The sequence below is a fragment of the Echeneis naucrates genome, chromosome 3, assembly GCF_900963305.1.
Source record: "Echeneis naucrates chromosome 3, fEcheNa1.1, whole genome shotgun sequence".
NCBI lineage: Eukaryota > Metazoa > Chordata > Actinopteri > Carangiformes > Echeneidae > Echeneis > Echeneis naucrates.
This window is the reverse complement of record NC_042513.1, coordinates 19,870,675-20,123,658: the sequence shown is the minus strand read 5'-3', so window position 1 is coordinate 20,123,658 and position 252,984 is coordinate 19,870,675. Positions and strand designations below refer to the sequence as shown.

General features: G+C 40.8%; 7 protein-coding genes and 1 long non-coding RNA gene across 12 annotated transcripts; 5 read left to right on the top strand and 3 right to left on the bottom strand.

Moving 5' to 3' along the window:
- Nucleotides 1-12,972: 12,972 nt before the first annotated feature.
- Nucleotides 12,973-17,555, top strand: mex3b (mex-3 RNA binding family member B). Its single transcript, XM_029498415.1, has 2 exons — nucleotides 12,973-13,225; nucleotides 14,877-17,555. The coding sequence occupies exons 1-2, from the start codon at nucleotides 13,003-13,005 to the stop codon at nucleotides 16,259-16,261; spliced, it is 1,608 nt and encodes a 535-aa protein (XP_029354275.1). The 5' UTR covers nucleotides 12,973-13,002; the 3' UTR covers nucleotides 16,262-17,555.
- Nucleotides 17,556-40,135: 22,580 nt separating this feature from the next.
- tmc3 (transmembrane channel like 3) lies at nucleotides 40,136-64,064 on the top strand. Its single transcript, XM_029498565.1, has 22 exons — nucleotides 40,136-40,230; nucleotides 41,902-42,081; nucleotides 45,207-45,282; nucleotides 47,391-47,472; nucleotides 47,716-47,822; nucleotides 49,572-49,670; nucleotides 50,012-50,154; nucleotides 51,413-51,560; nucleotides 51,780-51,823; nucleotides 52,149-52,296; nucleotides 52,667-52,776; nucleotides 52,879-52,957; nucleotides 53,628-53,870; nucleotides 54,357-54,485; nucleotides 56,243-56,310; nucleotides 56,859-56,987; nucleotides 58,859-58,969; nucleotides 59,810-59,935; nucleotides 60,037-60,115; nucleotides 61,126-61,168; nucleotides 62,284-62,557; nucleotides 63,052-64,064. Exons 1-22 carry the CDS (start codon nucleotides 40,136-40,138, stop codon nucleotides 64,031-64,033), a joined length of 3,495 nt encoding a protein of 1,164 aa, XP_029354425.1. The 3' UTR covers nucleotides 64,034-64,064.
- A 616-nt stretch (nucleotides 64,065-64,680) lies between these two features.
- stard5 (StAR related lipid transfer domain containing 5) lies at nucleotides 64,681-70,992 on the top strand. The gene is made up of 6 exons (XM_029498860.1): nucleotides 64,681-65,148; nucleotides 66,829-66,878; nucleotides 67,946-68,078; nucleotides 68,560-68,677; nucleotides 70,472-70,565; nucleotides 70,691-70,992. Exons 1-6 carry the CDS (start codon nucleotides 65,059-65,061, stop codon nucleotides 70,839-70,841), a joined length of 636 nt encoding a protein of 211 aa, XP_029354720.1. The 5' UTR covers nucleotides 64,681-65,058; the 3' UTR covers nucleotides 70,842-70,992.
- A 3,764-nt stretch (nucleotides 70,993-74,756) lies between these two features.
- Nucleotides 74,757-100,972, bottom strand: il16 (interleukin 16). 2 transcript variants are annotated; one of them, XM_029498369.1, is made up of 26 exons: nucleotides 100,873-100,972; nucleotides 97,089-97,332; nucleotides 96,536-96,815; nucleotides 94,363-94,502; nucleotides 93,239-93,356; nucleotides 91,550-91,687; nucleotides 91,322-91,427; nucleotides 90,448-90,596; nucleotides 89,671-89,781; nucleotides 89,008-89,143; nucleotides 87,178-87,251; nucleotides 86,782-87,019; nucleotides 86,328-86,445; nucleotides 85,736-85,868; nucleotides 84,951-85,038; nucleotides 84,521-84,741; nucleotides 84,125-84,262; nucleotides 83,251-83,400; nucleotides 81,968-82,052; nucleotides 79,768-80,858; nucleotides 79,077-79,213; nucleotides 78,422-78,587; nucleotides 77,994-78,095; nucleotides 77,602-77,833; nucleotides 77,001-77,123; nucleotides 74,757-76,830 (listed from the first exon to the last, which is right to left on the bottom strand). In XM_029498369.1, exons 1-26 carry the CDS (start codon nucleotides 100,955-100,957, stop codon nucleotides 76,667-76,669), a joined length of 4,767 nt encoding a protein of 1,588 aa, XP_029354229.1. In that variant the 5' UTR covers nucleotides 100,958-100,972; the 3' UTR covers nucleotides 74,757-76,666. The 2 variants fall into 2 exon arrangements, with proteins under 2 accessions (XP_029354229.1, XP_029354230.1); XM_029498370.1 differs by having other exon boundaries at nucleotides 89,008-89,122.
- A 6,794-nt stretch (nucleotides 100,973-107,766) lies between these two features.
- Nucleotides 107,767-111,968, bottom strand: tlnrd1 (talin rod domain containing 1). The gene has a single exon (XM_029498220.1). The coding sequence runs from the start codon at nucleotides 110,242-110,244 to the stop codon at nucleotides 109,180-109,182; it is 1,065 nt and encodes a 354-aa protein (XP_029354080.1). The 5' UTR covers nucleotides 110,245-111,968; the 3' UTR covers nucleotides 107,767-109,179.
- A 160-nt stretch (nucleotides 111,969-112,128) lies between these two features.
- On the top strand, nucleotides 112,129-114,725 carry LOC115041473 (uncharacterized). The gene is made up of 3 exons (XR_003840607.1): nucleotides 112,129-112,232; nucleotides 113,913-114,015; nucleotides 114,218-114,725. It is a non-coding gene; the product is annotated as an uncharacterized LOC115041473 (long non-coding RNA).
- A 1,608-nt stretch (nucleotides 114,726-116,333) lies between these two features.
- mesd (mesoderm development LRP chaperone) lies at nucleotides 116,334-124,173 on the top strand. 3 transcript variants are annotated; one of them, XM_029497467.1, is made up of 4 exons: nucleotides 116,334-116,499; nucleotides 117,579-117,811; nucleotides 118,776-119,054; nucleotides 123,436-124,173. In XM_029497467.1, exons 1-3 carry the CDS (start codon nucleotides 116,344-116,346, stop codon nucleotides 119,038-119,040), a joined length of 654 nt encoding a protein of 217 aa, XP_029353327.1. In that variant the 5' UTR covers nucleotides 116,334-116,343; the 3' UTR covers nucleotides 119,041-119,054; nucleotides 123,436-124,173. The 3 variants fall into 3 exon arrangements, with proteins under 3 accessions (XP_029353327.1, XP_029353328.1, XP_029353326.1); XM_029497468.1 differs by lacking the exon at nucleotides 123,436-124,173 and adding an exon at nucleotides 120,341-121,676; XM_029497466.1 differs by lacking the exon at nucleotides 123,436-124,173 and having other exon boundaries at nucleotides 118,776-119,535.
- Nucleotides 121,155-243,368, bottom strand: cemip (cell migration inducing hyaluronidase 1). Of its 2 annotated transcripts, none has more exons than XM_029497464.1 (29): nucleotides 243,261-243,368; nucleotides 183,949-184,134; nucleotides 176,258-176,395; nucleotides 174,971-175,109; nucleotides 173,017-173,253; nucleotides 172,217-172,396; nucleotides 169,035-169,105; nucleotides 168,782-168,877; nucleotides 166,782-166,903; nucleotides 163,723-163,870; nucleotides 161,313-161,504; nucleotides 154,439-154,608; nucleotides 151,629-151,838; nucleotides 150,756-150,961; nucleotides 144,600-144,669; nucleotides 142,442-142,570; nucleotides 139,258-139,343; nucleotides 137,756-137,887; nucleotides 136,093-136,128; nucleotides 135,735-135,890; nucleotides 132,960-133,140; nucleotides 132,546-132,761; nucleotides 130,129-130,340; nucleotides 126,979-127,164; nucleotides 126,333-126,537; nucleotides 125,361-125,447; nucleotides 124,974-125,131; nucleotides 124,567-124,667; nucleotides 121,155-123,537 (listed from the first exon to the last, which is right to left on the bottom strand). In XM_029497464.1, exons 2-29 carry the CDS (start codon nucleotides 184,001-184,003, stop codon nucleotides 123,410-123,412), a joined length of 4,047 nt encoding a protein of 1,348 aa, XP_029353324.1. In that variant the 5' UTR covers nucleotides 184,004-184,134; nucleotides 243,261-243,368; the 3' UTR covers nucleotides 121,155-123,409. The 2 variants fall into 2 exon arrangements, with proteins under 2 accessions (XP_029353324.1, XP_029353325.1); XM_029497465.1 differs by having other exon boundaries at nucleotides 243,257-243,338.
- Nucleotides 243,369-252,984: the final 9,616 nt, after the last annotated feature.

Sequence of the window (252,984 nt, the reverse complement as noted above, 5' to 3'; positions counted from 1 at the left end):
GGTCAGACTGGCCGGTCATCCTTTTCAGGACTAACTACTTCCTTGACTGTAGGCTAATGAGACAGAAACTCTCTGAGATGCCATTAAACATTTCAAATCAAATCAAATGTATTTATGCAGTGCCAAATCACAACTGAGTTACGTCAAAGCATTTTCTACAAAGAGCAGGTCCAGACTCGAGACTCGCCGCTCTTGATAGTGTGTAAGAGTATGAGAGAAAACAAGCTGTTCGAGGTTTTTCTACGACTCCGTCTCTGCTGAGACTGTACTTGTTATACAACGTTAATGTGTTCTGCAGAGGTGAGTTGATTTCCTCTTCCTAAAGGAGCTCTCTGGCAAGACATACAGAAACAAACAGAAGATCCCTTACACCGGCTGTGTCTTTGCCAAGACCACAGTGCACTGACACACGCAGAGGCTCCCACTGATGCCAGGAAATTGGTGTGTTTAAGTAAATGCTTTGTCACGCTGGCGTTGTGTGAGACATTATCTACCAGGCAAATCTTTGGCTGACTCCTCTCATGAGCCGGCTGACTGTGCCTCAAGTCATTCTCTTTCCATTTGTGCAGCCTATAGAGACATTTGTCAGGAGGCCTAACTCCGCTGTGTATATGTACCTAACTAAGACTCTGTATGGATCTGGCACGCCTGTCAGCCCAGCACTTGCAGCAGTTGTGTGCAGGACAGATGGCCATCTTTTTCAATTACGTAGTCAGCAATTCTTTTGTTTCATGCCCCACTTCTTTTAGGTTTTTTCACAGTTTATATTGGAAAACATTGTTAAACTAATAATTACAGCAGAATGTCTTACATAGTTCAAAACTGCAGAAAGGAACTTTGAAAGTGGAGCTATCTATCAAAACATCAGTTCTGTAGCAATTTGCGTAACATTTGTTTTCCTACAACGCGACCTGCTCATGCACAAACTGAAAGCACAGCGGCCCTAACCCTAAAAACAGGGTGGAACTTCTGAATGTAAGATAAAGCCCACAGTGTGAAACAGGAAAAAACGAACTGGTTTCATCTCCACTAATCACAATAAGCTTGAAAAAAAATAACCAAGAAATGAACAGGATCACCGTTCTAATAACGGGAAGTGTCTCCCTTTGAGAAGCAGTTTAGCCATTCATTCTCTCTTTTAACAAAATTTTTCCCACTGCAGGACTTGGGCTCCTCTGTTGTTTCTGTTTTTTGTTTTTTTCGTTTTTGCTCCTAAGTAAAAACCCGAGAAACTATTGTGTGTGTCAGACAGTTATTCATCATCATGGCTACGTCTGATGAGAATCTCAGACGTAGCTGCATGATTTGATGCCTTGCACTGCTGCCACATGGTTGACTGATCAGATTACAGCATGAATAACCAGGTGTGTGTGTGTGTGTGTTCCTAATAAAGTGCTCTGTGAGTGTCCGTTTTTAATTCATTCAGCATGGAAGTGGGTCAGCAACTAAAATTAGCTGAGTGTCTCTCTCCCTCCCCTCAGTCAACTCATCAGCAGCCCTGGTCGAAAAAAAAAAAAAAAAGAGAGCAAAATTGTGTTTGCTCAGTGGAGACTGGCTACGAAAACAAGACAGTGCTTGAAAGATGAGGTGAAATGAGGGAAGTATACTGGATGTTTTCCACGAGGATTTTGCCTATAGCTGCTCTCTAAAGAGGACAATGGGGGCGCGGGAGAAGGAACTGTTATTTTTCTTCCCATGGACTTCAGGCAGTAATGACTGACTGCTTGGCAGAGAACTGGGACAAGGAAAGTGATGACCTCTCAGCTCTCCCAGGTACTGCGGGAGTGGGGCTCAATGCTGGGCCTGTTCTCTCCGCGTCGGTCAGGCCAACATCTGATATACGTACTTTGATGTCTCAGCAGAGAGCGGCTGGCCCGTGCTTTTGTCTCCTCTGAAACCTGGAACTCTGAGTTCATAAAGAAATGGAAGTCAGCAGATTTATTCAGTTTACACAAGGCTGAAGAAATGTTCAATCAGTTACACAGCTCACAAAATGCGCTTTTTTCCTTTTTCCTTTTCTTTTTGTTTTTGGGATAAATAACAAAATTTACAACGAATAATGGCAGGTGACCAGCTCCAGGCTGTACTCTTCACAGACGGAGGTAAGAAAGTGTGTGACTGAATGCTGCTGTGTTGGAAAGTCAGTTCAGCAAAGCGGCACTAGAGGGAGACCATTCGATGATCAGTCAGAGGCAGAGGTTTTTCCACTTTTCTTAACATGTGATGTTCAGATGTACAGCAGCGATTCCTCATGTGATGGAAGAACCTTTCATGTTCCTTCAGTCTGTCATACTGTCAGGTAAGGTTCCTAATGTGAAACCTCCTGCGACTGCTCTTCGTACTCAGATACTGGCTCTCGACAGACTGTCTCCTTGCTGGCTCAGAGAAAATTCGTTCTGAAAAGACAGAAGTTTGTTCATTTAAATGGATCCAGTCCTGCGTACAGCGGAGGTACCACAGTTATGGAAGGCACATGGTCGCTCATAAAAGAACATCACTGCATCTGCTTTTGGGACTCAAGCCAACTTCTCTTAGTCTCTAACACAGGTGACCTACAGTTTTATCTGTATGGCAGAAAATAATAACAGACGTTATCTAAGGGTGCTTCATGTATACACCATTACCAGATTCTTTTTTAAATATTAACAGAAAGCCAGCATTACCCCTTCACTGCCACTTGGCCACAAAGGCAAAGGAAACTCCTCCTAATCAGGTGGAAAATCTTGAATATAACCCTGCTGAGTTAGCTGCTATCTGCCTCGACCGAATGGGGAGAGAAAGGAAAGAGAGAGCAGAGGGCAAGTTTGCAAATTATGAGGGAAATAATAATAATAATTATTATTATACTTATAAGACTGGAGCCTTTCTGTGCAGTTTGTTCTCCCCGAGCCTGCGTGGCTTTCCTCCCACCGTCCAAAGACATCACGTTTGGGTTAACTGGTGACTTTAAATTGTCCGTAGTCCTGAATGTGGGTGTGAGTGGTTGCTGGTCTCTGTCTGTGTGTCGGCCCTGTGATGGACTGGCGACCTGTCCGGGCTGTAGCCCGCCCAGTGTGGCCTGGGATCCGGCGCCCCCCGCGCACCAGAAACAGATAAGTGGTAGCAGATGGATGAATGAATGAATGTTGGGGCTGTAGGTGATTTGCAATCACAGATCTAAACTCTTTGGCTCTACAGGCAAAAATATCTACAGAGCGTGACAGGAGGACCTGCAGAGAGATGAAGAAGCACATAACTACAGGAGACAGAAGAAATCAAGTTAGCAGCACGTACCACTTGTGGCTCAGTATTATGGCACAGTATGAATAGTTGTCCTCTGTGGACTTTGAATGGCTGTATGAAATTTCCCACTAGTCCCCGAGGACCCTCTGTCCTGGCTCCTATGGATGTGGCAGCGTTGTGCTCTGGTTCTTTTTCTTTAGGCACAAATCTTAAGAACAAATTTTGGCCAGCATGAAACTTGTTGAAAGGCAGATCTTTTATTATTGGACTCCTCGAAGTCTAGCATCACTGACACGTAATGCTTAAAAATAGGATTACACAAATGTTCTGTGTTTCATATAAAATACCATTTTTCAGCATCTCAGTAATAAAAATGTATTCATCATTCATTCATCTTTCACCTCTTATCCATTTCTGGGTCGCAGGGTGCCAATCCCAGCTCAGTCTGGGTGAGGGCCGGGTCACCCTGGACAGGTCACCAGTCCATCACAGGGCCAACACACAGAGACAGACAGAGACCAACAACCACTCACACTCAGACCTACGGACAGTTTAGAGTCACCAGTTAACCCAAACATGATGTCTTTGGACGATGGGAGGAAACCGGAATTAAAATTTCACCTGTTTTTTGGTCACTTCTTTAATACCTAAAGTATCTAAGAATAAAGAAACCTTTGGGCCAGATGTGTTAGAAGTGTAGGGCCGTGGATCAGTAGGTGTAACGAGCAGCACTGCACCAGAATCCAACCCTGCCGCTCGTACAAACCTGGCAGAAGTTTACAGCTACATTGAGCGTTATAGGAATCGGCCACAGCAGGAGCCAAACAAGCAAAACAAAGAACAGCATTGGGTTGCATGTGTCTAATATGTAGCATATGATGAAACTATGAGGTGGAAATCATAAAACATTACGGGAAGTAATATTCCTATTCTGTGAAAAGGTCAACACATCTGATTGTATCACACACTAATGGAAGCAGCCAGTTCTTAGCACGTTCAGGAGCCTCTGAACTCTCCAGCTTGCCCACTGGTGCCTTTCTTCAGTCCATTAGGATCTGATTTCCGCTGTGGAAACAACGTTCAGAGCCCATTCTCTGTTGCCACGTCTGTAATGTACCATCACTGCCAGCTTGCCTCGAGCAATCATCCATCTTTTCATGCATCCATCCCACCATCCCTCCATGTCTGAACGCAGTTGGGCAGGCAGCCACACCCAGAGCAGGCCAGAAGCTATGATCTCATGTTTATATAGGAACGCCTGCAGCTCTCTGGCTAAGGAAGGGAGATTTTGAAATACGACTTGACCGATTTACGGGCCAGTGACTTGCTTAAATTACATTAGTAATTTAGGTTAGCAATAGCATTGTCATCAGACAAGGCAATACATATATAAAAAAAAAGAATATAAAAATGTATATGTTGGTTTATTTGAAGGTTATTTTTTCAGGTAACACAGATTTTTATTTTAAAATTAGCCTCAAACTAAAATCATGTCCATATATCCCATCAATAGCCGGTCTTTAAATTAAAAAATGAATTTAGTTTCTGCAGTACAATGAAATTATTTCTTTGCTGGACATGGTTTAATAGTTTAAACTTTAGTTGCTTAAATTACAAAACAGAAACTGAGTTTTGAAATTGATGTCAATGTAACATTCGGTATTTGGTAACGTTGTGACTAAATTCTAATCTACTGAATGATCAAAATTCAGTCATCCTTGTTGTTTGCTGGACATTGTGCAGATGTCAGTAATGAGGAAATGGAGCACGTGGCTCCAGAGCTTATGGGCCATCAATTTTTAACTGAAAACATTAAAGGGGTCACGCACTGGATGTGCTGGATGAAAGAGTGGTTTTAAATGTAAGCTCTGAAACTAGCACACAGGTTGGAAAAACTGGGCAGCGCAGAGGTGATGAACTCTGAAAAAGTGTGACTAAACCTTTTGTGTCGGGAAAGCAAAGACACCAGTGGTGAATATGTGCATGGCATGACCATCGGCAGAAACTGAGGGAAGTACAGAAGCAACGCAAAGGAAAGCTTTTTTTACCCTGTAATCAAAAAAATCCACTGAGACTTTGGCCATTTGTTTACAAAGGAAAGGTTACAGTCTGCATTTCAACCCAGGTCAGACAACTTTGCAGTACACGCAGACATTTAACGCCTCTGGCTTTGATCAGCACGAACAAGCTTGTTTTGTCCATTTTCCTGTTGTAATGACTTTCTGAGCAGTCGTTAGTGGAGCAAAGTGCTGTTACAGAAGCACTGCAGCTACGCTGGGCTCTGTAATGACCTGCAGTGAGCTTCTGCTCTGGAAAAGCAGGTATGATGGAAGTGAAATGTCCAACGTGTTCAAATTTTGGTGAGGTTAGGGAAAACTGCAGAGCGTTTAAATTGCTACACAATTTATTGGAATGTGTAGACAAGTGTACAACATGAATAAGAGTGAAGAGGAGTATAAAAACAGAGGACCTTAGTCCATTTACTCGTGTCTTCTGGGTTTCTTTTCACTTATCTTTATATATTGTCAGCCTCTTTTTGTTTGTTTCCTTCCTCCTGATATGACAATCCACACCACAATAAAAAAAAAAGTTCTCTTCTCCTCGTGGTTCTGTGGTAGCTGATAAATAAGCATGATTTTGACAGTTTAATGTGAATTAATATTTAGTTTGACAAGCGGAGATTCATTGAAAAAGGAGGTTTAGTAAAGAAGTACAGTTATATAACTAACAGTATTGGATAAAACAGCTGAGAGCATCAGATTTTGCACCAGATCCCAATAGTATCAGCATGCATTTGCATTTGCTTGCTGCCGTGCTAAAAACACTATCAGAATTTGAAAATGAACCTCTGAAAATAGAAAACACAAAGGGCTGCTTGCCCACAAATACACAGAAAGATAATATCTATAATTGAGAATACTATCTTGCTGAAAAATTTGTTTTGAAATACAAATTTTCCTCCATTGTACTGAGACAGGAAATGGGCAGTGTTTTATTTTTCCTTTCCCAGCTCGTCATTGTGTTTATGCACTAGCCATGTATGCTCATCTGGCAGAGGCACTGGCAAGGAACAGGCAAGGGGTTTTCCACTGGACTGCCAAGTGACCGCTGTGTAGTCAGGGAGAGACAATGTGGGGGAGGCAGGTCGTCGTTGAATCTGGTAGAAGGGACTACTTCGGTTCAGCTGAAATGCTTATGAGCATGTTTCTCTAATTGCAGCATATCATAATCACAAAATGGGCTGATTGTGTTCAGAGAGGATTTCTCAGCCTCTTTGTGTGTAGAAACCTGCTCATGAAAAGTCCCCCTGAAAACACCGTGTTGCATATTTTGTGATGCAAATTTGTTCTGCATTGATAATTGAGCATAGAAATTTCTTAAAATTGGTGAATGTGTTTGAGAAAATGACTCTCGTGGGAGCATTGGGAAAATGCGATGCGTTTTGCTTGGTAAATGTAACGGCATCAGTTGCAGTCAGATAGGTGTGCATGTGGAAGTACGGTCAGAAATCATCATACTGACATTATCGTTACACACGGAGTGCCGAGAGAATAAATCCTCCCCCTGACTGCCAAAAAATTAAATGAGTTGCCCTCATTTCGACTTTCATCATTCACTATTTTTGGCACATAGATCCTTATGTTCTATATATACGCCGCGATATGCACACTTTATGTACATACAGTTACAAGCAGTTACTTTGGAAGACACATGACATTTCAGAGGGTCATCCTCTCTAGTGCAGTTGGGCACAAGCGCACAAGGCTGAGCAGTTTGTGAGATGTTAGGGTTACACAGTACTCAGGCCACCGATCCTCAAACTTCTTTGCTCAGTCCCCTCTTTTGACAAAGGGGGAATTTTAAAGCCCAACTTGCCCTCATTGACTCAACAAAATACCAATGAAATACGGAAAGTTTAAGATTTTCAGATTCATCAAGTTATATCAGGTTCTAGCTATCTTCCGCTTTTGTGGTACATCCATTATGTGATGTTAAGCCCACACTAGTCTGCCGCTCCTTTGTGTGAAAATTGGTTTATTGTTCCATTGCAAGTAGCATGCCTACGTTAATCATTATTTTTATACTTTGGATTCAGGTTACATTTTTCTTCCATATCCTATCTAGTGTTCTTTTCATTTAGGCTGCATGTAGACATTCGATTACAAAGGTTTAAGGATTACTTTATGTATTTTTTTTTTTTTTTTTCGAGTGTAGGATCTTTGCCAAGAATAAAGAAAGAAAGTCATTCATAAATGCAGGAATGTGATTCTATGGGATGCACATTTTAAAATAAAAAAAAAAATGAAATAATAAAAATTTGCAGTTAAAAAGTTCCACCTTTAAACAAAAGGATCTGGATACTTGAAATGTTATATTTCAGTCTTGCCTATTGTGCAAAACCACAATTTATTTTTGTTTGTTTGGGGCTTTTTTTTTTTTTCCATTGTGAAATTTGCAAAAAAAAAAAAAAAAAAGGAAAAAATCTGTTTTGGCTTCATCATTATTAAGTGTGCAGTGTAGATTGCTGATGGGGGTAGGGAACCGTCAACATGACCCAAACACATGAAAAGAGAAACAGAGAATGGGTTTAGGTCAGGGAAGGAATGTCATCATGACAAACAAACAAACAAACAAACATACAAAAGAGATTGTGAAATGGCAAATTAACACTCATAACATATTTTTGGATGGGGCTCAAAATTCCTTTAATCCAATTGAATTTTGTGGTTCAATTGTGGTTACAAAAACTTGACGAAGGACACGTAACACAGTTGTGACTGTGGAAATGTGACTATATATGTATAGAACTGATATTGTGCTACCAAATCACAATCGATTTGGTAGCACAAGAACAGCATTTGCTTTCATGACAGCCAAAATTCGGAATTGGGGGTTTTTCAGGACATTGTGAGCCAGTCAGCTATTGACTGACTATGAGAAGAAAAGGAGAAGGAGGGAGGCGAAGACAAAGAGCTGGGTTGTGGCTGGCTTAGGAAGGGAATGAGGAGGAGGACGCGGGGGAAGGGGGGATGAACGAGGAGGAGGGTGAAAAGTGTGCTGTGGTGCAGTGTGGGCTGACGGCTCCAGCTGCCAGGCCACTGTGCTGCTTGGCTCACCCCGTGTCTGGCAAGCAGCCAATCACAGCATAGGAAAGCAGTGCCACTTAAGTTCAGTGTGTCAGAGCAAACAGTGGAAGGAAGAGGGAGGGATGGGATGCAGAGTTGTAAGGATGATGAGAGACATCATCTCTACAACTCTGGCTCTGAGAGAGAAAGAAGGAAGCAATGGAAGAAGCAGATAGGAGACATGGTGATGAGGGGAGGAGGCTGAAGGAGTTAAGAGAGGGACAGACAACGAGCTCCGCATCCATCCCCGCAGATTCCAGCACATAGTCTACATCACAGCTTTAAGCAGTCCGCAGCAGACTGCCCCTGTATGTGGACCATATGTGGAATGAAAAGGTTTTCATTTCTCCAGTGTGCGTTTAGGAATAGCAGAAAAATCTGAAAAAAACAAAGCTGTCTTATGATAAAATGTACCACAACCAAAGCCAAAGTTTTCCATTTTACTTTGTAAAATCTAGATTCCAGATCCAAGTTGCAATTGACTCATGCACACACTCATTGAGTCGCTCTCCATCACACACACAAACCCTACACTTCTAACTTATGGCTCCCATAGACAAACCCCAAACACAACTCGGAACCCCGGGATGTTTTGTTGACAGTCTTTGTGTTAGAGATAGAGAGGTGGCACGATACTGACATTGTATTGTGTTAAGAAGCACACAAGATGTCCTGATATGATGCCTTATTCTCTGAGCGTTGGACAGAGTGAAGTGGTCCGCTTTAAGAATCAAATTACATTTATTTATGCAGCGCCGAATCATAACAAAGTGACATCAATGCAACCGACTGAATGGCAGGAGGTGTTGAAAAGGGGAGTGCATGGAGATATTTCAGAGGTTTAGGACAGCTAGTTTTTCCCCATTCATAGGCATCATGTTGTTTTGTTTTTGTTTAGTTTTTTTTGCATTGGTAAAAAAAATATATACACACATATATATATATATATATTATTATTATTATTATTATATTTCTATTTTAGAGTAATGTAATGTAATGAACTAAATTTCCCCTGCAGATGAATAAAATTATTTCTCATTCAAATTCTGATGTTGGTTGATATTTTTGTTTGCCTCCACATCCACCGGATTATCTTATTCCAACATTAGCATCTCTGCTTTGGCTTTCACCAACTTCAGGTGGAAGATTATCCACTGTGTTGGGCAGGTCTGCATGTGTGTGTGTAAATTAGGTCATTGTGTTGATGGAGCAGTGAGCAGACAGGCTGCTCTGTATCCTGTGACCTGATGTTTACTGTGACCCAGCGTCTGTGTCTGCAGCCCTGCAGCTAGAATGCTGTGACTGGCGGAGGGATCACTAAGCCCTGTCTCTCTTTGTTGCTCTCTGGGTTAAAGCAGGCTAAGCTTTTCCTCCTCTCATTAAAAGGCATACGGGTAATCGTCTTTAAGCAGCTGGCTAACACCTAATACCGCACAACAAATACCGATCAGCGTCCATCTGGGCCCCAGAAGAAGCAATGCACAGCAACGTGAAAAAGAACACGATTCACAAGTTACAAAAACAGCTTACTAATACAATTGGCTCGTACCTGTGCGATTGAAGGCGAAGCCAACACTTGTGGGTCCCTAATATCTGCTGCATTCTGAGCTCGAGCCTCTTCAGTTTGGCCGTAGATTCAAAGCTTTGGGGGAATTTTCCAGCTGAATTGTGAATTTAAATGTACATTAGAGCTCTATTGATAAAAACATAGTTACAAGAGGTGCTGCTTTTGTTTTAGTTCTCTACAGTTAACTGAATGCAGTTTTTGACACATGCTAATAAGCAGCACAGCTCCTTGTTTCTGATGGGCTGTACGACACCACAGTGACCAGCATTGCATTGAGCAAAGTGCAGGCGCAATGTGCTGAGTTTGTATCATGCACAACCCATATGGTGTTTTGTCTGGAAGCAGAGCAACCGCAAACGGTGCAGAGAACCATTGCTGGTGTGAAGCCTGTAGTGTTGTTGAGAGGCTCTGGGCAGTGCACCACAATGCAGGCAGTTTAGTAAAAAAAAAAAAAAAAAGATCCAGCAGTAGTTCACCTAACTATCGCGGCTAGATGAGCACAACTTTGTCGTCAATGGAGAGTAGATGTGATGTGATAGATTGTTGAGAGACTTTGAAAAATAAAACACAATAAGCAAACCATAAAAAAAGATGTATTATTTTTCTGACTACTGACAACATTTTGTGGTCTTTGATTTATTTCTGGCTACAATTAGGAAATTGTGGTTTTCAACATTGTGATAGCTGCAAAGAAATTAAACTCCAAGATAAAATGTGCAGGCTTCTTTCATGAAAATTGAAATAATTTCCCTCCCGGAGATCTCAGATGTGAAATTAAATACCTAAATTTGTCTGCTCATAATGAATATTTGTTATGATGGAAAATGACAGAAAAGCTCCTGAATAGACACTCTCATTTCTATAGAGTAAAAAGCTGGGGGTCAGGATGCCCACAAAGGTCTTGTGTTATATATATCTGACCAAAACTGAACCCTCAATTCACCTCAATGTTTTTTTAATGGGGTGTTTTGAGGATTTTAGCAGCAATTCTTTAGGATTTACACAATGCAACTCCTGGTTACTTCCAGATTGCATGTTAAGACTAAATCCAGTAAAATTGAGAAGTAAATAAATATAAAAAAAAGGAAACACAAGTTTACTTTGAAATTGATATGAATCTTTTTTCTGTTTTTGAAAATACATAACATGTGAAGAAGGTGAAACTCAAGAAAGCATGGGAAAAACTTGCCCACATAATATTGGTTGGATTTAGGATTACTAGGAATGGGGAGGAGGTTACAGGGGGGAGCTGCCGTGTCAAACATTACCAAGAAGGTCCCATTTCCTCACCTCCTCCAGTTCCTTAGCAGTTACTCATTAGCATTGGTATTGTGCTCCAGGAGTGAGGAGACAAAGCGAAATGCCTCTGGTCTCAGTGCTTTTGAATCAGCTTGAAATCCCTTTTGTGTTGGCCAATTGGCCTGTTACACCCCTTTTCCTTCAATCAACGGCCGTCAACAGAAGAACTACTAACCCATCACCATGAATGTTCCTAATGTTCAGACTTAATAACAATCACAATAAACTGGGCACTTGCAAACTATCTTTGACCTCTCTCCCTGGGACTCCACCAGTAGTTCTGGGATGTGTTAAATGTAAAAAAATAAATAAATAAGTAAATAAAACTGGGGGAAAATACATGACAGTTTCATAAGACTTACTCAATTGATGCAGCCTGATAGCGCTAAACAATTTGAGAGTGACAACTCTTGGCGCAAAATAAAATGTGTCTGCATGGGAGATAAAAATGCTAACGGTTTACAATCACTACATTTTTTTACAATTTTTTGATTTTTTTAATGATTGCTTTTTATTGAAAAAAAATGAATAAAAATTTGGGTTGAAGTCACAGCTAAACGTCCCAAAATGAAAAATAATACATTCCGTTTTCAAAAATAATAACATCAATTTCAGTGTTTAATGTAAATTTAAAAAAAGACATTTTCCCAAGCTATGTGTTTTTTCTAAGGCTCTGTGTTTTGTGCTAATATACATGATTGTATTGTGATATTGTGGTCCAGTATCATATAATACTGATGAGATCCAAACATAATCTGTACACACGATTAAAGAACTTTTCAACTGTTCATCAGTCAGAAAGAAAGTCTGGCAGTAGCTAGAAGAGAGCAGTGGATACACGCATCTGTGCTTTGACGAATACTGATGTGTTTTATTCATGTGGATAAGACGCAAACATTTTTCAGTGGTTATTCAATAACACCCGGTTTCACTGGATATAGATGGATGGAGGAAAGACAAAAAAGAAAAAAGTTCACAGGAATGAAATCTTCAAGGGCCATTTTCTGTGGCTGACTTCTGAGACATGTATAATCATGTTTGCAGGGAATAGTCATTAAACACATGAAATGGAGTAAACGTCAAGCCGGTGAAACTCGAAACATTAGACTTTTAAGTTTTGGCATTTCACTTGAAAATAAAATGCAACAGAAAATAAAACAGGCCAAAAAGACAGCCTGAGCGGAGACAAAGAGAAACTGAGAACAAAGAAGCGGGCGTGCCTTGGGACTCGGCCCCGCCCCCTCATTACCAGCGCAGCCAATCAGCTCGCCAGTATGCAAACGAACGCGCAGCACTGCACCGTCTCGGCCCGGGCGGTGACGTCATCGTCACATCTCGCCGTCTGGCTCTGCGAAGACTCAGACAGAAGCGACAGAGGACCTGAGGGAAGCCATCCAGGGAGGGGCCCATCATCGGGGGGGGGGGACATCAGTGTTATTCTTATCTCCACCGCCGGCTCTGGAATCAAACATTTCTTTTTGCCGTTTCGTGCAGCAGCAGCTTGGACCCGGACACTTTCCGCTGGGAAACTGGTGGTGGTGGGGGGGTGGAACTTATTTAGCAGCTTGGACCGCTTTTCTTCCCCCATCAGCTAAACTGATTGAACTACACTGACCCAGTTGTCTTTGAAAACCGGCTCCGTCGCCCATCGCCTCTTCCTCCCCCATCCTCTCTTTCTTCCCTGGTCACTCTTTCCCCAGCCCGCCTCCTTTTCTCTTTTTTTTTTTTTTTTTTTTGGGGGGGGGGGGGGACTTTTAACCGATTCCGCACTGCTGCGAAGTCGCCAAGATGCCCAGCTCCCTCTTCGCCGACGGCAGCGTCCAGGGAGAAGCGCTGGACGACCAGAGAGCCCTGCAGATCGCCCTGGATCAGCTCTCCCTGCTCGGCTTGGACAACGACGACAGCTGCCTGTACGACAACAACCAGGAGCCCCGAAAGAAGAGCGTCAACATGACCGAATGCGTTCCGGTTCCCAGCTCCGAGCATGTGGCCGAGATTGTGGGCAGACAAGGTGTGTGTGCGTCTCTTTTTGTGTCGGTTATTTGTGTGTTTTTCGGCTGAGCTGTGCAGAGACAGCCATGCTGCTGTGTGGGAGGTATCGCATTACCTTTATTATAACAGCCCTGCGTGATTCATCGGGTTACTCTCATTCCAGCAGTCTCAGTAAAACCTGAACTTCTGTTGCTCTCTCGCCGGTCAGCCACACGTTGTTCCTCCTGTGAATGCAAAGAAGGAGGCTTTTGACAATTCAAGAAGTTGGCGTTGACATGAAACAAAGTGCCTGCCGGGATTGTCGGGATTGCCGAAAACCGAAGAGCCGGTCGGTGATATTTTTCTGACGCGAATAAAGGAACAGCAAGAGAGTTCAAGTGAGAGGACCAAATGCAAGCAGAGGAAGAAATGTGTGGAGCGCTGACATGTCATGTTTGGTATTACAATCATTCCTTTTGTAGGTCAGCGAATCAGCTCAGTCTCTCTCTCTCTCTCACACACACACACACACACACACACACATGTCTTTGTTAATAAGCTGCTTGCAAATGCATCCTCCGACGATGAGCAGCAGCAGCAGCGGATGGAATCAGGACAACAGTCACGATCTTACCTTGTCACAGGCTGTAGACGCCCATAGTCCTCCAGCAGCGGGGCTGCAGGGCGGGACTGGCGTTGGTTACATATGCGGAATCTGCTCCCCTCCCTGCAATCAACTGCTGCTGCTGCTGCTTTCACTCTCTCTCTCTCACACACACACACACACACACACACACACAAAACACAAAACAAAAAGCAATGGCAAAGAGCCGTGAACTACCATCCGCCGTTGAAAGCGATTGCGGTGTAATATTTGCGAATTAGATCTAATCAAACCACACACACACCACCGCTTAATATCAGGTTATGTCAGGTCATAAGGGAAAAGTGGATTAGCAGTGACCTCGGGGATTGCTTTCTGGCTGCCTCAGAAGAGAGATCTTCCTTTAACCCACATCAGATTGATACAAATTCTTCATGAATTTATGTCAAAGATTAAAATAGACTTTCAGGACTGACTTGAAGTAGGCTTACTCTCCTCTGCATCCCTGGTTACATCACCCTGTCTCACTCAATTGGCTTTGCTGCTTATTATGTCATTTCTCCAGCACTGGTTCCTTAGCCGGTCCTGTTTTGTGTTCTTAGAGGTGTTGGAATGAAATCTTTGTCGTGGTCGGTTTCCTTTTTAGTGTCATCAGTGTGAATGAAGACTGTAACAGCGACTGTTTTATTTTTATTTATTTATTTTAACTGATGTTGACCATATTAAGTTAAATGATCAGCTATGATCATGGATCAAGAAAGACATTTTCTTTGAGTTTTGTAATGCTATGTGTTCGTTGTGCGTGAAAGATCTCAGTCATACAGGTCATCTTAGGTTTTGGAGTGCCAGTAGGAAGCAAGTGGATTTCTTTATCTTGTTTGAAGACGTTTCGCCTCTCATCCAAAAGCCTGAAGAAGTCTTGGATGAAAGGCAGAACGTCTTCAAATAAGATAAAGAAATCCACTTGCTTCCCACTGACACGCCAAGCCTATGTGTTCGTCGGCGTGGTTTAAGTAATGGTTTAGTGCTTGACCTAATTCAGCCCGTTATTTTGCTTCACTTTTGTCATTTGCTTCTATACTCACAGGTTGCAAGATCAAAGCACTGCGAGCAAAGACCAACACATACATAAAGACCCCGGTCCGAGGCGAGGAGCCTGTTTTTGTGGTCACAGGAAGAAGGGAGGATGTGGCAATGGCCAGGAGAGAGATCATCTCTGCTGCTGAGCACTTTTCAATGATCCGAGCCTCAAGAAACAAAAATGCCACTCTGAATGGGAGCGGCGCCCCGGTCCCTGGACCACCTAACCTGCCTGGACAGACCACAATCCAGGTGCGGGTGCCGTACCGAGTGGTTGGTTTGGTTGTAGGCCCTAAAGGTGCTACCATTAAACGCATCCAGCAGCAGACACACACCTACATTGTAACACCTAGCCGTGACAAGGAGCCGGTGTTTGAAGTGACAGGGATGCCTGAGAATGTGGACAGAGCACGTGAAGAGATTGAAGCTCACATCGCCATGAGGACAGGGGGCCTTATTGAGCTCCAGGATGAAAACGACTTCCATGCCAATGGGACTGATGTAGGTTTTGATCTGCAAGGGCATGCCACCCTGTGGTCCAAGCCTGGTACGGGCATGACCCCCACCTCAGTGCGAAAACCATTTTCCAACTACCGCAACGACTCCTCCTCCTCCTTAGGCAGTGCCTCTACAGACTCTTGCTTTGGTAACAATGGCTCCCGCATGGCCGACTACAGCCCTCCCAGCCCAGCGCTCAGCTACACCACCAACAACAACAACAACAGCAACAACAGTAACAACAATATCAATGTCAACGGCAATGATTTTGTTTTTGAAAGTGATGCGATCTCGCCTGATTGCACTGATCTGACTTATGACTCACAAAGGTTTGACCCAACACAAGCCCCACCAGGCCTCTTGTGGTCCCAGTATGATAGCTGCGTAACCCCCACCTCTACGGGAGGCAGCTCGCCCACCTCCACCTCAGCCATATTCCCCACTAACACCCCCACTGATGCCAATGGAATAGTGGCAAGTCAGAGAAGGGTTAATGGATGTACCCCACAGCCCAGACTTTCCCCCCCACTTCACGGCCCCACTGAACACCCATTAGCCCGCAGGGTGCGCAGTGACCAAGGCGGCAGTCCACTCGGTTTCCCTGGTTACTCCTGTATTATTGCCTCCCTGCCAGGACCCCACCTACATGGAGTTCTGTGTGACTCCTCTGCCTCATCCAACTCATCCTCATCCTCCTCCACCTCTTCTGCCACCAGCCGAAAAGGCAGCCGCGACTGTTCGGTGTGCTTTGAAAGTGAGGTCATAGCAGCCCTGGTCCCCTGCGGGCACAACCTCTTCTGTATGGAATGTGCCAATCGAATCTGTGAGAGGAGCGAGCCCAAATGCCCTGTCTGCCATACCGGCGTCACTCAGGCTATACGTATATTGTCATAAGAAGTGTAACTCTTTGATCTTGTCAGCAAGACTGGCTGCAATAGCAACAATAGACTCTTCAAACTGCTTTAATGGGATTACCAAATCATTAACTGAAAAGTGTACATAGATATACATATGTATGTAAGAGGCTGCAGTATCCAGAAGAAGGGACAGACCCTTTTTGGGCTTGCCTTGCTGTTGTTAACAATATACTGTAACTTGGGGAAATATTTTCAACATCTAAGTGCATGTTTTAAATAGTACAGTAATCAATAGTTCTAGTAAAGTATTCTATATTTATGAAGTAAAGAGACACAGTGGGGTCAGAGATATGGGTCAAACTGTAGACTGTTAGCAGGCTGAGCCTAACAGTTTTGGTCAGTGTAGGAAGAAGGGAGGCCATGCTGGGAAACGTGGAGTGCTTTTAGCAGACAGGACTAGTGACTTACACCGATACTGCAGCTTGAGGTCAGAAATTATGTGAGAGAGCGCAAGAACATATCCTACATATATATGTATAAAATAAATTTCCACGAGTTGAAAGTTTTAAATTACATTAATACAGATTGAAGTATTTTATTCTTTTTTGACTCAAAAGATTATATTTCTTATTGCAAAGATGTTTACAGATATTTTAATTTAAGTTCAGTGAACTTTTTGTAGCTGGGTTGAAATAGTGTTTATTTTGTATTAGGGTCTTATGGCATTTATCACTGTATTATTTTAATATCACATTACCGTAGAAGGAGGTCCAAAAAAATGTATTGAATTTGACAGTATTCTGTTGGGATGGAGTTTTTATAGTTTCAGCGAAAATGTCTTTTAAATCTGCTTCACCCGGCATATTTTTTATTCTGTACTATAAAGTATATTTTATTCTATATTATTATGAAACATTTAAATGTACAAAACTTAGTACGTTGAACACAAAGATACCTAAAATTTGTATGAATTAGATTCCAGTGGAAATTACAGGTTTCTGTTGCACCACTATAGTTTTAGTATTTCTATTTTAATACATTTGTTTACCACTTGTTTATGTATATGTAGGTGAAGTTACTTGAGCATAAATGTACTTTATTGAGCAAAGTTTAAGAACAAAGTATATTTTATTTTATGATAAATGGCCTTTAACCTCATGGTCAAATACTAATATTATATTTGCTGAGACAAGATTTGAAATGTAAAATGTATCAAGAGTTTTATTTTTCTGACATTTAAAGTTATACATGATAAAAGGTAAAACTTAAGTAATGGTGCTACTTCATGTTTTTTTAAGTATTTCTACATAAGTCCAATAAAAATGGTACATTCATAAGCTGTCTGCTTCTCCTGTTTTTCTTGACCTGCTGCGTTTGGTTCTGCTGGTGTTTACTGCAGTTGTGAGAGTGAAACTGCTGACAGTTGTTCAGTGACTGTCTAAGCCACTATAGTACACTTAAAACAAAAACACCTCGAACACACAGAATCATACTTTTTCATTTATATTGGCCAGCGTCCACAATCGCACTTTCTTGTATTTACTTCTCTTGCACACAACTATTTTCAAAGATTCTGATTCTCAGTGGTAAGAAAGTCAGTAATCTCTTTCTAAAAACGTGTACGCCATACACAGTCTGCATACGCTTAATACGACACAAACCATCTTTCATGGCTTTATAAATCACACCCATTAGACATTCAGTGGTGGAAAAAGGAAGTGAACCTGGAGACCTCCTTTGGCAGACATAACCTTAACCATTTTCTTGAGGTGGCTGCTGTTCAGCTCTGCACAATGCCCAGAGGGAGCTTTGTCCATTCTTCATATCAGAGCTGCTTCAGTTCAGATACACTCTCCCAAGGGCTCCCAGTTGGCTTAAGTCTGGACTCTGACTGGACTGCTCCAAAAGATGGATTTTATTTTAAGAATCCTGTAGAGCTTCACACATTTCTTCTGATCTTTCAACATTATTCTGATTCCTTGATATAGTTAGACAGTCAACGATGGTGAGATTTCCACGCCCAGGGTAGCAAAGTCCCATATCACGACGTTCCCTCCACCGTACCACACATATGGGATGATGCTGTCATGTTGTGTGTTCTTCCTGAACAACTCATCTTAAGTTTCACCAGTTCACATATTCTCAGCAGCAACGTGGAAGATCAAAATGCACTGTGACAAGCTTCGGGAACACAAAAATGTTTTTAGGGAAGAGCAGATTCTTCTCTGGTGTCCTGCCATGGACATCATGTGTATGTTAAACTCATGAACAAAGATATTTTACCCTACCTCAGTGAAAATCCTGTTTTCAGGTCATCCTCTTCGAGCCAGCGTAGCCTCATATTCATCTATAGACAGTTTGTCCAAATGTAGACTGATGAGATTATCAGCAGATGCTTCTTGTTAACATCAAACTGCTAATGCTGCAGTGCTAAGCTAGTTCAACCTGATTTCATTAACTGGGATGGTTGAAGTCAGGAATGGAGGGGTTCAAGTATTTATTTATTTATTTAGCCTTCACTGTCAATTTTTGAATTATGTAATCAAAAAGAACAATCAAAGCTTCACGCTACAGTCGGCAGCTGTGTGCTGTAACTTTGCTGGTTTTGCAAAGCTATTTTATTCTAACGAACAGTAGATGTCCTCAGTTTTTGGGCTAGCTGGATTTTTGGAAACCTTCAGAGGGCAGCTGATAGAAGATTATGAAATAGTAAAGAACTTGGGTTTTTGCCACCATGAAAGTTAAAAGTATTGATTGATCAACGCTGTTCTATCAATGCTACCGTGCTCCCAGTGCCCTGACAATCCACCTCTCCATTCAAAATACTGCCTACCCATCAGGGTCTCAAGGGGCTGGAGCCAGTCCCAGCTGACATCGGTTGATTGGCTGGACAGCTTGCTGGTCTATCACATGGCTGACATATTGACACAAACAACCACTCACACTCACATTCAGACCTACAGGCAATTTAAAGTCACCAATTAACCTAAAACTGCAACTCTTTGGATGGTGGGAGGAAACCTGAATACCTGGAGGGAACCCTCGCAGGCACAGGGAAAGCAAGCCAACTCAACTTAGAAAGGCCCCAGGCCTGGGAATCTAACACACACACACACACACACACACACACACACACACACACACACACATTTTTTTTTATTATTTGTGAAAATGAAATGCAAAACTAAAATTTCTATCACCTATGGTGATTGTAATATTGGTCTAAATAAGATTTTAATTGTATGATTTTTATTTGTTAGTTTTTTTTAGGGGTTTTTTTGCATATTGTGCACCCTCTGCCACAATTCAAGGTGACAACGGTGCAGAACCTAATGCTCTCTTTCTTCAAATATCACTGCTGAATTCCTGGTCAACAGTAAATTTCTTTAACTTGCTTGTATAGATTATGTTAGAGCATACATTGTGTTACAACGTTGTGTTTGTGTATGTAGAAATTAAAACTCACATATAACACATCTCCCTCTTGTGGTTGAGATCTGTAATACCAAAACAAACTTCTTTTTTTTTTTCTTAGAAAAACAGAAAAAAATCATTTCGCTTTTTCACTTGTGCAAACAAGACAAAACTAATAATAACGATGACGATTTGATATGGTCAAAGCTTTTATCTGTTTATTGTTTAAGTGGAAAAAAATCACTTGCCTTTCAGGGCTTCTGTAGTTTTCGGCACTTAAGTTTTTTCCTGATTTCCCATCATCATTTCTCCCTTTCAGTTATTTAGTGCTCCTTTCCAGTGTGTTTCAAATACATGTTATGTACTATGTAAATCAATTATTATTCACTTCCTTTTCTTATCACCCATGAAGATTTGTACATTGATTTTTTTATTTTTCTTTATTTTTGTTAATTCAAAACTGTTAATTCAAATGGATTCTTCCGGTCCGAACCTTACCAGGTTATGGTAAGAAAGACTTTCACATCCTCCACTGCCATCTTGGTCCAAGTCAAGTACCTCATAGACTTATGTGGTATAAAGAGAATATTGCTGCTGCTTGTTTTGTTTATGAGAAACAGAAAAGGCTCATTTGTGAGAGAGTGAGAAAATGTAAGATTTAGATATCATTTCAAATTCTATTTTTGATTAATATGTATATGAAGCACACTCTCAGCTCCTGATTGGTTTTCTCTGATGAATCTAGAAAAAGAAATTCACAGACTTGGGCAGACCCTCCCTTCTCATGTTTGATAGACAATGGAAAGATGGTGGACCGGCAACTGAAACATGCCATTAGCCCCTTAAACATTTCAAACTTTCCAACCTCTAAGATTTTGAGAGATGGATCATCAGGTGGAGGATGGATCAACAGAAGAACTTCATCCTGAGCCACCCTGACTGTGGACCAAGTGATGAAACATTGACATTAAAATCAACAATGTTTTGGAGCTTAAACTTTGAAGCCAATCCTCTCTGTTAAGAAAAATGGTCAAAAGTCCTCCTGAAAGTTGTGCAGGCTGGATCAGCAGCTACGAGAGGAGCTTGGGAGAGGTTACTGCAGCGAAAGAAGGTTCAACAAGTTAGTTAGACCTTCGGTGAACGTACCTTTCCCACCTCTGTGTGATGCTAGGGCTTTGCTAATCATTTTAGTGTCTGTATTGATCAGTGACAGAGTGTGACAGCTGGATGGTAACGAGCTACGTTGCTGTTCTGCAGTTCTGTTCTTGAGTACCATCTGCCTTTTGGCCTCTAAACCTCTTACATGAATATTTTGCAGGAACAAATTTCATTGTATACATAATGGAACCATGTAAGAGTGTGTTGTCTTTTTTTCCCTTGTGTTGTTCATGTGTTTGTAAGCCCAATCACAGGCATTTGTGCACATATTTGAGCATGTCTGTGTGTCGGTGGATAAGGAAGTGTTTATTGGTGCAGATCATCGGGGGATCTGTTGGGTCTCTTTAAATAATTTTATAAAGAGTTTGGCGTAGACCTGCTCTATATGTAAAGTGCCTTGATGTAACTTTGTTATGATTTGGCGCCATACAAATAAATCTGATTTGATTTGATTTGATTTGATTTGATTGGCAGAGAGATTCCAAGGTGATTGGTAAAGACATCTTTGATCAGCTGTTCAAATTTATCATTGTATGTTTATTCAGGCAAACTGGAAAAAAACATGATTCAAAGGACAAGGGACAGGTTTGTTGGAGTGAGCTGGCATGCTTACCTGGTTACGGTAAGTTCCAAGCAGTGGGAAAGTAAATTGAAAAGCAAAACCAATATAGACTAGACTGAGGGAGCTGGAAGAGATGAGGTGAGTGCATGTATTTACACGAAACCTAAAGCAGAGGCAAAGCAGGATTAGGCATTCAAATAACCAAAAGCTTTTTCCAGCAACGCAAAAAAATTAACTATGTACTTTTACCAAAAAATGTACAAACTGCGTCAATGGCCAAAATGGTGAAGACTGAACTGAGTCTGAACTGAGGTTGTAATGCTGCAGGTAAATTAGTGGCTTGATAGCTTCATCTGGAGGTGTTGACTTCAAATGATATTCTCTAATGGCAGTGCACTCTTTAATAACTATGAATAAGTATTTCTGATTTTGATTTTTCAGAAACCAAACTGCGTCAATGGTTTATGAACACAATATGTTTGGTTAAAAAAGGCAACAGGCAAAAAGCATCTTTGCTATAAATGTCACAAAATGGTACGTTATGTGCACAGTCCTGAATGCAACACCTACTTGTTGTCTGTTCAATTATGTGTCGACTTGATGCAGACAGTATCTATGTTTTGTCATTTTAAATTAGCATACATGATACATGCATTGATAACTCATGTGTACAGCCACAACTAAAGCTAGTTAAATTAAAAATGAATGGGCGGGTGTAAAGAGAAAGAGAGTCATCTGTGAAAAGCTGATATCACTCGGTAAGCATTTCCTTTTTAAATTTTTAGAGTCACAGCAGACAAAGGAGGGTAGTCATACTGTGTATGAAAGAGTGAGAGAAAAACACAGAGAGAGGTTGAGGAATGTCAGGGAAATCCAGCAAAGGCAGCAGGACTCCTGCAGCAGATGTGATTTACATATTGTACACTGAAATATGCAGGAATGATCAGGATACACGGATCGCTGCATAGCATAGCTTCTTTGATAAAAATTAAATGTACTTACACAAATGACACAAAACTTGGGTGAAAAATAAAGTAATTCATTACAGCTCTATTTAAACACAACCAGCTCTAACTTAGCTAATCTGTTATAGCATCTGTGAGTGATTTGACTGACATCACTACATGTGCTCGAGTAAGAATTAGCAATTGGTCAAAATAATAACGACAAAATTTTCTCACTGAAATTCTGAGAGTGCCTCGGGGGGCTGCTGCCGGGTGAGGAAGGCTGTGTCTGTCCCACAGTAATGTATGAACAAAGTTAGCGAAATTGATTTGAACTCTGTGTGTGTCTGTGTGTGTTTGCGTGTGTCAGTTGATGAGCTGCTCTAATATCAGATCAGTGTATCATATTGATTTTTGACAAAGCAGTTAGTCCTATCAGAAAACTTCAGACAACCCTACAAAACAGCAGTGTCAATTGGCCCATGAGGTTATTTCTTTCATTTCGTTTCACACCCCCAAATGATTGTCAATGATTCATTCATCTTCTGCGTCACAGGAGGTGTTGGAGCAAATCCCAGCTCACCCTGAGCCCATCACAGGGCCAACACACAGAGACACACGGAGACCAACAACCGCTCACACTCACACTCAGACATACAAACGATTCAGAGTTACCAATTAACTTAAGCATGCATTTTGTAAAGCACTTTGTGCAACATTGTTCTTTGTTTGAAAAGTTTTATATGAATGAATAACAACTTTATTTTATTTACCCTTATCCTTAGCTAGCAGTTTCAAATAGGATTGGATGTCGCCCACTCTGGCCCCAGGGATGCACTTGACTATGGCCGCTGGTGTCGCTAACTGTACATTCCTCAGAATAGATTCGCCAATAACACAACACCTGGCTGAACCTGCTCATGTTAAATCCTTTTCCTACAATAATGTCTTGTAGAGCAGAACCAGAAACACAGTGACTCTACCTCTCTGGGTATCAGAGTGACCTGCAGCCTCCATATGCGTTTGAAAAGGACTCGTCGATGTCTCACACAGAGGCTGTGACGCAACAACCTGGGGCTGAGCGACAGGACAGATCTGTTTTATCAGTTTGCATAGAAGCTGGCAGCTCATGCTCAGCTGTCTCAGTTCGAACACAAACTGAACTGGCATCAGAAAAGTGGTCAATCTCTTCTGAGCATGTGAAAAAATTGTTAAGTGCTAATTTACTGCTAATTTTCATCACATCACTGTTTTATTTGAGGTTAATGCAGAAACCTGGAAAATGGCCATTGAAGGAAACATTTTATTTTGTTTCTCTTGATTTAGTTTTTTTTTTTAGAAACTTTCCTTTATATATAAAACGCTCATCCAAGATGTTGGGGCCTTTCAGTGATCGCCACCAGTTGATGCTTGCGTATCACCAGGCTGTATGTGCTGTCAGTATGCAGCACAGCCTTGACACGCACATCAGGCAAAATTTAAACCAGCATGGCTTGATGTTTTCTCATGAACCTCTCTTCCAAAACCCAGCGAAAGAAAAAAAAAATTACCTGCATGGCTCCACACCACAAGAGCTGTAAAAAAATCTGTTTTTTGCTTTTTATGATTCTTGTACCAGCACACAGAGGCCATACATTTATGTTTCCCTGATACAGTAAGGACGCAGACAGTATGCAGTAACCAAAACCAAATCTGCAGGGAAGGAGCAGCCTTTCGCAGTGGAACATTACAAGCACAGCCAGAATTAAAAGCTATTCAGAACCTATGCCCCCAACCCTTTGGCACGCACTCACACACGCACACACAGAGACACATTTCCCTCCCGGTAATGGCTGGGTTGGATGTAAAGTCCACCTACACATTTCCCTGACTCATTTGTACTGTAGCTCCTAGAGAGTTGCATTGAGAGGTGCAGAGTGGGCTGCAGCTGCAGTGTGTGGGCTGCAGCTGCAGTGTGTATGCTGTATTTAAGTCTAAGTGCATGTCTGTCTATGTACGTGTGGGCACTTATCCCTTTGGCAGTAAAATGTAGACAGGTGCTGGGCTTCTCAGCTCAGGCTAAAAAAAATACACACACAAAAAGATGAGGATGTGCCGTGGCAGAAATGTTGAAAAATGCTGAAAATTGCATAGGAACCTTGACGGCTGTCTTCAGCGAAGGGGCCCATTTCACCTGTATGCTTCCTGGTTTTTCCTCTTTGGATCTCTCACCATGTAGCTCCACGTTGTCCTGGATTTTCTCTGCAGCTGGTAGTAAAGAGAATTTTGTACAATAGAATTTATTTCATCATTACATTTCCCAGTTTGGAAACAAACAACCACTCACATTCATGCCTTTAGTCACCAGTCATTCTCTGTTAGGAAACCAGATTACCTGGAGTAAACCCACACAGGCAGGAGTTTGCATGTGCGGGAATCAAACCCATGACCTTCTTGCTGTGAGGCAGTAGCGCTAACCACTTTGTCGCCATGCATAACGTTAAATTCTTCTTGCACAACTCGCATTCTCCTTTTTGAACATACCTGCTACCTTATGTGACATTGCACAGTTTTGGACTATAATAATTTTTTAGCTTGGTAAAATGGCACTTATGAAAGGGATCAAAAGCTGCTTTGATATCTGGGGACGGGTAAAATAATACTTATTTTACAGTGGACAATAAAACATTACCTTTGTACATAACAAGAGGAAATGTGTTGTACCAGGTTAAAACATGTTGCTATTTCCCACCCATAGTCCCCGAGGAGGTAGATGGATCATGCAAAAAAATAAATAAATAAATAAATAAAAATCTATAACATTTATGCAAAATATTGCACTTCAGTGATAAAGTTCTATGTACTACTATACAATGGGTAACAAAGTGCCATGTGTTTGACAGGGATTACGATGCCACGCCTCAGATACTGCCCTGTAAACCATGTCATTGCATGCATGTCTACCTAACATTTGCTCTCAGACACTAAACCTCTTGTAACTCTTTTGGGTATTTTTAGGGTTGATCTGCTGCAATAGAGGCTACACCGAAATGCTATACCAATTAAAGCATACCTCTGTGTCTCATTAAGAGGATTGTCGGAGCACGTGGGCTGTCCTGAAACCCTTTAATAATTATCCCGTCGCTCCCAGAGTGCTGAATAAGGCAGTTAGACTGCATATAAAAGGTTCAACAACAAAAAAATTATAATAAATGAAATACCGCTCAGAGACAGTGAGAGGAGGAAACTCGATGGGAATCAAGGATCACATGATTTATTAAGGCAGACAGGGGACAGCAAGACCATCTAAAACTCCTTCAATCATTGCAAATAGTGGATGAATTTGAAACTTTGATTTATGGTACACGTATTTGTTTGGCAAATGAAACGTGATTGGACATCAACTTTAACAGAACAGTACGAATCTCATCTGTTGTAAAACTTGAAGGGAAAAGCTTTGACATTCATCTCATTTCACGTCAACTTATTATACCTGTCAGGATGTCTGATTGCCTGTGATAATTATTCCCACTGCAAATCTTATTGGTCCTGAAGGCAAAGGATGCCTGCTCACAATGTTCAAAACATGAACAAACACAATGAAAACTGTGTAAAATAACTATGCTCACCTGCTGGGCCATTGCCCATCTTGTAATACCACTTTGTGACACTGGACTTCGTGATACATTATGTAGAGTTTGGTCTTACAAAGTACTTATGTCACGTCTTTTTGTTTGACAAAAGAAGACAATCTGGAGCTGTTATTGCTACAGTGTTGGTCAGTATTGTCCACCATAGGTGACCAGTGTTGCCTTTCTTGGGCGAATGTCGTGGCTGAGGTTGAATGAATGAGTGGATGGGTACTGACCGGAGGAAAACTCTGTAGGCAGAGTTAGAGACTGGACTTTGATTGATGTACTCTGATTGAAGAACAGATGGGTAAATGCATTCTTGACCATCTACAGTGTGTGTTTTAGATCGATGTGTGTGAAGCCCAATATGGTTGATGATGCATTTACCAATTAAAATCCAGTCACTCTCCACAGGATGTGTATTGACGGTACGTTACCTTTGAATTGGTGGTGCTCAGACATCTGTCGTAAAACACGTTAACTGCAACAAAAGACGAGAAAATTGACCTAAAGCAGTAGAAGTACACTCCATGTCGGTGCCTTGTATTGGTTGAATTCGGTGCACAATTCTTCTTCTTCGATGGGATAATAACATTGCCTTGATTCCGAGTGATGTATAAATAGACAGTAACATCTTGAAAAGCAGCTGTTTATCAGTGTTGTATCTTTGAGGTTGTTATGGCGTCTTTCTGCCCCTTAGTGGTTAAAATGACTTAATGCAGCTGATGTAGACCTCAGACCAACTGACGAGCTGTGCACAGGGTTGAAGAGTTTGTCATCCCAGACTGTCTCTATGTAGATTCATGCAATTGTGTGTCACCTCAAACGCTTTATGGTAACACAAAACACTTTACTTTCATCTCAGCTCCTGAAGATGAAAACTTTTTTTTTTAATATATATATAGTTTTGTAATCTGCTGTGAGATCAACTGCACAATGGGCTGAGGTTGTTCTGAACAATATTTAGGCCAGTGCTGCGTGTCTAAGTAACATACTTTTGGCAGGATCCAAGGTTTCCCAGAATAAGATGTACGGCATCAATCTACCTTTGCCAGCTTCCTGCATCCTGGGGCCATGTCTTCCCCAGGTAAGAGACACACACACCTGACCATACACATGATGTGAACGAAAAGCTGATCCATCAGACCGGACCACCTTCTTCCTCTCAATAGTATTCGTGTTGCGAGTGTTTGGTGTGTATTGCAGTATCGGTCAAAATCAGTTATTCGGCTTAAAGCCACTATAGATTTTGCTGCAGTGGCTGCTTTTCTTTTCTCTAAGTTGAGAGAAATATCAACACTTGAAACATCGACACTGAAACTCATATCTCTGCACTTATCCTTTTTTTCTTGTATTTGGAATTTGAATGTTCTATTTTAAAACTCATATTAACCAAGAATCAACAAAGTGAATCTACAAACAAATATCATGGAATCTGCCAGCTGGTGGGCTACAATCAGGGCAATGTCAGCTCCTTGGCTGCATCCTTCAAGCACTGTACATCCAGTCTTAGCATCTTAAGCAGGCTTGGCCCCACTTCGGTGCTCCATCTCTTCCCTCCAGTGTCCTTACCATAAAATTGCTGAAGCAAATGGAGTAAGAGGAATAACAGTTAGCAGAGGTGTATTGTCAGCTCCCATCTCATACCCACCCTGACAGAACAGGCCCTTGGGTACTGCAGTGTGCCTCCCTTTTTTCTTTTGGCTCTCTAGTAACACAATGCTATGTCATCACTGCTGCAATGTACGTTGCAGCATCACACATCATGCTGCCAGACAGTGCAAGAGGGTTAAATTCAGGTCATACAGTTGAGCGTGCTGCCAGTGATTCTTGTACAAATCTTTAATAATATTTATGATATAAATACTCGTATTGGTTGGATTCATGTTTTTAATGTTTGAGCGACACCTTTCATGACATTGTTCATCTACTGTAGAAATGATTGCTATGCTTCCTTCATGTTAGCAGTAGCATAACAATCACCACACCAGAGGAGCTGACGGGAATAACAATAGTGCCAACAAGTAGACTTGTTGGTTCTTTTGCTCTATCTTCATATTGCATATTTGGTATAATATTATAGATCTGTTTTAGGTTAGGTTCGTGCACACACATCATCTCACTGGCACAAACACACACTCACAGAGGAGATACAATACAGAGAGTGAAAAGGGGGTCTTCACTCCGCTCTATCTACAAAGCAGAATTGCCGCAGTCGGGCAAAGAGAGCTGAAGTTTTATTACAGGGCTGCAGCTGGTGCTACAGCAACACCTAGTGGTGTAATGTGAGAGTGATGCTTCTGAGCTCCTCATTACTGCCATCAGCCCAGCATATACTCACCAGCTCCACTCACTCCTTCCCCAGATTGTTCTCTGCCTTCCATGCAAGACGATGCCACACTGGCTCCGTCAGGTTTGTGCTTTGTGTTGCTAACTCTGCTCTCTCTTAGCAATTAAGACCCAAGTTCCTCTGATCCTGTCCTGACTCAGAATCCTGGACTCCTCTCTGCCCTGTTCAGCCCACCATCCTGCAGCCACACTCACCTGGACAGCTAAGACACTCATAAGGCAGACTCTGCATCCCAAACACTTTTGTTAAATAAATCCACTTCCTTGTCTATTCAGAAGAGCTGTCTTCAGACAGTTATGACAGTTAACTTTGCATACATTACATTAATACATCAATGATGTAACTACTTTAGGGTTAAGCTGATGAATGTCATCCCAATGTATTATAAAATGCATTAAAACATTTTTTCCACTTGACCCCTATTTGCGGCCACCACAGCAACGCAGCTCTGTGACTTGCTTGGTTGATTTGGCTGCAGTTTTTACTTTGGGTGTCCTTCCTGTTGCAACCCTCTCCATTTATACTGTATGGGCTTGCACAAGCCTACCACTGTGGCTGGGGTTTTAACCTGGGGCCTCTGCATTGCAAGGCAGGCCTTCTACCACTGAGCTACGTCCCTGGATATGTACTGTGCCTGGTTTGAAAATATTTATATAGGTCCTCTTGAGGGGGAAAGAAAACTCCTCTTGGAGCTGGGAAAAGGGTTATAAATATAGCACCATCAAGCAGCTGGTTATTTGTAATCGATCCACTCTGAGCCCACCAACTACATGCATTAACATACATGGAGGGGAGGAGATTCTGTATTTTCTACTATAAGCAGAGTCTGTGAGAAAGCTGTTGCTTCTGAAGTGAGGTGGTTGTTTTTTTTTTATTTGTGAAATTTAGCATTAATCACAATCCTTGCCACTGACGCCAAGTGCTTGCTCATCGGGGGATCTGTTGGGTCCCTTTAAATCATTTTATAAAGAGTTTGGCCTAGAACGGCTCTGTATGTAAAGTGCCTTGATGTAACTTCATTATGCTTTGGTGCTATACAAATAAATCTTATTTGATTTGTATAATTTTTACAACCGTGTCCATGTGACAAAATCACAGTAATTTAGTATTGCTGTAGGAAAAGGGCTACTGTAAAGAAAATCACAGTATAGCACTGTAAATAATAAACTATTGTATCATATAGATACATACACTTGTATACAGATGGTACAGAAAGTGTATGATAAACAATGATCTCATAATTTCAGCTTTTGTTGTTATAATTTTGACCTTTTATATCATTTTTATGACTCACTATGGGACTTATTTTGTATCATCACTTTGAATTCATCCAATGAGGGTCGAGAGAGTCCAACGGGCGTGCTTTGAATGGACCAATCACGTCACCGCTAACGCCCGCGGCTCCGACTTATGGATAAGCTCTTAAACTTCGGTCCGGTACACACGGCTTTGTTTTGTGTATTCATTCAGCAAATTCAGCAGCATGTAACGTTAGTCATAGCACTAACTGACCAGACGGTCCCTTTAAAAACAAACAAACAAACAAACAAAAAAAAAAAACACTTAAATGCAGCATTAGCTAAGACTCCTCCAAAGATGGATAATAGTACATCCAAACCATTTAAATTCATGGTAACATTGTGTTTAACTGTTCTCAGCTTCCTTGCTAACATCACAGTTAATGTAACCGATGCACCTTCCTAAACACACTTGCTAGATCGTGCAAGAGAGTGCCCGCCATGGGTTCATTTGTCTTGGGTGTGAAGTTTTGACACAGTAAGCAGTATGTCCTTTAAGTTCACAAAATCATGACAAAAACTGAAATGCAATGAAATCGAGTTGTTTTGCTCTGTCTTTGGCCCATGAAACTCTCTGTATGGTTTGGGTCTTGCTGAATAATAAACAAGTCATACATAACTTTGTAAAAAAAAAACAAAAAAACCTAACATGTAGGAACGCTTTGGATGTGTGTGTGTGTGTGTGTGGGGGGGGGGTTGGTGTGGGCCTCTCCTCCTCCGGCTGCTGCTCTGCTGTTTCCAAAAGGCTCCCTGCTTCCTCCTGTCAGTAATAGCTGACAGCAGAGACAGACACTGCTAATACTGGAGACGCATTGGTTTGTTGTTGTTGTTGTTTGGGGTTGTCTGGCTTAGAGGAAGGAAGGAGTAAATTGAAAAAAGCAGAAAAGCGTTTTTACCTTTCAATTATTAGTCCCTAAGCACTGTGGTTAATGTAAGTCAACGTAGGAGAGATATAATGAGCTCAGATAAGTTCAGGATGCTCTGTTGTTGAAGTTAAATGCCTCTGATGGCTGTTTCTTCTGTGTGTATGTGTGTGAACGGATGAAGGTGGCTGCTATTAAAATTTGCGCGAGATTAGTCTGGCGCGCAGCGGTGTTTTTATGCGCATGCGCTCATCCATCTGAAGCGAACGCCGCCGCGCGTGACGTATGCTTTTGTGTCGCGCGGGAGAGAGATGAAAGACAGGGAATGCCTTGGATTCCCAGTGACGTCACATAGTCTCGCTGTGGCGTCCTTAAATAAGAGTTGCTGTTGTTGCTTTGAAAAATCTGCAGCTTCAATTTCATCACAAACAACTGCAAGAGAAAACACAGCTGGGATTCAAAGCCTTTTGAACAACCAGGGACACGCCGTTACTAACCAAAGGATTTTGGTTTTGGAAGAAGAATGGCGAAACAAGAATCATTTACCATGGACCAAAACAGGATCAACATGTACATGGACATCGCCCACAGAGCTCTGCTGCCCTTGATCAGGAGACATTTGGACCGACTGACTTCGGTTCAGTGGAACCTGCTGGCCGAAGGAGTCGTGGACTCCGACGTGACAGCTGCTCTGGCTGACCTGTGCAGTGAACTGGTGCAGTTTCTCTGTACTGCTACCATCAAAACCATCAGACCCATCATTGAGGAAAGTTTCCTGTTGGGAAACCCAGACGCTGAATTCAATGTTTCATTGAGAAGTGTAAACACAAATGTAGGAGTAATACTTTCAGAGAGCCTCGCTTTGGAATTAAATGCCCCACAATGGGACTTTAGGAACACAGAGGATCTAACAGAGCTGATTGATAGAGAGGTTTTAGAAAAGGCCAACTCTGTTGTGTCCGAGGCCGTCAACAGCCCTGTTTGGCCGTCAGAGCCTGCTTGTTTCATCAGGGGCTCAGTTTCCAACATCCCAACTCTCAGTCATATGGTGTCTCATGTCGTCATCTGTCTGAACAGGTGTTTGAAGAAACTCAGGTCCCCTTGCCTGGGAGGCTGTTGGAAGCCAACAACCATAGATTCTGTCCCATCGAGAAAGTCTGTATGTCCATCAGAGGCACTTAAAATCGTGGAACCAGAGCGCTGTGGCACTCCTCGTAGCATGAAGTCTAAGATCTCTGTCCAGTCAGCCACTAAAGCTGTGACGGACATCTTTGTTAAATGGTCCAGCGGGTCAGCAGACATGGCAGCAAAGGGAAAAGACTCTTCCCGGTCTCACATCTCTGTGGAGGCTCAGGACGCGGCATCGGAGGTTGTCAAAGTAATAATGGATGATCTTCATTACAATGGCTCACAATGTGCTGCTGAGAGCAGCCGGAGAACCTCCTCATCCCAGCCTCACTTTAATGTCAGGAAAGTTTTAACCCGGGTCAGAAGCTTTTTTGCTGCTGATGTTTCCACCGCTGACGACCGCGTTAATTACAAAGATAGATTTTGCAGCTTTGCCCAGAAACAATACAAAAACCTGATTGCAGAGCTAAAGAGAAAATTCCAGATGGATAACACAGAGTTCATAGTGAGTCTCAAGCAGGCTTCAGGGTCCCCTCAGCTGGACTACATTGACCAGGAGTGTTCCAGCCAAACCCCTGCATCCCCCAGAACAGCCAGCAGGGTGTCAAGGAGGACCAACACCTCAACAGGTTCTGCACTTAATTCAAAAATGATAAAAACTGATGTGGAAGCTTTGTTTGACAAGTTACATCAGCCAGAGCAATCTCCAGGACACGTCATCAGGGCACTGGACAAGATCAAGGCCACAGAAGAGTTCTCTAAAGAGCTGATAGAAAAAGTGTACAATCATCTAATAGCTGGAGAGACATATGAGCTTCCTGCGCCTTCTGGGGGCCAATATGTCTCAGACTCTGTCATCCCTGAGCTAATCAGGACGGAGGAAGGAACACTACAGCTTTCTCCTGAGGTCCTGTACGCTATGACAGAGGACAAAGTGGTAAAGTTCCTGCAGAAGGTTCTCCTCTGGATGAGCAGAGAAAGTACAGAGACATATGATTTCAGTGACAGAGTGTCCGGTGCCATCAATGACATTGAGGTAGTGATAACAGACATGCTGCAAAGGGCAGAAGAAGGTAAAACCAGAGTCGGCAAGACCACTTCTTCCAGGTCAATGCAGACGCCTGTGAAGCTATCATCAGAGGCCCCTGAGAGCTCCCCTCATGTCTCAGATGAGATGACCAGGAACACCATGACTGCTCTTGTCCTGAGGCTCCTCACTAAAATCCCCAACACAACTGGAGGCTCCCCGCAGGCAGTAGAAATGGACGCCATCATCCAGCGTCTGTCAGGCCTTGCGCAGGAAGACGTGAAGATCCGTGGCAATTTTTTCAGGAAGAACAAGGACACCATGAAAAAACTCAACAACACCATTATTAAGGACCTTTTCAAGGAGTTTGGCTCTGCAGAAAAACTCGTAGAGGCTGCAACAGCATCACAAGACTCGTCTTTTGATGATGCACTTGTGAAACATCTACTGAAGGCCCTCGTCAATCCACCCAAGAAGAAGAAGTCCAAAGTGGCCCAGTTTTTCTCAATGATGAGGAAGACTTTCTGCTTCACCAACCGCAACTAAAAACACCCTGACTGGACCGCCAGCCCCAGTCTTTGCTGTGTGGAGATTACTACCAGTGCTGGCGTAGGGTTTACTCCGGGAGCTCCGGTTTCCCCAATCTTTGATTATTAAATCAAAAAAAGCAAAAAACAACCCAGTCTGGTTCTGCCCGAGGTTTCTGCCTCTTAAAGGAAGTTTTTCCTTGCCGATGTCACCAAGTGCTTGCTCATCTGGGATCTGTTGGTTCTCTTTAAGTAATTCTATAGAGTTTGGTCTAGACCTGCTCTCTATGTGAAGTGCCTTGATTTAACTTTGCTATGATTATGCACAATATAAATAAATGTGATTTGATTTGATTTGATTTGAGTGGTCAATAACACTGTATCCAACATAAATGCAAGAGGCAAAGCATGTCACTGGACGTTTCCTCATCTCCAGTCAGCAGGTTCCTGTTTCTCCTCTTACCAAGCCCCTTCTCCCCTGGATTTCTTGGACATTACATGGAAGAGTCCTGGTTGTTTGTCTGTCCGATCGGGTGAATTTTACACAAGTGAGCTAAATTCAAGATGTAGGAACATGTCAAAGGTGATGTAGTGAAACGGGAACCAGCTGAGCTAAGCATCTGAACGCTTACAGAATTAGTCAAACGTCTGAACTTCATTTCCTGTATGTCAGACCCAGCCTTGGTTTTCAGTTTGAGCTCAGCCACCCAGCTACATATAATTTAGACTTACTGTATTTCACTCTGCTGGACCTGAGTACAGATTGCGTTATATATGTAAGTATGAAAATGACAATAAAACAACCTTGAACCTTGAACTCTAGGCCCAGTGTTCAAACCCACTTACACCAAATACAATATTAACATTTCTCCTGATCGGTGTTAGTGATTTTTTTATAATGAGAGGGTATATTATAAGAGTAAGTACGCATGCTGTCACAGGATAAAAAATGATTTATTTGGATCACCAATAACAGGATAATTAAGTTCAGTTGTGCTGCTGAAATAAAGAGCTTGTACATTAGCAGGGGGTTTTCACTATCACAGAAACCAGAGGTACATTCACAGCTTATGGTCAAGAGGAGAAATGATTAAGTGAGAAATAGTGCCATATGTTTATCTAACGCCACCGAAGAACCAATTTCTCTTCAAGCCCAGGCAGGAGGATAAAATGACTCGATCTGCCTTTTCCATAAATATCCACACTGTAACAAAATGTAAAATTACAGGAAACGTTCTGTACTTTTTTGACAGATTTTCCTGTTTTCCAATAAAACAATGAAATGCCAGTACAGATATTTACAGTAACAGTGACAGTTAATTTACCATAAATTAAGAACACATTTAAATTATGTTTTCTAATAATAATTTATTGTATTTATAAATCTATAACTGTAATTTTACATATAGGTTTCTGGATTTTTTTACAGGTTTATTACCATTTTCCACAAGACAATGTAATAACTGTAAATTCACAGATAGTAGCAGTAATTTAAAGATTTACCTTTAGAAGTAATTAACCATATGATATATATGTAATATTACACTATCATTCGTTTTTTAAAGGTAATTTAACACATTTTTCTTTTTCAAATATAATTTCACATTAAATGTGAGGAATGAATTTAAAGATTGCTGTCCATGATAACGAACACACACAAGATTACAGAAAACCCGGTCATTCCAAGTGTTTTCCTTAAAATCGCGGGTAATTAAGATTCAAATTTCAAAGTTGGCGCCTGTTTCCAGTTTGCTTGGCCCCGTCCATAACGACCGACCGGCTGAGTCTGGAGGGGAAAGAGGGGCCCTCATAGACTCATGGTCTTCACGGAGGATGTCTGAGGCAGCCACGACAGGCAGGCCAACCAAACACCGTTTGAGGTGAACGACATTTTAATGCATTTCCATGCCTCCAGCGGACAGCCTTGAAGCTAACGTTAGCATGACAAGCTGCTAGCCTCACATAAGCTACTGTTAGCAGATAGCTGTCGTTTTATTTGGTTGTGACTAAGTGACTGACAGCCATTTTGTTGTACAGACAAAGTTTAAGTATTAAATGTTAACGCTCTCTTTCGGTCTAAGCCTTTTCCTAATTGTGTTGCTCTCTGGCGATGTATGTTCTGTGTAATGTCCCACTCGTCCTGTGGGAGTCCCGTAGAGACTGGCGATCGTTGACTTACGTTTTTACATTTTTTTTCGGTTATCCTGCTCATTGCCGGTGTGTTAACCGATTCGGTTCCCTCCAAGTTCCTGTTCCCCTCCTACGCCGATTTACCGCGGAGTCGTGCGTAGGTGCTATGTTACCGTGTAGACTATGCCCGTCTAGGCTAACGGACGTTAACATGTAATATTTATTTTCTTATTCTCTTTTCTTTCCCTTTCGGATCACCGGACTTTCCTACCGAACTTCAGACATAGCATAGCAACAGTAACCAAGGGGGGCGGGGCTTAGAGAAGGATCGGTGGCCAAACCATTTGCTTGGGGGTACAATTAGGAAGAAAACAGGTAAGAAGCTTCGCAAATATTATTATTATTATGAAAGAATGAATTATCTTTCATTGAAATAGCTGTCGCTCTTTTACTGGTCTAGTCTGCAGACGCGTCCTGTCTCGGTCCGTTCCTGGAGAGGGTGCCGTCACCAGTCTGGTCTGGTTCGGGGCGCCGTATCTGCATTAGCCCAGTCCATTACTCGTAACCATTGACTCTGTAGACATGTTCAGGTGCCCACACTGGGAATCGATCCGCAACACTTACATTACATTACATTACACAACACAATACAATTATGTGTACAGTTTTTGTTACAATGGTACCTATGTTTACATTCCATCATGTTTTTACACACAGTGCCTCACTTAACCCCGGGGTTACATTACCTCATACATACATTCACAATCGACACATCGAACCCCTCCCTGTTAGGAGGAAAGAACTTCAACATTTCACATTTTTTACATCAGTGAGCTGGGATTGGCTCCCGCACCCCACGTGACCCGGAAACGAAAAAGCGGTAGAAGATGATGGACTGTCATTTCATTCGGTATTGCCAGTCATTGTTTTTAATGGAAAAGAGATTATTTGCGATTTCTTAGCTCCGAGTCCACACCTGTTGATTTGTTTTTGAGTAAATAAACACCACGCTTTATTGTTGAATGTTGATCAACACAATGACAATTATGTAGACCTATAGCCTATTTAATGGGCATGTCGTGCAAGAGATAACAGATAATGTGTAGCCTTTCAGGAAAAAGTGTTTTAAGTGTTCAGTGAATGGATCATTGACTTTCGTATAAATTATGCACTAACCCAGGGTATAATCTAATTCCCAACCCAGTTTCCTGAAGGGCGACCAGGATGAGCGTTTGTCACGTGAGTGTATGTTCTTTATGGTAAAATGGACAAACTTGTGTTCAACGAGTTCGTGAATTATGAAACATACGGACACTATCCGGTGTGTTTCCGAGGAGCAGAAATGTGTCATTCACAGACGCTCTGCCCGTTTCCAAATGAATGGTAAGCAATAGTAACGTTATACGTCAAAAATAATGTCATCTGTTCGTCAGCCGAGCATGCTAACCAGTTAGCTAACCAGTTAGCTAGCAGTCCATTTCGAAGCGACTAACTAGTGTAAGTGATCCGGCAATGAGGTTTACTTAACGAAGGCTACTCTCCACAGCTAGGCTAGCTGGCATCCATTTACACAAATGCATTCTTAATGTATTTTTTTACATAATAAATAACATACCAGTAACCTACACATTGGCTTGTTCCATTTCGCTTTCCGTACACCCAGCTGTGTTTCAAAGTACGCGCGGTAACAGCAGCAGTAAATCATCGTAAAGGGGAACCGAATCGGATAACACACCGTCTTCCCTCGCCAGTCTGCTCGTTTTTTCCATCAGGAGAGTTCATTTCTGTCTTAAATTTTATTAACCTAGTTTGTTGCGTTATTATAACGTTGTTACTGTTACATGTTATTTTAACATGAAACTACTGTAAATAGACTTGGCTCTCGGTGAAATTACAGATTAATCTGAAAGGTATCTGATTTTAATGTTTTTTGACATATGCATGTTATTTTAAAGTATAATTGGGATTTATCAACGAAAATATACCTTTGACTGTAAAAATCTGTTTTGTATTTTTACAGTTATTTTATGTAGTTCTGTGATAGTTATTTACTGTAATTTTACAGTTGCTGCCAGCGGTTTTACTTTCTTTTCTTTCTTTTCTTTTTCTTTTTTTACACAGTATAGTTTTGTTGTACTCAGGACAATATTACTTTAATATATCTTTATCCGAATACCTGCATGGGAATTTGTTTGTCATTGTATTGTTTTCTTTTTTGTTTAATCCTCTTTTCAGAACTTTTAATCTCTTGGGAAATAAGCATTTTGAGCCAAAAATTTAAATTTGGAATATTAGATAAAAATACAACAGGATACATGGTAATAGGATTATATAAAATGATATGCAATCAGTTTCATGTATAAATGTTGGTTACACTAACAGCAACAATCTCATTTCCATTGGTTAATATGGTACTTCAGTTCTATTTTAGAAATTCAGAGTGGACAAATGGCCTCAAACAGCACAGTGGAAAAAGCTTTCAACATCTCACATTGACAAGGAAAATGCATTTGAAATGAAATTTGCAATTTGCTTTTCTCTCAGGGGCGTAGAGCAGAGAACACAGCGTGCTTGTATAAAAGTGGGATTTTACCGTAAAAATTATGAAATAATTAATTTTCTCTGTAACGGCTGTTGCAACAAAACATCAAACTATAGGAACACAACTAGTGGGGTAACCTCATTCTCGGTAATGTGGGAGATGTAAATCTCCTCTGTCTAATGTTTAGACCTGCGCAAAGACAAATGTGGTCATTTGGGGCCCCGAACTATAACACCATCAATAAACATCACTAAACCGTGATGCAGAGAGAAGTGAATGATACACTGCCCTGGAAAATAAACACAGTTTATTAGATAGAATTAATTTGGTGGCACATGCACTGTACAAATGTTTGCTTGTCACTGTGTCCTGTCATTTTGCACTTTGAAAGGCAGATGGGTCATTTGGATTTGCAGCAATCAGCGATGACATCATGACCTGCTTATTGAGATCTGGGGAATTTGGAGCCAAGCCATCACCTTGAACTGGTTGCTGTTCCTCAAACCATTCCTGAAGGTTTGTTGCACTAACCGATCACCAGACTGCCTTCCTGTTGCTCCTGTTATCTAATCTTGCTTATTTCTCAATCAACACCAAGCTTTTGTAATGATCATAATTTGCAGATCTCCTCACCAGCCAGGTTCACACAAATCTGAGCTCAGTCCTTCACATCCAACAATCAGGTCGTAAGGAGAAGATATATTTCACTGTCACTCCTAAACTGACCTGACTCACCTCAAAATCCTGAATACAGTTTAACAATAAAGAAATTCTGTAATATGTAATAAAAAAATAAAAGGGTAAGCAGGTTTAAATAGAAGCAAAATTGCCATAGCAGGTTAAAGAACATCTAAACCCCACAGTGGTCTTTACCCTGATGTTTAAGTGGAGCTTTGTGCTCCTACAAACTTAGTGCTCCAGCATAATTATTCAAGGTGTCAGTCTGATGTGAACTGAACTGATCTCCACGGACAAAGACAGATTGGTCAGAAATACCCCTCTGAGACCAGTCAGACAGCTGCCAGTTCAATCCATTTAAAACAAGAGACTTCATTCATACATGCAAGGTCTAATCCAGCTCTATGAGCCATCTGTCCCTCTGCTTCACATATAACTTAGAGCACAGGAGCCAAGTGAACATGAGGCACAGTAAACTATTACTGTCACTAAAACAGGCCCAGCAGACATATAATTGTTGTAACCTGTTATAGAAGGAAGGAGCCTGTCCCTTTGATTAGTCGAAACATAATCCGTTTTCTTTATATATATATAAAGAAAACGGATTATGTTGGAGAAAAATAAAGTTCAGGTCAGGGCCAGTTCTGACCAGAAATGATTAAATTATTTCCTGTCAAACCACCTACTTTGAAGAAAATCATTTAAAAATCTGCTTTCAATGCACAGAGGAAACAGATGATTTCCATTAGTTATTAACACACCACTAAATTGTCAACATCACAGCACTTCTGTGCTTTAGTACTTTTTCCTTCAATACTACAAATTTAAGTCATTCATGAAAATCTGGAGTTCACAAAACAAAGGCAGATATAAGACATGGGACTTAAAATTTTTGTATTTTTGAGTATCCACATCAGAATACCATAAAGATACAACATCCAAATTTAGTGAGCATATTCATAACAATCCCTTTATTTGTAGAATGTCTTCCTCTACCACCACCTTTGACTCCACTCAAAACATGTTGGTTTGGATGATTCATGGCCAAAATGTATTAAATGAATGTTTGGGTAACACATATGGAAAATAAGGAACAATCATATAATCTATAGTTTGTATGCCTAACATTAATCTAATTTTACTGTAACTGAAGTATTAGTAGGCTGTGGTGATTAGCCCTAACCTTAATTATCTAAGCATCTCTGCACAGTCCACTCTCAGCTGGTAATAAATCAGCTTCTGGCTGTGTCATCCATTTCCTCTTCCTTCAGCAGGTGGTAAATAAAAAAAAAAAAAACAAAAAAAAACAACAACTTTTCAGTAGTAACTTGTCAGACAGAGAAATCATGACATAAAGCTAAGAAGACACAAAAAGGATGCAGACATTGAATTGGGTTAGAGAATTGGTGACAAACTGTTTTGGAGATTCTTGGGGACTAAATGCTAATGATAAAAGTGGGCACTGATGAGGGAGCTGAGGTCTGCTGCTGTTACTTTAAGCAGTCTGTATGCCTGTGATTGGACTGATGAGTGAGTGTGTATATGTGTGCTCTGCGCTGCTGTAGTCTGTTGGGCTCTGGAGCAGCAGGTTACTCCAGCTCTGACAGTCTAGTCGGGCTGCACAGTAGGCATATATTTCAAGAGCACGGTCATTCACACAATTGCTGAGAAGCGACAGCATGAGTACAGTGTCTGAGTCTTGGGTTGGCAGCAGCAGGTCTCTGACTGCAGCCAAAAGACATAAGAGTATCAGGAAAAACTCCAGGAGGATTTATTCAGCCTATCAGGACCACCAGGACGGGTGAGTCTGCTCACTTTGATTTGATCATCATTCATTTGATCTTTTGACTTTTTTCAGCCTTTCTGACTTGGTCGATTTTACTCTCTTTGGCTTGGGGTTGTCATCTGTATGAACCTTAAAGGCTATCATTTGGGGAATTGAGTTACTGTAGTCTTGATGAAATCTAATCATAAAAGAAATCAATATTTTCTTGTGTTCCTGAAGATGACTCATTATTGTCCTGGGAAATTTTGACCTTTTTTTTTTTTTTTTTTTTTTTTAAATATAAGATTTTGACAGTGAATAGGAAAAAAGTTTAAATATGTATTCATCAGTTTCTGATATTTCACAAAAAGAAAGAAATGCACTGCATTTGCTTTAAAGCAATCCAAATGGAGCTCAATCACGGCATTACATTTGGTTGAGTTCTTTTGTGATATTGCTGTGAATTTTAAGCTTTTATGTTTAGTAAGTGAATACAATGTCAACAGTATTGGCCATCGGCAGCGAATTGTGTTTCACTGTGATGGAAAGGCTCGTTGTTCTGCTTGTTGTACTTATTTGAATTCTTTTGTTATGGAGATAAATGATGTGTCATTTAGTTGAAGATGGAACTTAATTTTTTATTTTTTACCGAAGTTGTTTCCACCGTGTGTGTGTGTGTGTGTGTGTGTGTGTGTGTGTGTGACAAAAAGTCTGTTATCACTGCAAAAGGTGGAGATGTTGAATTTCTAAAGACTGTAATGGTGCAGTAAAGACTACTGAATCTGACTGTGAACATGTCTTCAGGCTTTGATCCCATCAAACACGGCTTCAGTATTCATGATCCCCATTACTACGTGGTATAACAAAAAAATAAATAAAATCAAAACAAACAGTGAAGCACATTATATTTCATATGATTTAACCACTAACCTGTATTACTATTGTTCAGGCATAGTAAATGAAATATATACAGCATCCTCTAATTTTATTGAGTAATATTTATTAGATTTTTTTGACACTTTGAGCAGTTGCAATAACTATCTATACATCAAAATGATTTCATCAATGCACAAGTGTGTAAATTGAATGCGTTTTGATATCCTTGGCTAATATTTATTATATGTGAATAGTATTTACCCCATGTTCATATCAGCATTAATAAAACATAATAACAAGAGCTAAATTCTGGTTTTGAATTGAATTGACATTAATTCACCTTTATTGTCACTTTATTGCACATGTTTACAATGTGATTGGCTGTGCAGCCCTTAAACTGGGCAGTAATAAATATGAAATGTTGGCATGGTGGGATGGGATAATGCGATAAAACATAAATGATTCCTTGAGTTATTTGTATCTGAAGTGAGGGTGGGGGTCTACCCTGGACAGGTCACCAGTCTATTGCAAGGCCAATATATAGAGAGATGCATAGCCAAACAGCTATTCACAATTCCATTCACACTCACACTCAAGTCTCTAGAGTTACCAATTACCCCAAAACTGCATGTCTTTGGACTTTGGGTGGAAGCCACAGGCACAGAGAAAACATGCCAACCCCACACAGAAGGCCCCCAGCCCCAGGAACCTAACCCAACGGTGCTGCCCTGTGTGGTAACCAGGGTCTCCTGAGATGGCATTCAGTATTTTATTTTAAATTTTTCATCGTGTTAATGGCCAAGTCATTTTTGACGCCTCTTTTCTTTTATGCTGCAGCTCATCAGATGATGAAGATAAAGAGGATGACCGTGTGGACAGCAATGACCCAGAGGAAATGTTCCAGAATATACAGTATCAGAAGGAGATCATTGCGAACATCCGGACCCGACCCTGGCCAATGAGACGGAAGCTCAAAGTTCTCAAGTATGTCACAGTTTTTTCCTCTGTCAATGGTTTGGTGGTCGACCTGTACCTCCCCTGTCCCTCTGCTTCCAACCATACACTAACACAAACTGCATTTGTCATATTTCTCATACTGAAAGTGCTCTATAAATAAGTATATCGCAATGTTTGGTGCCAAACTCTCAGCAGTTTTCTCACTAAACTGTCAAGACGGAGGAGATGGGAATGATACCTTTCAACCCAAAGACGACATATGCAACAGTATTCATGGTGAAACTAGTGAAAACTAGTTCAAAACCTCTACATGGATAAAGCCAAATCGTTTTGAGTCACCTAAACATAACCATTGTCAGCTTTGGCTCTAAGTGAGAATCAAATATACTGTCAGTGAGTGTTGATGGGATTCATTATTAAAATAGGTTTCTTCATGATGTTGATAGAAACCATCACTTTTTGAATTCCTTTGAAATATACTCTCCTTCCCAATAGATGTCAATTTACCGCCTTTATTTTGCTACTTTTTACCACATACACGTATTTAAAAATGTATCCAGCGGGAAGAAGAAGAAGAGCCCTATCCCTAAATGTTGTGGTTAAACACAAAACTGTGGGGTTGTGCGCTCACATTTGAATAAATGTAATTAGACTAGCAGATTAAGTGCGTGAGTGCTGAAAAAGAGAGTGCTACAGCAGATAGAGAGCCTCTAAGATGTGCTGAGTATGTGCCATAGATAACAGGTTTTATATGGCAGTTTGTTATTACCACAGAGGTTTTATTACCATCATCAGGGGTGGGATGCTGGTCTGCATTTTTACACCTGCTTTAATCTCAAGCTGAATGTCTGTGATTGCTCCCACTGCAATAAGAGTTTGTATTTTACATAACACTTGCTCTATAAGCATTTTTCATCCATGCTGACATATTTTGTTTTGGATTGTGTGCCATCAACCTCACAAAACTCAAAATTTCTGCAGCTGTTACATTTAATGTTATTTTTTTCATGGCTGTGTAAAGTGCAGGTTGAGTGTGTTTATTAATTATTTGATGGATCATAGCCCTGTAAAGAGTCCCCAATGCTGTCATAGATAAGAGGGTTTCAATATCTTTTGGACTATAAATCTGCATCAGTTAGATAATGTATTTCACATAAACTGCACAAACGCACTCGTTCCCTTCCTGTTGTAAATATATAGATATATATAATCCACCAATAATAGGATGCATTGCTGTTTTAATTAGAACTAACATGTTTTTATTTTATGAAATACTCAAAAAGGAGCTCCATGATGTTAAGTGAATTTTTCATTGATTTATTTATCATTGTTTTTAGTTGTGTCTTTAGGAGTAGTAGTGCAGTAACTATGGTAACATTAATGATTTTTAAAATCCAGATTCAGAGACAGTAAATATACAGTATTTACTATTAATATTGTTAACACAGTTAATTACTGGACATTTACAGCGAAAAGCCTTACAGAGGTCCCACACCTGGAATAAAAATCATATCTAAGGACAATCCTTTTTAAATGTTTAACATTATAGTGGGAAACTCAAACAACAGAAGCTTCTTCATCCAATGTAAGTTTTCTGGACTGAAATTTGTTCAAAGTCATAAATGATTCCTTGAGTTATTTGTATCTGAAGTGAGGGTGGGGGCTGTAATAGCAAAAACCTGTCATGACAGAACTGACAAGCTCTCTTTCCTTTTGGGTGGCAACATCCCACTGTGCCTTCCACTCTGCCTCTGAGAAGACTTACGTAACACTGACATAAGCAACATGACCAGCCAAAAATCCTCCATAGCCCCAGTCACCAAGACCGAAATTGGAAATCAATGTGCCCATCAGCCATTCTTCATATATGGTTGTCCAGGTTGAGGGACTGAAATGTTATGGGTAGTCCCCCATTGCTAATCAAACAAACACACGCAAAGATTGAGTTTCCTCTCTAGCTCGTCTATTATATTAATTAAACTTTGTTACTGTTACGAATACAAATGTTAAAAAGGCTATTTAATCAAATATTACATACAAATATTAGTTTACATACACTGCATTCAACTTGCACACACATCCCCACCTAAAAAAAAATGTGGTTGACTTTCTTCTTATTTATAGAATTAAGAAACTAGCAACAGGGCAGTCTGGCAGCTCTTCAGCTCTGTGTTGGGTAACAGTTTTTATCTGACCACATGGTGCTCAGAGTTGATTCTGGCTCATAGTTTAATTTGATTTACAGGGTTGTTATTGTACTTATTCCTTTCGCTTGGTGTGATTATTACACTGTCATTTCTGTCAAACAGATGTGATGAGGTGTGGAGCCAAAATGGGTTGCTTGTGGGTCGGGTGCAAGTGGTAACTTGCGCAGAACACGGGAGGGAACAGGGTCCTACCCTCCCCAGCTTAATGAATGGCATGCACACCTGAATTTGGAAATGCAGGAGTGGCACATAATCCACCTCCAGCAGCATACTGTACCACTTTCCTGTACATAATACAGCAGCAACACCAAATCTTACTTATTTCTGCAAGGATATTTATTTAGGAATGCCTCCATATCATGGCTCGCAACTACTGCAACTAGCTAAACTAACACACCTCAGCACAAATTTGAAAAGTGTATTTAGAGGTGTTTTTCGTTCCTGATTTTCATTTACGATCAAATCAATAAAAATGGAGGTACAGCTTGTTTTGTTCTTTGGTTGCCTGTTTTTACATGTGCTGCAGCTCATTTCCCAATATTGGTTTTATTATTTCAACTGAAAATTTGTTGGCTGCAAAAGTTATGGCCCTTTTAACATGTCCTGATGCTGCTTTTGTACTTAATACGCAGTGGTTGAGGAAATGTTTAGATTAATAACACAGGTAGAAATTTTAATAACACAACAAGGAGCGTTCAGTAATTTTTTTTTTTTTTTTTGTTTACAAAAAGTATAAATTGATAGTAAAATGGAAAATCTCATCGTAATAAATTACTCCATGTCCGCTCATAAATAATGGACTTGTAGAGGAGAGACAAACTAAACTCAAATACCAGGGTTGTCCTGACATCACCAGGCATCAGAGAGAAGTCTGATTAAAGACCGTAACTCTGTTGTGTGAATAGAGGCACTTGGTGCACTTGGCTGGTACATTTGTGTTTCCAGGCAGGCCAGAGAGATCGTTCTGAAGTATGAGGGCCGGCTGACCAGGACCAGAGGATATCAGACTGCAGGAGCTGACGTACGTAGACCAACAACTCACATTCGTTACTGCTAAGAGGTGTTTACTCAACATGCAGAAATTCTGATCCCTGATGAAATCTCGACTGTGTTAACCTTCAAATAGTTTTTTTAGGCTTCTTTGCTTATATAGAAAAACAGTTATTAGTTAATAGTTCAGTTATTAGCTTGTATTTTAAAGTGATTTTCTCGGGATAGCTGTGGTTGAGGCAGGTGAAAGAAGCTGAGAGGAAAAACTTGTGAGGAGATTTGGGCTTGATTGGGTTATGTCTCCATGCCAATGAGATATTGAAGGCAAGATATTTTGGGAATAAAGAAAAGACTGAAAAGCTGAAATGGTAATATATCATTATTCATAAACAAAGGGAACTAATAAACAGGCTTAAATTAAGGGGGGACTACAAAGGCAAATCAAAATAAAATCTAATAAAAAAATCTAATCACATTTATATAGTGCCAAATCATAACAAAGTCAAGGCACTTTACACACAGAGCAGGTCTAGACCAAACTCTTTATGGAGTTCTTAAAGAGAGCCAACGTCCCTCCAAGAGCAAGCCCTTAAGAGAGCTAGATTTGTTGGTGGTTAGCTTGGAGAGCTGAGAACTAAGCCAATATCTAAAGTAGCGATAGATTAAATTTTCTTCCACACAGGGCAAGATATTCACCACTGTGAATGTAACTACTTATTTTTCTGAGTGTCCTTTTAAGATCATTCAGAAAACACACAGAGACACCAGAAACAGTGACCAAACCTCTCCCTAGACAGGAAAGGCCACATTCAGCCAGGACTGTTTAGGTCGCATATTCATGTTTGACATGTCGGGGACAGGGAGAGACAGCAGGTTACAGACCTGTGGTCAGCGTAGCAGCACAACTGTGTTTTCCACGAAAAATGATCAGTCAAAGTAAGAGTACTGGCAAATCAGTTTACCCCCAATAGTTTGTTGGTTTAGAATATTTCTTGTATCTTGAAGAGTTTTTGTAAATCTATTAGGTATGGTGGTTGTGCTCTTAGCCACTCTAAGGTATTTCAAAATGTGAAATAACAAAACAAAACCTTTCTCCTCAGGTGATTGGTTTTGTTTTTTTATTTCCAACATTGCAGCAAAGGATCAGAGCAGAGAGCCATCACGGTGATATAGTGACACAAAGTAGCAGTGTCAATTCTGATTGAGTCTGAGATCTAAGATCCCCCGATGTGTCACTTGGGTAACTTTGCTCTGCTTTGCACGCTGTAACTCTATCTGTATGCTGAGAGGATTTTTTGTATTACTGTGTTGCAAAAACGTCATCAAAGCTACAATAGTAAAATAAGAAAGGATTTCTTTTGTGTAGACTGCTGAGTTTTAGTTTTAACAAATCTTTTTTACCCCTGTGAGGTGAACACACATAGAGACACACACACACACTGCAGAGAGCTTCATCTACTTATCTTGTTTCTCTACATACACACTTATACAGAGGAAGCCGGGCAGAAATAAAGCGAGCTATGCAGCCGTAGCACAGCAGCATCAGTGAATTTATAGCTTGCTGTTATAGCTCACTTTAATTAAAATGTTCGGGCTGCTCAAGCACCATTAGAATAAATCGACTTTAAGCAAACAGCGCGATGATGATGTATTCATGCTACAAATGCCGTCCCAGTTAATTGAAAATCAGAATCATCGGTCCAGCTGACCTTATCTAGATTATAAATCCTCCTCTCAGTTTAGATTTGATCTCTGATCATATCATAAGATTTAAGAACTTTAGTATTCATGTTGATGACATTGATATTTGCTACAGATTGACACTCACAGAGTGATGCAATCACATAGTCCATGAGTATAACAAAATAATAAAGTCAAACTAATGTCCTCAATAATGTTCAGACCTGTGGGCTGGATTAGGGTCTGGGGAACTTGGAGCCAAGTCAACATCTTGGCCTGGTTGGTGTTCCTCAAATCATTCCTGAATCGTTGTACATCATTTCACTTTTAAAGTGAATACAAAACATATAATATAGAAAATATTAATATTGAGTCATGGAGATGCGTGCCAGGCAGAGTTGACAGGAAATCCTTTGTTCTTCAACACTCTTTAAAGCTCATTGTTCCGCATTGTTGCAGTTGCTGAAGAAACTTTCCCGCGTGCTTTACAACACTGTTGTTCTGTTTGTTCCCTGGGAAGTGAGGATCAAGAAAATTGAAAGTAAGTGAGTGATTAATCACATTAAACTGTCACAGATAATGTCTTCAGTCCTGTTTTGTCTAAGTGCTGTGACATCCATTGATGCCACTATAATCATTAACACAGGCTGTTGGCAGGTCATGACAGCAGAGATGAAGAAGGCCAAATTAAAGTAATTCCTGAAATTCTAATTGATATGTGTGACAGAACTGTGTTAGTGTTTAATGTATAAAGTGTTTGCTGCATATGAAATCTGTGTTTGAGGTCACTTTGGATCCGGTGTGGCCTCCTACTTCATCTTCCTGCGCTGGTTGTTTGGCATCAACATCGTCCTCACCATCATGACGGGAGCCTTCATCGTTCTGCCAGAGGTTAGTAACTCTCCAAGCAAATGGTTGCATATATATCTTTCACATCCCTTCAAATATCTCACATTGTTATGTTGCCACCTTACACTAAATTTGCATTGCAGAGAGAAGCATATGAAAGAAAACGATCTGAAATCTAATTTTTTTTTATACAAACAGAAAGAAAAGGGTCCAAAAAATAAATGTTAGACTTTTTTTTTTTTTTTTTTTTATATAAACACAATACAGCCTATGTTACATTAACAGAACCAGTCAAAAGCACGGGAAAACCTTCACACATGCTCTTTGGTTTACCATTTTTCTCCCATTCTTCCCTGTTTATACTAGACAGAGCTGAGAATATTACACATTGCATATGTTGCTGTCACTGCCTGGTTCATTGCTGTGGAGAATGTGACAAATGCTATTGTGGCTTACTGCTTGTGGCAAGATTTTTTTTCTGGCTCTTGTGTGCACAGGGTCACTGTATTCAGTTGTGCGTCTCATTGTGTTTTTAATGGTGTGGTTTCTTTTTCACTTTGCAACAGTTTGAGAATTTCCCTTCTTGTGCAACTGATTAAGATCTTTTCACATTCATCACGATGAATTGATACAAAGAATAAATAATTTAAATGGAATCATACAGTGTCCAGATTCCAGATAATATAGCAAAACCATGTATTAAATCAAATGATACTCAATATCGTTGCCTGGATTCCTCAATAAGACAATAAGATTGTATCACCAATATCCATACAGAGTGAAACTGCTGACAAGATTACCGAGTAGATCCTTATTGAGAAGCTGATTTTTTTTTTTTTTTTCCCCCCCAACCACTTCAGCTCAAAGAGTTAAAGTACACATTGTAGCTGAGAACAAAAGGCAGAGAACGCTGCTGTTAGATTTATGTTTCTCACTGACATGCAGAGACAAGCAATTTCCCCAGACATAACATCCTATCAGTCCCATCTCTCCCTCCCTTCGTTTGTTCGGACCTTCCACAGTCTCCTTTCAAATGCCCAGCCTTCTGCTTAGGAAGCAATACCATCCGACATCAAACATCATGGATATTGGGTCAGATTTGATGTGTGTGTCTGTTTCTTGTGAACAACTATTTGAGCAAAGATGTAATTGGTCAGTTCATTTCAGATATTGCTGTTTTTTATCCTTAAAGTTTATTTCTTTGCAAGGACACTTACAGTGTTTCAGGATCAACACAAACTATTTCAATAGCATAATTTTCAGTTTTCCTAAAGCATAAAAATCCCACATTTTATTTACATTTTTATCTCTGCACATACTTTGCAATTTGCTCTTAATTTGGGGTCATCAGTAATAACATTTGCTCTTCTAATGTATGCCTGGAATTACTGTAATTAGCTATATAGCTATATGGAACTGCTGTCATATCCTAAGATATGACATGATTAATATCCCTTTTCATCATTCAAACTATTAAAGATAACCTAATCCTCTGTCCCGTTTACTCAAAACAAAATAGTAACTCACCTATTACGCATATCATGAGATAGGTAAATGTTATCTTTGCCCTGTAAAGTACTAATTACACAAATATCTGCACTCCACTCTGGTTTTCTTTAAATGTATTGTGAGGGCACTTTGGTTTCTGGTTGATGTTATGACAATAACAGGTCTCTCTCTCTCTCTCTCTCTCTCTCTCTCTCTCTCTCTCTCTCTCTGTGTGTGTGTGTGTATACGCACGCGTGTACCTGTACGTGTGTGCGTGCGTGCGTGTGTGTGTGTGTACACTAGCTGCTGGCTGGAGCTCCATTTGGAACGACGAGGAGTAAAACTATACCCAAAGAGCACCTGGCTTCAGCCCAGGACTTGGACACCATCTGGTCTCTTGGGGCAAGCTTTTCTTTCCTTTTATTGTTCTGTCAATAGAGTATGGCTCACAGACACAATGGACCATTATTCCAACATTATATTAGTGCCTTTTGACCTCTATTTCAGGGCCAATTTAACCTTCGTTCTTTTCTCACCTTATGTAAATGTAAGTTCGGGATGATGATGCAGATCATAATAATGGTAATAGTAGTTATTATCACCATTGTTGTTGTTGTCATGATTGTAAAATCTCTAAATTGACATTTCATTTAAGGGAAATTTTAAATGTTAGTCTTTTTCGTGTGTGTGTGTGTGTGTGTGTATATATTCTGGTGTTGTTGTGTTGTTTGTGGTCTCCACAGGGCTATCTACAGTACTCGGTGTTATTTTACGGTTACTATGGCAGGGTGAGGAAAATTGGCAGTGCTGGGTACCGTTTGCCTCTAGCCTACTTCCTGGTGGGGATGGCTGTCTTTGCGTACAGTTTCATTATTTTGTTAAGAAAGTAAGCTTTTTACACTTATACTGATGTAATAACAATGTGATGTTAAAATTATATGAAGTAATGTTTTAGCTTGTGGTAACGTCAGATTTCTCTGTTTTGATGGTCCGAAGCATATGTTCTGAAGTTTGTGACTTCAGGGTGATGTCATGTAACTTTTACTACATTAGCAATTGAGAAAAAAAAAAGAAAAAAAAAAAGATTTTCCAGGCACATAACTAGAACGATTTGTGTCTCGTGTCTAAAGTGTCTTATTATTAAATAATTATTATAATAATCAATCATTGTGCCATCTCAAATTCTACTTAATAGCCAGGCACAGATGAACCATGGTGGACAACCATTATAATGGTGTCTGTTGGTGGTCAGTTGATCTAATGTCTTAACTGACCAGTAAGTCAAGTCCTGCAGCTGTGTGCAGCTCTGAAAGGGTGAATGAAAGAGTGGACAAGTGGCTGCACACATCATAACATTTGCTTTCCCACCATATTTTTCATGAAACTAGGGTCGGACAAATTCAGGTGAAGGGCCATGCAAGCCTAAGATAACAGTGAAATACTGAGCCGCTGAGGTTTTTGTTTTTTAATCATGCAAACACTTTGCACTGCTTCAAGACAGCAACACACCTGACCCTCAGCCCTCATAAGTGTATTTGGTATTTAAGCAATGTGGCCACTGGATGAAAATACTAGTCCAAAGCAACTGGTCTGCTTAAGATTACAATTTACAATTTAGATTGCTGTCCATGATTACAGATTGTATGATTTTTTTTCTTCTTTCCAGAGACAGAGAACTTGGAGTGATGAGTTGCAATTTTACATCTTTGAGTCTTTGCACAACAGATGAGAATTAGTTCTGTCTTTGTTTAGTTGTAAGAAACCTATTGACAATCATAGTTCGGTGTCATCTATAAACTGGATAACAGACTGTTTTAGATGTAGTTCATTTGGAGATAGAGATTTTGAATTTATGTTGTGTTGAATGAATATTTGGGAGTTGACTCATCTAGAGATCGAACAGGATCAGCACAAGAATAAACCCTTGGGGCATTATATGTGCAGACCACCAATGGATACAAAGGACTGCCGATCTTGTAGTTCGGTTCTGAAATTATTTAGGATGAGTTGGATAAACCGAACTAGCAATATGCTGAAAAGCAGGGAAGACCCAGCTCCTAACTGTAATCCTAACATTACTACCCTTGCATGTTATAACATATTTTATGATTAGATAAATGTCCAAAACAATAATTATATTGCAGAATGGCTAAGAACTCTCGGCTGAGCCTGGCTAGTGCCTCCGATGAGAACTTCACATTCTGCTGGAGGGTTTTCTGTGCCTGGGATTACCTCATAGGAAACCCAGAAGCTGCAGAGAGTAAGGGAGCTGCCATCGTCAACAACATCAGGGTCAGAGATGCACATGGACACACAAACCAGACTGAAATGTACATATTCCATTATATTTCCATATAACATCAGTGACCCTGAAGTCCAGGCATATTTTCCCACAGCTTGTATTTCTGTATTCATTTATCTCCAACACTTTTTAATGCACAGAATAATGTAGATCAGAAATCGTGTCCTCTCCTGTAGCACATGATATACATTTTTTTTTTCCCCCCACAGGAAGCCATTGTGGAGGAGCAGGAAAAGAAGAAGGATACCAGTTTGTAGGTCTATTTGTTTATTTCCATGACTTTCTGCAGAAGCTGTGAGTGAGTAATTGAAATGACAAGCACTGAGAGATAGCTGTACTAGTACAGAACATCATCCTCAAAGAGATAATTTGAAATGTTGAATGAAGCAGTTTCCATTCAACACTGCAACGTTGAAAGGCGGGTGAGAACTGCTTAGTAACCGCTTCTCATGAGACTTTCTCAAACAGGACTATAGTTCTAGGATGGATCAAGATTTTATTTTATTTTTTTAAACTTCCACATTTGTAAAGATGAAATGTGTGTTCTACCTAATTATTATATTTGTGTGTGTTCTCAGGGCAGTTTTAATCAGTCTGCGTATCTTGGCCAATATCCTGGTGCTATTGTCTCTAGCGGGAAGCATCTACATCATTTACTTTGTGGTGGAACGTTCTCAGAAACTGGAACAGGAGAAGCCAGAGCTGACACTCTGGGAGAAGAATGAGGTAGCAGAGCAGAGCACCCAACATCAACCTTATCCTTCTTCATCATCATCAGTTTGATTAGATTATCCAACATACAATACTCCTGAGCCCTGAAACTGATTCAGTAGAAGAAGCTTCCATCCGTCAGTGACTTTTCATTGGCTTCAGTTTGCCTGCTACCAGCTCACCAGCTCTGGAACAAAATACTGATGTGTTGTAACCATTTGGTTTAATGGTTTCACTTCTGTTATATCTAATTTGGGGCAGCATGGCACAGTGGTTAGCGCTGTCAGGTTTCCACTTTGGTATCCTGCATTGACAGTGGAAGACAAGTAAATATCAAATATAAAATGCATATGAACTCCCAGTCGTTTGTGTCCTTTCCATCCAGGTGAGTGTGGTAGTTTCTCTCATCACTATGATTGCTCCGTCTGCATTCGAGCTGGTGGCCCAGCTAGAGATGTACCATCCCCGTACCTCTCTGCGTTTTCAGCTGGCCAGGTAATCTCTCACTCTGACAACTGCTGCCTAAGAAAGCACTCATTAAATAAGTTGCAGACCTTACCTTACACTAACAGGGCTCATGTCTTCATATATTCATAGAGTGCTTGTTTTATACCTGGGGAATCTCTACAGCCTCATTATTGCCCTCCTGGATAAGGTCAACAGTATGAGCTCTGCTGTGAGTATAACTATTGAAAAATGGAAAATCTTTTCTGTTATGATAACCCAGGTCACATTTTCAAAGTTCATTCTGTTGCACCTATCTGTCAGTTTCTCACATTTTACCCACATCAGAGAGAAAATTAGAGCAGCACTGTATACTCGTGAGTTGTATATGTATATTGTATATGTGAGTTGGAGTCTATCCAATTAAAGAAGTGTTGTCCCACTCTCACTTTAATCTGAAAGGTTGCATTTTGTCCACAGGGTCACTGTCGGAAGCAATGGGAAACAGCAGCATACCTTAGTTTTACAGTCCAAGCTGTTGCTGTAGAGGAAGATATAATATCAACAAAAAGCATGAGATACCCAGTGAAATGCTAGTTTCCTACGAAACCCACAAACTGTTTTCTCATCTCCGTTTGTGCTGATTAAAGTGGTTAGTTTGAAGTGAGCCAGCTGTTTCCCTGAACTTCCAGTCTTTGGGATGAGCTGGACCGACCTGACTCAAACTCTGGATTCAACACAGATGTGATGTTCATCTACATCACATTTAATTCTCTGACATGAGGGGATTTCCCAATACCCTGCTCGTACTATAGCCATCTGTCAAAGTTATTAGTGCATTATTAGATGTCTATAAAGAAACAGAAAAGCCGGTGATGACGTCCATCATTTCTGCCGTGTAGGTCCCTGCAAATCCAGGCAACTGGTCTGACTTCAGTTCATTCATGGCCACCATGTCTCAGCCTGAGGTAGACAGCATCTCCACTGTGGTGTCTGAGATTTCTGCCCCCGAACATCCAAACAGTACAGTAGCAACCGTCACTACAGTGTTAAGCACTTCAGGGACTGTCTCCAACCAGACAGCTTTGTTTGAGAAGAACATCCGCTCTCAGCAAGACCAGTGCTGGGAGACATACGTCGGACAGGTTCTCTCTTATCAATACACACTTTATATTTACTTGGCATGTTTCTTGACTTTCTTCAAGTAAAGTAATAGATTGGGAAGAATATCTGAAAGTGAGAATACCAGATTGATTGTGTGTCTGTTGTTTGCTATGCCCTTGATTTTTTTTTTTTTTTTTTCTCTTCCATACACAGTAAGAGGAAATATAGACACAAGGCTCTTTCAGTGAATGCACCATTCAGAATTTTTACTCTTTATACCATTGTATTTTTACAGTCTTGCTGGGGACATTTTGATATCAGTCTGCAAATACTCTCTACCAGAAAAAAATGCTGATGTCATAAGCACCTGTAATCTGATCTGATTGGTGATTACATTTATTGAACAAAAATAGCACAGCCAATAATTTGGGTTGGGTGTTTTGTTTTTTTTTTTTTTTTTTTTTTTTTTTTTTTTTTTCTTCTTTGCAAATTATGTGTCCATGGCTATGTTTACCATTTGTCTACAGGAGATGCTGAAGCTGTCAATCATTGACATGATCTTCACAGTGGCCAGCATTCTGCTCATCGACTTCATCAGGGGTTTGGTGGTTCGCTACCTAAGTGATTGCTGTTGCTGGGACTTGGAGAGCAAGTTTGTAAGTTGTGCAGTTTTGTACCCGTTAAGTTAAAAGAGTAAAAAAACAAAACTGTTTGTATGTTTTGGCCACTGCACAAATTAAGTAGATGTGTTAATCACTTTTGGAGGTGCTGAAAAGTCCTTTTTGTTGCCTCTGGAAAAAGGCAGTCTAGTGTTGATGTGCCAAGTTGAAATAACCAGTTGCTAAGTGGAGCATTACATGAAATGGACAGATCATAAAATCATATTGTGGGATGACTGGTGGCTTTGGTCTGCTCTGTGCCTTCGATTAGGCTCAATGTAGGTTTAGGCTCCTCAGCACTGGCTTCACTTTAACAACCCAGAGCAAATGTCCAGGGTGCACTTCGCCCTTGCCCAATGTCATTCATTTATCTTTAATAAATTATATGCCAGATTTATCTCTCTTGCCAATTGCATCTCCATTCTAAGAGGTTCAGCCTCTTTTTCAGTTTTGTGGCTTTTTCTTGCTTGTTATACTGGCATTATTTACAGCTAGAGCCTTTTGTTGCAGGACAAATGTAAGACGAGTGAAAAGCTGACTGGTAACCAGTGCTGTAACCTTGTCACTTAGTCGTGTGCAGTTTTCATAAGACTAAACTATCGGTGAGAATGTCCATGGCCTATTCTGTGTGTTTGCTTATGATTAATTCTTTGGTGATGACAAAAGTGGAAAATTTGCACAAAACTGCACAAAAATCAAACACTGTGTGACAGGGGTCAGAAATTGTTCAAGATTGGAGGAGCGACCCTGATCGGCTTGGGTAATGCAATGGTGTCTGCCGTACGATCATAAATGTTGTCATGGTGATGTGACCCCAGAGTGACTCCATGGAGATTAACATGAATGTCACCTCCACAAAGGCTGCGTCTGAAATCACTCACTGCTTCCTGTATAGTCCATTCTCTACTATTTTATAATTTGTCTCAATAGTGAGCGCTATTATAGCCAATGCGGTGGACTGATAGTGGAGTGTAACCAAGCCATGCAGACCAGCATGCCTGGTGCTGATGCTGAGTGGTGTCTGAAAGTGTTGAATGATTTCAGAAACAGCCTCGGGTTTGTTCTGTAATTCACCGAAATATTTAAATTGTAAGAGACAGGGGACAGTAATCCCTCTTCTTCGTTCCATGAAAATAGTAGCACATTTGAGGGCAATTAGGTCGCTCCTATATTTTCATTGCATCTACATTCGTTTTGTGCCAAAGAGCAAATTTGCAGAAAAGAGTGGAAGTGAAAGTTGAAAGTAAAGAAGAGTTCTGTTTTGCATGAAGCCCAGTGATCTGGGTATCGCCTTATGTTAAAAATATGCTGATGAGACATAACAAGCCATACGCTCTATCAAATTACAAAATGCAAGCAAAAATCATTTTCTTCATCAATTATATAAATACCATTCTTCCTCCATTACACTGCTGATTTATACTATAGTTAAAAACTGCCTGTAATTCGTTGTAAGATCTTAAATCATTTTAGAAACCATATAGGAGGTCTAAATGCGTATATACACATATACAATGCCATTAAATAGTACCAACGGGTCAACGTGGGCTGCACTGTAATGACCTGCCATTATTTAACCTGTGCAGGTTTAGTTACTTCTATGGTGACTTTTATAGCTTTGTAAGTCTGTGTAAGACCTCAGCCTTGAAGGAATCGTGTGTGGTACAGTTTTCATCAGCATCATTACCTGTCAACATACTTTACCTCTGTTAAAGCAGAAACACCACATTCATGCTCTTTGTGTCTTTCCTCAGCCTGAATATGGAGAATTCAAAATAGCTGAAAACGTCTTGCATCTGATTTATAACCAAGGAATGATCTGGTAGGTCTAAAAAAATGGTCTTTTAATAAATGAATAATAGAATGAAATTCTGAGAACATCTATCCATGGAGTTCCATTATATTAGCTCTGTCTTGTCAGTGTGTGTGCAACAGAGCATCAAACACTTAATAGCCTGGCTGGTGCTGGCCAGTCTCCCTGACCCTATTTAGAGGACCGTGGCCCTTCACTAATCTCTTCACTGCACCTTTGTTTCTGCCCTGACTGTATTTCCTCAACTCATTTCAGAAATGTCGCCTTCCAGCAATAACCATAATGAAATGCAACTGTGAGCCCCTGGATGTAATATCTTTTATATGGGGTGTGACCAAAGTGGCTACGTGTGTGTGCATGCTCTTGTTTTACTTCATTTGAGAGGAACTCACTATACTTGTGCTGTCCCCAAGCTGTGTGTGAATAAAATGGCTCGATGCCACTAATTTAAAGGACTGTTTAAGACTTTAGGCCTAATCTTGCAGGTATGAGTCAGGGTGTTGGAAGCCAAAGATGTGTGTGTCTGTTTTACTGGCTTTTCTCATCCTTTCCTCGAGGATGGGAGCCTTTTTCTCTCCCTGCCTTCCTGCCTTCAACGTGCTGAAGTTGATTGGTCTGATGTATCTGAGAAGCTGGGCTGTCCTCACTTGTAATGTTCCTCATCAACAGGTGTTCCGAGCATCCAGGTCTGAACATGCACACAGAAACACACACACCGTTATAGAGTGTACAAACACAAACACCTTTGAAGACATTGTACCACAGGATCATACCACTCTCAACACATCAATTAAAAATGCAGTCTCATTGCAACAGTTCTGCATGTCTTCAGGAAATTTCTGAGGGAAAACTGACCTAGAAACACACTGCCCATTCAACGAACCCATAAACTGAGATTCATCAACATTTATTTGTATTCATTAATACCCGAATGATTCTACAGGTAATATTACAAAAAATCAACCTTGAATGTGATATTCTACATCAGGTCTGTTCAGGCACTTGGCTCATACATGAGTTTGGGAGAGAGGTGACAAACACAGAGCGCACACACACACACATAGACGAACACAAAAAGGGTTGGAGTCCATGTTGGTGAATTTGTTCATATATTACTGTGGGACACGCACACACACACACAAAGATAAACACACGCAGGTTTAAAGTCAATGTGTTTCACTTTGTTCATACATTATTGAAACACTCAGACAGACCCTAACCCCGAGTCCCCACCCACTCATCCATCCGACAACAGCCTCCCAAAGCACTCTTAATTTATGTGTGAGGAAATTGTCTAGTTTAACTGTGTTAGAGTCGCAGAAGATTGTGAATATTTAACCTGAAGGAAAACATTTTAGAACTTTATTTTGGTTCCTTGAAGATGTCCTTACTGTCTCATTTCTCTTGTACCAAAGCAGAACTGACAACGTCACATTTTTGTGGTTTACAGGGTTTACGATGGCAAAAGTTTTTCCACATATTTATTTTCTACAGGTATTGAATTTTATTTCATTGTATTCATACAATATCAGTCAGTGTTTTGCCCATTAGATGACAGTATTTTGTCACTCTGAACAGACTGGTGGGACAATAGAATTTGTCTCACTGCCACTGATTACAATATAAAGTGTTAAAATGTTTTTCCTGATGACTGATAACGTGTTAGAGCAGTAGACTGTAGCGTAATTACATTTTGACTATCATTTAAATGAATCAAATTTTACAGAGCAAAGCTGGTGCAGGGATCGTCTGAACCTCTGAAATATATCACCACTACAAACAAATGTCAACCAAACCTGCTAAAATTCCTGCACTGATAATTGGCAATTTTGACCAACTTTTGTAATTTTATTGGTTAAAGTAGCTGCCATCACTATTATTTCCTTTTCCATGTCCTGAATGTGGTGTAAACCTTGTGTTTGCTTGTTTGTTTGTTTTCCTTCAGTAAATGTCCAGACAATTTTTTCTTTGTAAAGGAAACAGAGCTATCTTTCAGCTCAGACACATTCAGAACTAGGACACATGATTTTGTCTCTTTCTTGTAGCTGTGTCCTGTAGATGTGATTCTTCTTTTTGCCACAGATGAAACAACACACTCCTTATTACGTTTATATATATCAACAGTGATTTGGCAGCAAATTTTTATCATCCATTAAAAATTTGCTCGTGACAAATCAGTGTGTCGTCCCAGTCCTCCTCTACATAGACAGAGATACGTGCCTGAGGCATTCAGCTCACTCTGATTTATGTAACAACGCTGCCATTCCCTCTTTCAGTCCTTATCAGTTGCTACCAGATACGCACACACACACTTCATGTGAACCATGAGAATGGAACCACTGAAGAATAAAAAACTATTTTACAAGCACCCAGATACTTGAATGCATTTAATATTGACAATATTTGTGCAGGTGATAACAGGGGCCTGGTTTCACATCACTGAAGTGGTTATGTGTTCCTGGCCTCAAATGAGAATGTCCTAGATACAGTAGGTTTGAAGGTGTGAAACTGAAATTGATCATTTTAACATATTTGTATTGCTTTGCCTTATTTTAAGATCAAACAATTTCTACCTGGCCATGCTGCTGTTCATGCTGTTTCTGTGTATGCTGCCCACCATCTTTGCCATCGTTAGATACAGACCATCACAGCATTGCGGACCATTCAGGTACAGACACAGCTTAGACAGACCAATTATTTAAAGGAACACTTGATGCTGAACCATATGAATTTTGCTGCTTTTTGTCCAGTGGATATTTACTTATTGTCATGACATTGAAATGCAACTTGGTGCCTTATAAGTAGCTGCTTGATATGTACAAAAGACCCCTACAGATAAAATTTGTCCTCACTGCGACTTTCAAACTTTCTTTGCATTCTTCTTACATCAAGCACATGAATATGTAAGTGAAGATACTATTACAGACAAAAACACACTAGTGGGGTTGAACATATTTAATGACTTGGTAGTTATTTTATTTTACTAAATTTATCTATATTTATTTTCTTCCCTTCTTGTGTTATTACAATACTTTGTATGTGCTTGTGTATGGCATTTATTTAAACTAGAATTTATTCTATTCTATTATTCCATTAAAAACCTTATCTGGGAATTTGGTGGGATTCCAACAGTGTGTGTGTCTTCAAAATGTGCAATCGAGTTTTAAATATTCTGTGTCTTGGTTTATCCAGTAGGCATCTGTTTTTAATGGCTGATGAGGAATTTCAGCTTAGATATGAATGATGGCTATTTGTGCTTGTAATTGGCAGTACGTGATAAGTTGGCATACTGGTGATTAACTGTTATCTGAATACATACTTTTAATATGTACAATATCCCAACAGTAGTAAGTGGGCTGCAGAGGGTGCGGATGAAAATAACTAAATTGCTTACTAGATATTGCTTGTGTGTACAAAATTCACGGTCACCTAATTTAAACGTAAAGCTACTGCTAGTTGTTGTTTCTTAATGTTAATGTAAATTAAAACACTTGAATCTATATTTCAGTGGCCAAGAGAAGATCTATGACATCATCTCTGAGACAGTGGCCAGTGACTTCCCCCTGTGGTTCAGTAAAGTGATGAGTTATGTTACCAGCCCTGTAGTAGTGCTGCCAGCTCTCCTGCTGCTGTTGTAAGACTGTACATACACATACACACTCACACACGTACACATTCACACACTGACAAATCAGTATGCCACCTTGAATTTTGAAATGTCCCTGTGTGTTTCAGCATGCTGATATACTATCTCCAGGCCATTGCCAGATCCCTAAAGTTTACCAACAACCAGCTGAGGATGCAGCTCCAGACTGTGAGTTTCCATTGAAAGCTTTGCTCAACCAATTAAGGAATTTCCACTTTCAACATGCATAGTTTATAAGACTGGATCAAAATATGTCTTGATGTTTCTCAGTTACATCTTGTTAGCATGTAGCTTTGGCGACTATGACAGTGTGAGTATGGTGTGGAAACAAGCAGATAATGTGATCACTTCAAGGTGGTTCAAAAATTCAGTAAAAGTAAGACGAAGACACAGTGAACCATGAAATTTTCACACAAATAGATACAGTTAGGTCCATAAATATTTGGACACTGACACAAATTTCAGCAGGATGGTGGCCTAGTGGTTAGCGCTGTTGCCTCACAGCAGGAAGGTTTGTTCAATTCCTGATCCTGAGGCTTTTCTGTGTGGAGGTGGATGCTCTGCTTGCTATGCTTGCATGGGTTTCCTCCCACCATCCAAAGACATCATGTTTGGTTTAATTGGTGACTCCAAACTGTCTGAAGGTCTGAGTGTGAGTGGTTGTTCGTTTCTGTCTGTTGGCCCTGCAATGGACTGGCAGCCTGTCCAGGGTGTACCCCGCCCTGGCCATGTCAGTTACCTGACCTGAATCCAACTGAGCATGCATTTCACTTTCAGAAGGCTTGATTTATGATTATGTTAGTTTGTACAATTACTTCTGGTCCCTTAAATGGTGGAGGACATCTCACATCACTCCGTAAACTGAGTTGAGACCAGTCCAACCGTGTACTGATGCTACTACTTAATCTAGTAACTATACTAAACTGGGAAATCTGGATAAAACATGCCCCCATCAGAAACTTCAACTCAGGAGTAGAAGTATGGTTGGCCGATCAGTCTGTCAGTCAGTCTGTTGGCTGTGCAACAGTGAGGTCAGAGGGGACAGAAACACAGCAGACGCCCTTTGAAATAGTCTACGTTATGGGACTAGGTCCACTGTTGTGGTCCAGCCAAAAATAACAGCATGAACTAGCTGTCAAATAAAAACATATTTTTGAACTTTTCTGTAATTTCTTTAGGAGCGGACAGAGGACAAGAAGAAAGTCTTCCAGATGGCTGCAGGTATTTCTGATGGTGTTGTTGGCAGTTGTAGTGGCAGTCTGGTGACCAGTGCAATCACAGTGACTGGCTCTTGTCCTGCTACCAGAAGGAGAGCTTTGCGTGGCGATTGCACAGACTGGTTTTCATTGAACAATGATGTAGACACTTTGGAAACAGTTCGAAGGCAGTGGTGGATCTTGAGTAGAATAAAATGGAAATAATCAAGGAGGTATTTTTCAGGCTCCTCAGGCTGCAAACATTTAAAGCCTTTCATGAATGCACTCAAAAGCTTAATAGCAAGATGTAGTGTTGAACTGAGGATAGCCACTGAGGAGGGGAATCAGTCCAAGATGAATGACATACTTCTTCAGAAAGGAATGAAATGGACTGTTGGAGACCTTAACATTTTTACTATCAAGAGAACTCAGATCAGAGAAGCTGATGATGGATAGTTGCTACAAATTGTGGCACTTGAATTCAACTGTGTTTGTAAATCTTAACGTATGTCATTTACTAGTTTCTATGTGATTTCTTTATATAGAGATAATTTGTTTGTGCAAATATAGTAAAATTTGTAGTTGTTTTATTTTGGAGCATTTTCAAAAAAAAAAGGCATAGCAGACCTAACCTCAACCTATCAGTAATAGCTTGCTTCCCGAAGCTGCTACAACAACATCAAGTTCAGGGAATTCCTGCTCTACCAGCTGTACAACTGTCTCCTCACAGCAAGAGACTAGCCAAAAAAAAAAAAAAAAGCTGCTTAAATTTGTGGACCTCACTGTAGCTAACACAATTAAGTAAACAAGTGGAGCTGACTGGCTCTGGGAGGGCAACAATATCAGAGTAATGCCATCTAAAATTATGATAAGATAAAAAAAATATATATATGATGGATGGACTTATTGTGTGTCAGATACATTTGAATTTTGATGAACAGATTAGTTTAACTGTCTTATAAAATAAATGCAAGCATGTATCCTCTGCATAATAATGCTACATTCTGAAAATAACGTCTGAAAGGGAACTATCTGTAGGGTGAAAAGAACAAGCCCTTGTGCAGAACTGTGTGGAGCTCCATGACTTTTGTGTTCAATGTCGAGTCATTGTTAATATCAAATGTATTGGACTTCCCTTAGCAAGATTACAGGCTCCAGATGCTGCAGCAGACAAAAAACTGGATCAACAGGAGAATGACATCACGAGCCAGGAGGCTTCTGTTCACACTCCGTCTCCCCAACGGAACAGCAGTGTCACAAACTTTCAGGCTCCTGTTAGTCGTGGAAACAGCATCCACACAATCACCCGGTCAGCATCCAGGGCAGACGTGAGCAGAGGATGTGCAACAGGATCCATCAGAAGTCCAGCAGTGACTGTTACACCCAAACACCGGCTGGAGCACATACCTAACAGGTTCCACATTGCACAGATACATAGGGTCAGCCCGGCGGGTCGCCCTTCAATAACAGGAAAACTCTTACATGATGAATTTAGTGCAATATTGTTACCACCTTTTGACTTTATCAGCAACAGTTGTAATCATTACTACAAAAAATTTCTCCCTTGTTGTTTTCCTTCATTTACAAAATGATCTTTGCTTAAGTAACTCATTCACTTGGAAGATAAAATTCCTGTTTCTAAGCTGCTTCTCCGGTTATGATGCCATCTGTTCAAACTCTTAAAAGTCGTCACTGATCCTGCCTACGTTTTGGGGATTTTTAATTTTCTCAAGTGTCTGCAGCCATGGTTCATTTACTTCTGTATTTTAACAGCCATTATCAATGAAAGAAAACCTCGTGTGTTTTGATGTTGTTAGATTTGAGAAATTACCATTAAAAATATGTGTCCCGCTGTACAGTATTATGCTAACATGAGCTAATTTTTATGTGTTGTCCTTTGTCATTCAGGCCCCCATTTCTTAGTGGTGCCAGAGGATCCTGCAGGTCAAAGTCCTACCATCACATGTCCTACAATCCGCCAGGTCACTGTTCTGACGACATCCACTCTGACCCCTTGTACAGAAAAACCATACGCTCTATACATCCTGTTGAAGCTACTGGGTTCATAACTGCACAAAAATATGGAGGCCGGCGTGGTCACACCACTCGCTATGTTATTGTCAATGAGCATGAGCCCAGGAAGAAGCTGCTACGTGCAGCTACTCGGATCCCACGACACTACCTCATGGAGGAACCTGCAGAAATCCTGGAGCTGTACCCATGCAATTTCAAACGCTACACACCTCGCACCACCCATCACCAGCCGCATCCTCCCAGACCCCACCCATCACAGAAGCATTTGAGTGAAGAGGAAGAGGAAGAGGATGAGGACGAAGGAAAAGGCAGGAGAAGGATTTCACTGGCGAAAGCTCACCGACCTCGCTCCCTCTCTGACCTCCACCAGCCAGCACACTTTTACATTGGTGACTGTGTAGAAAGTCACATGTCCATGGCTAAAGACAGTCGAGGAAGGTATGGAGCACAGGAGGAGGAACAAGACGAGGATGGGGAAGGAGAAACAGACTGGGGGGATTTAGAATCACATTTCCGGCCGCAGGCCAGTGCAAGAAGAGCAGACCCTCTTCTTGTGCGTACCAGGCATCACATCCATTCCCCAGGAAGACGCTATCAGTCCCCAGCTAGGTCCAGGCACCTGGACTCTTATGTGAAGTCCAAACCGAGACCAAAGCTGGAGACCCCCTTAACTGAGTCAGACTCGGCTTCCCTGGCCTCCAGCAGCGACCAGCAGAACAGCAGCACCGATCAGTACATTCAGGTTATCCACAACAAGTCTGATGGGAAGCAAGGAGACTTAGCCAAAAAGAAACCCAAAACCGGTTTTGATCAAAATGTGCCTGAATCAAATGACCTTGTCTGTTCCAATGTTTGACTTCCTTGCTAAAATGATATATTCTGGTTAAATCTGTTGCTAATATTATATAATTAGTGTTGATACATTGCAGTGAATGCAAAAAAAGTATATTATAAATGTGTATGATATTATGGTCTTGTGGTCATTTTGAAACAGGTGTCAGGAAATTATGACTTAATGTTGCAATGTGTATAGTAATAAAACACGACTATACTGATATAAGACATCAAAACACACATCTTATTTCCTGAGCAATGTCAATAAAGTAATCTCGAGAAGATTTCGTTAATCTCGCACTATGAATGAATCAATCGGTTGAAGTGATTACTACAATTCCCAGCTAGCTTTGCTGCAGCAAGTACTTAACACAGCGGAACGAGTGCGTTTCAAAATAAAATACGTTGAACTTGGTTCATTAAAAGTCTAAACGCGCTCGGACCTGTAGGAATATACTAAATTAAACCTTTAAAAGACTTTAAAATACACGGAAACTCATTACGGCACACGATACATCATCAAAAACGCATTTTGTAGAGACGTCTTCTGAGTGACGTATGCGGAAGTGTATTTTTTCTGCTTGATTTGACTGCTTTGCGGATTCAGATAATTCATTCATTTCTTCGGGGTTTTAATGTTTTGTTTGAGACAGATGAAAGTCTGTCCTGTAGTCTTAAGGCAGTGAAAGTATCCTCGGTCGCGGTATTTATTTATTTATTTATTGTTTTGTTTTGTTTTTTTTAACCAACGTCCCTCACGCCGAAACGAGCCAGCTGCACATCAGTGAACGATGCGTTTTAGCATGTTAGCACGTTTCATTCATTTTGGCTAACACTAGCTTCGGCGCTCGACGCTCACCTGATCGGGGTTTGGCCGGTTTCGTAACATCAGGTACTCTTTAGCAATGAAATAAAGCGGCAGGCGGATTTGATATCCTTTGAATTGAGAAACTACAGCCCCGTCTTTAAACCTCCCAGCTGCTGTGACATCAGCCTGTCTGTAGACTGAATCGGGTTAGCGGCGTTGAACACTGAATTTTATCTGTCATGGATTATGAACATAAAGCGAAGACAGTAGCTGACTGCTTGATGGGCTACAAGACGGACGAGTCCGGATGGAAAATCTGCAAGAAATCGGTAAATGTTTGTTGTTGTTGTCTGACCATTTCATCTTCTCGCTCTCTAACACATTGTGTGGTGTGGAGAACCAAAGGTAGGCTATCTGACTTCATATGGCCTTCCTCACAAACAGCCCACCTGACATTAAAAGCTGTTACCAAACTTTTTCCAAGTAGTTGGTGTTTGCCCCGAGTGAGCTGACAACAGTAGGGTGAAATGGAAACTACTAAAATGCTCTCCGATGCTTTTTTGAGTCCTTAATTCTTCCTTCTCTGGGGTTAGTGAGCTGCTTCTGATTTCTGTTTGTCTTTTCTTCATGACTCAGGTTTCTTTTCCAAACCACAATGTGTTTAAAGTAGTTTTGTTTGTTTTTTTCTGGTTGGTATGTGAAAGTTGGTTAGATGTGTCTTTTGCACTTTAATAGACAGTTAACAATCACAGTTTTCCATCAGAGAGCGAGCAGAAGGTGTGCTGTCAGATTTTAACCAGCTGCACACAAATGGGCTGATGTGTTCAGATCAATTCATGTGATGGAGGATTGATTTGGAGTCATGGAGAATAAACAATATGCAAGAATAATTCAATTGGGATATCTTTCTGTCATTTTTGCACTTTATTTTCCATGTAAAATAAAAAATTGTTAAGCCAAACAAACATGTTCCCTCAGTTGTGGATAATATGATCTGGCTGGGCATCTCTGTAGCACCATAAAATGCATGGCGCTGACGAAGTTGACACATTTCACTTTTATGAAAGTTTTGCAGCTCCTGCACAGTCAGTTGGAGCTGGAAACACTCAGCTTGGACTGATAAATGTTGAATTCTGCTGAGCCAGCAGAAGGTTGGGTCAGAATTTAGACCCAGCTTTTCTTGAGTTAATAGTCCAGGCAGGTGATAGTGGTGAATGGTGTTGAGCCATGTTTTCTTGTTTCAGTGTCCTCCTTCCTACCAGTCGCTTATTTGAATGCCCCTGCCTGTCTGAGTATTGTTGTTGACCATCTTATCCTCTTCATGGCCACAGTTAATCATCTGCCAAAGGCTACTTCCTGCAGGATCATTTCCATGTCACAAAGACGTTGGCGGCTTGAATGTATTACAGGGCTGCAGAACTTGTACAATTCAGCCATGTAGACATTCCTGCATTTCCATTAGCTTGTGGAATTGCAGATGTTTCCTGGACTAAATTTGAAACTACGTTGTGGAAATTTCCAGAAATGCCATTATAGATGGAAAAGCAGAGCTGACCAGACACGTTGATTAAAGTTGTTAATAAGAACACTTACGTTGACTTAATGATAGGTTGCAGTGAATTACTGTCAATATCAGGTGCTCCCTGGATCTGGACTGTCTGAGATGAGGGGCAAAATCTTGTTTTCCTTGTCTGTGTTCTACCTAATGACTGATTTTTTTTTTTTTTTTTCTTATTTTTTTTTTTTTTTTTAAGATTTAACTGGTCACGTCTGCTTACCTATCCTCATCACAGCTAATGCTAAATTTGACTAGTTAACTGACTACAAGTAACCGAGTTAAGGGACTAAAGCCGGTCATGGCCAATAGTCAGCGGATCAATTGATCACCAGTGATGGGGAAACTCTCTCACACACTTAGTCTTCAAATAAAACTGCTGAAACACAGTTTATTTATTTATTCTTGAATTTTAAAGTGTAACTGTGCAATTTTTATTTTATTTTTTTCCTAGAACGACGTGGTTGTGTCCTGGCGCCCCTCTTCAGAGTTTCCTGGGAATGTGTGAGAAATCTCAAATTCTCTTCATATTTCTCATTTCTTAGTAATTTCATCACCAGTTGAACATCGATGAAATGCTTTACTACATGCATGTTGTGGTGTAAGACGTAGTGGAGTAACGGTCTGACCTTGTACCTGTAATTATGACCACTTCTTTATGATCCTACCCATTGTTTGCTCCACGGTAACACAAACGGTATTGCTGAAATAAAAGCAAGATGTCTGTCAGGAATAAACACATGTTCAACCAATGCTTCTTAAGCTTTTACAAATCGTTGTAGAGATTTTACAGAAGGAAATGGTGGCAATGAACACAGCTCCAGGATTGGCTGATGCTGTGGCTGACTTCAACAAGATAAAGATAACACCGGGATAAATGAAGTGTTATTTAATGTGGGGCAACAATACAGAATGACAGCATATATTGGATAATTGTTTATTTTTCTGAGGGCCAACATTAGCTGTGAGTTGAAGACAGGTTGAGTTTAGGCCTACCCCTAAGGTTTAGATGAGGTTGTGGGATACCGTAGAAACCTTGGTCTATATGGTGATAACACAGGAGAGCAGGGATGAGCAGAGGGCCATTGGTCAGGTTCAACCCCAGCCTGCTTCTTCGGACTACGTCTTACTGGTACAGGCTCTATCCGGTGATCCACTGGGACACCCACTAACATTTGAATCCATCCTGATCCAAACTATGACCACTCCATAATAACCTCAACACATCAGAATCAGAAACACTTTATTCCCTCCCTGGAGGGAAAATCTGCAGCTTGGCAGCTTATCTTCTAATTCATGACAGTAGAATGAAATTTTCTGTCCTTTACGTTTCCTTTTCATTCATAAATTATGTTTCCTGTTGAAGGAAGACATCATGGACGTTTTTTGTTGTTTGTTTGTTTTTTCTCAAGTATACAAGCTCATTGTGTGTGGAGTTGCACTGTTGATCTGTGGTCAGGGGTTGAATTATTTCGCTGTCTGGGGATGCATGAATCTAATTTGAAGCAGTCATGCTGTAATGATTCACAGCACTCTCCTGTTTGTCTCCATCCTGATTTTTCTTTCTGCAGTTATAGAGGTGAAGGGATTGTCAGTGGCAGCCTGGAGAAGGTGTGGGAGTGCCTGAAACCCGTTCCCAACGGGCACCGAGTGAAATGGGACAACAATGTCAAAAAGTTTGAGCTTTTAGAGCAAATCACAGAGGTTTGTTACCTTCTCTCCTTTGGAGACAATGCTGTGCTCTGATCATCCTGTTAATTAATCCGATCATCACTCCATACAGAAAACACATTTGTCTTTATTTTCATCAAAGGTTGTCTGAACTGTTTTAAAGCTGCGCCTGGTATTTTAACATACAAGTCTGCAAACTAACTTCAAACTTTGATGTCTAGAAAATGATTTGACGTCGTCTGTTCATTCCTCGATGTCACTGAGGCTTTATTTGAGACACTAAAGGACACAGCCCATGTATTCATTTAACTTCCTCGTGTTGTGTTTGTTCTTTGTGAGTTACCCTTCCCAGTTTACTCACATAGCTAAATTGGGTCTAATCCGCAGATATACTTGTAAAATCAAAGTCTCATCATGTGCAGCTTTAAATAAGTAGATGTGATGTTAGAGGTGATATCCATTTTTTGCTTTAGCTTTGTTTGAGTACATTCCCTTGTCTCCCACTCTCGCACAGGACATCTCTATCTGCCGAACAGTCACGCCCTCAGCAGCTATGGGGATCATAGCTCCCCGAGACTTTGTAGATGTTATTTTAATTAAGCAATACGAAGATGGCACCATTTCATCGAATGGTGCGTAAATGACCCATTGTCTTTTTTTTCCTTCCTGTACTTGTTTCTATTTGTACTTTTTTTTTTTTTTTTTTTTTTTTTTTTTTACATCACACAAAAATCTGGTTCTTTCTTTCTTTTCTTTCAGTGTTTTATAACCTTCAAACAAAATACCTGAGAAGATTTCAATCAACTATATGGAAATATGGGACAGACTCATAGGAAATAGACCTATACTTCCCAAGCCATCAAAATGTACACATCCTGATGGCTAAAACATCTTTTAGCCTAAGACCTACAGTCTTCCAAATGTTACCTATGTTAAAATGGTGGAAGTTAACAAACGACTGAAAGTAAAGTTTACTCCTGAAGTTGATGTTGAAGCAGGAAAAATAGTCAGTGTGAGAATATTTGCCTAAAAGTATCTGCCCCTAACGCCAGATAGTACAAGCTGATTAAGAGGTGTAGAGGAGTCGGGCCCCTGACATGTAAGGGTAGTTTGGGTGACCAAGTAGGGACATACACAATATTCAGCAGGTGGTCATAATATTATGGTTGATGAATGTGTAATCTTCTTATAAAAACATACAGCACATAAAGGACACAATCCCTCACCAGCTTTCCAGCCACAGAGACTGTGTGTGGTCGAATCCGTCCTGAGAAAGCCAAAGTTGTGTTGTGTCGTCCTTGTGGGGTAGAGGGATTTCTCCACTGCACCACCTGGGCTGTAAAAAAATCTGTAAAAGTTTAATTTACTTTATCTTTGCTTTTGCAGTACAGTGGAAATATTTATGGGAAGGAACTTGTACTTATAGTCTTTTGTTGTTGTTGTTTTGTTTTTTTTTTTCATGGACAGTGAGCTCTAATTTGGTTTCCTTTCTATCTGGAAGCTATTGGTGTCACTGGTTCTCTGTCAGAAAGGTTAAAGTTTGGCTGCGCTTGGCCACAGGCATGAAGTGTATCATGGGAAACACTCAGCTCTTTTGTGCCAGCTCTTGCTTTTAGAGGCAGACTGCACACACGGTTTAAGGGGTAATCCCATTTGTTGCAATCCTGCTCTTGTTTTTTCAAGTTATTGATCAGTTCTGCTGGTCCTGATATGCAAATAATGGAAAAAGAAGAAAAAATACAAATCCATAACATTTGCAAGAAATGTTAAATAGTTATATATTTATGATAATTTGCAGAGAAGTGAATGGGAACCATTTGTTTACACAATTCTGATTGATGTGTTCTTTACATTATTAATACTTCAGAGATCAACCTTGACAAAAAGGTGATGTACAAAGCTGATGTCCATTCAGTACATTTCCCACAGAAATGTTACACATAGATATTTATGTGTTGAAATTATATTGCTATGTACAGGACAGTGACTAAATGTGCTTTGACGCTCAGACAAGTAAGAAAAACCCAAACTGATTTAAAATCTGCTCATTCCCATGACTCAGAAATTCACTCTGTGAGAAGAAAACTGTAATCAATGGAAATGGTGGATAGAAAGATGTGACGCTTTTCCACATTGATTTGCACAGACATATCAATATGTAGTTAAACTGTCAGTTTATCTATCTTGCACATATGCGAGTAATTTAGCAGACAGCTGACTGTGAATATATTGTTTTGCTTTTACTCCATATATATATATATATATATATATATATATATATATATATATATATATATATATATATTCACGAGCACCTAAGAAGCAAACTTCTGCTCTGCTTGTTATGAAAAGCTACACACTCGTGACCCTGCACTACAAATGTTGACTGACAAATGGGCGTATGTGTTCTATTTCACGTCACACAGCTGCTAATACGAGTCACCCGGGCTGTCCTCCCCAGTCTGGTTACGTGAGAGGATTCAATCATTCATGTGGCTGCATCTGTGTCCCAATCCCCGGGTGAGTGCATTAGCCCACCAACATACCACGTTTGAAGAGTGTGCGCTCATCAGAGGTCAGATTCATCTGCTTCTCTCTTTTTGTGTAACAGCTTCTTTTCATTTTTTTGCCCCCTCTGTTTCCAGAGAGCCAAACAAAACCCAGGTGTTCAGCTTCTTCCAGACAGACCTGGGGGGCTTTCTCCCCCGCTCTGTCGTTGACTCATTCTTCCCATCCAGCATGGCTGAATTCTACAGCAACCTGGCCAAGGCTGTGAAATCTATCAAGGACCTTTGACACCAAGTTAAGAAATCTACCTTCAAATGTGTTGTTTAATTAGAATCAAAATTTGACAAGTGAGCAAGTGTTGGTGGTTGGGTTGGGCATTATATTTGCGTAGTAGAAATGATCACAGGTTTCTTGCTCACGGATATCCCTCTGTGAGAAGTGTGGCGTGTTGTCTTTTTTTTTTTTTTTTTTTTTTTTGGGGGGGGGGTCAGTGTTTTGTTTTGTTTTGTTTTGTTTTGTTTTTTTTTTTTTGTGTGTGTGTGCGTGCAAGTTTTTAGACTCATTAAACACCACATTTAGGCCTGTGGCCTCCTGAATGGCCTGGCCCAAAGCCCGTAGTCCAAAATCAACAGCAGTGTACGCACTGACATGATCAAACAATCATTTGGAGTGTTTCATTGGAAGATCCAGTTAGAGCTTATCCACGTGTAATGTTTTCGGTCCTTTACTGTATCCTGTGTCACTACAGGACAACTCAGTACTCAAACCTCTGATTTGAGAACAGTGTACACGCTGAAAAAATAACGAGGGCTTCCACTGAATTCAACTGGTCTTTCCGTATGACTGTCTGTCACAGGTATTAGATGCCGTAATCAATGTAACTACAGTAGATGTCAAATCTTCTTTTGTACATGTGCTCAAAGTGTAGAATATGTTTCCTTTTTTATCAGACTGACGTGGCACCAAACATTCCTCTTCTAGAAACTACTAATTGTCTGCAGTGAACATGCATGTTGCACGGACTTCATTCACCCTATGCTGGTATAAGATTGTTGATATGGAGTTGTCCCTCATACCTCATATATTTATTTGTGTACTTGAAGTGCCACAGTTTAGCTCATCTCCACTCACTCACTCATAACTGTGAATATGTGCCTGGGGTGTGAAGACTGAATCTGACCTGCTCTGTACTCTCGCCTGATTGTCACAGAGGTTACCATGTGTAGTATAGTCTTGTCAATCACACAGTGGCCATGGCTCTGTAACGCATAACCTGCTTCATGGTCTAAAATGAGCGTCATGTTGTACTGAGGTAGACTAAATACAAAGACCATTGACTCATAGGGAATGTGTGAGACGCAGAGCCATTTTCACATGGACTTCAATACAATCTGTCTTCATTTTACGAGTGCAGCTGCCCCCAGATGGTCCTTAGACAGATTGCAGTTTGAAAGCACTTAATCATTTGCTTCACTTTTCAGACCCAGAGTCTGAAACCTGAAACCGCAGCCTTCTTTTCTATAGCCAATGAACAAAGTTACCTTTATCCAGGGCCTGGCATGCTCATCAATTCTTCGTTTTTTGAAATGGCATATATATTTATGTGTTACAGATATGTGCTTTTAAAATAAAAAAAAAAATCTAATATTGTAAACGACATAAACACACCTCACATGAGGTGCTGTTTTTTTTAGGCTGTTTAACTAAGCAATAATTCAGGAAACACTTTTTTTCGCATTCCAGATACCGGCCACTCACAGTTGTGTTTCAGCAAACTCACTTCTGTTTTACACAAAACAGCAGCGTAAGACGTGATTAATAGATGTCTCTGAATTTCCAAATCAATCTGGAGACCTTTTAAGATGCTATGTAGGGAAAAATTGGACCTGTGCCCATCCCACTTGTTAAAATGCAGTAAGATAATACATTTGTGGAAGAAGAACAACTCAGGATATAGACTGGTGCTCTAGGTGGGTTTGTTTTTTAGCATAATCATGTTTTCAGCTGATAATGTAAAAGTGCACTGGATGGAAATGGTTAACTTTTATCTCTGTCCTTCTCTCAAAATGAAACGAGCATACGACACAAAATAACTTAAGATACATAATGCATGAGATGTCTCAGTGAAGAAAACAATACACGTTTTTAAAAAAAAAAACTTTGTTTAAATTTTTTTGTTTGCATTTGTCCTCATAGGTTTCAGGGTGGGTTCTATTTGAAGGTGTAGTTGCTCTGGTGCATGATCACTGATTATAATTGGGTGAATACTGGTGTAGATTTATTTTTTTGTGCCAGAGTTTGTTTGACAGAAAAAACTCACTTTGGTGCACTGAGGAGAAGAAGGCCTGCGACTGCTTAATCATAGCCGCCACGCCTTCAAATTTCTTTTTTTTAATTGACCCAAATGCACCACCGCCACATCTCTCCACCTTCACAGCACATCCTGTGTGATGATGGGTGCAACAGCGGGGGGAGTGGAGGAAGTGGGGTGGTCGGGGGATCCTATTGGAGTTATTTACTCGCAAGAGTGCGGCCTTGAAAGTGACATCACATCAGGCACCAGGTCAGAGTCAGAGAAGTGTAGTCGTGAGGAATAAGGCGGCAAATTACCGGAGAAAAGGTAGACTGTCAGCCAACTCCAGTGTTTCCCCTACCATTATATCAGGTGGGCGCCCCGCCCCCCCAGAAGGTGAAGTTAATTTAATATAATTAGATTTTCTATATAGGACCAGATCACAACAGACGTCATTTAAGGTTAGTTTTCCTACAGAAAGCTACCTTGTGCTTTTATTAAACAACATATTAATGTTATTTATTTTATTTACGCGACAGAATGTCATTTCTGTCTCTCCATGTTTGCACAGTTCTCCTCTGTGCTCTGTATCACGCACGGCGGAGTTCCGCCTCGATGCGTGCACACACAGGCGAATGTCGAAAAATGTCACAAGAAAAGCAAAGCAAAATATCAGTGTTTTTTAAACGCTCACAGGACCCCTGTGGGACCCCCCCCCCCTCAGGCTGCAATCCTAGGGAAACACTGGAATTGGTGATGAATACTAATACTCGTTAAAACTACTGCAACAGGTAGGAAATCAGTCTTTGGGTGGTGTCCTAGAAAAGTTTCCTCCTTGCGGCTCAAGCAGACTCGATGGGTTGTTCTGCTGGGGGACTTCCATGTGGATGACCTAGAGGTGCGTGTTTGGCAGGAGCTCACAAATCTGAACCTTCTGTTAATAGACTTAGGACTTAGTCATAGTTTAGCCACGGCAAACATGATCACAATCGATCATACAGCCATATGTCCTGTCCTGTGGGGCGAACAGAAGGCCAGACCTGTCAGCTGATCACTGCCTGGTGGTAAATTTGGTTTGGGTTAGATCGTAAACTACGGTTGGAAACTGTCACGCTGAAGGAGGCTCCAGAAGAAGCCGAATGGTCCCACAGAGGAGACGACTGTAGTGTGGCAGAAGTTTGGGGTAGATATGAATCAGTTCAGAGACTCTGAGATCTCGTGCATCACTCTGGCAGAGGTCGGTTTGGTAGTTACGAGGCTCTGCGGTGGCAAGGGGTTGACTGGTTAGGAAGAGACTCGCATTGACGTGCTGAAGGCTCTACTGGCTCTACTGGGACAGTACCTGGGGAGCAGCAGATCGGGTTAGTGGTTTATTATGTCATCCATTTCTTGTAAAATCCAAATGAGAGCTGTTGTTGGTGACTTTTGGACTTTCCTGAGGTTGTCCTGGGTCTAATCCTTTTTGTGATATTCATACACGGTTTGTTGAGATGCAGTGCGTTTCACGTCTTTGTTTGATTCAAACGATTTGGGGCGGTCTGATTCATGTAAACATGACCTCCGGTTGTCACTGGGACGATTGACAAGCATGGGATCACAATCTGTGCCGAAGTAAACACTAAAGTAGGGGAAAGGTTTGATGACTTTAACTATGATTTTATCTGTTAGTACCAGGATCTGCTTGGAAAAAACAAACTGAAAAAAAAAAATGTATCACTGTACTCTTCATACACCGAGGCTGACTTTGGAGGAACAAAGGAAATGCTCATATGACGTTTGAGCTTTTCTGCCATTCCTTCGTCAGTGAGGTTAAACTTGACCCTTCCCAAATGAAAACTATTTATTTTCTCACTTGAATAATTGGATTAGATGCATAGCTTGAACATAATCAGCACTTTATTAACGTATGTACCAGAGTGAAGATGAGCAGCTGAAGCAACAAATGCTGGATGTGAAGGATCTGACTTGTGCAGTGAATGGCTGCCACATCCACTTCCTCCACAGCCTCCATGTGCATGATAAGCCATATATGGTGACATGTTTTAGTATTAAGATTCTTTGGAAACTGTTTTTCTACCTAACCTGCTGTCTTTTTACATCACTGTGTAGCCAGCAATCTTAAAGTAATACCTCTTCATTGTATTCCACCATTTCCAATTTGTGCTTGCTTGAGATGTTCTTCCTTACATGTGGCTTTAAAGGCATATTCATGTGTACGTTGTTTAAACTGCGCCAGCAGATTTTTATTTTGAGGTGATAATGTCTCAGTGTATATCGAGGCACTGTGGTACAAGAAACACATAATTACAAAATGATTTTAAAAGAAATGGAAACCTGTTTCATTAGCCCACGTCTCCACCTGGTGTTCACGTGTGACATGTGTCTGACGTACATCTGGAGGCTTAAAGAAAAAATAACTTAACAATGAGGAAATTTTTACACAGCAGAGCTTGGCTCTCCTTAAAGGTCAGGTCATTGTTCGTGTTGCAGCTGTGACTTAAGCTTTGCTGCTCTGAACCTCCAAATGTGGTCTAACTTCACACTGCTGCTGTTGAATTCTGTGTGTATTTACACGTAAAGATGCCCAGACACAGATTTTATCACAAGTGTTTGTAAACAGCAAGCACCCGCTGCACGTCTCTATTTGGACTGAGACTTCTGCAGAATCACCAGCATTTGTTCCTAACATTTGTAGCCATTTTCAACACTCAAGGGGCCCCTGCTCACTTCAAAGTGAACTTCCCAGTTGTGCTCTTTTAACAAAAGCAAAACATATATTTTGCTTTAAAATTGGCTTAATCCAAAAGGAACTCTTTTGGGTTTTTATTTTTTTTTTTACATTCGGCATTTTAAGCTCGGCTTGGTGAGCAGCTATTCATTCAGTTTATATTTACAGTCTCTGACTGGTGAACTTGGACCACAAAGCCTTTCACTGCATTCAGACAACATGGTGGCCAATACTTTCCTCAAAGATTGCAACTGCTGCTAATCAGAACATTGGGTTTTACATGCAACTGTTCATCTTGTACTGTTCGGCACTCAATTTTGTATTTCACCAGCATTAAAATGATTAATGTCCGATCAGTGTCGTCGTCCCATACTGCTCTTCCTTGTTTCTCTACACAAAGAGTTCACAATAGTTGCCAGACAACAGAAACAATAACATTCAACTGAGAACAGCTTTATTGTGAATTCAGGAACATTAAAATACTGTTTATGTGAACACAGAGAGGAGTGAAACATGAAGTGCTTGGACCTGCTGACAGGAGCCTTTAACATGTACAAGGTTTAGTCTTCTTATTTTTGACTTTTGGCTTATGTGAAAATAACATCCAATTTATTTTAAAGACTTCATCCCTGACATTTGAGGTCCTGTGAATACGGACAAATAAAAGCCCACAGAAGCCTGAACTGTCCCCTCGACTGAGAAAGCACAAATGGCTGGAATCTGGTTGTAATGAACTGCTTGGATTTTGGTGTTGTTTGGTTTGTGGGGGGGCGGGGGGCAACAGACAGAGAAAACCTCACACCTACGTACAATTTAGAGTCACCAATGAACCCAAACATGATGTCTTTGGATGGTGGGAGGAAACGTCCCAGGCCGGGAACCGAACCCACGACCTTCCTATTGTGGGGCGACACCGCTAACCGCTGTGTCCCCGTGCTTCCTGTGATATAATAATAAATAATTATATTAATTTATTGTAAACGCTGGTTACACAGACCTGCAGAGACCTGGTTTCTAAGAAGCCCAACGTTGTTGTTCCTCAAGCACTCAAATGTTCTTTTCCTGGCCCCTCCAGCTCCCAGCAGTCCGTCTTCAGTCTGTCCTGCTTTGCTTCCTGATCACCAATGTGATGAGTCCATCTGGTAAAGCCTTGATCATGTTCCAGGCCTCAAACCGTGTCATGTCCTGCAGACTGACTCCCTGGACCTGCAGCAGCTCATCCCCACACTGGAGACCTATCTGCTCTGCAGCGCCACCTGACACACACACACACACACACATTTTTACATTGTTGCTGGTGCATTGCTCTAGTTTTATAAACAATCTCACTCTAGAAATCAGCCACATTCTTGCATAAACTCTAGAACTTAAGAGAGACTTAGTTCTTTTCATTTCAGTGTTTCAAACATCCACATCATGCGAGCACCTGTAAAGATCCTGCTGATGATTAATGGTTTGTCTCCATGCATCGAGCCTTTTCCTCCCTCCAGAGTAAAACCCATTCCTCCCGCTTCTTTCTTTAGCGTCACTACAGCTCCCTGCTCCTCCACTGCAACACAAAAGAACAGATTTATGTTTGGTTTTTTTTTAAACAGCACTGGTTTAACAGAAAACTATTCAGCTTTCAGATTGATAATGCTTCCTGCCACTCTGCACGAATGGGTCAGGAATAATTTGGCCCACATCACAAATTCCAGGACTTTAAGGATCTGCTGTTAACATCTTGGTGCAGATACCACAGCTCACCTTCAGAGGTCTAAAGGAGTCCAGGCCTTGATGGCTCAGAGCTGCTTTCACGGCAAAAGGGTGACACACAAAATATTTCGGAGGTGGTCTAAATGTTATGACTCATCATATACAAGGGCAAGGGCAGGCTGAAGATCTTTATTGTACAGCAAAATTGAAAGTGAGGACATGAACATGCACCATTTTTCTCTGGACACGATGTGAAGCCATTGTTTGCAGAAGCTGAAAACACTGAAGATGCTCAAGTGTAAGGTCTAAATCAGTGTTTTTGTGTGACTTGCCTGCAGGGTTGGGCTCGTCACTCTTGCAGCTCCCTCCCTCCCTCTGTTCGTCTTCTATTGCCTTGCAGATGACCACCACAGCCAGCTTCAGATTGCGGGCCTGACGCAGAGCGGCGGTGGCGTCGGCATGTGTGACACCACGCAGTGTTTTTCCGTTTATAGACAGCACCTCGTCTCCTTTCTGAATGGTCCCCTCCTGAGCTGCCAGGCCGCTGGGAAATACTTTGTGGACCTGCATACAGTCAGTTCAGCACAGGCACAAAGAGATTCAGTGCGTTCACTGTGGCACTGACTGTGAAATGCAAAGTTACAGCTGGACATTTTTTTTTTTTTTAGCATAAAACCAGACTGGCACACTTGCTACCTATGAAGCATGTGTGTGTGTTTCTTACTGTGAGAGCTTTGCTCTCCAGGTCAGAGCCTCCAGCGATGCTGAAGCCCAGCCCGGTTCCTTCCTCTTTATGCAGAATCACTACATGGATGTCCACCAGTTGCTGAGATGAAAGAGAGGTAGAGTTCCAGTTACTTACTTTAACTTAGCTTAACTTTGATGACCAGACTGTTTGCAGATAACATTTCATAGTGAATTTCACAACCAACTGAGGAAGATATGGCTGTAGAATTTTTCTATTGTTACTTTTTTGTGTTTGAGTGTGTGCATAGTAATGGTGGCCTGCCACCTTTGGATCTGACTCTACAGAAAAAAATCAAATATCACCACCAACAACAAAGGGAGCTAATCAAATGAGGTCTCGACCTTTTGAGAAATGAACAGGAGAAATGTGGTTGCACCAGATGAGAGTCAAGATAGCGTTTCTACCTTCAGCGTATCTTCATCCAGAGTTGTGACTTCCTGGATCATCCTCTTTATTTCCTCTGAAGGGATGGCTGAGATGACAGACTGAGCTTCAGCAGAAGTACCTCCAGCTTTGTCCTGAGACGCCCCCTCCCGTTGTGCAATTGTACACTCTCTCAGTGTGGCCAAGCTGTTAAAAGATGAAAACAGAGAGGATCCTGCTACGTCAGTCACACACCTCTGAGAAAAGTTCATACCCAAGTCTGAAAACTAAAAATAATAACAATAAAAATCAAGATAGTGCAGAAATAAGAAAATATTAACTTTTCATACACAAGGGCCTCAAAGCTGTCTTTTAACCAGACAGACCTGTCTATTAACTTGTTCATCCACAACAACCCAATTCCTGCGCAGACTTCCTGAAGCCTCCTGTGCAAAGTGCAACAGGTGCAAGAAGCAAGTGAGCCACTGGGTGCTCCTCACTGTACGGCGACTAACTTCACACAGATTCCAGGTTGATACCGTCTCGCTTGTTAATTGGGCAACGGTGTCTTTTTGTTTGAGCCCACTTTATCATAAAAATACAGCAGTCACGGCTTTATCATTCCAAGAGGGCCTCTCTCAAAAAGGACGACCACGACAGGTCCTGGCTGCCCATGCTTCTTTGTGGAAGCCTTACCTGACAGAAAACCCTCTGTCCATCCCGTTAGCAGCACTTTCAGACTCATCAGTGTTAGAAACCTCCGCCACAGATGGGTCCTGCAAGTTACCAAGGCTGGAGTTCACAGGTGGAGAGCTCATCAACGCTTGGGAAACCTGGAATATATTTAATCCATTTAACAACGCTGTTTTGTTTTCCGTGAAAATTAAGATTTCATGAATTTCTTAACAGAAATATTTGTTCATATCTGCGGAAAAGTCAGTCAAGGTATTAATTACAAACACAAGAAGTTATTCATCAGCTGTTTGTGAACTTATAAGTTGGTTAAACTTTGGAAGAGAATTACGGATAATTCAGTTAATACATACACCCATTAAATCCACCTTACCCAAATCAGACAACACTGGACTTGGCTGGAGTGACCTGTTAGCACTGCAGTTATTACTTTTTGGCACTAAGTGGCAGTGTTGGAGTTTTTTTTTTTAACCCCAAAAATCTAGCAATCCACTTCACCACAGTTTACACAACTACTTCCTGCTTCCTATGACCTACTGTACCTAAAGGCCACTGCACAATAAAAACGATTTTGCAGGCTAAGTTAAAATGAGATGTGAGTTTTTCTGTGAAATCTTGGTGTCAAAATGTGACAGTTCCTCCTGAAATCATAGTAATGGAAATTGAAGATGGTCTTTAACATGTGGCAGATTACCTGGTTACTGAATGTGAGAATTTTCCCTAAACTCTCTCCATCCATCCCTCTCACTGAGTTCGTGTCTGTAGGTGGCGCAGCACCCTGAGTTGTGGTAAGCATCTTTTCATCCCCTTCTGTCCTCTCTGCGGGACTTTCGCCTTCCTCCTGATTGGATGTTGCAGGCAGTAGGACCTTGCTGGCATCTTTTGTTTCTAGCTCAGGCTCTTGTTTATATTGTAAGATGTCCCTTCCATCTTGGGACTGAGCAGAGCCATCTTTAATCCCAGAGCCCAGATCAGTGCTAACTGTGTCAGAGCGTGAGAGATCTGTGGAGGTCTGGAGGGAGTGAGATTCATTTTCACAGGACATTGCTGTTGTTGGACTACAAGCTTCAGGAATGGAGGCGATGACAGTGTGGTCTGTCTCCTGCACAGATGATGACTGCTTCGACTGGATTTCTTTTGAGGCATCATTTCTGCTGCCACTACAAACTTCTTGAGAGGCAGTGCAGCTTCTGGACTCCTTCTCAATCAGTGGAAGGGAGGAAGAAGGGGCTACAGGCCTCCTGTACCCCCCCGTCTCTGCACCCTCTGGACTGGAAAAAGTCTCGAATGAGTGGAGTTTTTGTTTGAATGACAGGTTGGAGGCAGATGATGCAGACCTGACTTCAAAGCTTCTGTAAGTACCCACAGCAGCCCTCTTCCCTGGAGGGTTTGCTTGCTTCTTTTGGTCCTGTTGGTCTTGAATTTTCCTCAGACTTTGGCGAAACCATGCTGGCTTGGGGGCCACCGGGGGCCCCCTCTTTGATGCTGTTTCAGGTGTGTCTTCAGGAGCTGTGTTGGACAGTGCATTTAAAGGGGCTTCTGTGACATTGAAGTCAGTGGTGTCCTCTTTATCACTCATAGCAGCAGGTTTGCTGTAGACGTTGGCAGACTGTGAACGCCGGCAGACTGTGTGTGGGTGCAGGATCTCGGGCAGTTCTTCAGGAGTGCTATCTGAGAGGCGAACCCAATGATCCTGAGGCTGCTCTTGGGTATGCTGTTCAATGCGAGCCTGCCTCCTCAGAGCTCCTCTCTTTGGCCGTGGATAGAGGTCGGCTGATGAATCACCTGTCAACAATCCAAAGTAGAAATGTGAGAGAAATGGTGTTGTATTTTGAAATCATAAACTCACTTACAGAGGTTGTATATCAACACATAAAAAAACATGGTGGCCAGATTATCCAGGCCTTTTAGGCATTTTAGAACTAGGGACATCCAACAAAACCAAAGGCACCTAGGCTTTGAGCTAAATGTCATCATAAGTATATAAAATGCTATTGTTTGGTGGTTGAAAGTTGATCATGTCCACCACAGAAAGGCCCTAGAAGGCCAGATTAAAAAAAAAAAAAAAAAAAAAAAGAACCATCTTGCTGTGGGGCAACGGTTCTAACATCCGTCCACTGTGTCGTACTAAGTGAGGCATTCCACTCCCTACCAAACGTCACAGAAAGGACAGTATACCGCACAAGGGTGCCCAAAACGATAAAGTCACTCAGATAAATTATCTGCAAACTGAATATCTGCACAAAATTTCATGTAACCTATTTAACCGTAGCTCACTTCCATTTAAAGACAAAAGTGTGAACTTATTGGCTTATCCCAATTCTCACCAGTCCATCACAGGGCCAACACACAGAGACAGACAGAGACCAACAAACACTCACACTCACACCTACGGACCATTTAGCATCACCAATTAACCTAAACATGCATGTCTTTGGACGGTGGGAGGAAACCTGAGTAAGATAAGATAAGATAGTACTTAGAGCTGCTGCAACAATCAGCTGACCTGTCTGGAGCCATCTTGATAATGATGGCGCCGCAGAATGAGCAGGAAACCCACACAAGCACAGGGAGAACATGCAACCTCCACACAGAAACGTCCCAGGCCCAGAAATCGAACCCATGGCCTTCTTGCTGTGAGGCAACAGTGCAAAACACTATCTGCCATGTTCCCATCATTGCAGCATTTCCTTATTCAATTCATTGGCACATTAAAACTCTGCTAAAAACAGGAAATAGCACACCAATTGCTCTTTAATGAAAAAAAAAAGAAAAAAAGAAAAATCAATCATAGAGCCAGGTTAACTCGCACTCACATTGATTCATAATTGTCTGTCAGACTCTTCAGTTGTGTTCATGTGCTTAAATCTAATAAAACAGCACTTGTTTCCTACCTCTGTGTGGTCTGTCGTCGGTGCAGGTTGAAGTGCCTGGATGGGTGAACTCTTCTCTGTTTTCTCTTATTTGTTCTCCTTCCTGCTGCACAAACAGGAAGTGTTGTGTCACGACAGCTTCTCTAGCAGCAACCACCGAGAGTGGTGCAATCACTTTGGATGTTTCCGCTCATAAATTCACCCACATCGTTCTACTGCATTTACAGTTTGTTTCAGGCTTTGCATAACCAGCTCGGCAACAATAATGATGCATCAGAGCTCACAACACACAATGCTTAGATTCTGGCATGCAGACGACTCTTTCCGTAAACATAATGTGGTTGTCATGCGACACAAGTTGAAGGTGTAAAACTGTTGGCATTTGTGGGGTTGGGCAACCAGGTGTTACTGTCGAACATTTCATTTGAAACTTTGCTGCAGTACCACTCTCCCCCGGACATCTTTTCAAATGTGTTTAAAAGTATAGACACACTTGAGTCCATATATCTTTGGTCATAGAGTGTAGTAAGAGTATTATAAGTATTATAAGCAGCACTCCTCATGTCAGTTCAGACCTGAAAATATAATTTAATAAATTTCTATTTATTAATGGCCGATTAAAGAATACATCATCAAGGCATTTTCTATCTCACAATATTGCTGAGACAAGCCCAACAGTAAGCACCATAATTGCCCCGTTCTCTGTGTTGTCTATGAGTAGGCTGGCTATTAAGTGGACTTAACATTTTATTAAATCATAAAATGCCAGATGACTTTGCCATGCTTTCACCAGCAAAACACATCACTCCACATACATTCCTTAAGAGTAACCTCAGGATCTTTTGCAAGGCCTTGTAAATACTGCTGAAGAACTGCAGGCAGCGGAAAGGGAGGAGTGAGAAGCATAATTAGTACAATGAGGAAACATGGTTACCACACGCTGAGACAGTTCAGTGAGCAAGTAGCAGTATGAGTGGAAGTGAAAGTCCACAGCTTTTATGGTCTAAGATATTTGAGACATCCTGTTATAGGCAATGAACAGGGAACTGTTTGACAAACCAAATTAGCTGTTCGAGCAGCATTTCTCTGACAGCGGAAGGCCAATACAGTGAGCCAGAAAAAACCTACACAAATAACACATTTTAACGGCATTCTTGATCTGGTTCTTGGTCGTGATTGGTTTTGGTTATTTATACATCTAATATATTTTTGAAAAATTCTGTCCATCCATGCAGAAGTGAACAATACACACATATCCACCCCACTCAGTGTGTTGTGCATCGGCTGTGTTTAGAGTATTGTACCTGGCAGCTGGTGTGTGATGGAGGCTCCAGTGCGTGTCTCACAGGAGAGTCTCCACTGGAGCCGCTGGAGTCTCCATTATAACCCTCCTCACTGGTTACATCATGAGGCCAGCAGTACCAACGCGGAGCAGCGCGCACCATGCAACTGGACTACACACACACACACAGGCATGCATGTAAATGTATAATATCAAAACACGATTTGGACATGTTAAGGAGGTATGGTGCTGAAGAGTCTTAGCTGGAAAAGCATTTACTGAGCTAATACATAAAGTGAGAAGTAGGAACATTTTCACATAGACTTCAATAAAGCCTAACTTCACTTTGCAACCAGTGGAGTTGCCCGCTGCAGGTCTAAGGCTCTTCAGCATTGGCTTCACTTTACTTTTATGGACGGCCTGTGATTTTGACATATGCTTCTTCATGGAGGAACTCTTGAGTTATGAATATAATAAAAAAAGATTTTATATTTTCTCCTTCTATTGGACAATATAATATAGTTCTGTTATAGATCATACACCATCATGCAACTGCTGGTACACTCTGATCTTTGTATCGCAGGATGAACTACTCCTTTTGCCTCCTGTACACATCCATACATTAGCACTACCCTTCAGCTTCAAATCAAATTAAATCTTGCAGCAGAATGCTGCTCTGTCCCCCAGAGGAGCTCTTTACTACTTTCCCTTCTGCTCATGAACATAAGCTGTTGCTGACTGGCTTCAATATTGTTGTGTCACTCAGTCTGAGTCAATGTTTCTTTCTATCCACAGATCCAGGCTATAGATTTTGGATTTGTAGGGTTTAGTGTAGTTTTGCATTTTGTATAAAGAAAGGAAATAAGGATGGATGGACAGACAGACAACGGGGTTACCTTATTGCTCCTTAAGGCCAGGTCGAGGGCATGCTGACTGGACAGGTTGGCAGCAGGAAAATTGAATGGGATCTTATATTTTTCATCAGGATACACAGGCACTGAAAGTCTGTTCTCAGACCATGTGTCTGTCATAGACTACGGCCCAGGGAGTAAGATGAGACACAAAACTAAACATCAAAACAACATCTACACACTGATCTTCAATTTTAAAAATGTCAGCATTGGCACAGGACACAAAAAAAGAGCCTTACAAAAAATATGCAAGATATGTGATAATCAACATGAGCAGCAGTAGCATTAACAGTAGCAGGAGCTAGTTTGCATTGATCCCAGAGTCTGTATTTTGAAGCCCATGTGAAAGACTTACCACCAGTCAGTGGTATGGTGGCTCACCTGTGGTGCGTCTAGGCTGTACACATGGGCTGGGGGGTTATAGTGTGTGTTGTGGAAGTTGTGGATGGGCAGACAGTGGTTGCAGTGGTGGCTACCAGTGCTGTCGCTGCAGGAACGGGTCATCTTCTGTGCCTGTCGAACCGTCAGCTGACTGAAACTCTTGTCTGGGCAATACTCATATCTTTGTCGGCTGTGTGAGCAAGACTCTGGTCTGCGCAGCCCTGGGGCAGGAAACGCTGGTCAATTTACGATTAAATAACACTGACACACAAAAATAAGCATAACTGAAGGCATTTATATAGAAAAACAAAGACAGCAAACGTCTGCATCACACTAAATATGGAGTTTATCACATGAGTCAATACAAAAATAGGGGGAACTTGCTCCAGGCCAGTTATAAAATTCTTGATGAATAAATAAATAATTCTACCATCAATGCTCCATTGGCTCTTATCCTTTCTTAGTTTGGTGGTTTCCAGTGCCAGAGTAATAGCATCGTTCAGCTGCTGCTCTGATACCTGAAACACACAGTGCAGGTACATTACAGCACAAAACAGCAGAAAATGTTACTGCAGGACATAAATTCGGCTATCGAAGGTTGTACAGTACGTTAAGTTCTAGACATCTATATATCCCCTTACATACACAGACTTATTTGTTCACACCGAGCAGAAACAAACAAGGATGCACCCTCAAAAATCCCATAATTCAACTTTTTTCCATGTTGATATCCATTAGAGCACAAAACCATCTCAGTGTATTTCCCCCATCTCCTCTCTCTGGAGCTCATACACACATTTTTTCAAATGCTCCGTCATAAAGAAAGTGAATTTAATAACTCATAATAACTTCTACACAACCACCACAGGACTCACACATATTAAAAAATAAATGCTATTCCAAACTAAAGGAAGTCCAGAGACGTGGAAAAGAAACGTTTTGGTCATCAGCCCTCTTTTGAAATGGAAAAACCATCTTTCAGATTGAGAGCACTTTTTTCTCCAGTCCATTTCTCTCTGGACCTAAATCAAACAATATTAAGTTTAGTTTTCAGTATTTTCTCATTTTTCTCATATCATAATGAGATGAAGAACCCTACATGCTATAGTTCCTGAAACCCTACACTGCATCAATTTATTTTATCCTCAACTTGATTTGAGAACAAAATAATGAATCCATACTGATTAAAACAAATGAGGTTGAGGTTTTGCATACTTTTGGGTCGGGATGGCGACTGATGATAATGTGGACCGGGCCAGGTGTGCATTGGCTCAGGACTGCGTAGACGTCGTTCAGCGCCATGTTGTAAACCACAGTGTCGTTGATCTCCATTATCTCATCTCCACACCTATAGAGGAAAGGTACAGCAAAAGAAGAAAGAAAAAACTCATTTACTCAGGATTACATAACACAGATAACAACGTTAAGACCACATCCAACCCTTCACTGAAACAGTATTCATTTATGTCAGTGGCTTCTTTAAGGAGGATAATGCTTCCTGCCATACTGTAACTTCAACCGCAGGCAGGGCAGTGATCATAATATTATGGGTGATCAGTGGACATCCTGTATACAGATATTAGTTGTTGTTGTTGTTTTTTTATGTACGTGTCGCTTTAGTTTTTCATATAGATATTTTCTTGAAATAAACACTAAAACGTTGTCAAATACAGCATTTTATGCTGTCGATGGATCACATCACATGTTGTATTCAATAGTATCTATATATATAGCAGCTTGTATTAAAGTGTCCTTCACCTGAGTTATAACTTCTTACTGTGATTACCTGTTGTTACAAGAGACTTACTGGAGTCTACCATCCATATGTGCTACAGATCCAGGAGAGAGAGTATGAATGTAGATCCCAGGACATCCATCACCAGATGGAACACAGCACAGTCCAATGCCCAGACCTACACCAACCTCTGGGAATGACAATAGCAAATAAAGTTTCATTATAAGGCTGATCATCAGTAAAGGCTGATTTCACTTCAGAAGAAGATTTAAAACATGCACCTCAATAAAAACAGACTCATTTAAGAAACTAACATATGCTTTCATTGTTCAGTGATCAATTATTGATAATCAGTCTATAAATTATTTACAAAAAATGTCATTACAAGTTGTGATATGTCAAATGTGAATGCACAAGGATAATCTCATCCCACTAAATAAACCTTAAGTGGAGACATTTGGTGATATGAATCTAATCAATTTCAAAATCAACAGCTGCTATGTCAGTACTGTCCGCTGAGTCTGACCTTTCTGCAGGACAATCTCCATCACGATACGGTCTCTTGGTTTAGCAGGCTGACTTGGACTGCTTAGTGTGTTGCTCAGGAAGTTGCTGTCCCCCATGTCAGCACTAATCCTTGCCATGCCTGTGGTGGAACTGAGAGAGCGAGACCTGCACAACTGTGCTACCTGTGCTTGACCACAGAGGGCCTCTACACGCAAGCTGGTCCTCACCACTAGAGTCAGGAGACCTTTTTTGATTTGCTGAAATAAATAAATAAATAATAATAATATTAAAATTACATTTTATGATCATGATATTTAAGATATGAATTCACAGACACAGAGCATACAGAGTTCTTACTAAAACTTACCTCACTTCAATCAATCCTTGTTTAAAAACTGGACAAGGAACATCTTACCTTAAACTTGTGCAAGGCTTCATCGTGAGTAAGACCATGCAGAGACTCTCCATTCAACTCCAGGATCTCATCACCTGCACAGAAATATAGAGGCCTGAGGCGAGGGCAAAGGCATCAGTTCAGAAGTGAAGGGGAAAGATTGTCCAGGAATGAGCCAGCCTTTAGTTTGTGATTTACCATCCTCTTAAGCAGCTAAAGAACTACATGAATTCAAACAGAGCAGATTCAACTAGTTTGACCTTGGTGAGCGAGTCAGGCCTGGATTGCAATCAGGGGCACCGAGAAAGTTCCTCATTGGTGTTCAGTCATGGCTCTGAGGGCAAGTATGTCAATGATGCTGCCTTTTTGACAGCTTTGACAGCAACTTTGTTGGTTCCCCGGAGCACAGATTGTGCTGTCGGGAGAGTAACAAGACAACTTACAAATAGCGATAAATAGAGATATTGTTTTCATATGACGTCACGCCATTGTGCCCCCCCAGGGCAAAAGATGCTACTTTTTTTTTTTTTTTTTTTTTTTTTTTAACAAAATGTCGGCTAGTTCGTGTGCACTTGGCTGTACAAATGGACGAGGAGCCAGGCCTAAGTTGTGCTTTTACAGAAAGCAAACCCAGAGAGGGGGAGACTGTGGATGTGTGCCTCCGTCCCTGAGGAAGAGGCAACCATCGAAGTACAGCTGTCAACTGTGGGAATGGTTTACCTGACATTTGGGAGGGAGAAAGTTTGGATTAGATTTATGTTATAACCTCACCAAAACGAAGGTGTGAACCCTTAGCAACGTTAGCTAACGCTAGCACTCACCTTTGCTTTGACAATGAACACGTTTTTGTCCTTCACCTGCCAAACGGCAGCATTACCGACCCATCCACAATGAAAATCCTTAAAGCTGTCCGTACTTTTGTATTCTCTCATCCTCATCCTGCAGTGTAAGAGGAGGGATCCTCCTCAACATAAATGCAAACATGGCCGAATTGGACCTCGCTGTTTTTAACGGCTGAAATACGGCGGAGGGTGCCGTGTGTGGGTCGCAGGTTCCCAAAGTTTGATGTCATATTTTGTGTTTTCTTTAGAGAGATGCTCTAAATATTCGTGGCTTGAAACCGTTTGGAGATTGACAGGTTTGTGTTGTTTACAGTGTTAGCCGCCATCTTGGACCCGTTTTTTTTTTCCCTCCAGGACTCAGCACGAGTCACGTGACTGAAAACTATGACCAGAGTAAACTAGAGATAAAAGTCAAAATAAAGAGCAGAGCCTTTCTTGTCGATCGGCATAAATACGGATAAAACGTAGCAAAATTAACTCGTTTGTTTAAAAGGAAAATAGCAGATGGAATAAAGAATCTCGACTGTTTGTCCTGCATCTAAGGCTTATTCTTACCAGATGGGAGTAATTTCAATTCAGGCCACAGATGGTGAGTGTGATCAGACAAGAATTTTTGTGCTTTCACTTGAGATCTGAAGAGGTCTAAAACACTGTAGCCTTTTGAAACAAAAAGGAACTCCCCGAAGTGTGATGACAATAACTCTATGAGAAAGTTCGTATTAAAAAGAATTTAAGGTGAGAGTTGGGTTTTATTCTACAGTACAACTCCTGTAAAGAGTTAAGGGATCAACTCTGAGAAAAAAGATAGTTTAACCCCGGAGACAGTCTCAGGTGGACACTCGGGTGGATTTTTACCTCTCAGGGAAGTTACTCCAAAGGCCAGAATATGCTGTATAAGTTTTAGATCCTGCTTCAGACAATGAACTGGAGCTTGGTTGTTTCTATCTATCTATCTCTGTGAGACTGTTGCAGTTTAACTACTTGTCGTAAGGTTTGTGTTTGTTCTCACCCTCCTGCAGTCGTCCATCAGCAGCAGCTGCCCCTCCAGGGAATATGGTCTTGACATAGATCCCCATTGGTCCATACATGCTGTCTCTCCCACCCACAACACTAAAGCCCAAACCCTGGGAAGAGCGGCAGAAACGCTGTTAACGAAATAAGTCACATTTTTAAACAGCAATATATTCATGAGAATAATTTCATTAACAAATAATGAAATAAATATTTCAACATTTTTGGTAAACGCTGTTTTACATTTACAAAGATCTGATGATGTTATAGAGGAGTTTATGTTAAGGAATAGTAGCTGATGATTGCCCATCTCTAGACTGTCTGATCACACAATGAAGACACAAAATGGCTCCAAAATTAATTGGAAGTGATTCAATTCATTCAGCGTCACTGTGAAGACGGTCAAATTATTTAGACTGACACCAGGTTTCAGCAGCTAAAGAGGACCCTCAGGCTGTGAGTCAAACCTTCATCAGCTGAGTTACATTTTCAGCGTCTGAGTCAGACCTGCAGCATCTGGAGAAAACCTTTAATTACAGTCACTATAGTCAGCCAAGAGTTGTGTTAGCAAAGCAAACCTTTGGTGATTGTCTCTCACAATGTGATACTGGAGTGAATGCAAATAATGTGTACTAATGTTCTGGTTGTGTGTGACTCCTACCTTACCATGGCCCTTCATCAGCACAATGTTACAGATTATGAAGGCTGGCATGCTGCTTAAGGAGTGTACAAGCTGTGCAGAGCTGAGAGAGCGGCAGGGCCGATGCACAGGCTGGACCGGAGCAGCAGGTAGCACGCACACAGACACACACACACAGACACACACTCTCATATAAATATATATGTATCTACATATAAGGCAGGCAATAATGTGAGGATTTAAATATTCTGTTTGCTATTTTATTGCTCACATTATCAAACTACCCGCAGCAATTTATTGGAGGAACAAAAGATAATGCAAAATGGTTTTTGAATTGTTTCTGTTGGGTTTTCATTCACGACATTTCCTCATCCAAGAGACTGAGGCGAACAAATCAAAGAAAGATGAGTTGCTTTAACTTGCTCACAGATTTCCAAAAAGCTACTTCAACACTCGCCTTCTATTGGTGGTTAGGCCTGTGTATTGTTGTGTGTTCTTCTGTTTTCGCTGAAGGGAAAGCCACAAATCATCACACTACTGATGTTTGTTTGTGTTCAACCTGAATGAAAGGCTAAAAGAATCAAACTGCTCCCTGATGATTTGGAGAACTCTACCCCCTGGTGCGTTTTATTCTTTTCTCATCTGGACTTGCTGTTTCTGTTCTTATCTTATCTCTAGGATATGAAAGAATATTTATTTTTGACCATTACAGTGGTATTCCCAAATTTACAGTAATTTACATTTATTGTGGTCATCAGATGTATGTATTATTATTGGCCCATCAAAAAATTTAAATACCTGTGTGGTCGTCTGAGGAAATTCCAGCTGCTGGGACTGAGACTTTCGGTTGCCATAGAAACCACCATTCCCATGAAGATGTCTAGTGTACAACTCAGGGGTCTTCATGATGATGCTGTCCAAATCCCCAATCCAGTAAGGCTGAACACCTGGTTACAGACAATTACATTAGAAAGAGAAAGAAGCTTAAATAAATACCTCAAAATCATGTTTTAAAAAAAAAACAAAACCAGCATTTAAGTTATCAAACCTAAAATAAACTTCGGTTTTTATGTGAGTATACAGCATTACTACCAAAATAGAAAAAGTTCTAATGTACGGAAATCTAGAGGCAAAAGGAACACGTTACGTAACTGTTTTCAATCAAACACTCACTTTAACCAAATCCTGCAGGGCTTATGGTCGGAGCTTAGAGTTGTGTGACGTCACAAAGTTCCAGAAGTAACTGACAGCTAGTTTTCAGCTTCAGTTTCTGAATACAGACTGACAGTAGCAATGTAACAAATCTACTGAACGGGTCTTCCTCTCGTGTTCTGTGTTCATCCCCTGTGTGTGCGCCTAACTTCTCACTGTCCAATCACCTGCATGCCTGCTGATTCTGATGGCCACGTCAGCAGAGCCCGGGCATCCTCTCCAGTTTTTGCAGGTTTGTGGTTTCATCTCATTGTAAATGCTGTGGATCCTGATCTAAGAGTCATGTTTTGCTCTGTTTTTTTTCCTGCTGGTTTTCTGCCTTACCATTCATTTCCTGGACTCAAGGTCTATCCTTTCTACCTTTACTGTCCACTGTTACCTGCCTTGCTGAGCCTCAATTTTGCTTCTGTTTCTGGTGCCATACAAGCTATAGCCTACGTGCTAGCTTTGTGATACATACAAGTTGACCTGGACCGCGTCCTATTATTGTCTGTCTGTCCCGGTGGGCTCTGCTCAGTCTTCTCTGTTTCCCAGCATTTCTCCTCATTCACTTCCGGAATGGGTAACTACAAGCACAAATACACACACACAGGGACGCACATAAAAAAGTATGCTGAAATGGCAAAAATATTCTTGTGTTACCCCAAAATTGAAGCATGATTATGGGAAAAAAAATGAAATTGGTTACCTTGAGGTGGTTATTGTTGGCTGACAGTTCTTCATCAGTGTGTCCAGGCAACGACAGCACATCAGATGGGAAAATGAGGACCGGATGCTGTGGGCTTTTAGTCGGTGAATGGAGAGTGTCTTCACATGTGGAAACATCCTAAAGCACACATCCATCTTACCCAATGTATTATTTTTTCTCTCTTTAAGTATAAATATGTATTAAAATATGGTTAAAACAGAGAAAAAAACACAATTGTTCAGGGAGTAAAAAGTATGTGAATGTGGCCCGCTCAACTCATGACTTCAACTAAAGCTAACTGGAGACAGAAGTAAGCGCCTGAAGTGAAATTCATGTGCGGTTTACAGTTATTTTAACCAATGATAAGCATTCAAACGTTTGGAGTTTAATATTATAAGAAGCGTCTGCAGATGTGAGCCATGCTTAAAAAAAAAAAAAAGAGCTGATCAAGGTGAACAGTTGATTAGCATGATGCTGAAAAGGTCTGTAGGTTATCTCAAAGAGGTCAGGTCTCATCAGCCTGCAGTCAGATCAACTATCAATGATGGACATTTCTCTTGCTGCAGTGTTACTCTTCAAGCTCCATGTATCTTTGAAAAAATCAACCAGACATATTTGACCGCATCTACGTCCTTTACATCATTATCCATATTTTGTATTTTCAGCATTACAATTGGCTAAAAGTTTTTTTTGATTTGTGAGCATGCCCTTTTAGTTCTGTTTGATGCTTTTCAAAGAAAAGTTTAAAATAAAATGTAAACTAAACCGCTTACGCACTGATTTAACAAGAACTGGCTGGATGATAATGTGCTACACCTCCAAGCTGGAAAGATCCCACAGCAACCGTAATACTAAAACTCGAACCCTAATGGAAAACCGATGTGGACGCTCAGACGCAATGAAACTACACCAGAGCCATTTCAACAACGCAACAATTCCGCTTCATGATGCCTTTTCATACAGCATGTGCTGTTCATTCTTAGTCAAGGTGTTCCTTGTGTAAAATGAGGACCCTCTTTCCTTAATATTCTTCTCTTGCATTTATACATTTTAAAGATTTTACCAAGGACACGATAAAAGGAAATTACACAATACTAGCTGGAGAGAGTTGCAAACTGTTTTTCCAGCGTTGTCAATTATGTCAGAATGTGTCAAATTGCTTAACTGTCTCCATTTGGAATATTTCTTTTTGAGGCTCCAAGTTATTGAAACATGACTATTGCAGATTGTATAAATGTGACTCAGCTGTTTTGGTGTCTTTTGGCCAAATAGAAATTCTTTAAATTCTTTCATGTGCGTTACCCCTTTCGACTGGACTCTGTAGCTCCTTGTGTCTGAGTCTGTGTAGGAAGGCTGGGAATGAGAAAATGCCATGCCCACACAGAAACAGCTGGTGCAGCCAACTTAACTTAGCTGTCAATGGCAATACACTGACAGTCCCTGAGCACCGGGTGCAGTTTTATCTGACAACATAGCAAAGAGTGCGTCACAGTGCATGTTCATATTTTAACCCCTATCCTTAAAATAATCTGCATCAAAAATAGACCAGCAGGGCAAAGCTGTGCAGAAAATAACAAATGAACTGTGATTATCAATGAATTACTGATGAATCATTATGGCTAACTTGGCTATCTTAGAAACGGATGAACAAATGTAACACCAAAGTCCATTTTATGTGTCAGTTATTACCTCACTGGAGGCTCTCATGGGAATGCTCCTCAGTCCTCCACCCTCCATCCAAGCGCTGCCATTTTGAAACTGTCCTTTAAAGGATGCCAGCTTTTCTGGGCAGGGGAAGCTGCAGTGTCTGAAGAGAAAGTACACACACACACACACACACACACACAGAGTTCCTGTATAAACTTACAGTAAGTAAAATATATTTTGTTTTACGATGAATTTTGGTGAAAAACATCAATGGTAGCCTTTGAGTTTTTAACCACCTTAAACAACATGAAGCTTAGTTTTGGAGTTTTTTTTTTTTTTTTTAAGATGGGGCAATTTTTTGTATTCCATATAAGGATGTGGATGCACACATGAACGCAACACATGAACTACCAGTCTCATTATTCCAGTTACTGTCAGCTGGTGGCAATAACACACACCAATGTGTCAGCAGAGCCATTAGAGAAATGTAGGCAATAAACTTGGATATAGGCTGTAAGCAGGTGGCCGCAGAATAATACGTGTTTTAAAACTTCTATATGAAGGAAGTAAGTCACTAAACAGATTCATTAGACCTCATGGACACACATAATAGATTTTTGTGGGAAACCCTGAAAATAAATCTGACACTTTGTTTATAAGAAAGCTCCTTGTGGGACTCATAAATTCAGTCCTCTGGAAGTAGAGCACTTAACTCTTCTGCATTTAGGCTGTGGCAGGTTTCAATATTTGTGGAACATAAGGGCTTTAGTTTTCTGGTTCTGTTTTGAGACGCATTTTCTTTTTTTCTTATTTTTAATTGTCTTGGAGTTTGAATTATGAGTGTTTCACCTCAAACCTCTGTCTTATTTTTACTCAGAATTCATGCTGCGAAATGCACTCTTAACTTTTATTCCCTTTGTAGGAAAAAGTATTGTGGTGGCAGGAGGGTTAGGTGACCTTTCATGTTTTTTGGTAAAGTTTTATTTTTAAGACAAATCTGCACTACAGAATTTATACCAAAATTTCAATCCGCTTCGGAACTCTACACCTTTTACGTGTGCTTCGTCCATTTTGACAAATACACAGATGTGAACCCCCAGGGAAGGAATTTTCCAGGACATTTCCAGAAATGAAGCACTTAGAGGCGTGGTACAGTCTTTCATTACCTGTGTTGGTTCCCTCCATTCCTCCCCGGCTCCTCATCAGTGTCTTTGTCCTCCATCTGGTTACTGCTGTCAGCCGTAGGAGGTCCATGCACCTCCTCAGCAGGTCTTGTAGCTACACACATCCTCCAAATGCTACTCTCCTATGACAACACATGCATTAACACACATACACAGACAAACACATGGAGAACAAATGTAAGAGAATCACAGCATGAGTAAGTAGAGAATTAATCATACAACATGACTGGGTGTGACCAAATAATTCAATGATACAATGTAGACTATATGTTTGTTTTCTGTAAGAAGATTCTTCGGTTTTTCTCTATCAGTAGCTGTAAATGTGAAATGACTGAATCAATGTTGTTTTTAAAATAACTCATAAAGGTTGATAACTAGTGTGAAACTGATAGTCGCTAAACATTACCACAATGAACGAAAGACACAAAAGCAATGCTGGTTCTCTATGTAGAACTCCAGGGTAGCAAGTTGGAGGAGTTTTGACATATCTAAAAAAAAATCATCATTACATCAGTATTTACCACAGATACAGGAAACCAGAAAAGCACTTTACACCAGTGACCAGAAACACAGACAACAACTTTAAACTATTGAATAGTATATGCCATTCGTTTATATAACAGACCTGATCAATGAGTCTAGCAATTTTGATAAGTTGCATGTGGCCAAACTGTAGAAATGGCGAAGGACAACAAACCCTGTCTTTGTCTGAATGTTTAACAATCAGGTCAGTCACAGCGCTCCGTTCAACAACACACCAACACAGGGCATGTGATTATCATGACATTTAGACAAGAGGCACTCCCCATAACACAAAGAGCATGTCGATACCGCGTTAAAGCTTGGAATATACAAACACTAGGGATTTCACTGAAACAGTTGAATATACAGCATCAACATGAAAACAACTGTTTGCTTTCATGTTGTGGTGACAAACGTTTTTTAAACCAATTGCTGGTAGTTCAGAAAGAACTCTTCCGAAGGTCAGCCTTTAACACTAAAACCATTAACCTGGGGCGATCCAGGATCAGAGCCCTCAAAAAGAAGAAGGGGAAAGAAAGCCTCCATGGGTTAACATAATTTTGGAATACTGGGTGACTGGAACAATACCAACAAATCTGAGAAGGTATGTCATCTTAAACATCTTTAGAGCAGACAGTCTGTTCATTCATCCCACAGAGGAAACTGCATTCTCCATTGTGTAGTTTAACATAAACAACTAGAAACAGGAATCGTACCCATAAAAGTCATTTTACACAACATACAGCTCTTCTTTTGCTTGCTCATATAATCTATTAGTGACAGCACAGGAGCGTAGTGGTTAGCACTGTTGCTTCACAGCAAGAATTTCATGGGTTCAATTCCCAACCTGCGGCCTTTCTGTGTGGAGTTTGTATGTGCTTGCCGTGCCTGCGTGGGTTTCCTGCGGACACTCTGGTTTTACTCCATGTTTAGGTTAATTGGTAACTCTGAATTGTCTGTAGGTCTGAGTGTGAGTGCGAGTGGTTGTTGACCCTGTGAAGGACTGGTGACCTGGGTTTACCCTGCCGTTGCTCAGTGTGAGCTGGAATTGGCTCCAGCAGCACTCACGATCCAGAAACGGATAAGCGATAGAAGATGAATGAATGGCTGCACAGCATTTGGGAATAAATTCATCTGTTTTTTTGAAAATGATGTGGCCAAATTCAAAGAGAAGATTCAGTCATCATTTGCTACAATGCCATGTCTAAATGTGACAGCGTGTTGAAATCTCGAGTCTGTGGCTCTTCTATAAAAAGGAATGAGACAGAGGAAGCAGGCATCATGGTATAGCTCTCTCTATAACACAAATCCAACTGACTGGCGGAGCGAGAGATAAGGCGAGCGTGTCACCAAACATGATTTCAACCGCTAGAAGATGAATGAATGCGTGAACGTTTCATGCATTTATTCATTTGTTCATCCATTTCCAGGTCGTGGAGTGAATGTTTCAGTTTGGAACAAAGTTCTGGACTGACCAACAAACCACCTCTGTAATCTTTGTGGCCATGCCACAACAGCTGTCATCTGAACAAATACAGATTTGCTGAGTTAGATAGTGTAGTGGATTACAGAGATTACTAAATTTGCAGCTGCTCTACAATATGCTCAGATTGATTTTATGTGCATCTCTTACCTTGATGCGGAAGGATCTCCTTATAGCCCTCTTACTCTCCTTTAGTGTGATGGGCTGATGCTCCTGATAATTTTCTTTCCTGCCTGCTCTTTTCTCTTGGGATGATTGCTGGGTCATCCTGTGGTCTCCATCCTCCATGTCTTTCATCCCTGTCTCATTTCCAACAGTCACCTCTGTCCTCCAGCTTGCAGCCCACATCCTGCAGCCACCTGACACTTCCCAGGCTTGCCTCTCCTCTGAGGAATCATCATTAGTCTTAGAGTGACACAGGATCAGGGATCTGAATGAGAAAACGAAAACCAAACAGTTAGCTTCAGGTATTAAATCACATAAATACAAAATCCTTCAAGCTCATAATGTGTGAGAATAATTCCAGGTTGTAAATCTGTGCTCTTTATCAGATAAATATAGAAACATATTCAAACTGTTATCCCTGGTCATCATGATGCATCATCCAGCATGCATTTTACATTTGCTGCCTGTACAGATGCATATGCCAATAAAATGACCAGTAACCTCACTTTATGTAAACCAAGCTGTCTGGGGTTGCTACCTGGAGAGCATGGCCAGCTTCTTAGAGCGATGGTTGTGGCTGCTGGTCGAGGTGTTTAGGTCGCTTTTCCACTGGTCCCTGTGCCTTCTCTCCATCCTCAGAGCAGCAGCTGGGCTGGCTTTCCTCCTCTGGTGGGAGTATCTTTGAGGCATGCTTGTCAGACTGTGTGCATATGTGTGTGCCTGGATCTCAGGAACCAACAAACTCCTCCCAGCCGGCCCGAAGCCTAATGGAGAGGGACGCTCTGGAGGGCAATTAGAAAATTCAGTTAGGACAGTCTGACTGCATCCGTTTGTAAGTGTTCTGAGAATCTGCTGAGGCAATTGTGGAGGCTAACACAGATAAAAGGGTTTTTATTTCCTTGGCTTGAAAAAACATGACAATGTTTTTCTCAGTCCTCATGACTGCAATTTAGTCAGAGTACTGCTGAGATACAGTGGACATGTGCACATACAGTGGCCTGCTAGGTCCAAAATCACAAAAGAAAACAAAAAATGGACACAATAGCACCAGCTGATGTGGCAATTGAGACTCTCCCTTAGTTCAGTTCATATTTTAATGTTAAAATTGTATATAGAAACGTGTTTTTAAGTGTGAGGAGGACTCATGAAGCATGTCAAAGCACAGTCAAAGCACAGTCAAATAAAGTCAGAACTTGAAAATTCATATTTGCTCTCCTCATTAAAATGACAAGCATGGAATGGATCAACTAAATCTCCTTCTGTGATGAAAGGCTTGAGTTTGAAACGTACAAAGAAACACAGTGCTTCATTTGTTGTAGGGTGCTCTTTACATTTATTGACAGAAGAGATCCAGGTGGGGCAAGACTGCATACACCATTTTAATTAATAGCACAATCAAGGCAGCATCCATTAAAGACAGCTGGTGTAGATGGTATGGGTCGAAGACTTTCCAGAAGGTCTTCAAATTAAATCCACAAACTGGAAAGGTCTTGGTCTAGGAAGACATCTTGTCTTGTTCCAGTTTTAAAGTCAGGTGCCCGACCTAGATAAATGACTGCAGACTGATGGCTTAAATCACTCATCATGAAGACCTGGGAGCGGCTTCTTCTCCATCTTCCGATGCCCCAGGTTGAATTCTCACCAGACCCCCAGACCTCTTAGTTAGACAACAGTTTGCCAACAAGAAATGTATTGGAGTGGATGATGTCATCCTTTACATGCTTCACTGGACTGAACTCCTACTGGGATCAGCAAGGAAGTGTTAGGAGGATTATATTCTTTTATTTTTCAAGTGTATCTAACACCATTCACCCACGCATTCCTACAGCAAGCCTGAAGGACCCCTCCTTCTCTTCCTGATTGTCAGTTCTCCTATCAGCCTACCACAGTTGCCAGTCTAGGTAGCTGTGACTCAGAACAGTGAAGAGCAGCGTGGGACTGTGCAGAGGGCTGTTCTGGCTCTGTTCCTGTTTATCCAGACTTTAAGTCTGAACCTTGCCAAATCCAGAAATACTTGGATGATATAGCAACTGTGATGCATATCAGTAACAGGCAGAGAGGTTGGGTAAAGTGATCTGACAATGGCCTTCAGTGACCAAAGCGACAGAAGCAGCCTCCCTCTGAACATCTCCAGGTTAAGGAGATGGTAAATGACTTTCACAGGACTATGCCGACCCTCTAGCCAGTCAAACGAGGGGCAATGAGGTGGTGCACAGTTAAACTACAGTAAGCTCCTAGGTGGTGTTCACCTAAACAGTGAACTGGACTTCTGCAGTGAAATGCCGCTCATGTTGTTGCCAGTATCCAGTATAACACCTTAACCAAGTGTGTGAGTCGATACCGAGAGGTTTCAGGGCATGCTTGTCTGTCAGAAAATGCTTGATTGCTGTTTTTATGTGGTTCTGCCTCAAGAGTATAAGTCGTGTTGAGGAAGGACCTAAAATAGAACAGGAGATTGACAGACAGATTGGTGCAGCATTAGCAGGAAAGCACGTTTTGTGCCAAAACGTGGTGGTAAAGAGGGAGCTAGAGGGAGCTCAGATATCCAGAGGGAGCCAAGACTGAAGCCACTACTGGAAGTATGCTTCTCCCCTGGAGGTCATCTTGCCATGACCAACTGGTTGGACAACTGGAGATTATAAATCACATCTGGCCTGGGAAAGCCTCAAGATGGGTAGTGGGTAGATGAGTAAACAGACATCTGAATAATCAAATAAGCTAATCAATCAGTTATAACCCCCAGATTCAAGCGAGTGAGCAGGGAAGAAAGACTTGCCTTTCTGGTGAATGACTGGCTCTGATCCTGAAAGTGTGTTAGTGATTATGGAGCATTAGTCTGCTGTTGTGTTGGCCAGATAGACAGGAAACAGAGACATGGATCTCTATGCTGGAGGCCTTTAAGCCTCAAAGTCTCTGCCTCTCTTGCTCTCTTATCCTTCCAGTCTGATACACTGGACGAGTGCCAGCACAGTGGGAACTTTACAGTAGGATGGAAATCAATCTTAGTGACTATCTCTAAACCAATCACTTAGTGACATGAGAATAGCTGAATATAAATGTAAATAAATTGGTTGATGCCAAGTCAGACCTGCAACGCAAAATAGCAACCTCCCACGTCTAATTCTTGGTAAAAAAAAAACAAAAAAACAAAAACAACTTAACAGCTTCAAGCTGAAGTTGTTTGTTAGACGAATTTTACTTCTCTCTCTGTGCAGCTAATCAATTTAAGGGGTGCCCATTGATGCTGTCCGCTATTCCAGCTGCGATAAACTGCCAAATCTGTAGAATGTATGTTATTTACTGTGTGTAGAAAGTGCCAAGATTCATGAAAAGCACTTGCTTCAGAGGCTTAAAAACTCGGCCTAAGGCTGCCTCCTGTGATGTCAGCAGGAGCACAGAGTGAGTCCAACTTTCCTCTGACACACACTACTCTATTGATGTAATGGCACACAGCAGTAACACTGTTAGAAGACGAAGGATGAGGAAAAGTTGGGAGTGAGAGTATAACGTGTCACGTTGAAATGTGTGTTTAGAATATAAACTGAATATACATCATGGATACGTGTTTGCATATGACTCTGCGTGTAAATATGTGCATATGTGTGTAAATATGAGAGAAACCATACTTTTTGCCTGCAGCATTAGTAGGGCAGGAACACCCGCCTAATAGAACCTGGTAAAGAGAAAGCAGAGGGTGGGGCTGCTGCAGAGCTGAACAACGTGTGTGTTGTTTGCAGTTTTCCCTTGGGATTTTTTCCAGTCTATGATACGGAGTGGAACCTGCAAATGACAGCTAAAAAAAAGTCACATGGAAAGAAAGCCTCCCGGAGAAAATGCGATTGAGAAATTCCATGATCTGCAGAGTTATTTAAGATTACATATTTTCAAACTCAGCTCTGGAGGGGAAAGGACTGATCTCTAACTGATCTCAAACACAAATGATCTTGCACCCTCAGGTAAGGTTCCCCGGGACCGGCCTCTTTCGTGTCAGCGTGGAATGGCAACTGTGTGTCATAACTGAACATGAGCTGTAGGAGGAGAGGAGAGGAATTCGTACCCATCTGGTGCTGGCCTCACTGGACTATTTGTGCTCCAAGGTTGCCTTAGGATGCATGTATATAATAACAAGGAATATTTGGAATGATTTTGAGAGCTACACGGTCTTCATTTTGACTTCAGACTTCTGATTCTTGTTTGTTCTGTCATATAATCTTTACAGTCACAGCTGTCACAGTGGATTTCAGTCTGACAGACGTATGATTCTGATCTACAAACCTGCACGTTAGAAAGCTTGACGCATTAGTACTGGAATTCCTACTCACCGTAGTCAATCATGTTGCCTCTCAGCCTCCTCCAAAGGATGAACTTCAGACGGAATATGAGGTCAAAAACTACCACCACGAGCATGGACCCCTGGCTTGGAATGATTCATCTGGGATAATGTGCCTATGCCTCTCATCCTCCTCCCCCTCTGACCGGAGAACACAACACTGTTTCTCAGTGAGGCAAAGCTCCCCAAAACCACTGCCCCTTTCCTGTGAGCCAGCTCCTGAGAGGAAAACACACCACTATTTGCTGTGCCTGACCTCACACCTACTTTGCATCATACACTGGTTTTAGTCTTTTACGATTCAACAAGTGTGTGTGTGTGCCCCCACAACCTGTGTGGGTGTACACTGTGTGCTGCATGAATGGATTCTCTGTGGTCCACTTCAGGTTGCACGTAAACACGCACTCCTCATTTGACTGTGTGTGTATGAATCTAGTTTTAGTTTAGGTCGTTTTATTGGAACTGCAGTGTTGGACAGTAAATATACAAATCAGGATTCATTTTGTTGCAGGTTGCGGATTGAGAAGGCCACTCAGTTTGTTTCAGATAGGCTAAGCTGGAGGAGCTGAAGCCCTTCTGACGTTAAAGGAGAATTACCATACATGTGACTGGACAATGGGACTATGAGTGGACCATTTTCAACATCTGAACAAACATTTTTAAAAATATAGCATTGAATTGGACTCAAAAGTGGCGTACTCTAGCGTACAGCAAAACCTGCATGTGACACAAGAACACGAGAAAAACCGTCTTCGCAGCACACTCACTTGATTTGAAACTTTGGAGTTTGGGCTGATGTCCTTGCTCATCTGATTGGTCCTTTTTAATACCCTCAGTCCCTGGCATAGGCATGTATACATTCATTCCTTCATTCATTCATTCATCCCAGCCGAGGGTGGGGTACACCCTGGACAGGTCGCCAGTCCATCACAGGGCCGACACAGACACAGACAGAGATGGACAACCACTCACACTCCGACCTGTGGGCAACTTAGAGTCACCAATTAACCTAAACATGATATCTTTGGGGGCAGCACTGGGGGCAGCACTACTCCGGTTTCCTCCCACCGTCCAAAGACATGCATGTCTAGGTTAACTGGTGACTCTAAATTGACCATAGGTGAAGTGTGAGTGGTTGTTCCTCTCCGTTTGTCTTTGTGTGTCGGCATGTCCAGGGTGTACCCTGCCCCTCGCCCCATGTGAGTTGGGATAGGCTCCAGCAGCTCCGTGGCCCAGAAACGGAAAAGCAGTAAAAGACGGATGGATGGATGATATCTTTGGGCGGTGACTCGTGCTGACCCCTGGAGGACTAAAAACTGGTCCAAGATGACGGCTAACAATGCAAACCTTTCAATCTCCAAACGGTTTCAAGCCACGAATCTCTCTAAAGAAGAAAACACAAGAAATAAGATTAAACTGGAAGTTTTGGGAACTTGTGAGCCACCTGCTGTTTGGCAGGTGAAGGACAAAAACATCTTCATTGTCATAGTAAAGGTGAGTGCTAGCGTTAGCTAACGTTGCTATGGGTCATTAGTGTCAGTTCACTCCTTCATTCAGCAGTAGTGGCAAAGCACGAACATTTTGGTGAGGTTATAACATAAATCTAATCAAAACTTTCTCCCTTCCAAATGTCAGGTAAACCATTCCTACAGTTTAACTCACCCACAGTTGACAGCTGCAAAGATGTGTGTACTTCGTTGGTTGCCATTCTTTGCCCTCCTCAGGGACGGAGGCACGTCTGGCAGGCAGAGGAAGTAGCGTCTTTTGGCCCCCAGGGGGGGCGTTCTCACAATGGCGTGATGTCACGTGAAAACTATGAATTGGCTGCTTGGCTGTTCTATGGCCAGGTATGTGTTATTCCTTCATTATTTCATTTACACAGAGCAGTTAAAAGTTCTAGATTTTAGGGAAGCCAGCCATCATTATGCCAAAAAATTAAAACGAAACCATCGAAGAGATAGCAAAAACATTAGGTGTAGTCAAATCAACTGATAAAAAGAAAAAACGGACTGATGAGCTTAACAAGCCAAATGCCTCAGAACTCGATGGACGTGACTTCATGTTGCAGAGTGACAATGACCCAAAGCATACTGCAAAGATGTGGGATGTTCTGCAGTGACCAAGCCAATCGCCTCTCCTGAATCTGACTGAGCATGCTTTTCACTTGTTGACAAAAAAATTGAAGGGAAAAAACCCAAAGAGCAAGCAGGCACTGAATAGAGCTGCAGTAGAAGCCTGGCAGAGCACCACTGAGGATGAAACCAAGCATCTGGGGATGTCAATGGGCTCTGGACTTCAGGCTGTCATTGACTGTGAACGATTTGCAACAAAGCATTAAAAGTGGCAATGTAATTTATGATTAAAATGGTTACATATCTATATTTTTTCTTTTCAAATCCATCATGGTTGTGTACAGAGTGCTGAAAATTGTACAGATGTTTATGAGTCTGTCTGACTCTACATCGGTGTTGCTGTCATGTTGGCCCAGGTGAAACTGGCCTGTCAACAAATAAATCAGCTGCTGCTGTTCTCAATAAAAAACACTAACAATTACATTGACATTTATGTGAATAAATTCACGGGTTTATGGCTGACAAGGGATACAAAAGCATATGCATTCATCAATGTTAGGTTCATGTTGCTGAACTTCTTGTTTTGCAGAGAATATATAGTTGAAATTTGGAAAATGGAAATGTAGCTCCATCAGAAATGGCCTTTACTCTCCATGGCCATAAAAATGTCAATCTAATTCTAATAAAACAGGTTTCCTTCTTCATAAAGGCTCTCATGTTCAATTGTATTGAAAAACGTTCCTATTATTTTGTTCTTCAGATATCCATTCTAGAAAGACTTTGACATGTATTCTGTTGTGCCTCCCTCTAGTGGCTCACCTCTGATGCTGTAGTGAGGGGGGGTGGGGGGGTTCCACATAAAAAATCAAACAATTAATATTTATGGTTGATGGCGCTGGTGCTCCACAGCAGGAAGGTCACTGAACCAGTTCCCAGGCTTTGGGCCTTCATGGGCAGATTTTGTATGTTTTGCATTCTCAATTGTCTGGTTCAATGTAAACTAGAAACAGGAATCATTGCATACATAAGTCATTTTACACAACATACAGCTTGGGGGCAGCATGGTAGCTCTATTGCTTCAGAGCAAGAACACAGTGGGTTCGATTCCAGGGTCTGGTGCCTTTTTGTGTGTTTGCGTGGTTTCCTAAAGGTACTCCGGTGTCCTCCCACCGTCCAAAGACATCATGTTTGGGTTAGTTGGTGACTCTAAATTTTCCGTAGATCTGGGTGTGAGTGTGAGCCTGAGAATGCTTTGCATTTAGTGCTCAATCTCGAGCCCCATGGGTCTGAATAGAAAATAAATAATCACCAAAAATATGCATTTTTTTTTTACATGCATACACATTTCTACAAATGTTTAACTGTAAAATGACATATTAATGATAGTTAGCTATTTTCCTTTATTGCAATGTAAAAAATGTAATCCATTTAATAAAATACAAAGGCAAATGGACAAATATCTCAGCACTCATGAGGCTTAGAAGATTACTCTGTGGATGGATGATGCTGAAGAGACTGATATATAGAGTGAATCATGGTCATACAATGCAGCCAGCTCATGCATGATTGTCGTGCTGCTGCTGTTTAATCGCATCAATTCCAAATAAACTGAATGAACTGGACTCACTTGCAGCAAAGAAGTATGACATCACACAGTTACTCACGTCTTGTTCTCTTGGTAAATTTAAAGCAGCAAAAAAAAAAAAAAAAGACTTTAATCAAGCTCTGCTATCTTCTTTTTTCCACTCTTACAGCCATAAGATCACTTGCCCTCCACCTGGCTGTGAGGCAAAAGGAAGTGAGGCTCAAAAATATCCCTCTGTGTCTCCTGGCACGAACAGGATATCAGAACTGCACTAACATCCAAGGGAAATCTCACACATTTTTCTCAAAGACACTTTCCCACGGTGTCGAGGGATGAGGGGATTTCTGATGAAGTCAAAACAGTGACTGCAGAGGTGAACTACAGCTCAGCTTGTGTTTGTGCGTGAGGAAAATGGCAAGCAGGGCGTGATAGAGACAGGATATACAGCGTGCTTGTGCAAATGTGGCTGTGTGTAGTAGTGTAAACTGTCCAACTTCTCTGATTCCAAAAAAAGAACCATTGTGGGTCAAAGGTCAGCGTGTGGGTGTGGAAGCATCTCTCAATTTCTTTCCTGCAGGCAGATCAAAAAGAAAAAGAGGGTCTTCGTGTAGTTGAAGTCATGGAAACATAACAGGTTGAAACCACAGCCGAATTTCCACATTCTACAGCTGAATGTGACCGTCAGCTGCTTTCAGTCAATTAGAGCAAGACTAGCTCAATCACCTACAATTACTTTTTGTAAGTGGCCTTACAGGGTTTCATGTATTTCCCCGTCCACACCAGCACAATGCTCAGCTTCTAAACCGGCATGACACTGAGTTGAATCCAGTAAAAGTATTACACTGGTTATGCATGACCACCTCACACAACCCCACATCAAATTACCTGAGCCTCACTTAAAGGGATAACCACCTCAGAAACTGATGAAGTGGTGGAACTAAAATGTAAACAGCAGGCATGTTACATGTTAACATGGTACTTTCTTCCATGGAAAACAATGTTAATGACTCAATTTCAACTGAAATGCATAAAATGAGTTCTCAGTCCATCTGAGTTCAAAGAGGATCCTGTGGCTAAATTTGATGTTGATCCATAAAAAAAAAAAAGCATACCCCTTGTTGCCACAGAAAAGGTAAATATTTCTTTTACCTGTAAATGAAGAATATCATGGATGAAGATAAGTTTCACATGACAGTCTGTCATTTTCTTTTGAAGTGTTTCTAACACTGCCAGAAATGAGATGCTGTTATTTAATCAGTTAAACATATAAATAATGCACAGGGGATCCGTTTACTCTTCTCTAGTTCCTACAATGCATTTGAAATACTAAGGTGTGCCCAGCAAACAGAAAACACACGGCTCCTGTGTGCTATGAAAGATTAGGTGTACATCACAATGTAAAATACCTGAGTGACAATAATTTCTTAAAGAGGGTTTACTTTTCTTTGCTGTGAAGAGATAATCTTGAGTTTTGGCCGAGTAAACGTGCCAGCCTCCCCTTTCTCTGCTGTTAACTTCTTTCGTCTCAGAAACGGGTGTCGTCGGCGCCGCAGGGATGGTGACTCCCCTGGGATCAAGGATAGGCAAGTGTTTCCCTTCTGCAGCAGGAAATGGGCGAAACCTTGCCCAAAATTATGATTCCAGCACTATGGCTTGTGAAGGAAGCCACTCCTGATAGCACAGGCTATAGGTTTCCTGTTGTGGGCCAACATTTTTGGCCTCCCCGAGCGCTCTAGGGAAGGCTGAAAAACAGGACCACTGAGAGCCTGTCAGAAAGAATAAAGCATTACACATTTACAGTGTACGACTTCTTTCATACCTTTACCTCTGTTACATTCATTTAAAGTTTAAGGGATACAATAACCTGCATGCAACAGTCGATGTTTTACAATCGCAATTCACTGTCTTTTTATTTTAACCATGGCTGGAAGAAACATCTTTTATTGCGCTGCTATAATGAGAAAAATGATGATGGATGACCTTCAACCTTTTACTTCTGAACTCAGACAAAACTAAAGTTAAAACCTTAGAGAAGAATTATCCAATCAATTAACCATCAGCTCCACTGTTAGGAATCTTGTCATTTTTGACGAGGACACGTCCTTTGTCCCTCGCACTCAGCTCGTTAAATCTCAGAGAGCTCATAGTTCTTTATTGTCCCAGGAGACCACTGTTTCGTTTTGCCCCTCCTGTCCCCGTCCTACAGCTGCTGAATCATGAATCATCAGCAGTACCTGCTGCTGCAAAAGATACAATGAGTTACTGTTACACACCACTACTCATTTCACATTGTTACTTCTTCTGCTAAAAACCCTATTTCGCCTACTAGTAATATTTATTTCTGCACATTTAGTTTTTAGGTTTATATCACTAGTTACATCGGTATGTTTTTGTTTTGTTTGTAATTTTTGTGGCATCTTCTCCCCTGCTCTTGTTCTGTGTCATCCCTCTGCGCCCCCCAGCTCCCTCCACCCCGTCTTTCCTCTCACTGCATCGCTCTCTCTGGCTTGTTCCCTTTCTCTTTCTCTCTTTAACAGCCAGAGCGGTCAAGGCGGATGGCTTCCCTCCCTGAGCCTGATTCTGTCCGATATTTCTGCCTTTTAAAGAAAGTTTTTCCTTTTTCTGTAGTGCTTTACTCTTTACAAAGCCAGACCAAGTTCTATATGGAAAGTGCCTTGAAGTAACTCTGTTATGATTTGCCGCTATATAAATTTGATTTGCAATAATATCAAAATCAGTCAAAGGAGCCTGATCCATGTGAAGCAACATCAACATATTGTCGATTTCCCATCATGCACTGTTTGAGAATGACCTTGTTGTTTCTTCTTTTAAAAAAAAAAACGATGCAACTCAGGATGTAGGCTCTAACCTCAACCAGTTACTACGACCAGTTCATGGTGAATTCAAAGTAAAAATATCAATGAAATTTCAATTTAATATTCATCAACGTGACTATCAATTAAAAATGAAACATGTTATACTTAAGTTGCTTTCACTTGTTCAACTAATTTATTTCTGTTTGACATTTTGAAAGCTTATAGTGATTGAATTTATGATGAAACTCATTGTGAAACTTTTCTTTTTAATTGCTGGGCTTTAATTCAACCAACTTGAAATAATTTTCACTGCACTGAACATTTTAAATGAAGTAATGAAAAAAAAAAGTAAAAACAATTCAATACGTGGAATATAAACAATATTTGAATGGAATTGATGATGACGATAATAAAGCACATGAATGGAGTGGAAAGCTCAGTCCTTCTTTTAATGTACTTAGTTAGTCCAACATAATTTCAAAAAGGTTTAATGTAACTGTTTTTAGAAACAAAATATTTTTACGAGTGCAGATCGGCTTTTGTTTGTCCAGGTTTAAAGGTAACTGCCTCAACACTAATACAACGGAGACGAATCAAGAGCTAAATCGACACGTATTTCATTCCAACAGTGATTTTACTGAAGAAAAAGTAAAACTGCTGAAGTCTGATCATATTTTTCCTTACAATGACAAATTATTTTCAAAAGACTAATACACACCTCATGCTGCAAAGATGAGATTTTTCAAGACTCATCACTTCAGTTTTTGTAGAACTTCCTGAGGAGCCTCCCCATATAAAAGTTTTAACAAAACATATTTATGGTACATACATCGTTTATTTACACTTTTTACCTAGTTTAGTGTCATGTGGAATTTTTGTTAAAAAAGAAAGAAAGAATGCAGTCAGAATGTAAGAACATGTGAAAGTTTTCTTATCAACAGTTTATAAGTCACTGCTTCAATAATCATTCTTAAAGTCTTAAGTTGCATCTTACAAACGTATCGATACAGGATGCCTTAGTAGACAGTGGTGTTTAAAATATATAACTCTAATTTACCTGCATTTTACTTGGGCCTAGGCAGAAACCTCAGAGACGTATCTCAAAACCAGGACAAATGAAACTAACTCAATAGGCCTGATAATACAAAGAATATGTCCTTCTGGTTATTGGTGAAAAGATCCTTTAACTCAACAAAGGTTGTCAAAGCACATTAGCCCAACAACATATCAGAAAGAACGTTTTTAATAGTTGAAATAAATACTCTATTACATGCATGATCAAAACACTTTCAAATAATATGCAAAGTCTGGTAGATAGTGTAAAACCTATGGCACACACATACAGCAGCTTTTGAAGAAGAATGAATTCACACATTGTTGAAAAAAAAAAAATGGAGACACTCAGATCACTCTTTCCAATCTCACAAAGCACATGTAATTGAGCAGGTCAGCCAACCATAGGTTTACACAGAAAGGCTACATCCATCATCAAGGCTGGTGTTTTCACTGAAGCTGAAAACTGAGGTAAACTTTTCAGGTTTGAAGGCTGCTGTCTGCTGATGAGAGCGTCTAGTCACATGACGATGGGCTAGGCTTTGGAACGGTCTAGTGGTCCGGTCCCGTCATGCTCTGGGTCACATCCAGCGTGACTCAAAACTGCTGCTGTTGGTTCTGTGCTCACTTGCCTTCTGATACACCTCAACCACACAGACAGCCTTCTTTTGATGTTACTCTGACTCTAAACCTGATGAACAGGGATAGCCCAAGTGAGTCTCTTTGGTATGTCAGAATAGGACAGAGAGGGCTGCAGACCATATTGCCTCTCTCTAATTCACAGAATGAGAATTGACTGGTGGCAGAGTCCTTGGAGAGGAGCGTTCTCTGAGTGCCTGAGTGAGAAGCGTGCAGCCGTCAGACACAGCACACGCTGAGTTGCGCAGACGCTCCCGGTAGTCTGCCATTTTGGAGCTGCTCTCAGGATGCTGGGCAACGTCCCTGAGGCCCTGAGTGAGGAGGACACAAGCTGAAACCACACTCATGGCCCCCCCTAACACTGCAGTCTGTACCCCTTTCCCTTCAGTGGAGATACTTGCAGCTCTTCCCAGGAACTGAGGCTCTGTGGCAAACCCAACCAGGGCGCTCACAGCCTGAACCAGGGCGGCACTAAAAAGGACGCAGCGGTTTCTGGTTAGCTCACTGGGCTGTGTTTTCACCTCTTTAACACACGCTAGGAAGGCAGTGCCACTTGTGCTCATGCTCTTGACACTCAGTTTGAACTGTTCTTTTGCAAAGCGGTCCCTGGACCTCTCACTAGCCAGCGATGAGATGTCCGTCAAAGTCTTGAGGTTGGTGGAGATGTTTTGAGAGAGCTCAAGGAGGAGCTGGGGAGTGAGGTCTGGAAGGGGTGTGATTCGGAGGACACCACAACACTGTTCCACCTCGTGTCGGCAGCGGGTCACCTTGTACCGGTCCACCAGACCCGGCAGGCAGGGCTGAGAGCCAGGGGTCTCCACGGCAGCGAGGTACGCTGCATGGGCTGAGCGCTCTGTCAGTGACACCACAAGGTCAGCCATCTCCAAGAGGCGATCTCCCACCTCGATGTAGCGGCCCATGTTCAGTTGGCTCTGGATATCATGGGTGAGGATGGAGAGTTCTTTAGTCCTGGCAATGACTGTGTCTCGGCATTGGTCAAAAGTGTCTGCCACCGCCACGCCTTCAGAGGTCATGACTGGCCTGGTCTCACTGGACAGCAGCAGGAGGTCAGCCACCAGCTGCATCTTTCCTTTACATGTGTCACAGACGGAGGACAGACGCCTCCTCTGCTGCAAATTGCCACTGGGTGTGCTGGTTGATCCCTCACTAGCTGATTTTCCAGAACCACCACTAGCCATAATAAGGAGGGGACAGGAGTGTGTGTGTGTGTGTGTGTGTGGGGGTGTGTGTGTGTGTGTGTGTGTGTGTGTGTGTGCAGGGGTGAGGGTGGGAATCAAACTTCTCCTCTGGTAGGGTTAAGCTACTGATAGTTTTCTGCTGCTGCACACTGCATTGTATTGTTTAAGACATTTTCAAGATAACCCTCACCTCAACACTTTTTACCAACTCCTTAAAATAACAACTGGCCAAACAGTCTTCCTTAAATGTAATCAAACGTACATTATATGCTGACACACAGGACATGTAGTCTTGATGTTAACATGAAGAGAAAGTGAAAGTCAATTACTGAATTCACCTTTGTTTGAAGAGCATCCCCACTGTTAATTTGTTTCTACGGAGTATAATAATAAAAGTGTAGACTATGATCTGGGTCCTTGGTTGTTAGTAACTATAACATTGGAAACAGCTGTTCAAAATGCCCAGAACTTCGTTATGAGTTTAACTTTAAATGAATTCAAATTAAATGCCCTCAACAACATAATCCATTCTTACAAAAAGTCAATATTCTTGTTACAGTCCCAGGTTCTCGTAGAACAAATTCACAGATTTATGAATTTTTTTTTTTTTAAAAAGGAAAAGAAAAATCACACACAGGCTGCAGTGCCACCAAGGTGCCTTATGAAAGGCGATGTGCAGATTGAGAATTAGGTTATGAAAAATATGTCAGGAGCTTCTCATCCAAATTGGAGCAACATCTGTTGAAATGCTTCTGCTCTTTTCCTTTAATGGCTGCAGCCATGAAAACATCCTCAACATTTGGTAGATGCCCTTTTGAGTCTTCTTTTTTTTTTTGTTTGTTTGTTTTGTTTTGTGTGTGTGTGTGACTGTGATCAATAGGATATCATTTTGTGTCCACGCGCATCGGAGCCCTTAGTCTGACACAGCACCGAGATCTTGTCCGACTTGTTCCCACTGAGTTTGACCGGCCTGGCGCACTCATGCTGGTTCCAAACGGGGCAACACCCGAGCGGCTCTTCTGGATCCCGAGAAGAGCCGTGTTTCCCTCCAGCACCATCATTTCATGGGTCCTCCCAAGTTACATCCACCGACAGGGGCGAAACACACACACACACACACGCACACACACACGCACACAAACACTCACACACAAACACTTCAATCCGCCTTCAACCTCTTCTTCTTCAGACTGAGTCCCGGGTCAGAAGCTAACAGTTGCTCCGGCCGCTCCGACTCCATAAGCATCGTCCGTCCGTCCGCCCCGCGCCTCCTCAGCGTCGTAACCCGAGACCTCGCGTGTCCTCCGCGGGGAGTTGCCTCGCATGTCCACGCCACGATGCGGTCTCCGGCGGCCGATCTCGCTCGCGTTTTCGCCGGATCCACGAGCCCTTTCAGCCGTAAACTTAGCTGGAAGAAGCGTCCGCTATTCCCGAAGAGCCAAGGCGGTGCTGCGCGCTCCCGCTACAGGACTATGAGGAAGCGGGGAGGGTGTGGTCCGGGCTGAGCGGCCGCTGGACTCGGCGAAGTCTGAGCGCCGGAGGAACGCCGGTGTCCGCTCCCTCCGCTGCCCATCCTGTCCGTCTACTTTGTGTTATCTGGCGCCGGCGGAGGGGGGGGAGACGCTGGGTGCGCGGTGGCCAAAGAGCTCAGTGAAAAAGCAGCTTTTACTTTCGGGGACTGGTCGCCGAGCTGCCATGAGACATCCAGCTGCGTCAAGCTGCTAGCCGCGCTAGCGACACTCAGAGCGGAAGCTCGTGCTTTCAAAATAAGAGCCGAGCGGAGCCGAAATGGGGGCAACGCGGGGGATGTCCATAAAGTCCCTGTACAACTAGATACAGCAGCAAATGAACGCACAAATATGTGGAAATTCTTACAAAATGAGGAGTAGATATAGATAGTTTTTGCCTTATTTAACACACCTCTACATGGACACATCAGGACGGTGGATTTCTCTCCATGTTCGCTCATCAGTGATCTTTTGTTTTAGGTCAGTGATGTCTGCATGGCACCTGAAACACACAAAGGCCACAAAACCACCGAGTACTTACAACAAATATGATTAAGATATCTCATCAATTGCCTTTGTAATATTTTTTTTATTGTAACGAGACTTTATGGACACTCTGTATATTGCTGGTATTTTATAGGCTTTCTCAAATATGTTAAATTATTTCCCTCAGTATCAATCAAGATGGTCTCAGGCTATCTGAGATAGAATTTAATTTAAAAGACAGTAATCATCATCTTCTTTTTTAATTAATTAATTATATACATATATATATATATATATATATATATATTGCTCTCTGTACTGTTTGAGTCCACCTAGATACTTATCCTGTTCTCCTGTAGAAGCCTTCTGGTGCATCTATCAGAATATTAAACATTATTTAGTCAAGGTCTAAGCCAAAATTAAAAGATGAAATGAAAATTCTTCCCTGCAACATTACACATTTTCTGTGTTTATGAGGTGAAACTGACCTTCGAGCTCAAATCTCACCCTCATTACAATGCTCACTAGGGTTAGGGTTAGGGTTAGGTTGGGAGGGACATTTCAGCATGGAAGGGACCTTTTGGGTGAAGGAGACTAAATTATTGTTTTAGTGCGACTGCCTCTTGAACACATTCTTTAACAGTGATACATCCTAATGAGTTTCCGTGAGATAAGTGTTTACAATTCCCTTGAGTAGTTGAAACAGGATATAAACTGATGCATGCACAATGGACACAATGAATTATGTAATTTAACTGAATTCTTTGTTTTAGAGCTTTATTGTGGCAACAGTATTCTGAAAAAAGTAGCAATGCCACAGAGTAACCACATTTGAAATTTTAATTACTAATTATGCATAGATTTAGATTTAGATTTACTACTTTAGCACCTGTAGAGTTAAAGATCTTTAAAGATTTTTAAAGATCCCTGAGCGTCACAGGTGTCTCTCTTTGGTAACTCCTTTCAGGCCTCTGCTCGGACTCTACCTTGCTCACTCCTTTCTTCATTTGCTGCACCTTTTAAGGAAGATCATTTTATATTTGTGCCATTTGTATTTGGGTTGTTAGTAATTGTAATTGTGCAACTAAATAGACACCGTTAGACACAGTACAAAGAAACACCCATTTCTATTTAATCTGCATTCCCTTGATGTTTGCACACTTCACACAGACAACAGAACCACTTCAGTGCTTGCAAACTCGCTGATGACTGATTGATGAAAAAGGCTAATTGACCCACAGGGTTAATAGGTATTGTGTAAAATTTCTTTTCAAAAGCTTGAATGAAATAGATGTTCATGTATGTGTAAAGCTAACCCTCCAGTATTAACATAATGCGGAGGTATCAAGTAAATGTTGTAAAGAGTCTCTGGTTGTGTGTTCAGGATGTGCTTCCTGTGCTCTCCTCCCTGAATGCACTTGCCCCCCAGGGAAGCTGGGGAGCCATACACAAAAGCAGAACAGTTAACAGCGCGAGCAGTTCAAAGATGCAGTAAACTGCTTGGAGATTCAAGCTGCCCGACCTCCTATGAAGCTTCTTTTTTCCCCCCAATATTTTTTGCGAACCAGTAACACATGTCAACAGACGTAGGTGTTGATTAATTTGGATTCATCTTAAATTCCAGTGCCAATTATATAATCAGAGAACTCTCTTCTTTTGCCCTTTTCACTATAGCCTGAAGAACTCCTGCACCACCTCCACCTGCAGTATCAATCTGAAGACCATCTGCTGTGATGGATGTTAGCTCCAACCAAGTGACAACTGACAAAGCGCACAGGTTTGTGAGCAGTTCTAACCCCAACCCTTGTTCTGCACAGCTGCATCCTCACCTACTCCCCCCATCCTGTTCTCTTAGATTTAAATCATGATAGTACGCTGTGCTCCATAAGCTTTGTGTATTAAGAAAGAGCACATCATGGACTCATTGTGAATTAAGTTTTATACATTGTCACAAAAAGTTTTTTTTGTTTTTTTTCCAGCGGATAATCTTTCCAGTGCCATTATTGAAATAATTGAAGGTGGAAGTTGTCATGGAGCATATCAGCTATGAAATTCAGCTGCAGCGAAATCACAAGTGGATGTATTTATTAAATCCATGTGAATGACAACTGCTTCAAGACCTAGCTGTTTTAGCTGACAGGCTGAAGTGCTAACAGCAGTGCGCATCTGTCACGTTTTTTGGGGGGTCCTTCAAATAATTCTACTTCTAAATATTATGTATGAAAGGTATCTTGATAGAATTTGTAATTTACAATTTGGAGCCATGTAAATACATTCTTTGGTGGATTTATTATTTTGAATGGTCACTTTCTGCTCCTTGGTGAACTTCTGGTTGGTCAGTTCAAACTAATGAAGATAATACTGATGTGAAACTGCTAAATACTTTTTGTGGTATAGTTAAGCCATCACTTAGTCACAGTTTAAAGTTTAGTAGATTCTGTTCAGCTGCTGCTTTCAGTAACAGTAGAAATAAAGTCAGAGGTCGGACATTAATATCAATATTGTCCAAAATTATGAACAAGAATGAATTACATAAATATGCACAGATTTTTTTTTATCCACAGATAAAGAATGAGGAAGCTTATATATGTTGAATGGTAAAAAAAAACAAAAAACTTTTTGGTAGGAGGTTGAGATTGTGATGAACACACTGTGAGTGAGTGTCAGTGCTGCTGTAGCGTCAGCGGGACTTGCAGCTGCATGGCACAGTGCCTTTGGGTGGAGCCGACCAGAGAGGAAACAGCTCCTCAGTTTGTGTCAGCTCAACTGATCTCTGCTCTCCATGACCCCACGAACCCTGCAGGCGCTCACGTACTGTCTAGTCTCAAAAATCTGACTACATCCTCACCCAGAAAAATTATGGTTCCTTACTCTCAAATTCAGGATCACCAAAATAAGAATGTATTAATACTAACAGCATTTATTACATATACTGTATTCAGGAGAACATATTAATCTACTACTGGCCTGCTTCCACTGTACTTCCTGCTTCTAACATGACAGGGGTTCCTTCCTGAATGAACAAAGGGTGATATTTCTATTGTTATGTCTGCCAAGGACATTTTGTTTTTATACATTACTGTTTTGTTTGTTTGTTGTCAGCATGATTACACTGACAAGAGCTGAAAAAATGGTGCAGAGCGATGGACCTGGGCTGGGAAGGAGCACACTTCATTTTGATTTAGATGTTGTAAAAGGGACAGATCCATGAATTACAAAAAAAAAAAAAAAAAAAAAAAAATACTGTTGGTGTAAATTTTTTTGTAAATTGTATTTCTTTATTTCTTAGGGAATAGTGTTACGCGCTTATGGCTTACTATGTTTTATATCGAATAAGTCATTTCTCAGTCTTCTTCCTCGCTCTAGCTCATTTTCTGCTATTTGTCTGTGGGGGTCACAACTTCGGCATCCTGGCTCGGAAGTCGAACCCACAACCTTCCTGCTAAGCGCTAACCACAATGCTCCCGTGCTGCCCCCTTCTTTTTTGTCTTTACTTTCTACTTCAAATCCAAATCCATCCAACTATGAATTAATCTCTCTAACAAGTATTGTCTGTGCATCCAAGGCTTGATAGCGCCTAACCCTAACCCTAACCCTACGGTTTCATTTTGTTCTGCGTCTTAAAAGATGAAAATCGATCAAAAATCAAAAATCAAAAACAATTCAAGATGCATTTAAGATGCAGTAGATGTTCCACGCTGCAGTTTATTATGCGTCAGTCTCATATAGAGCTTCTTGCTGATGACAATACTAACAAAGCACCAAAGCCGTGACTTTCACCCAGACCCCAAAACAAATTTATGGGTTTGGGGTTTTTGGGTTTTGCGGTCTGGCGTCAACTTTTAAAGATTAATTTTGTCGGGAAAGTCAGAAAACTGAGAGATGTGAGGGCCAATGACACAATGATAGTTGTTTTATCTTTTGAAAATTAGTACTTATAAGTACTTACATCTTAATGGTTCAACAAAAGTCACAGAAGGGAGAGGAATTTGAAAAACTCTGCATTTATTTTGAAATTCCCTCACATGGTCTGTGTGTTGTCCATGACGCGCCAGTCTTGTGACCGGAAGTCTCCGCGGCCAATCAGAACGCACCATCTGTAAAGATGGCTTCCGACTTCAGGTGGAGATGTGTAGTGCTCCTGCTCTGCACTTACTTGCTTTGTATTTCAGGGCCTGTCGGAGGAGAACAGAAAGAAAAGAAGAAGGACATCCGTGATTACAATGACGCGGACATGGCGCGGCTGCTGGAGCAGTGGGAGGTTCGTTATCGGCCGCCGTTCCTTCAGATAATCTGCACTCATTAGCTGCTAGCCTAGCTGCCATCTGGGGAAGTCCGCGTCGTCAACACGGACCGAGCTCTTTTAGGTTAATTCACTATTTTCTAAATGTAGATATATCACTGTGTCTTGTATACGATGTTACACAAGTACATAAAAACTGTTTGGAGCAAAGTCACACAACAGTGAGCACTTAGAAAGCCCTACGTTAGTGTTACATCATTGCACGAGTATGGGCGTTTTATTGTTGATAAATCAACTGGTGTACATACATATATTTTAATATGATAGCTTCTTTTCTTTGGCGTGGCATTCATTTAGTGCCTTCACTGAATTCATCTGACTCAGTCTATTCAGTGAGTCAAGCAACAAATCTGTCATATTCACATTTATACATGAGTAAACTATTATTATTATTACTATTATAAACGATTTAAATGTTGAAGACCACAGCTTAGTGAATTAGTGAAAATAGTGAAAATTAAGTTTGAGAGAAAGTTTCAACACTGACATTCAAAAAGTCAACAAAAAGATGATCAAAAATCCCCTAGCTAAGTTACAATATGAATGCATTTTTGCAGATGACAGGGCTGACTTTTTTTGTCGGACAGCGAAATACATCAGGAGACTTCATGTTACATGCATGTTGGTAAAGAAAGTTTGAAAAGTAATTATATTTAGATAGCTGTAATCAGGCTGCAGACAGTGATGGGATGCATGAGAGTTAAGTAAGATTTCATACATTTGAAGTAAATACAAATGTTTAAGTGATATTAAACCAGAAAACACTGGTTTTTGGGGATTCTCGCTCTCTTCTACACCAAGTAGACATTACTCAATTTCCACACCATTAGTACATTATGCAAGTTAAAGAGTGCTATTTGATGAGTTACAAAAGCTTTTGATTGTTTCAGCAACACACAAAGCTCTTACAAAGGGGTTGGCTCTGCACTGTTAGCCACATGAAGATTGAAGATAGTAGCAGTTTGGAACTTAAAAGTATTATATAGAGGATAATGGAGTGTTTCATCCTCTCTGACCATTTGATTCTTGTTCCGCAGAAAGATGATGACATTGAGGAGGGTGACCTCCCAGAGCACAGGAGGTCTCCTCCTCCTGTTGATTTCTCCAAGGTCGACCCCTCTAAGCCAGAGGAGCTGCTCAAGCTGTCCAAGAAGGGCCGGACTCTAATGGTTTTTGCTACAGTGTCAGGAGACCCGACCGAGAAAGAGACAGAGGAGATTACAGGCCTGTGGCAGGGCAGCCTCTTCAACGCCAACTTTGATGTTCAGAGGTAGCTGCACACGGAAGCATTTAACATAAACATAAAACTTTTTAAGAGGGCAGATTCATTCCAAACAACTTGCTTTTGCTTGAGCGAAGCTCAGTAAGTTTTAGAACTGACTTCCTGTTGGTATTGAAAGACATTTTGGAGTGATAAAAACAAAACAAGGAAGCAACATCTGCTTAAACTGGAGCTTATGAAACATATAGCTGAGCTCAGACTAAGTTCATGTTCAGGTACACTTCGAGCTTTTTACTTATTTCTCAGGTTTCCTTTTGGAGAATATATCAAAGCAGTGTTTTCTCTACAGGTGAAAAAGTGTGAAGCAGCTAATTAGAATGAGAACACTTAATTGAATTTTTTGGGTATAACTAAGAAAGCTGATTATTTTATTGAGAAGTTTAGGTCATTTTTATGCACCTGCACTAACTCTTGCCCCCATCAATACTTTTATTTCAGAAAATTGTATTTCTTCCATACCAACAGTTACACTGATCACATGCTGTTAAAAATATATACCTTTTATTTAAATAATTCATAGATTCACTCCGACACAACTTCACTCCTTTTTACCAGTAATGGTAAAAAAAATGTGATCAGTCAAAAACACTTGGCTTCCTTTCTTTCCTCATGAACAACACCCGTTTTGCTTTAAACTCAGGCTTTTGAATATCTCTGACTCCCCCTAGTGCTTGTAAGAGCAGAACACAACTGTAGAAATGGCTCCTTTGCTTGTCTATATATGACTTGTATGCCAAGCATGTCTGTATCTCTACATTTATGGTGCTAAATGGACAACAATGTTGAAAAACAATATGGCCTTTTTTTTATATCCCAGTTTACCCACAGCTGTTTTGATTTGGTTATTGTTTTTTCAATTACATTACAAATATTTGCGGAAGCATCATAGTTACTAAAAACTAAAGGGGTTATTTACATTAACAGTATCTGGTGTGATCCACCTCTCCTGCAGGTTTGTTGTGGGGTCCAACAGGGTGATCTTCATGCTTCGAGATGGCAGCATGGCCTGGGAGGTCAAAGACTTCCTTGTCTCCCAGGAACGCTGCGTTGATGTGACAGTAGAGGGACAAGTGTTTCCCGGGAAAGCTGGCAAAAAGGACGATTCCAAATATAACCAGCAGAATGAGGTCAATGCAAAGAAAACCAAGAAGAAGACAGAGAGCAAGAAGCCCGACATCAAGGGGAACAGTGCCAAGCACATAAAAAAGGAGCTATAAGAGAGTAACCAAGAGTAAGTTAACGGGCTCAGAGGTCCTTGTTTTTCTGGCCTTAGACCTGCTTAGACTAAGATCTTTAAGCATCAGACTTAAGATGTGCTACAGAACCACGTGAAGACGCAGAGTCGGTGGTATGAGCAACCTCAGAACCAGTTGATACATTACCTGTGCCAGCTCAAATGGAATCAGAGGTCCTAGTCCATTCTTGAAATAATAATCCTTGTCACCAAATGGTTGAAAGATTAATTGTGATGTCATTTTCTGTTGTCTCATCAAATCAAAATCGATGCATGCACATCTTTCTAATAGGTACAAAGAATGATATAAAAAATGCAATTTGTTCTCTGTACCCAGATCTGTGTTAGGTACAGGATGATGTGACTTGTAAGATACCTTTCACTTCCAGGTGTACTTGAAGATTTGATACAAAAGTAGCACTCACTTCTTCTGTTAAGATTTTCACTAGATATGAAATAAACCTTTTTTATATAATTACTTGAGCTTAATTTTACTTGCTGAGATTTGCAAAAAAACCAAAACCAAACGTGGCACTGAAATAGCTGACATGCAACAGTTTAGCCACCTGAGGACCATTTTCCTTCCTTTCCTGGACTAAATCATATCTAGATAAGAGAGATGTACAAATGAAAATCGAATATCATGAGGTCAAATATATCTGCAGTCTCATCTCACTCACTTGAGTTTATCTGGAATACAGACTGAGCTAAGAGACCTCTTTCATCAGATTTACAATTTCCTCCCACATATGCTACCAGTCAAAAGTTTGGACACACTCTCCTATTCATTTGAATGAGAAAGTGCATCCAAACTTTTGACTGGCAGTGTACCTTCAGCAGGTTTCACTGCTAAAAAGCAGAATGCAGGACCATGAGAATTCATGCAATTTACAAGTGTCACTCATGAATATGCTAATTGTAGTAAGTTACCCATCAGTTCATGAAGTGCCGTTTTGAAGGCGACAGGCTAATTCCCCAGCCAGCACTGATCTATCAATCCAATATTTTTCATTCAGACAATTTGCCAATACTTTAATTGTAAGCTATCAATCTATTTGTATTTTGGTGTAACATTTGCTGTTAGGTGAGACACCAGAGTAGCTTTAAAGAGTCACCCCACTGGAATAGAAACTCATTAAAAAATAAGCATCATGTTGAAGATGACTTGAAACTACAGACTGAGACCAAAAAGTCATTAAGAAAATATTGACTGAACTAATCGTTGAAGTGCAGGGACTTTTTCCCATTGACTTCAACACAATATGCCTTCTTTTTCCAAGCAGTGGTGATGCCCCCAGATGGTCATTAGATAATAATGCAGCAGCAGCACCCGGGCCTCTGTCCTGTTGTTCACGCTGGCACTCGGCGGCTCTGAGTGTTTGTAGATGGCTTCAGTGAAACTGGTCTCACCATCAGTGGGACCTGATACGTTTGTAGCTAAATGGGAGCAAATCTCTGCAGCTCGGCTCCAACACTTGGTGAAAGGCCCAGAACCGTTCGGATGAAACTTTAACACCCAGAGTGTTGCATCTAGTGTTTGTGTCCACGAGACAACGTGAACATATTCCAGGTATTATTCTGTATCTGATGTACAGCTGAGATGCAAATAAATATAGTCAAATACAAAGCGGGACTGATCTTATTCCTGAAAGAGGAGAGTGAAACTGAGATGAATTTGCACCTCCGCGCCTCCTCTTGAACTCTAAAACCAGAAAATGTACTCTGATTGGCTGATTGTTTTGAGTGATCTAATAAAGTTTTCAGGTAAACCAAATTGTGGTGGGTTGGTTGAAAGGTCCAGGTGAGAGCATGACTGAGGTTTGTGACTTTGTGGGAAAGCTTCAACAAACTTCAGTTTCTCTGTTGACTGAGCACTTTCTCAGTATGAAGTTTTGTATCGAGCTCTCCCAGGAGCTCTGGCCCACAGTTCCCATTTGTGACCTGTTTTTTCTATTTCTGCCATCATTTCCCCATTTCGTTGCCCTGATAGATGTTTGGATTGTTTTTGTCATTTATAATACATAGTATTTTCAAAAAGACTACATCTTGCCATGACTTTCCTGACAGCAAAGCAATGACATGCACAGGAGCTTTAATATTCATCAGTTTATTTCTGTACAAAAATCCTCAAAGTTCATAGTCATCACTTTACAAGCCCAAGCCACATATACAACACATCCATTAGGTGTACAGTTAAAACAAGCCAACTATATATACCATACGATTCATATGCATGTATGCTGAGTGTCGGGTACAAATCTTTTAGAATGGAGGGTTAATGTTTCGTACATACAGGACAGTAATAACATTACAACTCAAAACATGTCCCTTGTAGATTTGGATCAACTGTGTCTGTACAATAAATAAGTATAAAATATATCTCTTAGCAATCTGTGGATTTTTAAAAACACATTAAACATACAAAACACTAAATTACTGCTACAACATCCGAAAAAAGACCAGCTATTTCGGCAAAGGGAGGTGAAGTTCTTTTTCCAGCTAGATTGGAACAAGATCTTTATGATTTTGAAATGGGGAAATTGCACATTTAAGAAGTCCTTGATTTAGCACTGACTGGATAATTTCATCTTTTACATCATTATGGGCCCCTTGCTGGTTACCTCCAAAAAAAAAACCAAACAAACAAACAAATGGATCACAGACACTGATGACAAAGAGAAGCGGCGTAAAACATCACAATATCAAGTGAACAAGAGTCTGGAATGAAACAGAGCAAGTCAACAACCAAACAATGTTTTTTCTTTTGTACTTTTCTTTCTTTAAACCGTTCAGTCAAACAAAGCAGGAGTAAAATTAGTCATTCTCTTTATCTCTCGTGCCACAGAAACCTGCATAGGAACAATAAAACCTGCTTATTATACATGTGTTTGAAGGGCTGGCTGTCTAAATATGTGGTACTTTTTTAGACAGCCAAGTTTTTGTGTTTGTTAAAGCAATCATGGCAGACACTGTGAGCACGCTTATATTTATATATACGCACACACACACACACGTCTGTGTGTATATATATGGACCCTGCTGTTAAATTATAAATGTAAAAATAAAATGAGCAATCAAATCTAATATACATTTCTTTCTAAATGCAGGTTATAGTGAGATTGTAAACTGACGGCTCCAGTCTATAAACTCTGATCATATACAACCCATTACAATCGGTGAAAATCAGGTACGGCTGATAATTCCAATTGATTTGTTTGACTGTTGTGAAAATTGCCAAATAAACTTGGGTCCAGACCCGACCTGTCTTTGTTCAGCTGTTTTGTTTTGACTTAAAGAATGGCCCAGAAAGGCGCAGAGAACATTGATCCTCCTCTCATCGTCTTGGTGCCATGTTTTGTCTGTCCAAGCGAGCCATGAATATGCTGAAAGACGCTGACTGAAGGGGAGTTTTACTCTCTGCTTTCAAGTGTTACTTTTCAGAACCAGTTCATTCTGAGCATAGTTTAATCTGCACAGCATCTTTAACAACAACTTTGTTCAACAGTGTTTGTGAACAGGGAAACCAAAAGGTATCGGCATTCTTCTTGAGTTGCTTGAATGTACTCAAATGCATCAGAGGTGATTCTCTGTGACTTAAACAGATCATTTTAGTTGGCCAGAGTGGCATTCTGTGGCCTGCTGGCACTCTGGCCATCACCAATCCAGCCTGAGTTTTAAAGGAGGGAACATTTGTCCCGGTGATATTATTACAAGTCATCTGATCGGGGAATTTCATGGTGAAGCAAGCATTGGCTGCACTGAGAGGAAACCCTACATCGCCCCCACTCTGGGTTATTTTAACTCAGCCTGTTAACAGAAAAGCTATTTTACCAGGCCAATGTTATGGTTGGCTGACCAAACCCAACAGCTGATTTGGCTGGAAAGCTCAAAAGTTAAGTTATGCAAACAGTCATGCATTGTGACGGCAAAAATGGCGAAGTGACTCTTTAGCCAGAAAGAGAACCAATATCATATCTGTGGGGCCAACCACATTTTGAGCCATTGTTACTAAAGATTTGAAGACCTCCAATATGGCTTCCATAGTGTGTGGTGTCACCTGACAGCGGTCAATTGAAGGTGGGGCTTAAACTAATGCAGTTCAGCGCTGGCAGCAGGTCTTTCCTTCTCAGCACACCAAGTCACATCAACCCGAGGGAAAAAAAAAAAACAAAACAAAACACCAATTGATATTGCACTGATGACTTGGAGCAACTGACTCTTCTGTGCTGGCAGTGTGTGTCTGTGTGTGCACATGTAAGTGTGTGTCGCAGTGTGCATTTTTTTTTTTAATTAGGGTCAATATCTGGGAGCTACATAGTCTTTTGGATGTCCCTGCCCATGCTGTCTGCCACTCATAGTTTTATCTTGTGCACAACAGGGACAGGCAGGACCTGATGGATCTTGGCTCGGTCGCTGTCTACCTCCAGATGGACCCAGTCGGGGTGGAAGGAACCCTTGAACCCCACCAATGCCACCTTATCTGTGGGGAGTGCAGATGACATTTAAGTAGCAGAAACAATCCTAATGTCAGGTTGTTTTTTCGGAAATCATTTGAAAACGGCTCATGGGAACCACCAGAAGACGTTCCAACTGTGAACAGAAGTGTCCACACACTCTTTTGTGTTGTTTGTACTGCACCACATGGATCATTCAGACTGGCTGCTGCCAAAATGTTGCTTCCTTTCCACCATTTAAAATTTGCGCTTTTTTGCACTTAAATGTTTACAGCAGTTGATACGATCTGAACAAAAAAAGTTTTCACAATCAAAACAGATGGGACAATATTTTTTCTACAGATGGATCTTATTGAGGGCAGGTTTAGCGCTATTGCCTCCCAATAAGAAGGTCGCGGGTTCAGTTCCTGACCTGGGGCCTTTCTGTGTGGAGTTTGCATATTCTCCCTGTGTCTGTGTGGGTTTCCTCCCACTGTTTGGGCGAACTGGTGACTCTAAATTGTCTGAGTGTGAGTGTTTGTTGGTCTGTCTTTGTGTGTTAGCCCTGTCCAGGGTGTAACCTGCCCCTGCTCCAGCAGCCACGTGACCCGCAAACGGAAAAAGCAGAAGAAGATATTAAAAATTAAATAAAGATATTAATATTAAATAAAGCTAAAACTGTCTATGCACCTACAGATAGAAATGTTTTGGGAGTTTTTTTTTGTAATTCAAGTTACAGATCCTTTAGATTTATAAATAATTCCATATGACCAGTCAGTAGTTTTAACTCTTTTGCGGTGCTGTTATTCATTCAATTACTCAATTCTATCACTTAATAATTAGAAAATGAAATAGAGACAGATTAGGCTGCATTTGTTCCTTTGAAAGATTTAACGTTTTGCAATATGACCAATGTTCATTTTTGTAATAAAGACATACCCCATATATAATGTACCTGGGAAATCGTAATAAATTCAACAGGATGATTTTTTAATATAAATCTGTAATGAGGTTTGATAAAAACTGAAAATACTCTTAACTGACATGCTACAGTGTGAAAGCACAAATGCAGTTACCTTTCAATTTGACGCTTTTATCTGCTCCAAGTCTGTCCAGGACTTTGGTCCAAGAGCCTCTGGTAACCAGTCGGCCCTTCGAGGTCATCAGCACGATGGAACTGAAAAGAAACAGAGCGAGACAACACATCAAATGAAATCAAATCTAATTTGTTTAAATAGTAACAGAGTTACATGGAGAACACAGCAGGTCTACACCACCTTTATGGAGGTATTTAAAGAGACAACTTATCCCTCCAAGAGCAAGCAATCGGCCACAATGGCAAGGAAAAACTTCCTTCATGAGGCAGAAAGCTCGGGCAGAACTGGGCTCAGGGAGGGAAAAAGGAGCTCCAGTATGTGTATGGTACTGGATCCTGCTCAGGGTTTTCAGAGTCACTGGACTGGGGAAAAGAGCAGCTTCTTACCCGTCTCTCAGCCCACTGACGTAGTTGTCTATCTGTGCAGGGACGCCCTGTAGGATGGAGTTCTTGAAGCCTTTACTCTCCAAGACCGTCCCGTCATAGCCATCAATGACCGTCAGCTGCACCCCGTCGTCTGCTTGGTATAACTTCTTCCCATTTACCTGTCAAAAGAGGGGTTAGCCAATCACAACACTGCACACAGCAGCAATGCCGCTGTCTCATCACCACTGATACACAGATCGTACAGCTGCAATGCTGTTGAGAGATTAGCATCTTCATTTTTTACTTCTAACCATCTGACTGACTATAGTTGGTTTAACTATCTATATATAGTGATATATGATGTGTTCTGTGCATGAAGCTAGGACTAATGGTCAAAGTGCAAGACACCTCAATGAAGGCAAACTCCTCCTTGATATGGAAGAAGCGAGTGTTGTAGGACTCCAGCTTGACCTCCAAGAATTGATCTTGTGAGTGCTGCGAAAAAGTGAGCAGAAAAATAATCATATGATGAGATAACCACTGCTGAAAAAAAGTCTCTTTTACATTATCAAGATACGTTAAGAGCAAAGAGTGGAGCGTACACATGTATTCAAATGTATTATGTATGAAAGTATTCACGCCAGCTGTGCGGTGTGCACACCTAAACAGGAAGCCAATCAGCAACATTAAACATCAAACACCAGGGACCGTGTTAAATAATTTATGGGTTTGTGTTTTTTATTTTAGTCTTCTCAGAAACCTTTTGTCATGACTGACTGTAAATCTGACTGTTAGAGGAGCAGAGCATCATTAACTCTTCGTCTGAGCATATTTGGCCATTTTTAATAATTATGATTTGCCTTCATATAGCACACAAGCGACTGACATACACATGCTTGGTACTGTTTTTTCCAGCACAACTTCATCTGCATGATCTTATAATTATTTTTCACTTTAACCTACTGCATTAACACATTGTGCGCCAAAATACACAGAAATCATTGAAAAACCCCCAAACCTGTTTATAATCAACAGATTCAAGCCGTTTCTCCAGTTTTGCAAAGTGACAAAAAAAAAAAAGAACATATAGAAAAAATGCAACGCCTGTCCCTCCATTCGCATCACACTGCTATGCAAAGATCTCTGGTTTTACATTGTCTATTAACACCCAACGAAAACTGGGGGAGTCTGAACCTGCACTTTCAGGTGAAATTGATGTTATGCTGTTGTATCTGCTGTCACAAGTCAGAACGTCTGAAATCCTTTTCTCCTCAGCTAATTTTAAATGACAACCAGTGACATTTCAGATACAATCAGCTAGTTTAACAAAGCCTATTTTACACACACACACACACACACACACACACACACACTTCTCACCAGTCTAGCTTTAGGTATCTTTCTGGGCATGGGCACATCCACGACGGGCAGCTCAGCGTGTCGAGGGTAGGCCTGGGCCATGCAGTTGCTGGGTGGACTGCCTTTGGGGATGATAGCTGTGATCTTCACACGCTCACAGCCCTTGACAGAGCAGAAAGCAAACTGCTCCCTGTCATTATGGGCCTTTACCTTCAGGAAGAGAAGCCTGCAATCCACACAGAAAAGCTTCAAATGTCATACATTTATACCCACTGCTGTAAAGTGTAGATTTATTTTGCTGCACCTCCAATTTCTCTCAGTTAAATGCTCTGACAGCCACTGTTAGCAAAACATGCAACTTCTTACAATGGGCAGTTGCATTGTAGTTCACATTTCTCATTTTTTGAAGCGTAAAAAAAACAAAACAAAACAAAAACAAAACATTTTTGCAGCAAAAGATCAGTATTTATTCTGATTATTATTATATTACTACCATTAACATACTAGTTCATAGTTGGTAGAAATGATAATTTATTCTCAGATTATCATTTTTTCTTTCATGTATCTACTAATTTCTTACAGCCATCAACTACACATCTGGCCTCAGGTCTTAAAGTCTCTACCAGGAGTGTGCAAACGTGTGTAGTGATGTGTCATTGTGTCTGACCCGGTGTCCTCCTCCCAGTAGTAGTATCCTCTGGCCTGGTGGGAATGGTTGATCTTTTCCCTCTGTGTGGTCCGCATGAAGACACCAGTCTTGCGGGTCTGTTTGGTCAGGCGGTTGTGAATATCAGAGATGACGGTGAACGTGGTACCTTGTGGGTAGCAGATGCCCACATCGATCCAGTCGTTTCTGACACAAACAGAACAATAATATGATTATCACATAAGCATAATCAGCGGAATATCACATGAACTACTAACTCAATTGCTTGAAACGTTGATTGAGAAGTTACTGCAATTTTGATTATCAAATTATTGCAAAGCACACTTCAAGTCCCCCCCTCTCCCCCCTCCTTTCAGCCTGTCCCTAATTGGGGTTGCCACAGCAAGTAGGCTCTGGGACCTGCATGATTGAATTGGCTACAGTTTTTATGTCAGATGCCCTTCCTGACACAACCCTAACCCCTAACCCCATTTATCCAGGCTTGGGACCGTCACAAGCCTACCACTGATTTGCCTTGTGGCTGAGCTACATCATCAGGCTGAATAGTTTACTGCAAATAACAAATAAAAGATTATTTGAGTCATAGCTTGTATGCGAGTCGCAGGCAATGTTTATCAGTGTAATCCATGTCTTCCTGCTTTTGTCCAATAGAAACGTGCTGCTGGATGTTTAATCATGGAAAAATATTCAAACTGAGCAAAATTCAGCCAAAGCTCAACAACTCAGTCAAAGAGAGCACCACTGAAAACAGTCAATTCAACAATCTTCAACACAAAACCATATATTCAGGAAGAGGTAGCTTCATTTTAACATAATAAACTGGATGAAGCTCAAGTGAATAAACTATGATCAAAAAACAAAAACAAATCTGAGTTCAGCTCTTGCAGAGAATCAGAAGGTTCACTCGCTGTTTCCCTCTATCAACTGTAGATGGGGCAGTTGGTGTTTGCTCACTGGATGAGTACCGTCATGGTTTGACACAGGCTGTAGAGAATACCTGACCGGCCTTCATGCACTTTACAGTCCACACTGTAAATACTGTGAAATGGGAGCCAAAGAGGGCAGCTCACCTGCTCTCTGTGGTGAATCTGCATGAGTAACAGGAGTCAGTGAAAGACAGCCTCCATTGTATTACTTTATCATCTGAGGAGCAGCCCTGCTATTTACGGGGAGACTTTACGGAGAGATCAGCGTCGAAACAAAAGCAATCTATTCATCTGACTCCTGCATCATCATCTATTAACACTGTTAGACGGTATATGTGCAGGTCATCTGCTTCCTACAGGATTATGGGCATCAGTGTACTCGTCAGCTTGTAATTGTTGGACGCCTGGAACAGCAGCTGTGAAGAGACCGTCTCAATTAAGGTATGAGAGGAAGCAACTTCGTTTCCAAGCTCCACTTTGCTTTTAGTACCTTTGCAACCTTTTTTTTTTTTTTTTTTCCCCCCTTTTTGCTGGACCAAAGCAGAGAACGCTGAAAATATCTGACGACAATCAGTCTTAATCAAAAACATCCACCATTACATTGCTGGAGTCACAAAGGACACTTAAAATATTGACGTCACCATGGTTCCTGACTTTGGCAGGTTTAGTCATTGTGCAAGACACTGAGGTGGTGCACCCTTATTAACACCTGTATGTTCACCGGATTGTTGAACCGGACTGGTCCCTGAATGCAGATGCCATCAACGTGAAGACTCATAATCCTCAGGAGGCTCAGGTACTGAGAAGTTTGCAGTAAAATACTTCTCATGTTTTATCAGTAGGTGGTGGCCACATTCTTTTATTCAAGCTGCAATTTGCTGGGGCAGCAGCAATGCAGATACGAACACAAGAATAAAAGACTGGGTCTGTGCTTGGCAGGAATGCTGGGCAAGAGACCATGCTCTGTAAGACACAGGACATCTGGGACAACGCCAACCACCCTCTTCACAACATCCTACCTGAGCTGCAGGACTGAGACTTTCAGAAGCATCCTCTGTTCCAACTGCAACAGGCTGTATAACCGCTCATAGGATGGATTCATTACGAATTCTTTTCATAACTAATGACTAGCTGATGGACAAGTGAATTTCCGCTATGAGTCAGAGAAAGAAAAAAAGTTAAAAGGTAAATAAGGTAGGAGGGTAAAATATCCATCCATCCATCCATCCATCCATCCAGCCAGCGTGCTACGTGCCAGTGTGGGGTGATGGAGCTGCAGAAGCAGAGATGCAGATGGGAAGGAAAGGCCTGGTGAGCTCGTTTCTTCTGAACTAAACATTCACAGATATATTTGAATTAAATTTGTAATATTCTGCTCCAGTTGTCCATTTACATTTATACAGCTCCCTCTGGCATTATGCACTGTTTGATGCAACTTTTTCCACACCTGCTGTATTACTTTCCAACACCTGTAACCAGACTTTGATGTGTACAATGGGTAGAGTTCCCCCAGGGGTCTTAGCAGCCTTCACAGAACAAACTCATCTGACATCATCTCGACACAAAAGTGCTCAGTCCGTTTTTCAGCGTGGAGTGCAAAGCTTGCAAGCATGTGCAAGGAGCACATCCAGACATGGTTAATCATACAAATGGGATTAATGGTGCAAAGCCATTTAAAGAGAGATGTCTATGCAGTCCAGGTTTGTACTTGTCAAACATATTAAGATGCCTGACTAGATAGTCAACAAAGAGAGGAACATTGGTTAATGACATCATTCTGACATTACACATGCCAGCTGGAGTCGTCAGTGAAACGAGGACCCTGGACAACAGACTGGATAGAGTTCAGAGAAAAAGCCAGCAAGGTGTTCCAACCTGAGACAGACAGAAGCCATTTACCTATCTGGTATCCAATCAATTACAACTCTCCTGTGGTAGACCTGTCCAGGGTGCAGCCCACCCTCGCCCCATGTTTTTTTTTTTTTTTTTTTTTTTTTTTTTTCCAAAGCAGCCATGTCTCCGTATCTCTTTCCCAGAACAGCAGCATATGATCTGTTTATAATCTGTCCAGGCAATTAAAACACAACAGCACAAGCTGATGTGAACTTGAGGTGCTGGAATTGATGAACATTGATGTTGATTATAAACTGCTTGCTTTGAAAGTGGTTGTTTGTCAAAATTGTGCGTTGTGTGCAGTTCGAAGTAGGCACATGTGTCCACTGACTTGTTAAAGTTGATGAGCCAGATGGTGACCTCAGCAGGTGCCAACTGGTCCCAGTGGATGGTGTAGCCTTTAGCCAGTACGATCACTGGCTGGAACTGCTGGTAGTGCTTTCTCTTCCCCAGAGCGCCCTCTAGTGTCAGGGGCCGATCAGGGTACTCATTCCTCACTATGTCCATGTTCAGGTTGGCAGGGTTACGAGTCTGGACATATATCTGTAGAGAAACATGGAGTTAGATGTCACATGCTGAAGTATCCACGGAAAAGAATATATTTTAAAAAACACCAATAAACTAAAAATACTCACAAAAGCAAAATTTCAAATCTTTCATTGTTGATAACTGTAACGCATTTCAAGGACCAGAATGTAAAACTCGAAACATTGAGTGAACTGTTTATTTAATTTTCACTATTACACACAGATATTTCAGATCATTTTAAATTTTCCAACGCAACAAAATAATACATCCAAGAACACGGTGGTCACAGTAAGATACACTTGTTGGGTATATAATGTAACATATATAGGGAGAGTGATGCAAATATTGTTTTCCAATAGTTTTCCAATAGTGGCTTGCTAAAAGAGGTTGGACAAAAACAATGCTGCTTTGTTTTTTAGCTGGTTTGAAAAAAATCCTCTAAAACAAAAACGGCAAAAACAAGCAAACAAAAAAAGAAAAAAAAAGAAGAAAAAAGTTAAAACTATAAAGTCCCTTTGATTTTGGTTGGAAATTTGACAACAAAATTTCCTCACAGAAATTCTGAGAGTGCCTCGGGAGGACTGTTGCCAGAGGAGGAAGGCTGTATCTGTCCCACAGTAATGTATAAAGTGAACACCGGCTTTAGCTCTGTGTGTGTGTGTGTGTGTCTGTGTGAGCATCTGTTATGTCTGTCTGTTCATATTTGTATATATATATATACTATATATTATGTGTGTGTATCCCCAATTCTCCAAAAGGGAGAACTAGATGGTGGACCTGTCCTTCAGAGGCTCACAGATCAAACTGACTCACAGTTAAAGTAGACACATTGTCTGAAACAGCTAGATCAAACTCTGTGTCTGTGAGAACCATTTCTTAATATCTTCTCAGATAATTTCCCCTCAGCTCTCCACTCTAACTCTGAACATTCAGTGCAATACACACATTATAAAATGAAGATTTGTCACAATTGAGCCTGATACTTGAACATTTGCTGCCAGAAAAGTGTAAAAGATATGAAAGAGCGGAAACCTGTGATGAATACACACAACTTTTGTCAACTTTTGTCTGTGGCTGTACGTATGGGGAAGTAGCACAGGTTTGAAAAAGGCAGAAAATTTGATTGTCTAACTATGCGCAAATACACAAACCTAACAGACACCCATTCGATTTTTGGGCTGCTTTTTTGTCGCTTACGCCTCCAAAAAGAAAATATACATGGCACATCGTTGAGACTAAGCTGCACATTCTGACATACAACTCGGTTGGTTTTTCACAAAATCCCCAAGACAAGTGACATATCAAAATTTGGACGGAAGAGGAATAATAAGGAGAAGAAAAGGAAATGCACAGGATAACAATAGTGACTTGACTCCGTGCAGGCCCTGAGGCACTAAGGAGTTTTTTGTGGCTTTTACATAAAAGGTTGTTTTCCATCTGTTTGTCCTCATGAACTTGCTAATATTAAGGAGATAAATGATATGTTCAAACTGAAATTTCGACTCCAGGTCATGATGAAATGAACGAATCCCTTCTTAGAGACACGAAAGAATTAATTTTGAAGTCACTTTTAATATTTTTACGGTGTCTATGGAAACTGGTGTTTTTCCTTTTGAGCTGAAACTGCAAACTGGAACTGAAAAGGTGATTCAGGGCCTTTAAAAATGTTACCTATTCAAATCTTCAATGGCTTTACAAATGTTATAAAAACTAACATAAATGTATTCTTAAACATTCGGTCATGTATTGTATGATGCCATTCTGTTGTAACTTTATTTACTTGTGTATCTAGTTTGGCATTTCTTTTCTAATTTTTACAGTTTTGCATTATTTCATTTTACAATATTCGTACATAATGATATTCGTGTCTATGTCTGATATTTTTGTTGTCAGTTTTTATTGTTAGTATGATTTATTTCGCAAAGATGAGTCCTTCAGATTAGCCCTCATGGATTTTTGCCTCACCCACACATTTTATTTTTAATTCATGAATTTTCCAGGTCTTCAATTTTACAAATGTGCAAAATATCAAAAACTAAAATACAATAGTGTAAGAATGTGAACGACATGGACATAAACTCAATTTGAAATGTTCCAAAAAATGTACTACATGATCAACAGTTTGAAGAAGCCGCAGTAATGATGTCATGACTAAGACCTCCACCTGTTGTATTTTACAGACATCTCTTGAAATTAGAAAGCTGACGGCTATGGACCCACCTGTGCGTAGCGGCCACTGCAGATTGCAGCCTTCCAGTCGGGCACATCGATGCAGTCAGGGTGACGGAGCAGCCAGTTGTCCGCTTTAACCAGGAAGGCCCCAGGATACTCGCTGACCGAGCCGTCAACATCATGGAAAATCATTGTCTTGTCCCCATCCATCTGCATCTTATTAAACCAGGGACCCGGTTCCCCAAAAAACACTCGAGACGTGATCTGCAGTAGAGGGATTGAGCGAGAGGCATAAATTTACAACTCATACCATACAAATTTCAAATTAGCAAAAGTGGAGCACGGAACATAAACAACATTAAAAAAACAGGTAAATAATTTGATTTTAAAAACTTATCGGAGTTTTGACCTTGTGTATTTCAAACATAATCTGTCATCTTTGTGGCTTTAATGCTGACTCACAGGAACATGCTCAAACGTGATGTCAGTGACGTTATTGTTGGGGCAGCTCTGCCACGTGTTGTTGAGCCTGAAGCCAAAGGCACTGGTGTGACGTCCTTCCATGGCGGTGTATTTCCGAAACGTACAGTTCTGAACGTTGATGGGTCCATCATAGATCTGCATGCCCCGCATTGGAAAATCACTGCATGGAAATACAGGCAGACATGCCTTGGTACAACTATCTTTGGCAGAACAAATCACTGACATAAAGCCCTCTCGAGCCCCTTACATTAAATGCTTAACCTCCAGCTGGGCCCAATTCTCAACCCTTTAAACTTGTGAGGTGAAGTATTTTGGATAACCAAGCCAACATGAAAGTGTCAAGACTGCAGTTCCTCTACAGAGCCGAGAGCCTGGCTCCATCAGAGTCTGAGGCAAACATAGTTCTAGCAGTATAGCTAATTTCTTCCTTCATGGCAACTTTATGGAAGTGAATTTTTACATAACACAAAAGTTATCAGCCTTGCTGATTTAAATGAGCATATGCCTTACACAAAGAGGATTATCTGGAGTTAGGCACAGTGACGGCAACAGCAGAGCAGCCCACTCTCAGCCTCAAAAATATTCTTTGGAAACCTATTGGTATTGTAACTGGCACAATGTGAATCGATGTTTACAGTCAAGTTTCAGCTTGTTGAGGTTTAGTCTTCACAAGTTCAAAAATGTGCGAATGGCTATGAGTTTATGGCCGTTCATAAAACAATAACCTGATGATGACACCTGTGATATTCCACACGTTCATTTCATCCATTGTCATGCTAAAATGATTGATGGTGTGGCTTTGAAAATACTGAAAAATCATTTATACATCCATCCACCATGCAGTTGACAAAGGTTGTTTCCATTTTGGAAATACTGTACTGCAATGTGATCGTTCTGGCTGATGTGTTCAAGGTCAAACAGACACTGGTGGTAGTGCCGTCAAACACAGGCGGACTAACAAGCATGATTGAAGGAGTACTTGCCATTGATGCTGATGAAAGTCATTATTATCCAGCGGCCTGTATCAAATATTTGACGCTAGTGTGAGAGTGCGATGAGTAGCCTGAGTTTATCAGGTTTCATCAAGCACTCTGTGGTTGAATATAAAACACCCTTCATGCAAACTCGTTTTTCCACATGATAAAAGGGATCTCTCATAATTCTACCAGAGAGACGCGCTTTCTCTATTCAGCCAAGTCAGCCCGGAATCAATTTCTAGCATAGCACCTCTGTCTGTCTCTGAAAACAAACCAAGCTCTGGTAAATTTGTAGCCCATACCCAAAATCTATCTTTCGAATATCGAACCCCGGGCATGAAGAATGACTGTAAAATGTTCTCTCTTTGCTATTTCATGAAGAAAAACAGCTGTGCTCAGTTTGAGTTATTGACAGTTAAAAAAGATTACAGAGGCAATCTCTACAGCTGTTCAAACATTTCTCCATAGGCTATCCACATATAAGCAATAAACACATGATTCACATTCTTTATACAGATCCAGACAGGACTTTTCACTACCTGCCCCAAACTCATAACTCAAGCTGAGCATTTCAACTATTTTGAATAAACAAAATTCTCCACAAGTGTTGTGTATGTAATAGGTTTACTTCTGGTTCCTGGAGTCTCCAAGAGTAAACCTGGAGGCAGATCTTTCAGCTATCAGCCTCCTCTTCTATGGAGCCAATCCCCAGTATCGGTTGGAGGGTTGGGGGAGTTTCAAGATCAGGCTTAAACCTCTACAAGCCCACAGTTAAAGAGGTAAAATACGGTTTCTTTAGTTATGCTGCTATAGGTCTATGCTGCTGAGGGTTGTACCGAGCACCCCCCATGCATGTACATTACAACACTACAGGTTTCTAACTTTGTTTCTTCATGTCTCTTCCTGTCCCGCCCCCCCTGAGCCTGGCTCTGCCTGAACTTTCTGCCTCTTAACGGACATTTTTTCTTGCCACTGTGGCCAAGTGCTTGCTCTTAGAGGGATAACTTGGGTGTGTGTAACAACTCCATAAAGAGTTTTGTGTAGACCTGCTCTATGTGTAAAATGCCTTGATGTACCTCAGTTATGATTTGGTTCGATATAAATACATTTGATTTGATTTGAATATTCTAAAATGTTGACTTTTTTAGTTTAAAGATCCCATTTATGATACCTTTCCTGCATTTCACCTGAACTGTTGATTCTATGAGAAGGTGTTAGAGACATCGAATGGCTACAAGGTTAGATGTTTGGTCGTGGGGGTTGGACTTGACTCAGTCCAAGCTAAGGTGACAGATTTGTTGCATTCTGACATCTGGCTCAGTTCTTGAATCCAGGCTGTACGCATTTCTATGTGTACTGAGCACTGTGATAGTTTTATAGTACAACCACCAAAAAGGATCATAGCCTACAAAATTTAATTTTGAGCTCAACTGCGAGGTAAAGTAGATCATTTATTCAGCAGCCATCATCATGGTCCTTATCATTTCACAGGCTTTGAACTACGCCAACAGCTTACTGGATCCTGGCTCTGTGAACCGCATCATGAAATATATGTACACATATTTAGCCCCATAAATACTTATTAATCAGTGGGGATATTAATTCTAGATATTATTTACTTTACAATTTTTTAATCAGTGTTCAGATTTTTTGCTGCTCGTCTTACCTATTGACAAATGCTGCTTTTATAACATTTTAAGCAATATTTCCTTCTCCTTGATGTGTCAGTTGATAAAACCAAAGTTCTGAGGTAAAAGAGTTGATAAAAATCACTTACACACCGCGGGGCAGGGTCCTGCCAGTGAGATCAGAACCCCCAGGTCCCCAGATCGGGGTATCAGGGAGGGGCATCCCGTGATTGTCACTTTCACCCACAAACAGCGAATTCTTCACCTGCTGATGAGAGCCGTCATCATCTGGAAACGTTCCCCCACTGCATTAGGGTCAGGAAATATCGATGTTAGATGCGAGGCAATGCATGTGTTTTTGGGGCTTGATTGAAACTAGAGACACACTTCACAGCACACTGACCGCCTCTACTACTGATTCTTTTTTAAACATTCTGTCACATTAAGACACAATAATAAAGATACATTCATAGAAATCCAGCTAAATTTCAAAATGCCAGAGCTCACCTTGCCAGAGTGAGGCCGATACCATTATCAGCAAATCTGAAGCAGAAAGGAGAATTTTATTTCAGAGGAACACACAGGGAGTTAAACATTAAAACAAGAATTAAACATGATGGATTTCAACGGACATCAAATGTGTACAATTTTCATTGACCTCAAAGTTGACATTTACAATCAGAGAACTTTATTAGTTCTCTCAGTTCTTCACCTCATTGATTCCACAAGCTTTGTACATGTTCTTCTGCGACCCTGCCCCATGTTTCACTGTTGTACCATATCCCAAAGGTGATCTTTTGATCCAGGTCTGGATCTTAGCAGGGGGGCCACTGACAACTGTTTGGCATTAAGGGACCTGGAATGATTCACCACCACCAGCCTGGATTTTTCCCAAAGAAATTTCTGTGCGCAATTCTGACTGCTCCATCTACAAATTCAGATCCATCAGACCAGGTCAGCCTTCAGATGCACACTGAGGCCTAAGAGTCCTGTTCCAGGCCTGTCACACCAATGGGGACGTGCCAGGGTATTCACTGTATATACCCTTTCTTATCTGCAATTTTAAATATTTCAATACATTTCAAATTTTCATGCATTGAAAAATCTCCAAAATCAGACACCCCTAAACTGGACCATACAGTTTCTTCTATCCATAATCCAGGGGGGTGAAAACTGGTGAAACTGCCTGCAGACTCCCATAAAAGCTCATCGTTAATGAGTATCTTAAACATTCTGTATCAGCACAGCACCATTTGATACACTATTTCTCTCCATGGTAAATTTAAGATCACTACAAACCCACTCTAACACTTCCTTGTGCATGTGGATCCAGAGGGCTATCATCATGGGAATAAATTACAGTTAGAGATTTGTGAGCTTCCCCGCTGTAACTTTGGTTTTACTCTGCTGCACCGTCATCAGGAAGGGACCTTAAACTTATAACAGGTGGTGCTATCAGCACAATGACTATGAGACCATGAGTGATATAACTAGATGACAAAGCAGATGGAGCTCAACTCGGGCTCTGGCCTATTTACAGTTAAGAAGGTAATTTCAACCCTGATATACTTTTATTCTATAAATACAGTACCATAGTGCTCCACTACTCCTCTGTACTGTGATGACAGCAGTCTGTGGGATGAGGACTTGAGAGTTGCATCATCTAATGGTGCTTTCACTTACACATGGAAAACACAGGCGTGTTGAGTGACATGTTGACAGTGAATTAATTAAAACAATCTGATCTAGGATGGCCACAAAAGTGTCCAATGAAATTTCATTGTTGGTTGTGACTCCCTGGGACTCCCCTTGAAGGCACCACTGTTTCTGTATGACAGGAGAGGAACCTGACATGATCTATGCTGTTGTATCTGAATCACCCCAATGTGCTACTTAATCTAATACCAATGCAACAATGTTTATCTGATGTACTGTCCATTCTCCTCTGACCTCATCAACAGCTTCCTTCATAGACACTGTTGTGTGTATCAGCAGTTTCAGAGACATCAAACCAGCCGTCCGACACCAATAATCATGGCATGTCTAAATTCACTGAAGTTACATTTCCCCACTGCGATGTGAACATTAACTGAAATTCCTGACCATAGCCGTAGGTGCTCCCACAAAAGTGCATGGGGAAAGTGTGATTTTGGTGTTTTGCAGCACTTACTGACAGTCATCCAGCCATACATCCCCTCCTCTTAGCCAGGCCCCATGGTCCTGGTTCTTATAGGCAACAAAGTGATGGATGAGAGCAGGGACTCTGGGTTTAAAGGGATCAGCATCCTGGTGAGGGCCATACCTATAAAAACAAACAAACAAACCCCCCCCCCCCCCCAAAAAAAAAAAAAAAAAAAATAAAGCAAAGAACAGCCACAGCCGACAGAGACATTGTTAAACAGTTGAAATACAGTTTGGATCTGATGATATTTACCAATGTACAGATGTATTCAAGACAATCATACAGTCGTGCTTCTGTAATTCTGTAACTTTTAGGTTTGTTATTTGTCTCGAATAGCGTTTACTATTGCCTGAATATCTCTCTTTCGCTCTTTCCAAGTCCTCTTGAAACCGTGAAAAGCAGCAGCTAAGAAGCTGAGCCTATCAAAGTGTTGTCTGTCTGTTGTTTCATCTGCTCTATTTAGTCACAGTGCAGCACCTACACAACAACCAGTGCTTCAGTGACAGCTGGCTTTTGTCTGTGTCTGTGCAGTAAGCATCAATTTATGTGGTCATACGGAAAACTGTGCTCAGGCAAATTAAATGTTACATAACACCAAGATCACCAAAATAATGCTCCCTTGGCACAAACCCATTACTGTCAATCATAGTTTTAGTCATTCAGAACTCTCATGTGAGAGAAAATATAAATATAATAGCATTTAACACTCATATCCCACCACCCTCATGTTGCAATGATGTAAGTGTATGAGAAGCAATGCATAATGGGCCAACAGTCTGTCAAATTTAATTACCACGGCCATTTTAATGCACTATTATCTCACAAATGAAACGCTAGTCATGTGTTACTACAATTTTTTTTTTAGGGAATAACTGTTGAAGGTGCATGAAACTTGGCAGTCTAATTCCTGGTGTCAGTGTGTCCAGCTGAATTAGATTTATGCAATTACATGAAGCATTCAAGAACCACTGCATGATAACCTCTGAGTTTATAACAGAGCTTTCTATTTGTTGTCCTTTCTTTTACTACAAATGTAGATCGCCTTGATCTTCTTAGCTCCTCTCAGGGTCAGGGCCATTATCTCTTGCTTTCTTGTGTTCACAAAGCCAAATAATATTTTGTAAGGTTGTTTTGACCTTGACTATTCACTATAAAAATCTAATTAGTTCCTCATCATCTCTTTTCTGAGTCTCTGTGCATAAATTAAGACTACATATGATAAAATTCGAACATATAAACACCAATATTTTTTGGTATACTTTGAAAAGGGCAAAATAACATCCCATGTATTTTTGTGACGCTGACAAAATGCTGAGAAAGGATTTTGGCTGTCAGTCAGAATCATACTAGTTCTTTTAAACCTGTTTTTCAATTATTATGTACTTTTACATGAGCTGTACTCAATATATTCATTTCTGCAGTATCTGATTAAGATTTAATGTGACACTTCTTGCAATAACATGAAAGAAAGCATCAGTGAGGAGTCTGACCTTGCTCCAATTAGAGACAGGAATGGTCTCTTGTCTTTGTCGTTAGCCTTGGTGGTCTTTACTCCATTATCAAGAATCATTCCAGCCTGGAAGACCAAGAGAATATATTAGAAGATAAGTAAACTGCATACATAAATAATACATATATTTTTTGAATAAAGTATCATGGTAATAATTGCAACCATTAAAAATAATTGTTAATATTGGTCATGATGAGGAATAAAGAAGTTGTGCTTATCAAATAAACAGTGGTTCATTTACAAAAGATTTGTTGGACACTATCGTCATCTGATAAAAGGAGCTACAGGTAACCTATTGGGAACAAATATCAGTGGTTACAGGAAGATGACAGGAGAGATCTTGTTTGAGACCAAACCTATCCACACCACCTTAAAGTGAAGGGTGGTGCGTTCATGTATAAAAGTCCAGAAAGCTTTGGCGAGGAACGAGGTGATAAATGGTGTCAAAGATCGGCAACAAAATCTCATAATCCATGCAGTAAAGCTACTGTGGACACAGTTGTAAAGAGTTTAAGATGAGTCAGATCATACTGATTCAAAAAAATCTGTACCCATTTCGATATGAATAGAAAATGGAAAACATGCTATAAGTTTGCCAACAAACTTGCTTTGCTTTCGATAAGCGGAAATCATTATGTCAGCACTGTTTCTCCTCTTTTACACATCACACAAAGAAGAGCCCGGCACTGGCAGCAGTACCAACAGATTAAATCAGCAACTGCTCCTATGAAGAAATATCCTGCAAAGCTGTGTGGTAGGTTTAATGAAGCTGCCTTTTAAGTCTGACAAACTGACATTTTCGCTGTGGCTCTACAACTTCCTTCATAATATTTTCTTACAGAAAACAAAAACATTGAAATACCTGCATGAGAGTGTGTGGCTGTTTAGGACAGCTTTAACACGGCTCTTCTGGCTGAGACAATAGTCAACACTCAATAACAGGAGCCAATCTATAAACTTCTAGGTTAGTGAAGTGTGTGGATTCAACACTTTGGGCCAGAAGAGTTCACATATCTGACTTTGGGTCTGGGACCAGAGATCCAGATGAGAGCCTGGGGAAGATACTGGCCCTGCGTGTGTGAGTACAAACATGATAAATGTGACGCTTCATGCAGTGAAGCGGTGGTCAATCAGAGTTTTGGTCTGCAGTGATTTGCAGCCTCTGACATGGGCATCTGTCTCTGTACTGGGTTTGTCTGCAACGAGGGGCAAATGATATCTTGAACAGGAATACTGCTACCGCTTAATCAGATCATGAAATAATATGTACAGCCATCAAATTAATTCAGAGCTGCACAACACCAAAAGTAAAACGTACACATTAACCAGTTGTCTGTAACCTGTTTTTCTGTCTGCACCGATATAAGGTAATATCTACAGGCCTAGCTGCTGATCCTGGGTCACATCATTCCCTTCTCCTGAAGTTTGTAGGATTTATGGAGGTGTGTGAAGGGCCTCCCCTAATGCAGTGATCCACAAAGTACTCTGGCTCCCCCTTCAATCCAAAGATATGCACATTATGTTCATTGTTGAACTGGATGGTTGTTTGTTTAAGTACATGCGGTATGTGGTGATCTGTTGAGGGTGCAGCACTCCCAATGCCAGCTGGATCTTATGCTTGGCAGCTCTGTTCTGCATTTGTGGAGAAGTTCCTGCACACCACTGTGTTACATCAGCTGGTGTTTCACAGTGAGTGCGTTTTAGATTTAAAGCACTTAATCAGTTTTTTGTTTTTTCTTTTTTAATCACATTCATATATCACTTTGAGGGGCTTTAAACTATTACCAGAAACATTTGATGCCATTTTCAGCACAGTAGCAGTGATGGAAGCCAAACTCAGTCAGTCTCTTACTCTAAAACAAAGGCACCATCAGTGTGTTGCTTCTCTGAATGCCCAACCTGCAGCCCTGGCATGACCTTTCCTCTCACTAACACCCCAGGGTGGCAGTCTAACATGAGTGATGCTCCCATTAGGATGATCCAAATTCGTGCCGAAGAAGAGAAAGAGGGAGGGAAAGACTGAGAAAAGAGAAATAAGAGATCACTGTTGGGGGCAAAGAAAAGAGGGCGATAACAATAACGCTTCTTCTCCACCAGAGCCTCATAAATCTCTCTCTGCTTGAGCTGTGCTCTGTGCTGTGCTTAATGCCGCAGGCGCCTCTCCTGTCCTCTCCTCGCTCCTTTGGCTTTCCTCTCTTTTTGCTGTCTGTCCTCGATTTGTTATTCTCACTTTTCATTTATTGTGCTTCCTTTTTATTTGACGTTACAAGTCACATGTCCCAAATTGAACTTGTGCTCCCCGCTGCAGTGTTTTTAATATTAAAAGAACAGGATTAGAAATTAAAGCTATCATTTAAAAAAGGAACAGGAAATAATGAGTGAAAAGTGTATGAGTGTTGTGAATCTGCTGCTGGTTTTCACCCCTGGTGACAACTTTGGAAAAAAAAGAAAAAACTGAAAACTACCGCTAAAAAACATTTTTAGTTTTAGGTCACACTAATAATCAGACTTCTAAAGAAATTCCCCTGATGACATTATGATGACACTGACTAACACCATCTCTGAGAAATTCAAATTTTAATTGAAGACTTTTTCACCAACTGTACTAATCATTTTTCCATTATTTCTTTGTCGAACTTGTGGTGTAAGAGACCAATAACACTAACAAAATCTGAACATTATCTGAGAAGAAGGGAGGGTTTAATATCTAAGGCACACAACCAGCAGACTGTTGACGTCACTTTAGCTGTTCTAAAATGGAGGAAATTGTCTCGGTGCGTCTGCCTATAACTTTTCATGCACTCTTGACAATATATTCTTAAAATAACAATCAAATACTTAGCCCCTGATTTCAGGCCTGGGGTTTTCTTAGTCAATCACATTCCACTGTCTTAAGAAAACAATGTGCTGGACAATGCGCAATAATAAGACCGACACACCCATGGGCACGCTGATGGGGGCATGAATTTGTTACTCATGGTATCACACGGGTGGGCAGAAATATAAAGATAGTATAAAACAGGGCCACCAATATGGTTTCTAGCCTTGAGCAGATGTCATTGTTAAACATAGTTTTTGTTATTCATTTTGCTGAGTGCCATGGTGCTGCAGTATGTGATTCAGGGTTCATTGAGCCCTGATGCCACAATCATCCTTAGACTCACCCTGTAGTTCGAGTGGGCTCTGTTGTTGAAGAACTGGCCCATAGGTTTGTGCTCGGTGTGTCCGGGGGAGTACAGGCCCTCTGAGGGGCCGGTGGGCACGTGGTGAAAGATGAACCAGAAACCAGTTTCCTGAGTCACACACACACACATACACAGTTATATAGTTGCATATGAAATGACAGAAGAAAGGCAAAATTGTAAAAATTTTCTGTCTCTGTGTGTCGGCCCTGCGATAGACCCTGCCCTCGCCCAATGTGAGCTGGGATTGGATCCAGCACCCCCTTTGTGACCCTGAAACCGATAAGCGGCAGAAGATGAATGAATGAATGAATGAATGCGACATGTGCCTTTATTAACTCACTCGTCCTCATTTGAAATGATGGAGCTTGTGGCCACATGATATTTCATAGTTCTGTGACTCTTCAAAATCTGTGGTGTCATTCAAAAATACCTGGCTCTTCTGAGAAACTGACTGAGAATCTAAAATGAGACTCATCGATGCTTATAAAGCAGCTCAGGTTGTAAAAAGACATCAAAGTGCTTCTTGAAATTGCCACTGTCTGAAATGCCTTGGAAGTCAAGACAAAATGTAGAAAAGACAACTTTCAGATAAAATGTCTGCATGTCTGCTGGGTAGAAAGAAAAAACCTTACATAACTATTGTGCCGTATGTCTGCAAAGCAGCTTCTGCATAGCCATATACTGTTTTGGTTAAAGTACAAGGATGCTAAAACTGATATCACTGATATAAACTGATACAAACTGATATAAAAAGGTGTGTGAGGAAAAAAACCCAAACATTTGATAAGAAGGACACTTTGCCAATAGTAAGCATGTTGTAAATGCGCTGATGTTGGAAGCTTTGTGGCTGTGTAATATCCAGAGACGCAGGACAGAAAAATGAAAACAACCTTCTCACTTAATATGCAAAGATGCAGTCACTCAAGGAGGCGAAAGTGAAAACAAGACAATGAGCAAAAGTAAACCTCAGAAATCACCCTGTTCCATCTCAAGGTTTTGGAAGGACACAGCGCTAGAGGCTTTCAGTATAGTCCTCAGTCAAACTTGTGGGTAAGGAGATGTAACAGTTTAAAAAATCTGATTATCTGAGAACAGTTTAAAACAAGTTTAAAATCCCTTTGGCAGGAGAACAGTGACTACACCAGAGACGTGGTTCAAAAGTGTCTCTGGCTCTGCGTTTGAATTTCTCAAAGTGTGGGGTGTGCCTCACTGGTGGGGAATAAAAACATGACAGGTGTGGTGCAACAAACCAGGACGTTTTCCTTTTCGTGCCCTTTATTAATCTGTCTCTATTGACAACACAGAGCCTACATTCAAAACAAAACACCCACAACCTATTAACAGCCTATTTGTAGCCTAAATAAAAAGAACATTAGATAGGTGATCGGGAGAAAAATGTCAGGTGCAAAAATAATAATTAACTTCGGCATGTGAATTGCAGTGGAACAAAAAACAAACTTTCACACAGAAGGGCGTCAGGCTCGTGTCGGCGATGATGTCCTGTCCAGTAAGTCCGACCCTCAGAATCCATCATGAACAAGCTCACGAAGAACGCACAAAACCTGAACATCACACTTACTGAGAGCTCAAACCATCCCACATGCCATTATTAGTGTTTCCTCCATGAAATAAAGCGTATGTGTTCGTTAGCATTTGAAGAGGAGCTCCTTTTTATGTGATCTACGTACAAAGAGGAGAGGGAAGACTAAGCTTTTTTTAATGACTAGGAATGTAGAACAACAAAGAATCCAGCTTCATATATAGATACACGTGAAATTCTTTTTATAAACACACGCACACTTCCCCACTCACAGCTTCAACAACCATTTTCCCGCTCTGCACATCAGCTTGTCTGTTGTAGTGCTGTTTTATATGCAAATGAGAAAAGTTAACACGTTGGCAAGGATAAACGAGATTCTATTTTGCCCAACGTATCCTTGTGAAATCCCAGAAGTGTGATCGTAATTGGTACTCTATCATGCTGAAATAGTGCCAGTGCTTCTGTCCGTTGTCTGCTTGATTCTAGAGTTAATAGGAGTATACAGCTATTAATCCGAACTGGCAACATGGTAATGAGACCTCCACCTGGAGACATCTGGGGAAGAGGGGGGATGGAAAGCTGGAATGAGAAACTCACCTCTGAGCCTGCAGCAGCACAGTTGATGAGGTTGTTATTTGGGTTGGCGATCCAGAAAGTTGAAGTTGCGCTACAAAGACGGAGCATGTTGGAAAGGAGAAAGAAATAGCTTGGTCATAGGTTTTCACACAGAGTTTGAACCAACGATCAAACAGTGAATCGACAGGAACAGGAGATGAGCTTTTTGGTTAGGACAACAGTGCCAAACTAAAAGATCGTGTATCTCAAACGTTTGGTGACATTTTTTCTTGATATTTGGAGTGTTAACATCTGTTTGGACAGTGACAGTGACATAAAGTGAAGTAAAACAAGGAGCTTTTGAAGTTGTCTGTAAACATCATAACAAGTGTCTACAAATATTAGTTTTTGGAGATATTAATGAAATGAGTAATGTTGAAGGTGGCTGCTAAAACCCAGGACAGGACATAGACTATACCCATCGTATGTCCACACAGAGCTGGCTATGGTTCATGAAGTAGAGTCATCTACATGTCAAAGTGTCCTCATGCAAAATACTGGAATTCAGGCTACCCCTGATGTGTGTGTGGGTTGTTTTTTTCCCCTCATTGTGTTAATTTTGACATTTCAGAATGACCATGCTGCTAGAAGAAAGGTCAAGATATGTACTTGAGAAGCATCTGAGGGAGAGAAGGAGAGCGCCACAGCTGGTGACCAAACCTAAGAGCGATAGGACAGTATTTACTAAGCACCATGATCATTTGGAACAGGGTAGCTTTCAGGTTTTTACCACAATAGATGCAAATAAGATTGAAAAAGCAATATGCATCATAAAAAAAAAAAAATACAATATATGGACCTGAACGTGAACATTACTATAAATGTGCTGTGAATCCTAACACACACAAAAAAAAAAGAAAATAATAAAAATAAAAATAAAAAAATCAAGAAACCATTGGAGGCATCCTCATATGAGGACATGATATTTTGGCATTCATGGAAATTTGTGTCTGTCATCTTGTGTTCACTAAACCACATTTGAATGATCAGTGTACAATCAAAACGGCCCATATGCATACCAAATAAAAGTGAAGGTCTCAGAAGGTTAAAAGCACACAACCAACAACCTGAGACAAAGTTTCTTCCTCAAAAGGTCCTTTGTAGTTGCAAGGACTGACAAAAATGTCCACACAGAAATAGAAAGACATGCACTCTCTCTCTTTCACACACATACACAACTTAACAATTAAAGGGAAGAGAGATTGTTATGGATGTAGGGTATGTGTACAGCCGTCAGCACTGTGTGTGTGCCGATTGGAACGGCACCTTTCCTCTGTTTCACCTGGACCCTCACCCAGTTCGGATTGGTGCGGCACCTGACCGACCGGCCGCGCCTCCTGTCAATTGCCAGATGGCGGACTACAAGAGAGGCAACTCGTCAGTCAGTCCGGGTCAGCTGGCTGAATCAGACGGTTCGCCTCGGCTGTGCTTCGGCCTCAAAATCTTGCATTCCGCAAAGAGAGATCAGAGATTTGGCAGTTCCTTATACGAGTTTTGTTTGTTAGTTTTCAGGCTTGTATTATTTTCCTGAGTGATGCTCTTAAGAAGTGTGGCCAGGTTTAAGTGTTTATATAACGAACTGACGGCTGATATAATTTTTTACATTTTTTGGTGATGTGTGGACATACTAGGTGAAGGGATGCTGGTCGTTTGTAATTTGGGTTTTTATTTAAGCAGGTAGCTTTTTGTGTTCTTTTCTTTTGGTCTCAAGCAAATAGAGAAACGTAGCTCAGTGAGTCCTCTTTACGTTTTATTCCTTTTTTGATTTGACCAGCATCCCTCGGCCCTCTTCCTCAGTTTGTTCCTTTGGTTATATTACCCATTTTCTCTTTTTTTTCCCCCATTATCTAAGGCAATAAAACCTTAGTTTGCCAAACTACATCTGGCTTTTTGTGTTGCGTCCTCCTTTCCCTAGGTCGGGGTCGTAACAGAGATAGAAGACGCCACAAGGGAGAGCACAAAGGAGATGAATCACAACACCTCCTCTGGGGAACATTGTTAGCTCAAACATGTTTGATTAAATTGGAATTTTTGAACAACAGACGCTAGTACACTGCGATTTGGAAATCATTACAGAGCGCAATTATCAGACAAATTGGACAGAATTCATCGTTAGAAGTACAAAGAAGTGGCTATTTCCTGGCTGTTATAGCTGGAGACAAAGAAGGGAAAATGGCAAACAATGAAAAGAAAGGACTAGAAATAAGATACGGAGATGAGGGGAGATACTGCAAAACCCAGCAGGTGGATGACTCTGTATCAGTGAAAGCCAGTGTATCTCTAACCTTGGCCTCTATGTGCTGCAGCTGAAGGTACAGGCAGTATGGTGAGATAAAAAGCCACGTGACCGGGATTAAACTGCTTCATATTATGAGCTGCATCTATATCTTGTAAATATAACACTGTCTATTGCCAAAGGTGTGTGCTTGTGTTGATATGCTGGATAGAAATTCTATTTTGAATGCATCTTCAAAGTGAAGTGATATCCAGGTTCTTTTCCATTCAAAGAACCTGGATAGTACACAGTAAGACTTTGCTTTGGAAGAATATTGACTTGATTTGTTCGACTCACACAGCAGAAAACACTAACGGGTTGCCACATTAGGTCCACACTCACTCGCCGCCACATCAGTCACAATCTCCCGCACCGGGTCTCTCCAGCCAGCCAGTATTTTAAGAGCCCAGATCCTCACAGACGCTGCTTCAGCAGTCTTATCCGACTCATCTCCTGACAGCAACCCTACCTGACCATGCTGCCTTGCCTCTGTCCTGGAAATGTGACCTGCCTGTGTGTCGCCAGCTCTCCTGGGAGGAATTGCCTGGTACCTCTTTGGAGACTCTGTTCCTGTTGCCACCTGGTCTAGCCTCCCTTGTGGCTAAGAGGCATTGTCATGGCCTGTCCATACAAAGAACCAGGTCTGCATCCTGGCAAGGACACTGACTGAATGGATTGTTACTCACTTGCTGAGAGGATTTGAATAAAGTCTTTTTATAATTACACCCCTGCTGTTGTGCTGCTCTTGGGTCCTGGTGAGGGTGAAAAACATATTTGAATTTTGCCACAGAGTCTGAAAATCAAAGTCAACCAACCAATCAACGGCTCAGGAGAGTACTCTTCCTCTCCAAAGTCCACTTTATCTTGGAGCCTTTTGAAGAGAAGCTAATGGGGCACTGGCAATAAATCACATTGCAGCATGAATCCACACTTTTTACGACTTTTTTTGGCGTATGAGCCGGCAGCAGAAACTTGACAAGCTCATTCAGTAACTTGGGTTGTTGGAGTTCCCCCACTTACTGTTGCAGGCCTCTCTAGATTAACTGACTTTCCATTTAAACGGCACCAAGCTACTGGAAGATTGGGGTGGGGGGGTGAAACTTTAGGTTCCCAGGTGTTCCCAGGTTGAATTTTTTTCTTTGAGGTTTCTTAAGCATGAACCATTTGTTCTCTGTTTCTAAAAGCTGCGATGGAACAAACAAGCCGTGGCAGCCAGCCTGTACATCCCACGGTCAGTGAGTGGGACAGGTACGGCTCCATATTCAGTTCCTGAAGAGATTAAAACCTGAACACGTTCCATCTGTTTCCACATACTGGCACGATGCCAAAACAGAGGAGCTGTAGCAGGCTCTCACAATTTACATTTTAAAAAAGATAAAGATCATTCCTAAAATTATTAAAAATGGTATGCTTTTATACCATAAAATATACCTAACCTATACCTAAATATTATACCTATATGCACACCACCAAATTTTAATGCTGCCATGGCGGCCTTAAGGCAGCATATGCAATTTTCCATAATGGTACGTTTTTGCCCTGGGCAACAGTTGCCTTTTAACAAGTTTTAATATTTCATTAGCAAATACATATGCATTAAACTATAAAAAAAAAGTTTTACACATCTATTTATGTGTGTATATCTTCCTGATAGAAAAAAGCCTGGGAAGGTTTTAAGCCAATTTTTATGGAGCAAATGGCAAAGCTTGTTCCCTTAAGTCTGCAAAAAAAAGTTTCAACATAGCTTCCTGAAAGTCATGTGAAAAATTTAAAACATTTTATTGGTTTCTTATGGTCTCCACCCTTCTTAAAAATATTTCCTCATTGCGGTGATTTTTTATTCTTTGGGTTTGTTGCCTGAGGGCAACAATGTACCATACTGGGTTAAATGATTAAATTTGTTAATCTGAAGTATGCGACTTGATTTATGACGTGACAAAGTTGTGGGAAAACGGAATGTCCCAGCAAATTTAAAAAGCAACTTTAATGACGGTTAGATGTCTGGCACCAGTGTTTACAAGACAATGTTTGTTTATTTTTAGTAAAGAGGGTGAATCTGCACAACACAATAGGCTGGTATAAAAGATGTGGTTATGCAATGTAGTCAGCTTGGGTTTCAAGCATTTTTATATATATATATATATATTTTTTTTTTTAAAAACAGAAAAGTGATGGAGTGGAGATTCAAACTTACTTTCTGGTGAACCGCTGACCTTCTCACCAGCCAACGATGTTTCCAGCACTTTCTACACTGCAGTTTTTATTTATTTATTTTTGTCTTGTGTCTTTGATACAATGATTTATCACGTAATTGTAGGTCTTGGCAATCTTTCAGGTGAAAAGTAAATTATTCTCTTGGAGCTTTTCTTTGTCATGTTTAACCGTTAATTTCCAAATTGACCTTTTTGTTAATTTTATTAATTTATATGGAATAAAACAAACTGAGGCCTTCAGTGGACTGGCAACCTGTACAATGTGAACTGGAATTGGCTGTGAATGGATAAGCAGAGGAAGATGGATGGATGAATGAAATTCAACTGATACAGCATTTAACATCATTAGTGTAACTTTAAAAACTGTTACTAAAACTATATTATCATTAGTCACATACATTGTGCTCATACACCCTCTGCAAACGCCATCATGCTAATAATTTCACACATGCCGTTCTTACATCAACACCACTACACCCACATTTTTATTCTTATTAGGTATTACGCGCTCCTTATCCTTATTCAGCACTGTTTCTAGTAGATAACCTTGTTTAACAGCGAAAAATATGCACACTAAAGCTTTGTTGTTAGAGGCTTATTTTTTTTGAAGGCTTATTATGGAGATTGAATTATTTCAGTATTATGTGTGCGTCTATAAAAAAAATAATTTGTAAACTCAAACATCTTACATAATATAGATTCCAAATACATAAAAAATGCACTCGATTGCAAATATCTTCCTTACATTACAGCTGTTACTTGTGAATCAATTTTCTATTTGTGAAATGGAAAAGTCATTGGTGGAGCTGAACTCTGCGCTTGCAGATTTGCATTCGTACACAGAGCTCTGACACAAGCTGCACTGGTGTGAATGAAAACGTTTATATCATGTGTTGGACAATTCCAGAAAGGCTGCGATGCTCTTGTTCTCTTTTTCCACATGACTCCACAACACTGACTTTGAGTGATAGACAGATTGAAAATTAAATATAAAGTAGATGTGAACCTAGTTGCTGTGGAAACGGCGCCCATTCACAGACCTAAATTCTCTTTGCTGCTCTGTCTTACACCGCCCAAAAGACAGGTCTGCATCTTTGTTGCTGGCAACAACAGAGTCTAAACATGAGAGTTTCTCGTACATAAACTCAGCCTGTTTTTTCTCTGTCTTCCATGATGCCAATGATCTGTGAATACTGGAGGGAAGATTTCCAAACTATTCATTTTAACAATAATCTTAAAGGGCACAGATTTTACAACAGAGATGTTACATCAGACAGCATTCAGGAAGTCACTTGTTTACACTATTAACAAATAACTAACAGATAATCAAAGAAGAGCTGGATTCTCTGACTCAGTTTTGTGAGGAAGTTATTTAATGTTGCTTCACCGTAAATGAAATATCATGTTGCACTGTTGAGGAAAATTAAAACCTTCCTGGTTTATAAAGGTTATATGAGTAGAAACACTTGGTGTTTCCTGGTGTTGCACCTTAATTACCTGGAAGTGATAGAAATAGAGGAAAACCAACGTTTACTTTCTGCCAAAGGAAACAGCTCTTAGTGTGTGGGACGTTTCTTTCAGACTAGAAAGTTAAGCTGTTGTGCTGAAACGTGGGAGTCCCATGGCAGAGGTTGGATGTGCATGTCTCACCTGCAGTCCTGTCGTGGGTTGGGCACATATCCTGGATAAGCACCATCTGTGATGTCACGGCACATTTTGCTGTCTCTGTCTGAGGGCAGTAGAGTCCCTGCTCGCACCATCAGTCCCAGACAATGGTCAAATGTGTTCCTCTCTTCTGGGCCGTCCTCCGTGAAGAAACAATGGCCCAGCATGTCATAACCTACCACATCCCTCACCTGGGAAGGGAAAGATGTTGAATGACAATGATCACAGCGTGACAAGAAGTCCTACTTGTCATGGCCTTTCCACTGGAGGAATCACATTCTTTTATTTTTTCCACAGTGAAGAAATTACCCTCAATGATAACTGCCAATGAAGACTACAGTTGAATGTCACCACATTCCTTTTTCTTTTCATCGCCTGGCTAGCTCCTCTTAAACTCCATCTTCTCTGATATATTAATTAACTCCGTGCTAGGCTATTGTGCATGGAGGGAAATAATGGATATAATAAGTTGATACTGAAAATACCTTTTATCCCTGATTTTTGGTAGCTGTTGTGATAGGTTAGTTTTAGGGAGTAAAACCTATTTGCCCTGTTGTACAGATGCTAGATGTGAGCAGATTATTACTCCATTTATTTTTAAGTAGTCTGAACTACTTTTTTGAAAGCAGCTTTAGTTACTTTCTGATGTAACTTTGTTGCAGTTCAAATTTCAAGTAAAAGACTTGATAACTGATGAAGCTGAAGTGGACTGACTGCTGGGTGTCAACGGAAATAAGGTTCAGTTCTTATCTCACTGAATTTAACAAGTGTATATTATCATACTATTAGTAATGTTCCTTGTATATCACCATGTAGAAGAAGAAAAAAAAACTTTACTGAAAAGAGTTCTGAACTGACCAGCAGTCCATTGGAGCCATGGATGGTTATGCAGCGGGAGAAGGAGTGGTGGATGGACACATCTCTGACAAAGGTGGGGGGGTCGTAACCTCCCCTTTCATCCACATCTCCATTCATGTGGAAATGGATGGGATAGTGCCCCATCGTCTGCTGGCCCATGTGCTGCAACTCCATCCCTGATATATGAACCGCCCTGAAGCCACGCTCCACCTATGGACAGCAAACGCACTTCAGATTATAGGTGTAATCACTGGGAAGGGCAACATAAAGCAAATGGGGCACTGAAATGAATAATATCAATGATGTAAATACAACTTTAGCAGAACCTCCAGCTAAATCTATAATATCAGGATATGAGGAGCATACCAAGTGGAGAAATAAGAATAAAGTAAAATACCAAGAGCAGGAAGTGTGGAAAGAATGATAGACAAATTAAGGGATAGTGGCATGAAGGAAGAAAACCAAAGAAATAAATAGGCAGAAGACTGAAAGGAGGGGCAGAAGAGCTGAAAAGAGCGTTTATGAAAAGGACACTTCAAAGTATTTAGAAATGTCAGAGTCAACAGGTGGAGAAAGTTGAGGGTGGCATGGATAGATGGATGAAGATGAAAGAAGCAAAAAGGAGAAGCGGTAGAGAGGAGAAAAGGGTAGGAGGGCGTCTGGCAGAGTGAAAGGAGATGAGCACTGGAGAAGGGGGAACAAAAATGATGCAACACATCCACCTACAGTTCATCAAGCAATTTTAACAGAATTATGTTAAATAGATTTATATATTAAAAAAAAAAAAACAAAAACAATAATCCTCACGTCAGTCCTGCCCACGCAGGTACAGTGAGAACATGCAAACTGCACAGAAAGGCCCCAGGCCTGGGAATCGCACCCACAACCTTTTTACTGTGGGGCAACAGCGTCAACTACAATGCCACGGTGCTTCCTTTACAGCTGGAATTACAACTGCATATCACTATATCTATCAAAAGAATTACAGTATGATTTCTGCATATCATGCAGCCTAATTCCACATTACCAGACAACACATTTCACATATACACTGGTCATGAGGTAACCAAAGCAGATGGTCTACTGCAGGTCATTAGTTACGCAAAAAGCTGAGTGAGGAGTGAATGATTCAGTTGTAGGTGAACAACAGCTGCTAGAAAGACAACATCCAGCAACATCTATATTATCCATGTGTGTCATCAAAGAGTCAAGGCTGGTAAGACCCAGTCATGCCATCATTTCCCTCACTCCCCATCCAGACAACATCACAACCCCCGCCTTTTCAAAGTAAAGTAGATTCAACAGCTTTCGCTGAAGTTTGTAAAAAGAAAACAAAAAATCTCCTGTGAAATGTGGACAGGCAGGAATAAACATTTCAGAAGTGATAAAACTAAAGTGCAGTGATGACACAGCCTTGGGATGACATTAGTAAACTGAGATTTCTCCTCCCAAAACTCTCTGTGACAGCAACGATGCTTACTGTCCTGTGTGACTGTGCCACACGTGTCCCCGGATCTGTCTCTGCACTGGTTGCACAGATAATTTAACTATGTTTGTTTTTTTGTCTTGGTCTGAATGAGACAGCAACGGCAAGAAAAATATCGGACTTCTCCTTTGGTTTACATTTCAGCAGAAACTGAACCGTATCTGATCTATTTTCATGTCACCTTTCATATCCACCATCTCATCTTGATGCTTGGGTCAGAGCTGGAACTTAAAGTAGCAGCGCTTTTTGCAAGCCTGCCAGGGTGTGATGATGATGCGTATGCATGCACGATGGAGTTGCGGAGGGGTGGAGCAGGCTGTCCTCTGGGAAGTGAGGTAAATGGAGCACTGTCAGTGACTCAAATAAATCCTCAATATGAAAGGAAACGCGAGTTTCATGAAACTAAAAGGTGTTAGCTGGTGGAGTCAGTTTCGTGAGTTCACATTATGTCACACATTTGGATTCACTCAGAGGCATAAGATTCCAGCTGTGAACAAAAACAACCCAAGTACCCTGAAAACTACTTAGAAAAACAACTCAATATTTTGGTATTGGCTTTTTTTTTTTTCATCTGTATTTGTTATGATTGGATTAGGCTAATCCTACTAAACTAGTGTATTTTGAATGCAGGAAATAAATGTGTTCGCTGATGAGAAGTCACATTTTTGCTTTGAAAGAATTTAAACAATATTAACGAATTAAACCCTAAAGTTTAGAATTAAAAATAAACATCTTCTGCTTTTATGTAAACTGCAGTGCTCAGTTTAGACTTTGCCCATTGACTTTCAATATGACGACACACCACACATTCTTTAATGAGGCTTAATAAGGCAGCATATTTCAATTTAAAGGCTAGTTCAAATCATTATGCCTCTATATGCTTAAAGGGGAATATCACTGCTTTAACAAAACAAAACAAAAAAAGATTAGAACGAAAGACCTAAACATAATAAAAAACAAGCCTTTGAAACTTGGGAACTAAATATAACTAAAAGTTCAGCTCAGAACAATGACCATTTGTTGCACACTGCAGAGTAACAGATTTAGTTGCATGAAAATGGGATTGTTCAAACCTGACTTAAGACTTCAATACAAAAACCAAGTACCTTGAGTTGCTTTTTTTTTGTCGACTACTATTGCCAAGATTGAGTATTAGATTAAATTAGAAAGCAGCTCTCAAAATAAAAATAAATATGAAATAAATCAGCGTGACTTCACAATCATCCGAACTGGCCGAATTGCATGATTCCTTGTGGAAACTGGTTCCTTACAGAATCATATGGCTGGGTGTTCTGTAAATAAGAAGTTTAGGCTGACAGAATACCTTTAAATGTCCACCAAAAGTGTCGAAGTCGAAGAATTTGCAAGCCTCGTTGCCGTAGCAGCCAGGTTCCATCTCACCATGGAGCAGGATGTTACGACTCAGAAGGCCAACCTCTGCTCTCATATCCACCCCGTCGACCTCCTCACCCAAGTGGATGAACTGGGCCTTACCTGTGCGCGCGCACACACACACACACACACGGAAGAAAACAATAATTAACTACACATAAAATGGGCATCTGTTGAACGTGTGTTCAGCTCTGTAGAACAGAGAGACCAGTCAACACAGACTGCAGGTAAGTGAAGATTCAAAAAGTATTTTCAACAGATGTCTCTACTTTGTGTTATTAGTTACGGCCCATGAGCTGAGGTGTGTGTGTGTGTGTGTGTCTGGTTGAGCAGATGCTTCCCATAAATGTAATGTGGAGGATTTTGAGCACTTCTTCTCTGTATTCAAATGAGAACAGGTAGGCACAGTTTGATACAGTTAAAGCTAAAATATGGGGACGTTTAATTGACTTATCTTCTGATGCAGCTGGGCAGGAGACAACAGCTACTAGAGAGAGATGAAAATAAAGAGCACTCCTACAACCACAGTGGAAGAAATGCTATCTTGGATCTTTTTGTCTGTGAGTCCATGACATGATGTGACTGCCATGGAAGGACACAGCATATCACGTTAATGTTTACTTTTATCCGATACGCACAAAGACTCTTTTCAAAGAAACAATGACAAAGGACGTTTGAATCACACAACACAACAGTGGCAGTTGCTTCTGAATGCGTGTATGATGCAGGAAGACAGAAAATTCTTCCCTGAAAATATTTCCTTGTGTGTATATATGTGTGTCAGTTGGAGGTGACTAAACACACACTAACACACTAACTTGACCACCATTTGATTCTGTTTGTGCGTTTATTCACACGTATCTATAAGCACACCCACAACATATCTTTGTGAGAATGTTACATATACAAGGTAAATAATAACTTATGTTTCCAGTTTTGTGATCCAACCTTCCAATAACTACATTAAAATGGACCAAAAGAACAAAAAAAAAAAAAACAAAACAAACACAAAAACACAACACCTCTTCCATGACACATCACCACATCGCTGAAGTTGTCATCCTGTTGGTTCTGGAGCTATTTTGTTGTTAAGTGGTCTATGTTGTCTTTAACTAGAACTAGCCTTCACAAAGTTAGAAGCACATATGCACACACTTAGCTGTCATGGAAAAGTTTGGAGCAATAAAAGTTGTTTTTGTGTGCGATTTAAAGGTCATTCATTGAAATTTTTTCAGTTTGGTAAGAATTTCTTTCCTGACTCTTTATTATTATAGTTTAGTTCTCACTGATGTACCTCAGTTTGAGTCATAACTCTGCTTTGTCTTCTATATAAAACTGACCAACATTGGTTTTTTTTTGCAATACTGTTCATGCTTTTGTTGTATAAAAAAAAAAAAAAAAAAAAGAGAGAAAAGATGCAGTGTTTTGGGATTGCAGCTGTTACTACAAAGTTTCACCCAAATGAAATAATTGATGGGTGGATATAATAACTATTCTTATTTCCCTCCAGTTGGTGTTTACCTCCCCTGTGTAGTGGCAACCAGCAGCCATCTTTTCTGGTAATAATACGTCACTGTGCTCCACCTGTCGGACACAGCGTTCTGTGATCTGTGCCGCAAACTAATGGAACTGTGCCCCTGAAATAAATCTAAATACAGCTCTTAATAAACTGACTTTAATATGATTAAAATCTTAAAGATTATACATGCAATGTAATAAATATGTCTGGTTGCTGAGCAATCACTTCAAAAGAATACCTTCTCACATCTCATCTCACATCTGCAAGAGACTCACAAAACCCTCATCTGAAGTTAGTGGCTCAGTATTTAAGTGTTGATTTAGGGAGTTATTATCAAGAGAAAGAATGGGCCTGTGTACGCAGGTGAAATGAGTTTCCCTATCCTTAGCTAAAATACATTGGTTCCATCACAGTTTCATCGTGAACCGAAAACATATTTTGACTTATAACAATGCTACTGATAAGTGAAAAGCTGCCTAATGTTGTGATTTGTGCTGCTCTTTGGCAGAATTGGGATCAATGCATTGATCTGCTTGGTCTTTTCTGTGGAAATGCACTTCAGCACTGTTTGACTGTCAGAGAAAAGAAAAAAGTTTCAGTTGCAGCATTGACTTCGGTATCTTGTCAACTCTCAGACTGAACTGCAGCTGTGAGCTTGTGAACTGCTTTGGGGGGTGGGGGCAGTCCACCTTTTCCATCATGGAGGAAACAGAAACAACTGTTTGTAAGCGGCGAACTGCCTTTACTATGAGGGTTTCCATTTCAGCCATATTCTGGATCTGTGCTGATAATGTGGATGATTTGGAGCAATTGCTTCTCTTTGACCTGCTACCTGAGACGACAAAGGAGCTTTCTCCAGGTTTAATATCATTAGTTACAGAGAAGCTAGCTTCTTCAGGTTAAGCAACATCAACAATGAGCTGTTCAGGGGAAACAGGTTGTTTAATTTGAACCATCAACTATCCTGGGGGGTTCTCTCCATTTTCATTTTTGCAGGATAAAAATCTAAAAAGGAATGAAAGGACTGGCCATGGGTTTGAACTACGTCCTAACATCCCCTTCAAGTTTATCTTCATTTTAAAACTATTAATACTGTTTCTGGGGAAGTTTTACATTATACCAAATTTTGTGCCTCTAGTTCCTCAACAGCATCTGTCATTTATTCCGTCTAAATAATTTTAGACGTAACTCCTTCCGAACTACCTCCAGTGATACTATTCTCCCCTGGGTGACTGGAAAGGATTGCAGTATTTATTTGCTCAGCCATTTTTGACAATCAATTAAAAAAAAAAAATCCACAATTTTCAAATGAACCTTTGATGTATTATTATTTTACTTCATGTGCATTTAATTTCATCCATTTCCACATTAAAGTCGCGACCCCCTCTGCAACTCTTCCTCTTTCATGGAGCCCCCGGATTCCCCCTCACCCAAACGCCTTAAAACTTAAAACATTTGGTTGTGAGTGGCTGGCGTGCGACGTTTTTAAGTGCTGACTATATGAAGAACACATTATGGAAATATCATGTGAACCGGGGGCTGACTACTTGTGTCCAGAGTGTGGCTCTCTAAACCTGACGACTGACTCATACAACTGAACACGTGTGTAAGCGTGTACAGAAAATTTTGGGCAGATTGGACGACATATGTTGGAGTTAGAAGCACTTCCTCTTTTATGGTGACACATCGAAATTGGAGCCATGCCACGCCCTGAAGGAATAACAGTCGAAAAAGATTTTGATAGTTTTACATCTTCGTGGTCTTGGGAAGATACTGAGTGATTATGAAGGCATTTGTGGGAGGAGTTTGTTAACGTAAAAGGAGAGGGAGTTTATCTCCCTGAGCATATTACTCATGGGGTTTCTTTTTTCACTATAGCGTACGCACAAATTGTTACCAGTTATGCCAATTCTAATGCAAAAGTTGTGATTTAGTTGTTGTGATTAAACTTGACGGGAGGAGTGTTGGTCCTTGGCGTAAACTCGGAGCAATGCGTACGATAATTTTTGAGACAGGGGAAACTAGCGACACGGAGGATGAAGAGGTGAACTGAAGCCAGCTTGCCTTGTGATTCCTGTTCTATGTTCAATTCCACTTCATCTCAAACATTTATCAACTTTATCAACATTCAAAAAAGCAGTTATTTGGGCTCGTGCTAATGAGCCATGCGCATTTAAATTTGAAATATATTAATAAACTCTGCTCAATATGCAATCAGTTTTCTCACCATCACATTCCTCCCAGAGTACCGAGTGCATTTTTTTTTTTTTTTTGTGGCACTGTTACCATGGCTACCAAATACAAAAACTTTTTCTCCCTTCACCTCAGCACCAAACACCTGAATTTCAGCCAATACTTTTGCTTTTTCGTCTTTCTCTGCAGGCTTGACCAGAACAGCAACATTCATAATGCGCTTTGCATTGACCGTGCATGGTGGAATGTGGGTGTGTAGAGAATGGAATATGAGGTGAATCCATTTGTGCACATTTTCAAGGGCACGTGTGCTTTATATGAGGAAATTTTCAGCAGGTGTGCGTACACTTGGTTTGAGAAATCTGTTTTGTTTTTGTTTTGTTGCTGTATGCCATTTCCGGTTTTGCCGTACGTGCAGTTTTAGTATGAATCCCAGGCAGTTTTGTAAGTGAGACCTCAGACCTGCAGAGGGTGGAATAAACACTAACACAACAACAAACTGCCTCCAGCATTTAGGATGGCACTTTCATTTACAAACGGATATAACATGAGCATCTACATTTCAACTTTCAAGTCAAAATATACAATGTGTTTATGTACTTTAATAAGAACACGACTTAGCTTGATTCAATTGTTAAACTGTGCCAAGTTTAAAGAAACAGAGATGTGACATTGATCAGAATGGTCCCAGCGGGCTCAGATGTAAAATAAAGGTCCTATGCAGTAGCTTCATATAATCAAGGTGTTAGTATCTGCAGAAGCTTTTCTTTAGGGGGAAACTAAGAAATTAGCTAGAAACAGGACCTTTCTTTGTCTACTTTCACAACACCACTCACATTAAGGTATGTGATCATCCAAAGAGATAAATGAGACAGAACGCACAGACAGCGTGCTGCATGCTGGCCACGCTGACTTCAGCTGTGCAGCCGCTGACAAATGTAGACATGTTTTGAAGTAGTTCAGTGAAGTCTAATCTAATTAATTTGAGCTGCATGGCTATATTCATGTTGGGGAACTATATCAAGATAAGGAGCACATTAAGCATCTGCCCTCTTTACTGAGGAAACTGAGACGTGCCAGAAACAAATTGCAACTGGAATAACATGGAAACAACTCAGTTCTGTTTTAAGATAAGAACATTTTGTGTATTTTGAGCTCTGATCTTGATCTGGTTGAATGAGTGAAGCCCTTGGCCTCAGTACTCAGTTGTATAGATTTGTTAAAGAGCAAAAGCAGCCATTTGATGTTATTGGATCAATCAGTTTGCACTTCAAATCTAAAATAAACAGACGGTGATTCATTTAAAAAATAAAATACATAAATGAGCGAAAAAGCAAGTGAAAGTGCTTCTACACGGTGCACTGCTCGGTACATTGTAGCCATTAGCTTCCTATCCTGGTCTGTCGAATGGATGAAAATGAAACGCACTCTGTCAAAATGGAGAGATTTAAGCGACTATGAAAGTGGGTTCAAATTATTGGGGCACAGATGGCAGGAGCTTCAGTCACCCAGATGTCCAACTGGCTGGTGGTTCAAAAGAAGCAGACACTAAAGTGCTACTACATTTAAATCTCAAGACTCAGTAAATCAAATCTGAGGAAGTTATCCTCTCATCAACCATTAGTTTTTGAGAAGTTGTTTTGAAGCCTAGAGTTTGTAATTTGTCCAGTTTTAAAAAACAGGCTGAGGGCTACATCTGACCGGCTCTGTACTCTACTCATGTTGTATTGAAGACTTGAAACTAGAGACTGAGACCATAAACTCATTAAGGCAAAGGTTACTGAGCAAATAAATCAAGTGAGAATATAGGAACAGTTTCCTGCAAACCTCAGTACAACTCCAGTTATTTGAATGCAATCTGACTCCTTTTTTCGACCAGTGGGCTCTCCTCCTGATGGTCATTAAATGGAAAGCAGGTTTAAGGCTCTTCAGCACAGTCTTCACTTTACAGGCTCCGAGCCCTCATTGACTTTTATATACAGCCTGTGAGTCAACCAGTGATCACCATGGTATTTGTATCATATGTATGGGACCACATAAAAGCCACTTTTCCTAAAGAAGTGTTGTTATACAAGTTCCATGACATGAAATATATTTTGATGTTTCACTTCTGTCGTTCCCTCCAGACAATATAATTTTCTACCAGTTTAGAAAACTGTCATGGATGTGTATGTTTGATGTGGGTGTGGTGAGGAATGTGTGTCTGTGGTGGAGGAAAATTGAGAAAGTAAAGGCAGTGAAAAACAAAAGCAATTTGATGTGTGTTTAGTGAAAATTGACAACTGATTCAGTGATGATGGGGGCAGATGAGTTTGGTCACCACACGCTGCCTGTGGGCGTGGCAGCTGAATCACTGCTGCTGCCAGCTCTGACTTACTACATTATGTTACGAGATAGGATATAATTTTAAGCTTTTTGTTGGATTTGAGCTGCAACCGTGTAATAAAATTGGTCTGCACCTGTTGTATTCAGCTGCTACAGCAGTTAAAGATAGAATCTTTTGATTTATTTAGTTTTATGTCTGCCTCATATGCAGACACTGAAACTATAATGTCAGTTATATATAATGTAGCTGACCATATCACTATCCCTATCAACAGATGTTTTCTTTGTCTATTTCTGTCAGGAAACGTTCATTACATGTGATGTGTATTATTTACAGGCCATCTCCATCAACTCAAAATTCAGATTCAGTTCAAAATCTGCGGAACTGCGAAATTCTCACATTTGAAATGATGCGACCAGTGAATATTTAGTTTGATTGATCAGCCATAACTCTAGGTAACAATTCACGCTAATATCCTTAAAACCTTCATGATAACGCGCTCATCGTTGATCACAGATTATTTCTGATGACATTTTTCCTGATTAAAACGTAAGAACCAGAACAATCCAGGCCACCACCAATTACACCAAACTACCAACCTGCTTGTTATTTGTGTTTGTGTGTACGTTAACAATATAGATATACAAAATGTCCTTTAGTGATCTGTGACGTGTTATGTATAACATCCCTGAATCACTGTATGGTTAGTGTTGCGGGGGTGACTTGAGCCAGCCAAGGTAACACCCAATAAGTCACTGGTTCTCCCACCTTGGACCTTGACCTGGTTGGGTGTACAAGTGGGGCAGGGCAGTAGGGTGAACTCCTCTGCCTGGTGCATGGAGTAGTCGGTACTGGCCACCACCACGCGGTCCCCTGGGCCCCAACCATCTGGCTGGTCTTCAAGCTCCAGGATGCTGCTGTTGGACAAGATGTCGATAGAGATGGAGGCCTGTGGGTGGACTAAAGAGGGAAAAACTAAGAGTTAGAGCACAGAGAATACAGCTCATTCAAACAGAACTACAGGTCGGGGCACTAAAACCCGAGAATTTCACATGATTTTTATCCGTGTTGTTAGAAATTATGATAGTGGATAATGGATTTCCTTTATTGATAACTGCCATGAAGGTCGTTGTTCACACTTTATTTCTCAAATTGCTTTTCTGACTAAGACATTCACCTATGATGCTTTTTCATCGTTCCAAATGCAGGAGAACTTGTTACGTGAGGAAGGAAGATTTTATGTCATTGGCAGAGAGAACTAAAATATTATTTTTGTTTATTTATTTATTTATTTTTTCAAAATAACTCAGTTGATATTTGTCTCTCAAAAGTGTTAGGTGAGTGCATGTAGTAACCAAAACAATTTTATGTACTTTTTTTATCCATTCCTGAAAAAAAAAGGAGCAGATCGATAAGCAGTGATAAGTGGTGCCATTTGCTAAGCACTCCATCACAGATATTCAGATCTGTAAAGAAACATGCTGGTACGGTGACACCTCGATATGAGAAGACGATTAAAGTCATTTTTCTCATTGTCGGGGATTACAGTGATGGGATTTGTAGGCACTTTCAAAGTCTTGGTTTCTATTTGTCGTTCTGCTGTTAGGTTTATTACTGCTGATGTTTATACTACCAGTGTTTTTACCCTCCCATTGCCTTGCCATGTAATTTATTTTATTCATGTCGACCTATTTCACTTCAGCTCAGTGAGTGTCCACTTCATTTTGCTGTTAATTACGGCTGTGTTTCTCTCCTCTCCTTCTGGTTTACTCTGCTTTCTGTGTCTTAGTGCCTCCACACAGGAGGTTGGCGATGCAATTAAATGCAATTACAGCCAAGAAATTCCTCCAAAACCACAGATGGACAGATGTCAACCTCAAGTGTCTGAGAGAGAGAGGCCATATTATCAGCGTTTTTTGCCTGCAGGCAGTCTGGCAGCAGTGATGAGGATGCCATCATAGCCGATCGCAGTTAAACTAATCCAGGGCAGAGCACAAACTCCTCTCCTGCTGTTACAGCTGAATCTCCAACAGGAATAATACGGCACTCTACTGCATCGTGTATGAGAAAGACAAGATAGGCTAAGCTGGTCTTATTTTGCTACTATTTGAGACTTGTGTAAAATACAGTCTGGTGATTAAAAATCCCTCAAATCTGCACTGAGCTCATAAGACCTGCATCTGGTTTTGAGGTTCAGATCGTTTGAATTTCAATGAGTTCTTTGCTCTTTTTAAAATCATTCAGCTTTTTTGCATGTTTTGTGGTTGGTGTTAAGCATCAGTGTCTCGTGTGCTTAATTCACTGCATTTCTACGTTCCCTTTAAAATATTTTCAGGCATTTCAACTGTAACTGGACTTCATTGTGAATGTGGGCGAGTCCTAGTATGTTCTGAGTTTAAGGCAAATAAGTAGGTAATTAATAATAATAAATAAATAAAAGAATTGACAGATCACGCAAAGGCAACTATCTGGGGAGCCATCTTGGGTCCTCTCTTTGTTTAAAGACTTTTATACCTTCTGACAACATTATTTTAGTATCTCAGCCAGACAAGCATATTTAGTAAGTGGACTGCAGGCAACCATAATTGAATCTATATTTCACATGTTATCTTGAGTTGATGCACGTTTTAGTATGACACAATGAAAATATCACAACAGCATTATTGAGTTCATAAACTGTTCATAGTCAAGTCTCAACTGCAACGAGTGGGTTGACGTCAGCTTGCTCCAAACGTGGTATGGGGTTAATTGTATGTTAGTGAACTAAAGGGCTTGTACTGTATTCATTGTGAGTCTCGACAAAACATCACATCACCATCTTCTCATTTCTAGCAGTCTACATAACTTCAGACTCTCTCTCTCTCTCTCATACACACACACACGCCCAGACATAAGACTGTGGTATCACAATCTGGTTGGAGCAGATTCTGTGATCTCAGCCTGCCCACACACAACAGACATCCTGGAGCACAGACATAGTTTGTGTATCTGTAGCAGCACTGAGCAGCTTGAGCTTGATATCCATGATATGCTTGTGAGAGCCATTTATCTTTATTTAACTGTAGCACAGTATGTTTTAAGTTCATACTTAAAACATACATGTATTCAAAAAATTTTTAAAGAATGATACAGGTATGTACAGAGGAACTGTACTTAAAGAAGGGAGTGATGAACTTACCAAGTTTTCCACAAAGGAAGCGGACCCTGTAGTTATGACAGAGGCCGTGAGCTTGGTCTTTGTTGAGGCAGACAAGGCCATAGTCTTTGTCTTTCTTGTGGATGACATCTCCTGTCTGGTTAGATGGTATGCCATCATGGGTTTCAGCCTGGAAAAGATCAATAACAAAACCAAAATGTTATTTTTCTGATTTTCTGACATAATTAAAGGAAAGTTTCTGGAACTGGAAAGAGACATGTCTCGCCATGTGTTTAGGACAACATTTTAATGTTTTTGGCAATAGATGTGTTGTAGGAATTTCATTAAGTCCACCACTGCTGAGGTTCAGGGCATTAAGTTATGCTGCATTTCAGAACCGTGTCGGCTTTTACGGTTTAATTTGTTCTGTGCTCATCTCCAGTGTTTTCATGTGATACATAATTATAAATACTGCTAGCTGCAGATTCTCCGCAAAATTCCATGCGTTCCACAGAACTGACTAGCAAGTTCTGCAGCTCATTGTTATGAAGTTATGGATTGGTGTCCGACCATTCAGCCCAATGTCTTTTCCACAACTTGACAGCTAACATCAAATTAAATTTTAAATTAGCCTTTCATATGTGGAGTTCTGTTGTTTGGACAAAACTTTCACTAAACATGCTCTTGCATTAACAGTACAAATGCAGCGAGCAGTGCAGCAGAGGCTGACCATTCGCCCTGCGTTTGTATGTGGTTTGATTATAATATTTCTGAATTTAGACACAAACTAGAAAAAACCCTGGAACTCCAGTGACAGTCAGTGTTACCATTACAGCACAACCCCAAACACCAGAAAAGTACAAGGATCGTGCCTTAGGCACTGAGCCTCCTCACATTTCCTTCCGTTGGTCAGATAATCCACAACAAATCAGAACTGCGTTATGTAACGTATTGGAAAGAGACAATAAAAAAAACAAAAAACTAAAAGAACCATTGGCTGCTAAAAATAGAGCTCCCACAGTGGCAAATTAGACAGAGGAAAATGCAAACTGAGAAACTATGCCCAGACAGTGGAAAATGGTGACACATACAGCTGGCAAGCTGAAAGAAATGACAAATCTAATTCCAGGATACGTTGTACAAGGCAGATATAAGAAGAAAAAAAAAACTGAGATCAGTACGCATCTGGACATCGTGTTACTTTATGCATCTATTCATTTTGATGAACAACCCAGTCAGAGAACAAGAGACCAGACTTTGAGGAATAGGGGAAGGGTGAAAAGAGATGGAAGTAACAAATTGCAGCCATAAAAAAGAGCTGTTGGAGCGTACAGTAGTGATTCGGTTTTTTTTATGGTAATGGTATGGGTGTTGGAGGCTCTGTGGGCACTCCTGGCACTATTGCTTATCATCAAGGAAGGCTAACAGCTGGTGCTTCATGATGCCATGCTGGATCACATCCGCTGGTTGCTTCTGTATTGCATCCCAGCAGCACAGTAATGAAAGGCTGCTTTCGTGCTGATGAACACCTGGGCAGACAGGCATTCTCTTGAGCATCATCTGGACCAACATCCATGTGGCCGTTCTCTTTGAACACCTTGTCGCTTGTGCATTGTTGCCTTCCTTGATAAGGTTTTAGGTTATATTCATCAAGGTTTCCATTAAATTGCATGTTGTTGATATTATTCATGCTGCTTTTTAAAAGCCATTAAAGAGGCCTTAATTTAAATTCTACGAATACTAAAAAATATATTTGTGATTTTAAGAAGCAAAAACCATCTTGATGTAATTTTATAGTCTCTCCTGTATCGGACTTTCCTCTGGTGTGCTACTGGTGAGAAGTTTACATTTTTGTCTAGTCGTATTCGATAAAATGCCATGACAATTTTAGTTGTATTTGAATCTGAGAGTTTAGTTTGAGTGCAATGCATTACTTAAAAGGTTTCTTTGATCGCCACTCACTGGGAACATCTATTGACCTGTTGAAGTTGAATGGCATTAAAAACTCAAAATGTTTTTTTGTTTTTTTTAAACCAGCGATCGAAACATAACAATTTTTGCAATGGGTCTTGATTTCTTTTTCATCAAATGTAACACTACAGATGTCTGTTTGTCTCTTACCACCAAGTTGTGGTATCAATGGCCATGAGGGCCTTTCTTGCAGAGAATAGCAGCTTTTGGCTTCCCCATACGCAGTGTGAGGCATTGGAGTTTATGTCTGAAGTGTTTGAAGCTCCCCCACCTCAAAATTCACTCTAATGGGTGAAACACACTGATTTCTTTCCAACCCATCATCTGGTTTTCTTTTGTTTTGGTTTTTTTTATTAAAATGTCAGTTACATTTTATTTAATGTTTGTCATTATCGCTTAGTTTTTTTTATTACTTCTCATGTTGTTTTCAGAATTTTTGTTATGAAAGTAATACTGTTTCACGGCTGCACTTACAGCTAAAGAGAAGTCTTTTAAAGACTGGCTGCTGCAGATGCAACTTCTCTCCTTTAGAAGTGCTTCAACAGTTAAATATAAAGCTAGAGGTTCTTAAGCTAATGGCTTTGGTAAAATGAAGTAATTTCACATCAGGACACACTGCTATTAACCCTCCAGTTTTGTTCAGTCAAATGTGGGAAATTTAAATTTGAATCTCTGAAAAATGTTGTTAATTTTCAAACTGACCTATGATTCCCTGACTTTGTCCACAAAGAGTATTTCAACAATGATTTGCATACAATTTGGTGAGTGATTTTCACATCTGAGTGGATGGGAACAAAAAAAAAAGAAAAAAAAAAAAAAGAAAAAAAAAACCAAAACAACAACAGATAACTCATGAAGCAGTTTAGATGTAATCTGGCCTGCGACCTGTGTGTTTAGTTCAAGCTCTGAGTAAAGGTTACTTTTCTGTACTTACATTAATGTGTTGAGAGAGGTCGAGATTTGTTTTAGATGTTTAGATGTTACTGGTAAGCGGTTAGGGTACTGAGCTTGAGGGTGTGAGGAAGATGCAGATTTGTAAACAGGAGCCCTGCTAGACTCGAATAGTGATTTTACACACACACACACACACACTTGCGTGTGTTTGATGCAGTAAGAAGGGACTTATTTACCTGGATGTCCAGTGGACTGCTACACAGTCTGTCTGGATAGGCCTCATGCAGGTCCGACAGTTTCTCCCAGTCTCCAGATCCCCTCTCATCATCCCTGTCAAACCATTCTGTCCATTCTGCCTCTGTAACACACAAACACATGAAATTACAAAAACTTGCATTCAATTTCTGGAGTCTTAACCAAACCCTAAACTTAACCACTGATCCAAAACTTTATTTTTTCACCATTGACGACACGCCTTTTGTTTCCAGTTGAACAGCCCCTCCTAGTCAACTGGTCTTCAGTCAAAAATTTGTCTCCAAGTCAGTCCTTAAGTCAGTCCCATGCACACACAACCACACAAACACCAATTGGTACCCCACCCTGTTGAGAGTTCACAAAGCCAAGTGTTAGATATTAGATTAATCCATGTCAAAACCTTGGCCTGTAGTCCAGTTATACTATCTCCCCTTCCATTATGTTCTTTGTCGGGCTGCCACATCAGGGGATACGCATTTGAATGTCCGCCTGAATTTCAATCTGGAGCTTGACACACAGTTTGGCTGGCTGCCAGCGTTGGAACAGAGTGAAGGGCATAAAATGAGCAGGTTAGAAGGCAGCAGAGGCAACCGAACTAGTGACCACATTATGGTCTGATTTCATATCAGATGGTTAATATCATCACTGAACATGATGCAACTAATTGTATTCATTTTTTCAACACATTCTCACTCACTTGCCACCTCACTTTAGAAATTTGAGCGCGATGTGATGGTCATCCTACCAGGTGTGACTGGCAGCTGAGATGGGCACCATTGGGCAAATTACTGCTTGGTCTCTTGTCTGAAGAATTGTGAGCTAGGATCTTTTTTTTTTTTGGAAAATTAAAATTGATCTCTTTAACAATAGTGCTGTACTTCCCATGTGCATTAATACACCAGCACAATTCAAAATCAACAAATATAAAGGAAAAAAGAGGTAGTGCGGTCATTGCAAAATTTGATTTGATTTTTAATACACCTCAGAGATTGGAATTGAACACACTGGCATTGCACTCGGGGTAACCTCCTCTGCATTGCAACTGTTCATCCCATCTGATCATAACTCCATTTGGTTGTGCAGCTGAAAGCCTCCAAAAAGCAAATAAGTGGACTAACTATAAAGAAGAGCAGCAGTTTCAAGGTAATTCAGTGGTAAATTGTAAATGTCAAAAGGCCCAATTTACAAGGACAATCATGCTGTGCAAGTGCTCAAATATTCATTGAGTTTTATTCACAATCTGCTAGTGCTCAACCCCTGAGCTACAAAGAGAGAAAGTTTGTTGCAGTAAAACCACTACAATCGCACACTGTATCCATATATGAAAATACACTCTGGACACATTTCAGTTGTCTTTGGGGTCATATAGTGAGATTGAACTATACAATAAGAACTGACAGAGAGCTAGAGAAATTGGAGGGGGGGCGGGCAGTTTCAGACTCAGACTCCAGCAGGTGGAATTGATATGTTGAGCTGAACAATGTCCCAAAAGAAACAAATGTTTTCAGTTCCCTCCTCTAGTAATTATACACTTCACTGAGATCATGTTCAAATTCAGATGTGATTACCACAAACTACAATGCCCAAGCATTTCATTTGTGTAACACTAGCTAGACACTGTGCTCATTATTAACAGCCTGATTTCTTCACTTTAATTTCTAATAGAGTTACAGAAGGCCATTATAAGCCTCACTGGAACTATTGTAAAACCCTTTTGCACTGTGTTTATTCCTGGTCTGCAGAGGATTGATTATTTCCTAAAAATCCTATTGTTCCAAATTGTATGATCATGCTTTGCATTGAGAGGAGAGATACGAAGTGGCACAGATGACATGCAAAGTGAAACCCCTGCATGTTGAGTTTCATGTCATAATATGTTCGGAGCTGAACATGACAAATCTTTAATAGATCCCACCATTGTGTCTTATGACAAGCCTCCGTTTGTGTGTTTGTGTTTGAGAATGGTTACACTTTAACATACCTTGCACCCACTGGCTGCTTGTTGAGACGGTGAAATGCTCTCCGTAACTTGAGTGAAACACACGAGAGCTCCGGGCCTCAGAGGAGGCCTTGGTCCCTACAGACAGACATTATGGAATTCAAGATAACGCTGTGCAGGATTTTCTGCTGTGGGAAAACTTTGATCATGTCCCACTGCAGGCACACTCCACACACTGGATTGAATACCTATGCGCATGCATAAAGGGGAGCCAAAACTAAAAATTGATTCCCACCTTGATAGACAGCATAATCTTCCACAACTGATGAGGTGTCACCTTTTGTTACTATAAAAGTCCAGGGGTGCCTGCAGATGAAAAAAGATAGAAGAGATGAGGCAGGGAAAAAGTAAAGGGATCAGATATTGAAGAAAGAGGACATGAATGAGAAAATAAGCCAGAGATGAAAAAAGTAGAGAACACAGACAGAAGTAGCAGGTGCATAGTTTGGAATATCAACATTAGTGCACACACACAGTCACTTTTCAGCACCCACCCACTCACACACAGATTTGTCTGATAAACTGGAGAAAAGAGTGGGGGGCTGAAAATCATGTCCCAACATGTATCACTCTATTATTGACATCATCAGTTATACCACATTAGGGAAAATCTCATCAGTTCTATTTCAACTTAAGAATAAGCGTCTGTGTAATTTGACCTCAAATAAAGAATGAAATCTGTAACTACAGTGACAGAATTAGTAAACGATTTAAGCTGTATTTACTATACGTATCAGAAGCTTTCATTCAAAGTGTCCTCAAAACTGAGGACATGAATGAAGTTGTAGTGCAGCAACAAATTTCAGCACGAGTATGAAGTAATATAACTATCAAATAAGTGGAGGAGCTCGTATAGTGAAACAAAAGTGTGTTAAAGCTTTAGAAGACAATCTGGTCTCTGAAGAGATCAGTGTTGAAGAGCTTCTTCAGGACAGAGATGAACATCATAGTATAGGGAAAAAAAAACAAACAAAACAATCTCTGCATCTCTAGAAGCGACATCTTTGACCATCCCACGACAGCCATAGGAGGTCAAAGTGGATGTGAGAGTCCAGGCCACACCTATGTGCTGGTAGCTCAGCCCAGCAAAGACTGTGTAAGAGGAGAAAGCTAAGTAGCTAGTGAGGCTGCCGCCACACCAACCCCCCATTATGACCTTAAGTATTCCCTCCTCTTAATTTAGAGACTACAAAATGGGACTTTTCTAACAAACATTGGTGCTTTAGTTTTTGAAATATTGAGCCTGTTTTTTCCAGTCCCCTTTTAAAGTGCTTTTAACCTTGTTTGTTTTTTGTTTTTTTTTCCCACTTAAACCAAATGTATGGTGCTTACTGCAAACAAATTTCCATGTTTGTGGTTGCAGTAAACTATTAAAAGTGCAAAGAAGTGTGTTTACTTGAGAGTGGAAAATCAAACTGCTGGAAAAACGTCATTGTTGGATGACAGTGTGACATATATGCGACCAAAAATGACCATGTCTTTGGAGTGTCATTGCTCTGTTAGGTCTGTGTCTGTGCTGTCCAAGCCCAAGCCCAGTGCAGGACATCAGTGGAGTCATGGATGAAGTTAGGTTAGATTTGGATCGGTCTGACTGTAGAACATTGCTGCTTTTGTTCTGGGTGCTTAAACATCACTAGCAAAGATGGAAGATGAGAACTGATTGGTCACACCTCTACATTGGGAACTGCTATTTTATATAAATTCAATTTCTATTCTTTATTTGAGAAACATGTATTATAGGCTGATGTTGTGTCGATTCTGAATATGTGGAGAACACAGATGAAATTAAACAAACACAAATGTAAAAGTGAATCAATTAATGATAAAGGTGGACGTTAACACAAAGCATTTGTGTTTTCCATGTTAAGGTTAGACTCACATTAACTGCAATTGCACCTTTGGCTTGTTTTCAAAAAAGGTCCATAACCAGGGGTAATTTAGTGGGCCTGGGAATTTAACAGTTACTGAACCCACCCTGTAAGGGTGATCTGGCAGCTGACAAGCCTCAAAATCTCTGCTGTCATTCAGGCTAACAGGGAGTGACTGACACTTATCACCAACTAACACTTGGGAATTATCGCTGATTTATTATGGTCTTTCTGTACGTGAGGTGAATTGCTATATTTCTCCATGTTGCCCAGCAGCACCACTGTTGCTGCTACAGTAAATGTATGCAAATTGCATAACTTGGAATGTGCTGCAGAGTGTACACTGTCTCATAAATCCAGTCTTATTTAAATGTCTCTGGGAGCGTTGGAAATCACATCACAAGAAACCTCAACACTCTTTGTAACCATCATCCCTTCACTGGGTTTGTCGATAAGAACGCTAAGGAGGGGGATGCAGAGATGTGCTCTTTTCTCATATTGCTTATGTGTTACATATGTAGGTCTCCTCTGAAGAATTGAGTCTCATAACGTCACCAGGATAACCACAGGGCCTGCATTGCCAAGATTCACCAGCGTCTCCTCTCAGCCCACAACAAGGCCGGTGATACTGCTGCTGACTAGACCGACACTTAAGACAGCCAAAACTTGTGGTTCACTATGCGAGCTTCCATGTCCAACAGGCAAAAGAGAACAGCTGACTCTTATTCAAGGAATGTGTCAATGCCCAAGTGCAAACATTCCTATCCACCCTGATATGCCTCATGTGAGAAACCTCAACTCTCCAGGGCTCTGTTATCATGGCATAGTTCAGTTTCCCGCTCCCATGTGCTGCTCACATACTTGGACAAGTCCAGAAACACACACTGCTGCGTCGTTACCACTAATTATCTTAAATTAGCTGTGTGGAAACTCAGTGACATAATGCCTCATCACAAATGAAAACCTGACCTCAACAAAGTTATACAAAAATAAATAAATAAATAAATAAAAAAAAATAAAAAAACAACAAGAAAAAAAAAAAAAAAAAAAACTATAATCCTGAAACCGTCCTCTTCTCAAAAACACTTAAGTTCTAAGAACCTCTTGACTCAAACTTTCCTCACAACTCACAATAACACAAGGATCTCAAAGTAAGCCTGGTGTTCTCACATCAGCAGATCAACGACCTGCAGAGAGATAACATCGAACTTCGAGCTGAAAGCAACCTTCTAGAAGAACCTGTCCTTGATATACAATCCAGGAGTCTCTGGAATCCCAGAGAGCTCCCCGGACAATCCAGACTCCCTGATTAGGAACTTTATGTCTGACTGAGACTGTAAACAACATCACCTTCCACCGCCTCAGAGCCCGAGAAGGAAAGCATCCCCGTCCTATCATCACACCCTGTGGTGTTAAACTACAAGGACAAATGCCAAAAATGAAAATACAAACCATTTTCTTCCCTCTCATGGTGTGATCATGAGTGAGGAAAATTTTCAATCATTTCCAAATGCACTGGAGGTTTAGACAGAGTATTTTCTGAGCTTACCGAAATCCAAGGCCAGTGATGTGCTTACTGCCCAGCCTGGAGAGGGTCTTCTTGGCTGAGTCCTCCAGGTTGTTGGAGCCCTCATCGTTGACCACCATGGCCAATATGAGCCCTGATTCCACGGCATCCACATACTTAGCCAGGCGACGACTCTCATCCTTACTGCGGTAAGTGTCGAACCTGGGGCAACAAAGGACTGTTAAAACACCAAAACTAACCCACGAACAATAGTCCCAAGTACTGACACCAACAGCTATTGACTGAATAAGGTGCGTTGGCATTTTGACTGTATTTGGCTCTTTTACATTTACATCTACTCTCATTTCGATAATTGATCATTGACAAAGTCAAAAGAGACGGAATGTCATCAAACAACAAATATGGCCAGTCAATGAATCAGTCAGTGACACTGCAGCTTACTGGGCTAGCAGCACAAAAGATCCAACTATCCAATTTATCAATATATCAAGATTATATGAAATATTATCCTGATATAAGTGGCATTGAACACCAGCTGCTTAATAAATAAACTTGTTTCCATGAAAGAAAAGAAGCTAAAACAACCTAATGAGAATGAGAGCAAATACTGAGTTTATATCTAAGTTGAACCACTTTGAAAAGAAGGAGACTGCATTACCAACCCAATCATCATAAAACCAATGGGTGCGTAATGATGAAAGGATATTGAGGACATTATCAATTTCATACCCCTGCATGAAACCACATAATTTCTGCTCTAATTAAGACCCTCATAATTGCTCAGCAGCCCAAAGGTTGCCTCTGCTTCTTAGGGACCTCACCTGTCATCATTCAGCACCTCTCCAGTCTTAGGATCAATGATGTGGACAATGATGCCTCGGTTGCCCCAGCTTCTCTGAAACAGATAGTTTCTCTGGTTGCTCTCTCCGGGCTGGAGGGTCTTGTTTAAAAACGTCCACGACAGCTTCTTTGCTCCGTGGATCTCTAGTGTCCCTCCTGTCCCCACGCCAATGTACTTCCTCCCAAAGTAGCTGTGCTCTTGATCGCTGTCGTCCAATCTGGGAACATGAAGGCCCAATTATAGATATACATATCAATGCTGCAACTATTATAATCATGTTACTGTGGCCCCTTCAGCTGAATGGTTGTTTTACAGATATTTTCTGGGAGGGGCGTGATGGTGTGGAGTTTCATAACTATCCATGAAAGAGATTTTGGGATAGTTAAATAAAAAATTTTCACACTTCATACTACATCCCTGGAGTCGTCCCTGAAACTGACTGACTTTTTTTAAAAGCTTATTTATTCACTGCGTTACTTTTCCACTGTCATTTTCACATGCAGATTAATCCACCTCTAGCGCTATACATAAAGGTATTTCAGGCAGCAGGAGTCAAAATCAGCTGTAATGGTGATAAATAAGGACCAATGGAACAGATGGTTCAACTAGGCTAGAATCAGGTTTGCCATAGACGAATATTTCAGGACATTACAGTTACTGAGCAGTTAAGAGGATTTGTAATGGTTGACCAAACTCACCGGTTGGTGGAGAACCTTCATAGTCACCGTTATGGTGGGAGAAAATCCGTTCAACAAATAAAAACTTTCCGACAGTAAACACTGCTGACCAGCTCTGCAGTCAGTGGGATTCAACGTGATTCTGCTGCAGCTGATTTTGGCCCTTAAATGTGATTTCTTTACGTTGATAAACTACTGCACAGGGCCTTCAGGTTGCGAGACATGACATCACAGACATCCATTTTAAAATTCAGGAATTTTACCAAAAACATACTTGTGTAGTCTCACTGGACACACCGAAGACACACTTCCAGAGGAAAAGACTGAAGTAACACACCCTGTTAGTTGGGATCTGGGCGGATCTGTTGGGTCTCTTTAAATAATTTTATAAAGAGTTTGGTCAAGACCGGCTCTATATGTAAAGTACCTTGATGCAACTTTGTTATGATTTGGCGCTATATAAATAAATCTGATTTGATTAAAACCATGAAGTAGAAGTGCCACATTCTAAAGGGAAACCAAGCGTACATCTAAACTACATATTTTTAAAACAAACACTGTGTTGTGGTTTTGGCTCCATTTGCTAAGAGTGAGGTTATTTTTTCCTATTTTACCTCTCACAGTTTACTCACAGCATCTGTGGAGGAGACTGGGAACTCCATTTTGGTGGAACCTATCCAGTGATAGTATGGAAGCAAACACAGAGCCTGAGGATTACACTTTTGAATGTAAGAATTGACTTTCGCCTCAGTTTGACAGCTACAATGGTTCACCTATTAAAACAAAGGATCTTGTCCTTGTTGTCAAGGTTGCTGAACAATAAGAGCTTTGCAATGTTATAATAAAGGCACACCCAGTTGGTGATGTAAAGGAAAGGTTCCCTATGTGACCGACTGCCTTATTTTAGCTTCAGTTTGGCCCTCATAGTCTACAGCTACTATTGAGTAGTACACCTTTGCAGAGCAGGGTGTGGCTGCTTCTTCTGAATGATGTGATGCGATCCCTGGCTTGGAACAAAAACAACGTGATGCAATCATATTAATGTGGAGCAGAATTTAAATCATCTGGTGGAATCAGTGATATTAGGAAATGATGCTTTGTTGAGAGCAAATAGAGGGACAGCAGTGCATTTATACTGTTATAATAATCCAAATAAAGGGCTTATTAAAGTTGTTCTTGTATTCATTAGTGTTTCTTGTTGAAAAGAAACAGCTGTGCTAAACTGTCACGAAGTTCTGTTACTTCCCAGAACTGTACCTTCCAAACAGAGCGATGGTGAGGTTTCCTTTATAGGGGCAATCAGGGCTTCCGATGTGCAGCTCCCCGTTGTTGCCAATCAGAATGTGTTTTGTTCGAAGTAGTATGGGCCGATTGGTGTCAGCAACCACCAACTTTCCTGAGGGGGAGAGGAGGAGGGGTTGTTGAGGGCAGTTGAGACTCCTGGTGGATCATTCACACTCCAGTGCCCTCAGACACCTCCTGTCTCCGAACCATTTATGGCCCTGTACTCGGACTCAGACAAATAGACACACACACACACACACACACACACAGAGCAAATGTAGCCAGCCAACCACCCCTGTTGCCAGGTCTGCAATCCAATGATTCTAGTTCAGTAGTGAGGTGGTGAATAGCTGTTGGACATCAAATATTATCTCTTGTGTGTGCTCCTTGCCTCTCAACAACTTTTTTTCTCTTGAGCTTTTTTTGTGTGTTTTTTGATAAGAATTATAGCATTCAATGAAGATTTTCTCTTTCAGATAGTCAGTTATTAAAGACTTGACCATTTATAGTAAATGTTTCCACGTTTCCATGTGGCATTAAGTTCTGCACCTTGAGGGAATTAAGAATCTGCACAATGAGGATTATGCCCCATAGTACATACCGTAATCTTACAGGATCAGAAATCGTTGGAGTCAATGGGGTCATAACCATTTATCTGTGTGCATGAAGATTAGCCTCATGATTGAAAGGACCTAATCTAAAGTTCCCATATTTAATTTATTTTTCCTCTCCTTGATTATTGTGATATCCAGAGAAGGATGTATTTTCTATTTTAAGGACCAAAATACATCTCATTATAATTTCAGTCTGAAAATAAAGGGTCTTTAAACCAATCAGGAAAGAAGCTCTGAACTTTTTTTTTTTTTTATCCTCCATTCTGGTTTCCTCTTGCAAAATGATAAATATTCATCATTTATGACACAGATGTCTCATTTATTCCTATCAGGATCACATTTACTGACCCGACCGTCTCAAACAGTTACTCTATGAACATAAATGAGGTGCTATTTTTTTGTACTGAAAAACATGTTTTTGAAATATCAGCATAATCTCACCCACTGTGCCAAAATTATATTCATGTAATTTAGCTCAATTTTACCCAACGCACAGCTGCCTAAAATATGTGAGATGGGTAGCCACATTAATAACAAATTTTAAGCACTCCTATATTTGACATGAATCTCATATTCCCAACATTTCTCAAAAAGTTCACACTGTTTCAGGCTTTTATGTACGTGAAGATGGATTTTGCCCGTTTACCTCCATTGAGGATCTCAATGGAGTGGACCGTAGCAGAGCTTGTCAGAAGGACCTTCCTGCCATAACTTATTGTGACACGATGGTCTTCACTGTGTCCTGGCATCCATGGTTGCAGTCCTGGCTCTTTATCAGGGCAACCTTTAAGAGACACAAAATACACAACATTTTAAACGTGATTTAAGTGAAATAATTGACAAAAGACTGAACGTAAACCATTGTAATTATAAATTACCTCAGAAAAAAATTAGTTACTAAAGAAAAAAAAAGCGTGAACTTATGCCATTAATCCTCACATAAACCCTTTAGACTTTGGTCTGCCCCCAGCTGGGTGACCATGCACTCAACTACAGAACCGGATGTTTCTACATCACTTCTCTGTTGCTTTGACACAAAACATCATGCTCACAACTCTTAATGCAATTCTCACTGTGCTAATTCACCTGGACAAAATCTACTGAAATAATCAAAACTTTTGACACCAATTAATTAAATCCTCTCACAGTCCCTTCAAATGATTTCATATCTTTATAAAAAACTGCAAAGAGATTTAGCTACACCAAAATGCAAAAAAATAAAAATAGATTTTTCAAATAAATGGACTTCATCAAAATAACAGAAGTGTAAATGTGGCAGCAGCACCGTGCTGACCATAGACGAAAGGGAAACCAGAAACAGTGGTGGTATTTTGTCTCTCTTGGCATGAATGAAAGTCAGTGGTCAACTGCCTAGGTTTGGTACATTTTGCTGATAAAAAAAGCAGAATATTCTGTTAAAATTTGGATGAAATGTCCAATGACTATGAAGGGAAGTAGCTTTAATGAAAAAAGGAAAACTTACAAAGATTCATAAACTAAAGCATGTAATCAAAAACTGGAAAAGAGACCAGAACTAAACAATCAGGAGCTAACAGAACACAGGCCAAACAGATGAGGGCGTGGCAGATTGCACGGAAAACAGATTAAAACACGAAGCAGAAACATCAAGTGTCTGTAAGTCAAAACAAAACGTAGTGGACTAACTAATGTGAGATGTGATATTACAATGAGATGGTTTTTGGCTCTTAAATCCACGAATACATCTTGTTGTGGATATCAACATTTCAGACAAAACAAAGGAAAAGTGTAAGACCTTCATACAAAGCGTGTACACATACTGGCCCTACCACCACTATATAATATTGTTTATATAGTCATTACATATCCTGCACTTCACAATCAAAGCTAATAAAAGATGGTAGAATAAATTACTTTTGCAAAGATTCTCTTGAAAATGAAAACTTGTCCCTGCCTGGTTTTAACTCGATTAAAAAGTGACCTTTTTTTTTTTTGCAGTGCTGCAAGCCCGATAAGAATAAATTGGATGGCGTATCGAGGGTTTAGCTGTACATACCATTGTGTGTGTACAGCTAAAAAGTGACAGCACCCGCATACCAGGCTGTCACTTTTGATTGAAAGCAAAAGCTTTGTACTGTGGGAAACACATTCAAACAAATGAAATATTTGAAAGAGAAGGCTGCACATCAGAGTTTGTCGTCAGTACTAGTACCTCAGCTTTGTCTGCAAGTTATATGCTCACAAAATTTGGTTTCACCCCCTTTATGTAGTTGGCAAGAAAAAATCTGCATGGCAATCAAGTGACACTCTGTTTTATTGGATTGCGCCTCCAACAGGAAAATGATGAGTGATAAATCCATTTGGTTTGTGTCTGTTAGTATCAGGACAGCACTGAGATGCTGCATCTAAGTGTCCAATCTGCCCAATAAAGCTTCAGTCTAGAGCTCTCTGGTGTGTGTGGTGGTTACCTCATCTCCCTGCCACCTAATGGATCTATCTTTGGCACTGACTATCCAGGGACCTAAAGTGTCAAGCAAATTTCCCTGAGGGCTAACACAGATTGATAGATGCTAACGTGCTATTGGCTGCATTCTGGTGTCTGAATGACTAAGGTTTGGCTCTGGAGAGTCTGTGGAGGTGTTTGCAGTATTAAAAAAAAAAAGGATCATTATTCTAATCAGCAATTCTGAATTATTTTATTTAGTTTTAATAAAGAAGCTGATGTGTTGTTGTTAATGTCAGGACCCATTATTCTGCAAAGTTGCCTCATGTCAGTTTCTGTTTAGTTTTGATTTGTGTTATGTGTACTTCCTGTTTTATTTTGGTAGTCAGTGTTTTGCATTCTGCACTTCCTGTGAAGTTTCCCACCTTTGTGACCGCCTGCCTCACTCTAATGTATTGCACCTGTGTCTGACTGTTCCTCTTTGTTTACCTAAACTCTGCTACAGTACAGATGGGCTTTTCAGTCTCTCTTCCAGAGAATTCCTTAAGTTTTTCCTGTGAATTTTAATTTGTTCTTTTATCACTGTTGAAGAGTTGAGACTAATGTTTTTGTACCTCTGCCTGCTTGTTTTGGATCTTCTGGTTTTGACCTTGGACTGAATTTATGACACTGTGTTGGACTCTGCATCTGTGTGTCCAGCCTGTTTGTGTGTCTGCGCGTTTTGTAATTTTCACAGAAGACACGCATTTGGAAATATTTTGGTTTGATTTTGTCCAAGGCGTCCTAGAGTGCATGTGTCACTCCCAAATGAGTCCAGACTCCTGCCAAGCACAAACCCAGCCCTTGAAGCTGGGTCGGATTGTACTCACATCTGACATACTGCTGCCCCAGCAGACTGCAGAGTAAAGAAAGGACAATGGCCACCAACAACACAAGCAACATTTCACTGCTGAAGGACTTGAGCTTTCTGCCCCTTTTTGGTAGATGGCAAGTGTTAAGGGACCAGTCTACTTCACTGTTTAGGTGAACACCACCTAGGAGCTTACTGTAGTTTAACTGTGCACCACCTCATTGCCCCTCGTTTGACTGGCTAGAGGGTCGGCATAGTCCTGTGAAAGTCATTTACCATCTCCTTAACCTGGAGATGTTCAGAGGGAGGCTGCTTCTGTCGCTTTGGTCACTGAAGGCCATTGTCAGATCACTTTACCCAACCTCTCTGCCTGTTACTGATATGCATCACAGTTGCTATATCATCCAAGTATTTCTGGATTTGGCAAGGTTCAGACTTAAAGTCTGGATAAACAGGAACAGAGCCAGAACAGCCCTCTGCGCAGTCCCACGCTGCTCTTCACTGTTCTGAGTCACAGCTACCTAGACTGGCAACTGTGGTAGGCTGATAGGAGAACTGACAATCAGGAAGAGAAGGAGGGGTCCTTCAGGCTTGCTGTAGGAATGCGTGGGTGAATGGTGTTAGATACACTTGAAAAATAAAAGAATATAATCCTCCTAACACTTCCTTGCTGATCCCAGTAGGAGTTCAGTCCAGTGAAGCATGTAAAGGATGACATCATCCACTCCAATACATTTCTTGTTGGCAAACTGTTGTCTAACTAAGAGGTCTGGGGGTCTGGTGAGAATTCAACCTGGGGCATCGGAAGATCTGCTGCAGGGCCTTCAAGATGAGTGAGGGAACAGAAACAGTTATAGAGATATTAGAGATGAAGTTAAAAAGTTTGTGGGTGTGAAAATACAGCTTCATTTTGAGGGACCCCTGTTTCTTAATATTCAACTTTCTTTTTGCCGGGTCACGTTTTTCATCTTTCAATTTTATTTCAGTCAGAGTCAGAAATAAATGGGGATGCTCTTGTTTATGCAGATACAGGATAAAGACAGAAAAATGGAAACGCTTGAATCTATAAACAAGGACCAAATGCCTACATACAGTGAAAAGCTTCATCAGCAGCTGTTCACACTCACACTCCTGAGTGATCAACTCAGTCCTTGGAGATCTGTGTCTGCCAGTTCTTGGAGTGTTTGACAGGTGTGAGTGAAACTAATGAAGCTTTGCTTTGCTTTAAATTCTTTTCTTAATCCACCATAACCTGTGCCTGAACTCCATTTGAAAACCACCCAGCCAGGTGAGCAAGGGAGAATTACACCATATAAACAAATCAAGAATCGTTAAGTTTCAAAGCCTTCTATCTCTTCACACCTTTAATTACAGGGAAAGACTGGAAAAGAACAGACTGAAACACAGCAATAAGGATTCAAGAGAGCTGTTGCAAAAACGCCAAAAGCTCTCATTCATCTTGCTTGCTTGCTTAATTCGGTGAGGCTGAGTCAACAATGTTGCCCGTAGTGACCGCCTGATGGTGCACTGACAACAGTGTTGTGTCTTTGATGCACATCCCACCAGTTCCTATATGGACAAGTATCACGCGCCCATAAACATGGGCGCAGGTTTTCCCACAATTCACTTCTTCCCACGTTTTTTCTTTTTAACCTTGGTTTTCAGAGTGTTGTTAAGCATTATGAGAAACCCAAAACTGTAGGGTCCAATACAAACGAAAGACAGGAGGAGAGAAGGAGGGAGGGGGGAAATAGCATGGATTTACTGCATCAGGAGGGCTCAAGTTTCTTGTCTGAACTTGCTTTCGCTGACACACTGTGGTGAAGCTCGCGAGGAGATGAATTGATAACGTACAACATCTAAACAAACCCATTTCACAAATCTTTGTTGGATTATGAGCTGGAGCCTTCTTTGTTGCACATTTTTGACATTTCATACTTGATTTACAGTAAGATTTCCTCCATATTTACACTACACATCTTCATTTGCCTTTTCGATTCTTTTGCGATGCATTCTATTGATGTTTGCATGGAAATCGCCATGATTCCACACAGGGATCCTTAAATTTTCATGAAATAAAATTGCAAAGTAAATCAAACACAGTGCAGCTTTAGATGGTGTTTATAGCCACAGTTGCATCTTGGATGTCTGATATTCATTTGATCCACCACTTGCACACTTTATATAAATGAACTGCCAGACATTTTGAACATCCTTTCATCCTATGACGATCAATCAAAGTAATTATGATAAAATTGCTGAGATTTTTTTTTTTCAGAAAAAAAGAGAAAAAAAACAAACAGACATTTAAAAAAAAAAAAAAAAAAAAAAAAAAAAAAAAAAAAAAAAATCACTTCTTTTCCAAAGCTGATTTCCTCCTTGAAGAAACCATTTCAGTTTTATTAAGATTGCAGATCCCAAGCTGTGTATAAGGACATGGGAGTGAAGAGTTTGTAGCTTGACCTTGGTTTTAAAATTCAGAAAGCCAACCTCCTGTCCTGCTTGATACAGTGCAACACTGTCCCTCCCTCTCTCTCTCTAAGCATGAAAAATTCATCTGATGCAGAGATTATCTTCCTTTATACTTTTTCAGGTACAAATTATATTACTTATACTGTGCACCTGCTCCAACTGTCTTCTGTTGATTAAAATATTTTTAATGTTCCTAAAAAAGCCCAAATATTTATTAAATATATCAAATATAATTTTTAACTAGTATATTTATTAATTTAAATGTTTAGCTGATTGAAATTGAAGCCATGTGCATAGTTTATTGACTATATTTCCACTTTTTATGTCACTCAGGTGGAGATCCCTGCTGTCCTGCTCTCATGTGCACTTACTCGGGCCGTTCAGTGGTGCTCAATGTTACCTGCCTGGAGGGCAGGCCGAGGTGGTTCTTTGGGTTTGGTGCTTCTTGTGCTGCTGCACACAGGGTGGCAAGCCTGGGGAGTCTCACTCATATTTAGGGAATGCCCACATGCATGTGTGGTTTCACTTGCCAACTCTGATTGGGTCACATCATGAAGAATTGATGAATCCTGCCAAAAATGGGCTGAGCTGTTCTTCCATCACTATGTAACCCATCTTTGATTTGGCTCCTCTGTTGGGACACCTTCACCATCTCTCCAGAGATCTACACAGTAACTCTCTGGGCTCTCATAATCCTGAGGGAGGTGACAGGAAAAGGACAGCATCCTTCCTACCAGCACCAGCTGCTTCCCTTCCCCTGTCCTTCCTTCTGCATCTTCTCTGACCTTTCCCCCCCTGATATTCACTGAGGTGTAGCACTGCCCTCCCTGCCAGACAAAGGTCATTTCACTCAATATAGATCAACAAACTAGCTTCCAGGGATGGCTGGTGATGGTCACACACACACACACACACACACACACACACACACACACACACACACACACACACACACACACACACACACACACACACACACACACACACACAGATATAATAAAATATTTAGCTGCAAGACTATAAGTGCATCAAGCTCATAAAAAATTTAGACATTTTTTGTGGTTTTAAACTATGAGGACATATGTCCACAAAAAAAGAAAAGTGGTCAAGAAATGCTTAGCAGACAAAAACATTAAACAGAGTCCTGACTTCAATCCAATTGAGAATCTGTGGCGGGAGCTAAAGCTCAGTGCGTTAGCATGAACTGACCAACCTAAAAGATTTGGAACTCATTGCAAAAGATGAATGAACAAAAATACCAGTGGAGGCATGCAAAAGTCTGGACAGCAATTTTAGGAAGTGTTTGATTGCTGTAATAGCCAATAAAGGCTTTTCTATTGATTATAGAGAAGAGTAGGATTAATTTTAGACATGCAACTTTTTCTTCAAATGTAAATGTAAAAATTATTTTTTTCCACACACACACACACACAAAAACAAACAAACAAACAAGCAAAAAACACCTTCCACCTATACATGACATTTATGTGCAAAGGCCAAACCAATTAGGGAATTTGTTTGGATTATGACCAAATTCTGCAGACAAGGGAGGGTCCTCCAAACTCGGCCCCCACCAATGCTCATCTTTTCACACCTATGTGAGAAGACAACCACAAAAAAAGTCCAGCTGATATCGGTCACTGTATGACATGTGACCCAGGTCTACAAACAAACTGTTTGTTCCTCCACTATCTGTCTTCTCCCAAGGCCCTTGCTTTCCTTGTGCCCTCTTGGGCTCCTCTCTTGGCTTGGAAACGCTGAGGCCTCTCTTGGATTAGCTGTCCTGGCTCGGAGGTTGGCTCTGTGCTCCTTTGCAACTCTTTACTCTTCCCCTGGTAGCAATGCAAGGGCCTAAGATGTCTAAGTGTGGACAAGCTGAATGACAGCAGACTTGACGCAACTTAACTCCAACACCAGCAACGCAACAGACTTAAGGAATTCAACACACTCAGACCTGCAGCCCTTGACTCTGGACACTGGATTTAGACAAAGCACAATGAAAGACGGTTGATAGGCCAAGAACTGGGTAATGTTTCCTGGACCAACCTAGAATAACACAAGCACAGCTAAGAACAGCACTGTTAACCTTCGTACATGCAGGTGTGGATTCAGTTAGGGAGAAAACACAGACTACGGGAAGAAACTAAGTTAGAGACATGTAATGTCACTAACTAATCCAGAATATATAATCACTTTTTCACCTTGAATTCAAAGGACCAACTTCATATCTTCAAGAGTCTTTTCTGAGTAGGACTTTCAGGTCAACTTTTTGTTACTAGTCAGGTTTTTCAGATATCAGTCTCCTCTCTTGTGGAGCCTGTTTTGGGTTCAGGGAGCAGACAAATTCTCTACATTTGACATGTGCCTGAGATGAGCCCTGAACCATCCCTGGGACTGCTTCAGGCTAAATTTAGTGCTACAGTTAAACGAAAGACGAGTTAACTGCTGGATTTCTCTTTATAATAATTGGAAGGTCCTCGCTGTATTCTGTAAAGTGCCATGAAATAATTATAGTGTCAGCATTATGGTTTAGAGTTCAGTTTGATGAAGAAGAAGGGAAAAAATAAAAATAAAAAAAACATCCTGCACTCACCTGCTTGGATGTTGGGGAGCAGCACAGCTGCTAGAAACATGACACATGTTTTCATCTCTGTCAACCGCTCAATGTCCAACTTCACACTTGAGGCCTTCAAAAGTTGTGTCAAACCTCCCAGTGGGCTTCAGACCAGGTTTCAGTGTGGAAAGTGCCAAGTCCACAGCAGGAAGTCACCAAAGGCACCTGCAACATCACATTGAAATGCAGAGGACTCAGCAAGACTTGTAGAAATAGACAAATCCAAAGGACTCCCTTGTGCACCAGCAATGACAGATCTGTCACATTTCTGGACAGCCGGGTCACACAGTGCAGAAGTCTTTATGAACACAGCATCAATTCTGTTTTAACTTCAGCTTTGCAGACACTGTCAGAGCAGATTATTTTACTGCATGCAGCGGACACACAGCTAACAGGTTTTCAACCGTACAAAGACACTGAGACATGCTGAGCTGTTTTTCTTTCTGCACTAAAGAGATGATACATTTTGTAGCAGTGTTAGTGGCTCCGATTTTACACAACATTGCTTCACTCAAACTCAGATAATTCTGACTTTGACCTTGTTTGGTAACCATTGGTGACCACGGATAACAGCAGGCTGTGGACCCTCATCTCTCCTTCAGTTTCAAGAACTGTACATTACCATTACACAAGTGAAAGGATCAAGTGACTCATATAACCGGCTAAAGGTATTTTATACCTATTTATACTTAAAATAAGCAGTACGGAGAAGGTGACTTTCAAATGTTAACAATTCACACATACAAAAAAATGCATTTTGGAAGGAATTCTGTTAAAATTTCTCAACCTGAGTGTAATACTTAGATCGACAGTGTCTTACATTATTACATGTAACACTGTCAATGAATTACAGCATTCACTCAACCCTGACGCAAAACATTGTTGGCATCTCATATACCAAAAGTCAAAGAGTTGCCTTTCGGGTCTCATCCACCTGCTGCTGCTGCAGTAGTTACCATAAGTTATCATTAACTGTCATTATTAATCATTTGCATAATCGGTTCTGCCATTGTTGTTTACTGCTAGTAGTTACAAATGCACATTTGGTGGTAACAGTCATTAATCCTCTGTACATCTGTATGTTTTTCTTTTTCTTTCTTTAATTGTATTTTGCCTCCTTTCCGCCTCCCCTCTCTTTCCCTCTCTCACTGAACCAAAGCTGTTGAGGCAGATGGCTCTGCCAACCCTGAGTCCGGTTCTGTCTGAAATTTCTCCCTCTTACTCCGGTTTCCTCCCACCGTCCAAAGACATCATGTTTGGGTTAACTGGTGGCTCTAAATTGTCCGTAGGTCTGAGTGTGAGTGTGAGTGGTTGTTTGTCTCTGTGTCTGTGTGTTGGTCCTGTGATGAACTGGCGACCTGTCATGGTTGTACCCCACCCTCGTTCAATGTGAGTGGGGATTGGCTCCAGCAGCCCCTCGTGAGCCAGAAAAGGATAAGGAGTAGAAGAAGAATCAACGTAGTACACATCATGCATCTTGTAGACTGGCTGGAGATCTAGTTTGAGGTCATTATACCTGCACTAAAGTCTAGTTGCTTTTTAAATGACTTCCCAGTGTTTACTGCAGACTATTAAATGACCTCCAGGAAATTGGCTGAATCACTTTAAAACGTGCAGCATCCCTGGCTTTGGTTACACTGAATTAGCGCATGCTGCCATGTAGAGAGCTCATTGAGAAGCTTAAAGGAATTCTATAGTTATTAATTATAATTCAATTTATCATTTAATTAGCTTGCTGTTTGACTGTGGGTGACAGAGTAAGTGAGGGTTTCCCAGCTGTAGTACACTGGCCTAATCACCATTCATGTACAAACACGCTGTTTGTGCTGGCGTTGGCTTCATCAGCCAAAAAGGGTTCGTTTGTGGAGCTGTATGCCTCTCGTTCCTTACTCCTTGACAGTCAACATCTACATGCATTCACATATGAATGCAAGGTCTGGTAGACTGTCCTAAGGAACATGGTCCGCAAGCTCTCACCAGCTGAACAATCGAGAATGATTAGAGTGTCCAGAAGAAAGGTTTTCTGTCATGATAGGCTTCTGCAGAGCTTTGTTAGTACCACATATGCAAGAGATCAGAGAACAGAGCAGGGCAGATACACTCCTCCTCAGCTACACCTTCCATCTGGTTTCAAAAAAGCAAGATGACGATGGACAAAATATGAACTGCAGGCTTCATGACAGGAGCACACAAACCGATGGATAACATTACATGGGTGGTTGGTGGTTGGTGGTTATTCTAAACTTGTGTGAAATCGTCGGACCTTTCGGATCACATAATTCATTATGACTGCTGACCACTAAGAAGAGACATCAGATTCTTATCGTCCATCAGTTTCAGCCTTTGAAGACATGGCTGCCAGCACGAAAATCTTTACTAGATTCCTAATGAATGAAGCAAAGCAAATGCATCATACAGTGAGGTTTGCTGATCTGGATACATTAGGTTCATGGTTCGATGTTGTAACTGTCCAGTCATGGGATAATCTAGTCATTTATTTCAAGGAGGGTTTATCCCAGGTGTCACTGGGTAAACCTGAACAGGTCGCCAGTCAGTCACACACAGAGACATGCAAATGATCAAGCTCACAAGCATTTTTAGAATCACAAATGAAACCAAAGTGCTTGTCTTTGTGTGTGGGAGGGAGCCAGAGTGCCCGGAGAGAACGCATACAGCCACAGGGAGAACAAGCAATCTCCGGAGGCCCCAGCCCAGGGAATTAAATCCAGAACTTTCTTGTAGTAAGCCAAAGATGCTCATCATTATGTTGCCTAGCTGACAGTCTAGATTTAGCAAATTCCCATAGGAGCTGGAGTGACTCATACATCTGGTAATTTGGAGAAAAAAAAAGTGACAGAAATCATGTATTGTATTTTCATGTATAATGAAAGCCATTGTCTAATCAGGAGGCACACATGTTACAATCTCAAGGCCAACGGGCTTCTGACCTGGCAGTGAAAACTGATTTATTTCATGTTTCTGTCACAGTCCTCAGAGCAGCTCAGAGAAAAACATTACATTTTTGCTCACTGTTGTAAACCATTCTTTTCATCAGGTAAAACAAAAATTCTGAAGAGAGAAGAACAAATGTAGATATGAATCAAAATTTGTAATTCAAAGCTGAGTACCTCAGTCATGTAAGAAATGAAGAAAAATTTACTTTTTGGCGTCACAGAATCAAAGAGCTTCTCTCTGCAGCTGTTCAACAGTCATAGCAATATATCAGTGAATTTCCACAGAGGGTTTTTGAGAGGTTCTAAGTAGGAATCAACGTCATACCCACAAAGGGCCAGGATCCTCCTGAGTGTTTGTGTGCATCCCCAAACTCAGAAGACAAATGGATTTATATGCCTACCAGGAACCAACAGGGGAAAACGCGTAAATTACACCATGGTGATTCATGTGCGATAACCTCCACTAATCTAGGACAGCATGTCCCATCTGAGACGCTTCAGTGTGTTTCACACAAAGTGCTTTTTGAATTGTTTAGCATCATCTGAAGCACCAGTCTGTGCTTGGCAATATTCGGAAGCAGATTATCTTCATGCCCACTTTATACCTCAAACAGCCATTGGGTGCATGTTGTCCATCATTTGCAGTTCGTTCAACACCACAAACTGTCGAAACAATCTCTTCCTCCCAAACGTTTCATGAAGTGATTGCTGTGCATCTGTTCCCAGTGACAGCATTTCATCCACGTGAAAGAAGAGGTGATCTGATGACTCGGGGACAAGGATGTACACTTGCCGATGACACTGGGTTTGCTAATGCTCTTGTTCAAAAAGAATGTGAAGTGATTCATCATCCCATCAAATGCTCTCTAGCTGTCATACACAGGTCACACAAGTATGAACAAAGACAGGAGCCACTTAAGCGAGGAGTTCATGCATAATGAATAACTAAAACTTGTTCCGTCTTGGTTTTTTTTTTTTTATTATTATTCTAAGTTGAAATGGTTTTTCTGAGCTGTGGGAAACCATGAAACACTTTATTTCTCAATCTTTCTAGAAGATTGAAAGCAGACACTTCACAACAGTCTGTAAGGAAGTAAGCCCCAGAAAGGATTCTATATGTTTCTATGTGAAGTTACATGTATGTAGTTGTCTCACTTTCAGTGTAATCATATGAACTTATTGACAGAGCTGTAAGATGAAGTGCCATTACAAGCTTTTCTGTTTGAGGTGATTTGACTGTAAACCTGTGTAACCTTCCAAGTCAGCCACAATTGAACTGAGTGAAAACAGGTGCTGCCAGCAATACCAAAAAGATTAACCACGATGAATGGTTTTACCCGACTGCTACAGATGCAGCAGCTTGCTGAATTTAAGAGGGACATTCTCATTATCTCACAACTAAATGAACTGCTTCAATTTCCATTTGTGAAAGGATACACACTGTACCATGTAGAACAAACAGTGGTGTAAATGAGCAAGTTGGTACGAACACACGGGTTAATAAATACCAAGGAGCACTCTTAGAATATAATTTGACAGGTGACAAGTGTTTCCCGGTGCAGCTAATTGTAATCAATTATTGCATGACATAGGAAATACCAGACTTGTGAATGACTGGCCCTTAGGGCCCTACACCAACCTGATGGAAGCAGTTGAAATTCTAAGTTAGCGGTTGTGAGGTATCAACAACAATTTGTTTGGCATTCCTTTGTACAGCGTTATCGATTATATTGCTCGGCTGTTTTAATGACTTGTCAACGTTCCAATTTTCCGTCAACACTGTTAACACACCAACAGTGAGTCGGTCCCCATAGAATCCTTTCACGTCCTGAAACTCTGTTGTCCCGCCTTTTCCTTTTTTTATTTTCAAATTCCTACTATCCTTCCTCTTGTGCCAGTCTGATTGACTTGTCCCACCCTGATTGTGTTCCCCATTACCTTGTGTATATACAGTCTGCACCTCCTGTCGCCGGGTCTCGTGCCGTAGAACTAACCATCTCACAGTTAAGTCCATGTCTAGTTTCCTGAGTTATGTCGATCTCTGATCTTTTGTGTCAAACTTAAGACTTTTGTTTCTAAATCAATAGTAATTTCCAAGCATTTGCTTGCATCTTCTATTTCTATTTTTGCTTTTCAATTTCCACCAGTTTGTTTCCTCAAACTTTAATTTCCCACAGTTTTATTTATTTATTTATTTATTGAACATTATAAATAAATATTTATTAATTTGCTACTTTGTCTCGCGAGTAGTGCATACGAGTTCAGATTTGGGTACTGTTCTTTCAGAAGCCGTGTGTGTTGAAAATGACTTGTGTTTCAGAGCAAAGTGCACTCAGTATGGAAGAGGCAGCACACAGGACTGAAGATAAATGGGAGTGTATGTGCGTCTTGGCTTTGCTACTTTAAGGACACTTTATGAGCCCAGAGCGACTGTGAAATTTTGATGACATCCTAGCTTTACTTTGAAAATACACTTCCTAAAGAAAAATCTACTTAAGAATGGAAGGTGGCTTTTTCTTTCTGAACTACACGGCAACACATGTGAACACATTTGGCAGCTAGCGAACTGAGTTGACACTTTGTTACTGTGGATATCATAAAACCCATCTCAAACATTTACAATTAAGCCCCTGGAGAAACAAGCTGCATGTCTATAAATAATGTGTAATATTATACCTCTGGGAAGAGTTGGGTGGGGCACTGTTAGCTGCATTAGCAGCAGCGCTCCCTGAGGTCTTGCCAAATGCTGGGCATATGGAGGTGAACAAAATCTGCTGACACATTTACATGCACACACTTTTCTTTTTTTCCCCAGGTACATTTTTGTCTGAATAAATGTTTTGATCCCTGTCTCGTCTACAGGAAGACAAATCCATCACAGCCTCAGGAATGACATTCCAGTGCTGGAGATAAGCTTACAATGCACTCCACCCAAATTGGAGAAATCAAGTATACCAAACAATGGGCTGTCATCCTCACTGTGTTGTTTCTGCAGTCCAGGAGCCACTGAGCTTCACCGGCTCTGTGGCACTAACAATGAGATTCACACTGTCCCCTACAGATCCTGACCCCTCCTTGGAATCCCAAAACAACCATTAATACTCACACAGTAACAACAAAACGCTTGTGCAACCTGGCGACAGGCTGGTTGTAGGTGAATGTGGTGCATATACTACTCAAGCTTTAAAAGAAGCACAGCCACCACCTCTGTGGTTTTTGAAGGAAAGGAAAAATCAAACACTTCTGAAATGGGGTTACAGCAACACAACACAAAAAATTTTGTGATGATGTGCTAAATTAATATAAATTCATGCCTATGTGTGTGACTCATAGTTAATGAGCATTATACGCATTATGTTTACAGTACGTTTAATTCACGTGCCTTGCGTGGTTTTCCTCTGGGTACTTGTTTTCTCCCAGAGTCCAAAGGCTGGGTTAACTGGTGACTCTAAATTGCTGATAGGTCTGAGTGTGAGTGGTTGTTGGTCTCTGTACGGTGGCCCTGTGATGGACTGTGATGGATTGCCCAGTGTGAGCTGGAATGGCTCCAGCACCCCACCGCACTACCCGGAAACAGATGGGCAGAAGATGAGTGAATGAAAAAAAGCAATCAGTGATTGATAGGTTTAATATGGCTGCCTCTTGATTACATCTTATCTCCCACACAAATGTGTTACTCTTGTATTTGTCTGACTTAACTTTGTATTCCCTTTTAAGTCACTTGTATTGTACTGCCATCTGACATGCCTTTTATTCTAAAAAAATGTTATGTTAATGTTTGGATTTATTAACTTATACAATTTTACTGCTCTTTAATTTTACACTCCTGTTGAAAAACGTATCTGTCCATTGGGATCAATACTTCATTTTACAGCCTGCTGTTTCTGTTGTGGGGCCCTGTGCATAATTTGTTTGGCAAAAGTATTAAGCTGTCATATTTTTTTTTCTTGTAATATGATTGCAAAGTTCATCTTAAAGCAATGTCATGTTTCCAGACATGTTGTGTAATCTTTTAGTACAGCACATTCTTTATTCCTCAACAGTCATATTTCACCCTCAGTTAGGGTTTCAGAAAAAACGCTTGATGGCAATAACGCACTATATTTTATTTTTATGTTTTTAGTGTTAATGTGTGTGGTCACACATCGCACAGTGTGTAGAAGACATGGTCAATACATGTCCATCAGTATTGTATTGTGTCATAATTGTGCTAATTTTTACATCAGCAGGACATTTCATTTACAGCTTAAAAGCACAGTTTCACAGTGACAGTGAAGATCGGCATTAAGGAATTTAGCTGTGATGGTTAAGATGACGGTAAGAGGTTATGGAATGTATCATATCAACAAGTGCCCGCATCAATGTAGAAGACGTTTGTGCGTACGCACGTACATGCTTGCGCGTTTCCCATTCCTGCAAAGCAGTCCGGATTCAGTTGCAAGAAAATAAGATTTGGGCACATACTGAACATGCTGCCCTCAACCTGATCCAAGTACACTTAACAAGGTTAGCATGAGCATGAAAACATACCACAGGACACAGATGAATGTATTCTGTCAAACAAGAATGCACACATACAGACATTGCCTGACATGGTGACTGATTTACACACTCAACAATGCATGTGTATGTGGTGGTGCACGTACGCACATGACATGTGGCACGTGAGGTTGAGCCTTAGGCAAAATGAAAACAAGAGTCCAGATGTTTAACATGGTCTTGTGCTTTAAACAAATATTGTCCAATAATATTTCCTGCAAAGCTATGTTATCTTATAGCTTGACTCAAACGTGCAGAAAGCGTGATTCACTATGATCTCTTTGACTGTAGGAGTAATTACAGTAAGTAAAATTCTAAAAAGTCTCTTTAAAAGTGAGAAGGAATTTCAGTTTCTGATTGACAGAAGTTACTACTTCATCATTGTTGGACGTCAGGATCATGGTTAAAAGAAAACAAAGTTGCCTGTTATTAGCCAGCAGTAAATTAAGCATTCAATGTTTATCCGTTTCCCGGTTGTAGGGGGTGCTGGAGGAAATCCCAGCTCACGTGGCGTAGGGCCGGGTAAACCCCGGACAGGTCGGCAGAGATATAGGCAATTTAGAGTCACTGATACATCTGGACATGAATGTCTTTGGATTGTGGGGGGGGAAACAGAATAACCCAGACGAAACCAACACAAGCACAGGGAAAACATGCAAACTCCAGAAAGAAAGCCTGTGGCCTGGGAATCAAATCCATCAGCTTCTTACTATGAGGCAACAGCACTAACCACTATGCTACTGTGGTGCCTGCAGGTGCTTATGAAATGTTCCAGAATAATATCTTCTTATGGGAATCAACATTTCATATGAAAAAATATATTTTTCACCCTATCTGCTGCTTCTAGCAATTGAACTGGACTGAAGTCAGATGACTTCCACGAGTCATGAACACAATGACCACAAGACGATATTTTTATATGCCCCCTCCCCCGTCATATGTTTTGTCCAAGCAGAAGCAGGTTTTTTGAAATGCGGGGAGGCAACTAGAACACAACAGGGAGCTTTGTATTGATACCTGCAGGCTACAATGGAAGAACAGGAGCAGCAAGGTGCCTTGACACAAAATGACAGGCCAATATTCTCCGCTTTCAGTTTTCTGACTCTCTAATCCCTCCGTCGCTACGATGAAATGATGAAATCTCACAGGAGCTACAGTAAAAGAGGAAGAAGTGACCTCATTAAATTTGGCAGTATAGCATCAACAGCGGTATGGAGTGTGATTCGCGGCGAGCCCTCCAGTTATGCTGTGCAAGTCCTGCACGGCCCACAGATCACAGCAGCTGAAAATGTAAGTGTGACGAAACTGAAACACATGCAAGAGATGATGAAATTTATTTGACATTAGCGATGGTTGGCTGTGTTGAGGGGCTAGGTGTTGGTGTTCTGTGAAAAGGGTTTTCTGTATTTTTGTATACTCCTGATTGCCTGACAGTACTTTTAGTGTCTTTGTTGCTGTCGGTATGCTGAGCAGGGTGAATAAGAATGCAGGAAGAGCAAAAACAATCCGAGTATTTAAACCCAGTGTGATCATCCAATCTTCCCCAGATCATCCCTCTTCTCCTACGGGTAGCATCACGTCTTGGCCCCTATCATGGATTAGTAGTTTTTGTCCGCTGCAGTTCACTCAACTCGGGTTTAGGATCGTATCCCTCTCACTCAGTCCCCCAGATTTCTACATTCAGGCTCCCCGTTCTGGATCTGTGATACTCTGTTGTGAAATAAACCAATCTTTTTGCAATTCTGTCAACATTGTGGATCTAGCTCTTTGCTACTGCCTTACAGATATATTTTACTTAGAGCTGAGTCCTTGGGTGAGGAAGATCACAACTTCAGGAAATCTATTGTATAAATACATACATATTCTGGGAAAAAAAGCAAAAGAAAACAAGCAAAAAAAACAAAAATGTACTACTTTCTGTAGGACCAGGGGCCTGTATCACGAAGATGCATAACATGCCCATGATCTCTTTTCGTTATCTGGCTCCACTTGCCCTGACATCTGCAATCTGCATAATCAGTGTCAGAACATTTTTTTCTTGGGGGGGGGCAGCTGGTAAAATGTAGTGCCTCAGTATGCTTCCACCCAGTTGGTCAGAAAGCTTCAGAAACTGAATGCAGACCTGGCCTGAACTCAGAATTAACTAGGAGATGCAACATTCACACCTGCTTCATGCAAACCTTATCTGTATCTCCTCAAGACCTGAATCACTGACTTGGAAAGGTACTACACTGCACTTTATTCTGGCGAAGGCTGTGTTTGTGAAGGTGGGCAGATGGGAGGATGGAAAGAAGAGGTAATACATGCTGGAGCTTGTGGAGGTGCTGCAGGCCTAAAGCAACAAAACCTTTAAGAAACCATTTCATCCCTCCCACGGACCGTACTGCAACAGGAGGAATGAAGAGGAGCCCACAACTTAATAGCTAAAAAATCTCAATTTCCTGATAGATGACCCCTGACACAGCAGGGGGCTGCTCTAATAACTGTCTTGGAAACATTGTGGATAGAGTTTAATCAGATCACCTATTGTCAACATTTCTTGCCAAATGGTCCAACATTTGAAAGTCAGATGAGGGGAGGACACACACACACTTATTTACACAGACAGGAATGCCAAAACAAAATACATTAGCAAGTCCCATGTGTGAAGGGAAATAGTTGCTTCACTGGCTTGTCATGAGCAGAAAATGGAATATTTCCCCATCCTCTATTAATCTGGCTAAATCTCTTCTGCTTGACAGGCGTGCTGATTTTTTTTTTTTTTTTTTACCTGCGATGCACATCATGTATCCACAATGTGTAACATAACCTGAAGCTTTCCTATGCAGCCACAGCTGAGCGACTATCAAAGCTGCCAGGAAAAATCCGTGCTTCTTGTCAGGACAGGAACAATCTATAAAGCCAAACACATTTGTAAATGCTGATGCTACTGCAACTCAATACACTTTTCCTCAGCTGAAGTCTCTCCCTTGCTAAAAGAGAGGCGTAAAGCCTGGGATCTTGCTGGGTGTAGTGCTGAGCCCATTTATTTTCAGGCATCTTAAAAAAAAAAAAAAAAAAGATGCACAGCTGCCAAAGTTAACGATTATTTGTATTTAATTCCCAATCCATATTGAAACACATCACCCTTGAGTGCTTTTGAATTTCCCCAAGGGGGTGATTAAAGTATTTATGTATCTATTTAAATAGAAGGCATCAATCTTATTTCCTTGTCTCACTTTAGCTAATGGATCCCCAATCCAATCATAAGGAGACTGTTGTTGGTTTTAATGGACATCTTTGGCTGCTGGTGACTCTGAAAAACTTTCAAGCAACATAAAGGCATCCTTTCAGACTTCAGTCATGCCGGTATTGTTTTATAATCGCACAGTAAGTATGTTTACTGGGACAAATTCCACTGCCAGAAAAATGAAAACACTATGTTAAAGGCAGTTTACAAAGCTGATCTGGTTTTCTTAAGTTTTTCTTTTCTGATAGACTGATAGACTAACTGCACTGCCTTAAACAGAGAGAAGCCATTGGGAGCTTCTAGGCTGAGGAAACAAGCTCCTCAGAATAACATCCAAATAAAAGAATATTAACCGGAAACTGACCCTAAACCTGATACACTGAGGCTCTTTGGGGCCTTTAATTTGAAATGGATCCACAAAGTCCTAAGTTTGTTTAAAGAGCTATAGTAGCAATTTTCAGAAGACAGACAAGAGTGGCTGAAAATAAGGCTTTGTAATGAGTTTTCAATGTGACCAGTTCTCCATATCAAACAGACGGAGTTACCCACAAAGAAGTGCCATCTTCTAACCTCCTCTGAATAATAATCTCACAATAAAAAAAAAAAAAAAAATCACCTGCTTGACTGTAAATCATGCGTTTGGTGATTTTGTCAGATAGGTTAATAGGGTTCGGGTTAGGTGCTCCAGCCATGTATTATATGGATGATGAAGGACACGTTAGAAGGGATACGTGTAGCACTGAACAGCTCAAACAGCTCATATATAATATTCAGGAGGAGTAACCTCCTTACACCAGCACACCAGTTTTAGGGGTGCATTTACTGTCAAAGATCCACTTTTCCACTTAGTTCAGGCAGATGACTCGCTCTTTGAAAACCATGCTGAAGTTAATAACATTTTGAAGTTGAAGAGAGCCCAACGGGAAACATTAAGAGACAGAGAGGGGAATCACCTGCAGCACTCAACCTCCCATGCTGCCATCTTAGTTTTTGTTTTGTTTTGTTTTGTTTTTAAGAAAAGGAGGAGGACAAGGCCTGACTGAGGACAAATGGAATGGAATTTAACACGTTTAATTTTTGCTGATTATTCATGAATCCTCGGACCTACCTCGGGGGAGGCATCTTATTCACTGGGAGGATGTTTGGTTGTGACTCTGAAATAGTTGTGGCAGGAGAAAGCACACTAACACCACACAAGTATTTCAAAACAAAAGACAATTTAGATTATTTCATTAGTCTCTTGAGTCCAAGTCCTCGACCTCGCAGGCCTGAAGGAAAATCACGCAGGCCGGAGAGGCGTGTGGGCCTTACAATGCCTAGGTCTGCTCGAAAGCCTTTTATGCTGTCTGTCATTCTGCTCTCAGTCAGTCCAGTTGATGCTCATAACATCCTTATTTCTCTCTGACAGGGGTGTTTGCATACAAGTTCGATCATTCATAAGTTCTTATTAGAGAGCTGCCTTCATATATTACTTCCATGCTAATTAAGTGAACTGGATCACATGGGGCCAGGACTAATGCTTGGTTTAATCACCATGTCCTTCAATTTCATACTGAGCTTGGAAAAACTGCTTTTTTTGCACCACCCACCTGGAACTGACCACAAAAAATTTTTTAAAAATGAATGTCCTATTTTGCATTTTTAAATCCTTAATCTCAAACCTCTTAATTTCCGTTTGTATCCTCTATAATTGATTTTGTTAAACAGTTTGTGAATTATATTAATATGTTTATTTTAATTGATGTTCTTCTACCTTGTATTTTTATTATTTTACTTAACTTGATTGCCAATGAAGGCTTTGCCTAATGATTTTTTAATTGCAATAAAAACACAATAGTTCTCACATTAACCTTATGAACCCCTTAGATCATGATTACATCAGTGCTAAAATTGTTCAGTACATAACTACCTTTCTCTTGTTCTGTTATTACTCTCCTAATGTGCACATTACTGTGCTGTCTCTTTCATTCAGTAACTTCTAAGACTTTATCAAACATGTCCATGTATGGAGTAATCCTTGGAAGCGTAGTAATTTAATCTCATTAAGTCCACAGAGGAGATGATTTATTTAAGTGTGTAATGGCTTAAATTAGATGTTGTTCATTTTCGGTCTCTTGCTAAGAAAAGCTGAGTTAACAGAGTTAACTTCTTCTAAAAGCTTCGTGGCAGGAGCTGCAACCATGTGATAAATCTGTTTCGAGCATGAGTTCCAGAAAACAAAATGTCACTATTAAAATGTCTGCTGATGGGAAACAGTGATCTGTAACCATCCTGATTCTAAACCTGTTATTTAACTGGTAAGCTGATCACGTAGCCCATCAAAGTTTCAATTATCATGAAGCACAAAAAATACATACCAGCATGTCCTAACGCCACCGCATGTCAGGTGCTGTGATGGTTGAGAAGCCAGTGTTTTAGGACTAAAGTAGCTATTTTTCTGAACAGGAACATTAAACTGTTAGGGGGGCCGCTGGGCCACAAATTTCCAGTTTGTGCTTTGGGAACATGTTCTGCTGCCCTCAAGTTCCCATAAAGTTTTAAGTTTAATACAAATATCTTAGTTTTTGGTTTTTAACCAAATCTTACATCATCAAAAGATATTCATTCTTTTTTTTCCCTCTTTCTGTCCACTTATTCAATGCTGATGAAGACTGGTATGAGACTAACTCAAAAATTATATCCAAATATTGTTGAATTTTCAAGTCAGGCACTGACTGAGTTTTTTTTTTTCCTTGTTTGTAATATTCTATTTGAAAGTTTATTAATTTAGTCGTTACCTGTCTAACAAAAATCTGTCCAACAGACCATCATTAATAAACTTTCTGGGTTATAACTGTAGGCTTGCTGTAAAACAAAAATCACCCTAGCTGATGGGAATTTAAATTAGTTCTCCATCTTCTTCACTATCAAGGCTTTGTCCAGAGTTCCCCACAGGGAATAGGTTTAATTTCTAGTGCCTGTAAATAGCTTTCTTATTAATATATGCCTTGCTATAATGAGTGAGTTATTAATATAAAATCCTGCATTTTGCAGACCTCTCTAAAGGGGAATTACTCACAGCCGTGAGTCAATGATGCAAGGTAATGGTGCAGAACCGTCTGGTTCTGTGCGGTCTAAGATACTGCATCCTTCATAGGCAGAGACTGACAGTTTGCTCAAACACAGAGGATTTTCTCACTCACAAATTACTCTGAGATGTGTGGCTATGATATGACAATGCATACAAGACAAATAAGGCCTGACTCACAACTGTGTTTGTTATATGTGCAGGGAGGAGAATATGGGAGAGCTGTGCCTGTGCTCCACTCCCATACTGCACCAGTCCCAAATTAAACCTCCACTGTAGGGAAATGGTATACCATTGGCTACCACATAAATCACAGCACAAGCTTAGTGTGCACCCAAATGATATATATGCTACTGAAATTCAAACTTCTTGCATTGGACACACGGGACGCACCTGGACTTCTGAAGTCTGGTGATCACCAGGTGTTACTTCAACTGGTAGCACTTACAAATTGTTGACGCTAAACCAAAAATGTCTACTTTACCATGATGCTTAATGAAAAGTCTAGTGAACTTGTGTATCCACTGTCCTACACCAAGTCAGATCCAGCTGGAATATGGAGATCCATCTATCCCATGAAGATCCATTTTTCCATTGGCACAGATCACACTGAGGATGCTTTGTCATGCTGAAGCTGATGGATACGTTCAAGGAACCCTATCAACTGTCCACCAATGTGAGAAGAGAGCACAATTATTGTTTGGTGGGTGGAGCAGTTTACAGATGTTTGCCAAGTAGAAGGACTGCAGGCGACCACAGCTCTTTTACAAATCCTTTTCGATTGGATTTTAGTGATTTGGGATCCGCTCTACTTCCAACTTCCCACAGACTTACAGCAGATTCTACTTTTTGGGCTTTACTCTGATTCCTAAAACTGATAAACCTGTTATTTTATGCAGTGTTTCCTCAATTACCAAGTTATTAGCTGTAATACATATTCACAAGCAAAGAGAAAGTGACCTGCAGTAAAACCTGAGACTGGATGTAATCATAAAGATGTTTTTGGACATGGGGCTTGACTGTGTCTAATGGAGCCTACTTGGACAGGATTTCCATGTAGCTCTGCTGCTCAAAGGCAAATAGTTAAATTTTATAGATTAACCCATGAAGGTATCAGTGTCAGCAGTGTGTTACTGTCTGTGTGGGTGAAAAACACTCATATGAAAACAGTACAGATTTTAGGAGGCAGGCGAATCTGCTTATCTGTCAAAAGGACAGTAAATCGGAGCAATCAAGACAGGAATGACACCATGGGGTGAATAGGATCTGTAGAAACATAAATTTATCCTCAGCACCACATTATCTTTGTGATGATAAATCAGTTCAATCTGTACTCACCAAGGTGTGACAGTTATCTTTCATTTAGCATTCCCCTCTCTCTCTCTGTCTGTGCGTGCGTTTGAGCTGTATGATGGCAAAATTTTATGGTCACAGTCATTATTGATTTAGAAGAAGGATAGAAAACACACACATGAGTGTGTGAAAGTGCACACATGAGAATGACAAACACGGCCATGTGTTAGCACATCACAGCTCTGAACCAGATGCTTAGCCTTAACTCATAAAAGAACTTTGACTATGGCTGCTTATCAGTGACACCCTCCATGTAATAATACCACGATTTATGGTTGCACGTTATTACACAATGGAGCACTCCCTTTGAAAAATAATTAGTTTTGCAAATGCTTTCTGCAGTGCATTTTATAAAGACCAAAAACCTGCAGTAAATATTGTGGATGCGCAACCATGACAAAGAATTTAGATTCTGACAGACAGGAGCTTTTATGGCTTTTAATGAAGTCAAAGCCAACAGCAAAGTTCAGTCTTTATTTTCAAGTCTTCTTCAATACAGCATGAAGTTAATTTTAACGGTCCCATCTAGAGGAAAACAGACCATAAGGCAGGCCATGCATGCAGGCACAGCTAGAGTACAGCACTTCTACAAAATTACAAACTTCAGGCTTCAAAATGTCACGTCACAAGCGATTATGGTGAGTTAACATTAACTTGAAACCAATGAGACCAATCACAAACAATCTCTTTTGGCATACTGGAACAGCATCTCTAAACTCTGCCTCACCTTCAATCGGAACCTACCCTGTTGAGGAATTCCTTATCTGACCGGCTTCAGGATTTTCTATAAAAAATGAAAGCTAATATCGAGCATGCCTTCAACCAGCCAGCCTGCTACTCTCCAGAAGGCTATCCTTTCACGCTACCTTAGCCTGAACCCCAGCTGAATAGCTTCTTAGATTATGATCCTACAAACTTTGAGCAGACCCCGTTATCTTATGACCTGAGTTGCTTTTGCTGGCAGATATTTAGGGGTTGGAGACACAAGAAGGAAGTGTGGGCTTCTGCAATGTTAATCTCCCAAAATGCCCAGCTCCACAAGAACTCCTGGCTGGGCCATGAGGATTAAGGTAAACTGAGTGCAATGCAGTGAGCACGGTTGTTCCCTCTTAGCATGAAGGGTGTTTAGAACATTGAATGATGTTTGTGTTGTGACTTATTCAACATATAACTGAGTGGTTAAAGTTTTTTAAAATGTGTCACGTTTTTAAAAAACATAAAACTAAAAATACAAAAATATATACATGTAGTTTGTATGAGTACCTAAATTGGAACCCTAACAAGTTAAGATTTTTGAAAGGTAATTTTTACAGTTCCCTCAGAGCGAAAAGTGGCAGGAGCAAATTTTCTGGCTCACTCAGACTGAAATGAAAAGATTAGTCTCATCTGAGCATCCAGTCCAGATGAGTTTACTATAGCTTACTACAGAGACTAATAGCAACATCTAAATCTAAACATTATGGTTGTTATACATGGCCTCCTTTCTATCATTCAAAACAGCCACTTAAATGTCTTATGTAACTATTCACGTGTACCTCGATTTGTAATGGTTGCTACAACCTTGTAGCACATGGATCTGCAGCCAGGGGATCAGTTCCACCCAGAAAAAAAAATAGAACAAAAGAGAAGAATAGGTTTGTAATGTTTCCAGTCCCATCACACTAATTATCTCCCTCCAGCACTGAGGGGAAATCTCTCATGGTCAACCTGGGGTTGTTTGGTTTCGTACTTCGTCATACTGAAGACACTAAGGGGTCTAGAGTCCTTTTACAGAGGCTGAAAACACCCTGGCAGTAGTGGAGAAGAAATGTGAGGAGGGAGTGAGAAGGCATGTTTTTAACCCTCCAGAGTATACATGCTGGGGTTAAAACAACCTGTGCATGTGGACGCTCAGAGAAACCCAACAAATCATGACAGAAATGTTTTTTTACTAACAACTCCAAGAGTTTGGTCTAGAGCTGAACTATAAAAATAAATTTGTCTGTGAGTTGGCCCTGCGATGGACTGGTACCCTGTCCAGCGTGTATCCTGCCCTCGACCAGTGTGAGCTGGGATTGGCTCCAGCTGCAGAAGTGGTTAAGCGGTGTACAATGAATGAATGAATGCATGTTTTAAGGAAATGACAACATGCACCCACTGTGAAGCATTCATCATACCAATGTGTAAACACTGTGTAAAGATATGAAACCTGTTCTTTTTTTGGGGAGCGCCACTCCTATCAGCAACTAAATAAATAAATACATAAAAAAAAAAAAAAAAAAAAAAAAAAAAGAATCAGCGTAGAAGGCAAAGTGCTGTTGCACTTGTCTAACTGAGTAACTGTGTACAATGTACACTTTCACTAAGTTTCACTGAGCCGTAAGTTTTTGACCACTCACCTTCACCTTCACACTAGTTTTCTTTATTTAATTCTATCAACTTATATAAAATTCACTTATCTTCACCATGGGTTTAATTTTTTAGATGTCTGGTATTTTATTGACTGCCTTGAGATAAATTTGGTTTTCAGTAAAACAGAGTCATCATAAGGGCGTTTTCTTCAAAGTTTTTTTTTTTTCCATTCGTGTTTGCTCTTAGCAGAACTGACAGCTTTTGACTTTTTGAGTCAATGGCTGTTCTCGTGGTTATTGCATGCAGGAGGAAGTGGCATTTAAACAATCATGTCAAGCCTATCAACTCTGCACATGGCCACTGGCTGCAGGCTCTTTCTCTTTCACTTCACTGACTTAATCATTTCATGAAGGTTTACAGGATGATGGAAATGCAAAAAAAAAAAAAAAAAAAAAAAATAATAGAAGGACTAATACTTGAAGAGGGAGATGATAAATCTTTCTTGTCTTTTGTACGTGCCTCTCCTTTTCTGCAAGCTTCATTGTCTGTCATTAGGGGAACATCTGAGAGTTATGAACCCATCAAAGGCACCTCCATCTCCTCCCAGCCTCTCCGTCTCTCCCCCTTCTCTTTCTCTTTTGTTTCTCCCTCAGGTTTCAGAGAAGAGTTCAAGTTCATGTTTCTATCGAGTTCAAGTTTCCCAATACTTCATTGTACTTCTCTGCCCTGTAAGTCTGCTATCAGTTCTATTTCTTATCTTATCCAGTGCAATGTTGACTTTGGACTGACTCACTTGCTGTCAAAATGTACAGTTGGAAACATTTGGTAATTTTTCACCCTGGAGTTGAAAAATAAACAAACTGCTCATTAGTTTGGCACCATCGCACACATATTCAGCTGCTTTCCCTTTCACTAAGACTATCAGGCATAGAGCATTGACATGTCTGATTTAGTGAAATGTAAAGACAAGCGTTGCTACTACGTTGATGCAGTGTAAAGCTATATTACTAAACTAAACCAAACTGCAACAACAACCAACTACAACAGCACCTCCAGCCTGAACAACAATTCAGGTTTTATGATCTTACAACCGATCCTCCTGAAATAGGGCACTGGCTGCCATGATCAATAACAAACACCTAGATTAGTACCAACACTAAGGTTCATGCTTCTGTCGCCTTGGTTACAGTAATGACAGTCAGGGTTTGGTTAGGTTTATACACAAGACCTGTTTGGTCAAGTTGAAGACCCAGTTTTGAAATAAATACCCCAAGATCGATTTTCACCTCACGTTACCAAATTTCTCTTGTCATCATTACAATGACAATTTCGATGGCTAATAGGTGACAAAGTGCTTTCACATGGAAATTGAACACCATTCTCCTGTTGACCCATTCAACCATCACAGCTTCACAGAATTTAGTTTTTCTATAGACTACTTCACTGCACTTTTCCCTTTTCAGCTATCATCATTACTGCTACCACTAGCTGTCACCTAGCAACCGAACCTAATGATGAGGTCATCATAACCATCTGAAGAACTAACGTTGGTTCGCTTTTAGCAGCAGTAATGTTTACCATATCCACATGGTTAGTTCAGCTTGTTGGTAGCATGCACTAATTAGCATTACAGTAAAGAGCAGTACATTTATTAAATTAATATTTAAATTTTAGTTTGCATTGTGCAGTTTTTGGGAAAGTGCTAAATGTTTGCCTCCAGTTCTGAAATTGTACAAACTTTTCTTTGTGTCAGATGTTAAACCAGCTAATGAGTCTCGTATGCTGCTGTGCAGGGTCATCAGACCAAGTGAAACACTAAAAACAGCGAACTGACATTTCAGATGGAAATTACAAACATCTAAATTGCTCTCAAACTTGCTTTTCTCTCAGCTGTTTGGCACTTAACCACTGAGGTAAATTGCCTTCCCACCCAACCCCTCCTCACCCATACATCAACCCTGTTCAAAATGTGCACTTAAAGGCTACAACAGGAAAAATGGCCAAAGTGGAATGCAGTGCAGTAACCAGCTTATCTTCAGACTGTTTTAAGACAGCAGCCTGTTAGATTTAATCGCAGTTCTCCCTCAGTGAACAGCTTTAGTACTGAACTATTTGTTCTCCATTCATCTATCCATCATCGATTATTTCAGCACATTTATCTGTTTTCATCCATCATCTGTCTTTCCATCTTTTCATCCATCCATGCATCCATCTGCCCATCCATCAATCATCCATCAATCCATGCACTTCTCCATCCATTTAAATCCTGAATTGAATTGTACAACTATAAAATAAAAACATATGCCATCACTGTCAGTAGAGCAGTACTTTCTGGATCCAAAGATGTGCACATCAACTAACGCTGCAGAAAATAACAGAAACTGGGTGATGTGTTGCTGTGGATGGAGTCACCTGGAACAGCCTGGTTGAACGAAGGCTAATATCAGTTTACACAGATTTACCTGTTTGAGTCAGACAGACCCAATTTTACGGCACTTGTGTGTGGTAATTTAGTGGTTCGATGGCTGGAAAAAAGGTGGTCCAAAAGAATGCACTGTTTGATAGCAAGGTAGAATGGGAAGATTTGAATTGATGGAAAATATACACTAGATCATCTTTTTTTTTTTCCCCCTGTGGGCATGTTTTTAGGGGCTAAAATGTTTTTCTCCACAGCAGCTAATCACTCAGCTTCTAAGCCTGATGCTCCTGATCTGGCTCTAGTACAGGTAATTTTTTGAGTGCATCTACAAATTAAGGTTTAAAAAAAAAAAAAAAAAAAAAAAAAAAAAATTAACGTGTTTCCTTCATGTTATTACTCAGTTTCAGTTCAGTTCCTGTCTGTAGCGTGATGAAGAGTTCTCTAGTCCTGGCAAATAAAGTTCAGAGTGAAACAGGAACTTATTGTGCAGACAGAGAATTTGTCAAACTGATGATTACGGGAATGTCTTCATCTGTTTATGGTTAATTCTGGGATTGGCAGTTAGATAAAATAGAATTTTATAGAACGCTTGCACAGAAATTTGAAGCAGTCTTCAATCCAGAAAGTGCATTTCCACATGGGCCCCAATTTCTCCGTGAGTGCGATTCATAAAACACAGTCATCACACACAATTTCTGAACAAAAGTATTTCTATATGCATTTCTGCTTTTGTGTGTTCACATAGTTTTATTCATGCATTTGCACAGAGTTTTATGTATCTAGTCCTTGACCTTGTGTGGTCTGTATCATCCTATGAACAATACCGAATTTGCCATGATCACTTGGCCTTTTTAGAATGCATTTGTCCAAATCTTCCTCCATGTGATTTGTACGTTAACTGTAATTTGGCATGTATCTACTGTTGCTTGTTGCCGTTAATGTCACTGCTGGCTGCACCGCTAATAGCCCCTCAAAGATAACAAAAACGAACTTGAATTGCCACCTGAATGAACTTTTGCCTATTCAAGAGCATTTCCACACTTTTTAATAGCAGCATGTTGAGATCGCATACACGTTCAAATATGAGCTAATTTTGTCTAGGCAGACCTTGTAAGTCACATCTTGGTATGAATAAGTAAGGCTCAGTTGTCAGAAAATGTGTGATGCCAGAGAGCGAGAGAGCGAGAGAGAGAGAGAGAGAGAGAGAGAGAGAGAGAGACTATAGTTTAGTCTGATCCTGCTTTGGGTCTACAGAGGAAATGAAACCTCGGGGCACAAAACCCTCACTTGGTCAATAAAACCAGGACAGAATTCAAATGCTCTCAAGGTGAACCATAAATATTCATGCACAACACAATCAAAAGATTGTTTCCTGATCAGTAGATGTGTTATCAGCTTTGAGGCCAAACATGTAACAGATCTGTAAAAAAAAAAAAATAAAATGAATAAAATTTCTTATCAGAAATCTATCTTCCACCCATAAATTAACTCTGGGCACAATGAATCCCTTGATGCATCAGTTCACTGGGGCTTTATGCATCCTGAGTGTAGAGCAGTGCCACAGGTCTCCTAAACTGCATGCCACTACTCTTTGGCTATAAGATAACTTCTTCTGCTGTTGTGGAGTTCTGTGCTGAGTGCCCTCCAGTGCAGCTTTTACTTACTAATGTCAACAGATCCCTCCAGGCACCAAGCAGTAAGACTTGTATAGCAAAGAGCTCACCAGAGGAGACTGCGGATTCTACACTACTGCTGTTAAACAGAAAATGTGCCTTTAAAGTACATCCATCCACTCCATTCCCAGCTTCCTGCTGTGTAAACTCAAAGTCACCTTCATTCCACAAGTGTTTCCATAGAACGTAAGTCATAAATATAAAGACCAGAGGACTCAGATGAAATATTGATTACATAAACCCAAAAATGTATCTTCTTATGGATATCAATGCATCAAAAATGTCAAATATGGACATTTAATATGATGGATTAAAATCATAAAAGAAGCCTGGCCATATATAATTAATCATAAAGTTTATGCAAGTGAACTGTTGTACAGCAGTGTGAGACTAGTTTCTGTGTAATCTGCCGTCCTCAGTCCAGTTTAACTCCACCAATAAATAAATAAATGCATACATTTCACTGTTTCTCAATCACTCACTTTAACACATTTGGAAGGACTGATAGGACAGCAAGACTTTGGAGGATCAACATTTATGAACACTTCTCTTTATATTTTCATACACCATCTGTTAAAAGGTGGCCTTAATGATTTCTTCAGCTTCTCTAAACTAAACAAATAGTAACAGCCCACAACTGTTACTATTTTGCGGCTTTGTAGGTCTTATATGAAAAACACATTTTTTCAAATTTTCCTGGCTCCACTCAAGTTCAGCTGCCTGTATTTAAAAAAAAAAAAAAAAAAAAAAAACATCACGCTAAAAAACAGAGGAGAAATAACTTGGAATATCTGCCGGACCTGAACATTTTTATTGACATTTTCTCCTGAAGCTGAACTTCCACACCCAGTTTGTGCTGCAGTTTCATAATTTGTCATAGCAGTTAGTTCCTTTGTGTTACCCTCCAAATCTAATATTGTTTCCTGTCATCACATTGAAGTCAGTGTTGATCTTCAGCCTACTGGATGGAACGACTGAGTTTCAGCTTAGAGATTTTTACAGCCCTGAGAAATTTAATGTTGACATTGTGGATTCTCTGCTGCATTTTAAAACAGAGAGACCTTCAACAAATGGCACCAACCAAGGTGTCCTGAGTCACCACATCCCAACAACAACTAAATGTATTTTAAAACATTACACATAGATCAGTTATAACTCTACCCTAAAATGCAACCTCCTGTAGAGTTTGACTTCTGCAGCACTGCTCCTCTCTACCAGCCTGAGTGACTCCAGTTTACACTGGAACCAAAGCACTTTAAACCAGAAAACACAACTATGATGGTAAATCTATCAAAATACAAGACCAAAGATTAACAAAAATATGACACTGAAATGAGTATCTACTCTTGAGTTTTAAACTCCCACAATGTCCTCAGAGAAAGAGAGAGACAGAAATGTAGCAAAGCATCAACTAAATTCCTACTAGAAAGACCAAATATAATCATCTAAGACTGATTAGTGGGAGACTAAAATTAAAATGTTAGAGCTGATTTTAAATCTTTAGCTCAAGACATTCTTATTCACAGGCCTTTTATTTTTGTCTCATTCATATCTTTTATCTGTTTTAATGTGATAATTACTTTTCCCTGGTTGCATATCATGTCTGTTTTGACTTGTTTCATTTATTTTTAAAATCTTTGTACAGTACACTTCTTTATCTTTAGCTGTCTTTGTGCTTTAGAAATGAACCCTACTTAATATAAGTGATACCAAGAAATCTCAAATCATAAAAGCCCTTTAACATATTATTATTGCCTTTGTTAAAGATCATGATAGTTAAAAGCTTAACGAATAATCTCAGAGTGCAAATGATCAGATATTTCATTACATGGTGAAACACAGATTGGAATTACCCTTGCCATGTCTGCTTCTTCTATGAGATAAAATTAAAATCAAATTTATTTATTCATTCATTCATTCATCTTCTACTGCTTATCTGTTTCTCTGTCGCCGGGGGTGCTGGAGCCAATCCCAGCTGGCATTGGGCGAGGTCGGGGTACATCCTGGACAGGTCGCCAGTCCTGTCCAGGATGTATTAATTAACCTAAACATGATGTCTTTAGATGATGGGTGGAAATGCAAGCACAGGGCAAAGGTGGTTGCATCCACAACCTTCTTGTGACCACTATGTCGCTGTGCTGCCCTTCTCTAAAACAACTGCATGTAAAAAAAAGAAAGAGGGGGGGGACAAAAAAAAAATATCACATTTTTGTACATCTGTGTCAATGTGTCAAAGGCAATGTGGGACAGTGGGCATTAATTTGGCTTCTCAGCTGTCATGGCACTGAAAACTAAATATATATCCCAGCTCCTTACTGTAGACAATTTGAGAGTGGCAGTTTCAAACCTGCAACCCAGCTTTGAGAAACTGTGCCATGCAAGAAAGGCCCACTGCAGCCACTAATGCAGGGATGTGTGAATTATTATGTTCCTTGGACCTTTATGTTACCATTCAATTGTATTCTTATGTTCCATTGTTACTGTGATGACAACTGGCATTTTGACTGGCATGCACTTTTTTCTCTGGTGCCATTACTGATGTTACTTTACATTCGTCATGTCAACACATTTTGAGTAAAAAAAAAAAAAAAGCTGGTGTACCATTCTGTTAGGGCATAAAAAGGCCAGTGGGGCTTGAAAATGCCCCCCCTGTCCAAAGTGGGGAATGACCAAAAAAAAAAAAAAAAAAGTCAGGAGACACTCAGAGCAGAATACATGCTGAACACATTCTCACCCTACACTACACCCCCCTCCCGTGCGTGCCACTCACTCACTCACCAGTCGAGCCCCCCCCCCATCAAGTGCCTTGATGTAACTGTGTTATGATTTGGCATTATATAAATAAATCTGATTGATTTGATTTTGATAATTGATCTTCCTGCTGTAACTTTCACATCTGTGGCATCATACTAATGACTCCAATCAGCTGACAAGCCACATGTAGTGTCACAAACAGGAATGCCCAGAAAGTCATGGCAGAGGTTGTTGTGAAACACTCAACTTAAAGAGTAAAGGTACAACTTGCGCTCATTTTGTAGAGAAAGCAAGTAGTAAATATAACACACAAAAGGAAAGAAATTGTGCAAACTGCCTTAAAAAAATGTAAGGGGGGGGGGGGGGGGGGAGAAAAACAAAAAAACAAAAACAAAAACAAACTGACCACGCCTGTGGGTGTGACCCCTCCATGACATCAGTCATTGGTTTGTGAGCTGCCATTTTGAAGCCCCAGGTCTGTAATTTGGCTGTTACCATTTTTCTTCCCAAGCAGAAGAAAATGTTTGGAGGAGAAGGGGAGCTAAAGAGGAGTGAGGGCCGGATCTGACCGGCTCTGTGCTCTCTTCTGATGGTCAGGCAAGTGTGTGTGGCACAGTCTGTTAATCACCTCCAAATGTGACCATCAGAAATAAGGGTCAGAAATAACAGGGAGGTGCTGTATAAAAATGAGTTGCCTCCTGATTAATTTAAGTCATTTTGCGCTGATGAAAAGGGAAAAGCCAGACACTGACAAAGTGTGTAATGGATGGCAGATTGTTTCTTAAGGCAAAAAGATTTATTTTAGAAGTGTAGTTATTCAGGAATTTTCAACCCAGAGGAAAAGGGGACTATGCAAAATTTCTAGACATCACAATGGTTGGAAAATAAACTGTTTATTGAAGAACACTTGAAACTAGAAACTGAGACTATAAACTAGTAAATTCAAAAATGTATACTGAGGTGATAAATTATGGGACAAGTCAAGAAATCAGACCGACAAAAATCTGATTTATTTTCAGGTTACTACCAGTGGAGCTTTCCCCATATTAGACAGAATGCAGGTTTAAAGCTCTTCCGACCCAAATCTACATCAAGCTTTATAATCAGACTTTTGGTGAATTTCACCTGATCTTCCACTTACTGAATCGATAGCAATCGAAGTATTAATTAAAGTTTTCTACAGCACTGAAGCTTTATAAAGAAATGAGCTGATAGTGAAGAAGACTTGACTTGATCGTTTTGATGTTTTTCACTGTGTATGTGTCTTCCTGTCACAGTAGAAAGAAGGGGGCATGTCTCTAGGCTGTACCTCCTAATGTTCTGTTATCAAACAGCACAATAATCCAGTCGAACAGATACTGAAATCTAAAATGAAAATGGTGATTACTTTTTGCCTGCATGCCTAGTGGAAGACCCCAGGTAACATGTCTGATTAACCACGGTCAACTGAATGACTGTGGTTCAATAGGTTCGTTCTTTTAAGTTCTTTTTCGTAAATATGAAACATGAACTCCACTACAATCTACTGATTCCCAAATTTGAAAGCAAATCAAATACTGTCGCTAACAATAGTTAGCTAGCTGACATTCACCTCTTACATATCCATATAATAATAATAAAAAAAATTAAAAAAAAAATTTTTTTTTTTTTTTTTTTTTTAAACCGCAGTTCTCACCATGGTGTTGTGTTTGGGAATGAAATGAAAAGAAAATTGCCTTTTAGATGAGTTTATTAAGTGTAATGGGCCAATGTCTACTTCAGAAGTATTACTGTTAAGGTACATGAAAAAGAAAATGTTTTCCATAGCTCCATTGCTCCTGAGCACAGCAGAAAGCTTGTTAATTATAGCAATTAAAAAAAAAAGTTAATCATGGTGCCTAATCAATCGTAGCCTTGCATAATTCATATTTTGCCATGTCATGTACCTGATTTCTGACAAAAAATGTGTTCACAAAAGGGAGGACAGAGGGCATTGCTTGGCAACTCCAAACTCCCAAATATGAATTTTGGTCTTCCTCTGAAGGGCAGCGTTTCCCATTAAAATCCAATGCCTGTGTACATTAATGGTGCAGAATTTGTCTTTTAGGAAAACCATACTGAACCATACCATACCCATCATGCCTAATGAAGAGAAAGAAATGAACGCAAAAAAGGCACACGGACAGACTCAACGAAAGAGAATACTCTGAGATGTTTGGCTGTGCTTTAATGAGCCCCGAGCAAGTAACAAGTGTCTTTATGTTACATGATCCGCTTCTCTTTGTTAAATTCACTCTGTCAGCTGTTGCATGTTTATCTCTGCAACGAGGTGCGAGAACTGCACTCACATGCATCATTGATCATCTGCACCCACTAGTGCACACATAAAGCATTAAGTGTTTATATTGATATCTGTGTTGACTTGATTAAAAACCTGAAGCTTATTTCAGTCCCTTGAATTCAAAGACCCACCTCATTCTGCTTTTATCAGTCTTTTCCCTTCCTGACATCACACATCCCATGGAGTTGTAGTGAGCTTTTACTCTTGCTGTAGAAGTAATTCTGCATTTCCAAGTGTGAAAGTATAAACAGTCCATTTCCAGCTAAGAAACTGTTGTCCCAAAAGTTGGATCCAAAGCAAGACAGTTAATGACACACCATGAGAGTCTGGAGAGCAGCTCTCAATTGAAATGTAACAGAATGCAGCTTTAACACAAACAGATTGTGGGTTGTGAGTTTTGTTAACAGCAAAAATGACAAGGCCTCTTTCTGTTGAAAATTTGCAAAATAAATTTAAGAACATTTGGGAAATGGACTTTTGCTGTTTTAATAGTTCTTTCTATTGATCAATCTAACATCAAACTAAGTTTTTTCTTTTTTTGGAGAGGATCCAATTTTGATGGACGACAAATACAGAAAACTGTATAAATTCAGCAGAAACACATATACATAATAAACCTATTACTACTACTAACTATATTTGCATTGTGTTCTGGTTGGTTCCGACAGTGCGTAAGGCAGGACAGACTGAAGGCCATCAGTTTATTGGAGGACTGACATTTAGAAAGCAAGAACTATTCACACCCACACGCTTACAGCCAATTTAAAAAAGCCATTGGCCTAATAAGCACATCTTCACTAAGAGAGGCTGGAGCACCTGTGGCAGACCAAAAACGTCCACAAAGAAACTCCCAGGGCTGGGGTTCGAAGACAGAACATTCTGTACAACCATATGCAGAATGACCAATTCTACCTCAAGTAAAGGTCATACCATAAAATAATTTATAATTTGATTTCATGTATTGATGAAATTCAAGAATGAGGTCTAATAATAGCATATCAACAAAACAAAAATCAAATCTTTTGTCCATGTCATAATGACAGATTAACTTTTAACAGCCTGTCTTTATCTGCAGCTTAAATGCCAGAGATTTGTTTTTCCACAGCTCGGGAGATGGAGGAGGCAACAGAGAGAAGGCAAACAAAGAGGACAGAGGAGAAAATCCAAAGGAGAAATCCAATAAAATGAAAAGAAAGTGGTGCTGAGAAACAACACAAATGAAGGGTTTATGTGATAATTTGGCCAGTAAATGTCATGAAAATACCAAGACACCAGAATCCAGCAAACTCTGATTGAGCCATGCCTTTATCAGCCCCTGGAGCAGGCATTGTGGACAAAAGTAGACTTCAAATATAGTACTGGTGTGAAATGTCAGGCTGTGAGGGCAATCACACCTAATTAAGCTTCTCCTCCCAATTGTTTCTTTCAACGTGTGAGAGAATCAGTTCAGATTCATCGAGAGAGCACAAGAAGACGAAAGCTAATTACACTATGCCTAGATAAATGTCAGCTAAGCTACACACCACACTTTACTTTAGAACTCAACAGTGTAGTTCAGAAGAATAAAATACATTTAGCACCATTTCATATTCAGACGTCATGGCATCTAATGCATACTGTTAATTATAACACTTCACAATGATGATAGTAGTAATAATAATAATAATAATAATAATAACAACAACAACAAGAATGCAGAAAGCAAAGACAATGTAGATGGAATCAAGCTACTGAACAGCTTGAACAGAGAAGATAAGTGAGTGAAGTTGCTTCTTATTTTATTGCACATGCAATTCCCAGGCCTTGGGCTTTTCTGTGCAGAGTTGGCATGTTCTCGCCATGCTTGCGTGGATTTCCTCCCACCATCCAAAGACATGCATGTTTAAGTGAACTGATGACTCTAAATTGTCCGTAGGTCTGAATGTGAGCGAGTGGTTGTCTGTGCGTTGGCCCTGTGATGGACTGGTGGCCAGCCCAGGGTGTACCCCCCCCCCCCAACAAATGGAAATGGATAAGCTGTAGAAGATGAATGAACACTGTTTCAGTGCCAATTTCAGTTCCTGTTAATTCAGTCCATACTGCTTTGTATACTTTAACAGATACTGCTGTCAGATTCATCCAAGTGCACATGCAGTACGCGTAAACTCCCTCTTTAGCTAAGGAACTCAATACCCCTTTATCAGGGACAGCTACAATGCACACACAAACAAGAACAAAAAGCAAATGTGTGGGAGCTTACTGGGGTTCTATAAAACTGTCTGCATGCTGTTCTGCTCTGCTGCCATTTTCTAAGTGGATGTCTGTGGTCTTCTGTATTGTATACACGTGGTCCGTACAGCTGCAAGGAACCACAGACCACAGAAGTCAGGGTAAAGACACACTGAGAATGACACTCAGAATCTGTTTTGACATTTGTAGGCCATTGCTCTTCCAGCCATTTTGAACACAGACAAGGGCACTAGAGTGCTCCCAAGAGTGCTCTTTCAAAATGAATACATGTGAACAGAAACTGCTAATTCATCGAGGGAGTGTTCACAGGCCATAGTCACTCAACTTTAAACTAAATAGACCTTGTGGTATTATTTTGGGAATTACCTATATTCGCTTTCACCTCACAGGTTTGTGATTTATTATAGGCCACAATATTTGAACATATCAAGACTTAATTACAGTGCCACCAGTGTTTGAAGTAGAGCTGAGGGTGGGTCAGTGGTTCAGTATGTGACTGACATTCTTTCAGCCTTTCCTACCTTCTGTTATTGTTGCTTGGTTTTTTTTGTTATTTCTTTGTGACAGCATCTTTATAACTAACACAGCAATCATGATTATGTCTATTATGTGTTAAAGATTAGCAAGGGGACCTTTGACTGTAATATTGCTCCAAAATGTGGGGCAGCTCAAAAGGCTGTGTTTATTCTGGTTTCATTCATCCAAAACTTTAACCAAGTAGCTTTTATGCTTTTGTGTGTGTACACACAGTTTCAATTTCCACCATGATGGCTTTTTTTTTGGGGGGGGGGGGGGGGGGGGCATTTTCCAGCTGGGTTCAGACTGCTATGTTCAAGGTGATATGAAGCGCTCTATCCTCTCAAAGTTCACACCATTTTCAGCCTTCAACATAAAATAGCAACAAAGTGGTTACAGTATTCAGTGAAATATCCTGAGTAACTAAAACATGTCTGGTCATTTTCAACGCAATGACGCTCAATTCAATACAGCTGCAGTTGGGTGGCATTAGTAATCTCACTGAAGAATATCAAAACGAATTGAACAAAAAAATCCTCCCCATGGCTAGATGCCATCAGGTCCATGTCAGAGCTTGACATGTAATATTAATGCTGTGTTAGTAATTTTTATTCAGAGGTTGTCAGGTCATTTCCTTGGGCATCATTTTGGAGCAGTATTTCTTTCTGAGAATCATTTCCTTGTTATTGTGTATTGAAAACAGAAACCATCCATGCAGACTTTGTGGAGTTGACAATGACAACATTGGTGTGTGCTAAAAACTCACATCTATCTGTTAATTTAACTGTGTCCCCAACTGAGCTCAACAGGGTTAAAGCTTTTCAACCAGCAGGCGAACCTGTAGAGACAATTGTCAGGTACCAAAGTCTAATTGCATCTCGCGAGCCATGGCAGCTGAACATCCCTCTTTTCAATCATTGTCTGTGTGACAAAGAAGACAGAGGGGGATTAAACATAACAGTGCTTGGTCATTTTGTATTTTAAATTAAAAAAAAAAAAAAAAAAAAAAGTCAAGTTTCCTGAAAAATTTGTTTACCAGGCCAAGAACAGGTAGAAATAGCCTCAGCTACAGTCTAAGGAGAGGAGGCCTTTCCGAGGTGCAAATCAAATGATTAGAAAACAGCCCCGAGATTTTCCTTAACTTAACGTAGCAATGCGATTTTCAACCTGTGATTGAATGCTTCTCATGAAAATGCATCTTGAGGGGGACAAACTTAATAAGGCCTAGCAGCAGGGTGTGTTTTAATCTGACCTGCAGCCCTGCATGTCATCTCCTTTGTCCATCTCCCTGTGGCTATCACATTAAAAGGTTAAAAAAAAAAAGTGGCCAAACTTTCAGAAAGTTGTTAAAAAAAGAGAGAGAGCTAACTTCCACTATTTTTTTTTTTAACTCAAGCCACTGAATCATTTTTAATGACTATCGGTCTACTTGCTGGAATATGGAAGCATTGCAACCTCCCTACAAACCAACATCTTTGGACATAATTTGCTGTGAGTGGACATGTACCAATACCTACAATATAAGTAACATACACATCTATCTACCCATCCACCACTACCTGGGACAAACTGACACACAGAATTTTTAGGAAGACCTCAAATACATTTTCCATCTGAAAGCTCAATCATATCCATAAGCTGTTACATGACCCTCTGTCTCATAATATAGTAGGCATGTTATGGGAACCCACCAAACATATCTGGATTCTGCAGGTATGTGAACCCCTCCACACCACACCTGCTACCCTCCATTTTGGACTAACATCCAGATGTTCCCCAACAACCATTTCCCCTTCAAAACTGGTAATTATGCTTCTACAGCCCAGTAAACCACTGCCACACACACTAGTGCCCTGACTCACTGCCATTGGATACAGTCTGGGTCTGAATACCTTCCACTGCATTGTTGTCATTTCACAAGTCTAATCCCCAATGCACTGACCTGTTGATGCTTGTACAGCCATGGAGGCCCGTAAATTCCCACAGTACTTACACGAGTTCCAATACGATCATAACGTTATTCAGAGCTTCATCTTACAATAAATCATCAATAACCTGGGACCCACTTAAGAATATATAAATAGATTTTAAAAAAAGATTTGAACAAACTGTACATGGCCTGGAAATATTGTGTCTGTATTTCTTAGTATCTCTCAAAAGGGCTGTGTCAAGACTAAACACCACAGCTTACATTCCATGCTCTATTTAATGACACTACAAGGAAAACAACACAGTAGACACTAATCTATGCTGGTCTGAGACAAGCCAAAAGTTTTTGCTGTGAAGTAATTTCTTTTTCTATGACATGATGTAATGATCAGAGGTAAAAATCCACACGAGCCAGATAGAAAGACCAATGGGAAATGGAAGAAACACACATCAGCCTTTTATTTAACCACACGAAAATCTTCGCAACAACTTTGAGCAATGAACACAGTATCATGATCATGTTCAAAGATGTGCCACAATGTAAGGCAGCTTGAAATGCTGTGTATCTGATAGGTAGAGGCAGACTGCTCTGTATTCTTTTCCCACATTAGCTCCAAACTCAGTCCCTCCCTGACAGTTGCTCTAATATCGCATGGTTACAACCCAACCTCCTCATTAGACTTTCATGAAGATCGATTTTTCATTTTAAATTTATTTAGCTTTTTTACTCACCCTTCAATTTTTTCTAAACATAATTTTTTTATTCCAAATTATTTTTACATTTCCACATTTATGGATAGAGGAAATAATCATGTCAGAGATGATGGCATGCATCGATAAGTTTTTTGCCTTCACAGCAAGGTAGAGCAGAAATCAGCATTTTCTGGTCATTAATTGACTGGATCGCACCGTGCAGTGGGAGGACTGTACTCAACAGGGAAACAGCTAAACTGTTTTTTAAAAAAAAATATGCTGCAACACTTTTTACTTTCAGGATAAATAAGAATAAGTAATTTAAGACAGCAGTGTTTGTTACAAAAGATCCTGACACATACTGCATACTGTTATCTTAACTGGTGAGAGGATGCTATACAACTTCAGAAAGAGGACAAGGTTGGCGATGACAATTATCGTGTCAAGGTTTGCAAACTGATAAATTTAGTTTATAGTTAGTTCCAAATTGGACAATTTATTTTTGGAAGTCAAATTTGAGCTCGGAGATCTCTTAAGGTGTTTATTGCAATTGTTATGACCACATTGTCAACTGTGCAGCCAATTTCAACAGTTAATTTCAATAGCACCATCAATTAGTCATGTACAGCAGCAGCTTCACACCAATGGGATGATTGTTACAGAAAACAATCTTGTCATTCATGAAACATCTTAATAGGGGTCCAGACCAGAAGATGGGCATCTCATCCAAGCTGCAAGCCACCACACAAGGTACACCGCATAACTTGTGTTTTTTGTTTGCTTGTTTGTTTGTTTTGCTGGAAAAATTTAGTTTGTTTCCATTCTCTGTCTACTGCACCAATTATACTGTGAGCCCACCACTTCAAGGGGCTCTGCCCCAGAAAAAGAGGCCAGGTCACACTTCATGTGGCTCATGAGACTCCGATTCACAGCCTGTCAGTCAGTCTTTTGTTGTGTATCTATGATATTTAAGTAGGACACCTGCGACCACATTACTCTGGAAGGAGTCTAGCGAGTTTGAGAAAAACAAACAATTTGTTATCAATATGCTACACTTCAGTACAGATAAATGTCCACAATTTCAGTTAATTTTTCAGCAACTATATTCACAAATATGTAATTAATTCAGATTTTGATTTATCTGGATAGTTATGGCTCCCTAGCTGTGGAATGGTGTCGACTTTCTGTCCCTTACTTATTTTCCTGTCCTATACTGAGAACCTTGATTATTAGTACTCTGTTTTTGTGGGATGTTTTCATTCCTGCCATTTCCCCCTTTCTTGCTGGCTGGCTGTGGTTATTGTTGTTATCTTGCCCCTGTCCAATTTGTGAAGCTGGATTTATTGTCTTTGTTCATGATCGGTCTCTCTGTCAAACCAAGAAGGCAAAACCAGAGTGTACTGACAACGCTATTGGTACTGGTGAACTGTGTTGCCATGGTAGTTTCCAGCCAGCTGACCAATCAGAATGTACTGGTCTCTGATTGGTAGAAAATTCAACTCGGAGTTTATGTAAAAATCAGTGTCTGCAAATGTTTTGCATTAATAATAAAATATGAGCATCCCACCAAACATCTGTCAGTAATTTTGTTCAGGGTTTTTAATTTTGCCGGATGAAACTAGCTATACCTGTACATTTTACTTCAGCTTTTTTAGTAACATTTCAAATATGCAGCCATGCATATTAATGCCATTAATTAGCTCAGTAAATCAACCTGAAGTTCAGGTCCAGAAGGGCCAGTTCAAGACAAAACGGGGAGGTTTCTTCACACAGGATTAAAATAATTAAACTAAATACAAATAGTCAGCCCACCATCCCCTAGGGTAATAATTCCACATGGGGCTTTAGGCTTACAAGAGTGTATATAGGAACTATCTTGCTACCAGAGCTGTAAGAATATTCAAAGCATAGATTACGATGTAGCTAATCTTGTTTTATTTATTTATTACAGCTCTGTACTGGAGATAATTCATTTTCATGTGATCACATGACGTTAATAAAGAAGCTGCTGAAGCAAAAAATTAACATGAACGAAAGGACTTGAAATGATAGATAGACAATGGATAAAGACACATAGCAGACAAAAGTAGGGGAAGGTGGGAGAAGATGATGACATGGAGCCAGTCATCTTAATCCAGGCTGGCATGAGGTGCCACGATTTAAGGCTTTCATTTTCAATCACAGCCATAAAGGCTGTGTGTGAAAAGGCAGCTCCCTGGAACAGCCCTGGGATCCCACACCAAATCCAGAAGGCTTGACAAAGAGCAGGAGATGGATGCCTCATTGTAAAACAATCATGTGCTCCGTTAAATAAATAAATAAATCTGTCACTTGGCCTAAGCTTGCAACTTGCCTGGATTTTAAATATGATACTGCAACAGGCGAAAATAACTGAAAGAACAGAAGGAAAAAAAAATAAATAAAAAAAAGAGCATTCTTGAATATAGAAGAATCATCTTTGATTCATCTGCTGTTTAGTTTTGACAAATACATCTAGTGTGGCAGATTATCCAGGGATTAAGCTTTTCAAAGCTCTTTCCTCCATGTTTCTCTGCACGTAGACAGAGAACACTGTGAGGCACACAAACAACTTTATTTTTTGGGCTGTTTATTGGCATTCGTACGGACAGCCATACATTATTTGCGGAGTGTTAATAGAGAAAGTGGATCAACTCATCTTTCAGTTACATATTGCTTGCTTTGCATTAAGACCCGCAGGTCCAAATTTAAGCCCATGCTGAGACCCTAAACCTGCATTTGCTCTAATGACCGTTTGGGGGACTCTTCACTGGTTGTAAAAAGAAGTTAGATTGTATTGAAGTCTACATGAAAATGTCCCAACTCCTCATTTGATTTATTAGCTCAGTAAACATTTTACTAATGAGTTTATGGTCTCAGTCCCTATTTTCAAGCCATGATTACAACATTAATTGTTTTAATTACTGTCCCATTTAGGAAATAGACCATAAAGCAGGAGATGAATGAGGATATGACTTACAATTTATGAAATTTGGAGGGGAAGGTATATTGTGTCCAGTTTTTAAATTACTACACGCCATTCTTCTCCACTTACTCTCAAAGAAGTGCATTAATCTGTTCCCATCAGTGAATTAAGGTTACTTCAGTAACAGAGCTGAATCTATCATTTACCCTAATACAAGCTGAAAAAGTAGTGACCTTTGATCTTATTGTTAAAGACAATGCCAGTTCTTTTTCAACTTGGCAGTAACAACAGTGTAACCACATTGAACCCTAACATACTGTGGAAGGAGAGCCTCGTTCCAACATTCCTGAGGAAAATGTCCCAAATATTTCCTGGCTGAGGCAGACTGAGAACAGTTATTGTGGGGTCATCTCCGGCTATTTCGTGTGTATTAAATATGCAGACAAAAACATCAGAAGCATTAAAGAGAGTGAAGAAGGTGGAGGATAGAAAAACACAGCTGCCTCTCTGCACCTACTCCTTTTTGTACCAGAGATAATCCAGGCATGTTGTTTTGATGTTTTTACTCTTTCAGGATGTTTTTTCCTTTTTTCGCCGCTCTTTTCCAGAAACTTGGTTGCCCTTTACACTTTTTCCTCCACACCTTTTTTAATTAACCTCACCTATTGACAGCAACCATAAGGTCCAGTATAGGGGCACTGAGGAGCTGCCCATCACCCTGTCACCCACTCATCCACAGAAAGCCCTCCACTCCTCACTCCACCTCTTGCCTCCAGCCACAATTTACCCAGCATTATTTAATTCAAACACAATCTACCAAATCCCTCTCACACAAACTCTCTTGAGATAAAAAGCTGATTTAGAGTATTTACTGTTACAATGCAAGCAGATGTGGTGAACAGTAGTTCTATAAAATTTGCTCCTTTTTTTGGGCGCCATTACCAAAACACATTCCATATGATAACTTACAGAAACACACAATAATGCTGCAAAAGGAGGCACAAGTGTTGGAGAATTGCCATCAACCTTGACAGGCGAAGAAACGGTCTATACAATATTTATGCAAGCGTTCCTGGCAGCTAGAGAGCCCTCGCCTAACCTACCTTTGGTCTGTCAGAACATATTCCACTAACCCTTCTCTTGCTAACAAACTAATAAAGTTGGAAATCACAACATTCATGTTATCATGCATCAACAGATAAACTGATCAAAAAGTCACTTAAATCATTCCCCAACCATGAAGCTTCGATGAATGGCTCAATCCAAAGGAAGTGTACAACAGCTCAGGCAAGAGGGAAAGCTTCCATCAAAGAGGCAAAGAGTGCTTTTAGAAGAAACTAGAGAGATTGCAGTACCTTCGACTCCAAGAATATGTGGCAGGCGATGCAGATATCACAGGTTTCAAAACGCCACCACCATGTGTGAGGTCATGACGCCAGATGAACTTTATACATTTTACAGTCACTTTGATCTGCTCAACAAAGAGTCAGTTGTAAAGTGTGTTCCCCTCAAGAGGACCTGCCATTATCAGTATTCACAGCCGATGTTAGAAGAATCCTGCCCACAGCAAACTGCTGGGCCCAATAACATACCTGGCCCTGTAATAAAACACATGCGCCATTTAGCTGATTCATTACACATTTTAGCATTTCACTGTCTCCGAGTGTTACCACCTGCTTCAGGACACCTGCCATCATCCCAATATGCAAAATGGTCTGCAATACTTAGTCTAAATTAAGCCTATTCTAATTCACTTAGCCCCCTTTGATGAAGAGATCCAGCAAGCTGTTTTACCAGCCCTTCAGATTCAATGTCCCAGTTGTCCAGACACTTACCATTTTTGACTAACAGGTGAATCAAAAGGCTTTTTGTTGATCAGAACAGCAGTAAAAGCAGACTCTCCAATGAAACAGATTGGCAAAGGGGCGCTCTTGACTTGAGTACCACTCAAGCAGCACACCAACATGTCACCAATTGATTACTATGTTTTTCTTCCAGGTTTTTTGAAACATAAAGGAGCCAGATTCTGGGAGTCAGGTGCAGCTGAGGAGGCTTGGGCTGTGGATTTAGCCCAGCACATATCCAGTTCCTCAGGCAGGTCATCTGTAGTCCAGTCTGTTAATTATCCACTCGCCCCACATTAACACAAACATGCTTTATGGTCTTTTATTCTAAATGGTATAATCATTTTCTTAGCTAATAAATCAAAGTGAGAACCTGGGCCATTTCACATATATTTCAATACAGTATGACTATTTTTTTTTTTACAACCTGGCATGGGAACCACTCCACTGCCAGCAGAAAGGCACTGCAGAGTGTGGGCAAATCTGCTAGGAAAAAAAATCACAAACAGCAGCCTCCCTTCCATTAGGAACATTTACACCAACAGGCGCAGGAGCAGGTTTTCATTACCAGAGACACTTGTCACGCTTGTCCTATTAATCCCTCCCCGCACTTTATAGGTATTCTTTCAGTCACTTAACACTGTTACTCTTATTGCACTGCTGGACTGTGAAGGCATGTTTTCAATAATGATGCTCAGTAGACAGAATGAAGGTTTGAGGCACTTAAGCATTGGCTTTGCTTTTCAAACCCTAGTTGCAGAGTGGACATTGTTTTATTTTGCCTCGAGCACCATTTGGCAACTGGACCGTATGGACTGAGTCACATGTCCTTAGGGTTGTTTTATCATCTAGCGCTATCGTTAGGTTTGCACAAACACCATTATTGGCTATGTTATGACGACAATTCCTATTGGGAGGAAGTAATCAGGCAATTACACACAGTCATCTTTTTAAAAAGGTTATGAATGATTAAAAATGTGGAACACAGCTTCCACTAGATATGAATGTACTCAAACATAATTATGTCTGACAGTATACATTTCACCCCATTATTCAAATTTGAATTAGTTTTAATTGCGTGACAGGGTTTGGGGATAATTGTATATTGCCTGGAGATAACTACTAATACACTTAACAAAGGCTGCAGAGTCAATGTTGTATACATACAGATAAGAGCTCAACACAATACAAAGCTGACAGCGGGGTGTACGTGTCTGTGTCCATCTGCGATTCGCACCACTTTCCTCCTGCAGTGCTGCTTCTTGTTTCAGGGTGACTTGGTGAGCCCACTATTTTTACTTTTGCCTCACAGCCATGGTTCTGTACACTGGATGGGAATCTGTTCATATACAGTATTTCAATATTTAATTTCCTTTCACTACAGTTTCTCACTGTTCAAGCAAGTTTCTTATGCCTTATGTCTTCATCCACCTCTTGTAGCAATTGTAGTGTCCATGTTTCGGACCGTGGTCGACTGTAATCACTATTTTTGGATGTTGGCTTCAGAAAAAAAACATTTAGTGCAGTTTTACATCTCTTCTCTCAAGCCTCTCTCTGAGGCTACAGTATCAACAGTGTAACTCAACCAAACAGAAGAGACTGACTTACCATTTTGTGACTTCACAAAGCTGCAGAAGTCTTAACAGCTGGTTTAAGGCTCAGTTTCTGAATATAAGCTGCATTTCTCTGTTGACTTTCACAGTAATAATAGGAATAGTAAAAATATAGAACCTAGTTTTATTTTATTTTTAATGGGTGAATCCTTGAACCAAGGCACATCACATAGAAACCCTTTTGTTTCTGTGAAATAGTCAAGAACAGTTGTGTCAGAGTGCCAGCACAACTTTCTCAGCTGTGGAATTGGTACTTGCTGTGCAACCTGAAGTCTCATTGTGCTGCATGAGAGCTCTGCTGGAACAATCAATGAAACCTGCTGACATGGGTTAAATCATGAATTGCTAATGGCATGGATATCTCCAGCAGCAACTCTATCTCCAAATTACACACGTAAGTAACAGACATTTGCTATGCTGCAGTAGGCTCAAGCCCCCAAGCTGGACTTGTCAGTGCCATAAAGTCAACATTAAAAAACAGAAAACAGACAGAGGGGAGAGAGTGGGCAGATTATCTTACGGTTCGGAGCCGGTTCGGAGCCGGTTCGGAGCCTCCCTGGATCCCCGGGAAGATGTCTCCTGCTGCTGGCGTGGTCCGAAGAGCTGAAGCCAAGCTCCCAGTAGACTGAATCCAGCTTTTGTGAGTCCGCGGTGACAGCTGTGTGGTGTGTGGTTACTAAAACTCATTTTCAACATGGCGGGATTCCCGTCCCGTCCCGTGTGTTGCTCAATCTCCGCCGGCGTCTCAATCAGCGGGCCCCCCATTAACAATCAGGCTCTCCCGCCAAACACCTGAGCCGGAAGCACCGCCCCACTCCGGGAACCGGCTGCGCTGGGAGTTGTAGTTTTTCATCCCTCACCGAGCATCACCGAGCATCACCAAATATAAAGGGGCGTTATAAAAACAGATAAAAACTGTTTCTATCCCCCGTTCAACCACAAAGTAAAATAGTGAGCAAACTTGTACCATTTCATGACAGAAAGCTACTTAAGTCAGCAACAAGACTGAACGGGAATATAAAGCTTTGGGCCAACAAACCAGAACAACAACTTCAATTGTGCAATGAAAACAGATTTTCGCATTTAAAATTGGATTTGCATATGAAAAATACTTATCAATGCTAATAAATATTTTTTAAAAGGCAGAAACTATCGAAAGTGTGACTGTATACTATTGCCGATTTATTCATTAGTAGCATTATAGTTGGCTGTGTGTGTTCCTATGCAATCAATTTTTTTCTGTAAGGGCACTAGTAATTATAAGTGTCAGATAAATGTATTTTGTAGATAAGACAAGATATATCATACATTTATGAAGGTGTAAATGCTTAAACTACTGTCAGTTTTGATATATTACAACTGGTGAGGTTTGTTCAGCAAGAATTTAATTTGAGGTTGTTTTTCAGTAGCCGCAAGTAAAGAAATATCATTTGATATTGAAAAAGTTGTGTTGGTGTATTGTCTCTCTATTCAAAAGTTTGTTTTCTTTTTGTCTATGATGTTCCACAGATTACAAAGATCTGATGTTTTGACTTAAAAGTTATTATAAGGTTGTGAGACTTTCAAGCACTTTAATTCCTGTAGTTCAGTCTGTAATTCCTCACTTTTTCTCTGCCTATCTGCTTTGCAAGGTTTGCATGTGTTTGTAGGCAATTATTTCACTCCTTTTGTTTAATGCAAAAATCCTTTACCAATTGTTCTGGATTTACAGGCATCTGTTTTGACCAATGAAACCAAATACAAGGTGTGGGTTATTCAATAGGTTAATGGGAACCATTATCATCATCCCTATTACCATTTCTGCCTCTGTGTCAGTTCTTTTGTACTCTCAGTGAAAACCTTAGCCTGCTTACAGTATCCACTGACCACCACCGCTGCGTCCTAATCAGCTCTGAAACTGTCCCACTCGCTCACAAAGTAGACACGTTCTCTCAGCATGCAGCAGAGCTTTTAATCACAAAGTAATATATTATTATTCACAGAGGACACAAAACGAACCAGAGATAAGGAAGGCTTGATGACACATCCAGAATCTCTTCGAACTTAAAGCAGCAGGTATTTAAATTCTCAGTTCATTTCTGCCCATCAACATCCTTTCAAAGCATTGCCAAAGAGAACAGGAAGCTTCCTCTTAGCATTTTGAACTCCTCACAATGTACATCAAATGGGTTTGGAATAATTTAGTTATCTCTAGAATTTAATCAGAGGGTACCACTTCAGTGACTGAGTGTTTAGACTTTCAGCTGTTAGGTGGATGGAGCTGTGATTATGTCCTCATCAGAAAAACATCTTTTGGTAAATCAAAGTCACTGTTGTTTTTGTTACAGCTAATTACAGCTGTTGTGTCCTGTGCATTCTCTCTAATAAATGGCAGCCCCCTCAACACTGATTGCCTCTGATGATCATCAGCTGCAAGGAAAAATATATTTTTTGTAGTTGTTAGTGGGAATTTGTTTAAAGTTGGGGGTTTGTTTTACAGCTCTAGCTATTAGTTCTATCTATTATTACAGCAGGGTGCTCACACAATGTGTAATAGCTTAGATCTCCGAGGTGATGACATTGATGATCAGGATGGAAACAAGCCAACAGTTCAGCATATGTACCTAAAGTACACTGTTAGGATGTCAAACCGAATTTGAGATTTTCAAATTTAAGGTAAGGATCTTCAATCCTCCAGTAAAGCTAATGACATACAGTGTCATTGCTAGATTCAATATCTCGATTCTTTACAGATACAGATTTCATAGAATCCAGTCAGTAATTAAATCTTGAAATAAATTTTGCTCTTGAAGCTGATTGAAGACTTTTTTTGTCTGCATTTGTCCCCATAGTCCCCACACACCACAGGGTGTGTGAACTTTATATGAGATTGATGCACTTATAGTCTTGCAGCTAAATATTTTATTATTTCTGTGTGTGCGTGTGACCATCACCAGCCATCCCTGGAAGCTAGTTTGTTGATCTTTATTGAGTGAAATGACCTTTGTCTGGCAGGGAGGGCAGTGCTACACCTCAGTGAATATCAGGGGACAAAGGACAGAGAAGACGCAGAAGGATGGACAGGGGAAGGGAAACAGCTGGTGCTGGTAGGAAGGATGCTGTCCTTTTCCTGTCACCTCCCTCAGGAGAGCCCAGAGAGTTACTGTGTAGATCTCTGGAGAGATGGTGAAGGTGTCCCAACAGAGGAGCCAAATCAAAGATGGGCTACATAGTGATGGAAGAACAGCTCAGCCCATTTTTGGCAGGATTCATCAATTGTGACAAGCCATCACACACCAGCCAGTGTCTGACCCAGAGAGGCCACCAGGGAGCTGCCATGGACCCACCACCACTCACCACCAGGGTACAAAGCCCAACCACGAGGCCACCGTAGGGCCCCCACGCCTCCAGCCCTACACACCTAACCGTGGAGGACCTGGCCCCCCAAGCCATGCCATGACGAACTGCAAGTGAGAGGGTCCCCTTTCCCGTGCTACCTCAATCCCTGTTGAGAAAGCGTTACCCTGCCCTGTGAATAAGTGACCCTGAATGTGGTGTGATGCATTAAGAGGTAGGGGGTATGGGTAGGAGAAGAGGATGGAGGAAGGTCAGAGGACTGTTGCTGCTGACACTGCTGTCTGCAGCCTGCCCCGAAAGAGCGCCCCCTGAACCCGTCCCAGTCCGTCCTCCAAGGTGCGGTGCATTAAAATCTTATGTTGGATGTATGTTGTGTACCTAAATTCGCCTGTGAGAAATTATATAGTGCAAAATGTGTGGTGGGTAAAGAGTGATTTAAGTATAATTTAGGAGGCAGGAAAGTGAGGGCCCAATCCCTAGCCAGAGGGCCCACACATGTGGTCGGGGCCCATTGTGTCGGTTCTGACTGTATGCACAAATGATCTTTAGTTTTAGTCCACTAGATCATAAAATATCATTATAAACTTAATGGAAATATTTTCCTGCAGGCCCAACATGATGGACCCAATGTAGTTTGAGTTTAAGCAATGACAGACTATCAACACATATGAGCCATAGTCAGGATTTGCCTCAACTACCACTTATCCATGCACGGTCCAAGAGGGCAGCTGGAGGGCAGCAGGAGCCTACCGCAGCTGGGTGAGGGCGGGGTGAATCCTGGACTCGTCATTACAGGGTTGGGATGTATACAAAACCTTCTTGCTTTGAAAGACCAGTGCTAACCGCTGCGCCACAGTGATGCCCTATTATTGTTATAGCACAGGAACATACAACATGTTTCTTACAATGGTGATGATTAACCATGTTTTAATCTTGTGTAAAGCACTTTGCCAGACATCTCAGTCATTTTAGTTTTCCCTCAGATTTCCCTTTCACCTGGGTTTCATTTAGTTAACACATACACACAGAACTTTCATTTGCCTGATCTTACTGTCAAATCTGCTCCCTGCTTCTTGCTCTGCCTCTTCCCTCTTGCTTTTTTCTTTCAAAGTACCCAGCAAGCTTACAACTGCTTGTTGTCTTATCTACACAAGTCTTTCCTGACTGGAAATAAATGCAGCTTTCATAAGGCTATATGTGCAGCTCACAACCAGTTTTGGAAGGAGACATTAGTCTTGCTTCATTTTACAATGATTTCCCACAGACAACACTCCAAGCATTTCTAATGCTGACCCTGAATCTTGATATTGCATACTTGCACCTCCAGTGTTTGTTCTCTCCTCTTTTTATCATCCAGAGAAGGCCTTCAGACACACTGACTTTTCACTGATGCGGGCTGAATGTAGACATATGGTATTGTTATACTCTGTTAGGTACCCAAAAACAATTGAGTGTGTTGGTGTGAGCTGAATTAATTTTAGCATGACTTTCTTCCAGGACAGTTTCTTTGATGTAACTTTTCCCATTGAAATGTTTCTGTCTACTTCCTTTATATTGTTTAATTCAGTAACACTCCCATTTTTAGTTACGCTTTGTCATTTACAAAATGTTGTACTTACAATATGCTGAAGATGATTTGTATATTTCTGAATTTTTGATTGAGCTAGATACAAATAAGTAAATCATGTTTCAATAGCCCAGGGAGTCAATGGAAGGTCAGATGAGCTAAACCACTGTTAAAAGGTTTCTTGATAGCTTCTGCCTCAGGGAGAAGGCTTTTAAATTCCAGCCCAGAACGATTATGAGGAGTCCTTGTGGTTGGATGTGTCTCTTTGTTTTTGCATTCTGAAAGCACATATTGATGAAATGAGGTCATGGTATACACTTAGCTGGACATAAATTTAGTGAGTGGAGGTGGAATGGGTGCTAATACTGGCTAATACTAAGGTTCTGACAATTACTTTTTTGCTGTTAAGCAACATCTAGAACTCAGAGTAATGATGACACTAAAGGAAGGGTCGTGATGTAGGTTATAGAACAACAAAGTCCATGTCAGATAACATTTAGGGTGGATGGATGGGTCAGCAGCAGCAACAGTAGTATATTCTGTTGTTTAAATTAGCCATGACTGCTTGTCATCCATAACAGCAAAGCTTGTTGAGGTGGTAACTATCCCTAACCCTAACCGAAAAAATTAATTCAGCCACCATCTATTTTTTCCTAAACCTAACCAACCAAACCTTGAATAGATTAGGAAATCTGATTGATATAATTTGTCACACTATAAATAAGCAATCGAGAATCAGGACAACCTCTATGCTCTAACAATAAAGCGCTAATTTTGGCTTAATTCTGACAAGAGCTAGCCAGCTAGCTAAAAGGGACAGTTTACTACAAAAAAGTGGAGCCAACCTGCCACAAACAAACTAGAGTTGAATTTGCAATATTATTAAAGCAGAATCTTAGACCAGTTTACATTCTGTTATTAATCCTGTCAGCTTCTTACCTAATTTCCTTACTTTCATCCATCATTCTGACATCCTTGTGACCGTCTCACAGACAGACTGTCAAGTAACACTGAAGTTTTTTGTTCTTTTTTTCTAGGCACAGATGGGCAAAAGTATGATCACTTCTTTTTCTCCTTCTTCTCCTTCCTTCGTCCCTAACGGTGACAAAGGATGGTACACCACTCCCACAACAACAAATAAGTCTATGTTGTCCAAGAGACACTTTTATGGGTCATATAAGTGGGATGGAAATAGAAACTGAACTGCATGGTCCTTCTGCTTGGATGGAAAGGATGAGCCACCAACTCCCACTGTTGCCACCCTGGAGGTATAAAAAGCTGAACAAGTACCACAATGCAAACGGCTGTATACAGTCTCCTGAGCCTTGTCAAGACTGAAAAAATGCATTCATGATCTTATCAAATTCATATAAACCTTCAGACCACAACTTAAAACAGAACACGTTCATGCAGGATCCCAACAAAGATTAAAGGTCAGAATTAAGTACGACTGTTATTGAAACTGGTCTCTTGTGAGTATCACAACTTCACCAACAAAGTCAGCTTTTCAGTTGTGGCAAAGGAAGCCTTGACTGCATCTTTTCATCAATATCGCGACCAGAAAAACATAAAAAGTCCACCTGCCTTTTTCAGGGATGTGGTTTCAAAATAAAGAATTAAACGATTAAAAGTTGTCAGGTCAAGTTACATTGTAGGAAGCTGTTTTACAAAAGTCACCATTAGACATCAACAGAAAGTATTGATCAAACCGAGCAACATATGCCCTCACATTACCCAGATATATTTCTGTATTCAGCCCCTGTCTGAGTCATGATCAGTAGAAAAAGTCACATTAATTATTAATGTTGTGCTGTGACTGCATTTGTCTGAAAGGAGCACCTCATCCGTCCTCACCCAGTTAGGGAATTTAATCAAAACTCCAACAGGGGAAAAGACTTTTTGCATAAAGACAGTGAGAGAGAAAGAACAAAAATCCTTCTGGATCTCCAAATACACTCTCCCAGCTCTATTTTCCTGTAACATATGACTAGGGCCATTGCTTTTAATCTGGACCAGTCCCTAACTGGAAGCATGGTGGCATAGTGGTTAGTGCCCTTAGCCCACAATAAGAAGGTTTGGTTCTCCCCATGCTTACGTGGGTTTCTTCCAAGTACTCCCATTCCCTCCCACCGTGCAAAGAAATGTATGTTCAGGTTAATTGGTGACTCTAAATTGCCCGTAGGTCTGAGTCTGAGTCTGAGTGGTTGTTTGTCTCTGTATGTCGGCCTGTGATTGACTGGTGACCTGTCCAGGGTGATCCCACCTTTGACCAATGCGAAGGGATTGGCTCCAGCAGCCCCTGACTCCCAGAAAAGTCTAAGTGTTAGAAGATGAATGAATGTATGAATGGTCACTCTGTTATTGTGTAAGAAAACAGTTTAATTGAGAGAGAAGATAATTATTGGGGTTTGAAAGGCAAGTATTCAACTGTACTACGCAGCGGCTGTAGGCAAATGTTTAGGGTATTATCATCGACAGTCAACAGTCAGCCAAAGCTTCTTTCTTCATTAAGAGGCTCCTGCAGGGTCAAGGCAGCCTTTAATTGCATTTGTTCGTTTCCCCCCAGGTTTTGAAATGATTGTCCATTAGTAGATCCACAGCTGAGGGAAAGCAGAGACAAGGCGTGCAGGATTTCACTGCTGATGTGATCTCTGGCCCGTGGTGGTGGAGCATGTGACTAAGAGTAGTCAACTCTCGCTGGTGGTTCACCCTGAAGCCAGCATGACATAACTTATTGTAGAAGCATTTCAGCTGAGTAACTAGGGCTTGGTTAAAAATAAGATCTTAGATTTTTTCCACACTAAACTCGATTTAGCATTCTTAATAATTTCTTCCCTAAAAACAAACTTCAATGACAAAAAAAGTCTTGCTTTTATTTTGTTTTGATTTCCCCTTCTGAAGTAAGAAAATTTCCACTTTTGGGCTAAAGTGAAAAAAGTGTTAAAAGTTCTCATTTCTTATTTTCTCATGAATGGCAATTGTTTCTGGTGGAAATTATCCAGTTGGAGTTGTTGTACGCAGCTGTCCAAGATGGCTAACCCTAACCCTAACCATATCCCTGTGCTTTTGTGAATCGCACTGGGTGATGACAAGATGGGTGATGAGTATCGTCAGCAGTCGTTAAAAAGAAAATAATTTTTCATTTAAAAAGAATAATATTGGACTACAAATTTTAATTAATCGATTACATCAATTTAATACTGAATACACGACATTCAGAAATATTCTGAAGATATGACAATCTGATTGTATTTAAACGTGGTCTTAGACCCAGTGTTTGTAAACTGAAGCCGATGCTGAGCCTTCACCCTTGACTGTGGTTAATGGTTAGTGAAGTGTTGAAGTATTATGTATGGTACAGTCTATGTGAAAATGGCTTTACCTCTTGATTTATTAGCTCAGTAAATATTTCAGTTTATGGTCTCATTATTTAATTTCAATACAACATGACGATTTTTAAAACGTGGCTCCATTTTAAGGAAGGATTTTAAAGCAGCAGATGAATTAAGGTGAGGCTACTGTGGAACTGACAGACAGAGCATCAGGACAGAGTACACAGCAGTGAGTCAGTCCATGACAGCTGTGGTAACACATCATCTATACCACGTATCCATCAGGGTTTTACCTACGAATGTTCAGGGGCAATGGTCCAATGGTCCACCCTGTACAGGTTCCCAGTCTATGGCAGCACCGGCACATACAGACAAACAGCTCATGTCATTTGACTGAACCCAAAGGGAACCCACACAGGCACAGTGAGAACATGCAACCTCTACACAGAGGTGAACTGAGAATCTTGCTGTGAAGTAATCACGCTAACCACCATCCCACCGTGCCACCCAGTAAAACCGGGTTTACCCAAGACCCTTGGCCTTCCCAATTTTCAAGTACATTCTGCCGTAGGTCTGTTTTTCTGTTGTTAAGAATAGCATGTCTGCTAATATCACTGTTACACTGAATTCTGGATGCACCTTGCCAGAGTGGAGGTCACATCCCCCTCAATTCTTCTGAGAGGTGGCCAGTTTACAAACCACAGGCTTCGATTCCACATTTTACAAAACAACAGATAACGTCACAGAGGTTTCCACTTGGCCACAGGTGGGCCTCACCTAAAATCCTGTTCCCGTCCAGACCATTTTAATTCTGGTGTTGTTCACATTCGCTCTGGTTTATGAGCATACATTTCATCTTCCTTTGTCCATTGTCCTTTGTCCTGCATTAGTTCATGGGTGTGTTTTAACCCACTAAGTGCCTTCCTAAATGCAGATTTTATGCCAGGATCAGCTGAGTTTGCCATAACTGAAATATGGCAAGAATGTTTCTGGTTCAAGCATGTGATTACTTAGCTGCAAAATATGAAAGCCAACATCAACACATCTGCTCCAGTCAAGGGAATGTTTTCAACTGAAGCCATATGGAATAAATATTGAGCTGCGTTTCAACACTGTTCTGCCATTTTCCACACAGTCAGAGCGTGTGTATGTGTGCAATGGCTAATGCGGTAGCTTAGCAGGAAACTTGTAAGGTTCACTGCAGTCCTTGACCTACCATATGATTGATGGTTTCATGTGGTGTGCATTTGTAATTACAGAGGCAGAGCTAAGTAGACACTTTGGTCAACTTGAATTGTAATTTCTCCTTTGAAGTGTGTTAGCTGTGTGTGTGTGTGTGTGTGTTTGTGTTCCTGTGAGAGCAACTGACAATCATGTCTAAAAATACCCTGGACGGATATCATACTTGTGACCTTATTGCATGGTGGTGGAAGGAAATGCAGACCTACATCAGAGATGAGCCATGACTGAATCCACCATCTATTTGATGTCTCTGTTATTTGCAGAGCTGTCCAGCCCTCGGCAGTCTGCAATAACTTTAATTTACTTTGTATACTACTGTACTATGAAACATCTGATTGCTACATACTCATTGGTCATTTCCCAACATACAACTTTCAAACCAAAAACTGAGTCAAAGGTCCTCAAAGGCCATCAGCTTCTATTTCACACCAAACAGAGTCCATCTTTGAGCTTAGATAGAGTTCATTATATCCCCATCCATGTGAGTGAGTTCTTACATATGTGTGGCCCGCTATGGCAGCTAACTAAGTGTTGCTTACGCTACTGTGCTTCCCAGTCTAACAACTCGGCTAAGAATGCAACCATGGTAACACGCTAAGCATTGGATATCACAGTAATTGTGAGCATGTCATAATGGTAGAATTAGCATTTAGAGCCACTGCAGCACTGACAAGTTCAGCCCCAGGTGGCTGCTAGCGTGGCAGTAGACCCCAACTGTCATAATTTCACAAATTCAGCTAATTCGGCCGTTCTGACGCCAATAAATGAGGTGGATTTTTTTAAACACACACCAACACACTTTCAGGCTGCAGGGCACTGGTTAGTTTTGATAAAAAACATGTTTAATGTCCTTTGGATATGATAGTAAATGAAGAAACAGCAGGGTGGTCCATCAGAAACATTCCCACTGGACACACAGAGCAGAGGATTAGCATCAACAGCACAACTTTTATCTTTTTTTTTTCTTTTTTTTTTACAGAGAGCAGAAATACAGGGACGGTTTTTGTACTTGTAAATAACAAATAATTTCTATTAGAGGGAACTCTGATTTGGCTCATTGAACGTCAATGCATAATTGATCCTGCGGTGTATTTGGAAGAGCTTGTAAATAATGATGATTGTTTGAGAGGATTCAAATTGACAAGAACCAGAGAAGACTGCAGTGTTATTTCCCACACATGTGAATGACCATACATACATTTCATTCATTGATCTTAGTAATGATAATAGATGTTTAATGTTAGTTATAATGGCTGCTGTTATCATTAATAATGTAATCACATTTTTCAGAATGATTACTATTTTATTGTTGTTATCATCACTATTATTATTTTACTAAACCATCTGACAATGCTTGAAGACAATACCTCCTGGTCCTTTCTCTCTCAGCCGCTCTGCTCTCCCCACTTATTTCTTTCTAATCCTCCCCCCTATTTTTCATGCCTCCACTGAATGCTTGAGTCAGGTTTCCTTGAAGTCTTTCCACTCCACTGTAACAAAGCACTGCAAAGCACTGCTCATTCATATTGTCTTGACCTTACTATAAAAGAGCTCAGTTCAATGACTTGAGCTTAATGCTAGGGCTGTTGCTCATATGGCACTTCAGGTGTGCCACCTTCAGTCAGGCATCCACCGGTAAATTCTGAGCCTTCGGTTATGGTCAAAATAGGGATAAGATATTGAGCGCTTAACATAAGGATTGGGGGTTTGAGCTTCATCCAAATGGAAACCTGCTGTGATGTGACCCGCTGATTTGTGAATTACCATTTTGAAGCCTCAAGTTTGCAAATTAGTTTTATGTTTTTGTTTGTTTGCTTTTGAATCAGAATAAAAAAATAAAAATAAAAAAAAAACATATTTAGAGGAAAAGGTCGAGCTGAGGAGGGTGAAGACTGGACTTGACCTGCTCTGTACTGTATCCTGTCGCAGTGTGTCGGAGAGGCTGTCAATCACACAGTAGCCACGCCTTATACGTTATGGTGTATTTTCCTCTCAATGGGACCATCATTTAAAAATTGTTATCTTGTGAAGAAGAAACCTTGAAACTAGAGACCATAAATTCATTTGAAAACATCTACTGATCTGTAATACATCAAAGGAGAGGTCGGGACATTTTTTTCAATACAATTTTATTTCTTTTTACAACCAGAGAAGTCCCTCTGTGATGGTCATTAGATCGACTTCCGGCTCTCATCATTACATTTTTGTATGTGCATTTGGTGAGAGAGCTAGAAAGAGAAAAGACAGGAGGTAAATGGGGAAGGAGGCTGTTTTTGAACAGAAGCAGTTAGTTAATGCCAATGTGTGCAACATAGTGCGATGCATGCAGAATTTAGGCTGTCGGTAAATAAATAAATGCTAGCAGGGAAAGTTGTGTTTGGCCAGTTTGACAGCAAGAGATGTGATATACTAAGTTATATCTCGCCTTACATCTAATTACCTGCCTCGTTAAGGCAGTCTGAAGCCTGTTTACCTTCGTGACCTACTGCTCTCTTCTGGTGGCATCAGGCCATTGTCTCTGAAAGCTAGCTTGACTCCTTGCTGCTGAATCCAATAAGAATGTATCAGGACCACAGTCCCAGAGGCTGAGCTGGCATTTTTGTGATTCACAGAAAAACATTTATGTTTTTTCCAATGCAGTAATACTTCCTTAAACAGTGCAGTGTAGTAAATACAAATGATTAGAATGATTGTGAAAAATAGTGAGGATGCTGATAGGAATTTTTTCAACAATGTACGTTAGTTTATTCATCCATCCACTCATTATCTATGCTGCTTATTTGTCAGCTCCGTCATCCTCAGGAAAATTTGGATGTGTCAACGTGTGTTTCAGAGCGACACTTCAAAGTGATGCCTCAACAATAATCCCCATATCTTGACTGAAGCCTCGTCTGCGTGAAGCGAGACTCAATTCAGAGTTCAAGAGGAAACTAACCTCACAGAAAAACAGCATGCTCCTCACACAAGCTGTCTGTTTTCACACACACACGCACAAATGTACGAACTGAATCTCAATAGTTGGTCTGCTATCTCGTTCACCCTCGGAGGAGACACACATGATGGCATTAAGTAGCGTGTAGCGCTCTGTACTGTAGCTAACCCTAACCCTAAATACCGTAACAAATAAAAACCTGACCTCAGCTCTGAATAAGCCTCACTAACCAGAAGCTCAGAATGTCTTCACAACCAGAGAAGACATGCATTCACTCAATGTCCGCCTCATTTGTACAGCTGACCTACTATTGACATGTTGTACTTTCTGCAGCACCGTACCCAAAACTTCGCCTTGACATCAAAATGCAGACATTCCCGATGCTTGTTAATATTTTTTGCACCACCCAAGATGTCACAAAGATCATTTTCAGCACACCCCAGGTCTTAAAAGGTCGAGGACGCATGTTGTTGTGTTGCTGTCCTGACATTTTCTTCTGTGATGTGTTTTTCTTTCATTTTCCATGCCAAGGGCCAAGATCAGGACCAGTGGGGTTTGCATGCTCATTCTGGAAATAAGGTAATGATAAATGTTTTATCGTCATCGTAATTTTCCTGCTGTAAAGTCTTTCAAACAGAGATGCTGTAAACATCGCTGTCACCTGTCCAGCACAGTGCTGCACAGGTGCTGCTGCACGGCCATGTGGTCACATCGCCATCAGCAGTGTAACAGCAGTCAATGACCATTCACCTGGTTTACTTGTGTGCCTCCAGCCCTGTTTTCACTAGAACACTAAAAACGCATGTTGATTGCTCTCCATGCGTGTTGGAAATGGTGGACGGTTGTGGTTGTGCAGAAGAAAACTGCAGTTGAACTAATGACGGTATTCCACCTGTAGTCCTACTCTGGCAACCGACGAACCGACAAACAGTTGCAACCACGAAAAACAAGCAGACATATCTGAGGCTGCCTGAATTTAACTCTCACGTCGGGGCCATGCTTCAAAAACTGCATCCACAATTCAGCTGCTTGATGACTTGATGACAGTCAAAATGACAAATAACCTGAGTCTGATGTGCAAAATCTGTGGATTGTTGTTTTAGAATGCTGAACCTTCAAAACCTGCTTTCATTCATAAAAACCAAAGTCAGCGGTGACATGTGGAACTACTGAGATGAACTATTGTACTGTATCAATCTTCCAATACTTAGTTTCGCAAACTATTTTTAGCTTTGGCCCAAAAATATATGAGCGGTAAAGTAGAGAGGACAGGAGCTGATGCTGTGGCTGAGATGACTGACAGCCTGAAGACAGGTGTAAGTGGATCATCAACATCAACAGCACAGTCACATGTTTTATTCAACACACAGTACAAAGGTAACACTACTGTTACACAACATGTACACACTTTGTGTTAGTGGCGAGCTATCCCATGGATGTGTGTGTGTGTGTGTGTGTGTGTGTTGCTGTTTTAATCAGAAACTCAGTCATTTCTCTGTGCCTTGAAAATAATCCCTGTGGAAGTTCTACAGGTCCGACGCGTTTTCTCAACAAGCATGAAAAGACCAAATCATGAGACAAAAAGATAGGGGCGGGGGCGTGGGCTGCATGTGTGTGTGATTAAAATGAATGCCTGTCTTCTTTTTCTTCTCAGTTTTAATAAAATAGATAGATATCTCCTGAGCTCTGGTGATACCAAGCTGGTACCATATTAACTCATATTCATTCATATACAGACACAAAGCAGTCACTAAAGCTACGAGAACCTGCCACACCTCACGGTCTGTTTACGCCTTTTACACCTACTGGTTGTATACACAATGACTCCATGTGGCTTTTTTTATTTGTTGTCACAGATGCCTACCAGCTTATATATAGATAGATATATAGATATATAGATATATCAGATCCAAATATGGTTTCAACTGGTTTAAAGAAAAAGAACAAAACAACACAGTCAAACAAATTACAAACTGGAGGTTTCAAAACTGCATTTCACAAACCAGTGGGTGATGGTTCAGACCAGGACCCAGGCCTCAGTACTTGTGGAGTTCTAACTACTGGACTGTTGTTTTCTTCATTTTATTTGTCTATTTATTCATCATAAGATAAAGGTTTCGTACCATCAGCACCAATTTTACTCCAGCTATGTAACTGCCTGATATTTTTCTTTGTCTGTCTATACGTCTACATGCTTGTATTGTATTTTGTGTCCAAAGCAAATATATCTATGACAATCAGTATACACCACATGGTGGTATATATTGCCAAGTGTGAGCAGGGATTGGCTCCAGCAACCCCTGGGACCTGGAAACGGAGAAGCAGTAGACGATGAATGAATGAATGAATTAGAAAGATATCTTATAGACTCTGTGACCCGGAAACGGAAAAAGCTGTAGAAGATGGATGGATACCTTATAGACAAGACATTAAAACAGAAAACCCTGCTCTGTTAATCCAAGTCAGCGCCTTACTTAAACTACACATAATCTCTTTTATGATTAAACCCACTCTTTTATGCTTGAGTGCTATTTTACCTTTTTCACATACACAAACACACATATGCAACCACACAGTGAAAGGAAGGGAAACACATCCCAATCTATATCTTCACATCTTTCTCTACATCTTTATACATTTCCTTCCATGAAAGCCGTCATAAACACACATTTTCAGTTGCATCTTAAATACATACACTCCGTACTTGGAAGTCCTGCTTGTTTATCAAGCTCTGCCTCTAATGTGCAAAGACGTGTGTCTGGACAGTCATGTCTTGTTATCCACACATGGAAGGACTCACTTCGTGACACACCTTTAAAGAGTATTTGAGGGTTAGGACTTGGATTTTTGGTTCATGGTAGACTATGTTTTAAGATGTGAGGCATTTTGTTGTTAAACTTGGGGATTGGGTAATTATGTTAATAATGTTAATTATGGTAATTATGTCACTGTGTCTCTTCACAGAAATCAACAAAGCACGAGTCTGTGTGCATGCTTGCACTCCACCAGCATTAATACAGGGTCAGAGTAGTGGTACCATGTTGAGATCTGCTGTTTTGAATAGTTCAGACATGCTCCTTTATCTCTGTAGACAGCTCCGTGCCTGCTCTCATTCTGCTTAAAAACTACTAATCACTGCTGAGACATTCTTGGCCTGTTGCATGAAGGCCCCCGAAGCAGCTTCACACACACTTGAAACTCTAAAAACAGCTATTTTGGTGTTGCATGTTGGAACAAAAGGTTTTTTAGAACAGAATGAATGATTTACCTCCTAAAGGAACACTACTGATCATCTGCCTTTTTAAGTATCAAACGCTCAACCTATAGGTTTCGTAGATGGCTCCAGCCTGCATTCACAAAGACTGCATCCAAGCACCTAAACTTTGATTTGGGATGAGTCAGAGAGCGCTGCAAGCTAAACCTATCAAATCTCAGAATTACAGCTGAGCTGACAAATATTTCCTCACACATGTGCAAGTCCAGGCTCATTTATTAGACAAAATATCTCTCTGTTATAAAGACCAGAAAAGATGCACACAGAAAAGTGCATCCACAATATCATCAACTAGAGACATTCTGTTCTTCTAACAGTATCGGCACTTTTTGATTCCCTGTGTTCATCCTCCAGCTTTGCCACTGATATCCACAGCCAGCTCTCTGTACAATCCTATTGGCTCAGATGAGTGATGTAACAGGAAATAAGAGTGTCTCATTCAGAAAACTAGCTGGCTGTTTAAAAATGGATATTTCTGATCTCATAGTGAAGAGAAGTTCATCTGAGTTCATTGTTGTATTAGAATAAAAGTGGACAGATGTGGACAATAAGATATTTAGCGCATTAGAAGCTTTGGAGCCAATTTTTTATCATTTCTGCTCAAAGGAATGAGCAGAACTCTGGCCCAAACTCATGTCTTCACATTTCTCTTTGGTTCTTACGATTTACAGTTTTAATTTAGAACACAATTAAAATTCAATGCCCTGTTTTTTTTTTTGTTTTTTTTCCAGTTTTTTCAGCTGCTGTTCCCAATTAGGGTGAGCAGAGTGACATATGTAAATAGCTGAAGTTGTGCTGGTTCTGCATATGTGGAGCATTTTTTGGCATTTTTTAAAAATGATAACCATAAACAGAAAAAAACCCAAATGCATAAAAAACAGAAAAAGCTGTAACATGGGTCTAAAAAGGCAGCCTACAGTGAAAAACAGTCATCAAACTGAATGACTTGCCTCAAAAATACAAGCCACATTTACATATGGAGAACAGGTGGAAGTTTGAGGCAACAAAATCTGCGTGCCATCTTTTGTCAGATTAGCAGTGTGCTGACAATATGTTTGCTATTTATAACTGTCAGAGGTCTTCCCTCCGCATGCAGAGGTGGTGAACCAAAAAATGAGTCAACAAGAAATCCACTGGGTGTATGCTATACTACACCCCTCTCCTCTGGGCTTTAATCTAAATGAGACTCTTGAGATCCAAACATAACATGTGCTGGAAGACACGCCTGGATTGAATGTGTGTGTGCGATTTTAAAGTCAGATTTTAAGCAGCTTTGTGCTATCGGCAGCTTTGCGGAAATGCAGGTAGGGCAGGGACAACAGACCCACAATGCATCAGCAGCTGTCTGTCAGTAGTTTCAACCTAGGGCCAGGACTGGAATCGTTTCACGCCACATAGACACGTCACTGTTATTTTATGTCATGAATTAAGAGTATGTTATGTTGGGGGGGGGGGGGGGGGTCATGTCAAGTCTTGCCACTTGCCACTGCTGCAGGGAGGCAAGTACAGACAGGTTCAGTTCTAAACAATTTCACAGCTCATTAAGGAGTTTATGGATGGGCTACCAAAAAAAAAAAAAAAATAAAAAAAGAGAGATTCCATCTGGGCAACCACATCTACAAATACGTAGCTGTTACTCTCCAAAGCAGAGTGGAAGAGAAAGCAGGAGTGGGCTGCGGTCGGCAGGCCTGACTGCAGGAGAAAGACATTTTCCTTTTTCCATTTCAGCTACAGAGTTGTATCCTCAAGTAAACTGTGGCCTTTGGCTACCAGCCCAATCATCCACGGTGGCAGCTCTCTGCCTGTATGTCTCTGGCCATATGTGCTGCTGTGCGTGTGTGTTTGTGGAAACTCCAGACAGTGCTGAGAAGCAGAGGCGTTTTCTCTGCCAAGAGTTGTGTTCCTCATTGGAAAAGGATTGCTTTCAATAGACATAATATATGAAAGGCCAAAAGGTTTAGAGGGTTTGTGGATTATGTGACTGTGGAGGTTTAGTAGCTTTTCCTTGCCCACTAAAAAGGCCTGGACATTTATAGTCACTTCTGATTTTTCCCCACAGAGGAATATCTCATGGATGTACATATACATGCATGTATGCAGAGAGGTAATTTAGCATTTTCTTGCACGTGGCTACCTGATCTGTTTCAGATTATAGGTCTTAATAAATAATGGTGACTGGCTGGCACTGCTGTCATCGTCACAGCTCATTAAGTACTAACTTCTTATTCAGTACAGGCAAATAGCAGGAATCACATACGGACACATAAGGTTTCTCACTCAGGAAAAACTGAAGTAAAAAGGCAAAGTCTTTGCTGAATTATTCTATTTATATATCCTCTCCTCCCTTTGGTCTTGAAAAATTACAGGGGTGCAGCTGCAGTTCCTGTTTCCTTCCACCAGAGTTTCACTTTTACAACCTTCCCTCTCTTTTGCACTCCAGACATGCTCGCGATCATTCATTCGTAACTGAGCTTTGGGTCTAAATTAGCAGGGGTACGTTACATTTTTCGAACTGCAGCTCGTCTCATTTACACTAATACATAATACCCCGTCAAATTAATAAGATTTAGGGGCACAAAATGTTGTGGCTTGGACAGTAATTTGTGTCAGTTCTGGGAAGTAGTTTCCATCAGTGTCAGCTCATTAGGATTTTGGGAGATACTAATTGTGGCAGTTGTCAAAGGAAGGGAAGGGGGAGGGATGGGTGCAAACTTGAATACACTCAGTGAGAAAGAGTTCAAGATTCTCAACAACTGTGTCAGAGGTGATCCTAAAGCCAGGTGATTAGGGTGCATAGCATGAGGGCACTATTTCTCCAAGCAGGCATCCTCAGTTTCATCATGAATGAGATGAAATGTAATTGAACTTCATACAATGTAACAGGACAGATGTCTGACACTGAGTGGTGCTATTGCTTCTTTGAGGAGCAGCTCTTTGATTAGCTCAGCTCCTTGTTGTTACTCACAAAAGTGCTGAAAACCTGACTGAAACATTTTAAAAATGGAGCTTGTGTTAGGGAAGGGATCTGCCGTACTTGCCCAAACTTTGTTCTGGGATGCAACGGCAGCATGTTTGAGCCTTGATCGGACTGTCCCAGTGAGAAAAAACACTTTCACCAGGTTGGTTGTGAGGAGAAGTTGGGCTTACTGCTGGAGAAGATTTTGTCGAGCTGATGAGAGGAGGGGGGCTTATAAGGCCTGTTTCCACCAAATTAGCAAGCATGCTGGTAATCCTGCTAATAAAAGCTTATTGGCCCCTTTTCTGTGACCGCCAAGTTTTCTTTTCTGTTCAAATTCAGGACACACGAGCAGCAGTGTCATCAGTGAACACAGACGCAGCCGGAGGAGAGGGAGCTACAAGCCACTGTGCAAAGTGCTAAAAACTGATTTGTCTCATCTCATCTCAGAGCTGGACTCTCTGTGAGACACTGTGACTGGTGATTGTGGCTGTTTAAAAGTTATTTCTAAGTTTAATCTCGTTCTCAGTGGAGGATGTTGGCGGTTTAACAGCTCCTGGCCAGGTGACAGGTGTGTGTCTGAGCTGAAAATTAGTGAAAATTAGCGTGTCCTCCAAGGTGTCGCATTCACATCAACTCTCTGGAGCCGATAAATGAAGCAGCCTGCAGCAGACTCATTCCACCCGGGTCTGACTGCTGATTGTAGCTTTACCATTGGTGCAGATTCATAAATGATGCGAATTTATGACAATGGAAGGCCCAGGTTTTTCTCTGAGAGACACACACACACACACACAGAGGACACATACTTGCACACAGAAAAACTGTTCTTGCAACAGATTGTACATTTGCAAATCAGCCATAGATGAAAGGCATCGCCACCATACCAGAGCTTGTGTAATCTCAACTCCAGCTCTGCATGCTGCGAGACAGCTCCTTCAGAAAAATGCACCTTCTTATTCTCCCACACAACAAGCTGACAGCCTGATCTTCCTCGCGCTTGCTCTTATTTTGGTCTAAACTGGCTGTGTCTCCACAGAGCAGGTCACTCAAACACCCATCTAACTGCCCAGGAGAAAGCCATCCTGCCCAGCCCACCGCTGTTCAACCCTCCTGCTCATCATTATGTCATCGTCTGCTGAAGGTGATGAGGTTGATATGGAAACACAGCACCTCAGGGGCATCACCACTTCATCAACCCCTCTCATCCCCGCTGTCACAAACAGAACCACTGTGAGGCAGAAGTACAGGCACCGAAACAGTTTCTGCAGCTGTTGAGCCGTTTTCACACGAAATCACACAGACTTAAAATATTCGGAAACAGCAGGAGACACCTCAGAGGAGTCGATACCAATTCATACTGAATCACACAGTTTAGGTTCAACTGTAAAATGAAAAAAAGTCTGTGCATATATATTAATGTCAACATGGCAGAATTATACCAACAATTTAGGGCTAAAAAAAAAATCCAGGAATCACGGGAAAATGAATTCAATGTACTTATTATAAATGAAATACAAAGAAAGGTTGAAGGATGAAACGCAGTGTTGGAGATTTGCTTTCCTCACATAACTCCTCCCGGTGCTGTAACCTGTTGGAGGGAGCCTGCAGGGAGCCTGCAGGGAGCTGGACATGTGTATCCTCCGGAGCTACAGCTGAACAGTGCGCACCATTCATGCATGCTGAAACAGACGGCGCTTTGGAGCGGCAGCAGGATGAACAGCCCCGGACACCCCTGTCACTCAGATATCTTACAAACCGAACTTAAAAAAAGAGAGCAGTGTTTGTGACAGCATCTAAAGGGTGAAGTCACAACACAGCAGCAGCAGCAGCAGCAGCAGCTGCAGCTCCACCTCACTGATCCATGTGGCGCTTACCTGATCAGTCACCCCCCCTTTCCAGCCGCAGCCGAGGGGACCAGGTCCTGAGGACAGCCCGGGACTGTGTGCACCGGCCAAGACCAGCAGTTTCTTACCTCGAGGTCGTGGCTGGACTGGCGGGCATGAACGCCGGCACCGGCACCGGCACCGGCCGGATAGAAGCTACGGAGCGGGACCGCGTCAGGTCCGCGCCGACAACACAACCGAGCGTGAGTCCTCCCCAGCAGCACGCCAACATCTCTCCCAACACACCTGTAGCTCGCATTGACCCACAAGTCCCCGCTCTGGATGCACCACAATATCCACACGCTCACACGCACATGCTCTCTCAGAACCTGCCAAAGAGTCGACGGAGACCTACCGACCTGGGTCGTGGAATCGGCGCCCGTCCTGGAGCCGGTGAGCCGCACAGAGATGGAGCAGAGCGCCGTGTGGGAGCGCACAGACGTGGCCAGCTCCTGTCCGGAGCGCCTGGCTCTGCACCGCCTCTATTTACTCCAGCTGGAGGAAAAGACACGCCCACACGTGTGTATGTGTGTGTGTGTGTGTGTGTGTGTGTGTGTCTGGGGGGGTACTCCTTCAGAAACCTACCTATTTTCAGGGGTGTAACCAGGATTCTGACGCTGATGTCGAATAAAAACATTGCTGACGGTTTGATTATTGTCTGTACAATCTAACTGCTATTTCAGAGCCTCAGAAGAACTCTGAGGGGAAAATGGAGAATGTTTTTGTTCCCGGTGAAGTTAAATCTGTTAATAGTGCAAACTAACAGCTGCATTAATTCAACGCCAACGACTATGCTGGCATGCTGATGGGAGAAATATGAAAGGGCATAACTCAGTGTTAAAGGCCTGACAACCTCATTGTGAGGCATATTACTGTCCACAATAAACAATCAATTCCCATTTACACTAATCACCAACCCTTTTTATTCAAAGAGTTCACTACAATTATCCAACTCCTGTTCAGATGTCCTTCAGTGTTAAAATACAGCAACCTCTCATTACGCTGATTTACAAGACTGCAATTGCTTCTAAGTACTTCACTTAATGTCTTGAATGTTAATGAACTGCCAAGATAACATCTAGTAATTATTAAAGCTAAACTCCTCTTCTGAGAAATCTTTTATCCTTCATTTAAACAGAACAGAATACTTTATAGTGGCTATATTGAATGTAATGAGATTACACGTGCCCTGAAAAGAGACAAAACATATGAGACATGACAATTAAATGGGAACATGAAGCATACACGGCTAGGACAGAGCAAAGACATTTGTATAAAAGATTTATGCATCCACTTCATTTTAATGGAATACATCTTTGTTTTACAACCATTTCCAAACCTCTGCTTTCACTTATAATGCCACTTTGTCACGATGTGTCGCAGCCTTCTCGTCTTCTAGCCAATCACACAACCAAGGCCTTCGAGTGAAAGTTTCTGACCCAGTATATGTTTGTGTCCCTGGACTTAGTCTGGTCCACAAACAGTCACATCTGAGCTGATATCCTGCAGTGTTGGCTCACTGTGAGGGAGAGTTTCCATAATTTCTCCACGTACGACAGTGGTATCAGACAGTCACGCTGCAAGTGAACATATGACACCAGAGGAAAAACAAACATGTGGCCCACGTGTTCAAAAGAATAATGTTGGTATTTTTTAAGCTAGCAAAGCCAACAACTACCCAGAGCTTTTACTGAACAGAAAACACACAAGTCCGTGTTAACATTCATAGCTTGACTGACCATAACGAACAGTGTGTAGTGTGACTCAGCGACATAATAAAAGCATTGCTAAGGTTACTCTGAATGAGGTTCTGCCAATGGCCATCTCTTCACTTTTAACCGACAGCCTCATTAAACTCCATGAATAAAACACATTAATGACCTTGTCTGTGCACATTCTCCATCTACAGCAACAGTTACAAGGTTGATCTACAATTATTAATTTAATTTATGTATATGACCGTAGATGAGCGGAACCATGACCAGTTGACCGAGGTATGTCGAAGTAATCAGATCAGGATGGAGATCCTTACAAATATAAAAATATATAAAGTTTTTCTAGGATTTGAAATCAACCCAAACCCAAAAGGCTCAGAGCCTGAAGCAGGGGCGGGCTGGCCATAGGGAGGTTCCCGAATGGCCGGTGGCCGTTATGCTTTTTTGTTTTTTGTTTTTTTCTGTAGAAATCAGCAAAAGTCAGTAGACTAAAAAGGACTCTCCAAGCCCAGCTCCCCGCCCACCTCTGGCCTGAAGGTAAAATTGGATTAAATCTTGTCTGGGGCTGCAGACAAGGCCTTGATGGAAACGCAAATACAGACAAATTTTATCACCCTTTGGAAAGCCAATACAATTTTTTGTTCAAGGTAAAACAAGATGCGTTTGTCATACTTAGTCCTGCTCTTTCATCCTCTCATTATGAGGCATTAAATGACACTTTGGGCCGTTGGATGTGGGGCTATCTGAGCCTGTAACAGCCTGTAATGTCAGTACAGAGCATGAGTATGTGGCCGTGGATGAGGACAGCAGCAAAAAAACAACAAAAAACATCTTTTAACCTTAAAAAGAAAAACTAATACAAGCTGAGGTGTTATCTGTATTTCACTCTCACCTCATCTTGCCATCAAATATTGTCCACTCTTGAAAAGGAGATGTCAACATGAGGGGCTAAAAAGTGTCTGGAACCTGTATTCTTTTTAAGAGTCAACATGTTTTCACACAGGTCACTTTAAAGTGAAGTGTCCCTGATCTGAAGAAATTAACCTGGTTTGTGTTATTCGGCCTCCATCTCAACCATCCAGCATCTTACCCAGAAACTTGTCTGCCTTCTAAGAACCACTCAGTTCACCAAGAGGCCACAGGTGAGACATTTGGAAGATGTGGTAAATGGCACGACTTAAAACTAGCTAAATACTAACATCCACTGTGGTCGGTATTCTACATCACATTAGCTGGTGTCAGTCATGACACCACAGCCTGGAGTATATTCAACCAAACGACAGCTCTGTGCCTACAGGGAGATAACTATGAAGAAATCTATTCTGGATCTGGTTAAAATACTAATGAGTTGGCCGTCCTGCGCCGATGCCGACTCCCTGGCAGATATTTTCACCCTCTACATTATATATGTGTTTTAATTTTTCAAAGCTACAAGTCACCTGAAACTATTAGAGGAGCATGTGGAATAGTGCTGAGTAGATTGGTCATATTATCCAATGAAAACAAAAGAAGGTTGGCTCTAACTTAATTTAATTTACTGGTGTAAATATGAGCTGAACAATATTGCTAGAAAGTCAAATTATTGAGAACAATTGAGGCAAACCTCCAAACCCCTGCTTCCATCTAAGCTGTGGGACTTCACTCCCGAGACCAATATCACAGCTGCTGCAGTATGTACAAACAGCTGCACTCATTATACTGTCGACAACAAAAGGGCTTGTTAACTAAATGATTCCTTAGAGCATAAATAATAACCCAACAGATTTCCTATAGGGGCCTAGTCATTTATTAATTTTGATATCGTTTAATAGCATCGATTGATCAGTATCAACTTTTAAATTGATGAAGTAAAAATAGAGCTTGTGTTAACTGTGCAAAGGGTTTTTTTATGTGCTAATGTGGGACCTCCAGGTTGCAGCACAGTCCCTGATTGTCCAATCCTTCTACCCGGCCTCTCCTACCACCAGAGAAATGAAAATGCCACTCGGCTGCTGTGGAGCTCAACTGCGCACTGTGTGCTCAAATCATAACAGATCTGCTTAGATTTGTTGTGGGCAGCAGGTATTTATTTGTTTCAGTCAAATCACAATGCAGGGAAGGCCGCATGCATCCATGGGTTGTTGTTATAGAGACATTAATAGTGAAGACCTCAAAGCAGAGTGGATTGTATCTACTGTTTTGATGTCCAGCAGCTAAGTGACACAGCCGTGTTGCTCTTTGTTGTGCCTCGTTTGCGGTTGAAAGGGAGTCTCTGTGACAGCAATGTCTCGCTGTGAATATCACAACAATATGCGCTCCGTGATTCCTGGGCCTCGGAACCAACGACACAGCTCATGGGACATGGACAGGAATTATCAGCACAGGTTAGCAGTTTACCAAATAAAGCTGGTCACGGTGGTTTGCTCAAGTTAATTAAGTGGTAAAATTGCCTTGCACGCCAGGATGATTTGCATGAAATGCAACTTCCTGTGCCACTCGCAGTTCTTCCAATCATCATGTCACAGTGAAATCAAATGAGCTGTTTGGATGGATATTTATGGAAAAGGCAGATCGAGTCATTTTATCCTCCTGCCTGGGCTTGAAGAGAAATTGGTTCTTCGGTGGCGTTAGATAAACATATGGCACTATTTCTCACTTAATCATTTCTCCTCTTGACCATAAGCTGTGAATGTACCTCTGGTTTCTGTGATAGTGAAAACCCCCTGCTAATGTACAAGCTCTTTATTTCAGCAGCACAACTGAACTTAATTATCCTGTTATTGGTGATCCAAATAAATAATTTTTTATCCTGTGACAGCATGCGTACTTACTCTAATAATATACCCTCTCATTATAAAAAAATCACTAACACCGATCAGGAGAAATGTTAATATTGTATTTGGTGTAAGTGGGTTTGAACACTGGGCCTAGAGTTCAAGGTTCAAGGTTGTTTTATTGTCATTTTCATACTTACATATATAACGCAATCTGTACTCAGGTCCAGCAGAGTGAAATACAGTAAGTCTAAATTATATGTAGCTGGGTGGCTGAGCTCAAACTGAAAACCAAGGCTGGGTCTGACATACAGGAAATGAAGTTCAGACGTTTGACTAATTCTGTAAGCGTTCAGATGCTTAGCTCAGCTGGCTCCCGTTTCACTACATCACCTTTGACATGTTCCTACATCTTGAATTTAGCTCACTTGTGTAAAATTCACCCGATCGGACAGACAAACAACCAGGACTCTTCCATGTAATGTCCAAGAAATCCAGGGGAGAAGGGGCTTGGTAAGAGGAGAAACAGGAACCTGCTGACTGGAGATGAGGAAACGTCCAGTGACATGCTTTGCCTCTTGCATTTATGTTTGATACAGTGTTATTGACCACTCAAATCAAATCAAATCAAATCAAATCACATTTATTTATATTGTGCATAATCATAGCAAAGTTAAATCAAGGCACTTCACATAGAGAGCAGGTCTAGACCAAACTCTATAGAATTACTTAAAGAGAACCAACAGATCCCAGATGAGCAAGCACTTGGTGACATCGCCAAGGAAAAACTTCCTTTAAGAGGCAGAAACCTCGGGCAGAACCAGACTGGGTTGTTTTTTTTTTTTTTTTGATTTAATAATCAAAGATTGGGGAAACCGGAGCTCCCGGAGTAAACCCTACGCCAGCACTGGTAGTAATCTCCACACAGCAAAGACTGGGGCTGGCGGTCCAGTCAGGGTGTTTTTAGTTGCGGTTGGTGAAGCAGAAAGTCTTCCTCATCATTGAGAAAAACTGGGCCACTTTGGACTTCTTCTTCTTGGGTGGATTGACGAGGGCCTTCAGTAGATGTTTCACAAGCGCATCATCAAAAGACGAGTCTTGTGATGCTGTTGCAGCCTCTACGAGTTTTTCTGCAGAGCCAAACTCCTTGAAAAGGTCCTTAATAATGGTGTTGTTGAGTTTTTTCATGGTGTCTTTGTTCTTCCTGAAAAAATTGCCACGGATCTTCACGTCTTCCTGCGCCAGGCCTGACAGACGCTGGATGATGGCGTCCATTTCTACTGCCTGCGGGGAGCCTCCAGTTGTGTTGGGGATTTTAGTGAGGAGCCTCAGGACAAGAGCAGTCATGGTGTTCCTGGTCATCTCATCTGAGACATGAGGGGAGCTCTCAGGGGCCTCTGATGATAGCTTCACAGGCGTCTGCATTGACCTGGAAGAAGTGGTCTTGCCGACTCTGGTTTTACCTTCTTCTGCCCTTTGCAGCATGTCTGTTATCACTACCTCAATGTCATTGATGGCACCGGAAACTTTGTCACTGAAATCATATGTCTCTGTACTTTCTCTGCTCATCCAGAGGAGAACCTTCTGCAGGAACTTTACCACTTTGTCCTCTGTCATAGCGTACAGGACCTCAGGAGAAAGCTGTAGTGTTCCTTCCTCCGTCCTGATTAGCTCAGGGATGACAGAGTCTGAGACATATTGGCCCCCAGAAGGCGCAGGAAGCTCATATGTCTCTCCAGCTATTAGATGATTGTACACTTTTTCTATCAGCTCTTTAGAGAACTCTTCTGTGGCCTTGATCTTGTCCAGTGCCCTGATGACGTGTCCTGGAGATTGCTCTGGCTGATGTAACTTGTCAAACAAAGCTTCCACATCAGTTTTTATCACTTTTGAATTAAGTGCAGAACCTGTTGAGGTGTTGGTCCTCCTTGACACCCTGCTGGCTGTTCTGGGGGATGCAGGGGTTTGGCTGGAACACTCCTGGTCAATGTAGTCCAGCTGAGGGGACCCTGAAGCCTGCTTGAGACTCACTATGAACTCTGTGTTATCCATCTGGAATTTTCTCTTTAGCTCTGCAATCAGGTTTTTGTATTGTTTTTGGGCAAAGCTGCAAAATCTATCTTTGTAATTAACGCGGTCGTCAGCGGTGGAAACGTCAGCAGCAAAAAAGCTTCTGACCCGGGTTAAAACTTTCCTGACATTAAAGTGAGGCTGGGATGAGGAGGTTCTCCGGCTGCTCTCAGCAGCACATTGTGAGCCATTGTAATGAAGATCATCCATTATTACTTTGACAACCTCCGATGCCGCGTCCTGAGCCTCCACAGAGATGTGAGACCGGGAAGAGTCTTTTCCCTTTGCTGCCATGTCTGCTGACCCGCTGGACCATTTAACAAAGATGTCCGTCACAGCTTTAGTGGCTGACTGGACAGAGATCTTAGACTTCATGCTACGAGGAGTGCCACAGCGCTCTGGTTCCACGATTTTAAGTGCCTCTGATGGACATACAGACTTTCTCGATGGGACAGAATCTATGGTTGTTGGCTTCCAACAGCCTCCCAGGCAAGGGGACCTGAGTTTCTTCAAACACCTGTTCAGACAGATGACGACATGAGACACCATATGACTGAGAGTTGGGATGTTGGAAACTGAGCCCCTGATGAAACAAGCAGGCTCTGACGGCCAAACAGGGCTGTTGACGGCCTCGGACACAACAGAGTTGGCCTTTTCTAAAACCTCTCTATCAATCAGCTCTGTTAGATCCTCTGTGTTCCTAAAGTCCCATTGTGGGGCATTTAATTCCAAAGCGAGGCTCTCTGAAAGTATTACTCCTACATTTGTGTTTACACTTCTCAATGAAACATTGAATTCAGCGTCTGGGTTTCCCAACAGGAAACTTTCCTCAATGATGGGTCTGATGGTTTTGATGGTAGCAGTACAGAGAAACTGCACCAGTTCACTGCACAGGTCAGCCAGAGCAGCTGTCACGTCGGAGTCCACGACTCCTTCGGCCAGCAGGTTCCACTGAACCGAAGTCAGTCGGTCCAAATGTCTCCTGATCAAGGGCAGCAGAGCTCTGTGGGCGATGTCCATGTACATGTTGATCCTGTTTTGGTCCATGGTAAATGATTCTTGTTTCGCCATTCTTCTTCCAAAACCAAAATCCTTTGGTTAGTAATGGCGTGTCCCTGGTTGTTCAAAAGGCTTTGAATCCCAGCTGTGTTTTCTCTTGCAGTTGTTTGTGATGAAATTGAAGCTGCAGATTTTTCAAAGCAACAACAGCAACTCTTATTTAAGGACGCCACAGCGAGACTATGTGACGTCACTGGGGATCCAAGGCATTCCCTGTCTTTCATCTCTCTCCCGCGCGACACAAAAGCATACGTCACGCGCGGCGGCGTTCGCTTCAGATGGATGAGCGCATGCGCACAGAAACACCGCTGCGCGCCAGACTAATCTTCTGCTTTTTTCAATTTACTCCTTCCTTCCTCTAAGCCAGACAACCCCAAACAACAACAACAACAACAAACCAATGCGTCTCCAGTATTAGCAGTGTCTGTCTCTGCTGTCAGCTATTACTGACAGGAGGAAGCAGGGAGCCTTTTGGAAACAGCAGAGCAGCAGCCGGAGGAGGAGAGGCCCACACCAACCCCACACACACACACACACACACACACACACACACATCCAAAGCGTTCCTACATGTTAGTTTTTTTTTTTTTTTTTACAAAGTTATGTATGACTTGTTTATTATTCAGCAAGACCCAAACCATACAGAGAGTTTCATGGGCCAAAGACAGAGCAAAACAACTCGATTTCATTGCATTTCAGTTTTTGTCATGATTTCATGAACTTAAAAGACATTTCAGCTTACTGTGTCAAAACTTCACGCCCAAGAGTGTGTTTAGGCATCAGTTACATTAACTGTGATGTTAGCAAGGAAGCTGAGAACAGTTAGACACAATGTTACCATGAATTTAAATGGTCTGGATGTACTATTACATTTCAAAACTGTGGTACTGTCAGTCATTCACACAGTAGCCACACCCCCATCCACCCCCTGCATTATGGTCTATTTTCCTCTAAATGGGATCATCATTTAAAAAAAATGAATAAAATGTTGTCTATAGAAATAATAACAATTATAACAACAACAATAATTAAAAACATATTAAAGACAGGTTTTTATGGCTAAATCTCCTTTTGTTATTTGATATGCAGAATTGGCCGGAATATTTAATGTTAGTAATACGATCATAATGCAAATACAGCATTTCCTGTAACCATTTCAAATGCAAAGCCACCCAGTGGACAGAAATTTTCAGCTGTTGCTTAGATGAACTAGTTTCTTTAGCAGGTATGGATAACTTCTCTCTATCTCCCTCCGTCTGTTTGACAGAAACGCACTTCTGATGCATGACACTAGACAGTGGCAGAAGAGTTCCGGCCATGTGTGTCTGATAGTGATTCTTTTGAATCCCTTATTAATAATGACACATGTAACATGTAATAATTGCCAGGAAGGCAGAAAATTAGAGCATCTTGGTAAACTGACTGTAACATAAAAGAGGAACATAATTCTGTGTTGAAGAATGTGTTACTTCTATCAGGTCCGGTCAAAGATCTGGTGGGCTGGTGGGAGGAAAATAACCTCTGCACACACCTCAACTCAACAGCTAGATGGCTGAAACTTGGACACAATTGGGTGTTCCAACAGCTGGTTTGGGAATGGATAAAATGGATAAAACAGATTTTTGGTCCTGGTTGAGAAGCACCACATCTGACGTCTCTACCTCAAGATCTGACTCAGATGGACGATAATCTGAGATGTTTTTTCTGTTCTCCAAGCTGTAAAGAGTGGTTATCTTGTTACTGTAGATTTTCTGTCAATCTCCTCTGACCTCATGAAAAAGGCGTGTCTGGTCACTGGATGTTCTTTGTTTTGGGCTCTAATCTAAATAAATTCTCTGAAAATCTCCAGTTTCATAAACACTCAAATGAGTCTGACACCACATCATGTCACACCAAAAGTTCCAGAGATCACATTTGAACTCCTTTTGATGTGAACATTAACTAAACATTAACTGTTCCTGCAGAATTATATGCATTGCACTGCTGGCACATAATTGATTTTCCTGGAAATAAATGGGGCCCAGACCAAGGCCCTATGGGACACCAGAGACTGAGCTTGTGGAAGATGAAAATGAAATTTCTGCCCATTTATTCAGTTGTTCTGTTGTTGAGTGTCTTATGATCTACCTGACGCAAGATGGACCAATAAACAAACCAGTTTCTGCAGAAAGATAGAAAGATAGAAAGTCAGGTGAGATGGAAGAAGATATTTAATTGTTTAAAACTGTCAAGAAAGGTGGAATTGAGGTTGAGTTTTTTAATTAGATTAAAAATGAGGAGGGTCAGGGTCAGAGTCAGAGAGCTATTTACAATACGTAAAAGGAAATCCCCCGTCACACTGTCTGCTGTCAGGCCTGAATTAATTGTGTCAGGATGTAAATGAGTTGAGGGAAAAACACTAATCGATCTGTGACAGGTAAAGTGTGAGGGTGGGTGTTACAAGTCTGAGATACGCAGGCTTCACTTTTTAGCCCGTGTTTTTGTCC

Coding starts and splice junctions, on each gene's coding strand:
- mex3b (XM_029498415.1), top strand. CDS start 13,003: ATGCCCAGCTCCCTCTTCGCCGACGGCAGCGTCCAGGGAGAAGCGCTG. Junction 13,226..14,876: donor CGAGATTGTGGGCAGACAAG/GTGTGTGTGCGT, acceptor CTATACTCACAG/GTTGCAAGATCAAAGCACTG.
- il16 (XM_029498369.1), bottom strand. CDS start 100,957: ATGCTCGTGGTGGTAGTTTTTGACCTCATATTCCGTCTGAAGTTCATC. Junction 87,020..87,177: donor AAGCCTTGCACAAGTTTAAG/GTAAGATGTTCC, acceptor TATTTATTTCAG/CAAATCAAAAAAGGTCTCCT. Junction 76,831..77,000: donor CATCAGCAGGATCTTTACAG/GTGCTCGCATGA, acceptor TGTGTGTGTCAG/GTGGCGCTGCAGAGCAGATA.
- stard5 (XM_029498860.1), top strand. CDS start 65,059: ATGGATTATGAACATAAAGCGAAGACAGTAGCTGACTGCTTGATGGGC. Junction 65,149..66,828: donor GGAAAATCTGCAAGAAATCG/GTAAATGTTTGT, acceptor TTTTTTTCCTAG/AACGACGTGGTTGTGTCCTG. Junction 68,079..68,559: donor TTTTAGAGCAAATCACAGAG/GTTTGTTACCTT, acceptor ACTCTCGCACAG/GACATCTCTATCTGCCGAAC.
- mesd (XM_029497467.1), top strand. CDS start 116,344: ATGGCTTCCGACTTCAGGTGGAGATGTGTAGTGCTCCTGCTCTGCACT. Junction 116,500..117,578: donor GGCTGCTGGAGCAGTGGGAG/GTTCGTTATCGG, acceptor CTTGTTCCGCAG/AAAGATGATGACATTGAGGA. Junction 117,812..118,775: donor GCCAACTTTGATGTTCAGAG/GTAGCTGCACAC, acceptor CCTCTCCTGCAG/GTTTGTTGTGGGGTCCAACA.
- tlnrd1 (XM_029498220.1), bottom strand. CDS start 110,244: ATGGCTAGTGGTGGTTCTGGAAAATCAGCTAGTGAGGGATCAACCAGC.
- tmc3 (XM_029498565.1), top strand. CDS start 40,136: ATGAGTACAGTGTCTGAGTCTTGGGTTGGCAGCAGCAGGTCTCTGACT. Junction 51,824..52,148: donor AAGAAGAAGGATACCAGTTT/GTAGGTCTATTT, acceptor GTGTGTTCTCAG/GGCAGTTTTAATCAGTCTGC. Junction 59,936..60,036: donor CCAGCTCTCCTGCTGCTGTT/GTAAGACTGTAC, acceptor TGTGTGTTTCAG/CATGCTGATATACTATCTCC.
- cemip (XM_029497464.1), bottom strand. CDS start 184,003: ATGAAAACATGTGTCATGTTTCTAGCAGCTGTGCTGCTCCCCAACATC. Junction 125,448..126,332: donor AGATACCTAAAGCTAGACTG/GTGAGAAGTGTG, acceptor ACTTTTTCGCAG/CACTCACAAGATCAATTCTT. Junction 125,132..125,360: donor AGGAGTTTGCCTTCATTGAG/GTGTCTTGCACT, acceptor CTCTTTTGACAG/GTAAATGGGAAGAAGTTATA.